The sequence below is a fragment of the Caretta caretta genome, chromosome 4 (genome assembly GCF_965140235.1).
Source record: "Caretta caretta isolate rCarCar2 chromosome 4, rCarCar1.hap1, whole genome shotgun sequence".
NCBI classification, from domain to species: Eukaryota; Metazoa; Chordata; order Testudines; family Cheloniidae; genus Caretta; species Caretta caretta.
The window spans coordinates 12,907,456-13,195,813 of record NC_134209.1 but is presented as its reverse complement, the minus strand read 5'-3'; the positions used below and the strand labels follow the sequence as shown (position 1 = coordinate 13,195,813).

Genomic DNA, 288,358 nt, shown 5'->3' with positions numbered 1-288,358 from the left:
TGCTGCCAGCACTCCCAGCTATCTTTGAGACACCACTGACTTCCTGAAGAAACTACAAGCCATCGGTGATCTTCCTGAAAACACCATCCTAGCCACTATGGATGTAGAAGCCCCTACACCAACATTCCACACAAAGATGGACTACAAGCCGTCAGGAACACTATCCCCAATAATGTCATGGCAAAAACCTGGTGGCTGAACTTTGTGACTTTGACCTCACCCACAACTATTTCACATTTGGGGACAATGTATACCTTCAAATCAGCGGCACTGCTATGGGTACCCGCATGGCCCCACAGTACGCCCACATTTTTATGGCTGATTTAGAGCAACGCTTCCTCAGTTCTCGTCCCCTGATGCCCCTACTCGCGCTACATTGATGACATCTTCATCATCTGGACCCATGGAAAAGAAGCCCTTGAGGAATTCCACCATGATTTCAACAATTTCCATCCCACCATCAACCTCAGCCTGGACCAGTCCACAAAGGAGATCCACTTCCTGGACACTACGGTGCTAATAAGCAAGGGCCACATAACACCACCCTATGCCGGAAACCTACTGACCGCTATTCCTACCTACATGCCTCCAGCTTTCATCCAGACCACACCACACAGTCCATTGTCTGCAGCCAAGCTCTACGATACAACCGCATTTGCTCCAACCCCTCAGACAGAGACAAACACCTACAAGATCTCTATCAAGCATTCTTACCATTACAATACCCACCTGCTGAAGTGAAGAAACAGATTGACAGAGCCAGAAGAGTACCCAGAAATTACCTACTACAGGACAGGCCCAACAAAGAAAATAACAGAACGCCACTAGCCGTCACCTTCAGTCCCCAACTAAAACCTCTCCAATGCATCATCAAGGATCTACAACCTATCCTGAAGGACGACCCATCACTCTCACAGATCTTGGGAGACAGGCCAGTCCTTGCTTACAGACAGACCCCCAACCTGAAGCAAATACTCACCAGCAACCACACACCACACAACAGAACCACTAACCCAGGAACCTATCCTTGCAACAAAGCCCATTGCCAACTGTGTCCACATATCTATTCAGGGGACACCATCCTAGGGCCTAATCACATCAGCCACACTATCAGAGGCTCGTTCACCTGCGCCTCTACCAATGTGATATATGCCATCATGTGCCAGCAATGCCCCTCTGCCATGTACATTGGCCAAACTGGACAGTCTCTACGTAAAAGAATAAATGGACACAAATCAGACGTCAAGAATTATAACATTCAAAAACCAGTCGGAGAACACTTCAATCTCTTTGGTCTCTCGATTGCAGACCTAAAAGTGGCAATTCTTCAACAAAAAAACTTCAAAAACAGACTCCAACGAGAGACTGCTGAATTGGAATTAATTTGCAAACTGGATACAATTAACTTAGGCCATTTGTAAAGACTGGGAGTAGATGGGTCATTACACAAAGTAAAACTATTTCCCCATGTTTATTCCCCCTCACCACCACTGTTCCTCAGACGTTCTTGTCCACCGCTGGAAATGGCCCACCTTGATTATCACTGCAAAAGATTCCCCCACCCCCTCCGCTCTCCTGCTGGTAATAGCTCACCTTAAGTGATCACTCTGATTATAGTGTGTATGGTAACACCCATTGTTTCATGTTCTCTGTGTATATAAATCTCCCCACTGTATTTTCCACTGAATGCATCCGATGAAGTGAGCTGTAGCTCACGAAAGCTTATGCTCAAATAAATTTGTTAGTCTCTAAGGTGCCACAAGTACTCCTTTTCTTTTTGCGAATACAGACTAACACGGCTGCTACTCTGAAGCCTCTTTTTATAATCCATACTGGGAATTTACTTGATTTCCCTGGAAGTCAGCAGGGGTGTATTTAAGGTCTGAGTTTCAAAAACTGGATCCCAGCAGTACCTCCAATATAGCATTGCCTATCCACCCGGTTACCTCCTTTAGTGCCAATCTCCTTACAAGTATTGATGGAGATCCCCACAGGCCTGGGTTTTTCTGGATCCCGCCACCCCCTCAGCAGGGCGTAAACTTCTTTTTCTTCCCATAGGAATTTATTTGGCAGTGCCTCCACCTCCACTCCACACGCTCCTTCCTGGCAGGGTAACCAGGGCAGTTTGGGAGGAAAATTCTAACCACAGGGTAACCCCCACTTACTTGCCAGATAGTTGTAGACTCCCAAGAAATAACACAAACACATTTAATATAGTTAAACAGTAACTATATTAAACAAAAAATAAATATAACATAACAGTGTAAAACGTGATTCTCCGGGTCACTTGTGCCTATGCTGATAATACTCGTGAATTTCCCCAGTCACGTGACCTGATGTAGCAAACATAAAATTAGTGTCCTGTTGGTACACATACTTTGTAGGAGCCCTTAATGACCTATGACCGTGATATCTTCTGAGCAGCAGTTAGCAGTGTGTCTGACTGGGTTCAGTACAGCCCAAAGGACTCACAAGTGGAATTATGTGGCAAGACCCTCCACAGGTTTAATAGGCAGCAAGTAATAAAATCCCCAATCCTGACCCCCTGTCTTGAGGGCACAGTTCAGGGAGTAAGGGATCTCCCTTACTAGCTAACTGAAAGATGGTGACTCACAACTCCACAACATCAGGTTCAGAGATGCCTGCAGAGGGGCTGATCTCTGCTGGCAAGCTTCCTCTCCATGCAGGAATTGGGCTGCTTCTGGCCCCAGGATTTCCCCTCCCCACCAAAGGGGGCAGGGCTCAAGGTGCAGGTTACAAAACTATGCTAAAATCCAAACTTTAGTCTCCTACCCCAGGACTCAGATACATTCCCAGCAGGCAGCACCCCTGGACTAGCAGCAAGAGCAGAGCTGGCCATGTGGTGACTCATCTTGAGAGCTGGGGGGTAACTCAGCCTGGCTGGGGGAAGTTTTCCCAACATGTAACTGGAGTTCTTTGAGATGCCTCTGCATGTTCACACTTCCAGCCTGCCTTCCCCTCTTCATCAGAGTCCTCTTGTTCTGTATCTCTGGGTTGGCAATGGCAGGAACTGAAGTGATAGAGGGCACTGAGTCCCCTTATACAGCCTTGCCTCCCAGAACGTTTGGAGATACAGAGAGGAGAGGGTAGGAAGGGGCATGTGAGCACGCTATGGGACACTGTTTGGAGGAGGTTCTGCAGTTAGTACCACAAGGTGGTGCAATATGCATAAGTGTGATTATGCAGAGCCACTGAAAGAACCCCAGTTACAAGTAAGCAATCTTCTTCGGGGGAGGGATAGCTCAGTGGTTTGAGCATTGGCCTGCTAAACCCAGGGTTGTGAGTTCAATCCTTGAGGGGGCCATTTAGGGATCTGGGGCAAAAATTGGAGATTGGCCCTGCTTTGAGCAGGGGGTTGGACTAGATGACTTCCTGAGGTCCCTTCCAACCCTGATATTCTATGATTCATTTAGCTGGTGCAGATTATGGAGCATAGGTACCACATGTTCCCTGTGGGAAGAAGTGCTTCAGGGGGCAGCCACATAGCTTTAATGACATTAAGGCAGTGCCCCATATCACAGGGATCTAAACTGCCAATGTGGTCAGCATCCACAACAAAGAGACGCGAATGTTATGACTAATGATGAAGAGCACACTTGCCACTCTCTGCTATCTGGGCACCAGCGGCAACAGGGATCCAACATTTCCCCCCGGATGCAAACCTGGCTAACTGACCCGCTCAGCCCTGCAATTAATGAATTAGTTCAGTTCTGGGGAACTTGTTGGCAAAATCATTCAAATATTCCTCACCCAAGAAACATTCGACTGTCTCCAGATGCAAATAACCCAGGTTAGGCTGCTGATTCAGTGAGTGAATTGCCTCATTCATTGAGTTATAGTGTATGTGATGTGATGTGATGAAGAAACCTTTCTTCACTTCCAATACAGCCATGTCACGAGACACCAAAACTCCGTGTTATAGTCACTCAAACTCCGAATGAGATGTCTGTCCCCAGCTTTCCAGACATGCTTAATCTCACTTCCTCGTGGTGATCTGTGAGGGCAAAGCTGGAGCAGAGGCTGTATTTAGGAGCTGCTATCATCAATAGCGGGGAACAAAGGGGATTAGAATGTCCTAGCAGGCCACCAGATAGAGTGGCTTGACCCAGTATACTGCCTCAGTGCCCTCAGAAACACAGTGGTTTTCATTAGCTGCCAAGAGTCAAGCATTCCAATGAGGCTTTGACCCAATAGGAAAAGCGCACACAAACATAAGATTGGCCATGGCGGAGGGTTCACCATCACGTCCTCTCCTCCAGCCCCAGCGCAAAAGCCAGAGCCACAGAGCAGTCAGATGCACGAGCTGAGTCATGACCAACCTGCGAGAGACTCGAGGTTGTCATGACAACCATGAGATCTTACTCCATGCATTCCAGAACCCTCATGATTACTGAAGTCACCAAGAACTACCAGTCTGGCTGATTCATGCCACCAACCCTCTAACTCATCCACTGCTTCTAATGCTGATTTGCCATTTAACGTGCCGTGTGTTTATGTGGAATGGGAGGGAAAAATCTGGACCATAATCTACTGCAAGTGCAATGCTACTTGACCTACAAAACAATGGATGATTTGAAGTGATATTATTGTTATAACATATTACTATGGTACTACTTTGGAGCCCCAGTCCTGGACTGGGACCCATTGTGCTAGGTGCTGTACAAGCAAACAAAAAAAAGATGGTTCCTGTTCCCAGGAGCTTACATCCTGAATGTAAGACAAGAGACAACAGGTGGAGGCACACGGTGGAGCACAAGGAAATGAGACTATACTGGTCAATATATAGACAGCAGTCTCAGCAAGCCATTGGCCCAATCTTAGTCAAGTTACCAGTCAATGTACTGACCAACAGCAATTAAAAGCCTAAAATTATGCTGGGCTATAACATTGGAATAGTGAAAAAGTCCTCGGGACCTGCAATAAAATGTTATGCTGTCCTGGTACAACCTTGGCCTTGCTTAGGGTGACTTCAGCTCTAGTTCATCATACTAAAAGCAAGACCATTCCATCCAGCCACCAGACTGCACAGGGAAGGACAGCAGGGTAAATTCCATGAGCTGCCAAGAACAGCCTAAAATAACAAAAACATGCTCTAGAAAAAGATATTTATGAAGATGGGATTTAATAAAAGACTATGAAAACTTAAGTGGTAGATAGACAAGGTCAAGTCAAGTCACTATTCACAACTCAAAATAGATGATGAGACAGGATGACACATATGGAAATTAATAGAAAGAAATCAGAGCAGATCAGGAGGTTACAGAAAATAATTAATGAGTGGAATGGCTTTTTAGGCACAGCCTCTGTGATGAAAATACTGGATCATTCAAGAAGTAATGAAAAGATATTCCTGGGGACTGGAATAGAGAACAAGGAACAATAGTCTCACGTTGCTGTGTGGGAGGTTTATGTTGGATATTAGGAAAAACTTTTTTACTAGGAGGGTGGTGAAGCACTGGAATGTGTTACCTAGGGAGGTGGTGGAATCTCCTTCCTTAGAGGTTTTTAAGGTCAGGCTTGACAAAGCCCTGGCTGGGATGATTTAGTTGGGGATTGGTCCTGCTTTGAGAAGGGGGTTGGACTAGATGACCCTGATATTCTGTGATTCTATGAATAGTTCAAACGGATGCGCCTAGATGGGCCTACTGGATTTATTCATTATAGCTGCAGCACTAGCCACAGTAATGAACATAAGAACGGCCATAGTGAGTCAGACCAAAGGTTCATCTAGCCCAGTATCCTGTCTTCTGACAGTGGCTGATTCCAGGTGCCCCAGAGGGAATGAACAGAACAGGTAATCATCAAGTGATCCATCCCCTGCCACTCGTTCCCAGCTTCTGGCAAACACCGGCTAGGGACGCCATCCCTGTCCATCCTGGCTAATAGCCATTGATGGACCTATCCTCCATGAATTTATCTAGTTCTTTTTTGAACGCTGTTATAGCCTTGGCTTTCACAACATCCTCTGGCAAAGAGTTCCACAGGTTGACTGTGCATTGTGTGAAGAAAAACTTCCTTTTGTTTGTTTTAAACCTGCTGCCTATTGATTTCATTTGGTGACCCCTAGTTCTTGTGTTATGAGAAGAAGTAACACTTCCTTATTTACTTTCTCCACACCAGTCATGATTTTATAGACCTCTATCATATCCCCCCTTAGTCATCTCTTTTCCAAGCGGAAAAGTCCCAGTCTGAATTGCTTATTGCTTTCCAAAATGTTCACCTTTTGAGCTGAAACGTTCCAAGCCTAGTCTCAGCCTGAAGGTGAATGTTTGGAGACCGTCCAAGCCAAAATGGTTCAATCCTTTTGCAAATGAAGATAGTGCAAAAAACACACTTTCCCTACTATACAGATTTTATTGTAACTTCTTTTAAAGCTGTTGCTTAAGTGGTTTAAGCCATTTAAATGGCTAGGGATAGAAATTGCCTTTGCTAAGGAGGCATGCCTGTGAGTCCTTTGGTGAGATTGGTTTGGTTTGGCCAGGTTATGGCCCATTAGACATCACATTTTATGCTGCCCCCCCAGAGGGGTCACAATTCCTGTCCAGCTGCCTGTGTGCAGGTGAGTTACTGGAGTCCAGTCAGGTTTCTTACACACACACACACCATGCAGGCCAGGCTGTGCTAGCTAACAAATGAAGGCTCCACCCACTCCTCACCTACTTACGTGTTGAAGGGAATGGAAAGCAGGGGATGCTCTCTGCATTTAGCTCTGACCCATGGGCGGCTCTGACCCACTGCTGGACAACTGGGCCATGGTGCCCCCCCCTTCCCCGAGACCCCCACCACCTGCTCCACTCCACCCCCGAAGGTCCCCGCTGCTTGCCGTGTCCCTCCTCCTCGGGGTGGGGGAGCGAGGAGCGACGCGGAGAGCCAGCAGCTGGTGGAGTGAGGAGGCTTGGCCAGGCGCTGCCAGGGCTGGCAGCTCGGTGGAGGCGCAGGGCCTCCAAGGGGCAGGAGGAACTGGTGCTCAGGGAGGCTGCCAGCAGCTCAGCCGGGCCTGATTCTGGTGGGCTATCGGGGGGGGGGGCAGCAGCTCGCCTGGCACTTCAGGGGGCTGGCCGCTCAGTCTGGTGCTGGGGCAGTGCTGGGGGGGCAGTAGCTCGGTCTGGTGCGGGGGGGGGCAGTGGGTCAGGGCAGGGGGCAGCAGCTCAGCCCAATGTGGCTGGGGCAGGTGGGCCAGGGGTCCTCCATTCCGGGGGAGGAGGGGGGGTTCAGGGCTTTTCCTTTTACAAGGGGAGGTTCAGGGCTCCAGCGTCCAGGGCGGTGGGGCCTTGGGCGGAATGGGCAGGGCCAGCGGGCAAGCCTCCCCAGAGCAGGGGTTCACCCACTGCCCATGCTCTGACCCATCATCCTCAGCCAAACAATGAATGGAGGATGGGCTTAACTGACTGAGCTAGACACAGGGCACAATCTAGCTCTCATTGCATGTGATGGTGTGTGCACTAGTGAGGTGAGGGTTAAAGAGTTGCTCTGGACCAAGAGGCCATGCCCCTTTGCCTCACCTGGGCACGCTCCCAAGGGAGGAAGCATTTAAAAGGGAGCGACTCAGCTGAGTCTGGGCTGATTGCGGAGGAGAGCAGTTGGGAGCAGTAGCCTTCTGCTGGGAAGCTGCCAGGGCTCCCTACCACCAGGACTGAGCCTCATAGCCAAGCTGTGGGAAGCCTGTTGACGATGGGTGATGACTCACTAGGGCCAGTGGAAGAGACTCCAGAGGCAGATCAGAGTGGAAGAGACTCCAAAGGCAGGAGGGAACCCAAATCCAACCTATGATGATGACTGAGGGACTGGTACAAGGGTTGGAAGTGAGCCAGAGAGCATGCTTGGGGTATTGGGCTCTGAGCCCTGTGCAAGGGCCATTGTTTCAAAGGACCCTGAGTCAGAACTCAGTGGAGTAGGGGGGGCCTAGGTTCCCCTCCCTCTTCCCAGTGAGTGACACTACCCCAAACTGTAACTGTCAGGGAGAATGACCCTTGGACTCTTGCCATTAGGCATTACATCCCAGAATATTGCCATTAGGCCGTACTGCCTGCCTGGAGCACGAAGCCAACCCCTAGACACTGCCTCCCTTGCAAGGAAACTGTAATGGGGGTATGCACTCTTACCTCTCTGGTGCCTCCCTGTTAGTTTGTCTGGGGATTAGCTCGCCACATGATCTGATGCCCCTTCCTGCGGTTGCTCAGTGTGTCATCCCACTCACTCGCTCTGTGGCGCCTCGCATGCTCCCAGAGCTGCAGAGTTTTCCTCTTTGTGGCTTATAGCCCTCTGGCCAAGCAGAGACAACCTGCACCCGCTGATAGTGGGGCGGGGGGTCAGAGTGAGGGCAGCTGGCTTCAGTTCCACCTGAGCATGCTCAGTACAAGTCAAGCAACAAATCCGCAGGGGCACGTGACCCCATGTGTCCTCCTCTCCCATGTTGCCTCTGCAGCCAAGTTACATTGAAGTTCCCCCTCTTCCAGGGTATTACCAAAGTCTCCTTCCAAGTTGTCCCCGGCAATCCCCAAATAGGCTGTCCCTTGCATGTCACTCCTGCAGTGGCTTGTAGGGGAACTAGGGCCACCACTTACACTGGGTTCCAGTCCAGGGACCCTCAACCCAGCACCTCAGGTCTTTCTTCTCCCAGTCCTTACTCCTCCCTACACTACGTGTGACAGGTTCCTGCTCTCCCCCCTTGTACCAGGGAGTGTTAGTGTATACTTCTTCCCGGCAGGCCTCCCTCTCTTGCCAGCTCCCTAGCTTTATAGAAGCCCTGCCTGTTTCTGCACAGGTGAGCTTCATCCCCAATTAAGCCTCATTATCTCCTAGCTCCCCCGAGGTGCACCCTGTAGCTAATAGGCCTCTCTTGCCTATATTAACCCCTCCAGTGCTAGTGTGGCTTGAACGGCCCATCACAGGGACTTATGGAGTTCTGCCTCTTACACTTTGCAGCTTTCAAGATGCACATTATGAGACTAAAGCTCTCTAACAGAACATTGCATTATCTTGAGATAGCATGTGATCATGTACCTAGAGAATATGGGGGAGATTTTACATCCATCTTGCAAAGGCGTAAATTAAAACAAGGGCAGGTGAGAATCAGGCCTATTCCGTTCTCCACCAGTTCCATCATGCTGCTGAAACCTCCTGGGCAGTGGCAGCGGGCATTTGAAAGTCTTTGAGCTCCTTTCAGCACATCAGCCGACTCACTGCTACCGGCTTGCACTGACAAATGCTGCCATCTACTGTGCAGAAATGGAAACACCGGTTTTGGAAAGGCAAAAGGAAGCTGCTACCAGAAGCTGAAGCCCTCCTGAGTAATCTGCAGCCAGATGAGCAGGAAAAAAAACAATAGAACAGCTACTAACCTTACAGTAACTGTATTTTGGCAAGATGTTTTGTCCATGTGGATCTCTCTTCTGAGACACATGTGCCTCATGCATGCGTAAGTGTACACAAGGCATATATGCCCCCCCACCCATGGTGGGATCCATATGGACAAATAATCAAAGAAGGAAGAAGAGTTACTTCAGCAGCAAAGCTGATTACAGATTCATATGTTGTCCTGAGAACTGTTAAAATGTGTAATGCATCTGCATTTTATACAAATACCTGCCCCCACTGAACAGTTTTTATTTTTTTAAATCACAATCTAGTTATTTAAATATGTCATTGTCTCTTTACACAGTATAACCCCCTGTTTTCCAAAAGACACCTGAGATTTCCAGAGACTGGAAATGCTGATCATTGGGGCTGAAACTTAGGAACCATGCAGCAGTGGAAGCATGAAGCTTCTCTCCAAAGTGTGTCAGGGGCTTAGCAAGAGCAGAGATTCACTCAGTGCAGTCCTGAAGAACTGGGACATTGGTAGCTTCAGGTAGTAGGAGTTAAGAAAATCAGTGTTGCACTGTGGCAATATGGTCACTGGGTGTCCACCTCCCAACAACCCCCACTACTGGCACCATTTGATGACAGTTGGCAGTTTGAGCGAGATGCCAAGCCATGAATGAGCCATTGAGACTGAACTTTCCTCTCAGCCTAACAGGCAGGGCTCAAAGCAGTGTGGTGAAACTTGCGTTGACACTGCTTATGAGGACAAACAAATAGAGGATTTCAAACCACAAAGGCGGTCAATCCAACACTTTTCACTCATCCTAAATGCCACTAAGGAGGTGGGGGGTAATGTATTCCTACAATAATACAATTTATATTCTCCTCAGCACCAAGGATTTAGTCTGCAATACTCATTTTTACATTGCAAAAAAATCCTCTTCTATATTTGCACATTTTCAAATTGTCCCTAAATAAAATGAAGCCCCTTGGGCTGTCCAAGTCTAGGAATTTCCTATTAGAAGCAACATTCACCTCAGATGCATGTCGGCAATTCCTGTTGATCTCAGTGCATGTATATGGGCACAGGGTTTGGCCTGTTGTAATTTGGAATCACTCCTTGATTTAATATACAAAGACAGAGTTTCTTGATTGTAATTGTTGTTTTTGATTTTGAGACCCAGTACAGGTATCCAAGCGGGTGCAATCTGTGCCTCCCAGCTCTGTTGGAAACGGACCATAGGGGCATGGAAAGTAGAAAGGCGCTATTGTTATTAATTTGCATTACAGTGGCACATAGAGGTCCCGTATTGGTTGTACCAAAGGAGAGCCTGGGCTGGAGGGTGCTATAAACACACAGAGATGGACGACAGTCCCTGAAGTCCTCCAATATCTCTCTCCCTTCAGTCAAAGAAATGACTGCCACCTGATCGTAAAATGTGATCTTTGCTCAGTGCTCCAGAAAGTGAAGACGTTTTTTCTCTTGCCAACATCCCCAGAGGGAAAATTCTTCATATTTGCTGATCAGTGCAACGCCATGTACGCGAGCAAGGATAGCCATAGTGATGTGTCTAATCCCACAGTGCGTAATTGTCCAGCATTTTCTTGAACCATGGTTCTCCTTAGACTAACAAAGCTGTTATTGCCACTATAAATCAACTAAACAATGTGCAGCCAACATCTTTGTTTTAATCAGGGGGACTGCTGCATGCTGAGGTTACTAATCATTCCTCCCTTGCTGTTCAAGAAAGGGAGGAAGCATCTTTTTAATTAAATTGGTTTTTAAATGAAACACAAAGCATCAGTACGTGCTTAATAATGCATTAATATGTGCCCCAGAAGATGCTTCTCCTCATCTTGGGATGCTGACATACTCAAGGTCCAAGCTGTGCATCAAAGACACATATTTGTTATGCAGAAAAGCCTCCAAGGACTTCATGTTCTTCACCAGAATTATACTGTATATTGCAGAAGGGCAATGCTCCTGTGGGAGTGTATTTTCAAATACTGTTAGTGTGACAGGTTGGATCACAGAAAACCTCTTGGGTACTGCCAACTGATGTGCTGAGACTATCTCTGAGCCTGTTTCCCCTGCCAGCTTGAGACTTCAGAACCCTGCCTTGTTTGAGCCAGACACTCTTGCCTGCTACAAACCCAGACCCAGGTCTGAACAACATCCCACAAAAGCTGCAGGCTAAACTGAAAACAGCTTAAGAAGTGTTCCTGTCTCCAGCACTCAGATGCCCAGCTCCCAATGGGGTCCAAACCCCAAATTAATCCATTTTACCCTGAATAAAGCTTATACAGGGTAAACTCAAATTGTTCACCCTCTATAACACTGATAGAGAGATATGCACCGCTGTTTGCACCCCCCGCCCCATATTAATAGGTACTCTGGGTTAATAAGTAAAAAGTAATTTTATTAAATACAAAAAGTAGGATTTAAGTGGTTCCGAGTAATAACAGACAGAACAAAGTGAATTACCAAGCAAAATAAAATAAAACATGCAAGTCTAAACCAGTAGGTTTCTTTTACAGACTAGCCTCCTTCTAATCCGGGTCCAGCAATCACTCACATCCCTGTGGTTACTGTCCTTTGTTCCAGTTTTTTTCAGGTGTCCTTTGGGGGTGGAGAAGCTATCTCTTAAGCCAGCTGAAGACAAAATGGAGGGGTCTCCCAGGGGCTTAAATAGACTCTCTCTTGTGGGTGGAGACCCTCTCCTTTCCCCTATGGAGAATCCAGCTCCAAGGTGGAGTTTTGGAGTCACATGTCCATGCATGATTCAGTCCTTACAAGTCCAGTCACATTCCCAGGAAAACTCAGACGTGGAGTGGTATCTCCATGTTCATTGTTAGCTTAAGTGTTTCGTGATTGAGCACTTGACCTGCAAATTCTTTTCTAAAGAAGCTGACCAAATGCCTTACTAAGGCTACTTAAAATCAAACAAGTACACAGCCAATATTCATAAATTTAAATACAAAAATGATACATGCATACAAATAGGATGAATAGATTCAGCAGATCATAACCTTTACAGAGATGTTACATGGCATATGTAGCATAAAACATATTCCAGTTATGTCATATATACATTCATAAGCATATTTCCATAAAGCATTATGGGGTGCAACATCACAGTTAGGTTTAATCTATATTTCATCCCTACATTCTCAAGAAACATTACTTCTCTGCCATCCAGAAAAGAACACCTCTTTCTGTATGTTTTCACAACCGGGTATTGCTTCAGGATCCTTGTTTTGTCCCTAATCCTTATCCAAGGAAGCATTTTTGCAGCCTATAAATTGCTTTCTACTCATAATTATTGACTTGGGTTATTGATGCGGGGCACCATCACGATTGAAATATCCTTCTGGATCAACAGTCATGTCTCAGGTAGACCAGGGAAACTCAGTGATATAACTTTGCAGGGTGTGTGTGAATGGTTTAATTTCTTTTGGTCCTTATGTTATGGGTCAGCCAATTTATCATCCCATCATCTCCCCACGTCTCTCTGTGTTCCTGTTTTAAATCTTCAGTGGAGCCCAGATACCATGGTGATGGGCGCCAAGTATAAGTCAAAGCAATGGTCTGATTCCAGGAGAGGGTGTGTTCTGATCAGGATGCTAAGGAATCACTTCTAGAATCTAATTCACTAGGCTACACTTACAAAACATCAGATGCAAATGGGCAGCTTCAGACTAGTTCACAGCTAAATCTGCACGCAGTGCGAGTGCTAGCTTGTAGTAGGGTGTGCCATTTTCAACAGAGCAGGCACAGTGAGTGTGCATTGATGCACCAAATACAAATATTTGCAGTATAATGACCAAGGAGTGGGTGGATCTCATTTCAGAGAGAAGCTGGCAGGAAAAAAAATAAAGGTGACATCATGGTAGGGTCAACTAAAGACTACCAAGTCAGGAAGAGGAGGTGGATGAGGCATTTCTAAGAACAAACAGAAATATCCAAAACACAAGGCCTGGTAGTAATGGGGGACTCTACCAAACGAGCCATCTGTTGGAAAAGTAACATGGCAAAACACAAAGTTTCCAATAAGGGCTTGGAATGTACTGGGGACACCTTTGTGTTTCAGAAAGTAGAGGCAGTAACTAGGGAGGCAGCCATTTTAGACTTGATTCTGACCAACAGGGAGGAATTGGTTGTGGATCTGAAGGTGGAAGGCAATTTGGGTGAAAGTGATCGTGAAATGATAGATTTCATGACTCTAAGGAATGAAGACTGAGAGCAACAGAATAAGGACAATGGACTTAAAGATGCAGCCTTTAACAAACTCAGAAAACTGGTAGGTAAAGTCCTATGGAAGAAAATCTAAAGAGAAAAGGAGTTCAGGAGAGCAGGCAGTTTCCCAAGGAGACAATATTAAAGGAAAAACTACCAACACTCCTGATGCAAAGGAAAGATAAAATAGTAAGAGGCCAATGTGGCTCCATCAGAGGTCTTTATTGACCTGGCAATCAAAAAGGAACCCTGCAAAAAGTGGAAGTATGGATGGATTGCTGGGAGGAGTACAAAACACAAGGTTTTACACTAATGCACTGGTTCTTAATTGGTGTGCCATGACCCCAGGCCAGTGGCTCAGGAAAGGCAATCAGGCAGTCTGCAAAGGATTGATTATTTTTATTACAATCTACAGCAAAGAAAATAAAATTTCCAGAATAATCTAGAAGTGGCCAAAGTTTGAAAGGTCAAGTGCAGTGGTTGTAGCAATAGTTGTATTTTATGGGCTGATCACTGATACTTTATTTACCCTTACTTTTTTAGCAAGTGGAAGTGGGTTATGAAAATTTCTGACTTTGAATAATGGGATTGCCATTATGAAAAAGTTGAGAAACACTGCACTATATGTCACCATAGCTTTAGTGGAGTGGCCTGTTACCCTTTCCTCGCTACAGCTGGGAGAGAATGGTGAAAACAGCAACTTGGAGAGAGAAAACCTTAATTCTAGACCATACAAATGTGTCCTCTTGTTTACAGGAGTGATCAGGACCTGATCCCAAGCCTATTGTAGTCAATGGGAGTCTTTCCATTGACATCAGTGGGCTTGGGATCAGGTCCTGAATAGAGACAAAAATCAGGCTGATACAAATGTGCTGTTTAGGGTCTTTGAAAATACATTGAGGCTGTGCACATGCCTGATCCTGAGGGATCTTCTTTTTGTGTGGCGCAATGCAGCTAAAAGTGTCCATCATGGGAGGATGAAAGAGGGACAGCACAAAGAAGCTGTTCTCTGAAGGAGGAAACTAGGTCAAATGCTTTATTTTCACTTGATATCACATTGATTTCTGCAATGATGGGTCTGGCTAACAAACAGAAACTTGGCTTTCTAGTAGGCAGTGCCCAGGGGCTTGTGTGCAAGATCATAATAATCAGGAATACATTGCAGAGAAAGCACTACAGTAATGTTCAGCCTAGACAACACTATGCAAATGAAAGATATTAATGACTTTCCAAAGCACTTGCAATCAGTCTTTCTAAATATAAGTTAGGAAAGAAGTTGTCCGAATAAATGTGTGTCTTGTATGTCCAGCCAGCACATATTTTTCTGAACGTTGAAGAGCCCGATATAATTTGCTCTTGCAAAGACCGTAGTTGTACTTCAGTAAATATCTCATTGGAAAGAATCTAGTAACATTTTGTCATAAAGTTCTCAATGTTCCCATGGTGAGAAGAGTTTCTTGCCAGGTAGGAATGGTAAAAAGTGTAATGGAAAACAAAATGTCTTACTGAGATCAGTCACTGTTTTCCTGTTTCTAATGTCCACCATCTTGCCGAAGAGTGACTCCAACAGTGCAAGACCCAGCATGCATTTATTTCTCTGATGCATTAATATTGTCTAAAAAACAAAAAAGGTGGAGTTTTCAAAAAGGAGTTAGGTGCCATTAACTTTCAATGGGAGCTGGACAACTAACTCCCATAGGCACTTCTGCAAATTCAATGCTAGGTACTTAAATTGCACCTGCAAAACATGCGTGTGCCTTGCAAACAGGTGATCTCACACATGCCTTCACACACAGAGAGGCGTGTTTGTGCACAAACGTACCCCCTTGTTCATCCAGCTGGTCATTTGTATTTGCAAATATACAACTGGCAGGCACAGTTACCTGTTTGTACTGTACTCGTGTATTACATGGGTATAAATCTAGAGTCAATGGAATGATTCCATATTTACAGAGACAAAATTTGGTTTAAACAATAAAATTCTTCTCACTATTGTTAAACATACAGAACCAACTTTTTAAGAGGTCAGCACCTCACATTGATCTCAAGATTAATACAGGCCAATGTTTTCAAAAATGTTTGCCTAAAGTGAGGCTCCTAAATCCATGTTTTAGAGGTGGCTCAACTGGCCTTATTTTCAAAAGTGCTGAGCTCACAGAAGTTTGATTAAGTTCAGGAAACTTTCAGAGGGGTAGCCATGTTATTGTTTTTTACTGATACAGACTAAGGAGTCCTTGTGGCACCTTAGAGACTAACAAATTTATTTGGGCACAAGCTTTCGTGGGCTATAAACTACTTCATCAGATGCATGGAGTAGAAAATACAGTAAGCAGGTATAAATATACAGCACATAAAAAGATGGGAGTTGCCTTACCAAGTGGGGGGGTCAGTGCTAACGAGGCCAATTCAATCAAGGTGGATGTGGCCCATTCCCAGCAGTTGACAAGAAGGTGTGAGTATCAGAGGGAAAAATATTTTTTGTAGTGACCCAGCCACGCCCAGTCTTTATTCAGATCTAATTTTATGGTGTCAAGTTTGCAAATTAATTCCAGTTCTGCAGTTTCTTGTTGAAGTCTGTTTGAAGTTTATTTTGTTGAAGAATGGTGACTTTTAAGTCTATTATTGAGTGTCCAGGGAGACTGAAGTTCTCTCCTACTGGTTTTTGAATGTTACAATTCTTGAGGTCTGATTTGTGTCCATTTATTTTCTTTTGCATAGAGACTGTCTGGTTTGGCCAATGTACATGGCAGAGGGGCATTGCTGGCACATACTATCTTGGTAGATGTGCAGGTGAACAAGTCCCTGATGGTGTGGCTGATGTGGTTAGGTCCTATGATGGTGTCACTTGAATAGATATGCAGACAGAGTTGGGAACGGGGTTTGTTGCAGGGGTTGGTTCCTGGGTTAGTGTTTCTGCTGTGTGGGGTGTAGTTGCTGGTGAGTATTTGCTTCAGGATGCAGGGATGTCTGTAAGCAAGGACTGGCCTATCTCCTAAGGTCTGTGAGAGTGAGGGATTGTCCTTCAGGATAGGTTGTAGATCCTTGATTATGTGCTGAAGAGGTTAGTTGGGGGCTGTATGTGATGGCTAGTGGTGTTTTGTTACATTCTTTGTTGAGCCTGTCCTATAGTAGGTGACTTCTGGGTACCCTTCTGGCTCTGTCAATCCGCTTCTTCACTTCCTCAGTTGTGTAGTGTAGTTTTAAGAACGTCTGATAGAGATCCTGTAGGTGTTTGTCTCGTCTGAGGGATTGGAGCAAACGCGGTTGTATCTTAGGGCTTGGCTGTAGATAACGGATTGTGTGATGTGGTCTGGATGAAAGCTGGAGACATGCAGGTAAGTATAGTGTCAGTAGGTTTCCAGCATAGGGTGGTGTTTATGTGACCATCACTTATTTGTACTGTAGTGTCCAGGAAGTGGATCTCTTAGATGCTTATTCAAACCTCTGAACCTTCAAGGGATGGACCATCAGAAACAGTAATTGCAGGTTTTGTAAGATATATAGAGAAAGAACAAGAGAGAGCACAAGTGCTACCCACTGGACTGGGGCTACCATTTTATTTCTTTTGGAACTGCAGTAGGTCTGCAGGCAGAGACAAGGATGGAAGAGCCACCACCACCAGAGGGCAAACCCACTGACCAGAGCTAATTCCCAAAACAGCCAGCAGGAGGCACCAGTGTGGAGAGTGACCCTGTGACATGTGATGGAGAATGCAGGCACATGGTCACCCCTGATTTTAGGGGATGACTGAGGACTGTAAGAAGATTGCCTAGCAGGGAGATTATAGAGCACTGTCCTCCTGAGACAAGGGAGGAGAGTGAAGCGGTGCATGAGAGACTCAGACTATGGAAACGCACGACATGGAGCCCTATTTTGCAGAGGGCTCAGGTTCCCTCCTGGCATGGGCTCCCGAGTTGGTGCCCCAGAAAAATGGGGCTGCTAAGCAGAAAGAGGAACTGCAGGTGCTGCTCCTATAAGTGTTCAAAACCCAGCAGAGACAGTGGAAAGCCCAAGAGGACTTGCAGGCCCATATGGCCCCACTGGCAGAGCAGCAGCTGTGTATGCTTAAGCTGCTGAGAGAAGACATCTGGGGAAGCCGCAGAGATCGAGAAGGAAGGCAGGATGCCAGGGCCGGGCATCCGATGACTGTGAGAGACCTGTGTTATGCATGCAGGTGACAGGGACCTGAGAGGAGTGAGTGCCCCTATCGAGAAGGAAGCGGGAAGCCTCACCCAGAGAGCCAGAAGGCAAGGAAGCCCAGGAGAGCCTCACCTGTGAGGAGAGCAGGGTGGGGAGGAGCGTGTTGGGCCTGTGGGCAGCAGGGGCACTTGAAGAGGGAATGCCCAGATAGGAGCCAAAGAGATAGGACTAGCCCAGGGGAAGAGCCTGAGCAAGGGAAAGAGAACATGGGATCCATGGCCAGGAGGAAGCAGAAGAGGTGCTTCCCCTTGCTCATGAAGCCATGCACAAGCAGCCTGGACAGCAATAAGGAGCAGTTCAACTATAGGCTGAGCAGGTGCAGAATGGTGGTAGAATGTGCCTTTGGACATTTAAAAGGGTGCTGGCACAGTTTGCTGAGTAAGTTAGACCTCAGCGCAACCAATATTCCCATTGTTATTGCTGCTTGCTGTGTGCTCCATAATATCTGTGAGTAAGGGAGTGGGAAGTTGAGGCAGATCGACTGACAGCCAATTTTGAACATCCAGACACCTGGGCAATTAGAAGAGCACACAGAAGCACGTTGCACATCAGAGAGACTTTGAAAAACAGTTTCATGACTGACCAGGCTAAGGTGTGGCAGTTGTGTGTTTGTCCTTGATGCAAAGCCACCCCCTTTGGTAAATGTACTTCCCTGTAAGCCAATCCCCCTCCCTGCTTTGACCACAGCTGGCACAGGAAATAAAGTCCATATTGTTCTGAATCCATTCATTCTTTATTTATTAAAAAAGAACTTAAGATCACTGACAATGCCGACTAGTAAAAGGAAGCCCAGTTGTACAAAGGGTTTGATCATGGGGTGGGGTGTGGGAGGAGGGAAGGACAAGGCCACATTGCTTATTGTAGCCACACTACAAATCAAACCTGTTTGAATGCCAGCCTTCTGTTGCTTGGGCCATCCCCTGGAATTGAGTGGCTGGGTGCCCAGAGCCTCCCTGCCATATTTGTGGGCGTCTGGGTGAGGAGGATATGGAACTTGGGGAGGAGGGCAGGCAGTTACACAATGGATGCAGTGGGGGTCTGTACTCTAGTTTCTTTTCCTGCAGCTCCACCAGATGTCTCATGTCCATTTGCTCCCCCATTAGCCTTCGCATCTCCTCCTGCATGTTCTGATCACGCTCACTGTATGCTTTCCTGACCTCTGCCACTGAATGCCTCCATGCATTCAGCTGTGCCCTATCAGTGTGGGAGGACTGCGTGAGCTCTGAAAACATCATTGCGAGTGTGGTTTTTTTTGCCTTCTAATCTGCGATAACCTCAGGGATGGAATTGATGTGGGGAGCATAGAAGCATTTGCAGCTGTAGGGAGGGTGGGGGAGGGGAGGGAGAGTACACTTTTAAGAAGATACATTTCTGAGAACAAAAAGGGAGACTCTTTCACAGTGAATCAAGCAAGTCACAGCAGACAGCACATGTGTTTTAGGTACAAGGTTGCATTTTGCCTTTTATATTGAGTGCCTGCCGGTATGGTGACATCACACACGACTGAGCAACAGAATTCGGTTTGCAGGCAGGAATGGTAAGCCAAAGGGTATGTGGGGTTGGCTTCTTCCGCATTCATAACATGTGGGAATGGTTTCAAACTGCAGCACCCTCCTTTCTCATAGCAACCAATGCCGGTTGTGTTTGCCGTTTAAAAGGAGGGCTGCAGTTTTGGGGTGGATGTGCAGCATACCCCTCCCTCCCCGTGTGGCTAGTCTCCGGGATGATCAATTTTAGCAAAGTGCAAACAGCCCAGCATGCCTGTGGAGAACGGATTCTCCACTTGCCTGCTACACATTCTCCTCCTCCCCCTGATTCACAAAATTCTCATTCGTGTTGCCTGAGGCTGCCACCTTGCAGGTGTCCATGGAGAGTGTTGGGGTACTGATAGGGTCCCTGCCTAGAATGCTATGCAGCTGATCATGGAAGTGGCATGTCTGGGGCTCTGACCCTGAGTGACAGTTTGCTTCCTTTGTCTTTTAGTATTTGAGAGTTTCACAAATATTCATGAATCTATCTCCACAACTCCCCTGTGAGAGTACATGGTATTATTAGCCCATTTTACATCTGTGGAACCAAGGCACTGAGAGATTAAGGCAAAAATTGTCAAAAGTGTCCGCGAACAGTGGATGCCCCATTTGAGACACCTAGTTTGTCTTTTGGTAGGCTTGTCTGAGCTCCTTAATTTTCACGTGGCACTGCCGTGCATCCCTGGTGTAGCCTCTCTCCACCATGCCCTGTGGGATGTTGGCAGAGATGTCAGCATTTCTTCTGTTGGATCGGAGCTCTACCTACACGGATTCTTCTCCCCAGAGAGCAATCAGACCCAGTGCCTCCCGTTCGCTCCCTGCTGGCCAAACAGGGAACGAAAGTTTGCGATTCTGGGGGGACTGCATGGTGATTTGTTCTGCTGAGCTCGCCACGCTGACCAAACAGGGAACGAAATTCAAAAGTTCCCGTTGCTTGTCCTGTGTACCTGGCTAGTGCATCGGAGTTGAAAGTGCTGTCCAGAGCGGTCACATTGGAACACTCTGGGATAGCTCCCGGAGGCCAATACCATTGAATTACACAGCGCTGCCTCTATACTACCCCAAATTCAACGCAGGAAAGTCAATTTTAGCACTAGTCCCCTTGTCAGGGAGGAGTACAGCAGTCAATTTTAAGAGCCCTTTAGGTCGGCAGAACGGGATTGGTTGTGTAGACGCATTCATCGACCTAACACGGCTAAATTTGACCTAACCTCATAGTGTAGACCAGGCCTGAGTGTAACTACATGACACACGTGTCATGTGGGAGATAAATCAAAATAGGTCAGACTCCAAGGGAGCTATGGAGTGGGGAACAAGATGATTCATCACCACCCACGTCACCTGGTGCCCACCCTTCCCTTCTCAGCTGAAATGGAAGCAGCAGAACATCTCCAGGAATAGTCATTCTCGCCAGCCGAGTGACTCAAGGGTATGTTGCTGAATGGGATTTTCTTTAGTAATAGTCTCAGTGCTGTCCAGGCACACTGGTGCCATGGGACTTCCTCAGTATTCTGTGAGAATCACCAATCTCAGTATCGGTTACTTAGAGGAGGTGCAGTGATGTGGGCAGGTGAGCTCATTTAATCCTCTCCCCTCTTTTTTTTATTGCCTTCATGCCATTTTTTCTCCCTCTGTCTCCTTCTGCAGACACCTCAAAAGATTCTGCCAGTCTGCCCTCAGCCCTCCTCCCCTTCCTCTAGACTAGTTTGCTTTCCTACAGAGTGTTTCCATTATGCCTGGGGGCTCTCCCTTAGCAGCTCTTCCTTTCCAGATGTGAGGAGTGATGTTCTAAAGAAGCAAAGAGATGGGGTGCTTCCCTTTGATAACTGCTTTCCTTTAGCATGGCAATCAGAGCATTTCCTAACAGTACAGTCAAGTATCTTAACTGCTCCAGAGCTTTGCGAGATACATGAACTACACCAGATAGCAGCAGCAACATCTGTGTATCCATTTTGGAACACTGCATGTCTTCCTCCCCATTCACTTACACACTGCACTTTTAAAAGGCAAGGCCTGAAGCATGTATGGAAGACCAGGCTGGCCAACAGGCAGAGATGCTATGAAGCAATCATCCAATCTGATATGGTGACAGGAGTATGACCAGTAGTGTGTACTATGTGTACCTCATCTTTAAAGCGGTGACACTGGTAGTGCCTACCTGTGGAAGATGAGTAAGGTCCTGTCCACACAGAGCCCTGATCATGGATCCTCCTATGCAGCAGCATTCCCACTGTCTTCACTGGGAATGTTAGGTGTACCCAGAATACAGGAGGCAAGCCCTGGGAGCAGACACATATTAGCTACAACTGCATTTAAACATGGTTGTTGCTAGCAATGTTATAATCCAATGTCCCTGAACAGTGCAGACACTGATATCTGTGCTAGAACAATGTTAAAAAGCCATGCTACACTCTACCTGGAAGGATAGTTTCTAGCACAGTTTTCAAAAGAAGACCCTTATCTCCATATCTCAGGGAAGCTAGCACAGTTCTGCTCCCAAGGTGGAGAGGATTCCACCTCCAAGCTATCCAGATGAGAGGCTGCAATTGCAGATGCAATGTGGTTTAGTGGATTAGGCAGTGACCTGGGAGTCAGGAGACCTGGATCTACCATTGACCTGCTGTGTGACCTTGGGCAAGCAGTTTCCCCTCCCATCTGTCTTGTCTAATTGGAATTTAATTTGCTCTTCAGGGCAGGAACTGTTTCTCAGTATGTGTTCATGCAGAACCTAGGACACTGAGGCCTCTAGATGCTATTGCAGTATTAATACTACTAGCAGGAATAAATACATAAATGCAAAGTAAAACAGAAGTAATTTGTTTTAAATATAAATCTTGCTTGCTAGTTTCAAAGCCATAATGTAGGGACATACACTAAGGTATCAGAGCTGTCAGTCTGGATCTTTTCACAAGAACTATATTCTTTTAAATAAAGGAGAGACCAGCATTAAAAGTTTCTCTATGGTTCTGAAATGGAAATAATGAAACCACCTTACATATTTCAAAACCCGGCTACACCATTTTAGCAGGCATAGGGTAATTTCATATTTAGAAAAATAAATTGATCTCTATCCTAGTGGCATTGTCATCTGCAATAAGTATTACATGACATTGAGCCATGAAACACAGGTTTGAGTTCTTTGGAATAATTGCTTTTTGTATCTTAAGATCTCTTTTCAAGTTGTACCAAAAGTCTCTCTCCTACAGAAAACGCATGGTAATAGTTCACCCCCTGTGGGGAGCAATTTTCATTTTGACAAGCCTATTAGTAAGATCTCAGCTGATACCTCTTGCTGTACTGAAAAGCAGATCTCATGGATGCTATACGGTTACTGACTTAAGAGAACGGCTGTTTTCAGTAACACTCTGTTCTGATTTACTGCCATTCACAAACTCCCCATCCATATTCCCCATAACAAAAAGAGCCAACTCAGCATTACATTTCATTACTAAATCCAGTGGTTCCCAAATTTGTTCCGCCGCTTGTGCAGGGAAAGCCTCTGGCGGTTCGCTGCTCCAGGCCAATGGGAGCTGCTGGAAGCATTGCAGGCTGAGGGACGTACTGGCCGCCACTTCCCACGGCTCCCATTGGCCTGGAGCAGCGAACCATGGCAACTGGGAGCCATGATCAGCCAAACCTGCTGACGCGGCAGGTAAACAAACCGGCCCACCCCGCCAGGGGCTTCCCCTGCACAAGCAGCGGAACAAGTTTGGGAACCACTGATTTAATCTGTCCTTTTCTGGGCCCTATTCTGCAATTCTTACTCCTGCAAAACTCCAAGTGAAATCAATGGCAGCTTGGCCTGGGTCACACCCTGAATCTACCATTTTAATTCACCCTAACATTTAGGGCAAGATCCTTCATCAAACAGTAGCAGAATCTTGCCCTTAGCCATAATGATGCCTCATGGTGCTACCTGTTAATTTGCAAATAACTGGGCTAAATAAACACCTTGGCTTTATCTAGATACCAGGATGGTCACAGTTATTACCTCAAATAGGAAGCAGCTTCAGGTCATCTAAATAACCACTCACCTAGATAAACAATGCTCCCAGTCCCAGATTTATACATATGTATAAACACACACACACACGTACGCACGTATGTACATACGTATGTGTGTGTGTATATATATATATATATATATATGAAGAAGTTACACTAACAGTTAAGATTTCAGTTAGGTGATGGTTTGTACTTAATCAGCTGTTAGATAAATCACTTTCCCCCTCGAAACAGCCTGTCTAAGAAATATAGAATATGAGATCTTCAGAGGATGTTTAATGCAGCTCAGCACTTTCAAGCAGAGGTAAAATAGTATCAATTACGTACACTTCTGTTTTAAACACAGCAAAACATAAAATACTCAATTTAATTAAAACATAAAAAGAAAATGAGGTATCAATAGTACAAAGAGAAAAGAACAGAAATGTTGCAGTAATAATCATTTATATATCTAGATATGCTACATCAAAAAACTTTCAACAGTCAGTGAGAATATGGTAAAAAACAGCAACAAAGGGGGGGGAGGAATTGAAATTAGTGACATTTTTGTTTGTATTTAGCAGTTTCTAAAGAAATAGCATTAAAAATTTTAAAGCAACTTTTGTAATCAGACTTTAGTGGCAGGATATTTACTTGAAAATAACACCAGATGTTCATTATTAAAACTTCCTTCATAACAGCTAAATCAAATTCTTGGGAATGCTTTAATGAGATAATTGTCAATCTCTTTCTACAAAATAAATGCCTTGCAACACTGAAGAATGGAATTTTTTGTTCTGTCTCTGTATGAACTGACACATTTGTACTTCTTTCCCCTTTGACCCATGAAAATTAGCTACAGTTCATCTCTGAGTGTACGCTGGAGCTGCACAAGACTTTGTGGAGTGAAATCTGAAGCCAGACAAAACTTGTGGTTTCAGGTTCAGCTATGAAGCACAAGTGGATATAGGTTGACTGAAAGGCCCACAGATCACACTTCATAATAAGGGTATTGTAATGACAGTGTAATTACATTGCACTTAGAGCATAGTTACAGTGGGGCTTGTTTTTGGATTCCTGTCATTCATTATTATTGCTGCAGCACCTAGGGATCCCTGTTGTGCTGTAGACTATGCAAAAATGGGATAGGAGACAGTCTCTGCCCTGAACAGCTTACACTCTGAACAGTCCAGACGGACACAGGCTTGGTGGGAAGGCATACTCAAGAAGTCTGATGGGCTGCAAAGAATATAAGAGTGCCATGCTTTGCTGGGGGGAAGAAAGGGCTGTGCAGGGTAGCTTCATTTTCTAAAACATGGAGGGCAGGGCGAGTCAGGCTGAGGGGACAGGACTGTGAGTGAGGGGCAGGAGGAAGCTGGAGCAAAACGTCCAATCAGCACATGGGGATGAATGTCTAGAGTGGCATCATAAGAACCTGTTAGATACTGAGGACATCGACATCATCCTTGTGCACCAGTCCCTGCTTCCTTCAGCCCTGATGCCACCAGTGGCATGGCCTCCCTTGCACAGTTCTGCCTAATTACCTCTAATTCATATTACATCCAAAGTAACTCCATTACAAGACTGTTACTGAAGTTGCAAAGTCAAGCACTCAAAAGTTAGGAATGCCAGCATTAAGGTATCTCTGCAAGCTTAATTTCCCCCCCGTGTGCATGCTGTATGATGCTGTCTGTAATTACATAATCACATACTATTTTCCCCCACATAGGATCCTGCCTCATTCAGTGAATAGGCCGTGTAAGTGTGCGGGACTCAACCTTGCAGCACCTCCTGCTGGTGTCCTGGGAATTAGCTCTACTTCCAGCCTTGGAGCACCCTCTGCAGGCCAGTGTCCCACTTACGCTGAGCCACCATGTCCCTCCCCGACCTGGTGCCCCCCGTACGCCGGGGTGCTACCCCCTGGCAGTAACCCCTCACTTGCAGGGTCTCCCCTCCCCAGGGAACCCCCACCCCCTCTCCCTACCTCACCTCAGTCGTAGGCTACTGCCAGTCACCAGCTAGCCCCCACACCCTGGGCAGACTGCAGTATAAGCCACTCATCACCGACAAGGTTGGGTTTGGACCTGCTGCCTTTATTTGACCTTGGGCTGTCCCCTGCCATCCCAGTACCTGTTGGGCCTAATAATAGGCCACAGCCTGGGACTTTCCAACTCCTCAGGCCCTTCCCCAGCCCTGCTCCAATCTAGGTCCTCTGCTTAGGTCCCTGCAGCCAGGTCCCTCCCTCTCAGAAGCTAGAGAAAGTCTCTTGAGTTTCAGCCCAGCAGCCCTTTTATAGGGTCAGCAGAGTCTGTTTGGGACGTGGCCACAGCTGAGGCTGCCTCCCAATCAGCCCAGCCTAAGGCTCCCAGCCCCGGCCCTCTCCAAGGGCTGTCTTTTAACCCCTTTGGGCCTGGAGCAAGTGACCACCCCGCTATAGGCAGCTACTCAATATTTCTGTTTATCCTCATTCAGCGTGTGGGGCCCTCAGCCTTATTTACCCCACGCCATTGTAACCCTGCACTGAATGCTGAATTAATTTCCTCCTGGCCATTTCTATGGAGCACATCACTATAGTATTTGAGAGTTTCACAAATATTCATGAATCTATCTCCACAACTCCCCTGTGAGAGTACATGGTATAATTAGCCCATTTTACATCTGTGGAACCAAGGCACTGAGAGATTAAGGCAAAAAATGTCAGAAGTGTCCACTAACAGTGGATGCCCCATTTGAGACACCTAGTTTCTGATTTTTCCAATAACTTAGAGTTTTTATATGCAGTGTAGTTGTAGCCATGTCGGTCCCAGGATATTAGACACAAGGTGGGTGAGATAATATCTTTTATTGGACCAACTTCTATTGGTGAGAAAGATGAGCTTTTGAGCTACACAGAGCTTTTCAGACAGCAAAATCCAGACCTGAAGAACAGCTCTGTGCAGCTCAAAAGCTTGTCTCTCTCACCAACAGAAGTTGATCCAATAAAAACTATTACTTCACCCACCTTGTCTCTCTTAGAATTTTTACAGCACTTAATATGTTCACAGCACAGCCCCAATCTACTTCAATTGCAGCTGTTGGCACTCAGGAGTTCTAAAAATATGATCCCAGGTGTCTCAAGTTGGGCATCCAGAAACGTTTGGGTTAAAAGTGACTTGCCTAGTATCACACAGGAACTCTGTGGCAGAGGCAGGGATGGAATCCCCTTCTCTAGGGAAGCATTCAACTACCTGAACTGTGTCCTGGTCTACACTAGGAGTTGAGGTCGAATTTAGCAGCGTTAAATCAATTTAACCTTGCACCCGTCCACACGACGAAGCCCTTTTTTTCGACTTAAAGGGCTCTTAAAATCAATTTCCTTACTCCACCCCCGACAAGGGGATTAGTGCTTAAATCGGCCTTGCTGGGTCGAATATGGGGTACTGTGGACACAATTAGACGGTATTGGCCTCCGGGAGCTATCCCAGAGTGCTCCATTGTGACCCCTCTGGACAGCACTCTCAACTCAGATGCACTGGCCAGGTAGACAGGAAAAGGCCCGCGAACTTTTGAATTTCAATTTCCTGTTTGGCCAGCGTGGCAAGCTGCAGGTAACCGTGCAGAGCGCATCAGCAGAGGTGACCATGCAAAGCTCATCAGCAGAGGTGACCATGATGGAGTCCCAGAATCGCAAAAGAGCTCCAGCATGGACGGAACGGAAGGTACGGGATCTGATCGCTATATGGGGAGAGGAATCCGTGCTATCAGAACTATGTTCCAGTTTTCGAAACGCCAAAACATTTGTCAAAATCTCCCAGGGCATGAAGGACAGAGGCCATAATACAGACCCGAAGCAGTGCCGTGTGAAACTTAAGGAGCTGAGGCAAGCCTACCAGAAAACGAGAGAGGCGAACGGCCGCTCCGGGTCAGAGCCCCAAACATGCTGCTTCTATGATGAACTGCATGCCATTTTAGGGGGTTCAGCCATCACTACCCCAGCTGTGTTGTTTGACTCCTTCAATGGAGATGGAGGCAACACGGAAGCAGATTTTGGGGACGAGGAAGATGATGATGATGAGGTTGTAGATAGCTCACAGCAAGCAAGCGGAGAAACTGGTTTTCCCAACAGCCAGGAATTGTTTCTCACCCTGAACCTGGAGGCAGTCCCCCCCGAACCCACCCAAGGCTGCCTCCCAGACCCGCCAGGTGGAGAAGGGACCTCTGGTGAGTGTACCTTTTAAAATAGTATACATGGTTTAAAAGCAAGCATGTTTAATGATTAATTTGCCCTGGCATTCGTGGCTCTCCTGGATATACTCCCAAAGCCTTTGCAAAAGGTTTCTGGGGAGGGCAGCCTTATTCCATCCACCACGGTAGGACACTTTACCACTCCATGCCAGTAGCACGTACTCGGGAATCATTGTAGAACAAAGCATTGCAGTGTATGTTTGCTGGCATTCAAACAACATCCATTCTTTATCTCTCTGTGTTATCCTCAGGAGAGTGATATCGTTCATGGTAACCTGGTTGAAATAGGGTGCTTTTCTTAAGGGGACACTCAGAGATGCCCGTTCCTGCTGGGCTGTTTGCCTGTGGCTGAACAGAAATGTTCCCCGCTGTTAGCCATGGGGAGGAGGGAGGGATGAGGGGCTAGCCACGCAGTGCGGGGAGGCAAAATGCAACGTTGGAACGAAAGCACATGTGCTATGTATGTAATGTTAACAGCAAGGTTTACCATGAAAGAGTATACCCATTGTTCTATAAAATGTGTCTTTTTAAATACCACTGTCCCTTTTTTTTTCTCCACCAGCTACATGTGTTTCAAGGATCACAGGATCTTCTCCTTCCCAGAGGCTAGTGAAGATTAGAAGGCAAAAAAAATGCACTCGTGATTAAATGTTCTCTGAGCTCATGCTGTCCTCCCACACTGACAGAGCACAGACGAATGCATGGAGGCAGACAATGCCAGAGTGCAGGAAAGCACGAAATGACCAGGAGGAGAGGTGGCGGGCTGAAGAGAGTAAATGGTGGGCTGAAGAGAGGGCTGAAGCTGAAAGGTGGAGGCAGCATGATGAGAGGAGGCAGGATTCAATGCTGAGGCTGCTGGAGGATCAAACCAATATGCTCCAGCATATGGTTGAGCTGCAGGAAAGGCAGCAGGAGCACAGACTGCCGCTACAACCCCTATGTAACCAACCGCCCTCCTCCCCAAGTTCCATAGCCTCCTCACCCAAACGCCCAAGAACGCGGTGGGGCGGCCTCTGACCACCCAGCCACTCCACCCCAGAGGATTGCCCAAGCAACAGAAGGCTGGCATTCAATAAGTTTTAAAGTTTTAAACTTTTAAAGTGCTGTGTGGCCTTGTCCTTCCCTCCTCCACCACCTCTCCTGCTGCTTCTTTCCTCCACCACCCCTCCGGGGCTATCTTGGTAGTTATCCCCCTATTTGTGTGATGAATGAATAAAGAATGCATGAATGTGAAGCAACAATGACTTTATTGCCTCTGCAAGCGGTGATCGAAGGGAGTAGGGGAGGGTGGTTAGCTTACACGGAAGTAGAGTGAACCAAGGGGAGGGGGGTTTCCTCAAGGAGAAACAAACAGAACTTTCACACCGTAGCCTGTCCAGTCATGAAACTGGTTTTCAAAGCTTCTCTGATGCGCACCACACCCTCCTGTGCTCTTCTAACCGCCCTGGTGTCCTGGCTGTGCGTAACCAGAAGCCAGGCGATTTGCTTCAACCTCCGAACCTGCCATAAACGTCTTCCCCCTTACTCTCACAGATATTGTGGAGCGCACAGTAAGCAGTAATAACAGTGGGAATATTGGTTTCACTGAGGTCTAACTGAGTCAGTAAACTGTGCCAGCGTGCCTTTAAACGTCCAAATGCACATTCTACCACCATTCTGCACTTGCTCAGCCTCTAGTTGAACAGCTCCTGACTACTGTCCAGGCTGCCTGTTTATGGCTTCATGAGCCATGGCATTAAGGGGTAGGCTGGATCCCCAAGGATAACTATAGGCATTTCAACATCCCCAACGGTTATTTTCTGGTCTGGAAAGTAAGTCCCTTGCTGCAGCTTTTGAAACAGACCAGAGTTCCTGAAGATGCGAGCGTCATGTATCTTTCCCGGCCATCCCACGTTGATGTTGGTGAAACATCCCTTGTGATCCACCAGTGCTTGCAGCACTATTGAAAAGTACCCCTTGCGGTTTATGTACTCACTGGCTTGGTGCTCCGGTGCCAAGATAGGGATATGGGTTCCATCTATGGCCCAACCACAGTTAGGAAATCCCATTGCAGCAAAGCCATCCTCTGTGACTGCACATTTCCCAGGGTCACTACCCTTGATATCAGCAGAGCTTTGACTGTGTTGTCTACTTGCATCACAGCAGCCCCCACAGTAGATTTGCCCACTCCAAATTGATTCCCGACTGTCTGGCGTTGCAAGCTTCCACAGGGCTATTGCCACTCGCTTCTCAACTGTGAGGGCTGCTCTCATCTTGGTATTCTTGCGCCTCAGGGCAGGGGAAAGCAAGTCACAAAGTTCCATGAAAGTGCCCTTACGCATGCGAAAGTTTTGCAGCCACTGGGAATCGTCCCAGACCTGCAAAACTATGTGGTCCCACCAGTCTGTGCTTGTTTCCCAGGCCCAGAATCGGCGTTTCACCACATGAGCCTGCCCCATTAGCACCATGATGCCCACATTGCCAGGGCCCGTGCTTTGAGAGGAGTCTGTGTCCACATCCTCATCACTCTCGTCACCGTGCTGACGTCACCTACTCGCCGGGTATCACTTTGCCAGGTTCTGGTGCTGCATATACTGCTAGATAATGCGTGTGGTGTTTAATGTGCTCCTCATTGCCAAAGTGATCTGAGTGCGCTCCATGCTTGCTGTGGTATGGCGTCTGCATAGAAAAAAGGTGTGGAACGATTGTCTGCCATTGCCCTGATGGAGGGAGGGGCGACTGATGATGTGGCTTACAGGGTTGGCTTACAGGGAATTAAAATCAACAAAGGGGGTGGCTTTGGGAGAAACTGAATGGCCCCCTCAAGGATAGAACTCAAAACTGGGTTTAGTAGGCCATTGATTTCACAGAGGGAGGGAGGAGAAAATGAATACAAAACAAATCTGGTCTATTTCTTTTATTTGAGCCACTTCATCTATCTTTATACATCTTGCTTGGCAGCAGACTGTGCAGTACAACCGCTAGCCATCGTCATCTCCTGGGTGCTCGGCAGAAGACGGTGCAGTATGACTACTGGTCATCGTCTTCTGCTAGCTGCAGATTAAAAGACAGTGCACTGCCGGTAGGACTCAATCGCCATGAGATGAAACTTAAAAGGGAAATGACCTGGGTGAGTCACTCCCATGTTTGCCTAGGTGCCCGGTTAAAAGAGCACCCAGGACTACGTCGACGATGGCTACCAGTCATACTGCACCGTCTGCAGCCAAAACACAATAAACTGCTGCTGTGTAGCAATGCAGTACCACGTCTGCCAGCACCCAAGAGACATACGGTGACGGTTAGCTGAGCGGACTCCATGGTTGCTGTGGTATGGCGTCTGCACCAGTAACTCAAGAAAAAAGGCGCAAAACGATGTCTGCCCTTGCTTTCACGGAGGGAGGGAGGGAGGGAACGGGGGTCTGACGATAAGTTGCCAGAACCACCCGCGACAATGTTTTAGCCCCATCAGGCACTGGGATTTCTACCCAGAATTCAAATGGGTGGCGGAGACTGCGGGAACTGTGGGATAGCTACCCACAGTGCAATGCTCCGGAAGTCGACAGTTGCCTCGGGACTGTGGACACACTCCACCGACTACATGCACTTAGAGCATTTGTGTGGGGACACACACAATCGACTGTACAAAAACGCTTTCTACAAAACCTATTTCTATAAATTCGACCTAATTTCGTAGTGTAGACATACCCTGTGAGACCATATTTTACTTCCTGCTTCAATCGCTACACATCTTCCAACTTCGGCAATAAGTGAAGCAGGGGCCCTTCCAACAACAACCTCCTTCACTACACAGCCCTGATTCAGTCCCTGCGCACTGTCCATCATGTGCACTGAATGAGGGAGAGGTCCTTTGGGGAAAACAGTCTGTGATCGTGTAATTAAAGTTTACATCATGCATGGGCTACCTTAATGCTGGCATTTCCTAACTTTTGGGTGCTTGACTTTGCAACCTTACTAGTCTTCTCATGACGGTGGGGAGGGGTGGTGTTGTTGTTTTTTAATTAGGAAAGTACAAACTGAACAAACAGACATTCACATGAAACCATATTGAGTTTGGACTTTTGAAAGTGACAAAAAAAATCAGCCTGAGACAGGTAACTTAGCATGGAAACCTTCAGCCTGAATGTTTAAAGCAGGGGTGGGCAAACTTTTTAGCCTGAGGGCCTCATTGAGTTTCCGAAATTGTATGGAGGGCCGGTTAGGGGAGGCTGAGCCTCCCTAAACAGCCAGGCGTGGCCCACCCCGCACCCCCTATCCGACCCTCCCTGCTTCTCTCCCACTGACAGCCCCCGCAGGACTCCTGCCCCATCCACCCCCACCCCCACTCCCTGTCCCCTGACAGTCCCTCTATCCAACCCCCCTGCTCCCTGCCCTGACCGCACTGCCTGGAGCACCGGTGGCTGGCGGCCCTACAGCCGCACCGCCCAGAGCACCAAGACAGGCAGCCATGGCTCTGCAGCCCCGCCACCCAGAGCATTGCGCCGGTGGCACAGGGAGCTGAGGCTGCGGGGAGAGGCCAGGGATGAGCCTCCCGGGCAAGGAGCTCAGGAGCCTGGCAGGAGGGTCCCATGGGCCGGATGTGGCCCGCAGGCTGTGGTTTGCCCACCTCTGGTTTAAAGTTTGGCAGTTTTACGGAACTGAAAATAGAGTGTCATAGTGGGAAGAGTCAGGCAACATTAACTATAGGTGTCATGACCTATTCCACCTGTAATAAAAGGAAATACTTTTGTAATGTACCATATAGCTGTCCTGTGGCACTTGCTGCCATTGCATATTACTGATGTTAGTGGTTGGGTTCAGATTATCGATTAACAGGACATTAGATAACCCACCTCAATCAGTTTATTAAACATATATAAATCAGCACAAACATATGTTACCAATCTGGGGAACAGGTTTTCAGCAGTTACATCTTCACTCTGTTCCAAAGTATGAGATCACTTCTGCTCATTTATATTCCCCTTGTTTACAACAGGTGGGAAATTCCACTGTATTATTACAGACCTTACTCCCATTTTCTTATCATCTAATTTCATACTTACTGTTCACATTACATAGACAACTGTATCAACCATCCCTAGCATATTGCACCAGCCACACCTAACACACACTGTTTATATTTGGCAACCCTCAGCAGAACGTACATCTTCTTTGACAGATTCTACACATACAAAGAACAGAAGTTATGCAACGTTTAGCTACTAGTACATTTTCACTATAAAGCTTAGCATGAGTACAAGGCATTCTGGAAGTAACGTTCATGGTTCATAGAATCATAGCATCATAGAATATCAGGGTTGGAAGGGACCTCAGGAGGTCATCTAGTCGAACCCCCTGCTCAAAGCAGGACCAATCCCCAACTAAATCATCCCAGGCAGGGCTTTGTCAAGCCTGACCTTAAAGACTTCTAAGGAAGGAGATTCCACCACCTCCCTAGGTAACACATTCCAGAGCTTCACCACCCTCCTAGTGAAAATTTTTTTTCTCAAATCCAACCTAAACCTTCCCCACTGCAACTTGAGACCATTACTCCTTGTTCTGTCATTTGCTACCACTGAGAACAGTCTAGAGCCATCCTCTTTGTGGGCATCACAAAATGGGGAAGAGATGGACAGCCCTCTGTGGAGATAGAGGTGGTTAGGGACTATTTAGAAAAGCTGGACGTGCACAAGTCCATGGGGCCGGACGAGTTGCATCCGAGAGTGCTGAAGGAACTGGGGGCTGTGATTGCAGAGCCATTGGCCATTATCTTTGAAAACTCGTGGCGAACCGGGGAAGTCCCGGATGACTGGAAAAAGGCTCATGTAGTGCCAATCTTTAAAAAAGGGAAGAAGGAGGATCCTGGGAACTACAGGCCAGTCAGCCTCACTTCAGTCCCTGGAAAAATCATGGAGCAGGTCCTCAAAGAATCAATCCTGAAGCACTTGCATGAGAGGAAAGTGATCAGGAACAGCCAGCATGGATTCACCAAGGGAAGGTCATGCCTGACTAATCTAATCGCCTTCTATGATGAGATTACTGGTTCTGTGGATGAAGGGAAAGCAGTGGATGTATTGTTTCTTGACTTTAGCAAAGCTTTTGACACGGTCTCCCACAGTATTCTTGTCAGCAAGTTAAGGAAGTATGGGCTGGATGAATGCACTACAAGGTGGGTAGAAAGCTGGCTAGATTGTCGGGCTCAACGGGTAGTTATCAATGGCTCCATGTCTAGTTGGCAGCCGGTATCAAGTGGAGTGCCCCAAGGGTCGGTCCTGGGGCCGGTTTTGTTCAATATCTTCATAAATGATCTGGAGGATGGTGTGGATTGCACTCTCAGCAAATTTGCGGATGATACTAAACTGGGAGGAGTGGTAGATACGCTGGAGGGGAGGGATAGGATACAGAAGGACCTAGACAAATTGGAGGATTGGGCCAAAAGAAATCTGATGAGGTTCAATAAGGATAAGTGCAGGGTCCTGCACTTAGGACGGAAGAACCCAATGCACAGCTACAGACTAGGGACCGAATGGCTAGGCAGCAGTTCTGCGGAAAAGGACCTAGGGGTGACAGTGGACGAGAAGCTGGATATGAGTCAGCAGTGTGCCCTTGTTGCCAAGAAGGCCAATGGCATTTTGGGATGTATAAGTAGGGGCATAGCGAGCAGATCGAGGGACGTGATCGTTCCCCTCTATTCGACATTGGTGAGGCCTCATCTGGAGTACTGTGTCCAGTTTTGGGCCCCACACTTCAAGAAGGATGTGGATAAATTGGAGAGAGTCCAGCGAAGGGCAACAAAAATGATTAGGGGACTGGAACACATGAGTTATGAGGAGAGGCTGAGGGAGCTGGGATTGTTTAGCCTGCAGAAGAGAAGAATGAGGGGGGATTTGATAGCTGCTTTCAACTACCTGAAAGGGGGTTCCAAAGAGGATGGCTCTAGACTGTTCTCAATGGTATCAGATGACAGAACGAGGAGTAATGGTCTCAAGCTGCAGTGGGGGAGGTTTAGATTGGATATTAGGAAAAACTTTTTCACTAAGAGGGTGGTGAAACACTGGAATGCGTTACCTAGGGAGGTGGTAGAATCTCCTTCCTTAGAGGTTTTTAAGGTCAGGCTTGACAAAGCCCTGGCTGGGATGATTTAACTGGGAATTGGTCCTGCTTCGAGCAGGGGGTTGGACTAGATGACCTTCTGGGGTCCCTTCCAACCCTTATATTCTATGATTCTATGATTCTATGATTCTTTGGAACCCCCTTTCAGGTAGTTGAAAGCAGCTATCAAATCCCACCTCATTCTTCTCTTCTGCAGACTAAACAATCCCAGTTCCCTCAGCCTCTCCTCATAAGTCATGTGTTCCAGTCCCCTAATCATTTCTGTTGCCTTCCGCTGGACTCATTCCAATTTTTCCACATCCTTCTTATAGTGTGGGGCCCAAAACTGGACACAGTACTCCAGATGAGACCTCACCAAAGTCGAATAGAGGGGAACGATCACATCCCTCGATCTGCTGGCAATGCCCCTACTTATACATCCCAAAATGCCATTGGCCTTCTTGGCAACAAGGGCACACTGTTGACTCATATCCAGCTTCTCATCCACTGTAACTCCTAGGTCCTTTTCGGCAGAACTGCTGCCGAGCCATTCAGTCCCTAGTCTGTAGCTGTGCATGGGATTCTTCCGTCCTAAATGCAGGATTCTGCACTTGTCCTTGTTGAACCTCATCAGATTTCTTTTGGCCCAATCCTCTAATTTGTCTAGGTCCCTCTGTATCCTATCCCTACCCTCCAGCGTATCTACCTCTCCTCCCAGTTTAGTGTCATCTGCAAACTTGCTGAGGTGCAATCCACACCATCCTCCAGATCATTAAGGAAGATATCGAAAAAAAAAACCGGCCAAAGGACCAACCCTTGGGGCACTCCACTTGATACCGGCTTCCAACTAGACATGGAGGCATTGATCACTACCCGTTGAGCCCAATAATCTAGCCAGCTTTCTATCCAGGTTATAGTACATTCATCCAGCCCATACTTCTTTAACTTGCTGGCAAGAATACAGTGGGAGACCGTGTCAAAAGCTTTGCTAAAATCAAGGAATAACACATCCACTGCTTTCCCCTCATCCACAGAGCCAGTTATCTCGTCATAGAAGGCAATTAGATTAGTCAGGTATGACTTGCCCTTGGTGAATCCGTGCTGACTGTTCCTGATCACTTTCCTCTCCTTGAAGTGCTTCAGAATTGATTCCTTGAGGACCTGCTCCATGATTTTTCCAGGGACTGAGGTGAGGCTGACTGGCCTGTAGTTCCCTGGATCCTCCTTCTTCCCTTTTTTAAAGATGGGCACTACATTAGCCTTTTTCCAGTCGTTTGGGACCTCCCCCGAGCACCACGAGTTTTCAAAGATAATGGCCAATGGCTCTGCAATCACATCCGCCAACTCCTTTAGCATCTCGGATGCAGCACATCCGGCCCCATGGACTTGTGCTAGTCCAGTTTTTCCTAAATAATCCCGAACCACTTCTTTCTTCACAGAGGGCTGGTCACCTCCTCCCCATGCTGTGCTGTCCAATGCAGCTGTCTGGGAGCTGACCTTGTTCATGAAGACAGAGGCAAAAAAAGCATTGAGTACATTAGCTTTTTCCACATCCTCTGTCACTAGGTTGCCTCCCTCATTCAGTAAGGGGCCCACACTTTCCTTGACTTTCTTCTTGTTGCTAACATACCCGTAGAAACCCTTCTTGTTACTCTTAACATCTCTTGCTAGCTGAAACTCCAGATGTGATTTGGCCTTCCTGATTTGGCGAACTAGTGGCGAACCGGGGAAGTCCCGGATGACTGGAAAAAGGCTAATGTAGTGCCAATCTTTAAAAAAGGGAAGAAGGAGGATCCTGGGAACTACAGGCCAGTCAGCCTCACCTCAGTCCCTGGAAAAATCATGGAGCAGGTCCTCAAAGAATCAATTCTGAAGCACTTGCATGAGAGGAAAGTGATCAGGAACAGCCAGCATGGATTCACCAAGGGAAGGTCATGCCTGACTAATCTAATCGCCTTTTATGATGAGATTACTGGTTCTGTGGATTTAGGGAAAGCAGTGGATGTATTGTTTCTTGACTTTAGCAAAGCTTTTGACACAGTCTCCCACAGTATTCTTGTCAGCAAGTTAAGGAAGTATGGGCTGGATGAATGCACTATAAGGTGGGTAGAAAGCTGGCTAGATTGTTGGGCTCAACGGGTAGTGATCAATGGCTCCATGTCTAGTTGGCATCCGGTATCAAGTGGAGTGCCCCAAGGGTCGGTCCTGGGGCCGGTTTTGTTCAATATCTTCATAAATGATCTGGAGGATGGTGTGGATTGCACTCTCAGCAAATTTGCGGATGATACTAAACTGGGAGGAGTGGTAGATATGCTGGAGGGGAGGGATAGGATACAGAAGGACCTAGACAAATTGGAGGATTGGGCCAAAAGAAATCTGATGAGGTTCAATAAGGATAAGTGCAGGGTCCTGCACTTAGGACGGAAGAACCCAATGCACAGCTACAGACTAGGGACCGAATGGCTAGGCAGCAGTTCTGCGGAAAAGGACCTAGGGGTGACAGTGGACGAGAAGCTGGATATGAGTCAGCAGTGTGCCCTTGTTGCCAAGAAGGCCAATGGCATTTTGGGATGTATAAGTAGGGGCATAGCGAGCAGATCGAGGGACGTGATCGTTCCCCTCTATTCGACATTGGTGAGGCCTCATCTGGAGTACTGTGTCCAGTTTTGGGCCCCACACTACGAGAAGGATGTGGATAAATTGGAGAGAGTCCAGCGAAGGGCAACAAAAATGATTAGGGGTCTGGAACACATGACTTATGAGGAGAGGCTGAGGGAGCTGGGATTGTTTAGCCTGCAGAAGAGAAGAATGAGGGGGGATTTGATAGCTGCTTTCAACTACCTGAAAGGGGTTTCCAAAGAGGATGGCTCTAGACTGTTCTCAATGGTATCAGATGACAGAACGAGGAGTAATGGTCTCAAGTTGCAGTGGGGGAGGTTTAGATTGGATATTAGGAAAAACTTTTTCACTAAGAGGGTGGTGAAACACTGGAATGCGTTACCTAGGGAGGTGGTAGAATCTCCTTCCTTAGAGGTTTTTAAGGTCAGGCTTGACAAAGCCCTGGCTGGGATGATTTAACTGGGAATTGGTCCTGCTTCGAGCAGGGGGTTGGACTAGATGACCTTCTGGGGTCCCTTCCAACCCTGACATTCTATGATTCTGTGATTCTATGATTTCACTCCTGCATGCCCAAGCAATATTTTTATGCTCTTCCCTGGTCATTTGTCCAATCTTCCACTTCTTGTAAGCTTCTTTTTTGTGTTTAAGATCAGCAAGGATTTCACTGTTAAGCCAAGCTGGTCGCCTGCCATATTTACTATTCTTTCTACGCATCAGGATGGTTTGTCCCTGTAACCTCAACAAGGATTCTTTAAAATACAGCCAGCGCTCCTGGACTCCTTTCCCCCTCATGTTATTCTCCCAGGGGATCCTGCCCATCAGTTCCCTGAGGGAGTCAAAGTCTGCTTTTCTGAAGTCCACGGTCCATATTCTGCTGCTCTCCTTTCTACACTGTGTCAGGATCCTGAACTTGACCATCTCATGGTCACTGCCTCCCAGGTTCCCATCCACTTTTGCTTCCCCAACTAATTCTTCCCGGTTTGTGAGCAGCAGGTCAAGAAGAGCTCTGCCCCTTGTTGGTTCCTCCAGCACTTCCACCAGGAAATTGTCCCCTACACTTTCAAAAACTTCCTGGACTGTCTGTACACCGCTGTATTGCTCTCCCAGCAGATATCAGGGTGATTGAAGTCTCCCATGAGAACCAAGGCCTGCGATCTCTAGTAACTTCCGTGAGTTGCTGGAAGAAAGCTTCATCCACCTCATCCCCCTGGTCCGGTGGTCTATAGCAGACTCCCACCATGACATCACCCGTGTTGCTCACACTTCTAAACTTAATCCAGAGACTTTCAGGTTTTTATGCAGTTTCATACCAGAGCTCTGAGCAGTCATACTGCTCTCTTACATACAATGCAACTCCCCCACCTTTTCTGCCCTGCTTGTCCTCCCTGAACAGTTTATATCCATCCATGACGGTACAGTTATCCCACCAAGTCTCTGTTATTCCAATCACATCATAATTCCTTGACCGTGTCAGGACTTCCAGTTCTCCCTGCTTGTTTCCCAGGCTTCTTGCATTTGTGTATAGACACTTGAGATAACTTGCTGTTTGTCCTGCTTTCTTAGTATGAGGCAGGAGCCCTCACCTTTCACGCTCTCCTGCTCGTGCTTCCTCCCAGTATCCCACGTCCCCACTTACCTCAGGGCTTTGGTTTCCTTCCCCCGGTGAACCTAGTTTAAAGCCCTCCTCACTAGGTTAGCCAGCCTGCTTGCAAAGATGCTCTTCCCTCTCTTCGCTAGGTGGAGCCCGTCTCTGCCTAGCACTCCTCCTTGGAACACCATCCCATGGTCAAAGAATCCGAAGCCTTCTCTCCGACACCACCTGCGTAGCCATTCGTTGACTTCCACGATTCAACGGTCTCTACCCAGGCCTTTTCCTTCCACGGGGAGGATGGACGAGAACACCACTTGCACCTCAATCTCCTTTATCCTTCTTCCCAGAGCCACGTAATCTGCAGTGATCCGCTCAAGGTCATTCTTGGTAGTATCATGGTGCCCACGTGGAGAAGCAGAAAGGGGTAGCGATTATACAACTTAGCATAATAAATACATATAAGCTACCACTGAGATCTAAGTGATCTAACTCAGTGGTTCTCAACCAGGGGTCTGGGCGCCCTTGGGGGCCACGAGCAGTTTTCAGGGGCTCTGCCAAAATAAACCAGAGAGCAGGGCCAGTGTTAGACTTGCTGGGGCCCAGGCACAATGCTGAAGCCCGAGCCCCACTGCCCAGAGTTGAAGCCAAAGCCTGAGCAACTTAGCTTTGCAGGGCCACCTGTGGCATCAGGCTCTGAGTCATTGCCCTGTTTGCTATCCTCTCATTCCGGCCCTGGCTTTTAATTGACTTGATATGCAGAAATCAGCTGTTGTGGCACAGGTGGGCCATGGAATTTTTATAGCCTCCTGGGGCAGGAGAGAGGGCTCAGAAAGAAAAAGGTTGAGAACCTCTGGTCTAATTTACAGAGGCCTCTCCAGGACTTTCTATGGGCTACAGAGCAGCCCAGAATCCCCTGTATTTCTCAATACTGTGTTACTCTCTCTCCTTGTCCCTACAAATCCCATCCAGCCTTTTAGATAGGAGGCTATAGTGGGACCTGTACATCAACCATAAACAACTCCCACACTGCAGGGATTTCCCCTCAGCCACTTGCGGTTCTTTTACAGCAGGGGGCAGAATCAGCACTTAGGAATTTTGAGCCTGCTTGAACTGAGAATATGAAACATTTAAAATCGGGGGAGGATTTTTATATTTCAGACAAAACAACTAATGAAATAAATATGTTTTTGTGGTCATCTGTGTAATACTGGTTTTCCCCAATGTTTCCATCCTCCTCCCAAATAACTTAATAATGCCATTTTGTATTTGCTTTACTTCTTCATTTTATGCTACTTAAATGGAGGAGGAAGGATGGTCCAGTGGTTCAGGGCACTCGCTAATACTTGAGAGATCTGAGTGTAATTCCCTACTGCTTTGCCACAGACTGCATTTGTGACCTTGGGCAAGTCACTTAGTCTATCTGTTCCTCACCTGAAAGTGGGATAAACACATTAAAGGTGAGGTGCTCAGATAATGCAGTAATGGGTAGCAGATAAGTAGAATGCAGTGCCCTACATAACATTTGCAATGTAAGGGCTCGAACCTGCCATTCCCCTTGCTCATATTAGTAATTCAGAGTAGCAGCATTACCTTCAGTGGAAACACACAAGCAAGCACTGTACTGCTGAGGAATGCCTTACAGGGTTGGACTCACATGTTTATACAAACATTTGAGATGATAGCTTGTTTGCCCACAAATTGCAAAGTATAATGTACATTTCAATAGTGTTCTCATTAAAAGTGTACTACAAATAGTATTTTTACACTGGCTACCAAATTCAATTGGTTTGGAAGTAAGTTCAAGATACATATTACTAAGAGAAACAGGAAACTAGAACCACCAGGTCAAACAAGGAAATCTGACAAGACATTAGGAGTCCTTCCACCCAAAGCCTGACAGAGTGCTCTCAGGACTGAAGTGCACTTGCATCCTATTTAATATGAAAATTAAGAGACTTTTAGGAGGAAGGAGAAACAGGAAACTCATTGATGTCATTCCCCATGTCTGAGCTTGGAGCTGTATCATGTTTTTTCCCCCTCCAAATACAAACAGAAACATGCTGTTTGAATTACTGTGTTGCACCAACATTAAATTGCTGTTAGCGGGATTCAGTTTAGTAAGCCACTGCTGATTGATAAAATATATTGGGGTTTGCTACCCAAGGAACGTAAGGAGAAATGATATTCCAGCTGTATGCTGGCTGAAGCAATGTAAGTATATCATAAACTGTGAGAGGGAAGGTAGAGTATTGGCATGGAACCGTGGGAAGATGAGAGAGGTGCACTGTGTGTGACGTTCCACCCCATTTATACAGGGTAAAATGGTCTGACCCATGCAGAAAAGTCTTCAAGGCAGGCCTACATATTGCTGCATGAGAGAAGGATGCTGTTCTCATTGGCATCACAGGGATTCATACTGTCAGATACCAAGACTTGGAGGGGCAAGCCAGGTGGTCAGAGCAATGGTAGTCTGGACATGTGGTTGGTGTGGTGGCAGCTGGGCCAGGAACTGGTCAAAAGGTCAGAGCCACAGTCAGGAGTCAGAGTAGCAGCCATATTAGTCTGTATTCACAAAAAGAAGAGGAGTACTTGTGGCACCTTAGAGACTAACAAATTTATTTGAGCATAAGCTTTCGTGAACTATGCCTGTAGCTCACAAAAGCTCATGCTCAAATAAATTTGTTAGTCTCTAAGGTGCCAAAAGTACTCCTCTTCTTTTAGTCAGGAGTCAAGAGAGGTTCAGAACAAAGAAAGGGTAGGGCTGAGAGCCAGGCTGCAGCAAGAACAAGGCTGAAGCAGGGCTGAGACCTAGGGAGTCTGTCTCTACTGTCTGGCAGGGGAGAGTTCCAAACCATGAAATGACTCTGAGCAGACTGACCTGCTGTTTCCCCACTGAGGCTTATATACCTGCCCTGAGAGTCACCAGCTCCTGACCTGAGGATTGGCCTAACACAGGAATGACTCATCACTGAACGTGACGTAATCAGGCTCAAATTCAGAGAACACTCATTACCTGACATCACCCCTTCCGCCCCAAGGATGGTTCCCAAGCATTCTTGGACCCAGCTTGTCGGGATGCCCTTGATGGAATTTCCAAAGGAGGTTGGGTGCATGTATGCCCATTACTTCTTTCTGCAGTGGATAAGAACAATTTAGCATCCTTCTTTTTCTAACAACTTTTTATTTACTTAGAGACTATTATCATGTCCCCACTTAGTCTTCTCTTCCCCAGACTAAACAAACTCAGTTTTTTTCAGTCTTTCCTCATGTTTTCTAGACCTTTAATCATTCTTGTTGCTCTCCTCTGGACTTTCTCCAATTTGTCCACATCTTTCCCAAAGAATTACTTTCTCATGTCTTGCTTACAATACTCCTGCTAATACATCACAGAATGAAGTTCATTTTTTTTGCAAGAGTATTACATTGTTGACTCATATTTAGTTTGTGATCCACTATAGCCCCCCAAGCCTTTTCTGCAGTACTTCATGCTAGGCAGTCATTTCCCATTTTGTATTTGTGCTATTGATTATTCCTTCTCAGTGTAATACTTTGCATTTGTCCTTGTTGAATTTCATCAAATTGAGTTGAATATTTATTTCAGACCATTTCTCTAGTTTGTCAATATCATTTTGAATTGTAATCCTGTCCTCCAAAGCACTTGCAATCCCTCCCAGATTGGTATGATCTGCAAACTTTATCTGTGTACTCTCTATGCCATTATCCAAATCATTCATGAAGATAATGAATAGAACTGGACCCAGGACAGATCTCTGTGGGACATGTGAAACGTATCAAAAGCCTTACTGAAGTTGAGATATCTACTGCTTTCTCCCCTATTCACAAGGCTTGTTACCTGTCAAAGAAGGATACTAGGCTGGTTTGACATGATTTGTTCTTGACAAATCCATGTTGACTATTATTTATCACCTTTTTATAGTCTAGGTGTTTGCAAATTGATTGTTTGATTATTTGCTCCATTATCTTTCCAGGTACCAAAGTTAGGGTGACTGATCTATAATTCCCTAGGTTGTCCTTATTCCTCTTTTTATAGATAGGGAAAATGTAGTACCTGTTTCAGTTCTCTGGAATCCCTCCCATCCTCCACGAGTTCTCAAAAATAATTGCTAAGTGGCTCAAAGAGCGCTTCAGCCAGTTCCTTAAGTATTCTAGGGTGTATTTCATCATGCCCTGCCAACTTGAAGATGTTTAACTTGTCTAAGTAATTCTTAACTTGTTCTTTCCCGATTTCAGTCACAGAGTCTTCCCCATTTACACTGATGTTCACTAAGTTAATTGCCTGATCGCTCCTAACCTTTTTTGGTGAAATGAAAAATAAAAAAGGCATAATAACAATTTCGGCCATTTCTGCTACTCTTTCCATCCTTGTTGAATAATGAGCTTATCTTGTCCTTCCTTTTGTTTCTAATGTATTTGTAAAATGTTTTCTTGTTACCCTTTAGGTGCGTAGCTAGTTTCATCTCATTTTGTGCCTGGGCCTTTCTAATTTTGCCCCATACATGCTTGTGGTTTTTTTTATATTCATCTTTTGTAATTTGACCTAGTTTCCACTTTTTGTATCCACTTTTTTTTTTAAATTTCAGGTAATTGAAGATCTCTTGGTTAAGCCAAGGTGGTGTCTTACTATAGTTCCGATCTTTCCCTGCGCATTAGGGTAGTTTGCTCTTGTGCCCTTAATAACATTTCTTTAAAAACTGCTAACGCTCCTGAATTTTTTTTTCCTTAGACTTGCTTTACACAGAATCTTACCTACCAATTCTCTGAGTTTCCTAAAGTCTGCCTCCTTGAAGTCCAATGTCTTTATTTTGCTGTTTTACCTCCTACCACTCTTTAGAACAGGGGTGGGCAAACGTTTTGGGCCGAGGGCCACATCTGGGTGGGGAAATTGTATGCAGGGCCGGTGCAGGGGGTTGGGGTGTGGGAGGGAGTGCAATGTGCAGGAGCGGGCTCAGGACAAGGGATTGGGGCAGAGGAAGGGTGTGGGGTGTATGAGGATGCTCAGGGAAGGGGGTTGGGGTGCAGGAGGGGTACGGAGTGCAGGAGGGGGCTCAGGGTAGGGGTGCAAGAGGGGTGTGGACTGTGGGAGGGAGCTCAGGGCAGAGGGTTGGGGTGCAGGAGGGGTGCGACAGGGGGATCAAGGCAAGGAGTTGGGGTGCAGGAGGGATTTGGGGTGCAGCAGGGGGCTCAGGGCAGAGGGTGCGGGGTGCAGCAGGGGTGCAAGGTGCAGGCAGGGTGCTTAGGGCAGGGAGTTGGGGGGAGGGGTGCAGGAGAAATTTGGGCTCCGGCCCGGTGCTGCTTACCTAAAGCGGCTCCAGGGTGGCAGCGGCACACCCCGGGGCCAGGGCAGGCTCCCTGCATGCCTGCCCTGGCCCCACACCATGCCGCTCCGGGAAGTGGCCGGAAACACATCCCTGCAGGGAGGGGAGGGGCACAGGGCTCTGCACGCTGCCCTTGCCATGCCTCCAGGTACCTCCCCCAAAGCTCCTATTGCCGCAGTTCCCCGTTCCGGGCCAATGGAAGCTGTTGGGGGTGGTGCCTGGAGACAAGGGCAACGCACAGAGCCTTCTACCCCCCTCCCCCATCCCGGGGCCCCAGGGACGTGGTACCAGCAGCTTCTGAGAGTGGCCCGGTGCCTGTGGTACCACGGGGGGGCAATCCCGCAGGCTGGATCCAAAGCCCTGAGGGGCCGGATCTGGCCTGCGGGCCGTACTTTGCCCATCCCTGCTTTAGAATCATGAGCTCCATCATTTCATGATCACTTTCACCTAAGGTGAACTGATTTTCAATGAAAGTAGAAATCTGAGATTTAGGCACACCACCTTTGAGGATCTGAGCCTTATGGTCTGTCTTTCTTAGTGTTCTCTGTTGTTTCGTTGTTTGCTTGATTTTTCCTCATACTCTCTTTGCCCATTTCTTTCTCTCCCCACTTCCACCTTCTCCTTCCTTCCTACACCCATTTCTGTTCTTTCTCCATTTCATTTTCCCCACTTCCTTTTCCCAGCCTAACCCTCTCCCTACACTACCAGCAGGAGAGCTCTCATACCAAAGGTCCCACTCCTTAATCATTTATCCATAGACAGCCTCTGCTCCCTGTTCTGCATCTGCATTTCTCCGAGTGGGACCAGGGGTCAGAGGGAGAGGAGAAAAAACACTGCACAAGGATCCTTGCTGTGAAACTCCCACACTGTCAACAGCAGTATGCATGAGAAGATCCACCATTCCCAGTCAGATTGTTGAGTCTGGGAAACTTACCACATCCCAGGTCCTTGTGAGCAAAGACTAGCTATCAGCACTAAGAATGTGCTCAACACTGTTGTCAAGGTTCCTCCCCCACTCTGAACGCTAGGGTACAGATGTGGGGACCTGCATGAAAACCCCCTAAGCTTACTTTCACCAGCTTAGGTTAAAACTTCCCCAAGGTACAAATTAATTTTACCCTTTGCCCTTGGAATTTCCACTGCCACCACCAAACTTTAACTGGGTTTACTGGGAAACTTAGTTTGGACATGTCTTTCCCCCCAAAATCCTCCCAACCCTTGCACCCCACTTCCTGGGGAAGGTTTGGTAAAAATCCTCACCAATTTGCATAGGTGACCACAGACCCAAACCCTTGGATCTTAGGACAACAAAAAAGCATTCAGTTTTCTTACAAGAAGACTTTTAATAGAAGTAAAGGAATCACCTCTGTAAAATCAGGATGGTAGATACCTTACAGGGTAATTAGATTCAAAACATAGAGAATCACTCTAGACAAAACCTTAAGTTACAAAAAAGACACACAGACAGGGATAGTCATTCTATTCAGCACAGTTCTTTTCTCAGCCATTTAAAGAAATCATAATCTAACACATACCTAGCTAGATTACTTACTAAAAGTTCTAAGACTCTATTCCTGTTTTGTCCCTGGCAAAAGCAGCATGCATACAGACAGACACAGACCCTTTGTTTCTCTCCCTCCTCCCAGCTTTTGAAAGTATCTTGTCTCCTCATTGGTCATTTTGGTCAGGTGCCAGCAAGGTTACCTTTAGCTTCTTAACCTTTACAGGTGAGAGGATTTTTCCTCTGGCCAGGAGGGATTTTAAAGGGGTTTACCCTTCCCTTTATATTTATGACAACTGTAAAAGCATAGAAAATTATATGGGCTCAGATTCCCAAAGGTACGTAAGTGCCTAACTCCCATTGAAATCAATCAGAGTTCGGTGCATAAATACCTTTCAGGTTCTGGGCTATGGTCCCTGCTCCAAGGAGTCAATCTAGCTAGACACAATCCAATCCAGAGATATTATACATATAATACATACACATGGGAACACACAAAATACATAGGCTGATGAACAAACCTGATGAATTACTTTTAAATGTATATTCAGTGTTTGGTGCGTAATACTGAAAGGCTGTACAGAAAAGAAAATCTATTTTAAGGAAGGTTAGGAAAGTACAGAGGGAAGTTGGTGGGTAAACAAGGCACACCACCTATATTTTATGTTTGCCCAACACATGAACTTTAGCATACAGACTTTCAGCCCCAAACGTTTCCATTTTCAAGTGAGAGAGCATAATTTTTTGTAACTGGACATGTTTTTATGATTTGCATTGACACCATGCACAGATATTCATTGCAGAGCAGATTATATGAGTAAAATCATATGAAAGCCATGCACAAAGGATGGTCTCTCAGTATGTAGTGATGGCAGGTGAGTAAATTAAGATGTTTTTCATATCCTATTTTAAATCACCTATGAAAATTTGTTGCAACTTCTGTGACCATCATAAATCCCCCAGACACAATTCAGCACAACTGAAGTACACAACATAACTGCTTAGCCAAGCCATGTTAGGTATTGCAGAGATGGGACATAGATAGACAGCAGTGACTATTAACTAGTGCTAATGATGCCTTTCATGTCTATTTTCAGAGTAGCAGGCCTGTTAGTCTGTATTCACAAAAAGAAAAGGAGTACTTGTGGCACCTTAGAGATTTGTTAGTCTCTAAGGTGCCATAAGTACTTCTTTTCTTTTCATGTCTATGCATGTGGTGCTTGATTCCACACCCCCTAAAATCAATGGCACAGCTCCTACTGGCTGCAGAATGGGACTCAGGGGCCAGGAAAAACAAAACAACATGAAAACAATTTAAAAGAAATGATAAGATTAAGTAAGGAAAGCTTAGAACCTGGTTACCAGGGAAATTTCCTGAAATGGTTAGTGCTACCAGACTGGAATAGTCTCTTAAGGGAAGTGGTAGAAGCCACATTACTTGAGACATTTAAAACTAGACTTAGAGGATGTACTGGAAAATATAGTGTAGATAACAATCTTGTGCTGGCCCCAGGAACAGGACTTTTCCATTTCTGTGCTTCCATGAGACTCTGAACACTTATTTGGACTCTGTGCTTCTTTATCAGCATATGAATGTGGTAATTTTCAAAAAGTTCAGTAACATTGTTTATTACAAAAAGAAAAGGAGTACTTGTGGCACCTTAGAGACTAACCAATTTATTTGAGCATGAGCTTTCGTGAGCTATAGCTCACTTCATTAGATGTATACCGTGGAAACTGCAGCAGACTTTATATACACACAGAGAATATGAAACAATACCTCCTCCCACCCCACTGTCCTGCTGGTAATAGCTTATCTAAAGTGATCAACAGGTGGGCCATTTCCAGCACAAATCCAGGTTTTCTCACCCTCCACCCCCCCACACAAATTCACTCTCCTGCTGGTGCTAGCCCATCCAAAGTGACAACACTTTACATAATCAAGTCAGGCTATTTCCTGCATAGATCCAGGTTTTCTCACATCCCCCCCACCCCCATACACACACAAACTCACTCTCCTGCTGGTAATAGCTCATCTAAACTGACCACTCTCCAAGTTTAAATCCAAGTTAAACCAGAACATCTGGGGGGGGGGGGGGGGTAGGAAAAAACAAGAGGAAACAGGCTACCTTGCATAATGACTTAGCCACTCCCAGTCTCTATTTAAGCCTAAATTAATAGTATCCAATTTGCAAATGAATTCCAATTCAGCAGTTTCTCGCTGGAGTCTGACTGGTCAGACTGGACAGTCTCTACGTAAAAGAATAAATGGACACAAATCAGATGTCAAGAATTATAACATTCATAAACCAGTCGGAGAACACTTCAATCTCTCTGGTCACGCAATCACAGACATGAAGGTCGCTATCTTAAAACAAAAAAACTTCAAATCCAGACTCCAGCGAGAAACTGCTGAATTGGAATTCATTTGCAAATTGGATACTATTAATTTAGGCTTAAATAGAGACTGGGAGTGGCTAAGTCATTATGCAAGGTAGCCTGTTTCCTCTTGTTTTTTCCTACCCCCCCCCCCGATGTTCTGGTTTAACTTGGATTTAAACTTGGAGAGTGGTCAGTTTAGATGAGCTATTACCAGCAGGAGAGTGAGTTTGTGTGTGTATGGGGGTGGGGGGGATGTGAGAAAACCTGGATCTATGCAGGAAATAGCCTGACTTGATTATGTAAAGTGTTGTCACTTTGGATGGGCTAGCACCAGCAGGAGAGTGAATTTGTGTGGGGGGGTGGAGGGTGAGAAAACCTGGATTTGTGCTGGAAATGGCCCACCTGTTGATCACTTTAGATAAGCTATTACCAGCAGGACAGTGGGGTGGGAGGAGGTATTGTTTCATATTCTCTGTGTGTATATAAAGTCTGCTGCAGTTTCCACGGTATACATCTGATGAAGTGAGCTGTAGCTCACGAAAGCTCATGCTCAAATAAATTGGTTAGTCTCTAAGGTGCCACAAGTACTCCTTTTCTTTTTGCGAATACAGACTAACAGGGCTGTTCCTCTGAAACCCATTGTTTATTACAAGCCCTTGTTTCCTCTCTACCCACCTCCAAACACATGGAACGTGGAAGACAGCAAAGACACCATTTTGCAGTGAATCTTTTCTCTTTTACAGTTACCATATTTTAAAACTTGCCACTAATTTTAAAATTTTAATTTTAAAAGGTGAAATAAGGAGAGACACTCTAGATCCAATTTTTAGATGTTCTTTCAATGTTTCTTCAGCGGTTAACAGCACTTGGGAAAGCACCCACTGGCTTCTATTGTGAAGGGAATGAAGTTTAATGAAGAGCGGGTGACCACCCCGGAGTTATGCGCAGCTGCTGTGCTGTTCCCACGCTGAGGCAGCGAGTGATGCTCTCACACTGATCTTTCCCTGGGAGCGGGTCAGGCTACCTCATTCAGCTGAGCAGGGTTGTGATGAATGTAAATGCCTTCCTTGTCTGCTATATGCAATGGCAGTGTTGCGGGTCCCAGGACATTAGGCTGACAAGGTGAGGGAGTTAATAATCTTTTACTGGACCAATTTCTGCTGGTGAGAGAGACACGCCTTGGCGTTACACAGAGGCCGAGCTCCGTAGGAGACGAGCTCGGTGTAGCTCCAGCGCGGGTCTGGCTCACCAGCAGAAGTTGGTCGGAGAAAAGCCATCACCTCCCGCGCCTGGGGTCTCCCTCACCAGCTGAGACGCAAAAGCGGCGTGTGGGGACGCGGCTGGGGGGAAGCCGTACCTGGGGCTCGGCTCACCGCAGGGACCGCGCTGCCCGCCTCCCACGACACGAACTAGCATTTCCCCAGGGGGGCTGTGCCCGCGGGCACTGCGGGGGTGGGGGCAGGGCCTGCGGCCCCCTGTGGGGCTATGGGAGGGAGGAGCGGTCCATGTGCGGGTGCGGGGGGGTCCGCAGGCTCCGGGGCGGGCGGAGGGAGGGGTTTGTGGTGCGGTCCGAGGCCGGCCCCCGCCGGGCGGCTCCAGTCCCGTCCCGCGCCATGCTACGGCTGCTCAGCGCCTGCCTGCTGCTGCTCGGGGCGCGCCCGGCCGCGGGCCAGGAGCCTTCGGGCGCCGCCTGCGGGCCCTGCCTGCCGGCGCTGTGCCCGGCGCTGCCCGCGCGGGGCTGCGCGCTGGGCCGCGCGCGGGACGCCTGCGGCTGCTGCTGGCGTTGCGCGCGCGGCGAGGGTGAGCCGTGCGGGGCCGGCGCGCGCTGCGCCGCGGGGCTGGAGTGCGCCCCCCGCCCGGGCCGCGCCGGGCCGCCCGCCCTGTGCGTCTGCAAGAGCCGCTACCCCGTCTGCGGCAGCGACGACGTCACCTACCCCAGCGCCTGCCGCCTGCGCGCCGCCGCCCTCAGCGCCCAGCGCCGCGGCCAGCGCGGGCCCAGCCTGCGCCGCAAGGGGGCCTGCGAGCAAGGTGCGGGCTGAGGTACCGGGGCGCGGGGCGCGGTCACGGGCAGGGGGCGCTGTGTGGGGTCATGGCGGGGGCAGGGGGCGCTGTGCGGGGTCATGGCGGGGGCAGGGGGCGCTGTGCGGGGTCATGGCGGGGGCAGGGGGCGCTGTGCGGGGTCATGGCGGGGGCAGGGGGCGCTGTGGGGGGTCATTGCGGGGGCAGGGGGTGCTGTGCGGGGTCATTGCGGGGGCAGGGGGCGCTGTGCGGGGTCACGGGCAGGGGGCGCTGTGCGGGGTCATTGCGGGGGCAGGGGGCGCTGTGGGGGGTCATTGCGGGGGCAGGGGGCGCTGTGCGGGGTCACGGGCAGGGGGTGCTGTGCGGGGTCATTGCGGGGGCAGGGGGCGCTGTGCGGGGTCATTGCGGGGGCAGGGGGCGCTGTACGGGGTCACGGCAGGGGAGCTGTGCGGGGTCATGGTGGGGGCAGGGGGCTCTGTGTGGGGTCATGGCAGGGGGTACTATGGTGGGAGCAGGGGGCGCTGGTCGGGGTCACTCGGAGCTGAGTTGCCTGGGGGCAGGGGGTGCTGTGTGGGGTCACGGCAGGGGGCTCTGTGCGGGGTCATTGCAGGGGCAGGGGGTGCTGTGCGGGGTCACGGGCAGGGGGCGCTGTGGGGGGTCATTGCGGGGGCAGGGGGCGCTGTGGGGGGTCATTGCGGGGGCAGGGGGCGCTGTGCGGGGTCATTGCGGGGGCAGGGGGCGCTGTGCGGGGTCATTGCGGGGGCAGGGGGCGCTGTGCGGGGTCATGGCGGGGGCAGGGGGCGCTGTGCGGGGTCATGGCGGGGGCAGGGGGCGCTGTGCGGGGTCATGGCGGGGGCAGGGGGCGCTGTGGGGGGTCATTGCGGGGGCAGGGGGTGCTGTGCGGGGTCATTGCGGGGGCAGGGGGTGCTGTGCGGGGTCATTGCGGGGGCAGGGGGCGCTGTGCGGGGTCACGGGCAGGGGGCGCTGTGCGGGGTCATTGCGGGGGCAGGGGGCGCTGTGGGGGGTCATTGCGGGGGCAGGGGGCGCTGTGCGGGGTCACGGGCAGGGGGTGCTGTGCGGGGTCATTGCGGGGGCAGGGGGCGCTGTGCGGGGTCATTGCGGGGGCAGGGGGCGCTGTACGGGGTCACGGCAGGGGAGCTGTGCGGGGTCATGGTGGGGGCAGGGGGCTCTGTGTGGGGTCATGGCAGGGGGTACTATGGTGGGAGCAGGGGGCGCTGGTCGGGGTCACTCGGAGCTGAGTTGCCTGGGGGCAGGGGGTGCTGTGTGGGGTCACGGCAGGGGGCTCTGTGCGGGGTCATTGCAGGGGCAGGGGGTGCTGTGCGGGGTCACGGGCAGGGGGCGCTGTGGGGGGTCATTGCGGGGGCAGGGGGCGCTGTGGGGGGTCATTGCGGGGGCAGGGGGCGCTGTGTGGGGTCATGGCGGGGGCAGGGGGCGCTGTGCGGGGTCATGGCGGGGGCAGGGGGTGCTGTGCGGGGTCACGGGCAGGGGGCGCTGTGCGGGGTCATTGCGGGGGCAGGGGGCGCTGTGCGGGGTCATTGCGGGGGCACGGGGCGCTGTGCGGGGTCATGGCGGGGGCAGGGGGCGCTGTGCGGGGTCACGGGCAGGGGGCGCTGTGCGGGGTCATTGCGGGGGCAGGGGGTGCTGTGCGGGGTCATTGCGGGGGCAGGGGGCGCTGTGCGGGGTCACGGGCAGGGGGCGCTGTGCGGGGTCATTGCGGGGGCAGGGGGCGCTTTACGGGGTCACGGCAGGGGAGCTGTGCGGGGTCATGGTGGGGGCAGGGGGCTCTGTGTGGGGTCATGGCAGGGGGTACTATGGTGGGAGCAGGGGGCGCTGGTCGGGGTCACTCGGAGCTGAGTTGCCTGGGGGCAGGGGGTGCTGTGTGGGGTCACGGCAGGGGGCTCTGTGCGGGGTCATTGCAGGGGCAGGGGGTGCTGTGTGGGGTCACGGCAGGGGGTGCTGTGCGGGGTCATGGTGGGGGCAGGGGGCGCTGTGTGGGGTCACGGCAGGGGGCGCTGTGCGGGGTCATGGTGGGGGCAGGGGGCGCTGTGTGGAGTCACGGCAGGGGGCGCTGTGTGGGGTCATGGTGGGGGCAGGGGGTGCTGTGCGGGGTCATTGCAGGGGGCTCTGTGTGGGGTCACGGCAGGGAGCGCTGTGCGGGGTCATGGTGGGGGCAGGGGGCGCTGTACGGGGTCACAGCAGGGGGCGCTGTGCGGGGTCACGGCAGGGGGTGCTGTGCGGGGTCATGGTGGGGGCAGGGGGCGCTGTGCGGGGTCACGGCAGGGGGCGCTGTGCGGGGTCATGGTGGGGGCAGGGGGTGCTGTGCGGGGTCATTGCGGGGGCAGGGGGTGCTGTGCGGGGTCATTGTGGGGGCAGGGGGCACTATGCGGGGTCACAGCAGGGGGTGCTGTGCGGGGTCATTGCGGGGGCAGGGGGCACTGTGCGGGGTCATGGTGGGAGCAGGGGACGCTGTGCAGGGTCACTAGGAGCTGAGTTGCATAGGGTCATGGAATGGGCATGGGACTGATGTTTGGGGCTACGAAGGGCTGAGTTTCTCAGTGGTTCCAGTGGGAGGAAGTTGGCCAGGGCATAAGGGGCTGCCGGGGATTGTGGACCAGCCTGGGGCAGAGAGATGCATGAGGAGACATATTCTGAACATCTCTAGCAAGCTTACTGAGCTGAAAAGCTCAGCTAGGATCCCATCTTTGGGCACCTGGTGTAGTGGTGAGGCTGGCTTGCACTGCAGGGCAAATGTTATTGATGCATCAGTGCCAGGCCTTCCCAGGACATTTCCAAGGACCTGTATTCTTGGGATGGTTTTCAATGCATATTCTTCAGGCATTAACTTAGTGCTGGATTTCTGGTTTTGTGTACACTAGTTAAAGTAATGGTGGGAGAGATCCCAAAATCTTCTCAGACAAGATCTAAATCTAACACAGATGTATGCTGTGGCAAAATTAGAATACTCAATTCACCCCCACTGTATCTCCACCAGTAGTAGCATAGACTGAGCTTAGGTGTTGTCTAAACCTGCCCAAACCCACCAGATACCTGCCTTCACCGTTGCTTCTGCTGTTACTACCAATGGCAGCACTGCCCAAGGGACCCTTTTTTTGCCAGTAGACAGACACTACTTGGAGTTGGATTAATGCCCTGTGCCCTCCCCTGGACGTCAGCGAATTTGTCCTATGATGGTGTACAACGGAATCTCTATATTGGAGATCTTGGGTGCACATAGGTGGTGGGCTAGGGGAACAGTAGGGGAGAGGGGAATTATTCATGAAAGTCCTAAACAGAGGAAGATGGGGATTCAAGTGTCCTGTATAACACCAGAGTCCAAGAGATTTCATTTCCCCTACACTCATTCCTGGGTATAAATTTTCATATCTCTTCCCCCACCCACACTTTACCAATCTGTATAGTAGTTATTTTTTAAAATGAACGAACCATCAGTACAAACAATGGGATGCTGCTCCCCAAAGCAAGCTCAGTTTGGCGGGGTATAGCAGCTTCTCTACAGTTTCTTAGCAGGGTTTTGGTTTGTTTTCATTGTTTTTTCAGTAGCCTTCACGATTCCATCTGTGCACTGTTCTCAGTCCACAGATTCAGAGAAGAGTAAGCCATTCATTCTTTTTGTTTATGTACAGTACAGAATCTAATACAGTATCCTGATTGTCTGCTTCCTAATCTTCTGTACTAAAACTATCCTGTAGCACCTGGTATCAGGTGCAAATGGGAGGGACAAAGTTGCAGTTATTTAACTAGCTCATCTCCTTTCTGTTCCTTCTCCCCAACTAACTGTCAATGTAAACTAGATGAATTATTACCCTATTTTACAGCAGGATCTCCAGAAATCCCAAGAAGAATGCAAATAATCAAAATAAGTCAAGTAAACGAACGCTACAAGTAGCATTTTTCTGAATTATTATAATGATTTTAAGTGGAAAGCTAATATCAGATCATTCATAGTTTAGTTACAAGCTTAGAAAAGAAAGCTAAAGCAATAAACCCTTTTTCAAGGGAATTTATTGCTTTTAAATGTGATATGTATTTAACTGGGTAATATAGTATCAACTGCAGAACATATCCTAATGTTGCTGATACATGTTTCAGAAGAATTTTTTTAGTTGGTTTGCTTAAGAAACCTGATGTTGATCATATATCAAGGATTTAATTATCCCAATCAAAATCCAAAGATCAGCAGGGAAAATTGAAAAAAATCAAGTTGTAGTATGAATTATGTACTCCGTGGATGTTGTCTAATTTCTCTTGGTAATTTCATGAGAACAAATTGTGTTGAGCACTTCAATATACACAATTTAAAAAGGGAAAGTCATTCTGGAATCATAGTTACATATAGCAAGAGCCAAAAGGATAGTTGCAAATGTAGTTTGAAACAGTCTTATTCCACGTGATTTAAGAGCCGATTGTAGCATTGAAAACGTCAGTTGATATTTCCTATATTAGCATGCCTTATGGGTCTTATCCAAAGCCCATTGAAGTTGGTGCATGTCAGCACACTTTGGATCTGGTCCTACGTCAGCAATTTGAGGTATATTCTCAAATGAATGCAGAAAGCTTTCGCCATGTAACTTGTTAACAAGAAGGTAAAGCATTTTGCATGTTAGGGCCAACATTTTAAAAATATGACCTGTAATTTTGGGTGCTTACATTTTGGGATGACCAACTTTACTTTTAGAAGGGCTGAGCACCCACTGGTGCACATTTTTTAAAATCATGCCCAAGGTGTGTAAAGCTAGTCTCTCAAAAATTGAAAATCTGGTTCATTGGGACACTAATTAAAAAGCAAAATGGACCTCAGACCACCTTAAGTGGGTTTTGAGGACACTATGAGACACATGGAATCTCCTGAATAGGGAGCAAGAAACATGGGAAAAGGCTTTCCATGTCACAGAAACACACACAGCCTCAGAAATGAAGCCACCAGAGCTTTTCATCAGCTGTTCTCTGTTGGGCTCTGGCTGACATGGAATCACCTAACCTGGCTTTTCATGCCTTGAGTGAATTCTCCCAACCACCTACCACCATCTGCTTCCCTGACCCCAACATTCCTACACCAGGTTTCACAAAAGCTGGGGCTTTCTTACACAGGGGCTTTCCAAATACCCAAGCTATTTAGATGCAGATGCTGTAGAAGGCTGTCAGAACCACAAACATTCTGTCCCAACTTGTTTGAATCAAAGCTTAAACAAGTGGGTTCATTTAACTGAAATTATTGTTTGCTTTGAGAGGCCTCAGGAACAGCTGCAGAAACTAAAGCCCTACGTAATTAATAAGATGGCTTTCCCACTAGCCACTGGAAGCATGTGCCAGTACTCTTAATATCCTCTTTCCCTTTACAGTGTTCCAAATCAGCAGTACTGTAATTATGTGCTGAAATTTTTGTTTGGAGAAAATGCTACCAAAAACATCTCTGCAGTAGTGCCATTGATAGGAATCCTAGCTTCTAAGCTGTCCTCAGGTTCTACAACCAGTGGACTGTTTTTTGATAGGGAGGAATGGAGTGGCACACTGTTCAAGACACATCTCAAGGACAGATGTGAAACTCTAATCCCATTTTGCTGGAAGGATGTTTTCATACCCTAAGTGCATTAGGGTCATCATCCCCCGCCTCCTCCTCCTGCTTCCCACATTTCAAGCCAAGAACATCCTGTGAAACGGAATGTGCTTCTGGAGCTTCTGAAACTAAAAGAGAAGAGTAAAGCATGAGCACCATATGTTTATGCTATGTACTCTATATTACCTCTAAAGCACTGTGAGTGGTACTTTACAAACTGTACAAAAAGACTAGATCCCTTTCCTTGAAGAGTTTACAGTCTAACCATATACACAGGGTACAGAACCTTAAGCCATCTCTTACAGGATCTGGCACACTTTCACTGTCCATCAGGCCTTACATAAGCACACTGCTAGACATACAGATCTCACTATGCTAGGGATTGCATTTCTCCTTTGGGAGGGGGCAGATGGCTGCACTGCAGAGTAGGAGTTTGGGTGGCGCAGGCAAGTAATTCCCTGTTATGGGGGAAATTCATCCATGCCCCAGACCTAGTACCAGCACAAGGGCAGCAGTTTATGCCACCTCCATTGGGGTTGTGGGGGTATGTGGCAGGGCAGGGGTAAACCCCTTTAAGGCCCTGCCAAAATGCTGGCTGCAGCTTGCTCTCTGGCCAAGAGACTAGGGGTAGAGACACAGGTATTTAGCAGGGAGCCCAGCTGCAAGCCCTAATGAGGGCTGACTCAGAGGAACATGCTGAGCTAAGTACTGACAGCTGGGCTGAGGCATGAGAGGGCTATAAAAGTCCTGGGCAAACCTCAGTGAGAATGCTAGCCTGGGAGGAGACAGGAAGGTAGTATCATCTCCTTTATGAAAGAAGGATGCCTTAAAAGCCAGGAAATCCTGGGGAGGGTCTGTGGGGCACTAGCTGTTGTGGGATCTGGGAACTGCACGAACACTGTAAATACACAAAAAGAAAAGGAGTACTTGTGGCACCTTAGAGACTAATACATTTATTTGAGCATAAGCCTTTGGGCACTACAGCTCCCTTCATTGGATGCATGCAGTGGAAAATACAGTGGGGAGATTTTATATACACAGAGAACATGAAACAATGGGTGTTACCATACACACTGTAACAAGAGTGATCAGGTAAGGTGAGCTATTACCAGCAGGGGGAAAACCTTTTGTAGTGATAATCAAGGTGGGCTATTTCCAGCAGCTGACAAGAACAGTAGGGGGGGAAATAGTTTTACTTTGTGTAATGACACATCCAGTCCCAGTCTTTATTCAAGCCTAAGTTAATTGTATCCAGTTTGCAAATTAATTCCAATTCAGCAGTCTCTCATCAGAGTCTGTTTCTGAAGTTTTTTTGTTGAAGAATTGCTACTTTTAGGTCTGTAATCGAGTGACCAAAAACGACTGGTTTTTGAATGTTATAATTCTTGACATCTGATTTGTGTCCATTTATTCGTTTATGTAGAGACTGTCCAGTTTGACCAATGTACATGGCAGAGGGGCATTGCTGGCACATGATGACATATATCACATTGGTAGATGTGCAGGTGAATGAGCCTCTGATAGTGTGGCTGATGTGATTAGGCCCTATGATGGTGTCCCCTGAATAGATATGTGGGCACAGTTGGCAACGGGCTTTGTTGCAAGGGTAGGTTCTTGGGTTAGTGTGTTTGTTGTGTGGTGTGTGGTTGCTGGTGAGTATTTGCTTCAGGTTGTGGGGCTGTCTGTAAGCAAGGACTGGCCTGTCTCCCAAGATCTGAGAGTGATGGGTTGTCCTTCAGGATAGGTTGTAGATCCTTGATGATGCGTTGGAGAGGTTTTAGTTGGGGGCTGAAGGTGATGGCTAGTGGTGTTCTGTTATTTTCTTTGTTGGGCCTGTCCTGTAGTAGGTAACTTCTGGGTACTCTTCCGGCTCTGTCAATCTGTTTCTTCACTTCAGCAGGTGGGTATTGTAGTTGTAAGAATGCTTGATAGTGATCTTGTAGGTGTTTGCCTCTGTCTGAGGGGTTGGAGCAAATGTGGTTGTATCGTAGAGCTTGGCTGTAGACAATGGATCATGTGGTGTAGTCTGGATGAAAGCTGGAGGCATGTAGGTAAGCATAGCGGTCAGTAGGTTTCCGGTATAGGGTGGTGTTTATGTGACCATCACTTATTAGCACCGTAGTGTCCAGGAAGTGGATCTCTTGTGTGGACTGGCCAAGGCTGAGGTTGACGGTGGGATGGAAATTGTTGAAATCATGGTGGAATTCCTCAGGGGCTTCTTTTCTATGATGACATCTTCATCAGCTGGACCCAATGTAGCGCAAGTAGATTAGGGGACGAGAGCTGAGGAAGCGTTGTTCTAAATCAGCCATAAAAATGTTGGCATACTGTGGGGCCATGCGGGTACCCATAGTAGTGCCACTGATTTGAAGGTGTACGTTCTCCCCAAATGTGAAATAGTTATGGGTGAGGACAAAGTCACAAAGTTCAGCCACCAGGTTTGCCGTGACATTATCGGGGATACTGTTCCTGACGACTTGTAGTCCATCTTGTGTGGAATGTTGGTGTAGAGGGCTTGTACATCCATAGTGGCCAGGATGGTGTTTTCAGGAAGATCACCGATGGCTTGTAGTTTCCTCAGGAAGTCAGTGGTGTCTCGAAGATAGCTGGGAGTGTTGGTAGTGTAGGGCCTGAGGAGGGAGTCTACATAGCCAGACATTCCTGCTGTCAGGAATTGGAATTAATTTGCAAACTGGATACAGTTTAACTTAGGCTTGAATAAAGACTGGGAATAGATGTGTCATTACACAAAGTAAAACTATTTCCTCATGTTTATTCCCCCCCCCCCCCCCACTGTTCCTCACACGTTCTTGTCAATTGCTGGAAATGGCCCACCTTGATTATCACTACAAAAGGTCCCCTCCCCCCCCCCCCCCCCCGCTGGTAATAGCTCACCTTACCTGATCACTCTTGTTACAATGTGTATGGTAACACACATTGTTTCACGTTCTGAGTATATAAAATCTCCCCACTGTATTTTCTGCATGCATCTGATGAAGTGAGCTGTAGCTCACGAAAGCTTACACTCAAATAAATTTTGTTAGTCTCTAAGGTGCCACAAGTACTCCTTTTTCTTTTTGCAGATACAGACTACCACGGCTGCTATTCTGAAAACTGTAAATACAGACGCTTGGATGATCCAGCACAAGAAGGCATGGAAGATTCTTTATTATACCAGCCTAAACACAGGGCACAGGTTCAAGAGGGAGAAAGCCTGCAGAGACCCTGTGACAGGGTACCTCAGGACTACCCTACCTTGTACCCCTGCTACAATGAACAGAACTACTGTGTGCGGAAGGACAGACCTATTCTCCATATAATGCCAAGGGGCTCCTATGCTGGGGGAGTTGATATGGCTGCTTGGTGGGTACAAAGGAGTCATAGGGCAACAGTGAAACTGGCTCTGACAGTTCTGGAAGAACTTTCTGTTGATAACTTGGTTTAAGTGAATGGATTTGGAAGATGATGTTGAGATTACAGTTTTATCAGGCAGTTGCAGCAGGTGATTGTGCTCAGTTGTAAACTGTTTATATTCTCCTGTACTCACTCAGGATCTTAAACAAGAAATTCTAAGGCACCCAGAACTTTAAATGTGGTGGGTCTGTGAGGTTTGGATAGTCAGCCAGGGATTTCGAGAAAACGTTCCAGCTAAGCAACTTATATGGTCCCTATTGCCATATCCAAGTGTCTTATGAACATTAATGTACCGATCTTCACAATACCCCTGTTGTATTATTATCCCCATTTTACATATGGGGAAATGGAGGCATGGAGAGATTAAGGCCCAGATCCCCAATGGTATTTAGGTGCCTAACTATCAGTGGGGCTCTGGGCCTAAATGACTTGTCCAAGAACACACAGGAAGCCTGTGGTAGAGCAGGGAATTGAACCTGGATCTCTCAAGTCAGTGCCCTAACTGCTGAGCCATGCTTTGTTTCCATTACACTTGGAGTATGCAGGCTTTCACCCATCAGGGCTTGTTATCAGCTACGATCACCATGTTCTGTGAGGTCATATGGGAGCCCTATGGACCTCCAGTGCTCTGCAGCCACCTGAGCTGTTTACTGTGCTTGGAGAAGGAGGAAAGGGGAGATTCATCTCTGGTCAGCATCAATTGAACATTTCTCATAAGGCTTTCCACAGCATCGTTCCTCCCCAGGATGGTGCCCAGTTTCTGGACTGTCAGTATGGTAACTGGGCACTTGAGAAAGATGCTGAGGGACTCCTCTGAACATGCTTGGGAAAGGGAGAAATTCACCCTGCTGCCAGGGGTCAGCATAGACTTGTACACCAATCATGTCCCACTTAATACCTCAAAAGAGGGCTGAATTGATGCCTAGTCCTTGTGTGGGGCTTCTGCACTGGGGTGAATGTCACCCAAAGTCCCTATAGCCTCCAGACGTGGGTGACCACACATCAGTCACCCAGGGAGGAACTGAAGAAGGACCACAGCCTACAGGTAGCGGGGGAGCTGTTCATGCCAGCTATTGGCCCTCTGATGTTGCTGAGGAGGTAAAGGCCAATAGCTGGCACAGACAGTGGAGCTGGCCAGTCTGCTGCAGGAGATAAAAGGACAAAGATGACCCTTAAGGAAGTGGCCAAATTGGTGCACATCCATGGCTGCTGTTATTAAATGGCTAGTTGTGCATGATCTTTTAGCTTAAAAACTATGTCTGAGGATGGATCACTAGCCTCACTGAGCCTAGTCATGCCTCTGCAGGAGCCTTTACATGGTTTTCATTTACATTGCAGTCATGGGGACAGAATGAATGGCTGTTATTAGTTGTCATGGATGATGGGAGGAGAGTTTGTTGTCCTTTCAACTGTGGTGCTGCGATAGCCGTTCCTTGGTACTTCCTCAGTAGGCTGACCTTTCTGCTGAATGGATTGCTGGTCTCCCCCTGGAGGCAAGATGTGCATCTCGCCAAGGGGTGTTTGTGATGGGCTTAAGCTCATGGCTGTCTGATATGGAGGCTTCTGGGAATGTTTCTCTAGCCCTCAGGTGCATTGGTGAGACTGGGGCTGCAGGTGGGGTAGGTGGAATGTTCACAATGTTGCAATCATGACAGTGATTTTGAGATAATAAGAGGAGCAACAGAGAGGTGTGTCCTGTCCTGATAAGCCTGTAGAAATTGTTCACATTTCTCTAAAGAAAGGAGACATATAATCTTCCTGATTTAAAATATATATATTTGATGTTGATTTTTTTTCAAATGGCAGAGAGAAGACCAGATGTAATGGTGATTGGGGGTCACGAAAGGGCAAAATCTTTGCCTTTCCAATATCCCAGTATTCTTGTAAAGCTGGGTGGGAGTCTCTGGGCAGCTAAGGAACTAGGCCAGACACAGTCCCTTTATGGTAAATTATTTGTATGACAACTTCTAAACCCTTCTAAGCACTTGTTGCTGTGTATATTTTCCACAGGAAGGAGTGGTGCAAAAGTTCAGGCATCTTCATTACGGCAGACTGAACACTATTGTGTCTCACTGCTTCTGCTTGTTTGTTCATTTACTGAAACGTTGTAGTCATGCCACATATTTCATAAAGCTGTCAGCATGTGAAAACTTTTTGGAAATCTCAGAGAGTAGCAGTCCAGAAAAACATGTTTACTACAAAAAGAACGAGAAGTACTTGTGGCACCTTAGAGACTAACAAATTTATTTGAACATATGCTTTTATGGGCTAAAACCCACTTCATTGGATGCATGCAGTGGAAAATACAGTAGGAAGATAGATATACACAGAGAACATGAAAAAATGGGTGTTGCCATACCCACTATAACGAGAGTGATCAGTTAAGGTGAGCTATTATCAGCAGGAGCCTTTCTGATAATAGCTCACCTTAACTGATCACTCTTGTTATAGTGGGTATGGCAACACCCATTTTTTCATGTTCTCTGTGTATATCTATCTTCCTACTGTATTTTCCACTGCATGCATCCAATGAAGTGGGTTTTAGCCCATGAAAGCTTATGTTCAAATAAATTTGTTAGTCTCTAAGGTGCCACAAGTTCTCCTCGTTCTTTTTGCTGATACAGACGAACACGGCTACCACTCTGAAACATGTTTACTGCAGTAGATGTTGATTGATTTTATTTTTAAATGGAATTTGGGATTTATTTTTTCCTATTTTGTTTAAATCTACATAGCATTTAAAAACTAAACTAGTGGCATTAGAGGAGGAAGTGTAGGCAGAAGGGCAAGGGAAGGCAAAGGTGGAGATGTAAGCTGGGGAAAGCTCTGTAGAGCCATAAAGTGAGAAGGAAGAGTTTTAATCTGAGGTAGAGATAGAGGTGAAGGGACTGGAAGAGCAGCAGATACAGTAGGAGACCCCTGTGTTGCTAAACACTCATTTAGAACAAATGATACATTCTGAGCGAATGTCCACCTGCGTTGGGTAAAAACTAGGTCTTGCGGGGAGATGTGTGAGAGAAAGTGATGCCACCAGAGCAAGTGCCAGCAGTACTCACTCAGGTGCCCATCTCCTGTTACCCCTGCCAGTGGGCAGGGCCAATAGAGTTTAAATAGAATGCCCACTGTGCACCATACTTAGCCTCCAGGATGAGGAAGCTCACCCTCATCTACTCTACTTCCACACCACACCCCATTTTTCCTCCGGCACTGGGGGAGGAGGAACTAACCATATGTGCTAATGGTGGCAGGATTTGGGACCCTGCTTGTATTTAACAGGGTTTGCGTTTTATGCTCCCCAGTGGGCATTTAAAGGGTGTGTGTTCCCGTCTGCTTGCCATACGGGTTGATGCAGGGTCAGCCTTTACTTTACTCAAAACAGTACAAGCATGGTAAGAAGATTAAATTACTTCCCCAAACATGCCAAAGCAAATACTGTTTGAATTTCTTGCATCTTTGCCTTTGAATACTCCTTGTATGTGGAGATGCTGAGTACCCTTTATAACCACAGCAGAAGAAAATTTCACAAATGCACTTCCATTTTTGCTACATGGTTGGATCTTTTTTGTGATAAAGATCAATTTACACAATAGAATCTATCAGAATATTCAGTGCTTGAAGTGCATGGGCAATGCCACTTGAATACTTAGGCAGGATTTCACAAGAGATTATTTGCAGACCTGGTAAAATAGCTTGGAATCTTATTATTGAGAGGGTTACATAAGATTTAACATGCAAAATAGTTTTTAAGATGCACATATTTTCACTGTGGATTTATTTCTAAGGGAATAAAAGTTCATTAAAATGCTAGTTGACAAAGTTGACAAAATACATGCCCAGTTGAACTTTCCATATTCATCGGTGTTGTGTGTATTGCAGCTATAACTGAAGCTTTTGCTTACAGTGAGATACCTTCCAACAACTGGGGAGGACTTTGACATTTTCTTACTTCTTGGACAACGAAAGGAAAGCATCAACACTTGAGTCTGTATAATTTTCCCTGACCTTGTACTTGGGATTATGTCTCTGTGTTGCTTGTTTTCTAAAATGCTGTAATCTGAAGTTTGTAGTGCAACAATGTCCAGTAGTTGTCTGATGAGTTGTAGTCTTTGTGCTAAAGTAGCTACATTGTATAGAAAATGTATTTCCAGAGAGACTGAAGTTTCCTGTTTTTAAGTCAAATGAAACTGGAAATGTTTGTGAGGAACAAGATTGTCCCTCAAAGACATGGCAGAATTGAAGTCCTCGCACAGCTGTGTGACAGAACCCCACTAGGTATTAATGCTAATGACAGCCCAGTGAGTCATCATTCACAAAGATAATCTAAAATCACCCACTAGCCTAGCCACCCAGGATTCAACACTGCTCTTGCTTCATCAGAATAACGCTTTGTGTGCCATGCTTCAAAGTCACTCGCTGCTTGGCTGAATAGAATAGCACAGCTAGAGCTGTGTTTGCTGTCGCTGCGCTCTGAGACATCTTGCAATTGATACTGTGAGGGTTCGTATCCCTATGTTGTGTCTCTCCTCTTCTCCATGCTTCTGCTGTCCCCCTGCTATTCCAATCTGTGCATGGTAGCAGCCGTAGACTGAAACTGTGATGGGGCAGAAGTGCAAACATCCAATGAAGGATCCAATGAAGGACTTCTGTGGGAGTTTTCTCATTTATTTTAATAGGTGCAGGATCATGCCCTAATTCCTGCTCTCTAATATACTGTAAGAATATACTGTCATACCACTGCATGGTATTAGTCCTCACCAGCCATGAGCACATTTTGGGGCAAAATAAATGCTCGCCTCTGCCCCATGCTTTGAAATTATATGAACTAGGCAAAAAGAAAAGGAGTACTTGTGGCACCTTAGAGACTAACCAATTTATCTGAGCATAAGCTTTCGTGAGCTACAGCTCACTTCATCGGATGCATACTGTGGAAAGTGTAGAAGGTCTCTCCACAGTATGCATCCGATGAAGTGAGCTGTAGCTCACGAAAGCTTATGCTCAAATAAATTGGTTAGTCTCTAAGGTGCCACAAGTACTCCTTTTCTTTTTGCAAATACTGACTAACACGGCTGTTACTCTGAAACATGAACTAGGCAGGCAGCAGTAATTCCTTCTTATCAATGCACTTGGGGTCAGGTAACACTGAGTTAGGCTGGTATAATACGCAGTGAGACAGAGCAGAGTCCAGCTCCCAGCTAATAAACAGTCAGAAAACACTAATAGCTTTTACTCATTTTCATAATTTCTCTTATGGAGCTGTTTTCACTCCGAGATGGATGGCACCATGCAAATATACTTGCTATCAAAAAGGTGGGCCCTTCTCTCTTTCCCATCAGATACCATGACAGCTCTTCCATTGGTTATTTCAGCGGTTCTCAAACTTCATCACACCGTGACTCCCTTCTGACAACAAAAATTACTGTACAACCCCAGGAGGGAGGACCGAAGCCTTAGCCTGCCCAAGCCCTGCCCCCAGGTGTGTGTGGGGGGACGCTAAAGTCAAAGCTCAAGGGCTTTAGTCCCAGGCAGGGGGCCTGTAATCTGAGCCCCAGTGCCCAGGGTTGAAGCCCTCAGGCTTCAGCTTTGGCCCCAATGGTGGGGCTTGGGCTTTGGCCCCAGGCCCCAGCAAGTCTAAGCCAGTCCTGACGACCCCATTAAAATGGGGTCACAACCCACAGTTTGAGAACCGCTGGGTTATTTCATTGAAACGGGGACTAGCCATCCCTAGCCGCCAGTAAATCATTGCTCAGGGAGGGCCAAAGCCTGATTGCATCAATCACACCAGGAGTCCTCTTAAAGTCAGTGGGACCACACAAACCTTTGTTGCTTTGTGGGGAGTTGCAAGACATTTGCGCTCTGTGTAAAGGAGTTGCCTCAATCTGTGCCATGTACATTGACCCTGACATTATGGGCCATTTTTCCAAAGGGGCTCAGCAGCTCCCTTTGAGTAGAAATGGGAGCTGAGCTTTTATGACAATCTGACCCCGGTTGTGGGGGCTGAGTACTTCTGATATTCTGGTCCTGTGCTGATAAAAGCCAAGCAAACAACTAATTAATGAGATTGTGATAGGAATAAAGTGTGAGGTTTTGGACTTGAGCAGGGAAGGGAAGGCATTTTTTTCATTATATGTCTTTAATTATATTTAAAACTCTTTCTCCCAAAGACAGAAGAGCTAGTAAAACTAAGCACTGACTTTTTAAAATAAATCTGGAGTAACACACACCAACTCTTTTCAGTCATCAGAAGAAATATGCTGTTTTGCCATTAATGAACATGTGCAGTTTTCTAATAAACTATGAATACTGTGGAGAAAGATAAAAAGGATAACATCTCAGGGGTTCGTTTGATTACAGAGAGACTTTTTACCAATTTATGCTTGCCAAACACCCAGCTAGAAATATGTAATCTTTGGGACCTCTGCTCTTGTCATCCTTTAAAACATTTTTATCAAGTAATGTGCCCTTTTTGACTCAAAGCACAATAATCGTTTGCATTCAGAATGTGAGTGCTGCAATTTCAGAGGACTTGCTCATGATGAGAAGCAAAACTAGAGCATTATGCTGATAAATTCAGTTCTCCATTTCTATGATTTTGGACTAATGAAAATACCAGGTAACCACGTCAGTATGAGTGTACAGTGCTAACACAATGTCCTTGGGCCCCATCTGAGTCCTTTAATAAGTCCTGAATTCCACCCTAGCTGGCTAGCAGATAGAAGGTGTACCTGTGCTTCCAAAAAGCATTAAATAGCAGGGAGCTTTTTAAAATCTCTCCACATCTTTCTTCTGAAATGGACAACAGTGTCTGAGCCCCTGTGCTGCTGCTCCCATTGAGGTTATTTCTTGTCTCTGGGAGCTCCCAGGGCTCAGCCCCTCACAGCAGATGCACAGCACCTTGCAGGAATCAGCCCAGAAACTGAATAACTAAGAAGGATGTGACTAATAAAGAAAATGACTTCAGAGCTATTGTATTTTAAGTCACTTGTAAATATTTAAACAGAGGTTGCATTTATTTTTCTTTATGAAGGGGAAATATGTAGGGCCTGTGAAGGGGACACAGTTCAATAATATAGCTAAACAGCTGTTTCTGTCTCATACAGGGCTTGATTCTGATCTGGCTGGCTGTGGTTTTACAGCTGTGCAGCCTGAACAGAATCACACCTGATTTATGTCAGTGAGATGAGAATCAGGGCTCCTACATGTAGATTGTCCATACATAGAAAAGCAAACTTCTTTCTTCTGTAGAAAACATGCCTTTCCTGGGGTAAGAGAACAGACAGAATGGTTTCTTCAGGTATGTTAGCAACAAGAAGGTCAAGGAAAGTGTGGGCCTCTTACTGAATGAGGGAATGTCAAAGTTTGACTCAGACTCACAATTTATCAGACCACTCTGTTTTATTAGCAAAGCTGCTCTGCTAATACATTTAGAAGTGAGCCCCCCCGAGTGGGGCTTGTGTCTTTTAATTTATACAGTTTTTTGGAGAACAAGTTACAGAGAAGTTACAGACAAAAGAAGAAAAAGATTTTAGTCACCACCCTTCGAGATCCCTGAGACCAGTCACGTATCTTCAATTACCTGCCACCCTTAACAATCTCCTTTAACAGCTTCCAGTTAACTTAACTAATTGCCCTTCACACCTTCCATTCTGATGCCTGCTTCTTAGACGTGCTGGCTCTATCTTAATTGCTTCTCCATTCAAAAGCTAACTGTCCCTACGTGTGCTCAGATACTTTGTAACATGTTTTGGCATGCCCTCTCATATACAATGTATCCAGCATGTCCCCTTATACAATGATATACTTCCACAATCCCCCCTTTTGGTCAAGGCTATGCCCATGACCAATGACTTACTGGATTCCATACATCAATCGTTCTTTTTCATTACTTTCACTGGTGACATTTAAACAACATTAGATTAGCACTCTGGTTAGGGGTAACCTGATGGATGGTGTGTCTTGTGCAGTTTTGGATACAACAAGAAATCAATTGAAAACACACAAGGATTATTAGAATTCCAAATAGGATAGTCAGGATTCCTTGAAACAACCAGTTTCCCAGACTAGAGAAATTGAATAAGTTACTTATCCATTTCCACAAGGAACTTGGTTCTTCGTGGGGAAGGTATGCAATTTGCTCCAGATGGCTAGCACGATTTATTACCTCATTAGTATTATCAGGTATGTATACACAGCATTCTGTTCCAGTTAGAGCACAGGTCCCTCCTTTGGCTGCCAGTATTATATCTAATGCCCGACGGTTTTGGAGGGCCACTTGTCGGACCGCTCCTGGTTCTTTGGCTAGAGCTTTTAAGCTCTCTCCTGTTTCATTGGCCATGATCTCAACCACTGCTTGTAACCTTAAAAGCCTTTTTGCATGGTGGATTACCTCCCCTACTGGGACTAAAGAAATGCCAACAGCTTCTTCCCAAGTTAGGGGGCTTATGTTATCCACATACCATTTAGCATCTGGCAAGTCCCTCCTTTTTCGTCTGAAATTACGGAGGCGATTTCGTGGGAGGGATTGAAGCACCCGGAATTGTGGGAAAAGCTGAGCAGGATAACAGATACCTGACCAATTTGCTGGTAACACAGTGTAAGCATTTTCCCCACAAACCCAATGATGTCCCATTAAAGCTGGGAAGGGTTGACTGCAACCCTTTGACATGTAAGAATTTACGAAGGAGGAATAGTATCCCCCAAAGGGCACAGGATGATTTTCACTCGGAGAAGAGGTAGCATTCACATGACATTTGTAGATGGTGCTGTTTTTCTCAGGGAGGCTGTAGGGGGAGCAAGAGATTGAATCTTTGGTTTGATCCCACGTTGAGAGGAAGTTTATCTTTCCATACCCGGTTCGCCATTCTCCAACCTTGTTTGAATAGTCCCATACACCATGGGACACGATGTATTGGAGACAGCTGCTCCTCCCTAGATTCAGCCCTGTCCCATTACACACCCAGCACCAGTGGCCCTTTCCTTTCACTACACTTATAAGTTTAGGAACATATGTTTTTCCCAGCCCCCAAGTGTCATTTTCCTTCCATGTCCTTTTAAGTGGATAGGGTTCTCCAGCAAGCTCTGAGGAATTCAAAGGGATTGCCATGGTGGGGATACTAGCTTGTGAGTAAGCTGGGATGTGGCTGAAGACCCAGCAATTAGAAATATTCAGGATCTGGGCTATCTGCACCTGTTGTTGGATGAAAGAATTGTCACTGTCACTCTGGATTCCCCAGACCCTCGGGACACAGTAGCTGAGGATTAAGCTTCTCAAAGGACACATGTTGGAAGCAGGACCCTTTCTAGTTCCGACAACCCCTTTCGAGGGAACTGCAGTCATGGTTTTACGTCCACCAGGCAGCAGGCGCTAGGCTCACTACTGCTTCTTGTTTGTTGGGTCCTGCTGTCTGCTTACCCTCTGCTTCTCGCAACCCTTACAAGAGCGCAGATTGTAAGGTATTGCAGGCTGTTCCTCTTTATCTTCTGGGGTTGAAGCTGGTTCTGCGTGGTCTTGCAGAGGAGCTTGGTCCCCTTGAGGTGGCGCTGGCTTGCACTGTGAGGCGTGGATCCATGCAGCGATGCCGGATAATTTCACTGCTGTCTGGGTGGTGAGCAGTATCTGGTATGGACCCTTCCACCGGGGTTCCAAGGCGTGCTTCCGAAGGTGGTGCCGCAGGCAGACCCAATCACCAGGCTCAAGAGTGTGACAGGCAGCAGAGGTGCATTCCGTCGGCCAAGCTGCTCGCACCTGCAAATGGAAGAGCTCACAGCTTGCATTAACCCTTTGCAGTACTGGAGGAGCGTGCTGTGAGTTAGGTTTAGGTCTGGGGCTGGGGTAATAGTAGCCATTGTTCACAAAGGGCGTCCCATGATGATTTCAAATGGACTCAATTTGTGTCTCAGGGATGGGGATGACCGAATTTCCATAAGGGCCAGTGGTAAAGCAGCTGGCCAGTTTAACCCTGTGGAATTACAGATTTTTGCCAGCTTATTTTTAAGCACACCATTTTGCCTTTCAATTGCCCCTGCACTCTGTGGATGGTAAGGGCAGTGCAACGGGTGGGTGACATGTAATACCTGGTTTAGATGTTGAACAATTTTTCCAGTAAAATGTGTTCCCCGGTCACTAGACAAAGTGGCAGGAATTCCCTTGGTAGGGATAATGTGGTTTAACAGACATTTTGCAACGGACAATGAATCAGCTTTGCAACAGGGAAAGGCTTCAATCCAACCCGAAAACAGACATATTATAACTAAAATGAATTCATATTTCTGACACTTTGGCATTTGTACAAAATCAAGTTGAGGCAAACCCCGGAATCCTTGTGTTACTTTTACAGATTTGCCTACATTGTGGCTTTGACAAGTAACACAAGCGGCACAGTGGCGGGTTGCAAAGGAGCTGAAATGGGGAGCCCACCACCCCGCCTTACTCATAGCAGAGACCATCCCCTCCTTGCCAACATGCGAAACACCATGTAGCAGGGCGGCTAGAGACGGGTAGAGTGAGAGGGGGGCTACAAAGGTACCGGTGGGTGATCGCCAAAGGAAATCAGAATGCAAAGAGCAACCCAAAGCACTCCAGGAGTCTTTCTCTGTTTCTGGGGCAGAATCCTGGAGCTGAGCGAGATGAGACAGGGATGGCGGCATTACAGAGACAGAGAGGGGACCAAGAAACGCCTCTGGTGAAGGTTTTATAGTGGCGGCATGTTTTGCAGCAGCAGCAGCAAGTGCATTACCTTTTGCCACCTCGGTGTCTGCCGCTGAGTGGCCAGTACACTTAACAATTGCCAAGGCAGACGGTAGTAAAACTGCATACAGGAGGGCGGCAATGTAGGGGCCATTCTTGATAGGGGTACCAGTTGAGGTAAGAAAACCTCGAGCCTGCCAGAGGGTGCCAAAGTCATGCACAACCCCAAAGGCATACCGAGAATCAGTAAAAATAGTGGCAGAGAGCCCCTCGGCTAGAAAGCAAGCCCGGGTTAGAGCAATCAGTTCAGCCACCTGGGCAGAGGTCACAGAGGGTAAGGGCGCAGCTTCTATGGTCTCAGAGAGAGAGACCACAGCGTACCCTGCAAGAAGGTGGCCTTGGTCATTTCTATAACAGGACCCATCAGTGAATAATACCAGGTCAGAGTTAGGGAGAGGTACATCTGAAAGGTCGGGGCACGGGACAGTGATAGCGGAGACAGTTGCAAGGCAGTCATGGGGTTCACCATCACTAGGTAAAGGAAGGAGGGTAGCAGGGTTTAACTGGGAGCAGCACTTCATTGTGATATGTGAGGCTGAAAGCAGCAAAAGTTCATACCTAGTGAGGCGAGCAGAGGAGAGGTGAGCAGTGTTGCGTTGCAGAAGGAGAGTTTCCACAGAATGGGGAACCATGAGAGTGAGAGGAGAGTGGAGGACAAGGGACTCAGACATCTCGACCAGGCGCACTGCAGCAGCTACAGTGCGTAGGCAAGGGGGTAAACCCTGGGCTACAGGGTCCAAGGTTGCAGAAAAATAAGCCACCGGGCGATTTCTGTCACCGTGCTCCTGAGTAAGAACCCCGAGGGCACAAACAGATTGTTCGTGACAGAAAAGGGTAAAAGGTTTGTCATAGTTAGGTAACCCTAAGGCGGGGGCAGAGGCTAAATTCTGCTTAAGGGAGATGAAAGCAGCATTTGCTTCAAGTGGCCATGGCATGGGGTTAGGTACAGAGGATTGAGTGAGTTCTTGGAGTGGTTTAGCCAGAGAAGCATATTGGGGAATCCATTGCCTACAGAACCCTGTCATGCCTAAGAATTTTCTGACCTGGCGTGGAGAGCAAGGCTGGGGAAAGCTAAGGATGGCTTGTACCCGGGCTGGATAGAGTGTACGGGAGCCCTGGGAGAGAAGGAAGCCTAGGTATGTGACAGAGGTTTGGCAGAGCTGCAATTTTGTGCAAGAAGCCTTATGACCCTTGTTTGCTAAAGCTGTGAGAAGTGTTAGTGAATCAGTTTCTGAGGCAGACAGAGAGGGGGAGCACAGGAGTAAGTCATCCACATATTGGATCAGTGTGGATCCTGATGGGAAAACCAGATCAGCGAGATTCCTGGCTAGGGCTTGAGAAAAATAGGATGGACTCTCTGTGTACCCCTGGGGAAGGGTAGTCCATGTATATTGCTGACCCTTGTAGGAGAAGGCAAAGAGATACTGGGATTCAGAGTGAACTGGGACAGAGAAGAAAGCGGAGCACAAATCTACAACAGTAAACTGGGTTGCATTTGGAGGAATAGACGCTAGTATTGTAGCAGGGTTAGGAACCACTGGAAAAGAAGGTATGACAATACGGTTAATAGCTCGAAGGTCTTGAACAAATCGCCACGATTTACCATCAGCCTTTTGAACTGGGAGGATAGGGGTGTTACAGGGGCTGGAACAAGGGACAATAATTCCTTGTTCTTTTAATGCAGATATAACTGGAGCAATCCCAGCCTCTGCCTCAGGATTCAAAGGATACTGAGACAGGCGAGGCAGAGGTTTGGAATTGTCTACAGTAATCCGAACTGGGTCAGTATTTAATCGACCCACTTCAGATGGGTGAGATGGCCATAGGGAGGAAGGAACCTGAGAGATTAGGTGCTCTAGGGACGGAGTTAAGGGACAGCAAGGGACCGGAGTGGAGAGGGAAGTTTCAGACAGCAGGGAGGCTGCAGAATCACATAAGGAAGACTGAGGGATTTGCAGATAGACACCATCTGGGGAGCAGTAAATAGAACAGCCAAGTTTGCATAGCAAGTCCCGTCCCAGAAGGTTTGCAGGGGTGGAATCAGAGAGGAGGAATGCATGCTCCTCAGAGAGGGGACCGACCTGAACAGACAAAGGTTTTGAGAGGGGAAAAGAGGTAGGGATCCCTGTAATGCCAACAGCAGACACAGATTTTCCAGATCGGGGAACCTCAGGCAAGTCAGTGGTGCGGATTGTAGAAAGAGAAGCTCCAGTATCAACAAGGAAAGGGAGAGAGAGATCATTTACAGTCAGGACACATTCTCCAGTAGGGGACAGAGGTAATAAGGGAGCTAAAACTTTGTGAGGTTCCCCAGCATCCCGTCATTGTTGGGGTGAAAAATAGGGTTGGGGATCAGCTGGAGGAACCAGCGGGGGGTTCACTTGATTTCCCATACAATTATTAGGTCGTCTTGGACACTCTTTTTTCCAGTGTCCAGGCTGTTTACAGTAGTTACAAACCCCAGTTAATCCAGCCCCCCACCCCCTTCCGCAACCCCGTCCCTGTGACCGGTGTGGTCTGCTTAGTCCTGAATAATGCTGTATCTGCAGAGCCATTAACTTTTGGGAGGACTGTTCCTCCTTTCCTTTTAAAGTGCGGTGGCAATGCTCTGCTACTGCCAGCAATTTGTCCATGGTTTCAGTTTCCCATCCCACACTTATTCGTTTTAACATGCTGCCTGTGGCAGGGAGAAGACCATCAACAAATGCATGTGCCAAGGCCCCCTGCCCATTTACATCGGGCTCTTGTATTCCTGAATGTTGTAGGAAAATATCAGTTAGCCGGGACCTATAGTCGCCTGGGCTTTCTCCTTGCCCTTGCTAACAGCAACGTATTGCTGTCCAGTTTGTTTTAGGAGACCACACTTTGGGAATGGCTTGATGCAGGCGCTTCCAAAGAGCCATACACCGGTCTCTGTATGCTGAATCTGGGCCAGTACTTTTTATGGTTGAGTGGCATGCCTCAGCTGGCCAGTCTGCAGCAGCCAATTATTTTTCATAATAACTAGCAGGAGCTAACAATTTACACAGTTGGAGGAGATCTGTCTCAGAGGGTTCATAGGTTTCACAGATTAACAGAAACTCCTCAGCAAATTTGACAGAGTTTTCCTGTGGTTTGGGAAAACTTTTAACTATAGATAAAAGTTCTGTACGAGTCCAGGGATTATAATCCCATATGGACTCACTTTCTCCCATCTTAAGGACTCATAAGGGTGCCACAACAGTTTGATCAGAGTCTCTCATTAACCTCCCATCAGGTTCTCTTTTCCAAGAAGAGATGTCAAGAGAATCTTTGCAGTCTGCTTTGGATTTCTTCTTCATAATATTTTGCAGAGCTGCGAGGCCAATGAGGGTATCTTCTTCACTTTCATTATCTGTAGTCACTGAAGATTTTTCCTTTTCTGATTTCTTATTTGCGCAGGAGTATGGTGGGGGTCGGGTTTGATCCGGATCATTGCACAGGACTGGGCAAAGGGGAGCGCTCCGACTATTGGTGGGAGAGACTGCATCCAATTGAACTGTTAGTTTTTTTGATAGAATTTTTAAGAGAGGTGAGTTTTGACTCAGTCCATCTACGATTTGCCTCTTCCCACCATTGCATGAAGCAGTCTACTTCTCCTCTCTCCAATTTGGTTTTTGGGAGGATGAGTTTGCTTTTTAAAGCATCCACTCAATCCTTGTCCCAAGAACCTAACAGTGGCCACTGTAATTTGGGGTTCTCTAGAGCTAATTTGGACCATTTTTCAAGAAACCTACAAGAGTCCGGACCTCTCCTAAAACACATAAAATAAGCTGGAGTTCCCTTAGGGAACTGTTCTACCTTAGAATTCTGATTACCCATCCAGGAGGACTTCACACAGCACTCACACAAGAAGGAAATTCGGACTCAGCAGAGCGGTACCCGGTGCAACACACAGAAAGGAGCCCACAGGCTACTGCCTCAACTGCCCTTACTTTCACACCAGGGGTTATACCCAAAGCGTGGTGTGGCTGCAGCTGTGCAGATTCCACTTATTCAGACCGTGGGGACGGGGACCCCTTGGTCAGCCAGTCTCCGGACAGAGATGGCTCCCAGATTCACACACACACCACGGGGAAGACGGATAGACACAAAGACAAGACAGTCCTCAAACCGGTTAAAGCACAAAAATAATAATTACCTGAGACGTCTGATTCCAGAAGCTGGATCCAAAGACCCCTACCCGAACAGAGTGGGAACCAACAAGTTCAATGGCGTAGACTGTGCTGCTGCTGTGTACCTTTCTGTCTTGTGGAGGATTGCTTGGACTAAGCATCCAGGCGCCGGCTGCCACGATCGTCCTGCAAGGCAGTCAGGGATCACACAGCCTCAGTGAAGCCGCTTGCCATCTCGGTAGAACCTCCAAATTGTCAAAGTTTGACTCAGACTCACAATTTATCAGACCACTCTGTTTTATTAGCAAAGCTGCTCTGCTAATACATTTAGAAGTGAGCCCCCCGAGTGGGGCTTGTGTCTTTTAATTTATACAGTTTTTTGGAGAACAAGTTACAGAGAAGTTACAGACAAAAGAAGAAAAAGATTTTAGTCACCACCCTTCGAGATCCCTGAGACCAGTCACGTATCTTCAATTACCTGCCACCCTTAACAATCTCCTTTAACAGCTTCCAGTTAACTTAACTAATTGCCCTTCACACCTTCCATTCTGATGCCTGCTTCTTAGACGTGCTGGCTCTATCTTAATTGCTTCTCCATTCAAAAGCTAACTGTCCCTACGTGTGCTCCCTCAGATACTTTGTAACATGTTTTGGCATGCCCTCTCGTATACAATGTATCCAGCATGTCCCCTTATACAATGTTATACTTCCACAGGAGGCAACCTATTGACAGAGGATGTGGAAAAAGCTAATGTACTCAATGCTTTTTTTGCCTCTGTCTTCATGAACAAGGTCAGCTCCCAGACTACTGCACTGGGCAGCACAGTGATGACAAACTCATGGTGATCGCAGGAGGTGCCGGATGACTGGAAAAAGTCTAATGTAGTGCCCATCTTTAAAAAAGGGAAGAAGGAGGATCCGCGGAACTACAGGCCAGTCAGCCTCACCTCAGTCCCTGGAAAAATCATGGAGCAGGTCCTCAAGGAATCAATTCTGAAGCACTTAGAGGAGAGGAAAGTGATCAGGAACAGTCAGCATGGATTCACCAAGGACAAGTAATGCCTGACTAACCTAATTACCTTCTATGACTAGATAACTGGTCCTGTGGATGAGGGGAAAGCAGTGGATGTGTTATTCCAGGACTTTAGCAAAGCTTTTGATACGGTCTCCCACAGTATTCTTGCCAGCAAGTTAAAGAAGTATGGGCTGGATGAATGTACTATAAACTGGATAGAAAGCTGGCTAGATTATTGGGCTCAACAGGTAGTGATCAATGCCTCCATGTCTAGTGGGAAGCCGGTATCAAGCGGAGTGCCCCAAGGGTCAGTTCTGAGTCCGGTTTTGTTCAATATCTTCATTAGCGATCTGGAGGATGGTGTGGATTGCACCCTCAGCAAATTTGCAGATGACACGAAACTGGGAGGAGTGGTAGATATGCTGGAAGATAAGGATAGGATACAGAGGGACCTAGACAAATTAGAGGATTGGGCCAAAAGAAATCTGATGAGGTTCAACAAGGACAAGTGCAGAATCCCGCATTTAGGATGGAAGAATCCCATGCTCTGCTACAGACTAGGGACCGAGCGGCTATGCAGCAGTTCTGCAGAAAAGGGGTTACAGTGGATGAGAAGCTGGAGATGAGTCAACAGTCTGCCCTTGTTGCCAAGAAGGCTAATGGTATTTTGGGCTGTATAAGTAGGAGCATTGCAAGCAGATTGAGGGATGTGAGCAATCCCCTCTATTCGGCATTGGTGAGGCCTCATCTGGAGTACTGTGTCCAGTTTTGGGCCCCACACTGCAGGAAGGATGTGGAAAAATTGGAAAGAGTCCATGAAAAAATTGGAAAGAGTCCAGCGAAGAGCAACAAAAATGATTAGGGGGCTGGAGCACATGATTTATGAGGAGAGGCTGAGGGAACTGGGATTATTTAGTCTGCAGAAGAGAAGAATAAAGGGGGATTTGATAGCTGCTTTCAACTACCTGAAAGAGGGTTTCAAAGAGGATGGATCTAGACTGTTCTCAGTGGTAACAGATAACAGAACAAGGAGTAATGGTCTCAAGTTGCTGTGGGGGAGGTTTAGGCTGGATATTAGGAAAAACTTTTTCACTAGGAGGGTGGTGAAGCTCTGGAATGCGTTACCTAGGGAGGTGGTGGAATCTCCTTCCTTAGAGGTTTTTAAGGTCAGGCTTGACAAATCCCTGGCTGGGATGATTTAGTTGGGGGTTGGTCCTGCTTTGAGCAGGGGGTTGGACTAGATGACCTCCTGAGGTCCCTTCCAACCCTGATACTCTACGATTTAATGTGAGGATTAAAATCAAGTAGGACATGGGTAAATAAAAGCAGCCTACATTCTGAGCTAAAGGAAGCACTCTGCTGTGCTTTCTCAAGGCATGAAAGTTGTGCTTTGCTATTCCAGGTAGGTACAGGCTAAGGGAGCTGCAGAGGAAGTATGACCTGCCCCTACAGTAAAGATTATATGCTTTTGGCACTTTGCATCCTCAGGCCATGCCTACACAGGAAATCTTGGTGTTGCAGTGTCCTAGCATGCTTGTGACACCATGCGTCCGCACACAACTGCTTCCCCATACTCCTCATCACTGGAATTCTGTTTGCTCTGAGCAAGGCTAATCATTGTTATCCATACCAGGACAGAACTGGTCTAGACAGCAAGGTTTCTGCAGTACAGGGTCTCATGGGATGAAGGGACTAGTGGAGATCTTTGGAAGTCCTTGCAGGAATAGAGGACCATTGCTATTGGGCAGGAGGTCATTCATTCATGTAGCACAGCCGTCCTCCCCTCCGAGGCCCTGCACACCTCTTCCCCTAGGCATCTAGGCTTTCGTTATTTCCTGATCCTCATGTCACTCCTTCAAATCTTTCTGCCTCACTTCTCCATATTTTTCCTTCATATTCTCCCAGGAGCTCCAGGGAAATAGGGAGGGAGACCAGCCATCTCAAGTACTAGCTAGAGGTGGATGCTAAAGACGGATTCCCCAAACAGATTCCAGGGACAGCACCCTACCAAGAATCCCAGCACCATCCTCTCTCTCTCAGCAGTTCAAGGAGGGTGTGGCTGGGTTCTCTCCTGCTGTTGCCCCCCTACTTTTCATAGTGGTCTTTGGCTAGTAGGTTTGTTTTGGGGGTCGATGGAGGTAAACAAGGGGGAGAGAGTGATGGGGTAAGTTAGGTAATAGAGAACAGTATGAGAGAGAAGCAGCAGGGAGAATGGGGAGAAGAAAAGAGACCATATAGGGGAAGAGGTAGAGAACGCAGAGAGGGAAAAGAACGGGAGATAAAGGAGGTGAAGGGAGAAAGAGAGCATGGAGAAAACAGACACTGATGGCAACTCTGGGAAAGGTGCACCATGATCTATTAAAGGAAAGAAAAATGTAGTGTGAAACCAGGATGGGGAAAGAAGCTCTAACAAAAGCAAGAAGTGCAGTAAGTTACTTCTACACAGTACGTTGGCTAAACCAGTGGTTCTCAACCCACAGGCTGCTTGCGGCCCAATCAGTGTACAGCTGTGGCCCATGTGACATCCTCAGGGCCATACATGTAGTATATATGTTTTGGATGCAGCCCACATAACACATAGATGTATGAACTCTTTGGCCCAGTTCATAGTCCTGGGGGCAGGCTGGTCTCATTTATGTTTGTGTGTTCAATGCTGAGCTCACAGCCAGACCTTAATAAATGCATGCACTGGTTAGTAGAGGATCTTGGCTCACTGGGCTAATGTTCAAATGAACTATATACCATGGGATTGAAACTCCCTTCAATGCCTAGCCCCTTCACTCCAGTCATTTTTTTTTTTTTTTTTTTTTTTTTTTTTTTGCTGCTACAAAGTGCTTCACTTCCACATTTCTTAGTGCTAGCTCTGGAATGAAACAAAGATAAACTTTTCAAGTTCCTGTAGGTCAGTTTAAAGATAAATAAGAGCTACATAAATATATAATTGCTGGAGCGTTCCATCTGAATTTAGCCATAGACAATGCTATGCCAAGGATTTTTTTTTAAACCCACTCCTGTGCAAAGCACAAGTTAAGGTTCCTAGGGATGGTCCCTATGGAATGTAGGCTTTTGTTTATCACTACTACAGCACCTGCTAGTGTTCTCTTGGCATGTCTGTGCTAAATTCCAGCATTGATTAATCTTTAAAACTCTAGATGGCTTTGTTCTTATTGGACTGAATCTTGCAAGAGGCTCTCATTCCAGATGCATGCTCTTTTAATTAAAAAAAAAATTACTTTAGTCATTTTTCCCAATTCTAGATGATTAAAAATACAGTAGTTTTTTCCCATGTTAGGACTGTTCTTTTTCACCTCCTAGTTAAAAAGAAAAGATTAGGGCCTGATCCTGAGTGTATTGGGGTAAGGGGGCCTGAATGCCCCAAAGCCTGCTGCCTCACAGTCTCAGATCTTTACTTTTCAAAAAATATTAGGAAGGGACATGAGACAATATTCTACCTATGTGTACAGATCTCCTATGGTTATTAACTAGAGCTCTACTGATGGAGCAAAGGTGGAGATTGTAAGCTTCTTGGGGCTGGGACCAATGTTCCCTCTAATTTTTGATAGGCCATGTGTGCAAAAAATTTCTTCTGTACAAATTTTTGTGCGTGCGGTGTTTTGCCATGTGCGCGGGGTTTAGGATCTGTGCATGCGCACAGCTTAGAGGGAACAGTGGCTGGGACTGTCATTTTGTTCTGTGTATGTACAGCACCTGGCACAGTGGGCTCCTGGCCCATGACTAGGACTCCTAGGCACTATCACCATACACATATTAATAAAAACAGTGCTTCAGTGGACTATTTGGTGTTGAGCACGTGGCATAAACAGTGTAGATGGAAACTCTTTAACCTTTTCTCCTGATAAGCATAAGTTGTCCATGTTTCCCTACCATACATGAGAATGCTGAGGACGCAAGCTTGGTACACTAGCATTTTGGTCTTGACGGTAAGCTTTGAGTTGTTCCATGCTCTGAGTTAGTCTGCTAAAGGTGGTGGCAGCCTTTCCAGTGAGAGATTGGTGGTCAATGTAGAACCTAAATAACTGAACTTTTGGACTACTTCTAGCTGGTTTGCATTTAAGGTGATTGAAAACAACCGTTTTCTTAATGTTGATGGTGCCTGAGAAGCACTTGAATGCCTGACAAGCACTTGAAAGGCGGTCCATAAGTTCTTGTAGTAGATCTTCATCATGGGCTATGAGGGAAGCAGCATCAGCGAATAGAAGTTCCCTGATGAGCACCTTTTTGATTTTGGTCTTTGACTTAAGTCGTGACAGGTTGAAGAGTTTCCCATCTGATCTTGTGTGGAGATACACTCCATCTTTCATGTCCTTAAATGCATAGTTCAAGAGTACCAAGAAGAAGATTCTAGAGAGTGTAGGGGCAAGAACACATCCTTGCTTCACTACGCTTTTCATCTCAAAGCTGTCCGAAGTGGACCCGTCAAACTGGACAGTTGCTGTCATGTTGTTGTGGAATGAATGTATAAGATTTAACGGGGTTGGTGGGCATTGAGTCTTTCCTAGTATTGCAAATAGACCTGCTCTGCTGATTGTGTCGAATGCTTTGGTTAGGTCCACAAAGGTAATGTACAATGGTCAGTTTTGCTCTCTGCACTTTTCTTTTTTCAACACCAAATGTCAAGATAAAGTCACCAGTGCAGAGGTTCTTCAAAGGGCAAATTTACCAAGTGTGGCAGCCCTGCTCAAGCAAAGACAACTGCGCTGGCTGGGCCATCTGAGTAGGTGGAAGATGGATGCATACTCAAGGACATGCTATTCATGCTATTCAGCTATCAGAGGGAACAAGAACAACAGGATATCCCAAGTTTCATTATAAAGACACACGCAAGTGAGATATGAAGGAATTTGGAATTGATCCTGACCAATGGGAAATCTTGGCAAATGATTGTAACAAGTGGCACCATTGTCTCCATCAGGGTATCAAATTCCATGACAGGAGCTGGCTTCTACAGCTTGAAGAGAAAAGAGCCTGTAGGAAGCAAGGAGCTCCCAACCAAGATATGTACATTTTCAATAACTGCTAAAGATAATGCAAATCTCAGATTGGACTATTCAGTCATATGAGACATTGCAAACCATCTACATCATAGGCTGCAGTTCCCACCATCTCTCGTAGATGAAAGGATGCCAACAACTCAGGGACTCATTTTGGGGAGGACCAGTTTCAGTTTATTAATGCAGAGTCTCATTAATAGCAGGGAGGGACACATGCTCCTCTTTGATGTTTGGCATGTATCAAAACATGACAAAAATCCTTGTGCATTACCTCCCATTGGGAATTGAGCCTAGGTGATCTGATGCCATAGTGAGAAACATATAATAAATACCAATACACAGATGATGGGTGGGTTAGCATAATGCTTAAAAAAAGGGAAGTGGTCTGTCGAAAGGTGAGAAATCATGGGGGGTGGGAGTCCCCCAGGGAAGCTGCTGGGTGCTTGGTGCTTCAGAAAATCAGTCTACTTCTTTAGCTACTTAAATATGGACTTAGGTGCCCAACTTTAGGCTCCAGTTTTTGAAAATCTTGACTGTCATGGGCACACAAATTAGCATAGGCAGCTAGCCAGATATCTAGCTGGCCATATGTATACAAATATAATTGGTTTGTGTGCACACTTCCAGTATTCACATGCAGAAATTAGGCACATATACTTGCTCATGTATGCCTAAATTTAAAAGTTTGACCCACATGTCAAATCATACAAATCATCACCTATTCTATGAAGCCCTCCCCCCCCCCCACCCCCGTGTGTCTCTTTGGTAGTTTTGCTTATTTATTCTTCCATGCCCAGTTGCAATTATGACTCATTTTTTGTTATACATACTTGCATGAAGAATCTGAACTCTGGTGCTGGCTGGATACATAGGGCCTTAAATCCATTTTTCCACAGAGGGCCATTATTCTGGTTTCATTTATTTACATTTACATTCATTGTCTTCTGGATATATGAAGTAATTATTTTTTTTCTTTATCACATTTTCAAGCACATGTTGCTGTATTACTTGAGTAACAGCTTGAAGCTCTGATTTAATATCGTGCAACATGGGCTGTCGTGTTCTATCAAATAGCCTTGAAATGTTTATTTGTAAATTATTACCGAGTTTTCAGACCTTCAGTAGATTATGATTTTGCTCCAAACATTGTTTCAAATGCTAAAATCATACAGATACACATTTGCTGGTCTATTGCTTTGTGTTTTTCCACTGTTTTTTTTTTAAATTCTTATTTCACCTTAAAGGCATTCAGTTATTTTTGCAGTGTTTTGGTTCATTGACACTTGGTACACTTACAGTTTTTATGGTTACTTTGCTCAAATCTTATTAGAGAAGCTGTTTAATATATTACTTGGCTGTTCAGAGTTTGGTATGTTTCTAGTTCACTTGTCAGCATGATAACTCCGAGAGCCCAGAGAAATGGCCATTCTTTAGTGCACGCAGAATGCTTATGGACTTCGACTAACAAAATGCCATGTTATTTGTAACATTTTTTCTCAAAATCTGAATAAAAAATGGTTATTATGGAATGAAAAACAACTCTAGTTTACTTCAGCTAATTCCCCCAGTGCTTGTTATTGCCACCCCTGGGAAGACTGCTGTGTTCAAGAATTTCTCTAATCCTTTGTTGGGCAAAAGGTTGTCTGAGACTCCTGCCTAATCATAGATTATTGAGTAATGATTCTAATCAGGACGGACTTCTGAAACCATGCTCACTTTACCATGAATAAATGCGCTCAGATCTCATGCCTCGCTTCCACATTTTCAACCCTGAAATTGCAGGCTTCCCAAATTCTTTACAGGTTTAGGCCTCTTTCACAAAAGGGCTGTCAGAGACAGAGAAGGGCTGCCTAGTAAATTGTATCTGGCTGCTAACAAAGTGTAGTTCTGTCTGGTGGTTCATACAATGTGTGGTACGGACTGTGTGGTAGCAAAATTAAGTACAATCGTTGACCTTCATCTGCAAACCTTCAGCTTCCTGAGAAAAGTATTTGCAAGTCTTTATATACACAAGCATCTTGAATCTGTATCACCCCTCATGCCCTGCAGAAGCTCCTCCATAGCAAGCAGGCCAGGGTTTGGGGTCAGGCAGAGGCCACTGTCCAGAGCATCTTACCCCCTTCCCACTCCAAGCCCCACAGGAGTTTAGAGGGTACATAAATGCTGACCTTTTCATAATTCTCCCCCTACTCTGCAGAAACCCTCACCCCACGAAGAAGGGGCATCGTGGTTATGGGTTGCCAGTGGCATTTGAATCATTGCTGCAGCATGGCCCTGATGGACCTGAGTTACCCACTGTCATTTCTGTGGGAGGGTGGCATGTCCCACTCTCCTGAGGTTAGAATGAGGCAGAAACTCTATCTAAGGGCCAAGCTTGCAGCATTGGCCTGGGAGTAGCTAGCATAGTGGGACTGTATAGCCTTTAGTGAGGAGGATACTAGCTAAATGTGACAGGATGGAAATGTTCCACTTAAGTCACACAGCTTCATGGAATTAGGCTATAGCCTATAAACAGCAGGCATTTCTTGTTCTATTAAAGACAACAATATTACACTGATCTATAGAGCAAAAATAGCACTGACTACTAATACTACAAATTACTCTGCTGAGGTAGCCAACCTGCACTGCAGACTTCACATTCTGTGTGCTCCATAGGATGCAACAGACTCTGGGGAAGAGCACACAAAACATCAGGCCTATTACTGCAAGCCCTCTGCTAGGAGACCTCCCACTGACTTCACTGAGTCCTGCACATCAGCCCATCAGTTTGAAAGTGCAGTGTAAACTACATGTGGATTATCCATGCCTAAAGGCCAGACAAAAATGGGGCCTCATTATGCTAGTCTCTGTACAAACGCTTACTGTCCTAGAGAGTAAGAGTCAAAGAATTCAGTATAAATAGATAAGACCAGATGAAGGGTAGGACGGGAACATAAGAACAGCCATACTGGGTCAGACCAAAGGTCCATTTAGCCCAGTGTCCTGTCTTCCGACAGTGGCCAATGCCAGATGCCCCAGAGGGAATGAACAGAACATGTAATCATCAAGTGATCCATCCCCTGTTGCCCATTCCCAGCTTCTGGCAAACAGAGGCTAGGAACACCATCCCTGCCCATCCTGGCTAATAGGCATTGATGGACCTATTCTCCATGAACTTATCTAGTTCTTTTTTGAACCCCTAGGCCCATGTCCTCAAAGGCTCCTAACTTTCATTAAAATCAGTGGAAACTAGGAGCCTAAATACCTTTGAGGAGCTGGACGAGAAAGAGAGTAAGTGACATACCTTAAGTCACATGGTAGGTCAGTGGCAGAATCAGCAATAGAACTCTCCCTGCAGGCACCACCCCCGCAGCTCCCTTTGGCTGCAGTTCCCCATTCCTGGCTAATGGGAGCTGGGGTGGTGGGCAGGCAGGAGCAGCCCACGGAGATCCCCTGTTCCCCAACTCTTCTGGGGCTACACGGACATGCTGGCCACTTCTGGGAGCGGCGCAGAGCCAGGGCAGGCAGGGAGCCTGCCTTAGCCCCGCTGGACTTTTAGCAGCCGGAGGCTGCGATCTACTGGTTTGTGGCCGCCACTGTACAATATACTGTGAAGGCTTGGTTAGGCCTGACAGCGGTGGTAGTTTTTCCCTAGATGTGATAATAAAGCACAGAGATTCATGATGTGTACAGAAAGGGTAAATGTATCTGGAGCTCTGCAATGTGTGTGAAATATGGACTCAAGGCTGCAATTCTTGTGCACCCAAATCAATGGGAATTTTGGACAGAACAGAAATATAATGTGGGAATAGAAGGTTCTCATAGATTGGGTTGTTGAGATCTTCAGAGAGGGAAAACGTTCCCCTTGTGTAGAGTGCTTGCACCATGGTTATGAACCACCTAAATCCCACTGTCTCATGTTCTGAGCCCTAAAGTGCTGCTGATGTCCTTTATGGTATTCACCACAAGATTGTAATATACGTGCATAAATTGCACTCAGGGCTGGCCCACAACATTTTGGCACCTGAGGTGGGGAGCTCAAATGACGCCCCCATGCCCCCTCACTTGGGCCAAAAATTTGAAAGGTCTCAATTCTGCCTTCTTCCTGTTCTACTCCTCTCATGGTACTGCTCTGCTACCTACCCCAATAAAGGAGAACTACCAACTTAAAATGCCTTGTTCAAAAATTTTAAGTAACACTTAACTTTCAGATGCCTGAACAGCAAATGTAACTTTTCTTGTTTGCATAGTAAACACTGCATTTTTATCCGTTTGAATAATCAAAGTGGTACTTTCCGTGCCTTCTTGGTTGCAAATATTTGAACTGCTTCCTGCTGAAGGTCCACTGAAGTCCACTGAACTGCTTCCTGCTGAAGTCTGGGCCAGCTCATGCTCTATTGAGATGGTTGCAAGGCCGACCAGGCTCTCCTGTGTCATTGTGGAGCGTAGACGTGTTTTTATTAACTTCAGCTTGGAGAAGCTGCGTTCTCCACTGGCAAGTGTTACAGGAAGTGTTAGAAGTATGCGCAGAGCAACAAAAGCATTTGGAAAGAGGGTGGTCATCTTATCCTGTAGAACCCAATATGGCTGGAACATTAGACTGGAAGAGTTTGCAATAAAAACAGTATGCAGCATTCTGGGTTTTTGAGAACATAAGCCATGGCCTCTCCACTTTGTCTCAATTGGGGCTTTCATGCCAGTAATGTGTTGGATGGAAACTTTTATTTTCATTGTCTTTGAAGAACATGAAGTTTTTCACTTGCTGTGGCCCAGGCAGTACAAGGAAGTCCCTCAGGCTGCTGCTCAAGTGGGTCCACAGTCCTGGATCATGCCATGTGCACGGTTACATCCATTTGAGATGGAGATATGGATGCTGCCGTAGCTGCCAGGTCACCTGCACTCTGACTAACTGGAAGATCAGGCATCTCCTCACCACGCACATCCTCACTGGGGCCGGAAGGCTCACCGTGAACATTTGTGTCTATGTATCTCAGGAGAGCTCCTTCCTGCTTAGATAGAAAAGCTTCCTTTGCTTTCTTTCTTTTTCTGAATGCTGCCCCAGAGGGGCGTTTTCTTCTTTCACTCATGACTGCTGTTCTGTGCCCACTATAGTGGCTCTCAACACTCAATTGAAGGGGACAAATAAGCAGGCTGGTAGCAGGGCCTGAGTGAGGGAAGATATCAGCGTCTCAAGGGCCTAACTGGCTCCGTCTACTTCAGTTGACTGCCTGTTCTCCTCAAGTGGGTTCAGGGAAGCAGCAGGAAACAGGAAGCTCCCTGAGAAGCTGGTGTTAATCAGTCCAGGTTCCTGGGGGTGCTAGAGAGGTACATAAGAGGTTCCTTCTCCTCTCTCTCCCTGCAACTCCTGCTTTCTGTTATTCCCTCTTACCTTTTCTCCTGCCTGCCTGTTATGTCTCGTGCCCTCCTTCCTCCGGCACAGCACTCCCCCATCTCTGTGCATCTAGAGCAGAGAGAATACAGATGCACTAGCAGCAGACACAATTTTCTACACTCTGGGTCCTAGTGGCGCCCCCCCAGCCTGGCACCTGAGGTGGCCACCTCAGTTCGCCTCATGGTAAGGCCAGCTCTATTGCACTGCTGGATTTCAAAATTGGAGTTAAAGCTTTTGGGCCTACAGCTGCTCACTTGGGGAATCTGGCTTGTATAAGGGCTGCAGAGTCATTCTGACTGTTCAGAAACACAGAAGTTGGAGCCGTTCATGGTTCTTCTTGTTTATCTGTTGCAAGCATATTTTATTAGTTGGTGGGTTGTTTTGTTTTTTTGCTTTTTGAAAGTCCATCTGCTCCTGAATATAATTTGATTGCTCTCCTATACGGATCCATGGGTCACAGTTTTAAATAGTTATATCAAAGTCTGTAAGCAAGCCCAACTTCTTCTAATCAGTTCCAGCACAGGATGCCAGACTTGTTACCCTTCTCTGGAAATCTAAAAGCTGATGACACAAAAGAATAAGGAAAGATTTTGCATTGATTTGTGGTATGGAGCAATAGAAGTGCTTTGAGTGTGAAAACATCACTGCATGTTTTCATCGTTTGAAGCAGCATTTTGATTTCAGATTTGTATTAACTGCATTGCAGGGCAAGATGCATTTGTGGGTAGCTCTGGGCCCCATCTCCTTATGCCCCTTCCCCACTTTGTTCTCTCAGCTCTGCCCAAGTCAGAGAACTAGCTGTCTTCTGTATGTCCTTCTGCCACTGTGGTGTGTGATTCTCATCAAGCAATTTTCCATCTGCTCCCTGTGCCTCCCTGATCTAGTCCATCTTCTTTCTCTTTGAAGTCCCTTTCCCAGCAGCCTATAAACCGTAGTCCTTTGTGCAGAGAGGTGTTAACAGAATGGAGTGCATACAACGTTTCCTCCCCTGCCCCTCTCCAGAATGTCATGCAAAATCTAGGGAATAAAAACCCCATGCAGTTAAGGCATTCAGAGACTATTGTGATAGGTGTGAAACAGGAATCTGAATAGAATCAGAAATTTGTTCTTTTCTGGTTAATTACTTCCTTTTTATGTCTAAATATCCCATCCTTAGTCTATAAATTGTCTCTTTAGATTGTAAATTCCTCAGTGCAGTGACATTGTTTTCCTGTTTGTACATAAAGGGCTAGATTCACAATGGAATTTAGGCACCTACCTGCCATTTTAGGCATCTTAATCCCAGAACCAGGCCCCTTGCTGGGATTCACAAAACCCCTGCTCAGCTGCCGCCAAACCTGGTAGGCACCTAAACTCACTCAGCACCAAGTTTTTGCAGTAAAAGTACCCTGGGCGCCTATCATAGAATATCAGGGTTAGAAGGGACCTCAGGAGGTCATCTAGTTCAAGCTCCTACTCAAAGCAAGACCAATCCCCAACTAAATCATCCCAGCCAAGGCTTTGTCAAGCCTGACCTTGAAAACTTCTAAGGAAGGAGATTCCACCACCTCCCTAGGTAACGCATTCCAGTGCTTCACCACCCTCCTAGTGAAAAAGTTTTTCCTAATATCCAACCTAAACCTCCCCCGCTGCAACTTGAGACCATTACTCCTTGTTCTGTCATCAGCTACCACTGAGAACAGTCTAGATCCATCCTCTTTGGAACCCCCTTTCAGGTAGTTGAAAGCAGATATCAAATCCCCCCTCATTCTTCTCTTCCGTAGACTAAACAATCCCAGTTCCCTCAGCCTCTCCTCATAAGTCATGTGTTCCAGTCCCCTAATCATTTTTGTTGCCCTCCGCTGGGCTCTTTCCAATTTTTCCACATCCTTCTTGTTGTGTGGGGCCCAAAACTGGACACAGTACTCCAGATGAGGCCTCACCAATGTCAAATAGAGGGGAACGATCACGTCCCTCGATCTGCTGGCAGTGCCCCTACATATACATCCCAAAATGCCGTTGGCCTTCTTGGCAACAAGGGCACACTGTTGACTCATATCCAGCTTCTCGTCCTCTGTAACCCCTAGGTCCTTTTCTGCAGAACTGCTGCCGAGCCATTCGGTGCCTAGTCTGAAGCGGTGCATCGGATTATTCCATCCTAAGTGCAGGACTCTGCACTTGTCCTTGTTGAACCTCATCAGATTTCTTTTGGCCCAATCCTCCAATTTTTCTAGGGCCCTCTGTATCCTATCCCTACCCTCCAGTGTATCTACCTCTCCTCCCAGTTTAGTGTCATCTGCAAACTTGCTGAGGGTGCAATCCACACCAACCTCCAGATCATTTATGAAGATATTGAACAAAACCGGCCCGAGGACCGACCCTTGGGGCACTCCACTTGATACCGGCTACCAACTAGACATGGAGCCATTGATCACTAATGTAATTGTATGTTTCTGCTTCTGGGTATGTGGGATGTTGCTCTACTCTAGGCACCCAGATGCCTACACTCCAGTGTGATGCACAAACTGGGGGAACATAAACAGGTGTTCCTCTGCCTCCGTCACCTGTGGAGTCTGTTGCAGGTGTGCACAGAGGCAGCTTACCAGTCAGGCCCCACACGCAAGCTCATACAATATGGCCTGCAGGGGAGGAGGGCCTCCCTCAGAACTATTAGCCTCGTGGTTGAGGTGTTCAGCTGAGATGTGGGAGACATCCCCTGGGTCAAGTCCCCCCTCCACCTGTGGGGGGAAGAAATTTGAACATTTGAAATTCTACCTCTTAGGTGAGTGCCCTAACCACTGGGCTATGTGATATACAGGTGGGAGATTCCTTCAGTCTCTCCTGTTGAAGCTGTTCCACTTTGGATTAAATAATTAAAAAGAGTCATTGTGGGAGAGAGAGCAAGCATAAGAATGACCTTGAATCCCTATGGTTAGAGCACTCACCTGGGAGGTGTTGTTACCCTGGGTTCCCTAATCTCAAAGCTCTTGGTATCTTTACTGTCTGCAAGATGATATCAGGAAATAAACCAAGGAAGATGCAGCACCTCTGTCTTCTATATGGTTGGCATAAATCGCACAAAATCAAGTGCTTTTACTTAGAGCCTTCACTTTATTAGTCTCCAGTACTCTCAACAGAATGCCTTTACTCAAAGTCTCTGTTTTATTTAATCTCAAGCACATATAAACACAATAGGTTATAGAGCACCCCCAAACAATACTTACCCATAGGCTGGAGGGGTCTCGAGTGGTCAAATGACACGGTTCAAGTGGCCAGCTATCTGCCTGTTGCTGGGGATTCCAAGAGATGTCCAGAAGGTCAAATCCAAATTCCTCAGACCTGTCTATCCCTTTATGTTAATAACTGATACAATTACATCAACAACATGTCAATCAAAGAAAAACCATTAAGCAAGCACTGTTTAAGTTATAGAGATTTTTTTTGCAGAGTCTGCAGTCTCTTGGGTCCCAACACACACATGCCAGAAGTCAATTATAGATAGACTTTCTGTTTTTCACAGACGCTTTCCCCAGTGTATCAGAGAGGACATAGAATCAAGCTCACTCCTTGTGATCGCTGTGTCCGCCCCCCGGCTTTGCCTTAGTGATACTGGTACAAAGGCCTTACAGGTGCTACTCTTAGCAATAAGTAAAATAATGGATATTCCATCCCATTAATTGGCAGTGGCTTGAGCACCTGGCTGGTTGTCAAAAATGCCCCTCTACAGTGTGAGACTCAGGATCATATGTGCCAATGACATTTTTTTAAGTATTTAACAAGAGTGCAACAGCTTCAACAGGAGAGACTGAGGGAGCCTGTGATGGGGTGCTCCACTCATTGCTAGGATGTCAACTCCCCTGGTCACTCTGGGAAATAGCTCGCCAGGTTGCTGTCCCTTCTCATGGTTGCAATGTCACTCCATCTCTCTCTCCCAATCTGCAGCCCCTCTCTCGCTCCAGGGGCTGCTGCTGCTCTTCATGATTCAGCCCTCTAGCCAGGTCATTCAGTGTTTCCCCCTTCCAGGGTGCCAAAGTCTTTCGTCAGCAGGCCTAGGTAGTCTTCCTATTCGCTGTCACATAGCCACTGAGGGTGGTACTGGCAGGGGAACCCAGGCCTGCCCTCTACTCCAGATTCCAGTCTAGGGCCCAGTAGTGAGCAGTTAAGGAGTGCATCTCCAACACCTTACTGCTCTCACCCCTAGACTCCTTCCTACTGGACTTCTCCTCCCCTTCCTTCTCCCTGCCCTCAGGGAGGGGGACTGCAGGCTTCCTCTCTGCTGCCTCTTTTATCATTCCTGGGCCAATTCAGATTTTACCCCACCCAGCCCACCAACCTGATTAGAGCATTACCCCCAATCAGCTTCCCCTGTGGCACTAATTAGCTTCTAAGTCATCAGAGTGCAAATTCACCTGTGCTCTCCCTGCTTCATTAGTTGTCCCCAGTCATTTTTTGAATACCAGGTCCAGTACTTGTCCCCTTAGGCTGGGGGAGGGGCCTTCAGATATGGGTGGGCACAGCCTCCCAGACATCAATAGGAACTCACTCGCTGCACAGGCGTGTGCTTGGTGCGATTCGCTCCTGTCAAGGTTCATTCCCCACTCTGAACTCTAGGGTGTGGGGACCTGCATGAAAAACCCCCTGAGCTTACTTTTACCAGCTTAGGTTAAGACTTCCCCAAGGTACAAACTATTTTACCTTTTGTCCCTGGACTTTATTACTGCCACCACCAAGCGTCTAACAAAATATAACCGGGAAAGAGCCCGCTTGGAAACGTCTTTCCCCCCCCTCAAATCCCCCCAAGCCCTACACCCCCTTTCCTGGGGAAGGCTTGATAAAAATCCTCACCAATTTGCATAGGTGAACACAGACCCAAACCCTTGGATCTTAAGAACAAGGAAAAAGCAATCAGGTTCTTAAAAGAAGAATTTTAATTGAAGAAAAAGTAAAAGAATCACCTCTGTAAAATCAGGATGGTAAATACCTTACAGGGTAATCAGATTCAAAACAGAGAGAATCCCTCTAGGCAAAACCTTAAGTTACAAAAAGACACAGAAACAGGAATATCTATTCCATTCAGCACAACTTATTTTATCAGCCATTTAAACAAACAGAATCTAACACATATCTAACTAGATTGCTTATTAACCCTTTACAGGAGTTCTGACCTGCATTCCTGCTCTGGGCCCAGCAAAAGCAACACACAGACAGAGAGAACCCTTTGTTTCCCCCCCACCCCCAGCTTTGAAAGTATCTTGTCTCCTCATTGGTCATTTTGGTCAGGTGCCAGTGAGGTTGTCTTAGCTTCTTAACCCTTTACAGGTGAAAGGGTTTTTTTCCTCTGGCCAGGAGGGATTTAAAGGTGGTTAGCCTTCCCTTTATATTTATGACAGTCCCCCTCCCCAATCATAGAATAGAATATAAGGGTTGGAAGGGACCCCAGAAGGTCATCTAGTCCAACCCCCTGCTCGAAGCAGGACCAAATCCCAGTTAAATCATCCCAGCCAGGGCTTTGTCAAGCCTGACCTTAAAAACCTCTAAGGAAGGAGATTCTACCACCTCCCTAGGTAACGCATTCCAGTGTTTCACCACCCTCTTAGTGAAAAAGTTTTTCCTAATATCCAATCTAAACCTCCCCCACTGCAACTTGAGACCATTACTCCTCGTTCTGTCATCTGCTACCACTGAGAACAGTCTAGAGCCATCCTCTTTGGAACCCCCTTTCAGGTAGTTGAAAGCAGCTATCAAATCCCCCCTCATTCTTCTCTTCTGCAGGCTAAACAATCCCAGCTCCCTCAGCCTCTCCTCATAAGTCATGTGTTCCAGACCCCTAATCATTTTTGTTGAAGCCCAACACTTGTCCTTTTTACAGTGTGAGGGAAACCGTGGTGCACATTTACATTGAGTGTGCTAGGTTGCAGCCCCTTTTCCAACTCCTCCAGAACCTTCTCCTTCAGTTCTGGCTGCACTTTTCTTCACATCTCCTGATCTACACCTCCTCCTGGCGCTGGCCAAAGAGGCCATCAATAACACCAGGAGGAGGATGCTGGACAAAGAGGTGCTCTGCGACTGTGGGGCCTATTTCCATTCCTCTCTTCCATCACACATCCATGCAGGTTTCCTTTGGGCTGCGTCTGCTGGCTTCCTAGACACCTTTGAGGAGCAGTGGGCGCTCTGTGGGGCTCACTGCTTGGTGCCCCCTTCTGGATCCTTGCCTTTGACTCTGTGACCCCAGGACTTCAATAGGTACTCACTCCCTGCACTCTGTCACAGAGCCCCACATCAGTGTCCTGCAGGTCAGTGGCTAGGGCACTCACCTGAAAGGTGGTAGAGCCCTGTTCAGATCCCTTCTCTGCCTCAGGCAGAGGGGAGTAGGGGCGCCAGAATAGGGAAGGTCAGGGGGCCATGGCCCTCCCACTTTTTGAAAGTGGACAGGCCTGGCCCATCCACTTTTCAGCAGAGGCCCTGGCCCCAACGCTCTTCTTCCCACCTGAGGCCTGGCCAGGCTGGCAGCTGGAACCTGGTCAGGGAGCCCAGGCAGCTGTGGGGCACCATGCCACAGACCCTCCACCAGCCCAGGGTTGGGAGTCAAGAACAGTCCCCGGCCCGTGTCCCCACCCCGTGGGCCTCCTGCCCATGGCAGGTGGGGGTCCACGGTGCAGCTCCCCACAGCTGCCCACGCGTAGCTCTTACCTGGAGCCGACGCCAGCTGCAGGGCTGCAGCCCGGCTATGGTAAGAGCAGTGAGCAGCTGTGGAGAGTTGCAGACCTTCCTGCCCTGGCCAGCGGGGCCCGTGGGGTGGGGACACAAGCCAGGAGCTGCTCTCAATCCCCTTCCCCCCAACCCTGGGCAGTGTACTGCCTTTTATGCATTCCCTTCTGAGGCTCCTATCTCTCCCGATTCGTTGTACAGGGAGCCGAGGTGCTGAACTCAGGCTTTGTGAGTCCCAGTGATATTCTAGGTTCCTAAGCGTGGTGACATTGAGTGTCACTAAGCCCAAGTCACTTTGGAAGTCTAGCCCACAGGGCCTAGCACACTTTTGGTGATTTAAGTTATGCAATATTGTTTATTTATATGTGTCCATATTATCCTTACCTGTAGGCAAGGCAGGCTAATCGGCCTCATGAATTTCACTGTGGAAAGTGATTGCCACAAGCTGCCCTATGGGTTGTGAGTTGATTCAAGCTGTGTTGGAGATATAGACAGGCTGGGATTTTTCAGAAGCACTTGCACTGACCTGACTTTTCTCCCACTCTTCTGAAAATGCCTCCCATCCTGTACGGGAGTTGTCCTAATGTGCTGTTATCTCCATCTGCTGTGCCCAATGCAGGGATGGTACTGTATCTTCCCCAGTACACTGCTCTTTGGAAAATGTTACTACTTTGCCTAACCTTCTTTAGCCTCGTACAGCCCAACCATACAGTATATAGCATCAGAAGTGTTCTCTAGTGAGAGCTAGGCTAAAGGTCCAGCTCTTTGCAGAGAGGAGTACGGCAAGGATTTCAGAGGATGTAAAAAATTGTAAAATGTCCAGCGGAGGGCAACAAAAATGATTAGGGGACTGGAACACATGACTTATGAGGAGAGGCTGAGAGAACTGGGATTGTTTAGTCTATGGAAGAGAGGAATGAGGGGGGATCTGATAGCTGCTTGCAACTACCTGAAGGGGGGTTCCAAAGAGGATGGATCTAGACTGTTCTCAGTGGTAGCAGATGACAGAACGAGGCGTAATGGTCTCAAGTTGCAGTGGGGGAGGTTTAGGTTGGATATTAGGAAAAACTTTTTCACAAGGAGGGTGGTGAAGCACTGGAATGCGTTACCTAGGGAGGTGGTGGAATCTCCTTCCTTTGACGTTTTTAAGATCAGGCTTGACACAGCCCTGGCTGGGATGGTTTAGTTGGGGATTGGTCCTGCTTTGAGCAGGGGGTTGGACTAGATGACCTCCTGAGGTCCCTTCCAACCCTGATATTCTATGATTCTATGATTAACTCTCAAATGCTCTTCTCTCAGCCTTTCTGCAAACCATCCATTGACTCTGATGGGAATCCTTCACACAGGCAGAGTATACCCCTCTCCTGGAGGAAACTCACAAATACAGACCTGTCCAAGTGGTAGAGATGCAAATGAGCATTCCTGCAAACTGATCTCTCATGGCCCCAATTCAGCAGAGCATTAAGCACATGCTTAACTCCATCTCTGTTCAGCAAGGCACTTGAGCACCTGGTTAACTTTAAGCACCCACGTAAGTGTTTTCCTGACTAGGGACTGATGAGTGAGTTGGGGGTTGGCGAGAGGAGATGGAAGGATGAAGAGACACAGGATGGAGAAGGCAAGAGGGGTTTAGTGTCCATCATGGAAAAGTCATTTTACATTCAGCGCAGGATCCTGGGCACCCCACCCTTTCCCTCGACTTTCCTCTGCATATGTGAAATCCCCGCTGGGGAGGATCCTGCCTGTCCCCATCCAGGCAGCCCCTCCCTTCTCTTGGGAGGCCTGTGTCCTGGAACCTGGGCAGTCTCAACATGCAGAGCAAAGCAGACTGAACAATATGTGGAGGTGATTGTTCACCTCTCAAAAGCCAAAAGGGATGTGTCAGCTTAAAAAGCACTCCTTTGTCTGAATTTCTTGCCTGGTATCATTGCTGGGAACACCTCGGGTGTCTAGAACCAGAGGTGCTGACTTTCTGAGTTCCCGGGAGGTGCTCGACTCCCACCCCAGGTCCCATGCTCACTCCACCTCTTCCCCCAGCCCGCCTTTTCCCGCCCCCTCCCCCTGCCTCTTCCAGCTCCCGCTCCTCCCCCTCCTGCATGCTGCTGAACAGCTAATAGCCAGCAGGTGAGAGGCACTGGGGGGAGAGAGGAAGGAGCTGCTCACTGAGCACCCACTATTTTTTTTCCATGGGTGCTCCAGGGCTAGAGTGCACACAGAGTCAGCGCCTATGTCTAGAACTCAACAAGATTAGAGACAGACCCAGTGGTCAGAGTAGTTACCCTGTGCGTTTGAGATTAATTGGTACAGCCAGACTCACTCTTTTCCCTCTGTAAGGCTGGATTGTAACCATCCAGTCCAGCTGAGTAAGGGATGGGCCAGGTAGGAACCAAACTATGAGTCAGGGTATGTCTATACTGAAGAAAAGAAAAAAAAAGGTGTGCTCTTAGCTCAGGTTAGCTGGCCACATTAAAATAACAGTGAAGACAGGGCGATTTGGTTGTGAATTTAGGTTAGCAGCACAAGTTCAACTCCAGGTGGCCCTGTAGGTTTTAACTCACTCTGCTAACCCAAGTTAAACCCCAGATTGCTGTGCATTCACTACTATAGAACCCAAGTTAACAACACACCTTTCTTGGAAGTGTGGACACACCCTGAGCAGGGACAGATTAATCTTTTGTGGGCCCCAGCACCTGGACCGTGGCCCTGCCCCCTCCCCCCCCCACCAGGCTCTGCCTGCCGCTTGCTCCTCTCTGCCCCCTCCTCCCTTCACCCCCTGCTCGCTCCTCTCTGCCCCTCTCTCCAGCCACTGCTTGCTCCTCTCCCTCCCATCCACTGCTCACTCCTCTCCCCCACTCCCCCCATGCGAATGGCGTGTGGAGCCTCGGGGCGGGGGGAAGAGGCCAAGCAGGGGCTGGGCCTCAGGGCAGAGCACAGATGGAGTGGGAGAGGCAGGACCACAGTCCGGGTGCCAGGGTCCCTTCTGAGTGTGAGCATGGCACTATTGGCACCATAGTAAACCCGGTACTGACCCTTAGTCACAGTTTGACTATTTGAGACTGCCTAGATTTCAAGTTGACTGTTTCCCTTTTTGAGCCGTGCTCTGGAAAGAGCAAGTTGAGGGTATTGAAAACAAAACTGGCAGATGCTGTTTACAAAAGACTCTGCTTCTCCATATAAAGTCATTTCTAAGTGAAAATGGCTTCTTAGCAGCTTGCGAAATAAAATGGAATGGTTATTTTTAGAGACAGATTTTTTTGAGTGTGTGGGTGCAAAATAAAATCAAAACCCATCATGAAAATAGAGAATTCCCAGCTTCCTGCTTTTGTTCCTAGATTTAATTTTAGCTGATGCTACTTAGAGCCCTGGAAGTTTGTCTGGAGAGCAGCTAATCTCATGCATTCGGAGCATGTGGTAAATGATTTCCACTTCCTTTAGGTTGCGAGTCCACTTATATATAAATTTGCAATGTTGTAGCCATGTTGGTCACAGGATATTAGAGACACAATGTGGGTGAATTAATATCTTTTATTGGACCAACTTTAGTCAGTGAAAGACATAAGCTTTAAAGCTTACATAGAGCTCTTCTTCGGGTCTGGGAAAGGTACTCAGAGTGTCACAGCTAAATTCAAGGTGGAACAAATTAAGCAGAAGGAGTTATATCTTGCAAGAGACCATTCAAGGTGAAGTGGCCCATTAACACGTCTGCAGTTATAGGGCAAAGAAGGGTTAGTGGGTTATAGATTGTTGTAATGAGCCATAAATCCAGTGTCTCTATTGACAGGTTTCATAGTAGGAGCCTGTTAGTCTGTATTCGCAAAAAGAAAAGGAGTACTTGTGGCACCTTAGAGACTAACAAATTTGTTAGTCTGTATTCTAACACGGCTGCTACTCTGAAACCTGTCATTATGCAAGACACTGAATTTAGCTGTATGGAGTGGAAATTTTTTTTAAATTTGTTAATCTCTAAGGTGCCACAAGTACTCCTTTTCTTTTTGTCTCTATTGAGACACTGATGATTTTTAGTGCCTAGCAAAGTTACGGATTCAGTCTGCAAGGCTTGTTTTCTGGAGGTGTTTTGCAGGTTTTGAGGATGAGGACTAAGAGGTCAGGTATGGACTGGTAGTTTTGTGAAAAGGGTTTGCCAGTGGGTGATGTGGTATTTTTGTCTATTATTTCTGTGTGTGAATTCATTTGAGAGCACAGTGATTGTCTGCTTTCATCCACATAGTTGTTGTTGGGGCATTTGATACCGTGGATGAGGTACACCACATGTGGTGATGGGCATGTGTAAGACCCCTGGATCTTGAAAGGTGTGTTGTGGGGGTGTATTGATCATTGTAGCAGTGGAGATATGTTTGTAGGTTTTGCATCTGTTGTTCTGGCAGCGTCTGGTGTTGCTTTGAGCTGGTGAGTCTTGGTCTGCGGGGAACTTGCTTCTGATGATGAGCTTGGTGATGTTCTGAGGGGTCATTCGAAAGCCAGAAGAGGAGGTTTGGGAAGGATTTCTTTCAGGATGTGGTTCCCACTGAGTATGAGTTTAATTGTTTAAAGATACTCAATGTGGGTTCCAGTGTGGGGTGGAAGGTGACAACTAGGGGTGTCAGGTTTCAGAGTGGTAGGGGTGCGTGATGGGTGGGCAGTTTCCTGTATTGAAGCAGGTTCTCTTGGGATATTTGTATGTGCGATCTACTTTTCTGGTGGAATGTCTTTGTATGATGAAGGCGATTTTAAGTGCATTAAGGTGTGTACCCTGGACTTTCTCTCAGAGCATATTCTGTGGTATCTGAGCGCATGGCTGTAGAGATCATGTTTCTTGGTTTGTTTGGTGTGGTTACTGGATCTGTGAAGGTAAGTGTGGCAAGCTGTGGGTCTCTTGTACATAGTTGTCTGTAGGTTCCATTGTTGAAGCTGATCGTGGTGTACAGGAAATTGATGCTGGTGTGAGAGTGTTCCAGCGAGAGTTTAATGGGTGGGTGGTGGTGGTTGAAGTTGTGGTGGAAATCTGTGAGGGAGTTTAGGTCGTCTGTCCAAAGAATGAAAATATCATTGGTGTATCTCAGGTATGTCCTTGGTTTCATGGTGCATTTGTCCAGAAATTCTTCCTCAAGGTGGCTCATGAAGAGGTTGGTATACTGGGGAGCCTTCCTGGTACCCTTGGTTGTTCCCGTGGTTTGGACAAAGTGTTTGTTGTAGAATATAAAATTGTTATGGGTGAGGATGAAATGGATGAGTTGGTGATGTGCTTGGGGTAGATATCTGATGGTTGCCCATAGTCTTGTAAATATTTGAGGTAGGCAGCTATGCTGTCATTGTGAGGGATGTTGGTATATAAGGAAGTGACATCCATGGTGGCAAGGACTGTGTTCTGAGGAAGGTTGTTAATGTTGTGGAGTTTCTGAAGGAAGTCAATTGTGTCCTGGAGGAAACTGGCCCTTTGTGTGGTGAGTGGTTTGAGGTTGGTTTCTATGAGTCCTGATATTCCTTCACTTACAGTACCATGGCCAGATATGATGGGTCTGCCTGGGATCCCTTGTTTGTATATCTTGAGATGCATGTAGACAGTCCATGAGTTGGGTTCATGGGGGATGAGATTGTTAAGTTTCTCTTGGAGTTGATTTGGGAAGGATTTGATGAGATCCTGTTATTCCTGGGTGAATTGTGGTGTGGGGTCTTCTTTGACTTTTTTACAGTAGGTGGTGTCTGAGAGTTGTTGGCCAGCCTCATTGATGTGAGGACTATAATGGTGCCCCCTTTTTCCGCCCCCTTTCATCACTGTGTGGAGGTTGGATTTCAGGGATTGTATAGCTGTCCTCTGGGCAGTGGAGAGATTGTGGTGGATGTGATGTTTATTAAGGATTTCACAGTCTATTTTTTTTCCTGAAACAATCAATGTAATAATCAAGTGGGTGGTTTCATCCACTATGGGGTGTCCAATCAGATTATTCTTTTTTCTTATGACTGTCGATGTGGACCTGGTAGTTGTGGGTGGGGTCATCATTGCTCTGAAAGAATTATTTGACTGGAGTCGGTGCAAAAATTCTCTCTCTCCACATGTTAGTATGGCATCAGGTTCTTTGGTAGGGCAGAAGTTCCGTCCCTTGGAAAATACGCTTTTCACAAAGCCTTCACTCTATACCTGACCTCTCAGTCCGCATTCTCAAAGGAAACCCCATAACACCTTAAAAAGCTGAGCCTGGGAACTTAAATTAATAACTTTGCTAGACACTAAAAATCATGGAATCAATAAAGGCACTCGATTTATGGCTTATTACAGCAATCTGCAGTCCACTAAATCTCCTTTATTGTACAGCTTCAGGGGTGTTAACTGCCCACTTCGCCTTGAATGGTCTCTTGCAGCTTTCTGGGACTGGTTCTCCACTCACTTGCACCTCCGTGAGTCATTTACACACACACAAATGAAAGTGGTAATGTTTTATCCCCCCTTGAGGCTCACCTTGAAGTGTCATGGACCGGGAGGCAGGTGGTCAGACCCTGTAGTCAGAGCAGTGGTGGTCAGAGCAGGAGTTGGGAGCCTGGAACTGGAGGTCAGTCAGGAGTCAAGCCAAGGGTTGGAGCTGGAGTCAGTAGCCACAGGTGGGGGGCATAGAAGGCAGGATCTGGAACAAGCCAGGAAGGCAGGAATCAGAAATAAGACAAAGCTCTGGAGTCAGGCAAGAAAGCAGGTCCAATGTAGCAGCCAGCTAGGAATTAACCTCAGACAACTTCTTGTGCCTCCGTCTGACAATTTAGCAAATTAAATAGCAAATCTGAGTCAGTTGGAGAGGCTGGATGTCTCTTCCAATCAGGTGCTTCATGGGCGGTGCCTCTGGTGAGCTAGGGTCCACCAGCCCACACTTCCTGCTGGTTCATGGAGCTGCCAGGTGGTGGCAGACATATGAGGACTGCCTGGGGACCCACAGACCTGGGTTTGAGACCCACACTCCCTTACAGACAGCTGTGAAACAACTCCACAAGGAGTACAAGGCAGTAGAGAATCAGGCCCATTGATCCAAATTCATCTCTGATATAACTCCACTGGCATCATTTGAGTTATATCAAGGATGGATTTTGTCCAGAGGATGAATTTTGGACTCAGCTACATGCCTGCAGCCCCATTAACTTCAGCAGCAGGTGAATAAGGGCAGGATTTGACCCTCTATGTCTGTGTATACCTACAGCAGGGGTGGGCAAATTTTTTGCTGTGTGTACCTTCAGCAGGGGTGGGGAAATTGTATGCAGGCCTGGGTCAGGGGGCTGGGGTGCGGGAGGGAGTGTGGCGTGTGGGAGGGGGTGCAGTGTGCAGAAAGGAGCTCAGGACAAGGGATTGGGGCAGAGGAGGGGTGCGGATGTATGAGGGGGCTCAGAGCAGGGAGTTGGGGTGCAGGAGGCATGCGGCGGGGCTTGGGGTGCAGGAGGGGTGCGGGATGCAACAGGGTGCTTAGGGCAGGGGGTTGGGGAAGGGTGCGGCGTGCAGGAGGGGTTCGGGCTCCGGCCCAGCGCCACTTACTTAAAGCAGCTCCGGGGTGGCAGCGGCATGCACCGGGGCCAGGGCAAGCTCCCTGCCTGCCGGCCTGCCCTGGCCCCACGCTGCGCCGCTCCGGGAAGCGGCCGGCACCACACCTCTGCACAGCCCTCGGGAGTAGGGGGGCACAGGGCTCCGAGCGCTGCCCTTACCACGCCTCCAGGTACCTCCGCCGAAGCTCCCATTGGCCGCGGTTCCCCGTTCCCGACCAATGGGAGCCGGGGGGGGGGGGGGGTGGGCGGTGCCTGGAGGCAACACCCTCCCCTCCCGGGGCCGCAGGGACATGGTGCCGGCCGCTTCTGAGAGCGGCACGGGGGCAATCCCGCGGGCCGGATCCAAAGCCCTGAGGGGCCGGATCTGGCCCGCGGGCTGTAGTTTGCCCACCCCTGACCTACAGTATACAGGAGATGTGCATGTGGATTTTACCTCTGCCAGCTGCGTTTTCTGTAGGATGCTGTTCTCCTGATATTTTTGTCTTTGCTTTCATCTGGCTTTAAATGATGTTAATACTGACAACAGTTTCAAACTCTGGATTTAGTCAGACCTTGAGCCAATGTTGGTGGGGAGGGATGAAGGTTCAAACAGTGGTGGGGAGGGATGAAGGTTCAAACAGTAAACTCTGCTAAGAAATAACTACATGTCATCCAAGTGCCAGGCTTAAGGAAATGAAATGCCAAAGATATTTCTATCCTAGATGCTGTCATATGGCTCTGGAACAGTCTAGTATGGGCACCTTATTACCAGAAAAATAGGGATAAATGGGAAGGCGTTGGAAGATGAGAACAAAAGCCCTAGGAGTGAGCTGGAGAGGGAGACAGGATAGCAGGCAGTGGGGATAGTTGCTGAAGAAAAATTAAGACATTAAGATTTATATTGGCCAAGCCACCGCTAAAATGGGGACATAGTAATTTCACGTTCTGAAGCGTTTAAACGCCAATAAATTGGTTCAAGGGGCTAGAACTAGGAGACATAGGATAATTTAGGCAGACTATTAGGGAAAAATCCTACCAGTATATTGAATCCTAACAGTACAGAGCAGAAGCATGATTGAATGGACTGGGGACTTAGGAGGCCTTGGTTCTGTTTCCGGTTCTGCTACTGGGCAAGTCCCATTCTCTCTCTGCTTCCGCTCCCATCCTTTGTCTGGATGGACTGTAAATTCTTTGTGGCAGGGATAGTCTTTTCCTGTGTGTTTGTACAGTGATAACCACAATGGGGCCTAAATGTTGGCCGGGGTCTCTAAACACTGCTGTGATCTAAATGAATATTAGCCTGTGAAACAGTCTCCCAAAGGGTGTGGTGTACAGACCTTTTCCGGAGATATTTAAAGCTAGACTCCATAGCATAGAAAATGGTTTGCTTTGGCAGGGAGATGAGATAGATAGCCTAGTAAGGTTATTTATTTATTTTTTTGTCTGCTACTTCTATTTTTACACAAGGTAGACAAATAGCTCCATAAAAGCCTGAGAAAGCTGAGCTACAGGCTGCCTGGTTTCTCTTCCAGAGTGTATGACCTCACTAGAGCTATAACTAGCCACTCTCCATCACCACCACCAAGGCCAATAATGCCTATTTGTTTTTAAAAATAATTAGTAGTGTGAAAAATCCAGTGCTAGTTTTAGTGAGAACCCTCTTTCAGCTATGACTACTTTATTTCAGCTAAGGATGTATTCTGTAGGTACAAAAGATTTGCACCTTTCATTCTCATTAAGGCAAACCGGGTTACGTGATGGGACTATCTTCCTCATTGTCCCCTACATTTGGATGATCAGAAACCACAGTGAACACATAATTTAACATGGTTGAATCATCACACCAATTAAGTCACATAAGAATAGTAAGATTGTGAAGTGCAGCCTGCAGTTGTCCAGTCCAAAGGAAGTTGTTGTGAATTGTGTTTGTAATCAGAAGTAGAAATGTCACTGCTCTACTTGATTAAAGTCTAGAGCATTTACTAAGGTTTAATGAAAAATGTAAGGCACCTGATGAGAGTGCTCCTCACGGTGCTTCTCTGTGTACTGAACTAGCACTTCTCACTCATGCACATGACCATGTTTCAGTAGCCATTACACACTTCACTTTTTTATAGGTTTCAGAATAGCAGCCGTGTTAGTCTGTATTCACAAAAAGAAAAGGAGGACTTGTGGCACCTTAGAGACTAACAAATTTATTTAAGCATAAGCTTTTGTGAGCTACAGCTCACTTCATCGGATGCCACTTTTTTATAGACACACAAGGCGGATTTCCTGGATTCTATTTGGCTAAGTCAGAATTAGTGGTTCTTTGGTTCTCTGGTTCTTTGCCTGAGTAGTCAGCCTCTCAAATGTTGCTGGATTCTAGGAGAGAATTCAGATGCTACTGCAAGATCCTAGATGGCAGTGCTGCAAAGGGGCCCTGGGCCAGTCCATTCACCCTATACTCGGGTAGGATTGCTCTCGACCCCAGCCAAGATTCCAGCCCTGCAAAGACTTAAGAAAGCAAGTCACTTTACTAATGTGAGTAGTCCTGTTGAAGTCAGTGGGGCTACTCACAAGAGTAAAGATATACTTAAGCCTTTGCAGGTTCAGAGTCTAACTTACTATTGCACTTTCTCAGGGAAGTAAATGCAAGTGGAAATCAGATGGAGGAGGTGAGGGAAGAAGCATAGTTAGGGCCCTACCAAATTCAGGGCCATGAAAAACACATCAGGGACTGCAAAATCTGGTCTTTTGTGTGCCTTTATGCTATACTATACAGATTTCACAGGGGAGACCAGCGTTTCTCAAATTGGGGGTCCTGACCCAAAAGGGAGTTGAAGGGGGGTTGCGGTATTGCCACCCTCACTTCTGCGCTGCCTTCAGAGTTGGGCGGCCGTAGCGCGGTGACTGTTGGCCAGGCACCCAGCTCTGAAGGCAGCGCCCCACCAGCAGCCGCGCAGAACTAAGGGTGGCAATACCATATCATGCCACCCTTACTTCTGCACTGCTGCCTTCAGAGCTGGGAAGCTGGACCGTGGTGGCTGCTGACTGAGGGCCCAGCTCTGCAGGCAGCAGCGCAGAAGGAAGGGTGGCAATACCATACCAGGCCATCCTTCCTTCTGCACTACTGCTGGCGGTGGCTCTGCCTTCAGAGATGGGCTCCTGGCCAGCAGCCACTGCTCTCCGACTGCCCAGCTCTGAAGGCAACATCGCTGCCAGCAGCAGTGCACAGGTAAGGGTAGCAGTACCGCAACCCCCCCCCCCCACAATAACTTTGTGAGCCCCCCCACAACTCCTTTTTGGGTCAGGCCTTCTACAATTACAACTCCGTGAAATTTCAGATGTAAATAGCTGAAATAATGAAATTTACAATTTTTAAAATCCTATGACTGTGAAATTGGCTAAAATGGACTGTGAATTTGGTAGGGCCCTAAGCATAGTCTGTGCTGCATTCCCCAACCGCACTCTCCCTGGGGCAGAGGGAAGGGGTGATTGTGGGGGACAGAGGGAGTGCAGGGGAGTGGGGCAGCATGAGGAATGGAGGGGGTGCAGATGTGACGCAGGGAGCAGGAGGAAATAAATGGGATACAGAGGAGCAGGGGGAGGGCATTAGGAGATGGGGGGTGCAATGGAGGGGGCAGTGTGAGGAGATGGAGGGGTACAGGGCTGGAGGCATGAGGAGATGGAGGGGTGCAGGGGAGAGTGGCAGTGTGAGGGGATGGAGGGGTGCGGGGCAGGGGGCATGAGGAGATGGAATAGTGCAGGGGAGGCATGAGGAGATGGAAGGGTGCACAAAAGTAGGGCGGTGTGTGGAGATGGAGGGGCACAGTCATTGTGAGGAGATGGAGTGGGTCAGAGGGGGAGAATGATGAAGAGTAGGATGCTGTGGGAGGAAAGATGTGGGTCAAGTGAATCCAGGCAGGGAGAGCAGACTGTACGGGAGCATGGAGAGGGAATGTGAGTGAGGCAACTGCTAAGCCAGGGGATAGGAGAGGATAAGCAGAGACCCCTCCGATTGATGGACAAGGGGGCCTTCTGCTTTCCTGGGCATGTTTAAGGCTGAATTGTGATGATCTCACATAGATTGGGGCCAAGCAGCTTTTCCTAATGGATAAAACATCAGAAAGCATCCTGACTTCTTTTTGTTCATTATTATTATCTTAAATCTGATGATTTTTAAGCCAATCATGATTTTGGGGCATCTGATGAGTCTTGGATGCTAGGGTCTGACAAACAAAAGACCCAAGAGGCATCAGTTCCTTCCGCTTTGAAGAGCTGCTTCTTCTCATGACATTTGTGCATCTCTTGGGGACACTCACTCCCTTACCAGCTTCAGGCCCAGACCAAGTAAATCAGGACAAAAGGTCATAACCTCTCCAAATTCAATTTCAAAACTAGGCTTTCCAGCCAAAGGCAGTGGATTCCTGAGCACATTCCTGCATTATATGTTTAAACTCTGTATTGCAATCACAACACTATTTTGTAAAATAAAATAAGTAGACCAAATGCTGGCCATGACCCGCACTGCAGTATGTGAGTCTTCCCTCCAGCGTTCCCAGTGCATTTGAGCTTGAATGCTGTGAGCACAGCCCAGAAGTTTAGGGGAGAGTGGGGAGAACAATAGCTTTCTCCAAGTCTATAATCAAGGGGATCCTGTCTTCTTCTGGGCAAGATTTGGTTTGGAATTCTCTCCCCCTCCTTCTGCCAGCTGCTGCTTTTGAAAGCCTGTTCTGGCCCTCTCCAGGCAGTGAACACAGGAGGGGAGATAGTAACTCAGACTACCAGCAGCTATTGCAGCTAGGAAACAGGTGTTCTCCTTTGCTCTCTCCAAATCAAAGGCTTAGAACAAGCTGATGCTCTGTGATAGCCTGGGCCAGCTATTCTCTGCTGGCCCCATTGCTTTCTGCTCTCATGTGGGAAGGGACAGGAGCCCCCTGTCCTTCTGGTTGTAAAGATATTGGGCCTGATTCTCCAGTTGCTGATACCTGTGTACGTGAGGATCAGCTCCCTTGACCTTAGTGGAGTTACACGGATGTAACAACCAGTATGACCGATCCCAGGCATTCACAAATCATGAGTCAGACCCCTGGAAAATAAGGAGATTGTCTTAAAAATCAGGAGATTTTTAAAATAACAAATGTCAGGTCCTTATTACAGTAAAAGCTGTGTTATCTGGCACTTTACCAACCAAAAAGCTCTAGAAATGAGCATTTCTGATACCCATTAAAAGTCCAGTTGGTGCAGGGCTGGCAGGCTCTCTACTTGGCTCCGCATGGTTCCCCGGAAGCGGCAACATGTCCGTGCTGCTCCTAAGTGGAGGAACAGCCACAGGGGTTCCATGCGCTGCCCTCACCCCGCCCCGAGCACTGGCTCTGCAGCTCCCATTGGCTGGGAACCCCGGCCAATGGGAGCTGTGGGGGCGGCGCCTGCGGGCAGAGGCAGCGCACAGAGCCGCCTGGCCACGCCCCCGCCTAGGAGCAGCAAGGACATGTCACTGCTTCCGGGGAGCTGTCCAAGGTGAGCACCGACCAGATCCAGCACCCCAAAATCCCTCCCACGCCCCAACCCCCTGCCCTGAGCCCCCCTCCCACACCCAAACTCCCTCCCTCTTAGTTAACTGGAATTTTTGACTTACCGGCATCCCCTATTCCCCCAACATGCTTTTACTGAATTTGCCTTCCAGTTTTTGAGTCCTTAGGGGTCACATTTTCAAGCTTTTCTCCACTACCATGAAGACTAGAAACGATCTACTTTTTTTTATTTATTTTAAATGGGAGCTGCAATTTCCATGTAGTCACAGGACTCCAAGTGTTGGGGCTCTAAGGAAATATTGCAAGTCTTGTTATAACATCATGAATGTTAGTAACATGTAGAAAGAGTGTAAAGGCAATGAGACCCAGGCCCATTCTGAAAGTGAACATTGAGCCTTGTTCCCATGGCAGTACTCCCACTTTATACTGGTGTACTCCCTTGACTGCCCTAGTGTAAAGCTGGAGTAACAGTGATGAATCAGGTCCTCTAAAGGTAAAATATTAACATTCTGCCCCCCCCCCCACACACACACACACACTATAGTCACAAAAGCCTCCCACTGAGCAGAAATGCTGTGGTTCTGTGTGATGAGTGTGTGGAAAGTAGGACCCGGATTGGCAGGTAGTGATTGCTCTATCGGGGATTGATTTATCGCGTCTTGCTAGACGCTATAAATCGATCCCCGAATCGACGCCTGTACTCCACCTCGGCAGGAGGAGTAAGTGGAGTCAATGGGGGAGCCGCCGCAGTCGACTCGCCTCCGTGAGGATGGCCAGGTAAGTCGAACTAAGATACTTCGACTTCAGCTATGGAAATAGCATAGCTGAAGTTGCGTATCTTAGTTTGAACCCCTGCCCCAGTGTAGCCCCAGGCCTATGAGGCATTTGGTGGCATGGCAATGCAGGAGAGCTGTCAGTGGACCCATCCCTGCTCAGACCTAAAGATCTGAACCCCCAACAAGGGGGCACGTAGGCAACACAGTAGTGGCCAGCCAACTGCTCTACACCAACCCACCCTGTAGCGGAGGAGAAACGGCCTCTGCTCTGCTGAGGAAGGGGTCAGGAGAATTACCCAGCGCTCCCATTAAGAGTGAAGAATTATGTCTTCTGAGTGGGCCCTCTCCCTATGGCTGCACAGGGGGCTGTCCATAAATTACCTAACGTGTTGTAGATAGATCCTTAATTTTGCATGACAGAGTCTTTGTTTCAGTGTTACAAAGTCTTACAAGGGGGCAGGTAAGTTTTGAAAATCACCAAAAAAGGTATTATGTAATTTATGGATACCCCCTAAGATGCCCAGCCACCTCTCCTGGGTCAGAGGAGGGGAGGTTTTGCTAGCCAGACTGGCTTTAGTTAAAGAGAAGCCTTTAGTGAAACCCCCCAGGCTTCACTATGAGAAGAGCCCCTGTATTTGAAGGGTGATGACAGTAAATGCCAAGAAGGGTGCAGAACTGGGGGACAAAGGGGTATGACTCCATCCCTGTGTGTAGGAAAGCTAACAGATTGCACAGGAGGAAGTTTCCTGTCTCAGTGAGATCCATTAGGCTGTGGGATATTCTGTTCAGGGGTGTTCTGGGTGTCCTATTGTTTGAAAGACATAAATAACAATAGTAACAGGTTGCAGAAAGTGGCTGTGTGCTGGCAAGCAGCAGATGATCTGAAGAGGCCTTTTCCATCTTTAATTTCTATAGGTCTAAAATGGCTTTTTCCTTTGCAACTTTCAGTAGAGTCAGTATTGCATAGGGCACTAGTATGTTCTCCTCAGTTCTTGGGCTGTGCTCTGCAGACGCACAGCTGATGGTGTGCTGAGAAGGTTGGGAGACTGAGGTTCCCCCAGGAGAGGACTGCTTCTATGAAATGTTCCAGAAATACTGTGCTGAGGGAGCTATGTATTATATTAATAAAACAAAGCCCTCCCTTAAAAAAACATAATTTAGATTCCAAAGTCAAGCATTTATGCAGCCTTAACTCAGCCCCCTGCATGGGTGCACTATGATATATATGGTCACATACAGACTTGGCATTCCGTGTTGACCAAATTCAACTTCTGGTATAAACAGGCACAGCTACTGTTGAGGTCAGCCAGATGTGCGGCACCTATGGGAGGTCTGAATTTGGTCCTGACTAAATGCCAAACTGGTGATATTACCCTCATTTCACACATCCACTGAATGATCAATTGACGTGCTGTTTGACTTCCCCCACCTTACATTCCCACTGAGTTTGTCCCAGAAGCATCTAAGGAAGCTTTTCTTTCTTTCTTTCTTTCTCTCTCTCTCTGCCAAATTCTGTTGTCCGTTACAATGTATAAATCCAAAGCAACATCCCAGAAGCCATTGGAGCTACTCCGGATTTATACCGGTGCTGCTGACAGCAGAAACTTGGCCTTGATGTTTTACATACAGTAGTTCCAACAGTGCAGTCCAGCAGCTTGTTACACACCTAGTTCACATATGAAGCAGGCACCAACAGTGTAAACTCCTTTGCATGCCCTTGCTGTAATTTATCTTGTCAATCCTACCTACTCTACACCTTGTATCAGCAACTATCCCTGTGCTAAAAGAAAAGGAGTACTTGTGGCACCTTAGAGACAAACCAATTTATTTGAGCATAAGCTTTCATGAGCTACAGCTCACTTCATCATACTCTATCATTAAAAAAGGGACAGAGAATAAGACGGAGAATATCTTATTGCCCTTATATAAATCCATGGTACGTCCACATCTTGAATACTGCGTACAGATGTGGTCCCCTCATCTCAAAAAAGATATACATTAGAAAAGGTTCAGAAAAGGGCAACTAAAATGATTAGGTGTTTGGAACCGATCCCATATGAGGACAGATTAAAGAGGCTAGGACTTCTCAGCTTGGAAAAGATGAGACAAAGGGGGGATATGATAGAGGTCTATAAAATCATGAGTGGTGTGGAGAAAGTGAATAAGGAAAAGTTATTTACTTGTTCCCATAATATAAGAACTAGGGGCCACCAAATGAAATTAATGGGTAGCAGGTTTAAAACAAATAAAAGGAAGTTCTTCTTCACTCAGCGCACAGTCAACCTGTGGAACTCCTTGCTGAGGAGGTTGTGAAGGCTAGGACTATAACAGGGTTTAAAAGAGAACTGGATAAATTCATGGAGGTTAAGTCCATTAATGGCTATTAGCCAGGATGGGTAAGGAATGGTGTCCCTAGCCTCTGTTTGTCAGAGGGTGGAGATGGATGGCAGGAGAGAGATCACTTGATCATTACCTGTTAGGTTCACTCCCTCTGGGGCACCTGGCATTGGCCACTGTCAGTAGACAGGATACTGGGCTGGATGGATCATTGGTCTGACCCAGTATGGCCGTTCTTATGTTCTTATGTTCCAAACTCAGGGCTTGCTACACTTGTGAGTTACAGCGCATTAAAGGAGCCCTGGGCACACTAGCTCACTACCCATCCATACTGGCAAGGCACGTAGAGCACACTGACTCTGCGGCTGGTCTGCTCCTGGTACTCCACCTCGGCGAGTGGAATAACATTTTGTGCGCCCCCACTGTAGCGCTGCGGCACCAGTGTGGATGCCCTGGTCTGTTAATGCGCTCTGATCGGCCTCCAGAAGTGTCCCACAACGCCTGTGCTAGCCACTCTGGTCATCACTTTGAACTCTACTGCCCTGCCCTGAGGTGATCAACTGCCAGACCCGCCCTTTAAATTCTCTGAGAATTTTGAAAATCCCCTTCCTGTTTGCTCAGTCAGGCGTGGAGTGCTGTCAGGTGACCATGCCTCCACACACCAGGCGATCACCAGTATGGAGCAATGGTGAGGTGCTGGAACTCATCAGTTTTTGGGGGAGGAAGCTGTGCAGTCCCAGCTGTGCTCCAGCCATAGGAATTACGATACCTTCAGGCAGGTATCAAGGGACATGATGGAAAGGGGCCATGACCGGGACGCCCTGCAGTGCAGGGTTAAAGTGAAGGAGCTGCGGAATGCCCACCACAAAGCCCGCGAGGTGAACAGCCGCTCCAGTGCTGCCTCTGCAACCTGCCATTTCTACAAAGAGCTGGACACGATACTTGTGGGCAACCCCACCTCCAGTCCGAGTACCACTGTGGACACTTCAGAGCCCAGTTCAACAAGGCAGGAGGAGGACAAGCAAAGTGGGAGCGAGGGTGCTGAGGCAGAGGAAGACACCCTGGAATCCCTAGATGCATGCAGCCAGGAGCTGCTCTCAAGCCAGGAGGAAGGTAGCCAGTCACGGCGGCCGGTGCTTGGGGAAGGACAAACACTAGAGGAGGTTCCCAGTAAGTGGCTTTTATTTTGGGAAAGAAGTTATTCGGTGCAGACTCTTGGGGCGAGGAGGGTTAGGGCTGCATGCATGCCTAGATGCGGAATAGGGCATTGATGTGCTCTCTCACATCATGGTAATCGACCTCAGCGATCTCTTCAAAGGTCTCATCCAGAACTTGGGCAATGAGCTTGCGCAGGTTTCTCGGGAGAGCCACTGTGTTCCTTGTCCCAGTAAGGCTAACTTGTCTGCACCACTGTGCCGTGAGGGGCGGGGGGGACCATTGCTGCCCACAGGCAAGCTGCATATGGGTCAGGGCGGAAGCCACATTGCAGTAGAAGACCCTCCCTTGCTTCCCAGGTCACCCTCAGTAGAGAGATATCTTCCAGGACGAACTCCTGTGGAAAATGTGGGGACAGTGTTTAGTATAGCGGCCCCCTGCCGCTGTTGGCTCTCCCCAAGGCACAGAAACCCCGAGGACAGTACAGCCGTGAAACAATCAGTCATGCTTGACCCTGTGCTTACTCCTCTCAGCGCTCCATTATGCTTATCAGCCGATCTGTGCTTTGTTGCTGGAGCACCATGCTTTTGTGCCGGCACTCCTCATTCTGCTGGTGGATCCTCCTTTCACTGTCCCGCCACTCCTGCACTTTTCAATTTTCATTACTTGAATGCTGCATTACTTCATGCAACATGTCTTCCTTGCTTCTGCGTGGCCTCTTTCTGATTCTTTGGAGTCTTTCGGCCAGTGATAACACGGATGGCTGAGATCTCAAGGTTGCATCTGTAAAGGCAAAATGCAACACTTAACAGAGGCAGCATTGTTCACACCAGACAGAGCAATGATTCCCCCATACTTAAGGGCAAGTACAGTCTACACAATAGCATAATTTGACCATCCCAAAGTGAGCACACATAACCCATGGGAGCTCCAAAATGGTGACTCGATCTAGGTGCTCGTAGCCATGCAGGCGGAGCACTACCATGCCCGACCCCCCCTGCAGCCCTTGTCCCAAAATTTTTTCCCTTGTGCCCCCATGTCACCTCCAACCCACTTGCCCCAATATCTGGATTCTTACCACCACCAGCTGCCTCCAACACCCGTAGCTTCACCACCCAGCCCTGAAAACTACAACCTTACCCACTGCACTTAACCCCCATCACCATGCAATACAACCATCCTGAAGTGTAGCACTCATTGCACAGCACTCCAGACAGGAAGGCTGAGTATGATAACAGGACATACGCAAATCTGTGATTGTACTGTTCCCCACCCCACCCTGTTGCCCTTTCTGTTTCCCAAGCAGTTGTGTTTCTTTTCAGTAAATGAATTTTCTTTTCAATAAATGAATTTTTTTCTTTGAAAACATTCTTTATTATTGCATAAAGTAAAAGATACCTTAGCCCAGGAAAGAAACAGGCACTTCAAGTCAGCGTAGCAAACACAGATTCCTACTAACATTGGAACCACTGCACTTCACTCCCATGCAGGGCATCAGATATTACTGGTGGCTTTCAGCCTCAAATTGCTCCCTCAGTGCATCCCTAATCCTTGCAGCCCCACGCTGGACCCCTCTAATAGCCCTGCTCTCTGGCTGTTCAAATTCAGCCTCCAGGTATTGAACCACCGAGTTCCATGCCTCAGTGAATTGTTCACCCTTCCCTTCACAAATGTTATGGAGGGTACAGCACGCGGATATAACCGCGGGGATGCTGTCATCGGCCAGGTCCAGCTTCCCATACAGAGAGCACCAGCGGCCCTTTAAACGGTCAAAAGCACACTCCACAGTCATTCTGCACCAGCTCAGCCTTTTGTTGAACCGCTCCTTGCTGCTGTCAAGGCTCCCTGTGTAAGGTTTCATGAGTCACAGCATTAAAGGGTAAGTGGGGTCTCCAAGGATCACAATGGGCATTTCGACTTCCCCTACGGTGATCTTCTGGTCTGGGAAAAAAGTCCCAGCTTGCAGCTTCCTGAACAGGCCAGTGTTCCAAAAGATGTGTGCGTCATGCACCTTTCTGGGCCAGCCTGTGTTAATGTCAATGAAACGCCCATGGTGATCCACAACCGCCTGGAGAACCATAGAGAAATACTCCTTCCGATTAACATACTCAGAGACTAGGTGGGCTGGTGCCAGAATTGGAATATGTGTGCCATCTATCACCCCGCCACAGTTAGGTAAACACATTTGTGCAAAGCCATCCACAGCGTCATGCATGTTACCCAGAGTCACGGTTCTTCTGAGCAGGATGTGATTAATGGCCCTGCAAACTTGCATCAACACGATTCCAACAGTCGACTTCCCCCCTCCAAACTGGTTAGCGACTGATCGGTAGCTGTCTGGAGTTGCCAGCTTCCAGATTACAATAGCCACCCACTTCTCCACCGTCAGGGACACAATCTTGTGTCTTTGCACCACAGAGTGGGGGCAAGCTCCTCACACAGTCCTGTGAAAGTGGCTTTTCTCATCCGAAAGTTTTGCAGCCACTGCTCATCATCCCAGACTTGCATGACGATGTGATCCCACCACTCAGTGCTTGTTTCCCGAGGCCAAAAGCAGCATTCCACGGTGGTGAGCATGTCCATGAATGCGACAAGCAAACTCATGTCATATGCGTTACTCGAGTCGATATCATCATCGGAGCCCTCACTGTCACTTTGGATCATAAGGAATAACTCGACTGCCAAACGTGACATGCTGACGAGACTCGTCAGCATACTCCTCAGCAGTTCGGGCTCCATTCCTGCAGACCTAAAGGGAAGACAGAGCGCGCAGTATAAAAAACGTTGAAAGATGGCACCAGATGTGGATGGAAGCACAGGGATTGCTGGGATGAAAACTGATGCATCACGGGGCATTGGGACAGGACCCAGAATGTCCCGCATTCCCCACCCCCTTCCCAGAAGCCACAGCTCCAGAATGGGAAGAGGTGCTCTGTGGGACAGCTGCCCATAATGCACCGCTCCCAATGCCGCTGCAAGTGCCGCAAATGTGGCCACGCCAGTGCGCTTGTTCCTGTCAGTGTGGACAGACTGCAGCGCTTTCCCTACTGCGCTCTCCGAAGGCAGGTTTAACTCAAAGCGCTCTACATCCGCCAGTGTAGCCATGCCCTCAGATGGGTAGCATTTCACACCCACTTTGCATTGTGACAGCCACCATCTTGGCTGACACACTGGGGATCTCTAGAGCTAAAAGCAGGAGCTGCCACAGTTTGAGCTAAGGAGCCAGTGCTCTTTAGCGGGGGCTGTAATAGACTCGTATTATGTCTGGATTGGCACAGACAGGGACCTGTAACCCACACTCACCAGTGGAATATACACTCACTGGCCCTGATTCAACAGAGCATTTAAGCATGTGCTTTACTTTTAAGTAATGGGGCTTAAGCACATGCTTAAGTGCTTTGCCAAATTGGGGCCTCTCTGCACTTGTATAAGCAGCTCCAAATGGTTCAGGCAGGGGATGATCAAACCCCATGTTCCAAGATCTGTAATCCAGGTTTGATCTTTTCCTACATACCGGGCCCTTGTTCAGGTATATTTTGTGGTCTCACAGTATGCACCTGGGATGTCTGATATTGTACTGCATGGCCCTGAAGAGAACTATGGTGTATCAAGGAAACTAAAGCCACTAACTGACTTGCAAAATTAAATTGTCAGGAGGAAGAAAGATTTAAAGTGTAGAGGAACCCTAATTAAACACTCAGTTATCAGTTAATTATCAGTTAGTTAATAGAATTAGTTATATTCTGATGATAAAAATAAGGGCTGCGTTTGACAGTGGGTTTAATACCTGGCAAGAGAACAAAATACCCAGCCCTGACTGATCACCAGTGCATTGTTTTAGCAATTAATTAATTCCCCCTGAGGCTGAAGGACATATTTGTCAAGGCCCATTGTAAGGAGGTGAGAGGACAGCGTAAGAGTGGGGGAAAGGAAGGATATAGAAAGAAAAACACACTGTAGGAGAGAAAATAAAAAGGGAAGTGTGTACAGCACCGGTGTACAGTGCTGAAACAGTTCAAACAGGAATTAATTCAGGGAAGTCCCATGGCCTGTGCGATGCCAGAGGTCAGACTAAATGATCACACTAGTCCTTTCTGGCCATAGAATATATGAATCATGCCCATCCCTTCTCACAGCCATGCAGCAAAATCCTGCAATCCATGTTTCTGCCCATCAGTGATGCTGTAGTCCCTGTAAGATGACCCGTGAGAACCATGCAAGAAGGTGAATGAAAACCTAATCAGGAGCAATGGGGTAAAACTAAAAAAAGGAAAATATAGGCTGAATATCAGTGAGGTCTATTGGTTGGAGAAACAGTCTCCTATGAGACATGATGAAGCCTCATCCCTGGAATCATTCAGTACTAACCTGGACAGAGCACTTAGGAACACACTGTAGTAGGGAGTGGCCGTGCACCAGGATGGATGGAACGAGCTAGTGAACTAACACGGCTTTGCCATCTCTTGCTTCTAAGACAAGGGGCCACTTCCTTAGCTGTTGTAAATGGTCACCACTCCATTGATCTCAGTGGGGCTCTGACAATTGACACCAATTGAGGATCTTTCTCTGTATGTTTAAGAACAGAAAATTTCTCACCCAATAATTTTATTTCTGCTAGCAGCATCTCCCACAGTTTTGCTGTGTTCGAGCCACTCTTCTCTGCAGCTTCTGGAGGCAGTTTAAAACTGTACCGCAGCTTGTGCTGGCTACGTCCTCTTCTTCTGCTTGCCGCCAGTTGAGTTATTCCAAAGCTGTGTGAAACACGCATTGAGAAAATTATTTATAACCATAACATCTATGTCAAAGTCATTACCATGTTGAGAGTTGGCCTGGTGTACATAGATACATAGGCCAAATAAAATGCTGACCCTTGACAGAAAGCCATCAAGGATGGGTAGAATTGTGGGAGATACTGCTAGAAGAAAGGAAAACATCAGCTAAGAAATTTTCCATTCTGTGTCCCACTGTCTCCCACAATTCTGCTATACCTGGGAAGTAGAGAGCAGTGATCAGGAGTACTGAGGGACAAGAAAAGATAAACAAAAGAAGATATAGTTAGGTAAACCCCCTCCTTAAGGATTGTCCAAAAGGCAAGGCTATTACTGGAGCACCTTCCTGACGAAAGAGCTGTCTGTGGAGGACAGAAAGTCCACTTTGTAATGTTTGATATAACCAACAACCATGTGGCTGCTCTGCATATCTCTGCGATGAAGGCCCATGCTCACTTGTTCCATGAGATGGCCCTAGATCTCACAGAGTGTGCCCTGGCTCCTTCTAGAACAGGAGCTCCTAGCACTTTGTAAACCTCAACAATGCATAATCTGACCCACCTAGCGACAGATAGCCTTGAGACTCTGAGCCCTTGGCATTTTGGATTAAAGGAGACAAAAGGGTACATGACCTTGTGGATTCTGTGCACTTGAGGTAGAGTTTCAGTGCTCTTCTAACATCTAAAGTGTGCCACACTTCTGGGATGGATTTGGGCAGAAGGAAAGAAGGACATTTTTCTGTGACGTATGGAAAGGAAAGTTCACCTTGGGAAGAAAGGACTGCAGAGTTCTCAGTGCTACTTTGTCATCATGGAACACACAATAGGGTTCCTGCATAGATAGGACTGCCAACTCTGGAATTCACCTAGCAGGCATGATGCTGACCAGAAAACAGGTTTTCATGGAGAGATTAAATGCTGATATAGAAGTCAGTCTCAAAAGAGCGAGTGGTTAGGGCCTTCAACACCAATGGTAGGTCTCATTTAGGGAAGACTGGTCTGACTGCTGGTCTGGCCAGTCTGACTGCTCTGAGAAATCTGCTGCCCAAGGATCCCGTTAATAGACCACTAATGGTCATAGAATCACAGAAGATTAGGGTTGGAAGAGATCTCAGGAGGTCATCTAGTCCAACCCCCTGCTCAAAGCAGGACCAACCCCAACTAAATCATCCCAGCCAGGACTTTGTGGTGGCCAATACCTGGCATGCTAAGGTGCTGGATTGAAGAGCTTTATCCACATCTTCTTGAAGAAAGTCCAGAATAGCTGGAATTCCAGGATGTCTTGAATTAACACTGCACTTCTGGCACAACAGACTGAACTTGGTCTAGATGGAGGAATGGACTTTTATTGTGGAGACTTTCCTGGACACGAGAGAGGCCTTGTCATAAATATAAAGGGAAGGGTAACCACCTTTCTGTATACAGAGCTATAAAATCCCTCCTGGCCAGATGCAAAACCCTTTCACCTGTAAAGGGTTAAGAAGCTAAGGTAACCTTGCTGGCACCTGACCCAAAATGACCAATGAGGGGACAAGATACTTTCAAATCTGGAGGGGGCAGGGAACAAAGGGTTCTGTCTGTCTGTGTGACATTTTTGCCGGGAACAGATCAGGAATGCAGCCTTACAACTCCTGTAAAGTTAGTATGTAATCTAGCTAGAAAATGCGTTAGATTTTCTTTTGTTTAATGGCTTGTAAAATAAGCTGTGCTGGAGGGAATGTATATTCCTGTTTTTGTGTCTTTTTGTAACTTAAGGTACCTAGAGGGATTCTCTATGTTTTGAATCTTATTACCCTGTATTTTCCATCCTGATTTTACAGAGGTGATTCTTTTAACTTTTCTTTAATTAAAATTCTTTTTTTAAGAATCTCTTTGATTTTTCCTTGTTCTTAAGATCCAAGGGTTTGGGTCTGTGTTCACCTGTACCAACTGGTGAGGATTATTATCAAGCCTTCCCCAGGAAAGGGGGTGTAGGGCTTGGGGGGATATTTTGGGGGAAGATGTCTCCAAGTGGTCTCTTTCCCTGTTCTTTGTTTAAAACGCTTGGTGGTGGCAGCATACTGTTCAGGGACAAGGCAAAGTTTGTACCTTCGGGACTTTTTTAACCTAAGCTGGTAAGAATAAGCGTAGGGTTCTTTCATGCGGGTCCCCACATCTGTAACCTAGAGTTCAGAGTGGGGAAGGAACCTTGACAGGCCTTTTGCTGGTAATGGTTCCCTTTCAATAACCAGGCTGTCCACTGAAGATGGTCTGGGTCTGGGTGGAGAAAAGGGCCTTGGGAAAGAATGTCTAGTCTGAGTGGCAGCTGTAACAGTGATTCTAGTTTTAGCTCCATCAGATCGAAGGATGAGGGCCTCTTTTGTCTGTACAGAGTTGTTAGAATGACCTTTGCTTGTTCATGCTTTATCTTTTGGAATACTTTCCTAATGAGAGAGACGGGTAGGAATGCATATAGCACACATTGCGGCCATCTGTGCAACAGGGCATCTGCTGCCATGGACATGGGATCCGCTTCTCTGGTGAAGTATTTCAGCTGTTTGGTGTTTTTGCAACTTGCAAACAGATCAACTGAGGGGAAACTGAACTTCTTTGAAATCAGATTGAAGACTTCCTGTTTCAGGCACCATTCTGAGTTGTCGACTGTATTTCTGCTTTCTGATTCAGCTCCCCTTTTACGTGTATCGCCATTAGGGAAGGTAGGGGTTTTTCTGCCCATTCCAATATCTCCATTGCTTCTTCATGTGGAGCTACAGTCCTTATTACCCCTTGGCTGTTTATGTATGCAACTGTGGTTGTATTGTCTGACTGGACCAGCACTTTATTGCCCTGTAGGTAGCTCTGGAGTCTCCTGAGAGCCAGCTTGATGGCTCTGAGCTCCAGGAGATGGATACTGTGTTTCCTGTTCTTGGGGCTCCAGAGGTATGCTCCCCAACCTAGCAAGCTGGCATAGGTTGCGAGAAGCAAAGTCCTCAGAAACTGCTCACTATGCTAGAGAGCAGAGTACCTGACTCAGGATCATCACCTGATCTGTCAAGTATTCTGGAGACTGGTGCATCCTTTCAGAAGGAGGCCTGGAGACACTTGATGTGGGGTCTTGCCCATGCAGTGACCCCTGTGCATGACACCAGGTAGCCCAGTAGTTGAAGGCACTGAGCTATGGTTGACTTGGTGCACTTACACAGGATGGAGATGAGATACTGGATCCTCCAGAACCTGTTGAGTGAGAGGTAGGTCTTCTCCAGTGAGGTGCCTATGTCCACTCCCAATTGGGTTATCAATGGGATCAAGGAACTTTTCTTGATGTTTATCAGAAAGCCGTAGGCTTGCAGGAGGTCCAGAGTTCGCAATGTGGCATAGTGCACCACAGGCTGGGGCGGAACTCTGATTAGAATTTCATCCAGAAAGGGCTATACATCAGTCCCCTGCACCCTAACCCTGGCTATGACCAGCACTGGCATCTTCGTAAAGACCCTTGGGGCTGACGAGAGACCGAATGGGAGATTCGGTACTGATAGTGCTCTGTGCCATAAGCAAATCTCAGAAGCCTGCGAATGGGGTTGTGAATGCATCCCTGAGGTCCACTGAGGTTAGGAGATCCCCCTGATGCGAGATGACACCGCAGAAGGGTCTTCATCTGGAAATTTTGTTTTCTTCATCCACTTGCTGAGCGTTCTGAGATGTAGCATGGCTTTGACTCCTCATGTGTGCTTCTGAACTATGAAGAGGGTAGAGTAGAGCCCTGAGAACTATTCTTCTGAGCTAATTCCTTCTGTCACTCCTGTGTCCAGGAGATGGGAGATTTCATTCCAGATCAGTTCGCACTTAGGGGTATTGGTGCCATTGGGGAAATGGATGAAGAAGGGGTGGGCTGGAGCAGAGAGTATCCCTGCCTTAATAGCTCTCTTACCCATTTGTCAGTGGTTGATATGAACCATTCTTCTGAGAAACAGGAAATACCGTCTCTTAGATTTACTTCTGGGATGCAGCCTTGAAAGCTTTAATTGAGTGGAAATAAACATGACACATTCATTTGGATTTCGCTTTCTATTTCAAGAAATTAATAGCAGGTTTGCAGTGCAGTCCTACAATAAAGGAGATTAAACAGAGCCCATTCTTCTCCTTCCTGAAATACTGCTTGTGTTTAATACACTGTGAAGCCTGAGGGTCAGCATTTAGGGCCAGATTTTCTAAACAACTCAGTACGTAACGACTCCCATCTGGGCAAGTAAATGACATGACCAGATCTTCCAGTCCCTGGAAAAATCATGGAGCAGGTCCTCAAGGAATCAATTCTGAAGCACTTAGAGGAGAGAAAAGTGATCAGGAACAGTCAGCATGGATTCACCAAGGGCAAGTCATGCCTGACTGATCTAATTGCCCTCTGTGATGAGATAACTGGCTCTGTGGATGAGGGGAAAGCACTGGACATGTTATTCCTTGACTTTAGCAAAGCTTTTGACACAGTCTCCCACAGTATTCTTGCCAGCAAGTTAAAGAACTACCTCAAGGGGGAATTCCATAGAAGATGAATCTAGACTGTTCTCAGTGGTAGCAGATGACAGAATGAGGAGTAATGGTCTCAACTTGCAGTGGGGTAGGTTTAGGTTGGATATTAGGAAAAACTTTTTCACTAGGAGGGTGGTGAAGCACTGGAATGGGTTACCTGGGGAGGTGGTAGAATCTCCTTCCTTAGAGGCTTTTAAGGTCAGGCTTGACAAAGCCCTGGCTGGGATGATTTAATTGGGGATTGGTCCTGCTTTGAGCAGGGGGTTGGACTAGATGACCTCCTGAGGTCCGTTCCAACCCTGATATTCTATGATTCTATGATTTCTATTCTATGATACCTCTCCTCCCAGTTCAGTGTCATCTGCAAACTTGCTGAGGGTGTAATCCACGCCATCCTCCAGATCATTAATGAAGATATTGAACAAAACCGGCCCCAGGACCGACCCTTGGGGCACTCCGCTTGATACCGGCTGCCAACTAGACATGGAGCCATTGATCACTACCCGTTGAGCCCAACGATCTGGCCAGCTTTCTATCCACCTTGTAGTCCATTCATCCAGCCCATACTTCTTTAACTTGCTGGCAACAATACTGTGGGAGACCGTGTCAAAAGCTTTGCTAAAGTCAAGGAACAACACGTCCAACGAGTCAAGGTAGATATGCTGGAGAGTAGGGATAGGATACAGAGGGACCTAGACAAATTAGAGGATTGGGCCAAAAGAAATCTGATGAGGTTCAACAAGGACAAGTGCAGAGTCCTGCACTTAGGACGGAAGAATCCCATGCACCGCTACAGACTAGGGACCGAATGGCTAGGCAGCAGTTCTGCAGAAAAGGACCTAGGGGTTACAGTGGACGAGAAGATGGATATGAGTCAACAGTCTGCCCTTGTTGCCAAGAAGGCTAACGGCATTTTGGGCTGTATAAGTAGGGGCATTGCCAGCAGATCGAGGGACGTGATCATTCCCCTCTATTCAACATTGGTGAGGCCTCATCTGGAGTACTGTGTCCAGTTTTGGGCCCCACACTACAAGGACGTGAAAAAATTGGAAAGCGTCCAGTGGTGGGCAACAAAATTGATTAGGGGACTGGAACACATGACTTATGAGGAGAGGCTGAGGGAACTGGGATCGTTTAGTCTGCAGAAGAGAAGAATGAGGGGGGATTTGATAGCTGCTTTCAACTACCTGAAAGGGGGTTCCAAAGAGGATGGATCTAGACTGTTCTCAGTGGTAGCTGATGACAGAACAAGGAGGAATGGTCTCAAGTTGCAGTCGGAGAGGTTTAGGTTGGATATTAGGAAAACCTTTTTCGCTAGGAGGGTGGTGAAGCACTGGAATGTGTTATCTAGGGAGGTGGTGGAATTTCCTTCCTTAAAAGGTTTTTAAGGTCAGGCTTGACAAAGCCCTGGCTGGGATGATTTAGTTGGGGTTGGTCCTGCTTTGAGCAGGGGGTTGGACTAGATGATCTCCTGAGGTCCCTTCCAACCCTGATATTCTATGAATCTATGAAAAGGGCCCAGGCACCCAGCAGCTTCCATTGAGAACAGTCTGGCCACTTTGTTTACTGCCTATGTGGGAGCTGAGCTCATTTGGAAAGCTAGCCGTCCCTGCCCTCCCCCCATTCCCTGCTCTTACACGCATTGGCCTGTGTTCCCTCCCCCCACACCTTTCTCTTTCCCATTCACTCATGCATGCACACACATTTGCTAGCTTCTGCCTAAACAAAGGGCCAGCACTGTGGGGGAAGGTAGCAGTTGGAAGTTTGCTGGTGGGGTAATTTACCAGACCATTTCTTTGTTACACTTTGGTTGAGATACTCGTTGTGTAATGTCTTGATGGCCTAGCATGGGTTAGTGACTGCATCCTCACTAGACACCTGTGATGTAGGGAAATATCATCCCCATGTTAGAGATGTCGAAAGTGAAGCACAGAGCAAGGTAGTGATTTGTCTCAGGTCACACAGGAAGTGTGCAGCAGAGCTGAGAACATGCATAGCCTGCTAAGAGCATGCGCAGGGGATATTTTGCATCCATTGAACCCCTTCTGCCCCCCTGCTAGCTCCCAGTCTCCCAGCCCCAGACTCTTTTCCCATCCAGTCCAAGTCTCCCTCCCCCCCAACACTGAGGCCCAGTTTTCCTTTCCCCCTCCCCATAAGCCCCACCTTCACCACCAAAGGTTCTGTCACAATCTCCTTCCCCCACCCCCAATTACCTGCCCTGTAACCCTGGGTGCCTTAAAATGTTCTGGTGCTGTAGCTCCCTTGTCTGTACACTCCCAGCCAGCATCTCAGCATGCACTTAGTGTCTGTGTGATAAGCAACCCTGGACCAGCAACTCTGACTCCAGTGGCCTGCTTGTTACATCCCTGCCACACTCTGATCTCCACCAGCCTTGGTTACACCTGGCAAGGTGACTCCAGCACCCCCAGTCCCAAATTTTCCCAAAACCATGTACTCTGCAATGTCCAGCCCTCTCCTGGACAAGTCAGAGGAATAATAAGGTTCATTTGCTCCTCTAAAGAGACAAACTCCACAGCACACTCACATTAACTGGAGTTAACTATCACTTCAGTTAAAACACAGTACTGGCTTGGTTCAGATTAAAAGTAAAGCAAATTTATTAACAAAAGGAGGTGGAATTTTAAGTGAGTTCAGGTACAAGGGATAGCGTTAGAAATGGTGACAAGCAAATTAAAGTGAAAACACTTTCTAGAAGCAAAGATTTAACAAAACTAGACTTGGTTCAAGGTAAGATTCTTACCACAGCAAGATGGCTGACCACCCCTTGGTCAGGATCTCCCACAAAGTCCAAAGTGTTCAGTTCCTTTGTATTTTTAGGTGAAAGGTCCCTGGGGGTTCTTTGCCCCTCTCTTTAGAGTCCAGTGAACCTTTGAAATGAATTCTTTTGAAGGCTACCCTCTAGGGTTGCAAGGCGTCCAGTTTTCAACCGGAACACCCAGTCAAAAAGGAACCCTGGCGGCTCCAGTCAGCACCGCCGACAGGACCGTTAAAAGTCTGTCGGCAGTATTGCGGATCTAAGGCAGGCTAGTCCCTACCTGTCTAGTCACCATGCTGCACCTGGAAGCAGACAGCAGGTTCAGCTCCTAGGCAGGGGAGCCATGGGGCTCTGCATGCTGCCCCCATCCTGAGCACCTGCTCCGCACTCCCACTGGCCAGGAACCATAGCCAATGGGAGCTGGGGGGCAGTGCCTGCAGGCTAAAGCAGTGCACAGAGCCTCCTGGCTCCCCACCCTTCCCCCCCCCCCAAGAGCCGGACCTGCTGGCTGCTTCCAGGGCGCAGCGTGGCGCCAGGACAGGCAGGAAGCCTGCCTTAGCCCTGCTGCACCGCTGACTGGGAGCCACCCGAGGTAAGTCCATGCCCAATCCCCTGCCCCAGCCTGAGCACCCCCGAAACCCAGATATCCCAAACCCCTCATCCCTAGCCCCAGACCAAAAGCCTGCACCCCCAGCCCAGAGCCCTCACCCCCTCCTGCACCCCAACTCCCTGCCTCAACCCGCAGCCCCCTCCCACATTCCGAATCCCTCAGCCCCATCCCCCAGTCTGGACCCCGCCTCCTACACCCCAAACCCCCAGCCCCACTCCAGAGCCCACACCCCCAGCCAGAGCTCTCACCCCCTCACGCACCCCAACTCCCTGCCCCAGCCTGGAGCCCCCTCCCATATCTTGAACCCCTCATTTCTGGCCCCACCCTGGAGCCTGCACCCCCAGTTAGAACCCTCCCCCCCTCCTGCATCTTAACTCCCTGCTCCAGTCCAGTGAAAGTGAGTGAGAGTGGGGGAGCATGACTCACCAAGGGAGGGGGAATATAGTGAGTGGGGGGGCAGGGCCTCAGGGAAGGGGCGGGGCTAGGGTGTTCAGTTTTGTGCGGTTAGAAAGTTGGCTACCCTAATACCCCCTACAGTAAAGTTCTTTCAAGCTGTAAGGAAGGAGATTCCCTGGTGTTTACTAAAATCCAGATTTATTTGTTCCTGCAGTCTCCTCCCCCTGCTATGATGCTCAGTGGTTATCTCCTCCCCTTGTTAGCTTGACGGTTTTGTTTCCTCTTATGTAAATGGATTCCCATACCTTGGAAGTACCTTCAAGATGGCTGAACCACATTCCATTGTCTAGGGTGGGGTGATTTCAGCCCTGCCTGGCAGACACACTTTAAGAACGTAATTCCCAATACGTTTGTAATTTTGAATTTGTCCTCCATACCTACACTTCGCAAGAATATTAATGATTAGTATGTTACTAGATTTCTATTGGTATCTTACATGATACCTTTTAGACACCAGTTATGACATTAATGAGTTGGGGTACACTGAACTGGTCAGACCAGCTGAAACTCCCTATCAGGGAGCCCCTTGCTCTCTTGCATTGGGATGCTGCTCGGATCACACACACACACAATCCAGCTCTTGTCCCTTCAGCATTCAAATCAGGCAGCTTCCTCCTTCTCACTGCCTGGGCACCAGTGGAAGGGTCACTGAGAGCACTGGAGACTCAGGCTTGGAACCCAGCACAGCCCAGAACAGCTGGAAGCTGCAATTGCAGAGAAAGTCCTTCTTAGCCCCCTGTGTCCCCAGGCTGGAGCATGCTCAGTGTGGACAGAATCTAAGAAGGTTTTAGATGAGGTTTTTAAGGTCAGGCTTGACAAAGCCCTGGCTGGGATGATTTAACTGGGAATTGGTCCTGCTTTGAGCAGGGGGTTGGACTAGATGACCTTCTGGGGTCCCTTCCAACCCTGATATTCTATGATTCTATGATAAACTCTAGCAAGTCTCTACTGAGCATGTGAAAACTGTAATTTTTCCAAGGCTTATGACTTGGCCAAATTTTGCAGATTTTCATGGGAGTGGCAAAAGGCACATACATGACACAAAGGCCACTCCCCTGCCAAATTTCAAGCCCCTGTTCCAAAGCAATAAGGTGTTAGAGCCTCTCAATGAAGATGTCACCCAAATTTTTTAATGCGGGTAAAAACATATTTTCCCCTATTTTGGTTCTTAGAAGCAGCTTAACCATTTTGGCTGAAATTTTCCAAACTAATTCAGCCTGAGGCAGACATCCAGTCTGGAAAATTTCAGCCCAAACAGTTCAAATTTGGCAAAGTCATAAGCAACTGAAAACAGAGTCTTATAATGGGAAGTGTTGGGCAACCTTAATTGGGTGGAGCTACCAAACCTGTCTATAATAGTATTAGAGAGTCCCTGGCACTAAAAAACTATTGAATGTAACTGGGTACAAACAAGAAGCAGGGAACCAGACATCAAGTTGGAGTCACTTGTTTTAAAGGATTTCTCTCTTTTCAGGGCCTTCCATTGTGACTCCCCCTAAGGAAATCTGGAATGTCACTGGAGCAAAGATTTACCTGAGTTGTGAAGTCATGGGCATTCCAACCCCAGTGCTCACTTGGAATAAGGTCAGTGGAATAGGATCTGTTTTTCAAGAGTAGCATGGATTATGCCATGTTTATTTACTATAGTACCATATTCTTCACCTCTTGGGGGAGATGGCAGAGGAGCAGAGAGAATTAGTCCATAATAAAGAAAGGCATTTTATAGCAAGCTCTGCATTGTTTTTAAAGTGGCAAGAAAGAAGGGCAGTCCCATTTGTGCAAGGATTAGAAAAATACCAAATGTGTTACCAAATCCAGCACCACCTATGAACTGTAGCCCTTTCCAAAGGGTAGTTACGACTGTTAGACAGCAACTGCAAGATAAAGGCTACAGCAAACCCACCAGCAGAAGAGCATGTTTCCAGTGAGTTTCTCCAGTCAATGCAAAAAGATTTAAAAAAAAAAAAAAAGAAAATCTTTATTTCCCATTTCCACTCCCCAATCTGGATTTGTTTAATTCCCCCCTCTGCTCCCAAAAAATATTTTTCTTTTGTACTTTTGTTTATGCTGATAAGAGAAACACAATTATGCTTTGCCATATTAAAGACTGGTGTGAAGAGTAGCTAAAGAATGTTTCCCAATGATAATAAGCTCATACATGCCTGTGGCTTTGAAAACACTGGCCTTGTATGCCCAGGTCAGAGTCATAGTAATCCTGTAGTGTTTTTGTTTTCTTATGTTAGCCTTGAAGTGATGCTGCTCCTGGGGTGTATGGTTTGATAGTGCTGGTGGCCTGGGTTTGTTTTTTACCCTTAGTTAATAGCAAGGAGGATGCACCTTCAGCTTCAGAAACTGCATCAGAATTTGGCACTGGGACCTCATAGGAGCCTGAAACCCAAAGCCGGGCAGGTTCCATACATTCACTTGTGCTCCTCCCGCTTTGCTGCCTCTTTGGAAGAGATAGGATAGAGAGAAGCCTTTGATTTGGTGTTAAATTTCAAACAGTGTGCAGGTTAAATAAAAAAAGTGCCAGTGTGCAGACTCCATCACTTCTCTAGTTTTCTCGAACCCACAGGCTCTTGGGACCTCTGCTGGTTTATAGCCCTTTACAATCAATTTCAAATAATGTATATTTAAAATATTCTGAGGAAAACTGTTCAAATAGTGACCCACCCAAACAATAGGGCCAACTACAGACATTTCCTGGTGACAAAGGAGACCTTGTTGTTTGTAAGTGAAATCAGCTGTGGTGTGCGTTGTCAGACATCGTCAGTGGACTTTTAAAGCTCCACAACTAGGTGGGTGCTCCAGAGTCACCAGTTAAAGCCAGCACAGAGAAATGGCAACCTCCCCTCACAGGGGCTAAACACGCCACTCACCAGCACTTGCGGGAACTTACTGGAGCACTGCATCGGAGGAGTGTGCAGGAAGGGCAGAATTAAGCTGCTGTTTTCTGTAAACAAAATAATCATGGAAAGGAATAATATGTACCAAATGACTGTAGAACATTGTATGGTACATTGCTCGGTGCAGCTTGTTCACACCATTAGCTTCATTGCTGATTAACGAGGCAGATCTTTTGTTATCTCCTCCCCCTGCACCAAAAAAGCTGAAAAAACACAAATTACACATTAACAAAGAGCTGTGGTTTTCTGCTTCCAGGCAGCATAGTGTGGAAGGGGGAGGGGTAGCTCAGTGGTTTGAGCATTGGCCTGCTAAACCCAGGCTTGTGAGTTCAGTCCTTGAGGGGGCCATTTAGGGATCTGAGGCAAAAAAAAATTGGGGATTAGTCCCCCTTTGAGCAGGACTAGATGACCTCCTGAGGTCCCTTCCAACCCTGATATTCTATCATTCTATGACTGGTGTCTAGAAGCTTCACAGTAACAAGCCTTTTTTGCCACTCTTGCCCATGGCCATCTAGAAAACATTGGTTTTAGGACAGTGGATGCTCAGGTTGCTGCCTTTGGTTTACTTTGTGCACCATTCTCCTTGGGAAAGTCACGTGCCATGGACCCTGCCCTGGTAACAGCATGTGCAGTGCTAGTTTCCCACTGCTCCAGAGCCCAAAGGCCAATTTTTTTCAAAAGGGCTCAACACCCAGCAGCTTCCACTGAGAATAGAGAATCCAGCCCCACACTCCAAATTGTCACTAAGGACAGTGGGAGCTGCTAGGTGCTGAACACTTTGAAACTCTGGCCCTTTGGACTGTAGGTGCTACTGAAAAACAGACAGCAGCCGCCATGGAACAACCTTTTCCCATTTTTATACCATACTTGCACCATTTCAGGCATTTAGGATAGGATCTTCCGAAATGCTAGGCAGTGGCCTAACTCTGCTCCCATTGCAGTCTGGGGACTTTTTACTACTGCCTTCAGTGGGAACAGAGTTAGGGACAATGCTGAGTGCTAGAAAATTGCCTAAGCTAGAAAGTTGTACAGCGTTAACTACTATAGACTCCCCCACTGGTAGGGCTGCTGTTATACTGGTATAGAGGTGCTTTAACAGGTATAGCCATGCATCCACACTATGCCTTTTACTGGTACAACTATAATGGTAAGAAATCACACCCTTACTCAAACTAGTTACCAGTAAAACTTTCACATGCAGTCTGCAGGCCACAGTCTGTCTTAGGCCTGCATACCGATTTTGTACCAGTATAACTGTCGGTTAGAGGTATAATTTTTTTGTTTTATCAGTGTTATAACAGTACAAACTTCCCCACCAGGATGCAGATACTAGTGTAATTCATTCTCTTTCCCTATAGGAATAGTCATAGTGGTAGGAACATCTTTAAATCAGTATAACCACACCAACTGTATGGGCCTAGTTAAACCCAGACAGCTTTTGTGTGTAGACAAAGCTTTAGGGGTTTTGGGCCTTAGGTAGTGTAGGTATTTATGATGGCAATCTTGTCAAACTACTGACAACTTGACTCTTAATATTTCTGCTCAGATAATAAGGGGACAATATGGTGTCCAAAGGCTGGAGCTCCTGCCTGGAGACCGTGACAACTTAGCTATCCAGACCCGTGGTGGTCCTGAGAAACATGAAGTGACTGGCTGGGTATTGGTAAGTACTTGTGCACTTTCACATACTATCAGCAAGATCCAAGTTTCTGTGCATAGTACTGGGAAATTACAGTCGAGTAGGTGCAGTGTTTTTCTTGGTGTTGAAAACAGAGTTCATGTGAATTTGAAGTTAAAAAGCAGTGACATGTATGACAAGGAGTAAGATGAAATGCATTCAGTTGGCCCAGTTCTTTGCTTCCTTTATCTTTTGTAATTATTTACACCCCTGCAAAATGTGTGTGAAAATAATGAGAAGGAAGAGCAGGATGTTTAAAAGCTCTCAGGAATAGGACCAGACTGAAATAACAGACCACCTTTCCTTCTGCACTGTCTGTAAAATACTGCAATCAACGGGTGCAGCACAGTAGGCCGCTAGGACAGGGATTGCTAGCACTGGAGTCCAGGTATCTTCAGTGAAGGTCACATGGGAGTGGAACTCTCCACAAGAGATCAGAGCAGTCCTGTCCTACCTTTTGTAGAGCATAGTGCAAGACTGAGCGCTACACTAGACCCTCCCTCTCCACAGAGTCACTTTCATAACGTCATATGAGCCCCACAAACCCAAGCTAGAAGCAGCCTGGCCTTTCTAAAGCACTGTTTATATTTTGGAGTACTTGTGGCACCTTAGAGACTAACCAATTTATTTGAGCATAAGCTTTCGTGAGCTACAGCTCACTTCATCGGATGAAGTGAGCTGTAGCTCACGAAAGCTTATACTCAAATAGTCTCCAAGGTGCCACAAGTCCTCCTTTTCTTTTTGTGAAAACAGACTAACATGGCTGCTACTCTGAAACCTGTTTATATTTTGTACCTGTCTTGCTGGGGCACTCTTTCCAATCAAGTCTGTACAGCTCAAGAGACTCTGTTCCCCATAGCTACAAGCTTGGCCAGATGAGATGCCCTCCTCAAAGAACTCTGAACTGCTAAGTATAAGTTTACTTAAAGAGGAAAGGGGCAGAGACCTTTACCTCCACTTGATTCCATGTCCTACAGCTCAGACTGATGATTGCTATGCGAAGATGACAGGACTGGTCTGTCCTGGAGTTCACAGAAAACCTTTGCTCTTAGCATCTCTAACCTGTGTCCTCAAGGAATGTGAAAGCTCAGGAATCTGCGTCCCAGACATTTAAATCTTAAAGTTAAAAGGTTATTTTAAAAAAAAAAGTTCTCAGAGAGGGAGTTACTTGAGTGGGAGCGTGACAACTGGAGCAGCATCCTAGGGCCTGAGCTGTAATGCATGGAAGTGGATTGGACAGGGGAAAGAGCAGCAGCAGGGAAGTCAGCAGAGAGGATGGCACAATAGGTCAGGCATGACAGATTTGCTTTGGCAAGAACAGACCACACTGTGCAATCTCTTCAGCTGCCCAATGAGGTGGTGGCTGGGGAATGGAACTCAACAGCGTTAGCTTACGCTGTACACCAAAACAGAGGTGGAAGCTTTGGAGAAGGGCAAATACGCTACTGAGTCAACCAAAATATGATGAGGAGAGGAGCATTAGGACTACTGCTTTTTCCTGTCTCCCTCTCAGTGACAACAGGAAGTTCTAAAACATCACAGACACACACCTAAGCAAACATAAAAAAGGTTTGAAGTCTGGCTAAAGCAAATCCTGATGTGTAAGACAGAGTGAAACCCGGAGTGGATTGACTTGCTGAGCTCCAGGACAGGTACCAGAGCGCTTGCCGTACTGTGCCACCTATCTGATTTGGGAACTAGGGCAAACCACTACTGACCAAGTCAGGCTGACTGAAGCCACTGATGGCCCTTTGGCTCAGCTGAAAGAAGTCAGGATTGAGTTTTGTGCTCTCTTTGTTAATAGGGAATAAATTCTCATTATTTTTAAGAAGTTCAGTTTATGATGCAATTTTTTTAAACAAACTATTGTACGTTCAGAACATGAGCATTTTCCATACTACTGGCCAAGGAAATATTCTGGACATGTGCAGCCTCCGAGTGTTAATTCCCACTCCATCAGTTACCCGTAGTGAGTCTGTTACTAGTGCTATTGTTTACTGCTGTTATACAACCCAACAATAAGGCAAAGTAACTTGAGACCAAATCCTCTGTAGTAAACAAGGCTACATGCTGCTTGTTTTCGTAGATATCTCCTTTGAGTAAAGAGGATGCTGGAGAGTATGAGTGTCATGCATCAAACTCCAAAGGAGAGGCTACAGCCTCTGCACGAATTACTGTCAATGCCTTACATGAAAATACCCATATCTAAAGGTAGGTAATATGTGCAGAGTTTTAACACAGTTATATATGTGCAAAGATTTTTTTTTTTAAATGGGTTTTACGCCCTTTGGTTGTTTAGGATATAAGAGAACAACCTGAAAAGTTGCATTTAAAACTGTTAGCTGTAGATTGCAGATATTTCTAACGTCAAACCCAGTCTTTTCTATTTTGCTGAAGCACTTCACGGAGGCCTCCAGCGTAAGAGCTCACAAATAACCGAGACTTGGGTTGCTGCATATTTAATAAAGACATGCTTTTTCCCAAATATGTGTTAGGTATAGGAGGTTAACTAGGTAAAAGTTAAAACATTGGACTAAAAATCCCTTCTGTTCCAAATAGCTCAGCTTTCAGGCTATGATGGTGATTTCACTGGTTTTCCAGACACCATGTTATCTGAAAAAAGAAAAGGAGGACTTGTGGCACCTTAGAGACTAACAAATTTATTAGAGCATAAGCTTTCGTGAGCTACCGCTCACTTCATCGGATGCATGCAGTGGAAAAGAATTTCAAGTAGTATAAAAGGCTTTAAAAACACTTCCAAAAACTGCAGGACTATTTTGCCAATACATGTAGTCCTAATTGCCTTGCTCTTCCTCCATCCTAGCAACCTTTACATACACTAACCTATAAATGTGTGTGATAATCCATTCATGGAGGTTCTAGATTGCTGCTCTTTTAAATTACATCTGAATAGCTGGAAGATCTGTTTTTAAAAAATAAAAAGATTGTCCAGCAGTGAAGCAAGAGTATAAATGAATCCCACCATCGAGTAATTTACTGAATTGGGTCAAGTCAGACACTAACATAACTAAGTTATGCCCTTTGCTAAAGGTGCTTGGTTTTGACCAGATTATACCTAATTTTAGAAATCCATTATCACAAATGCAGGGGATACATGCATCCAATAAATTAAGACTATATAAACTCCAGTCTATAAAAGGAGTGTACCTCAAGGCTGTTAAAGGGGCATTGTGATAGGGCAACCCTGCCTCGGGTGCCATCCAATGCATGACAGTTGTGCTGAGCCTGGTTCCCTTTTGCTCACCCAAAGGTACATAGTCTGACTTCAATTTATTCATCTACACCAGTGCTATAGTTCCCCAAAAGCCTGGTTGTAAAACCATTCTCCAGTTCCTGCAGTAAAAATACATAGTGTGTTTTTCCATTCCCATCTCCAGGGACATCTCAAGTCACCCATAAAAGAGTCTATCAGCACTTTGTTCTCAGTTCCTTATGTCTCAATTCAGGGCCCCGGTCTCTAGCCCTCTCTGTCTGAGCGACCAGTCTTCCCACAGCGCTTCGTGGAGAGGGTTCTCCCTCAGACAGCGTTCCACTCCCAGTCCTCCCTGCCTGCACCTCCTAATTGTGCTCAGGGGACCCACCCTCCTGCTTCCCCACACCAAGCTGAATCTCTCACTTTTTTCTAGAGGCCACTGCCCAAGCCTTCTGCTCATTAGGAGTCCTTGCTTTGGTCAGTTCCCACCAGCAGTTCTAGCTCTCATCCACATACAGCTGTCACTTTTGCGGCTCCTGAAGCTATTCTCCAAGCAGCATGCCAGCTCTGACTTGCTGCCTGACAATCTCAGGCAGTGCCAGGCATGAAGTCATCAGATGGCATCTCAGATGCATCAGTAATAAGCACAGTCTAAATGTCTATGTAGTTAGCCAACTACTGACAATGGACGTATTCCAATGACCTTAGTGAAAGGTTCCCTAAATTCCATTACCCTAAGCTATCCAGTTCCCTCAGAAGAAAGAAACAGAGGAAAGGACTGATTGATTTAAAATGTGGATAACAAAGAACAGAAAATTCAATCCACTGATATTGGGGTATCTGCAGTGTTACCCTCTTGTAATTATGAAACCACATCCCTTTTTGTTTGTTTTTTCTCAGATGATGATGCAGAGCTGTGACGTGAGGACTATATCATTTATGCACAGTTTAAGTTAGTGTTTCGGAAAGCTACAGCCACTGACTTCTTCTAGCCTGATAATCAGTTCCTTATCTGACTCATTCTTCCTTTTTTGTAATGTTTTGCTTACATGCTTTTGGCAGACATACAAATAAATGTAATTCACATATGACTACAAATCTTTATTTCTATTTACAAAAAGTAAGCTCAAGATCATTAAACAAAGTGTTCAGATGCAAAACATAACCTGATGTAAATGACATATGTAACATTCTGCATTTAAAATCTTTTAAAATGGTACACTAGAACCAGAGCAAGCAGATACGTAAAGTCAGAACTAAAGCACAGCCTTTTAAAGGCTAAATACTCATCATACGAGGTGCAATACTCATGGACATCAGCTCTTGAAAGAGGAGTTTACAGGCATATGGCATTCGCACCAAGGAAATCTGAAAAGGAAGTAAGAAAATTTAGTACATGGCATCTTTTTAAAGATGAATTTCACTCTACCTACCCACTAAGTAAATAGTAACATTTTGGTTCCAAAATTACAAGGCTATTTTTTTTGGTCTAGTGCTTCATATCAAGTTATATTTTTGTTAGCCCTTTAGGGAAAGTCTTTACAATTCACCTTGAAGTGATGACTGATCACACTCCATCCAGGGTGGCATTACTTTACTCAATAGTGTTGATATGTTCCTCTACAGGGTCCAGACCATCAACACTATTTATAATTTATCATCATTTTAATACAGTAGACTTGTCCTTCAATGGTCAAAATCTGTAGACAAAAGATCTCTTTTGCTCCTATCGGTCAAGATATTTTATTTGTGCATATTAACTATTACGAGACAATTACGCTCTTTAGAGGTTGAAGGAATAACCGAGTTATGGTAGAGAAAAACAATCCTGTTTATACTTGAATATAAAATTTCCATATTAATTCAAAACCTGTGATTTCCCTCCCCCAGCATGTCAAATATGCGACAAGTTAGTTTATTCCTCTCCCAACCAAAATATAATATTCTGAAGAGTTATAGTGGCAAAGCCATGAAATCATGAGTTTTACAGTATCACTTTTTTCCCCAAAAGTTAAAAGATTTAATGTTCACTTTTAGTTAAGTTCTCTGAAAACCCAGTATTATAAAATAAATAAGTGAAATTTCCTGCCAAATGACACAGCGAGAACTCTGGCAATTATAGGGAAACATATGAGTGAACTCTGACACTTGGCCCATTTGTTATATAGTAACTATTGGGTTAATTTTGGGGTTTCTTTTACCACTTGCTCTCTTCATCCTCACTCACCATCATACTCCTTTAATCACTGTTTGTTCTTGACTGCAAGTAGAAATATTTGCAGAGGAAATCCATACATACCTGTGTTTTATTACGGCACCCCCTGCACTCGTACGTGTGTGTCCTTGTGTTAGCTATTGCCATTATTCCACAAAGATTGCAAACGTGAACTTGGTATGGGTCTGAAGCCTCAAACAATCTCTCTCTCAAAAATTGAGCTGCTCCATGAGCAATCTGACAGTCTCGCTCCATTTCTCCAAAACGAAGGCCACCATCGCTATAAGGGGGTGGGGAGGATATTGTGTCATTAAGTCAGAAATTATGATTCCAGTAGCTAATATGGAAACCTAATTCTGTACAAATACATCAGCATTAGTACAAATAGGTGCCTCTGTACCCAGCAAGTTGTCATCTCTTCTCCCAAAAATACGATCATTGGGAAGAAGTCAGCCACATTATAAAACTACTGCTCCCACTAGCAGTCACATGACTAAGAAAATTTCTACAACGGATGACAATATATAGTGTTTGAAAAGACAAACCACAACTTCACAACAAACTAAGTCATGTTTTATCTGTCCAAACCTAAGCACACTACCATCAGCTCCAAATGGGTGGCTAATTGGATGAGCCAATTAAGATACAGCTGCACAGCTGAGGCAGCTAATTTTTCTCTGCCTTAGCAACCCAACTGTGAGGCTTCAAGGACACTCGTAAAAAAGAAAATCCACAAATATTCTTACCGAGATCTACCTTCCATTGGTTGCCTGTTAAGAATCTGAATTGGCCCTCTTGCACGAGAATGAATTTTGTCATCTACCATATGTTTCAACCTCTGGTAGTAAGTAGGACCAATGAAGATTTGTGATGTGATTTTGCGTCCAGTGAAGCCATTGTAGAGAACCTGAAGTAAAGAATACAATCACTGAAGCATAAGCCTAAATTTGACATATTAACAAAATTTATCAAAAAACAGACCAATAATCTTTAGCTATATTGGCATTTTGAACACTATACCTCATTTCCTCTCAGATGATAGCCATAATCTGATAATAGATTGGAAATCTTCTGCACATTGACAGCATCATTGAAAGGTGTAGCATCACCAATTTCTCCCTTGTTTGCCGATACCTATGGAGAAAAAGGGTTTCCTGAATACCATGAACTTTTATAGACACAAGCTGTGCATTCTATATGAGAGTTTTCAGACAGTACGCAGGATAACTTGAAAAAGCTAACCTACTCCCCCGTTAATATTTCAGACCCAATACCCAAGACTGTAACCTTAACTTTCTAATGCAGTGGATATTTTTCTGTTGAACAAAACTTAGATGCACAAGTTACAGGTGGGATTTTCAGAAGCACTTAACACTAGCCTAACTCTGTTATTTCTTTCTTTTCCATAGATTAGGAGAATGCTTAGGGATTTTTAGGGTTAATTATGCTTGTATGGTAATTCTGTCAAGAAAAGCAGCACAGAAATTCTGCTATAAACACATCGTGGTTTGACCCACTGAAGATAGCACTCTGGCTTCTCCCTAAGAAAATTAATATACCTTTTGTTTTGTTACTAGATCCTCAAATGGGAACTTGATTATCATTCTTTAGTGGGTTAACAAATACCGGGAACTAGCAGATCAGCTTCTCCACAAGGTAAAACAAGTGCAGTTTGCTTCTCAGATTTTAGCTACACAACATAAACTGTTCTCCTTACCTTCCCTTGAAGGCATTCAATCAAGTGACCAATTGTCATACGGGAAGGGATGGCATGGGGGTTGATGATTATGTCAGGTGTGATACCTTCACAGGTGAAAGGCATATCCTAAAGCAGGAAAGAGATTCTCATTATGCCCCGTGAGAAGCTAGGGAGTTCCAACAAAATAAAAATCCAGTTCAACTTAAGTGACTCAAAAGACATTTTAAATAAGAATTGAACAGAGGTTAAATTGAAATCAATATATTAAGGTAACTTATTTCACAGGCAATCCACATTAATAGGCAAGTTTCACTCTACAGTGAAAGACAAGTATAAGAGAGAAAACGTTGCTACCTCCTGTCTGTACTGGATACCACAGGTACCCTTCTGACCATGCCTGCTGGCAAACTTATCTCCAATTTGTGGGATTCTCACAGAGCGCACCTGGAGGCAACAGAAAACATCAGATCAGTGACTTGATACTCATTTTTTCCTTTTTTTTTTAAACCCAGAAGCCATAGAAACTGGTACTCACCCTAATTTTGCAAAACTTGTATCCTTCCTGATTAAGGGTTACCATGACCTGGTCTACAATACCAGTCTCACTAGTTCGTAGGAAAGTGCTACAGTCCCTCTTTGTGTATCGTCTATTAGTGCTTTCGAGTTCATCTTCATTCTCAGGCAGAGTTACCGTTTTGCCAATGATGACATCATCTCCTGACACACGTACACCAGGTGCTATCAAACCATCATCATCTAGTTTGTCATAGATGGCATGCCTCATACCTGAGATTAAAGACAAATGAATTCAGAGCCGAAAATCCTTCAAAGTATTTCTACAAAAACATTAAGGATCACGTTCTCAGAATAGTAGACACCATATTTGCATTCTGTGTCAGTATACTGCAGTGTTGTGAATTCATGACATATTAGTAAGTGCAGATTCTACTATGAATGTACATGCTGCTAACATATCCAGAAAGGGAATTTTTGTTTTTTACTGACCATGCAAATTTCTTTGTACCAAGAGCACAAATTTATCAATCATTTACATGTTTACAGTGCAATATAAATAGTCAAATATAGTAAGGTTAACATGAAGGACTCAGTCTGATGAAGTCTGGCTGTTAATTGCAGGTTTTGTTTCTTCCATCTGCCAGCATCCCTTACCCTGACAAGTTTCACGTGTAGGTTTTTCAAAAACTTCTTCTTGGTCAAATCCTTTCTTGGACTCTTGTTCTTTATATGAGCGATAGAAAACAGATCTGAAAAAAAATTTAAAAAGAAAAACTTGTTTAGATATCAGTGTTCTTTTTTAAATTGTATGCTATAACCATATCTAAATCACAATTGAGGCCCTTTGTTTTATTGATTTTAAAAAAGTTGGGGGTGGTGGTTTTTTGTTTTAAACTGATTTTCACCCAAATTTTGGACCACTCAAGTGTATCAAAATACTGATTATGTTAAAAAAAATCTGATTACATTAGATAGATGGTGTTTGTTAATAAAATTAGTCTAGGTGTAAATGTGAGGCTGTCGAAATGCAGCAACGTAGTGGAAAATTGTGTGCGCGCGCACATGCAGAGTGTTAATGTGTAGTTTATGCAGTAAGCCACAGTATTAACTCCTTTTATTTATAATACACTTATTTTTCTGTCTGTTGCTTTTTTTCTGTCCTTTTGTTCCCAAATGTTAACCTAATATTTACCCAGAAAACAGAAGTTAGTTTTTTGCACTGATTTTCACCATTTAATTTTTGTAAAAGTGAAATTCCCAGGACATTTTAAACAAAATAAAAACTGAAAACAAACAGCCCTGGCTCATAGCACAGTTGAGTTAGAGTTACCAGTAATGACAAGTCTGAAAGAATGCTCAGGCCCCATGCAAGAAGTTTTTACTTGGATACTACACTATGACTTCTAGAGCAAATCAAGGAGAAACAATGAACCCCACAAAGGACATTTTGACGTCACTTCTCAGAATAAATCTGTGAAATGTCTACAAATAAACTGCTGGTAGTGGTAGAGGGTGGTAACTTTGGGATCTACTATACGTCTTACAAAAAAAGGGAATTGTGTTATCCCTGTGTTACGACCCAGACCACTTTACTCATACATTTCACCCCTTTGTCTGCCTTTTAGCTTGCATGTTTTGATGTCACCCCATTACCTGAATGCTAATGTAAACAATGACATCACCACTGTACATATATACTAAATCATCACGTGTACAGTAATGAGTAATTTAAGAACACCTTTCCCCCCTCCAGTATCCATTAAGCTGCACCCACTGAAGTACACCTCCGGTGCACTAGAGTGCTTTGGTTTTATTCAGGTTATTCCGTTTTTATTTTTCTCTTTTTTTTTTTTTTTTTTTATAGTGCTGCCTTATAGGCTAGTATATGGATCCCCAGTTGTACTTGAAGTTTAAAATTTTTTTTATTTTTAAAATGTGCCAGTGAACATACCCAATGCTCACTTTGGGCAGTAATTATTAAAGCAATCCATAAAAATCCAGCACAGCTTCTCATTCCTTATTCTACATAAGTAAACGGATGTGAAGAAGCGAACGTGCCTCTTTAAGGTCTATCCAACCAAAAGTAGAACAGAATGTGGATCTAGATAACCAAAAGACAAACAATGAATGTGTCCATTACATCATTCAGGTGTAATTGCAGCAAAGTGGTGATAGGTCACATCACTTCCCTAGCTAACAATAGGATTATCTTGGGAAGCTCAAATGCCTGGCATCAAAGGGCTCACAAAACTTGACAGTTCAAGAGAGAAAACATCCAAATCCTATTACATTTAATCTACATACAAATATGATTCAGTGCAGTCAGCAAGAGGAGGAAAAAGGTTGGTTGGGAAAGTGTGTCATGTTTTTAATTTTGGCCCTAGTTATTCACTGGAGTGGTTACTTTTGCATCTTCTTGCTATGGCAGTTGTAAATTCTGTAAGTGACTTTTTTTTTAAAAAAGGTTGAAAAAGAGCAACTTTAGCGGATTGGGCCAAAAGAAATCTGATGAGGTTCAACAAGGACAAATGCAGAGTCCTGCACTTAGGACGGAAGAATCCCATGCACCGCTACAGACTAGGGACCAAGTGGGTAGGCAGCAGTTCTGCAGAAAAGGACCTACGGGTTACAGTGGACGAGAAGCTGGATATGAGTCAACAGTGTGCCCTTGTTGCCAAGAAGGCCAATGGCATTTTGGGATGTATAAGTAGGGGCACTGCCAGCAGATCGAGGCACATGATCGTTCCCCTCTATTAGACATTGGTGAGGCCTCATCTGGAGTAGTGTCCAGTTTTGGGCCCCACACTACAAGAAGGATCTGGAAAAATTGGAAAGAGTCCAGCGGAGGGGAACAAAAATGATTAGGGGACTGGAACACATGACTTATGAGGAGAGGCTGAGGGAACTGGGATTGTTTAGTCTGCGAAAGAGAAGAATGAAGGGGGATTTGATAGCTGCTTTCAACTACCTGAAAGGGGGTTCCAAAGAGGATGGATCTAGACCATTCTCAGTAGTACCAGATGGTAGAACAAGGAGTAATGGTCTCAAGTTGCAGTGGGGGAGGTTTAGGTTGGATATTAGGAAAACCTTTTTCACTAGGAGGGTGGTGAAGCACTGGAATGGGTTACCTAGGGGGGTGGTGCAATCTCCTTCCTTAGAGGTTTTTAAGGTCAGGCTTGATTTAGTTGGGGATTGGTCTTGCTTTGAGCAGGGGGTTGGACTAGATGAACTCCCGAGGTCCCTTCCAACCCTGATCTTCTATGATTCTAACTGTACATTTTAATATACTAGTAACAATACGCAGTAATCAGCTGTTGGTAGTATTTTAAAATGTATGACTAAGTTAAAATTTGTCCAGAGTCTTAGAAAAGGCATGTTATGTCCTTTAGACATCTGAATAAAAACTGGGAAAGATTTAAATCTTCAAATGAGTAAAAACAACCATATAATTTACATGAGCAATTTTCTACAGTTCAAAGTTCAGGAAAACCATACCTGAAAAAACCTCTATCGACAGCAGAACGGTTCATGATGACAGAGTCTTCCTGATTATAACCGGTGTATGACGCAATGGCCACAATTGAGTTGATACCTATAATACAATAGAAGCAAATGTTTAAAGGACCTATAGCTCATATAAGCAAGGTTTCTTCATTCAAAATGAACTGTATTCCATATATTTACACTGCCTGGACATTAAAGCAAATCTCCACCACACACACACACAAAATAGAGGCCATGTAGTATTGAATAAATACAAAATTGGAGTATACTGTAGATTAGAACTTTCAATACAACACTGACCCCTTCTGGAGATCTAACAAATGCTGACGAAAAATATACTATTTCCAACAATAAGAAAAGGAGTACTTGTGGCACCTTAGAGACTAACCAATTTATTTGAGCATGCTCAAATAAATTGGTTAGTCTCTAAGGTGCCACAAGTACTCCTTTTCTTTTTGCGAATACAGACTAACACGGCTGTTCCTCTGAAACCTATTTCCAACAATGTAATCTGTTGGGGGAGGGAGGAATTATTTTTAACATATTGTAGCCTCAGCAGCTATGCTGAGAGTATTTCCTTATAGCTGGTGATGCCCAGATTACAAGGCACAATAATGTGAATGACCAGAAGTTACTACTAAGCACAATCCTAGTTACTTTTCACCATAATGAATGGTCTTTAAATATTGATATTTGTGTACATTTTATTTAATACGTTTTAGGTTTGCTTATTAACCCACAACATACCTGCTGGCAACTCTCTAAATCGCAAGTACTCCATAGAGCGTGTAGTCACAAGGGGTTTTTGAGGGTAATACAACACATGGGCTAGTGTATCCATACGAACATGAAAGTTTGTAATATAAACTCCCATAGCCTGTTTACCCATAGCAGACTGGTATGTGTTCCTAGGAGACTATGAAGGCAAAAAAAGAAGCAGTGTCAATAGAACATCTATTAAATTCTTCATGCATATACATGTCTACATATGTTAAAACATGCTTTTTTAATTTTCCTTTTGTAATATAGTCTTAACTTTAAAAGCAAGAGGCCTAAATAAATAAATACCGACCTGGTTGTGATCAGGGAAAGGAATAATAGATGCACATACTCCTAGGATCATGGACGGGTGAATCTCACAATGTGTGTAAGTTGAACAGTATGCCACTCCTTTCTCCTGCAAGTCATCTGGAGTCATTGCCAGCATCACAGTCTCCTCTTCTAGCGTATCAATGTATTCTACTACACCGCTGGCCACGAGATCCTGCCAACTAAATAATCAAACTGTCTCAATGCCTTACTATTCAAAGTAACCTTTAATACAGGTTTCATTAGCTATGTCAAAAAGCAAGACTTATCTTGTTTGTAATTAGGGAATACGCCACTGCCTTGATTTGACACAATTATGCTCTATTGCGATTATAAGCAACGCTGTGTAGAACACACAAAGTAGTCAAGTAAGTTTTTAAATACAAAGGTGGCTTGCAGATTCAGCTGACTTCAAACAAACCCTGAGAAGCATACATTTGGAAGAAAGAGCAAGACATTTTTCATGTTCTGGGGAGATTTCTTACCTGTAGTTGTTGTACTCTCGTTCTTTTAGTTGGTCAATATGCCTCTTCTTCAACAGCAGCTTTTGTTTTTCCACAATTAAAAGTGGCCTGCAGATTCTGCCAGCATCAGTATAGATGCGGATTTCTCGCTCCCTAATATCCCTGATCATGGAGACCTGCGTATGCAAACAATGAGAATTAACGGGCACGCACATTTGAGGTTTTGTATGAACCGTGGAATGAGAGTCATGGTGTACACAGCAGAAGCTATAACCAAGTGAAGTTCCCCAAAGTGGGAGCCTTTAAGCTACCGTCTACAGGATGCTGCGAGAACCAGAGTGCTCCACTGAACAGGGTTCCGATTTGAAAAGGGCAGTTTTCAGCTAAATTCTCTTTAAAAATGGTTTTAGGTAACTAAGCCTTTGAAGTATGATCAAAAAGAATTTCCGCTTGTACTCATACTTTCGAAAGGTGTGTTCTGCCTACTACATTCCATCCTTCGCAGCTAGAATTTACATGGTCGTTCATTCAGAAAATGTACCTCTGACACAATTATGTCCATCTGACGACGTAATTTTCTTAGTGTGTTCATCAGCTGTTCTGGATCTTTGTGTATTCCTACCCAGCAGCCATTAACAAAGATCTTGGTTGCACTATGAAAAGAAAAGCCAGAGTTACATGAAAAAGCGGTTTTGAATTAAAAAAAGTTTAAAATTATTCAGAGACAAACTCATTTATACATACTCTGCAATGGCTGCTGGAGATATTTCTTCCAGATTTTCCATACTCCATTCTTCTAAAAATTCCAGAATCGGAGATGGCTGAGACCCCACAGAAATGTAAGCCATCAAGGCTAAGTTCTTCACAAGTCCTACTGCATGGCCCTAACAAACAGATTTAGTTTTGTTGTAAAAAACAAATCAATATGCCTTTGAAAAGACTAGACAAATAGTTTCCAAGAAAACACATACACAGAATTGATAGTGGATTCAGACACACAATTACTTTATTAGTTAAAAAACATCTTATGCCTTCACTGCAAATTTAATTTTAAATCTGAAATATTTGAAATTAAATACTGAAAATAAAATGCAATTGCACATTGACATACTGCAACAAATCTGCAGTGTTAGATTACCATAATACAAGCAAATATGCTTTTGGAATACATTAGTTTCAATGTAACTTGTGTTACCTCTGGAGTCTCAGCAGGACAGACCATTCCCCACAATGTATTGTGCAGCTGTCTGGGCTTTGCTAGTTTACCATCTCTACCAATTGGAGAATTCAAGCGTCTCAAGTGGGAAAGTGTGGATGCAAAGGTCAGGCGGTTTAACACCTAGATGTAATTGTAAGTTTTTAAAATTAGACACCCAAGTGGTATTCTTCATTTCAAACCAAAATCATTTACAATTTGTTAGTCTTACTTATTTCAAAATGCCTACTAGAAGGAAGTCAGTTACCACCTAAATTGACAACTATCTTTATGCCTTTCAACAAAGTAACAACAAACAGAAATTAGTTCACCTCATCTCATCTTAGACTAGTGTGAGGTCTTGTCCAGGTCACCCAAAACTGTGAGCCACTGTATTACCACTCTGCCTCAGCAAGAGTTAGCTTTGCTGCTGCTAAGCTCTGTGTTACCACCCTGACACATCAGCTTGTCTGCCTTACCAGCAAACTCTTCACGAATCTGCCAGTCCAAACTTTCCCTTGCAGGTAACAGTGAACCCAAGTTCCCAAGAGATGTATTTCTGCAGTGTCCAGTCCCTCTCACTGAACATTCACAGAAGTTAAGTTTGCTGCCTCCGAAGAGGCAGAGCACACAACAGCCTGTTACATTAGCTGAAGACTCACACTTCCATTTTAAAATCACAGAGATGGTTCTGTAATAAAACAAGAATGAGTTTATTAACAACCCACATAGACTTACCTGAAATCACTTAAGGGTGAAAGAGATATGAAAGGTTACAAACAAAAAAACCAAAACAAAAACACACATTCTACTGACTAAAACTTAACTCTGGCAAGTTACAATCTTTGTGTGAGCAGGTTTTTCCACCTACAGTCAGTTCCCAGAGACTTCAACTTCTTTGACTGAAGGATCCAATTCTCCCAGAGTTTGAGCGCTCTGGCAACTTTTGCCCCTAAGATGATGAATCCCAATTAAGTAATCCCTGTTTCTTCTTGAATTTCCCTAAACCCATTGTCTGTTTAGCCAGAAAGGCTTTCTGGGGATAGAGCCTCCATCCCTTGTCATAAATCATTAAGTGGCATCTCCCCCACTTGCTAGTTGAAGGGCTTCATTTATCTGATATATAAACGTACTCTCCCGGTTTCCGGCCCCACCTTCCTCAATTTACATTGGAGACAGTCAAGCAGGCGAAACAACACCCCTTTGTCTAGGACAGGCTGGGCTTATGCACTGCTTGCCAAAACACATTTTAAGAACATATTTCCAGCACACATCTATAATTCTTTGCACACTACCCGTCCACATATCACACAATATTAACGACCAATGTGTTACCAGTTTGGATAGGATACCTTACATGACACCTTTCAGATACAGATTATGACAACAGTGTGTTGGGGCAAGGAGTGCATCAGGTGTTCTGCATTATGGTATGGTACACCCGTTGCCAGTTGGCACTGAAGGGCTCCCAGAATCACAATTAGGTTTCCACTTAAGATATTACGAGACTGGCAGAACTTTTACCTGTGTGCATGTGGGTGTTCAGCAACTTCTATAGTAGGGCTGACCCTGAAAGAACTCTGTTCACCTTTAATATATACCAGTAATGATCTGTAGTGACCACTCAGCCAACGTAAAAACCTCTAATGTGACAGAATCTTAAAGAGAGAGTTTTTAATACAAGCATTCTGGATAGGTGTACAGAAGCTTTTACAAGACAAAAGCTATGCTTTGTCTAAGACTTATTTAGCTAGGTTACCTGAGATACTCCTGCTCTGGCCTGATGAGCTTTCTTCTGATCACCCCAGTTTCCAGTAGCCAATGAGTATTTCAAACCATCTGATATAATCCTTGTTTTAATTGCCAGTTCCAAGTTAAAATCTTTCCCTCTGTCAATAAATTTTTGTGCATATATTCTCACTTCTTTGAGCAAATTCTTAAACATTCTGTTAAAGAAAGCAGAAAATGTAATTGTTAGAAGCCAGGAAAGGTAACTGTAGTAACATTCTGTAGCAGGTCAATTTAATCAAACAGATTTATGGAGAGTTTTTGAAAACAGGACATAGAAAATAGAGGTGAAATGCTTCACAGGAGTCAAAACAGAATTACATTTTTATATGGATAAGGATTCCATCCACAGTTACATTAGGCAGCATAAATATAAAGGCATATAAACTCCTCATGCTACAGGGCATAAACCAGCAACTAATCACCTGGAGTTCAGAGAAGTTTCTTCCTATGGACAGAAAGAAAATGAGTATGTGTGGCACCTTAGAGACTAACAAATTTGAGGATAAGAGTCTCTAAGGTGCCACAAGTACTCGTTTTCTTTTTGCGGATACAGACTAACACGGCTGCTACTCTGATTCCTATGGACGGGTTATTCCATAATTGTACATCCTGTACCTTCCCCTGAAGAATCCGAGACTGGCCATGGACTGAGAGGATATCAGAATTGAAACAATGGTCTGTTCTAGTATGACAGTTTTACATTCCCAACAACTATTACATGAAATCAGACACTTTTTAACACTGGAATACCATTTAATACCTACAATTTTGTTTATCATGCTTACCCTCTGAACAAGAATGCAAGCAATGGCCCTGCTAGATCAAGTCTTTTGTTGCCATAATGATCTCTGTCATCGAGTTCTCTTCTGCCCAGAGCTGCCAGTAGTAATCTATGAACCATATATCTAAAAAAATAAAAAAAGAGACACCTTACTTTGTATTCTAATTAGAACCAGACATTCATTCCGAAGACCAGACAACTATTTACAGGACATATACACTAGGGGTGCCGATGAATTGTCAGTCCTAAATCAAATGAAATTATTGCATTTCTAAACACAGACCTCTTTACCAGGTTAATAAGCACAAGTCCTAAAAACCCACTGCTTGTTTAAGTCAATGCAGACCGGAAAGGAGAATTATCTTTTTAAACAATCTACCCCACTTTTGGATTGGACCTTCACCTGGCCAATCAGTGTGCTTTTCCCCTGTCTTGTATTGTCTAACTTAGGCCCCAATTAAGTCAGTGGGGCTCTGCATGAGCATGGGGGCCACCAACTGGCTGAACTGGGGCCTTGGGCTCCCCATATAGGGACTGACTGCTTGTATACCATTAGGTACTGAGCAAGGTGATACCACCCAAATAATTTTAGATAACCAAGAATACACTACACGGCCTTACAGTCAGCCTGCACAACTACACTGTCAACTCAAGCAATATATTAACAATACAGTAGAACCTCAGAGTTATGAATACTAGAGTTAAGAACTGACCGGTCAACCACACACCTCATTTAGACCCAGAAGTATGCAATCAGGCAGCAGCAGAGATTTTAAAAAAGCAAGTACAGTAGAGTATTGCGTTAAATGTAAACTTCTAAAAAAATAAAGGGAAAAAGTTTAAAGAAAGATTTGACATAGTAAGGAAACTTTTTGTGCTTGTTTCATTTAAATTAAGATGGTTAAAAGCAGCATTTTTCTCCTACATGGTAAAGTTTCAGAGCTGTATTAAGTCAATGTTCAGTTGTAAACTTTTGGAAGAACAGCCATAACATTTTGTTCAGAGTTACGAACAACCTCCATTCCTGAGATGTTCGTAACCATGGAGGTTCTACTGTAGTGTCTTTATTTAGGTCCCTAACACCACATTCAACTTAAATCCACTCATTATTTCTGCCATTTCAATGCTGCAAGGATTGTGTTGCAAACACTACAGGGGAAAGTAACTATTAGTACTATTTTGAAGATTGTGGAAACATTTCTACCAGTCTTACATTTCATAAATATCTAAAACTAAATTTTTGAATCAATTCTGACTTGACAGTTTCCCTTTCAGATGTATGACACAGCATTTAAGACAAAAAACAGTCATACCCCAGAAAATAGGCCTTTTTGGTTTCACAAAAGTCACTGACACCAACATGTGGAAGCATTTCCTTCTGTAAGACTTCTTTTGCATACTTAATTCTTTTCTCTTTGGTAACACCAGGCTTTGCACCTCTTGACCCGATGAAGTTTAATGCAACATTCTGTTCCTGGATGACAAATGCTTCATCTAAGGAAGGTTTGACCTAATGCACAAAAGGAAGCAAAAATCATTGCATCAGAGGGGGGGGGGGGGGAGAGGAGGAAATCCTGAATCATCCATAGATGATTCAGGATTTCAGTTATGTAGCTGTTTATAAAAAATATTTTCAGGAAGTTCTAGTTAACTACATTTTAAATAAAAATTCCAAAAAAAGTTATTTTTTTCCAGATATAATTCTCCATTATACTGCAAGAGATTTTTTTTTAAAGGGGCAGCAGGGAACGTCCGATATTCTAGAATAAGACATTAATACAAAAGTGGCAGTGCATGTAGAATTATTTTCTGAAGTTACAATTAAGCAGGTTTCATTTAAAAGTAAGATTTAATAGGTGATGACAGTTTAAATAAAGCCTTCATGTACTAGGATATTAATACCAAATTAGCTAACATGATGACAGTCACCACAGACAATGCACCTCCAAGTAAGAAATACTTCTAAACCAGCAAATGATGATTGGATCTTTAAAAAGTAAAAATGTTCACAGGATTGTATCATTAAACATGATTTCAAGCTACTTCACAGCTGAGTAATGGGATTTTTTTTAATATAAACAGTACATACAGATTAGCTTTTTGTAAAAGACAACTGTGGATCAGTGTGGCACAATAGGCAGTGCACCAAAAGATAGTTGAGACAGACAGACGTGGGATTTTTTCCACTGATTTCAATGGGAGCCGGATCAGATCCTGTAACTGAATAGTAAACAGCGCTCTTCCATTCCCACACAAGCACTTCAGGTAAATGTACATTTACCATAATTGTTTTATTCAGAGAACTTTTATTACTTTAACCAATGCAAAAAAAACCCCTAACATTTAAGATTCAAGTGGTACATGAGTCTAAAATTACAACTGGGATATGGACAGGATGCTTTGAATATAGTAGAAGTAGACAGACTTAGACTTTAGCTCACTTAACACCATGACACACACCATTATTGAATATACATTACCATTTCCATCATCTCAGGATCTTCAAAGTCATAAATTATGTGCTCTAAAATGTCTCTGTCAGATACAAAACCTAATGCACGGAAAACAATAATGATGGGCACTTCTTGTTTGATATATGGAAGAGTTGCTACAATACGCTGACCAATAGCGCTCTTCTTTGCGCCCTAGAGGGGGGACAGGGTAGATCAGTCTCAAATGCATTTGATTTCAAACAAACCAACTTTTTCTGGACTTCAAATGGCTTGAATAAAGTACTTATTCAAGAGATATAAGTATGGTTTTTGAAATGGAAAAGAATTACCATGTACAAAACCATAAATATAAATAATTAGATTAAGTCTGTCTCATTTCTAATACATCTGTTTTTAAACTATTAATGCCACAGAGCAGCTACTGAATAACATTTTTCATCTTATTCAAGAGGTTACAATTATATACATTAGATTTGAAAATCTACTCACAAATACCTATTTGATTACACTCTTCAAAGCATTACATCAAACACACAGTTTCTCAAGAAAATGAAACTTAAATACCATAAGATACTACATAAAGAAAAATCTCCAAAAAGTCTTAGAAAATTTCAGCCCAAACATAAACCAAATACACCTCTACCCCAATATAACGCAACCCAATATAACACGGATTCGGATATAACGCGGTAAAGCAGCGCTCCAGAGGGGTGGGGCTGCACGTTCCGGTGGATCAAAGCAAGTTTGATATAATGTGGTTTCACCTATAATGCGGTAAGATTTTTTGGCTCCCAAGGACAGCGTTTTATCGGGGTAGAGGTGTATAAAATATCTACCATTATTAAATTAATCAGTCATGCATACCTGCCCTCCTCTGGCCAGCATGCTAACCCATATAGTACTAGTTGGTCTAGAGGAATTCTCCAGGCAGGATCTACATTCTCCTGTGTAAGCATATTTCGAATCTTTCTTTGCAAACACATACACTGTGTTTGTAGCCATCTTCTCTTGAGCAATCAGAACCTATATTGGAAACAAAGCATTGTAAATAACCAGGTAAGAGAGTATGCTTACAGTAAGTAAATATAAACATGCAATACCTTAAGATGTTTTGTTTTCAAACTGACTTCAAACCCATTACTATTTTTTGTCAATCTGCCAATCTTGTTCTTACCCAGCTATTAAAATCTAGCTTGTACTGTACTATCCTTATTGGCTGTACAATAGCATAATAGTACTTGTTAAGCTCTCCACGTAACTATATGCACATTGTTATTTTGCTAAAGGCTGCTCATTGTACTAGTGTTTTTCACCTTTAGAAGAACAGAGTTCTAAGAAAATACCGTGTAATAGTATTACTTAAGATAGCACACCAGAAACAAGGGACACTCCAAGATCACACGGTTTTAGAACACATTTATTGCATTTTCTAGTAGTGATGCATTTAGATACCACTCCATAGGGGTCTTAGAATGCCTTAAGGGTTAGCATATTGTATCTGAAAAGCAACTGTAAAAATGGCATCAGAAGATTCTGTGTCTGTTGTGTCTTAATTTCCATGTCAAATGTGCTTAGTGCACAAATAAAGAAAATTTCAGCTGCCAGCCCTGAGAGTCAAATTAGGTTCTTTTTTCTCTCTCATCACACCAACAGCAGAGATGCTGAGGGTCAAATTATGCCCTCACTGACAGCTGTACAGTCACAGTGCCTTCAACGCATTTACATAGGTGCACATTAAATGAACTTGGCAAACAATTTAATGAATGAGGCACATGATGAAACAATTTACTTTACTACTTATGCTGGTTCTGCTGAATAAGAGTAATAAGTAGCAAATACTTATTTTGTCACTAAAACAAATACATACAACTCTGAATAACAAGGAAAAGGTTTGTTTTTATACTGCCACTTTTCAGAGTTAGACCAGCACTCCAGTGTTAGAACTGGAAACAAAATTATCAAAAAAATGTTTTAAGTAGTATTCCATAAAACAGAGTTTTTGGATTGGTAGAAAGAGGAACACAGGTCATATAGAGCCATTTCAATGTGTAATTTTCAGCATTCGTTTTATAAAAAAAAGCCACACCACACAACATTTCTTCATGTGAAATCTAATTCTTTACCTTTTCTGATCCATTAATAATGAAATAGCCACCAGGGTCAAGAGGACATTCATTCAGTTCACAAAGATCACGATCAGTCAAGCCATTCAACAGGCAGTATGTTGAACGGAGCATGATAGGAATTTTTCCTATAAAGGTTTTCTGATGCTGTGTCTGTAACTGGTCCTCTCCTTCTTTAATAACTGTTTTAGTTATGTCCACATACAAGGGAGCAGAATATCTATGAAAAAGAAAATACGACATGACTATATTATAACATTAGAATCATAGATTAGGGTTGGAAGAGACCTCAGAAGGTCATCAGTCCAACCCCCTGCTCACAGCAGGACCAACCTCAACTAAATCATCCCAGCCAGGGCTTTGTCAAGCTGGGCCTCAAAAACTGACGGAGATTCTATCACCTCCTTATGTAACCCATTCCAGTGCTTCACCACCCTCCAAGTGAAATAGCTTTTCCCCCAATATCCAACCTAGACCTCCCCCACTGCAATTTGAGACCATTGCTTCTTGTTCTGTCATCTGCCACCACCGAGAACAGCCTATCTCAGTGGTTCTCAAACTTTTCTACTGGTGACCCCTTTCACACAGCAAGCTTCTGAATGTGACCCCCCGCCCATAAATTAAAAACACTTTTTAAAATATTTAACACCATTATAAATGCTGGAGGCAAAGCAGGGTTTGGGGTGGAGGCTGACAGCTCGCAACCCTTACCCCCCCCCCATGTAATAATCTTGTGACCCCCTAAGGGGTCCCAACCCCCAGTTTGAGAACCCCTGGCCTATCTCCATCCTTTTTGGAACCCCCCTTCAGGTAGCTGAAGACTGCTATCAAATCCCCCCTCACTCTTCTCTTCTGCAGACTAAATAACCCCAGTTCCCTCAGCCTCTCCGCATAAGTCATGTGCCCCAGCCCCCTAATCATTTTCGTTGCCCTCCACTGTACTCTTTCCAATTTGTCCATATCCCTTCTGTGGCAGGGGGCCCAAAACTCGATGCAATACTCCAGATGTGGCCTCACCAGTGCTGAACAGAGGGGAATAATCACTTCCCTCAATCTGCTGGCAATGCTTCTACTGATACAGTCCAATATGCTGTTAGCCTTCTTGGCAACAAGGCCACACTGTTGACTCATATTCAGCTTCTTGTCCACTGTAACCCCCAGGTCCTTTTCTGCAGAACTGCTGCTTAGCCAGTCGGACTCCAGCCTGTAGCAGTGCATGGGATTCTTCCATCCTAAGTGCAGGACTCTGCACTTATCCTTGTTGAACCTCAGATTTCTTTTGGCCCAATCCTTCAATATGTCTAGGTCACTCCGGACCCTATCCCTCAGCATATCTACCTCTCCCTCCATCTTAGTGTCATCCACAAACTTGCTGAGTGTGCAATTAATCCCACCATCCAGATTAATAAAGATGAACAAAACCGACCCCAGGACCGACCCCTGTGGTACTCAGCTTGATACAGACTGCCAACTAGACATCGAGCTGTTGATCACTACCCGTTGAGCCCAATGATCTAGCCAGCTTTCTATTCACCTTATAGTCCACTCATCCAACCCATACTTTTTAAACTAGCTGGCAAGAATACTGTGGGAGACCCTATCAAAAGCTTTGCTAAAGTCAAGATATGTCATGTCCACTGCTTTCCCCATATCCACAGAGCTAGTTATCTCATCATTGAAAGCAATCAGGTTGGTCAGGCATGATTTTCCCTTGGTGAATCCATGTTGACTGTTCCTGATCACCTTCCTCTCCTCCAAGTGCTTCAAAAGAGATTCCTTGGGGACCTGCTCCATGATTTTTCCAGGGACTGAGGTGAGGTGGACAGGTCTGTAGTTCCCCAGATTCTCCTTCTTCCCTTTTTCCAAGATGGGCACTATAGTTGCCTTTTTCCAATCATCCGGGACCTCCCCAGATCACCACGAGTTTTCACAGATAATGGCCAATGGCTCTGTAATCACATCAGCCAACTCCCTCAGCACCCTCGGATGCATTAGATCCGTCCCCATGGACTTGTGCATGTCCAGCTTTTCTAAATAGTCCTTAACCTGTTCTTTCACCACTAAGGGCTGCTCACCTCCTCCCCATGCTGTGCTGTCTAGTGCAGCAGTCTGGGAGCTGACCTTGTCTGTGAAGACCGAGGCAAAAGAAAGCATTGAGTACTTTAACTTTTTCCACATCATTTATCATTAAGTTGTCTCCCTCATTCAGTAACAGGCCCACACTTTCCCTGACCTTCTTGTTGTTGCTAACATACCTGAAGAAACCCTTCTTATTACCTTTCACATCCCTTGCTAGCTGCAACTCCAATTGTGCTTTGGCCTTCCTGATTACACCCCTGCATGCTTGAGCAGTATTTTTATACTCCTCCCGAGTCATCTGTCCAAGTTTCCACTTCTTGTAAGCTTCCTTTTTGAGTTTAAGCTTACCAAAGATTTTGCTGGTAAGCCAAGCTGGTCGCCTGCCATATTTGCTATTCTTTTGCACATTGGGATGGTTTGTTCCTGGTGCCCTCAATAAGGCTTCTTTAAAATACAGCCAGCTCTCCTAGACTCCTTTCCTCCTCTTATTAGTCTCCAAGGGGATCCTACCCATCAGTTCCCTGAGGGAATCAAATTATGCTTTTCTGAAGTCTAGAGTCCATATTCTGCTGCTCTCCTTTCTTTCTTTTGTCAGGATCCTGAACTCTACCATCTTACGGTCACTGCCTCCCAGACTGCCACCCACTTCTATTTCCCCAACCAATTCTTCCCTGTTTGTGAGCAGCACGTTAAGAGGAGCATGGCCCCGAGTTGGTTCCTCCAGCACTTGCACCAGTAAATTGTCCCCAATACTCTCCAAAAACTTCCTGGATTGTGTGTGCACCGCTGTATTGCTCTCCCAGCAGATATCAGGGTGATTGAAGTCCCCTTGAGAACTAGGGCCTGTGATCTAGAAACTTTTGTTAGTTCTCTGAAAAAAGCCTCATCTACCTCATCTCCCTGGTCCGGTGGTCTATAGCAGACACCCACCACGACATCACTCTTGTTGCTCTCGCCTCTAAACTTAACCCAAAGACTCTCAACAGGCTTTTCTCCAGTTTCATACTGGAGCTCTGAGCAGTCATACTGCTTTCTTACATACAGTGTAACTCCTCCACCTTTTCGCCCGCGCCTGTCCATCCTAAACAGTTTATACCCATCCACGATAATATGAAGATAATGCATTCTGAACTAGAGAAAGCATAAAATAAAGGACTGAAAGTTATTCTGAGAAACTGTTGGTACTGTTAAATTATATTACTTAGTAATAGTGTGTCCGTGATCTTTTGTACTTAATACTCAAGTAGTTTGTTTTAAATATAGGGAAGTAATTCTTCATTTTACAGGGCATAATTAAAATTAGAGAAAATCCTATTAATTTAGATTGCAGATGTGTTCCTTCATGGTATCCAACAGCTGCTAAGGAGTTTTTTCTTACGTAAGATTTCTCAATCTGGCTTCATTGGGCATCATGGGTGAAGGTGCACCATCTCTTTCCCAATGCGTAGGCTTGGAGAGATAGATTTGTTCAAACTTCAGCAGATATCGTGGCTGAAAATAACCCAAAATAACTAATTTTAATAATCAGAATGGCAAATCACAATATGCATGAGAGAATTTTAGAGCTTGTTTAATACATATACAATGCCACACACAGAGATCCCAATTCACAGATTAGAGAGGTAATCCCTTTCTATAGGTCTGTAGACAAACTGCACTTACAACACTTCACTGGATGCCTCATTAACACAGATGTAGGATAAACACAAGAGAATTCAGAGAAAAACAAACGATTAAGATCTGGAAAGGTTGATCCTCATGGAAAAGTCCTAAATATAAACAGATTCTCTTAGCCATGACTAAAGATATTGGGCAGGAGGGAATGCAAAAAAAAAAAAAAAAAAAAAAAGAGAAACACAAGACAATCTCCAAGTAGTTTGAAGATTTCATAACACTAAAGAGGGAGAATAGTTATTTAGCATGCTACAAAGGGTTATTCACTAGCAAGAGTGTGATAAAATTAAAGAAAGTTTTAGGAAGATTACCAGGAAAAGTTTTCTGACAACAAAATCTATTAATGACAGGTGCAGTGATAGAAGCAGAATTGTTTATTTACAAACCAGACAAATTAGGAGAAAAAATATTGTAGGGGGCAATCCGGCACTGGCTTGGGTTGAGAATGGTGGTGGGAGAAGCAGATTAAAGTCCCTAACAGGTCTTGCCCTTCTCACATACTTCTCTATGGATTTGCACACATTTGCTGAGATAGATGTTTTATTGTCTAGTAAGATCAGATCACATTACAAAATTATTTTGCCTTCAAGATAAGACCATTAATATTTACTGGGTCAGCAAGAAAATATGTAAATATGAATTTATAATGGTATTAAAAATCTACTAAGATACAAGAACTTCAAACTTGAAATCACAGTATTTCTTTATTTTAAAATATATCCTGTAAGAGACATTAAATATTTACACTGCTTTGTTACTCCCAAAAAAGTCTAAAATCAGAAGCACAAAAAAAAGAGTCCTGGAATTGCACCACGGCACAAAGCCGGGACTATTTTATTTACATATATTTAATTATTGTGCATATAATTGTAGCATCTCAAAGCACTACACACTACCAAGCGGTAGATGAGAATTTGACTCCCCATGACTTCTTGCAGGTGGTGGAAAAGAAGACTAGGACTTATGTGAAGAGGACACAAAATTGCAGACAAAAGCCTTGTGTCAGTGCAGCAGCATCTTTTTCTGGATTATCTGGTGATCCCCACATTGCATAAACTCTGGTGGGAGCAATTCTATCCATCCATCCAGCAGTAAGGCATAAAAAGACCTCCCGGCAAGAGAACAGGGGAAAAATGGAGAGAGAAAAAAACCTGGACTTCAACAAGGTGCACATTCTCCTTTTGGCCACTTCTTATGTCCCAAGTATCAGTTTCCTTACTCAGCTGGCCAGGGCACCATCAGATATAGATGCACACTGAACTGATCTGGTAATGGAGATGGATAGTATAAAAAGAAGAAAACCTAATTATAGCTGCTTCAAGAGCTGTATTTCAGATCATAAGCTGTTCAAGTTTTCCCACTGTGATTGTCTGTTTCATGAATGACTTCTGACAGTTTCTAAATCTGTTAAATGTAATATAGTCAACAGTGGAATTCAAGTAATTCTCTTTTAATATACTTATTGTTTGCATTGGTTTACTATAGCCTAACATTAACAATTTTATTTATGACTGAAAGGGCACTTTCATTCCAATCCCTATTATGGATAGCTTACATTTTTTTCAGCAAGTTGCACCTTATGATGAAATATTTCATACTTGGCTCAGAAGATTTGCTTTAGTTTTAGTATTTGTACTACCACAGCACCTAGGAACCCCAGTCATGGAGCAGGACCGCATTGTACTAGGTACTGTACAAACACAGAACTAAAGGAGGGTCGCCCCACCCCAATGGGCTTACAATCTAACTAGAAATCTATTTAGTTATTTCTCTGCAGTTGTTACTCTGTGTGAGGATAAGTTATCTTTTGGTTACTAAAACTTGTATCAAGATCTTCATTTTTCTCCAGCCAGCTTTTCTTTAAACTTGATATGAACAGGGTCCAGAAGTGTAACATTCACTTGGCCTAGATTGAAAGCAATGTTTTGAAATTAAGTTCCAGAAGTTTGAGAATGGCATTCTGATTACATGTAGCACATCATGCTTCTGGAGTTAAGGAATACAATTTGATAACATGTGCCAAATGAGAACAATAGAAGCTGAGCCCTTTGAATATCTGGCCCCAGCTGTGGGTGCTGAAAATTTTTGAAAATCTAACATGAAACGAACAAAGACTAAAAAAATTGATATTTCTCACCCTTTATAAAGTTCATTATGGACATACCATTTTTGCCAAAAATGTTTGGCGTTTCAACTGCTTTAATGACCCATTCGTTTCCCCATTAGTAGCATTTCTTTTTAGCTATATCATGCGCTAATTGACTGGATCTGCTGCTGCAGCCTTCAGCTGTTCACCTGCAATAAGAACTCCCAGCACAATTTTCACATCTGTATGATTAAAAGAATCAAACTCTGCAAATGTCCCTCTTACCGGTTCTTCAACTTCCCCTGTGGCATGCTGAGCTTCAGCTTGTAGATCGATAGGTGGTGCATCTTCTACAATTCTCTGCACAGACATCTGAATGAACTCATCAAAAGAATCCAGCTGTTGTCGGACCAACCCCTTCTCATCAAAATAGGAGCTTAGAAAAAATAAGGCATATTCAATTAATCAACAAAAATTCTCAGTTTACATATCCATAAACTATGTTAATTATCAGGTAATGTTTAAAAATTCAAGATAAACATACTGTAATTAATCAAAGGATATTATTGCTACATGAAACAAATATCTGCTTGTATTTCAACATTGTGCTGTGAGAAGAAAACAATTGTTCCAAAGAAACTTTCAAAAAACAGACAGAAATATTTATGCCCAGATCCTGCAACTTTGTTCCCTATTGACTGACTTGCAAGAAGCTGTGGGATCAGGGCCTTAACTTACCAATTCACTATGTTAGCATTATTCTTAGCAGTAATCTTATAAATGTACCTCTACACCCACAAGCAATAATGGAAAATATTGTGTTAATGCTGAATTTGCTAGGAAAATGCTTTCAGACTGTCTAGGAAGGCAATGACTTACAAAACCATCGACCTTTGGCCATTTATACACAGGCCCAGTGGTCTCAAATCTTATGTTCTCTCTTTGTAACCGTTCTTTCATTCTTAAAGAGAAAGCATTTATGATTCTGGACATGAAATCTTGGAATTTTCATCACAATAAGTTAGGATATAATATTTATTAGTATTAGGTGTTTTAGCTAAGCGTACACTTGCCTGATTACTTCACTATTCTTAACATTTCTTAGAAAGTTTGATAGTTACCTAATAACTATCCAGCATGCTTCTTGCCATAAATCTGGAGTGATTTCATCATCATCTTCATCATATTGCATATCTACCAAGAAAGCAGAACACTTAAATCAGTCTTTCTATTCATTCATGTTTTCTTTGGCTGTATATAGCTTCTAAAGACCCAATGGCTGCACACAAATACATTATTTTTCTAAAAAAAAAAATGAGGAGTACTTGTGGCATCTTAGAAACTAACAAATTTATTTGGGCATAAGCTTTTGTGGGCTAAAACCCACTTCATCGGATGCATGCAGTGGAATCTAGTGAGCTTAATAAAACCTGAAAGAGGGATAACAGGAACGAACACAGCCTAGTGTCAATACTTGGACTGTGAGCTCTTTGGGGCAGAGACCATCTTTCATTCTGTATTTGCTCAGTGCTTAACACAGTGGAGTCCTGGTCCATGTCTGGGGCTCATAGACACTACAGTAATAAAAATATTGTAATTTATTTGTATCTGGAACACAGAAAAGTTTTATTACTTTACTGGCCCTTGAGAAAAAGTAGGCAACCTATGAAGGCTTATTATAAACAAGAACTTTTATGGGAACAATAGGATTCAGTCTACTTTGTTTCCTAAGGTTAAGCATCTGTTCCTAAACACTTTACCACCACTCAGCAAAATACACATGATAGCACTCAAAACTTGTGCTTTCCTAGAATAGCAACTAATAAATCAGTTTGAATTCAATGCAAAGCTCATTAAAGTCAAAAGAAAGATTTTTATTGACATCAGTAGGCTTTGGATGAGGCCCTTTATGCCTTTGGTAAAGATCAATTAACTTTCAATTGTATCTTAACAGATGTTTCAGCTTCCTGTTTATTTAGGAACCACAGACAAGTTATTCCAATATCTAAGCATCTTTCAAAGTTTTTGTTACTCTAAAACACATTTTTCACTTGTAGCATCAAGAACATTGGACACTCATGCAGGTTTTTAAGCTTTGCCCTCACACTTTTTAATTACCATAAAATACTAAAATTCCCTATAAACATACGGTCAAAGGTTGAAACTTTCAAAAAACAGGAGCCCAATACTTAGCTCCATTTTTCAAAGCACCAGTTTCCCCATCAGCTACTTTTGATTCCAGTGGGAGCCACTGTGTGCTCAGCACTTTTGAAAATCAGGTCACTTGTTAAAATGCCTAAGGTCGAGTCTACACTAGATTCACAGATTCCGAGGCCAGAAGGGATCATTCTAATCATCTAGTCTGACCTCATCTAGTCATAGAACTTCCCTCAAAATAATTCCAGGAGCATAAACCATCTTGAGTTAAAAACTGCCAGGGATTAAGAATCCACCACAACTCTTGGTAAACTGTTCCAAGGGTTAATTACCTTTACTGTTAAAACCTTTATTTCCAATCTGAATTTGTCTAGCCTCAACTTTCAGCCATTACATCATGTTAGACTTCTATTTCCGAGACTGAAGAACACATTTTCAAGTATTTGTCCCCATGTAGGTATTTACAGACTACAATAATCACCCCTTTGTTCAGCTAAACGGATTGAGCTCTTTGGCCCCATCACTATTAGGCTTGTTTTCCAATCTTTTAAACATTCTCATGGCTCTTCTCTGAACCCTCTCCAGTTTAATAACATCCTTCTTGAATTGTGGGCACCAGAGGTGGACACAGTCCAGCAGGAGTCATATATAAAAGTGCCAAATATAAAGGTGAAATAACCTCTCTGCTCCAAATCCCCCCGTTTATGCGTCTCAGGATCGCACTCTCTCTTCGCCACTGCCCGGCAGGGTCAGCTGACCAGTCACCACATCCCCCAGCCTTTCCGGGCTCTCCGCGTCCCCGCTCAGAGCCCCCCAGCCTGTGCTCTTGCTCCTGGCGATAAGCACGGACACTTAGAAGGGACCTGGAGGTACAGCTGCGGCTCCTCCAGCGGCCCTCCCCGCTCCGCTCCCAGCCCCGCCGGGGTGAAGCGCAGGGACTCGACCACGCTCCCGGCCGCACGGCTGCGCGGCAAGGGTTTGCAGGCCCGGCCCGGCCCGGCCCGGGACCCCAGGGGCCTGTGGCCCGTGCCCGCCCCCCAGGGGCAGCCCTCCGGCGCCGAGCTTCCGGCTGAGGTGACGGGACCCGCCGCCAGGGCATGGCTGTGGCGCGCTCACCCTCGTCCGCGTCGTACATCTTGGCGGCGCGGGGCGACCTCAGCGGCAGCTACCGGGACGGACCTGTCCCCGCGATGGACGGACGCGGAGGCTCACGCGCATGACACTAGACCGGACTGCGGTCGCGCACTATTTCGATCCCGCCTCCTTATCGCACTGCGGCTGCGTGCGGTCCAAGATCTGACTACGGCTGCGCAAGCTATGGGCTGGCCTCACCCACTCCAGTTCGCACTGCGGCTGCGCGCGCACTTCGCGCTATGGTCCTCCTGAGCCGCCTCGTGACCAGTTCTTGGGGAGACTCGAGGAGCGCGCATGCGCGCGGCTCAGGCGAGAGTGACGAGTGAAGTGCGGCATACGCGTGCGCCTTGGCATCGTGTCGCGCGGTGCCCATCTTTTTGAGGTGGGGTGGCACGTACCATTCTCCCAAAATAGGGGTGCATAAAAGCGCTGTTCCCATCCCAGCCGCGGGTAGGATAGAGTGGAACGTGCCCCCCTCCTGGAGTAGGCTGAAGCGTGACGGAGGTTCAGGGCTTTGCCCAGCTGTAGCAGTCGGTCACCGCTCCACCCCCTCGATTTTATGCGTCACACAGAGCCCTTGGAGGGGGCAGGCTGACCTTGCAAACACAAGCGGGGGTGCTCCTCAGACAGGGATTTCCCTACACCCCCCCCCGAATTTCCCCAACAACCCCCCCCCCAGTTTTGTGAACTAGTTACATGCAATTTAGTGATTGGAAATTTGAATGGAAATTGAAACATTAATACACACTTTAAAAGCATATACAGCATATGATAAAATACTTGTACCTGAAAAAGTATAATAGATTTGAAAAGTATGACCATAGACTAGCTTCCTTATACAGCTGTTGTTTTTATGACCATGTCAGTGCCTTCATTTGGGTGATGTTGGCCAACCTAATAATTTCACATTATGATTTCTAAGTAAAGTCTAAATGAGCTCTCCCTGACAGCTAGTGATGAGCTGGGGGAAAAGGCTTCAGGACCGGATTGTATTTTCATTCACACCCCATCTACCTAGGTATCCAGCAAACAGAGCTGTTGTTGCCCAAATGATAGATTTTGGCTAGGGTTGGGTTATAAATCACTTGAATGCGAGGTGGGAGATGTAATGAAGTGTTATTTCCATTGTATGAGTAAAGGGCCGTAGAACTGTACTTAGCCTGTGCTGATTGAGGGCATCAAGAGAGGGTGGGGACAGGTGTTTTGCTTGATGGTCTGCCTGAGTCACAAGTACTATTAGACCTGCACCCCTCCACTGTTTAAAGACAGAACTGATTAGGCTCCATAGATAGTCTTTGTTTTATTAAGTGACCCCTAAGCTGAAATCACTGATAATCAGGTGCTTAGACCTGCTGTGGGACAGTGTTTCTGTGGAAGAGATGGCCAGCCTGCATTAGCAGTGAGGTTCCCCCACTGAGAGCTCAGCTAAAATCACTGAGAGCTGCATGGACCCTCAAGAGACGGACTCGCAGAGGTCATAGTGGCAGCAGAAGGTGACGGCGCAGGGCCATTGGTAACAGAGCGATGGAATGAACAGTGGCACAATGAACAACAGTGGTCAGAGCGAACAGTGAGCAGCTGGAGGAACGAGCAAGGTGCCTTCTTGCCCCCCACCTGGGAGATGAACTCATGTGAAAGCACCTCTGAACTCTGAGTTTCCACTGACCAAGGACAACACCGGTGAGTGTTAATGAGGCTGTTAAGAATCCTAGAGACACAACACAGTTCATGCAAACAAACATCATACTTTTTATTTAGGCAAGAGATACCACACACTACAAACTGGAGGCCAATGTTAAGTGCACTGTCACTTGTTCATCCTGAAGTTGAACACTGTTTCCAAACAAGACCAGCAAATGCTCACTGTCTTTCTGCAAGAAACTCAACTGACTGGTTAGAAACATGAGGTGCAAGAGTGAAAGACTCAACAGTTGAAAAAGTGAAGAACTCTCTCACCCCATTCAAAAAATTTACATACATGGCTAATGAATGCACCAATGCAAATGGTCATCAAGTATTAAGTCATCGTGTACATTATCTTGATGTCAGTGGTAGGCCAGTAGATGCATTTCTAGATGTTCAAGTTATAGAAGACAGATTGGCTGCATCTGTGACAACCGACATCTTAGAAGAGTTAAATGCTTGTCAATGGGACCCCAAACAGATGACTGCTTGTGCATTTGATGAAGCTGCAAACTTCTTTGGAAAACATGGTGGAGGACAAGCTTTGCTGAAAGAAAAGTGTAACCCTAGTGTCTCCTATACACCCTGCAGAGGCCATCTACTCCAACTAGCGCTAGTACGAGCCGCAGACTCTCCGAAAGACATTTTAAAAGCTATAAATTTAATATCTTCATTATATTATTTTTTCAGCAAGAGTCCAAAAAGACTGAATATCTTGGAAAATATAGAAGATACACTGGGACTGAAGTTCAAATTAGTCCAACCTGGGAAAACCCGCTGGCTTTCTCATGAGCGATCCTTGGCTGCTGTCTTAAAATTACTCCAGCCATTATTACTGGCTTTGGAAAGTATCTACCAAGATGGGATGGATCTAAGTAGTGGGGCTGGTGGATTACTTTTGCTACTACGTTCAGAGAAGACTATTGCCATTCTCTCTCTTGTAAGTCTACTGTTGAAACCACTTGGGTCATTAAACAATGCCATCCAGGCATCTGCTACAACAGTAGTAGATCTTTGTCCAGCAATAGAAGTTACATTTGGATCAATCCAAGAGCTATCCATTGAAAAAGTACAGGAAGAAGCAAAGACTTCAGTCCAGAAGTTGACTAATGAAGGCATTTATATTGAATCCTTAAGTGAAGAGGACAAGAAGTGTTTGTTAAGACAACTGAAAAAGTGCGCAGACTTGAGTCTTAAAAATCTACAACAACGACTTCTAGATTCTACTCAGCCTCTTTGTAGCTTTTACAGATCCCTGTCCTATAAAATACCAACAGTTGAGTGGAGTGAGGCACTCCAGCAATGGGGCTGCCCTGTGCTCAGGACAGAATAGAGAATTTGAACACAGCGTGGAATATCATACCATGAATGAATGAAGATTTGACTTCAACTTCTTTTTTATCATCACTAGTGGCTCAACCGGATCTTTGTGCTCTGTTTCCTGGGATGAAAGAAGTAGGAATTCATCTTTTGCTACTCCCAGTCACAACAGCTACAGTTGAGCGTTCTTTTTCATCATTGAATAGAATTTTATATTTTGAAAGAAGTCGCCTTCTGCCTGATCATGTGAATGAACTAATGAGCATATCAGTTGAAAGAATGGAAGTACCGGACACACGAGAAGCCACCAAATATGAACGCATTGCATTCGAGAAGTTCATTAACAGAGTTGTGCAAAATTATAACAAGAAACCAAGAAGGATGTAGATGTAGTGCTTCATAGAAGGCTTGAGTAGCCAACTTTTTAATTTGTGTGATGATGATTTTAAAATCCATCTAATAAAATGGTCATGAAACATTTTTCAGTTTTTACTATGGTGCCATACAGCCCACCTTCACCCTCACAGTCCCACCCCTCATCAGCCCTGACCTCCCCCCCCACCCCCCCAGTAAATTTGAACACACACCCCCTCCCCATTTCAGTTCCTGGGGAAAACACTGTCCCCAGAGACTCTAGCCCTGCAGAGGGGCCTGTATGTAGGTCCCCCTGCAGGGTCAGGGTATCATGCCATGGGCACTGCCAGCTTGCACCTTTTTATTGCAAGGCTTGCAATAGTGGGTGAGTTACAGAAAGACCCAGCCCTTGGAGTCATAGTGTCATGTGGGAGTTCCTGCTTTTACTGTACTTAAAAAAATGTTTCCAGGCCTGCGGTGATTGTGGTGAAAAGCTTGAAAGCATCACCCTGGGAGGCACAGCCAGCAGAAGGCAATTAAACCCAATCCAAGAGCTAGCAACATCTCATGATTTTAAAATCAATCTGACTTTGGATTTTTTAATCCTTGAGGCTGGCAGTACTAGCTCCGGCGGTTTCTGGGCGCTACTCATCTTGTTTTTCCGGACAGAGCCTCTTTTTTGAGCCTCCGTCTTCTGTCCTGGTGGATTTTTCAAATAACAGGCAATGTCCTGGATTCTTGCAGAGTGTATGCTGTACCTCAGAAAGAGCCCTGATTGATCTGCTTCCAGTGGGTTCCTGCCCTGCATCCACAGCTAATTGATCTGTTCCCCTGCAGCCACAGTTGCTGGATCCCTGTCCTGGGAGGGGCTGCCTGATGGACATCCTTGCGTTCTGAGCTTGTGCCAGCTCCTCTGCCACCGTGACAGGAAGTGGCACTGCCCCCACCTCCAGTAACTACCCCTACTGCAGGTACCCCTTCCAGCAACCCCAGCTGTACCTCACTCAGCTCCTCCTCCCCCCAGTTTCCCAATTGTACCCCCACACACATGCAATGTCCTCTCTTTGGGAACCTGAAATATGGTAACCCACACATAGGGCCTTTTGCACGGGGCACTGCAGATTGAGGCTCCAAGACTCTTCAGTCATTCAAGAACACCCTTACTCAATCTCTTGCTGAGTTGTTTGCATTTTGTTACAATTGAGTGAATTACCAACATAGGCCCTGACTGAGCCATTTTGCAATGAGCTCCACATGGGCACAACCATGCTTATTGCAGGTTTAGAGCCACACTTCAGCCAATCCTCCTCCTCGTGTAGTGCTTATGATTGAAAGCATGATTTTAAGATGATTGGGGTGGGGGGAAGAAGGTTTGCACTATTATTGCTTGGGTTAAAACACCATGATTGATCCCACACCAGCTTCCACTGGCCACCACACATTCAAATGCAGATGCAAGTGCTTGAGCATCTCTGAGTTATAAAAAGGGAGTTTCAGAAGCACTGCTGTCTACAGCATTTCTCAAATGCGGCCATTGTGGCTACATGCAGCCACCAGGGGCTTTTTGGGCAGCCACAACCTCCTGGGCAGTGATGGGGGCAAAGCGGTGGACCCTCCCCCAGGGACTGCCAGCAGTGATTGGGCCCTGCCCCCTTCTGGAGACACAAAAGCCGGAGGAGCAGGTAGTAGGTGTGAATTCCCCACCTTCCCTGGGGCAAGGTCCGGCTTCAGCCCTGAGGAGGCATGGGAGGGAGGACGGGCTACCTCAGTGGTTTGAGCATTGTCCTGCTAAACCCAGAGTTGTAAGTTTAGTCCTTGAGGGGTGCATTTAGGGATCTGGGGCAAAAACTGGGGCAGACTCCAGGCACAGGGATTTGGGCTCCATTCCCCTGCCACACGGTGACAGGCTCTGGCCCCGAGCTCACCCCATCAACCCTGGCCCCCAGTGACCCTTGGCCCCTACTGCCTCCGTACCAACCTCCACATCCAGGACTTAGTTTGTCCCCAGTGTAAGCCTGCTGTGAAAGTAATATTTGCATGTTTGTTAATATCACTTTTTTTTTTAAAGCAACCAAAAAAGCAAACGAAACAACAAGAAAAAAGACAAGAATGTGTAAAAACCTTATTTGTGTTTCTATTTTGTTAGGTCCAGTAAAGAATAGAAACAGCTGTACCTTATTTTTATTATTGAGTCTGCAAAAATAATCCTACATAAATAAATAATGATTTGGACATGTGCATATTTATTTGTTTTTCCTAACGTTAATTAAGTATTTTAGGAAATATGTCCCAACGGTCACCAGCAAGAGTTGGTGGCCACACTCTGAGGCCACCAAAAAGTTTGTCATGAGAAGTAAACTGCATTGTTCTGGGTGCTCCTAGCGCTTTCCCACTGCTCCAGGTGGGTCTGGCCCACTCAGCACCCCACAGAGCGGCAGGCCCCAATTTACAGCTGGGGGAGCAGAAGAGAGGCCAAGCCACTTGCCCAGGGTCACGCAGCGAGCCAGGCGCTGGCATCACTGGCACTGCCTGGCCCCGTGTGGGGTCTGGCTGAGGCTGCCCCTACCCCTGCCCTTGGACATGGGGGGAGGCGATGCTGGGCAGCCCCTGGACTCCCTGCCTCGCTGGGTCCGGCAGGCCCCGCCCGGCTGCCCAGTCCCGCCCGGCAGGAGGCGCTGTCTTAGGCCGGGCTCTCCGCGTGGCCGAGGCCGGGGGAGCGGAGCCGCGGCCTCGCTTCTCTCATGCACCGACTGAGCCGCGCGCTGCTGGGGGCCCTGGCCCGGGGCTTACCGGGCCGGCAGCCCCCGGGCCCCGGCCGGCTCCTGCCCGCTGCCCTGCGGCCGGGGAGACCGGGCGGCCTCTCCACCCGACCCTGGCGGGACCCTGCGGCCCAGGGGCCGGGCGGCGAGGAGGAGCAGTTCGTCTTCCCCGAGTACGTGCCCGAGCCGGGCCCGGCGCCGGCCGGAGAGCCGCCCGCCGCGCCGGGCCGCCCGCCGGGGAGGCCGCGGGAGAAGCGGCAGCACCGGGTGACGGGGCGGCCGGACCCGTCGGTGCCGCCCAGCGGGGTGAACTGCTCGGGTTGCGGGGCGGAGCTGCACTGCCGAGACCCCGCCGTGCCCGGCTACCTGCCCAGCGAGAAGTACCTCCGCCTGATGGGCGGGCAGCCGGGGGGCCCCGGGGTGCCGGGGGGCTCGGAGAGGACGGGGGCCCTGGGGAGCTCGGAAGGATTGGGCAGGACGGGGGCACAGGGGGCCCTGGGGGGTTCGGAGGGGCAGGGGGCCTTGGGGAGCTCGGAAGGATTGGGGGCACAGGGGGCCCTGGGGGGTTCGGAGGGGCAGGGGGCCTTGGGGAGCTCGGAAGGATTGGGGGCACAGGGGGCCCTGGGGGGTTCGGAGGGGCAGGGGGCCTTGGGGAGCTCGGAAGGATTGGGGGCACAGGGGGCCCTGGGGGGTTCGGAGGGGCAGGGGGCCTTGGGGAGCTCGGAAGGATTGGGGGCACAGGGGGCCCTGGGGGGTTCGGAGGGGCAGGGGGCCTTGGGGAGCTCGGAAGGATTGGGGGCACAGGGGGCCCTGGGGGGTTCGGAGGCGCACCGGGCCCTGCAAGGTGTGGTGTGTCAGCGCTGCTGGCTCCTGATCCATCATCAGCAGGCGCTGCACATGCATGTGTCCCGGGAGCAATACCGCAATCTGGTGAGCGCTGCCCTGCGCAGCCCCCCACGCCACGGTCGCCCCCCCCTGGTGCTATACATGGTGGACGTGCTAGACCTGCCCGACTCGGTGCTACCGGATCTGCCTCAGCTGGTGGATGCAGGGTCCAGCATCCTGGTGGTGGGCAACAAGGTGGACCTGTTGCCTGGGGACTCTCCAGACTATCTGAAGCGCTTCCGAAAACAGCTGTTGACGAGCTGTGCCCGCGTGGGCATCCTCCCTGCAGCCCAGGGCACTGGGGGCCAGGTTGGTAGGACTGGGAGCCAGAACTTGGTGGATGTGCACCTGATCAGTGCCAAGACAGGCTATGGAGTGGAGAAGCTGATCTCCAAGCTGCAACGCTCCTGGAAGTGCAATGGCGATGTGTATCTTGTGGGAGCTACCAATTCCGGCAAATCCACACTGTTCAATACTCTGCTGCAGTCTGACTATTGCAAGTCCAAAGCGCCGGAGGTGATCAACAGAGCAACAATCTCGCCCTGGCCAGGTGAGGGGCATGGATGGGGACTTTTATCAGTATCTGTTTGGACTATGCTTTTCAGGGCAAGGAGTGTCTCTTAGGCTTTTATATAGGAGCCTATTTCTGATTGTGGTCTCCTGGGTGTTATGTAGAAATAACTATTCCCCAAAAAAGTTGGTAAAAGAACTTTTAAGGTTGAAAAATCAAGCACTCCAAAGTTAACAAATGTCAGCGTTAAGCTTTCCCTTAATATGGTCTCCTTGTGCATTTGCATTCTGATGCAGGCATATTAAATGGCACAAACCTTTGTTAACATCGAGTTAAGGTTGTCCAGTGGTAGCTTGGGCCTTTCCAGAACTTCAAGTTCAGCAAAACTCAAAACTTCTGAAAACCAAGAAATCCAACCTTAACTCAGCCCTGTGAAGCTGGCAATAGCCACTGGGAATCATCTGCATACACTCTAAGCATTTGGTGTAGCTGTATTTAATGGGGGATGAATAAGCTGGGACAGCTTGGAAGAGCTGTGATTGTGATATGAGGAGATTTGCTGCTGAGTACCCCCAAAAGAAAGAGATGCGGGTTCCAGTCTGCATCCATTCAGTTCAGCATTGTGTAGGTTGTAGCAGGGCAGTGGAAGCTTCTTGACATGGGCATTGTCAGTAGTGAGATGGTGTATGAGAGCAGCTGTGTGTGGATTTAATGATGGGTAGGGGAAAGTCCAGGTTTGGGAAATATCCTGTGTGCAAGTGTCAAGGGATTGTAAAAGGATATGAAGCAGTTGTTAAATTTCACAAGTGTGATATTCTGTCCAGGGAGTAGGCTCATCTTTGAGCATAGGGAAAGTGCAGATAATACTTGTCCATTACAGAGGAGAGGCAAAGTGCCAGTATTTGTGTTACTGGTGTGTTTGGGCAGAGTTAAGGTTGTGTGGGGTTTTACCTTAACTCTGTATTTCTTGATTATCAGAAGTTTGAGTTTGCTGAACTCAGCGTTCTGGAGGGATGCAAGCTGTCACCAGATAATCTTAATTCTGAATTTTTTTGCCAGTGAATTTCTTAGTTTTTTAAACAGAAATGTTTGTTGGTAAGAGGCAGTGATCATTCGGACAGTTGTCGTTCTCACTTAGGTTTTCAGTTGATATGCTACTGTGGCTAACTAATAATCAAAAGACTTAGCTTTTATCTCGTGGTTTCATCAATAGATCTCAAAGAACTTTCCATATTCCCATTTCACAGATGGGAAACTGAGGCACGGAGGTGAAGTGACTTTCCCAAGATCACCCAGCCAGCTATGGACAGAGCTAGGAATAGTCCCAGTCCAGTGGTCTTTCCACTAGGTCACTCAGTTGCTATGTGATTCCTCAGTACTCCTCCCTGCTCCTGTACGTTTTGTTATAGTGGAATGGGAAGAATGGTCATGCTTTGAAACATTTGCAGTGTGTAGCCACTAACAGGGCCGGCGAGAGAAATCTCATCCGTGTTCTAGGTCCCAAAACCTTGACAGTTTTATGACATGGTTGTAATAGTAATTTTAAGCATGTGAGGGAAGACTCGTGTGTCTCTCTCCTTCTCTGCCCTCTGCCACACCATTCCCTGCTACATACAATGCCCCCCCTCAACATTTCCAGCTCCCCCTCCCATTCCCATCCCATCCCATGAAGCCAGCATTTGGCACTAGGCATGCCAGTTCTCAGGTCCTCACCTTTGTCTCATCAGTGTCTTCTTGGTGCATGCACCCAGCATGCCTTTTTAAAGCTCTCCATCCAGAGGGGCAGGGGGGCTTCCACAGATCCTGGCTCACATGGAAGGGGCAGAGGGCAAGAGAAAGGGGCTAGACACCCCCAGAAAGTTAAGAGGTCTCTAGAACCTGGTTCATATGGGGAGGCAAGGAGAGGGGTCAGACCACCATAGATGAGCTGGGCCCCCAGATCCTGGTGCACACACACGGGAGAGGGGCTCAGGCACCATTGTGGATACAGGACATCCAGGTACCAACTCACACAGAATCATAGAAGATTAGGGTTGGAAGAGACCTCAGGAGGTCATCTAGTCCAACCCCCTGCTCAAAGCAGGACCAACCCCAACTAAATCATAGGGGGTAGACCCTCACATCCTGGTGTTCAGACATGGAAGGGGACAAACCTCTGCCCCTATTCTTCCTGTGCCTCTGCTACTCATTCTCATGTCCCCTTCCCATTGTCCCTCTCCTGAGCTCCCTCAATCCCCCTCAACTCTTGTATCACCCATCCCCATTTATCCCACCCCCCTTGCTGCAGCCCCAAGCCCCTCACTCTTATTCCCCCTTAAATGCCCTTCTCCTGCCTGCAACCATTCACATTTCCATTATTTTTTTTTTAACAAAACTGCTTTGATTACATTCCCCTGATATAAAAAACAACCAATTGTGCCTCTCTGGTGTCACAAAGCAGCTATTAGACCTGGTTCAACTGGCCAGTTAAGTTAGCTTTGCATCTAGTTTGCTTCACCAGAGTGAAGCAAAATAGCTGGAGTGGGCTAGCGAATTTACCTTTCTTGATTTCCATTGGTATGTTGTCGTGGTGCTCAGAGCTGTTTACCTTACAGTGAGAATTATGTCAGTCTTCAAGGAGTGGCACATCTGTTAGTTGTAGTCCAGTGCAGAACTTTTACGCTTCTAAAGGCTTTCTTGACAAACTGAAAAACCAAAAATTAGCTCCTCTCTGCACCCAGCATGGGTGGCTCATGGGTTTCTCTGCTCTCAGTTTGACCATTATCAAATTTGCAGGCATCATCAAAATTAGACAAGGGTTAAGCAGTCAGGCAGCAGGACAGAACCAAACTGCAAAGTGACCTGGAGAGAGCAGAGTATTGGCGTCATGTATCTTACTGCTAGCCCTGGTGGTTTGCAAAATATCAGTCGTTAAACCTCTTCCCGATCCTTCAGTCTAATGGGGCTCTTTTTGGCACTGGCCTAGGGCTGAATATAGCAAGTCCTGTGTCAGTGTTATTTTCAGTTTCTCAATATATACATAACTCTTAAACTCCAGTTCATATAATTTGGCCAGATATGTGTCTCAAAATCTCTTTGGGAAAAATAATGTTTAGCAATCTTGTCCAATACTGAATAATATTCATTGAAGCAGAGCTGCCTAGCTTTCAGTGTCATTATTCAGTGAATTTGGCACCTCTGGAAGGTTACCTTAGTGGTGGTGGGAGCCTTCTGTTGAGATGCTAGAGGCATAGAAGTAACAACTCTTGACCCTCTTATATTGACACTCCTCAAGGGGTGAAGTTAGTTCAGTCTCCATGCTCATTGATGCCTTTGCCTCGCTGCTAAGACCCTCAACAGGAGTTAGAATTTGTTAGAAAAGAATTTGGCTGACCTTCCATTCCCCCATAAGCTTCACCTTGGCAGACTAACACATTATAAATTATACAATTGCACGGTCTATACTAAGGTTGTAAAATGCATTCCAGTGTTTTGGCTAACACATTTTAAAAAAAACATCTTCCTTCCTAGCCTCAACAAGGCCATGGTGTCTTCCAGGAAAAAAACTGTAAAAAAACCATGAATTTCTAAGGTGTCCGGAGTGTGGGGGAGTCCGGGCCCTGCACCCCTCTTCCTGGGATTCACCGTGACTCTCAGCCGGCCAGTAAAACGGAAGGTTTATTGGACAATAGGAACACAGTCTAAAACAGAGCTTGTGGGTACAACCAGGACCCCTCAGTCAAGTCCTTCTGGGGGGCAGGGAGCTTAGACCCCAGCCTTGGGGTTCCCTGCATTAAACCACTCAGCCGAAAACCGAAAACAATTTTTGCCCCAGATCCCTAAATGACCCCCTCAAGGATTGAGCTAACAACCCTGGGTTTAGCAGGCCAATGCTCAAACCACTGAGCTATCTCTCCCCCACCACTGTGGCGGATAGTTTCTGAGAAGAGCCATTAGCTTAGCAGTTGACTTTAGTTTTGTTGTTGTGATTGCTTTTCTGTTTCATAAAGAAGAATGAGGCCATCATACAGCCTGCGAACTTTCTTCTGTGTGTGGTTTTTTTCATTGTTTGAACCTTAACATTTAATTGATTTTATATATACTGTGTTCAGTTTGCACAGTCACAGACCTGGATAATGTTGGAATTTGTTTTACAGGCACAACTTTAAACCTCCTGAAATTTCCAATTATTAACCCTACATCTGACAGACTGTTCAGGAGACAGGAGAGACTAAAAGCAGATGCAGAAAAAACTGAAGAACAACTTAGTGATGATGAACAAAAGTATCTTAAATGCCTTAAAAAGCAAGGTTATTTAATAGGTGAGTATTATCTGAGGGAGAGTATCACCATTTGTTCTCAGATGCAAATACTGCATTATACAAAAGACTCAGTTAAGCTTTACTGTATGATAAGTCAGTGTCTAAAGTGAATTCTTCATTGGTAAATGTTGCTAGCCAACATACATTTATGATACATTCTAATTTGGGTTACTAGCAACAGCATATCCGAATAAGAATTCTTCAAATATATATTAATAATCTTCTGTAAATCCTTATTCTTGATCTTATTAACAAAAAGCTGTCTTAACAAAAAGGAAGTTAAGGGGCGGTTTGATTATAGTCTATAAGTACCTACATGAGGAACACACATTTAATAATAGGCTCTTCAATCTAGCAAAGAAACATATAACATTATCCAATGGCTGGAAGTTGAAACTAGACAAATTCAGACTGGAAAACAGGCATCATTTTTTTGACAATGAAAGTAATTAACCATAGGAACAATTTACCAAGGGTCATGGTGGATTCTCCATCAATGGCAATTTTTAAATCAAGATTGGATGTTTTTCTAAAAGATCTGCTCTAGAAATTATTTAGGAGAAGTTCTTTGGCCTGTTATAAAGGAAGCCAGACTAGATGATCACAATGGTACCTTCTGTCCTTGGAATATGTGAAAATCTAATATGCAGGATCTCTAACTTTCTAAAAGTCATAACTTCAGATGTTTTTTGTGTCACCAGTTTTCATTCTACCCGATAAGAGGTGTATATATATATATATATGTTCTGGACACCACACCAATGCATCAATTCAGTCCTTGTCCTTCTGGTGTAGGTGATTTAATGGATTTCCACGATTGCATCGCAGCTCTTTCGCCTTTTCCAAAATAAAAAAGACTAATACACTTAATTGTATTGGCTATTCATTGGTAGTGTGCAAACTGATAGTGTGTCTTGTAGAAATGGGCTAAAAGGTTACAATTACCTTCAAAGAGAATGCCATCCAAAGACACTTTAATATAGCTGGAGATAGGCCCAGCTACTGAGTTAGGTTTTAGATTTCCAGCAAGTTCAGAAATGTTCAGATCTGGAGTTTTTGTTCAGGCATATTCCTCTGTGACTGGGATCCCAGGGGGGCCATGCTAGATCACTCAATCAGGGCAAACTGCACAGAAGGGGGCAGACAATCCCCCAAACTGGTAGTTATTTCTAATACTTAGATTCACCAAGCCAGCAACAAAACAGCTTCTACGATACCTAACTGGTTACCCAGAAGCCAAAACACAGCTCCCTTAAAGCAACCCAGCCTTGAGCTCCCACCCAGACAGCCAGTTCAAATATTATGAAGATTACTGAAAATCTTCTTCATCTTATAAAAAGTTATTCCAATCCCAAAGGATCAGATACATCACCCACCAGGTCAGTGAATATTTCAGATCTTACCCAAATACACACTTACCACCAATTCTTATTAATTAAACTAAGATTTATTAAAGAAGTGAGAGTGGGTATTGGTTAAAAGATCATTCTACACCCAAACCTGAATAAAAATCTTAGGTCAGTTTCATTGTAGGGATGGTGAGCTTTAAAGTTGCAAAGAGTTCTTTCAGAATTAGTCCATAGGTTACAGTCCAATGTCCAATATCAGGGTGATCCAGATGGGACTGGAGATCTCAGTCTTGGGACTCAAACTTCCCCTGGCAAGCTTAAGCAAATCTGAGATAACAGGGTCAGGGCCCAATAGTTCTTTTTATAGTTCTTTGGCAGCCTCTTGGCAGCGTGCAGTCTTTGTGTGAACAATAGTAGCTTTGAAGTAACCTCCTATTTCTTAAGCATCACCACTAATTAGCTACATGGATTAACGTAAGGCAGCTGTCCATCTCCCCCCAGTTACAGGTAGTTTACTACATACTTCAAAGAGAAATGAAGATAGTAATATTACTACATTCACAGTTCATCTAAATGTTAATATCTTCTTTTGATCTCTGAATTAACAGAATACAGCAATGGGAACCATTCGGTTACATTGTTAACCACTAATGATGTATTTGTAAACATACACAAAAACACAACTATTATCTACTAATTTATCTCTAAAGGTTGAATCTGGGTCAGTTAGCCTGCTAGTTGTGTAATCCTTTCTGGCCCTGTGTCACACCATAATTAAAACACTTCTTATTAACACTATGTATAGAGCAAAGACTTAGAAAACATAAAAGAAACCGTTATGTGTAAATGGATGTATACTATATATAATGTGGGCTTTCTTGATTGTGAGTCTGAACTAACAGTTATAAAAAAGAAAAGGAGTATTTGTGGCACCTTAGAGACTAACACATTTATTTAAGCATAAGCTTTCGTGAGCTACAGCTCACTTCATTGGATGCATGCAGTCGAAAATACAGTGGGGAGATTTATATACACAGAGAACATGAAACAATGGGTGTTACCATACACACTGTAATGAGCTCTGAAAACTGTAATGAGAGTGATCAGGTAAGGTGAGCTATTACCAGCAGGGGAGAGAGAGAAAAAAATAAAAAAAACCTTTTGTAGTGATAATCAAGGTGGGCCATTTCCAGCAGTTGACAAGAACGTGTGAGGAACAGTAGGGGGGGGGGGAATAAACATGGAGAAATAGTTTTACTTTGTGTAAAGACTGGGAGTGGATGTGCTCATCGCTTTGTGCAGTTGTAAGCTTTGCAGGCCATTTTCCCCTTGCGGAGACTGAAATTGCCACAAATCAAGGGCCTTATGCTGCAAAGATGCACATGCTTACATTTATACAAGCAGTTCCATCCAAGTCAATACTCTCACAAGTAGAGTTAAGCACATGTATAAGTGTTTGAAAGATCAAGGTCTTAAATATATATAAAAAAAAGTCTAATTTACAAAGTGTTTTGTGCAATGCCTAGAACAATGGGAACATGATTGGGGTCCTTAGGGTTACTGTAATACAATAATAATAATAGCACATTATAGCGGGTCCATGATCTGGGGGACTGCTAATAGCACTGGATTTCTCGTTTTTTGTTGGACAAGAAGGAAAATTAAAATACAGAAACATAAGTCACTTTTTAACATCCTGACTTTTGAGCATTTAAATTTGTAAGCATAAATCACATTTATATTACTTTATCATGTGTTTTTTATTTATTTTTCGGTTGTAAGGAAGAAAAATTTCCAGTTGAAGAAAATGTAAAGTAACATAAATTATTAAAAATACTTTTCTTTTTTAATGTAGGAAGAGTTGGAAGAACATTTCAACAACAGAAGTCAAAAGCTGTCATTGACTTTGATCCTGATGAGCTCTCTTTTAACATGGAAGAGGAGCCTGTCTTTTCATCTGACAAGCCTAAAGAGAGAGTGGAATTTACACACAATGAACTGAAGGATGCTCGCTGGTTTTTTGACACGCCGGGGATTGTAAAAGAAAATTGTGTAGGTGCTCTGTCTGTCTGCATTTGAGAAGATAGGTATTTGGGAGAGGGAGTACTGTCTTAGTTAACTGTCAGTGCAGAAAAAGAGATTTTTGATATCCTTATGAAATAAGACTCTAGCATCCAGGTAATCATTTACTGCCACCCAGTGTATCAAGAGTATTGTGTAATAAGTAGAGCTGAGCGAATAATGGATTTTATTTTACCTTTTTTTTTTTTTTTTTGTTCGGCGCTGAACCAAAATTTGTTGGGGGGGAAGAAGCCATTTTGAATCTCGTTTTATTCAAAAAATTTTATTGAATCAAAAAACTTTACATAAATTTGTTTCTAATTGACTGAAGTGTTTTGGTCAACTTGAAACAAATTTTTCTAGTTTTTCAATTCAGCCATTTTTAGGGGGTTTTCACTCATTTTGAAATGGTCAAAATGAACTTTTTTAACTTTTTTGATATTTTTTTTCTTTTTTCAGCCAAAACTATTCATCAAATTCAATCTGAATTTGCAAATTGTTTTAGAGCCTCTAAAACTGCATTGTTTAGGATAAATTTCTATTTCCCCAAAATAATTTGCCCACTTTTAGTACTAAGGCCTGTTTTATATAGCAAAATTTATCACGCTGGGTGGTTTGCTGTAGCTAGTAGTGCCATAACCACCTTACAACATGGGTATTTACCAATGGAGATAGAACCAAGCGCTATTTATAAGCATGTTAGTGAACTTTTTACAGACCAGTTTTTTGTAGATGAGCCCTGAATGTGTCTCTCTGTAGTAGTACATTTCTGTAGGAGGAATGAATGGCTCGGAGTATTAAAAACAGGATCTGGTGGCAGGATATAGGATTATATCTTTAGGTCTGGTTTTGAGTGAGAATCAGATCACAAGAGACTTGTCTGTTCTAAAAAAAATTATATTGGTTTAACTGAATTGATTTAAAATCCATCTAGTAAAACCAGTGCAACCCCCTAATGTATAACCATTGCTTAAATGAGTTTGCTTTGCATTGGTTGTTTACCAAATAGAGCTAATCCCATTTAAATCTACATTGGGTTTTATTTAACTAGATCAATTTTTAAATAGATTTTAATGTTTAAACAGATACGATTTTTAGTGTAAGAGTACCTAGGACTGAGACTTTCAAAGCTGCTTAAAGGGTTTGAATGATAAATTCATGGGAATAAGAAGTCCAAATTCCCTAGATGGATTTTAAAATTTTGGCCTTAAAATTAATAGAACCACTGGAAATATGCTCTGTAGAAATCCTGCACAGTTACATGGACTTAGGATCTGTCTATGGTGTGACAGGGTCAGGCCAGGTGGCTACAGGAGAGTGATGGAAGGCAGATATATTAGCCCCAGGTTAAGCAGGTCCCCTTTCCATGGATAAGGAAACGGGCGGTTCCAGAACAATCAGGAACTTGCTGGAACCAATTAAGGCAGACAAGCTAATTAGGACACCTGGAGCCAATTAAGAAGCTGCTAGAATCAGTTAAGACAGTCAGGCTAATCCGGGCACCTGGTTTAAAAAGGACCTCACTAGTGAGAGAGCGTGCTGCTGGAGGACTGAGGAGTACAAATGCTATCTGGCATCAGGAAGAAGGTCCTGTGGTGAGAAGGTGTTGGGAGGAGGCCATGGGGAAGTAGCCCAAGGAGTTGTAGCTGTCACACAGGTGTTACACGAAACACTGTAGACAGCTGTGATCCACAGGCCTCTGGCTGGAACCCGGAGTAGAGGGCGGGCCCGGGTTCCCCCCATCTCCCCAACTCCCTATTGGATACAGGAGGAGTTGACCTGGACTGTGGGTCCCACCAGAGGGGAAGGTCCCTGGCCTGTCCCCCGACTCACTGGGTGGACCAGCAGAGACGGCGAGGATTGTTCTCCTTCCTTTTCCCCATGCTGGCCAGTGATGAGGTTAACCGAATGAACGGCAAGTTTGAGCTACTAGCAAAAAGTGGCCAAACTGAGGGCTGCCGTGAATCTCTGAGGCGAGCAAATCCGCCAATAAGTGCAGGACCCACCAAGGCAGAGGAGGAACTTTGTCACAATGGATATAACTGTTTTCTACAGAATTGAAGTTAACCTTTTTTTTAAAAAAAAATTAGTAGTAGTAGTTTGACTTTCTACCCGCATATTTTGTACCAGTAGAATTCTTTTGGTTAGAGGGATAATAATTATTATTTTTTTACCAAAGTAGTTAAACCAGTACAAACCCTGGTGTAGACACAGCTATATCAATAGAAAGGAGTCTTATACTGTTATAGCTTACTCCCCAACATATAGGGGAATGAGTGTTACTGGACTAAGCACCTTTATACCAAGATAACTACAGCCACACTAGGCAGCTGGTACTGCTTTAACTGTACCACTATAATTAAAGTGTTTCAACTTCTGTGTAGAGACACGGCCTAATTGTGACGATAGACTTTCAAATAATGTTAGACTGGCTGATCCAAAAAACTTGAGAGGTGTGAACTGCCCCATTCATCTCAGTAGCATCCTCAGTCAGACTTCAAAATGATTGCCCTGTTGAGATGTATAAAGGAGCTCACACCTTATTATTACTCTCAGCTTCAGTCAGGCTCCAGGACTGTAATAGATAGGCATCTCCTGCCTCAGCCATCTCAACAGGGTAAATATTCTGACACCTACTGCAGATTTACTGTTAACATCAATTTCACTGCTGGTCAGTTTAGTATATACATCTAGCTCAATCACAAATTATGGGCTTGATGCTGGAATTTTATATAGGAGCTCAGAATAGATGGTTACAATGCTTCCTTCTGGCCTTAATATCTTTTAATTGAGTAGAAGCACCTAGCTAATGTGTGTGGTTTGGATTCACTTGAAACGATGTTTGATATGAGTAAGTTTTATAGACACAAATGATTAATTGTACTGCACCTAGCACAATGGGGACTCGATCATGATTCAGGCCTCAGGAAGTTAGTTAATAATGGCACACAAAATACTACATTGAAAGAGTGTTAGGGTTGCAAAGTCAACCATTCAAAAGTTTGGAAATGCTAGATTTAAGATTGCCCATGTAAACTTAATCCAGTCCCCTGGTGCGTATGCATTATAAACTGTTTTTTAATTACATGATCACACTTCTGTCCACAGGACCCCGCCTTATTCAGCATGTAAATTGGATGGTGCTCAATGAATGAGCAGCTTTTCAATTTTCATTTTACCTTTGATGAATAACGTGTGGCCCCAGGCACACTATACCAATCCTGCTCTGAAGACAGGATTATTAATTATGTCATGGGCCTTTTCGTCTTGCTCCTATAGTATCTGACTACTTCAACAAACATAAATTAATCTTCACAATGCCCCTGTGACATGATGGGGGGGCATTATTCTAATTTTACAGAAGGGAGAACTGAGAGACAGAGACATTAACATGAAAAATACACACTAAGTGGGATCCTCACTTTGAGATATCTAGGACCTGACTTTTCAGAGAATTTAGGGCTTGGCTACACTTACATTTTATAGCGCTCTAACTTGCTGGCTCAGGGGGGTGAAAAATCACCCCCCTGAGCACAGCAAGTCAGAGCACTTTAAAGCACTAGTGTAAACAGGCTCGGAGTGCTGGGAGACACGCTCCCAGCACTCGGAGCTAATCCCCTCGTGGAGGTGGATTACCAGGAGCGCTGGGAGAGCTCTCTCCCAGCGCTCAGGCGCGTGACCACACCCGCACTTCAAGGCATTGCCACAGGAGTGCTTTGAAGTTTCCAGGGTAGCCATGCCCTTAGTATTTTGTAGCACTTTATATGTTGGGAGAACAGTTGCAGATGTGACCATTCAGCACGGCTGGAAATCAGACACCAGTAGTCTCACATTGGGCACCCAGAACATGAACCTACAGGTTTAGTGACCCCCTGTGAAAAGTTTGGATTAAATGACTTGCCCAGTATCTCATAGGACCTGTGTGCCCAAGACGGGGAGAAAATCCATTCTCCAGGGTGCTGTTCAGCTGTCGAAGCTATGACACCATCCTTACTCTTTCTGTAGTCCATTGCCTCATGCACCTTCCAACTTCTGCAACATATGAGGCAGGGGTCCTACAGACAACAGCTTCCTTCACTACACAGCTGTGATCATCCCTAACCACCAGGATGATCCTGTGCACTAAATGAGTCAGGGGTCCTGTGGAAAAACTAGTATGTGATCATGTGATTAAATATTGCATCACAGTGCATAGGTACAGGGGAGTCAAATTAAGGCTACATGAGCAATCTAAATTCTGACATTTCTTAATTTTTGAGTACTTGACTTAGCAACCTTAACATTCTTTTAATATAGTTCTTGTGTGTAATTTCCTAGGTTTTTAATATCAAACTGGGGGGGTGGGGGGCGGGAATGTCTATCATGTGGAACCCTATTGGCTCCCATGTAGTTCATCAGCAGGGTTCAGACCTTTAGTGCTACAGCATAGACGTCTGTGACTTGAGCTAATGAAGTAATTGATAGATGATGACACCCTACTACTGCTATGTGCACCATTTACAAGAGCAGGGGATGAGACATGTTTTTCCAGTAGGACTCGCAACTATTTGCTGACAGCAGAGGAACATGGAGACTCAGAAATCCTAGATTATTATATGCCAAGTTCCAAGAGAAGTGTGCTTTAGTGGTTATAGACTCTTCTGTCTCTGACCTAGCTCCTCGCCTCTCTGCATCCAGTCATGCTGACTGGGCCTCCTCATTACTGCCAGGGTGCCAGCAGCAGGAGCATTGGGAGCACAGAAGAATCTCCCAGCTCTCAGTTCCAGCACCACAGTGGCCCCTGGCTGTCAGGAATTGAATGAGCATAGAAAGTGAATGGACTTGTGTTCAGTAACTTCCTATAGATATTTCTAATTTTGATTAAGCTTGGAGTGCCTGTGACGTGGGGAAGTATGAGACATGCCAAAGTTCGGATAGAATTTCCTCTTGTCACGCTGTTCTTTTTGGCTGGAGAGGAGGAGGGTTGTCTGGGCACCAATTTTGGGGTGGGGAGCAGGAATTTTCAGTCTTTGCTTTCTGTACATTTTTGTGAGGGTTAGCTGATGTAGATAGATTTGCCAGTAGGCTAGTTCACTCTATGAATTATTAAAGATGTTCAGTTTTATAAGGGAGCAAGAGAAAACACCTAAACTTCTAGAAACAGAAACAAAGGGTTTTCGATAACTGTCAAATTTAGCACTAGGTATTATCTAATACTCTGGAATATTATCTGCGGAGCTTGCAGTCTAGAAGGCTCCTACTATTTCAGAACTGTTGCAAAAGTTGCCAAGATTTTCAGACTAAAGTTGGCTCCATCTACACTACAGAAAGAGTGTGTAGAGACCCAGTCACAACATAGTAGTTGCTGACAAAACGGTTCTGTCTTTTAATGTAGAGTCAAGACCTAACCATGTTGCCACACTGTGGTACACACTTGAATGTTAGCGAGGCTGTGGCATGATTAGGTGCATGGTTATAAGAGTATGGTTCTGTTTGTGCTGAAAATTCCAAGTGTGTGAGAAAGGGATGCTGTCAATATGGAATCTAGTCAGTGCTTTAAAGTTAAAAGTAATGTTGGGTACTGCACCTGGGCCTGGATCCCACTGCCACATTTTGTGCTTTTCCAGTCACTTTTTTCTCTTTTTAACATTTTTTTTTCCTCTCTACTGTTCCTGTGTGCGAAAGACCCACACAGACCGGGGAAGCTGACTGCGGGGTTGGTGGGGAGGTGAAACTGACTGCACACATAGTCTCATTAAATGTACAAAGTATGCCGGAAAGTACCTTTCAGTTATAGTCACCATAAGCATTATTTATAACAATAGTGGGAAAAACATTTCAGGCAGAGGTTTGTTTTTTAAGCTGGAGTCTCTCGCTGTGCCTGGCCCATCAGACACAGTAGTTCCTGCTTTTTAAGTTGGAACTCTATTGCACGTAAACCTATGCCGAGGAGCTAATCTCTCAGTTACATTTCCAGAGAATTTATTCTCAAAGTATTTTTCGCTGGTAGAGATGGGGACAAGAGATCTCTGAAACCTTAGTCAGTTTAAAACGATTTACAGTTTTATAGCAGAAAGCTTGCTAATACCTGAAATAGCCTCCTTGAACCCAGAATCGCCATAACGCTAACTGTAAGAAATATTGATCCAAAATTCTGTTTAATGTACCTTGAACTGCTGGCACATTAAGCTTAACAAAATCTGCTGTGGTAGAGCAGGAAACAATTGGCTGATTATTATTAGTGGCTTCATAATAAAAGTGATAAAGAGTAATTCCTGAGTGGAGACAGTGAGAGTTCCGCACAATGCAATGTGTTTTTACTCTGGGGATCTCAATCTCATTTCAGGTTGTTCCACAAATAAATAGTATTTGTGTGGAAGCATAGCAAGAACCATCCGCAATCTTCGATGTAACACAAAGTAGCAGTAAGCTGATTCTGTGAACATTGCAGAGGACAAATTGGCTTGAGCTCTTTAGACTGTAAAGCCTTAGACTCATATTGTTAGTTTGGAGTGTCCATGTTACAAGCCACTTTAAGTCACTATGTGTGAATTGTTAAAAAAGATGAGCACTTTCTTGCCGTGGCTGAACTGAATATGCAGTCCTACTTGTCTGTAATTTCTGTATGAGATCATTTGAGACAGATGTTCTCCATTCAAGTATATTTGGTCATCTTTCTTTTTCCCCATAAAGCAAGAGCATTGGTTTCATCATTTTTGTAAAGGCATCCAAAATGAGTTATGGTCATACAATTTGCTTTTCAGGTTTTAAATCTTCTAACAGAGAAAGAAGTAAAGCTTGTCTTGCCAACACATGCCATTGTTCCACGGACCTTTGTACTTAAGCCTGGAATGGTTTTGTTTCTAGGTGCTTTGGGACGCATAGACTATCTGCAGGTAAGGGAGAGTGGATTTTGTAATGTTCTGTGAATAAGATCTTGTTTGTGCTTTGTAGTGTTATAACAAGTTACAAAACACCTTCACCAGCAGGCTGTTTGTATAGCTTTCTTCACCATTTCTTTGGTAGCTGCTGCACTTAAGATTTCCACTAATGAAACACAAACCTTGTTGTGTAAAGTAAAAAATGCTTTAGAAAAAGGCTGTGCCATATGATAGCCCAAAGTGAAGATTTCTGTACCGTAGAGGAGCACCTTGCAGCATGCTCCAAAGAGGTCCTGAGCTTTGTTCTAAATGAAATCGGAGAATTGCTTTGGGACTGACGTGTCACTAAAAGAACAAGGGTACAAATCTTTGCAAGGTGGCTAACAGTGCTAGCATGTAGCCAAAATGAATCAACTTTAAAGGGACACTGTCCAGTGGTTACATGAAAGAGCTACATAGGTAGGGAAATTGATTAAGGGCATTTCTGCTTTTCCTTCGACATTTATAAGAATTGTTTAATCAAGAGAGAAGGGAAAGATGATGACACCAAACACTATTCAATGAACAAAGTAGAAAAAATAAACTGGAAAAATACTGTCCTTTGCTAATCCTTTTCACTCACAGCAGTTCTAGGTAAAACCTCCTTCATATAGACGTGTGATTGTTACTGGGATGATTTCCCTTAAAGTTATTTCTGTTAGATGGTGGTTCAGTCATGTTAAATACTTGTGCTAATTTCCCTTAGTGATGCTTTGCTTCATTTTGAAAAGAAAGGCTATTAGAACAGGGCAAGGAGTGAGCTTTTTCAAAAGTTATTGTAGAAATAAATTTGATTAGTGTTTCCTCCAGGTTTAAAGAAATATCTAATAGTAAAGGGCAGAGCAGATGGGTGTATGTGTCTGGGGTCCATTCTCCCCTTTCTACACTTGCATTATTAATGAAAGTTTTATTTATTCCATTTCTAAAATGCAGCTGTCAATGCCCATCCAGTGCTCTGCATACCTATCACATAAATAAAGAATAAAAAAACCCACCAAGGACTGCCCATAAATAGATCCACCTCAGCCAACCCCTCCTCAACAGCCTTAGGCAAGGTCTACACTAGAGCGCTTTGCCTGTATAACTATACCAGTATACTATCCAAGCAAAGCGCTCCTTGTGTGGGTGTGGTATATACAGGCAAAACTGATTTTTTGCTGATATAGCCTATTCTAGGACCCACCATCCTCACCCCGAGTGAAATAAACTATGTTGGTAAAGGCACAGTTTTGCTGGTATAAGTGCATCTGCGCTAGGGGCTTTTGCCAGCACAGCTATGTCAATCACAAATCTTTACACCCTTGATCAACATATCTGTGCTGGCAAAAGTGTGTAGTGTAGCGCTGGGCTTGTGGGGAGAGTTGTATGCATGTATCAGCAGGAGACTAGATTCCTTGGTTTGGATTTGATGTAATCCTCTTTTTCCACTGCAGTTTGGATGTACAATTCATTTTGGTAATTTTCATGCTTAAATTTGATATGGAGGTATTATTATTTAGAAGTGTGTGTGTGTGTGTATATATATATTTATATTTAAATCTGGTTCTTACACCTGTAGTCAGATTCGTTTCATATACAATGGTCACAGGGAAGCAGGGAAGAAATTGCATCTTATTTAGTCTTTGTAGAATTCTAGGTACCCCAAAGCAGAGTCTGGTAAACAAGAGGGGTCTGGGAAATGGTCTGAGAGGATCAGCTGGGCAGGAGAAGTCTGTCACACCATCCAGAAATTAGCCTGCCAGTTTTGTTCACATTGGCAGTACTTTCAGTATTGTGAACTAAGCTAGTGTAAAGATACACATTCTGTAACATTTGACTATCATTTTATTTGCATGACCTGAGTGGAGGATTGTTTTGTTTTTGTTTGTTTGTTTGTTTATTTAAGTGCCATTCCAATTATCCAAATTCCTTTTCTCTGAAAATCCTAGTTATCCATATCCACAGTGTGTCCCCCATGTAGCCATATGTTAGTTAATAGCACTTCCATTTATCTGAACACATAGTTAGAATCATAGACTTTAAGGTGAGAAGGGACCATTATGATCGTCTAGTCTGACCTCCTGCACAACACAGGCCAGGGAATCTCACCCACCAACTCCTGTAACAAACCCCTAACTTATGTCTGAGCTACTGAAGTCCTCAAATCGTGGTTTAAAGACTTCAAGGTGCAGAGAATCCTCCAGCAACTGACCCATGCCCCACTCTGCAGAGAAAGGCGAAAAACCCACAGGGCCTCTGCCAGTCTGCCCTGGAGGAAAATTCCTTCCCGACCCCAAATATGGCGATCAACTAAACCATGAGCATGTGGTCAAGACTCACCAGCGAGACACCCAGGAAAGAATTCTCTGTAGTAACTCAGATCCCACCCCATCTAATATCCCATCACAGGCCATTGGGCTTATCTACCACAAATAGTCGAAGATCAGTTAATTGCCAAAATTAGGCTATCCGATCATATCATCTCCTCCATAAACTTATCAAGCTTAGTCTTGAAGCCAGATATGTCTTTTGCCCCCACTGCTTCCCTTGGAAGGCTGTTCCAGAACTTCACTCCTCTGATGGTTAGAAACCTTATCCAAGCCATTCAGATAACAATCACCTCTCATTAATTTTAGGGAGCAAAATCCTCCTGGTTTTCTGTTGTGGCTTCTAACCTGTTGCCAGTCCATGTTACTACCCTGGAGAAAGCAGATGGCATCTATCAGAAGCATGCTGGAAAAACATTACTGAAGGTAAGAGGACAGCTTGACACCTTCTATACCGTGTTCTGGTATGTGTAAGGAGTAAGGTCATGTGATCTCTTTTGTAGCTCAGCAGGCATCTGTTACTGGTTTCCCTATGCTTGACTCGACAGAGGCTTTGTTAAGTCCATGCTAGAACTCTATGCATTGTCTTGTCAGTGATTCTTCCCCTTTCTGGGAAAACCAAATAAAAGAGTATATGCATTATTCCTCCCCTGACTGTGGGAAACAGATACAAGAATGAAAATCTTAATGCTAGTCACAACACACATTTGTCCTGTTTAGAATTAAACTAATTCATCAAGAGAACTCCCTCTGTGCATGGACAGAGGAACATGGCATGGGCAGAGCTTAGGACTTTAGTCTGGAGCTCTGGGAGACCTGGGTCACATTCCCTGCTCTGCTTGTGTACAAGGGACCATATTCGTACATTAGACAGACAGTCTTGGAGGTAGGGATATAACTTTTTTTTTTTTTTTTCAGAAGCACACAAATTACTACTGAGCAGTCTTCATTAAAGTTAAAAAATGGCTGGTGAGGTTTAGGCTTATACTTGCCAAGGCGTCATATTCTGGCTCAGGGAGAAAGCCGCTCTTTCTGCAGCACTGATGAGACAACATCTGGAATACTGTGTTCTGAGCTAGGTGCACTGATGCCAGAAAAACATGGACAAATTGGAGCTACTCAGGCAGGAGTTCAGAGACAAGCAACAAAAACTGAATGTCTGCTATGGAAAGATATAAATTGTCAAAACACAAAGGGAGAGAAATATAAAAGGCAGAGGGGTCAGGGACTACAAATAGGAGCAACAAGGTGGAATTAAGAAATAGAAATACTGTACCTGGAAGTGATGTAAATCCCATCATTTGGGACTTCTGAACCTAGATAGGGGAGAGATCAGAAAAAAACATTGTATGGAATTGTCCTGGGGATGTACTAGATTACTGAGACATTACTTGTAGCTTTGTTCTTCAAAGATTTCAAATTGACACCTAGTTCCATAGCCCTTCTGTAGCAAGACTTACATGTTTTTTAATATATTTACATTTTATTTTCTATATCTTGTTTGATAGTGTAATTTGAAGTGCTTTTAGACTAAAATACATTCTGATGCATGGCATAGAAATATTTGTTTTTTTAAAAAGCAATACTCTCATGATTTAGGCTTTATCTAGAAAGATGTGGAGTTGGCACATTGGTTAATGTGCTGTGTAAAACATTCAGAAGTCTAGCATAGACAAGCTGTGTATACTTTAACATATATTAGCTGATTAAGTTAAAAGTCTGTGTTGCCCCCCTCTCCACTTCCCCCTGATTTGCCTCAACCAGCTAATGTGTTAATACTATAGCCTTGCCATTTCAACACTAGGATTTTAAAATGTGTTAGCTATCATGTTTTTAAAATGCATATTTTTGTCTTCCTGTAAGCAGGGCCTCTGTGTATATGTATGCGTATCTCGATGTTTTTTAACTTGTTTCCTTGGCAATACCACTAAAACTGAAACACTCTCTCTATAGTAAATATTCAGGATCCCCATACTACATGGTACATTTTCCACTATCTGAAGCAGTTTTAAGCTGTCTCTTCTGGGTGGGATCTAAGGTGCCACAAGTACTCCTTTTCTTTTTGCGAATACAGACTAACACGGCTGTTCCTCTGAAACCTGTCTTCTGGTATTGATCTTCACTTGCAAAGCAACAGTGCAACTCACTGCTCTTGCTGAATTCACTTCATGAATTATTGCGCCATTTACAAAAATAAATGTTTCAGAGATTGACCAATAGACATACGTTTTTGTTCTTTTGTAGTAATTAGTAACTTCGACTATTTCATTGAACTAGCTTGGAACTGAATCCTGACACTTACCCAAATAGGACAATCTCTGATACTGTAATAGCTACTTTGTCGCATCTCTGAGGCACGTTCGTTTGATATCTAAGTGAAATCTGTGTCACCTTGACATTTGTTTCAACAAACTGTCCCTTAACTGTACAAAAGCTATTTTTAATAGAAGTGTTTTGCGAGAGCAGATACTCTTTAAATTTCTCCAGCGTTTGAGTCAGTTAGAATAGAAAGAGTTAAGTTGCTGCATTTCACTTTGTAACTTGTTCTGTAACTTGAGAAGTTTAAAGATGTCTTTCTTGTTAGCTTTTAAACCCTTTCTCCTGTATTTTATTGTTAGGTTCCCATGGGGGGTGAAGAGCGAATGAAAGAATTCCCACCGCTTATTCCTCAGGAAATTACGCTGGAAGGAATTGGCACCCTTGAGGCAGTGGCTGACATAAAGTTGTCCTCTGCTGGTAATTCTGCATTTCCTCCTCCACATGCAGGGAATCCACTTCTGCCGTGCACCCTTGTTCTTGGTTGTAATTTCATAATGGGTGCATCATGTGACTTGCAAAGGTCTTCTGACTAGGAAAGGTGACACAGTGTCGACCAAAATGCCTGCTGCCTTGTATGTCATTATGAACAGTTGTTCTCTACTTTCGGGGTAGATGTTCAAAAGTGCTCGGCACCCAGTATCTTCCATTCTTCATCTAAATGGGATGCTGAATCTGTGTGAAAATCAAACCCTTTGACTTATTTAAATTGGTGTCCCTTTCCATTTTTTACATTTGATATGGTCGATTCCCATTTTGTTTGAAAGAGGTTGTAACTAACTGGATTCTGTTCTAATATCTGCGCAGGTTGGGTTGCAGTAACAGCTCACTTGGAAGACAAACTACAGCTGCGAGCCTATAGCCCTGAAGGGACAACACTGGTGATACGTAAGCCTCCTCTGTTGCCACATATCGTTGTCATCAAAGGGACCCGCATCAGAGGAAGTGTGTCCTATAGAACTAAAAAGCCACCTCCCCTAGTGGAGAACTTAAAGGCAAATGGAAAAAATAAACAAATTTAAAAAAGGGTATCTAAAATTTAAGAAGCACAGGAGCTGGAAAGCCCTTGGACATATGTGTTGCTTACAGACAATTATGAAAACAATTATTCATTGAACTCTGTAGAAAACGTTCGTTTTGATTTTAAGACTGGCTTCTGTAAAACATGTTTGAAAGACCTTCCAAATGCAGGTTTGAAGTTTGTATCAGCCTACTGCATAGTGCAGCTCATGGGATCATGTGATTTTCACTCTACTTCCCATTAACAGATGGCCTGTCTCATTCAGACTCTTTAGTTCTGCATTCAACAGACAGATTTGGCATCACTTCACATTATTGCTGTTTCCCCTACAGTGGGTGGAGTAAGGCTGGCATCAGGATGGGAGGGTAATCTCAGTTACAGCAGGAGGGAGGGCTTTAGTGAAGCTGTCAGAACATGTACATCTTTCTGGTTGCTACCAATATTTGGACAGGAGACACATTGCTTGTTTTTTGGCTTTTTGCATGAAATTAGTGATAAAGATTTCAGAAAGAAGCCCCTAGAGTCCATCCTACTAGGTCTCTTTGCAATAATGTAAAACTTTACAGATAAGCAAACGACACCCAGGGGACCACTGTGTATAGCTGAAGGGAGGAAATCAGACTTATGCCTCAACTAAGAGCTCCAGCAAAACATCCCCATGCTGTGACTAGCCCTAAATGTACAGTCATCTGTCTCTTCATCATGACAACTGTGACGGGTTGGACCCCTTGGGAAGCCACCTGATGTGCTGAGATACCACTGAGTCTACCTGTTCTGTCAGCATGGGCCCCCTTTAACGTGTCCTGCTAAGCCAGGCTCTTAAAACCTCCTCTAACACACACACACAGGCAGGGCCACACCAGCGGCAGATCAGCTCTGGGAAGACTCAGCTTCAGGGATTTGCTGTAATGTCATTTATAGGTGTGTTTGGAAAGTTCTGGGTTTCTGTTCCCAGGTTGCCAGAAAATATTTTGGTGTGTAGCATTGTGTACATAATGCAGATGTCAATATTTTTTAAAGTCTAGGTGTCTTGGCATTTAGCCACCAATGCCATGAGGCGGTGTGCCTCGGTTTCCCCTTCCTCACAGCAGTCTAGATCAGTTATGTTTTCTCCACTATGCCAAGCTCTAAGCCTGTCCACAGGTACTAGCTGAGAAGCAGTATTCTCATAGGACTTTCTTGTTACCACTCCTAGTCTGTACCAAAGATTTTTCCAAAAATCATGCTTCTTACACATTTTTAAAGTATTTACCACCAGTATCAAATTCTTTGTCTTAACCCACAGTGTGTGTAGTAAGAGACATAAAGTTACCAGCACATTCATGACAGAGAGGTGCTTCCAAGTATGATTATCATACCACGCCTTCTCTCTAAACAGATCAGTTTGTTCAGCATTTATTGTATTTCTCATCCTCTCTGTAGAGGTTCTTTCTTTGGGTATGTGTTGGGGGTTTTGACAAGGAAAGAGTGTAAGGAGACCTTGTATGTTACTGGCCCACTCCCTGTGGAGTTGCATTTCCTCCCCAGGGTTAAACCCATGTGTTGTTCACCCCCATCACTCACTGTCTGATGCTTAGCTGTGGGGAGGGGTTTACCTGCCCAGGAAGTGGCTGTCTCCACCCCTTCATCAGATGGATCATTAGCATGTTCACAGACATCAAAATGCTTGGAAGAACCCTCCCTCCTCCTCCCCCTCCCCCGCCGCCTTAAAGAGTCAGTTAGTTTTCACAAGTACAGCAAGAAAAATATTTTGAAAAAGTGGGTCCTGGATTGGGGTGCCCTCCATCACCTCTCGCTGTTCCCACGAGGTCAGCTGTATGGCTGCTCCCCTCAGAGAGGTCAGATACACAGTTCCCCCTTAAAACTTGAGCCACAGATGAGGTGCCTGTAATTACAGATGCAGGTCCAGCAAATTTCCCCTGGGCAAACCGTTCTCTGCAATGAGTGGGGAGACACTCCTGTACTCCCCCCACATTCCTTCTGAACCTCTTTCTCTGGGCCCCCCTACCAAGGCACACACCCTGTGCTCCCTGGAGAGCAATCTGTCCCCTGTTGAGCTGTGAGCTCACAGCTAGCAGCCATGACAGACCCTTCATTGGCAAGCCCTGTACCCTCCTCTGTCTTGGAATTGGGCTGGCCTCCAGTTACAGAGCCCATGGAATCTTCACCCCTTGCAGCGGTTTCTTGGATCGTATCTTCCCCCTCTAAGGCTTCCTCCAGGACACATCTCCATATGCATCCTAGAGCAGGATTTTTCTCTTGCTTAACTGCAACTTCCTGGCAGCTAGCAACCTGTACAGTCTCCCTACCATCAGGCAAAACACTCCCATCCCCTGAGGGAACAGTCACTGCACTGGAGCTGGTTCTACCCACCCCCACCCCTTGTGGCAACTTGATTTGCAGGGCAGTAGAGGAATTAAAGAGACTCATTTCCTCAGCAGTTTCTGTAGCTTTGCTCCTTCCCACAGGGTTCCAGCACAAGATTTCTCCTCACTGCTGACAGACCCCTGGACAGCCTGAGCCACATTGAAAAAGTCGTTACCCAAAATAATTTGTGTTGGGTTATGAGAAACTGCAGCCTTGGTTAACTCAGCTTGCAAATCCCCAGCTTCCATGTGCACTTTAGCCAAAGGCATAAGGATTTGGGGGGAGGGATATCTCAGTGGTTTGAGCATTGGCCTGCTAAACCCAGGGTTGTGAGTTCAGTCCTTGAGGGGGCCATTTAGGGATCTGGGGCAAAATTGGGGATTGGTCTTGCTTTGAGCAGGGGCTTGGACTAGATGACCTCCTGAAGTCCCTTCCAACCCTATGATTTTGTGACCCCTACTAACAGAAGCTCTGCCATCTGTCCTGGCAGTATGTCTGTCTCCTGAACCAGGTCTCTCTCTCCTGACCACAGAGATTTCTGCACCAGTATCTCTCCACACAGGGAGCTCCTTGCCATTTACTCTAACAGCCTTCATGTGCTTACTGCCTGGCTGTGCAGTGGCAACCTTTACAAATCCTGTGTGATAAGTGGCAATTGCCTGAGGTGTGTCTGTGTTCTGGGTCACAGCATTTCCATGACTTGCCTGCTGCCAGTTCCCACTCAGCACAGGGCATTGTGGAATTACAATGATAGCACCTTCTGGGCTCCACTGCTTTCACAAGAGATTTGGGACGACTGGATGAGTGAACTTGGGGAGGTGAGTGTCCAGCCTCCCTCCATCCTCCTTCTTCCCAGGATTAAAACAGGGTCTTTGCTTCTCACCAAACTTAAAATCCTCTGCCTGTGATTTATTCCTACTAGGTGCTTGAGATTGCTTAAATTTATCTGCAAAAATTGCAAGTTCATCGACCGTTTCCACCTTCTTATCCCATAAATACTGTTTTACATCATCACTAGACATATTCAGGAACTGTTCCTGAGCAATCAAATCACACGTTCCTTCAAAGCTTGTAATACCTTTTCTCCTCACCCACTTATCCAGTAAATCTCTCATTTGGTTCACATAAACCACAGTACTTAATCCAGCCCCTCTCTTAAGGCTTCTAAATTTTACTCTATAAATTTCAGGTGTAATCTGAAACTGTTTCAAAACCAAATCCTTAAATTTACCATAATGGAAGCACCACCCATGAGCATCTTATTGATTATGTCCAGAGCTCTCCCAGTCAATTTTGCACTAAAGTGGTCATGTTTTGATCATCAGAAATCGCTTGGAGCATACACAGTCCCTCAAAGGTGAAATATTCAGCAATGTCACCAGATTCATTTTATGGTGGATACAACTGCTCCCACTTGTGGATTTTTGGAGAGGTGGAGTCCCTGGTGTGGGGTTCTGTCTCCTCCACTCTATTACAGCCAGGTCATGCTTCATTTCTTTGTGTCTCAGTTCCATGGCTTGCTTCTGGGCCTCAATTTCTTTGTCTTTCAATTCCAGGGCTTGCTTCTGGACTTCTGTTTCTTTGTCAGCCTCTGGCTGTCTCAGTTCCATGGCTCTCTCATGAGCTGCTTTCTGCTTATCAATTTCCATCTGCTTCAATTCTAGCTGTCTGTTATATTTTTTTCATTTTCCTCTACCTGCAGCTCCAGCTTCTTGGTAGATTCACTTTCACTCATTTTCATACTTTTCTGTTCCTACTTCTCTTGCCTGAAATAAGCAAACAGAAAATAACAAACCAATAACCACTTTGTCTGTTCTCTAGTCACCACACTTAAAACTCACTTAAAATCACCACCAGTGTTTCAGAGCCATAAGCAGTGCACACTATCCTCCCCGACTATGCCACTGACAGGTTGGACCCCTTGGGAAGCCACCTGATGTGCTGAGGTACCACTGAGTCTACCAGTTCTACCAGCATGGGCCCCCTTGCTGAGCCTGGCTCTTAAAACCTCCTCTAACACACACAGGCCAGGCCATACCCAGCTGCAGATCAGCTCTGGAAAGACTGAGTTTAAGGGACTTGCTCCAGCACTCAGATGTCCACCTCCCTTGGAGTGCAGGCCCAAAGACATATTATGAAATTTGCTCCCTCCCTCAATGTGGGGACAGGTGTGCACACTTCTTGCCCCTCCCCCCAGCTAGAAATTACAGGAATGGATCAATAATTAACAAAACAAATATTAATTATGAAAGGCAGATTTTAAGTGGTAAAAGGGGTAACAGAACAAAGCAGATTACTAACAAATGAAATCAAACACGCAAACTAAGCTAGTTTCACTAAAGAAATTGGTTACAAATAGTATTTCTCACCCTAGATATTGTTGCAGGCAGTTTCCAAAGTTTCTGTGGTTCAGAGTTCCAGTTATATTCCTTTTCAGACTGGATCCCTGTCTCAGTCTGGACTCCCACTTTGCCTTCCCTTTTGCAGTTTTTCTTCTTGGGCAGACAGGCCATGGAGAGGAGGAGTCCTGTTTGCCTTCCTCCCCACCCTTAAATAGGATTTACATAAGGCGGGAATCCTTTGTTTCCCAAACTTGACCCCCTTACAGTGGAAAGTTACAAGAAGTCCCAGGTATGTTTTAGTATCAGGTCACAAGACCACCTGACTCTGTAGGATCACAGCATCCATGAGTCAGGGGCAGTATGGAGCATCCACAGGAAGGCCAAGCTTTTCACAGTCCATTGTTGTTGCTGATGGGCCATCCACGCTGTCTGGCTTTTCCATGTTGTACCAGAAGTGTTAGCAGTGGGTGTCACCCAAAGTAGCATAGTTGAAATACAGAAACATAGTCAATATTCCTAACTTCAGATGCAGAAATGATACAGGCATACAAATTGGATAATTGCATTCACTAAATCATAACCTTTCCAGTGAGAACTCACATGAGCCATTTTGCATAAAATACATCTCAGTTATGTCATTCATATGCTGCTACTAGACAATTTAGCACCACTAATCTGCAGGAAATGGGCACTAGTTCAATCTTACCAATCATGAATTTATTCCAAACCAAAATGAATTGTGTAAAACTGGTTTTCACTTCACAAATAAGCTATTATACAAATACACAATATTTCATGCTATCAACGTAAGGAGAATGTGAAGCAAAGCTTTGAGAAGGCATTTCAACCACCACTGGATTAAAAAAAAGTTCTCAGAATGAACAGCCTCTTTATTGGTCAGGCCTCAACAAGAATAGTCACAATAAAGCAGGCATGGAAACAGCCTCTGGCTCAATAAACTAGCTTAAAGTGGGAAACTGAAAAATGGGTTTGGCTGCATTCTGCTGTAAAAACTGAGTTATTAAAATGTAAAACAGACATGAAAAGTCCAGGAAAAAAAATTCAAATGGGGAAAGAGCAACAAACCTCCAACTAAACTATGGCGAAACAGAAGTGAAGTGAAGCCTGCTCGATGCTCCATTTCTGGCTACAGGCGGATAAGAAGGAACTGAGGGGGGGTTGCCCACGTAGCCTTCTATATTCTTGATATGGGGCATGAGGATGTGTAGGGTGCATGGCTGAAGAGGCACTGCTACCAAAAATCTCCTGTCAAAGGCAGGTGGGGGTGCATGTGCACCTGAAGTGGAACACCCATGGGGGGCACATCTCAAAGAACTCCAGTTACTGCTCAAGGTGAGTAACCTCTCCTTTTACAACATTCCTCCAAGGCTGTAAGTCTGCTAACAAATACAAACCAAATGATGAGCTTGTCCACATGCTGGAATAATAATTGTGAAATTTGTCACTAATGTAAAGCTGGCCCATATCTAGCCTACCCCCCCCCCCCCAAGCCCAATGGGTATTTGCTAGTTTAGTTGTCCTATCTCAATATGATATGAAAAATGTTTTGTGCAGCTAGTCCATTTGCTTCAAAAATGTAGCCTTACTTTACAACCATCAACAGTGAAACGATGCAGTGTATATTGGGAGTTCTTCTAAGGGGAAAGACTTGCTATCCAGCAAGTGGGCGTGCTGCAGATTGTGACCAAATTTGGTCCCCGTTCACTGAGTATTTGAAAATAAATTACCCAGAGCAAAAAGGAGACTCAAGATCATATCGTTGCTTAAGGGGAGTGGTTAAATGTTCAAAAGCACCTAAGTCCCATTGACTTTCAGTAAGACAAAGGCTCCTAAGTGACTTTTTTAGGGATTTAGGGACTTTTGAAGATTTTCCCTGGTATATACTGTCTCCAAAGACTAAGAAGTCAATCTCAGCAGAGCTGTGTATTTTTGTAATAAAGGCAGGGTCTGTAGTATTTTTATTCCAGATTACAAATGGACTTTACAAGCAGGTATTTCTCCCCTCACATTTCAGTGTTTGAATGTTGGTTTTAAAAATTAAACAAGGAAAAAAGTTACATTCCTGACTATATATGTCAAACTTGGTATCCTGGTGGACTGCAGTGTGGAAGCAATTATGCCTGGAGAAAGTATGCAATGTCTTTTATGAGCCTTCTTGTGATTAAATTAAATTGAAATTGATGGCCTGCTCTGAAATTCTTCTTTCAGGACGGGTTTTATGATTGTTTTACACTTGTGGCAGAGAATAAGAGGGGCAAGATAATGTTTCACATGTCTGTGTAGGCAATAGTTAACTTAATTCTACTGTAAAAGCCTGTTGGGAGCAGATGGGTTGACTCTGTCAAGAAAGAGTCATGGGGCATGGATTATGGGTGCTGAGCACTTTTGAAAATATGGCCTTAAATGCTTTCTTAATATTACCTTCCCCTATAAGCAATTATTCATAGCTGCCCCAGGGATGCCATGGGATTATGAATGGGAGAAGAGGTGGTTTTTGTAATTGTGAATGGAAGGAGAGGGGGGATGTCCATGAGACAGTCTCCCCACTAAAATGTTGTTTGACCTATCTGTTTGAGGCCAGTCCCATGGGAATGATTGAAAAACCTTGTGATAACACATCTTTGGCCCTCTGTAATGCACTCCTCTTGATACAAACCAGCACCCTATTGGCCACTTTTATGGCTGCTGCACAGTGTACCAAGAATTTAGATCTACCACTATAACTAGGTCCTTTCCTCCACTATCACTCACTGCTGTCCAGACTTTTAATTAACTTGAGTATTATCGCCATCTAAGCACATGCATAAGAAAAAGCTTTGGAAGTTAACATTAAAAAATGAAGCTGAGATTACCCAGAGATCTTAGCAAAAACCTGTTTATTGCTCGGGATGGAGAGTAAAACCCAAGGACATAAAGCTAAACTTCTAAAGAGGAGATTCAAACAAGATATTAGCAAGGGCTTTTTCACCTACAGGATTGCTGGCTTGGGTACAGTCTATTTAAGAAAGGAACACAGAAATAACCTGATGGGGCTTTTCCATATCTTATCTAGCCCAACCTCCCTAGGCCAGTAGGAATTTGTTTTGTGCAGTATTTTTCTATGAGACTTCTCTTTTAGGGTGAGATTTCAGATTATAACATACATTTCAGGTTATAGTGACTGAGAAGCATGGTTAGTCCTCCCAGGAGGAAGTGGATAGACTTGCTGGGTCTGCTATTGTCTTGAAGGAATGACTTTTATGACAAGTATAATTGCCAAGAAAATATGCTGACATTCTCTAACATATCTTTTGAGTTCTTTGTACTAAATACCTATACATCAGTCTGATGAAATCCTAAAGGCATCTCAATGTATGTTTGTAACTGATCCACAAATAATTCATTTTCTGGAGCACTAGTTAAGGAGAAAGACGAATGGCAGGAGTGCTACTGTGTATCAACTTGGACATCTAGAGCAGTGGTTCTCAACCTGGGGTACACGTACCCCTGAGAGTACGCAGAGTCTTCCAGGGGTACATCAACTCATCCAGATATTTGCCTAGTTTTACATAAAAAGCACTAGCAAAGTCAGTACAAACTAAAATGTCATACAATTACTTGTTTATACTGCACTATATATATATATATATACACACACACACTATACACTGAAATGTAAATACAATATTTATATTCCAATTTATTTTATAATCATAGAGCATTCATAACCATATAGCTAAGGGTAGCCTAGAATTCCTCCTTACCTGTAAGGGGTTAAGAAGCTCAAATAACCTGGTTGGCACCTGACTAAAAAGACCAATGGGGAAAGAAGATACTTTCAAATCTGGGGCAGGGTAGGGGGATGGCTTTGTTTGTGCTCTTTGTTTGTGTGTTCTTTCGGGAAGTAGAGAAGCATCAGGTCAGAAAACTCCTCCTAAAATGAGTCTCAATATTGCAAAAAGAGTAAGTAAATAAGGCAAGGTGCGTTAGATTATCTTTTGTTTTTAGCTTGAGAATTTTCCCTTTGCTAGAGGGAGGTTTATTCCTGTTTTTAGGAACTTTGAAACTAAGCCTAGAGGGAGCTCCTCTGTGTTTGTGAATCTTTTGTTACCCTGTAAAGTTATCTTCGATCCTGATTTTACAGAGGTGATTCTTTCACCTTTTCTTTCAATAAAATTCTTCTTTTAAGAACCTGATTGATTTTTCAGTATCCTATAGACCCAAGGGGTTGAGTCTGTGCTCACTTGGTAACCAATTGGTTAGGATATTATTCTCAAGCCTCCCCAGGAAAGGGGGTGAAGGAGTTTGGGGGGATATTTTAGGAAAACAGGAACTCCAAGTGGTCCTTTTCCTGAATCTTTGTCTAACTCACTTGGTGGTGGCAGCAGTACCCATCCAAGGACAAGGAAGGCTTTGTGCCTTGGGAAAGTTTTAACCTAAGCTGGTAGAAATTAGGGGGTCTTTCATGAGGTTCCCCACATCTGTACCCCAGAGTTCAGAGTGGGGAGGGAACCCTGACAGAGTAAATATAAGAAAGTAAGTGATTTGTCAGTAACAGTGTGTTGTGACACTTTTGTATTTTTATGTCTGATTTTTTAAGCAAGTAGTTTTTAGTGAGGTGAAACTTGGGGTACACAAGACAAATCAGACTCCTGAAAGGGGTACAGTAGTCTGGAAAGGTTGAGAGCCACTGGTCTAGAGAAACTAAACATATAAATAAACCTTTTCCGCTGACCAGCAAATCAGATTATGCCTGACAGCACGATGCTAAAGGGGATTTTATTCAGTCCTTGGTAGCTTTACAGCTTTCAGCATGGCTCCGCTTCTAGTCCATGAATAGCAGAGAAGACGAGGATGTGCCTGTGAATGGGAGGGTTCTTCAGACAGGGAAAATCCAGGGGTTCACACTGGGACTGTATTTGGAGAAATCATTAGAACAAGGCTTACAATATTTCATCCAAGCATGGGGGATCTAGACACAACTGAGCTGGAACTGTTAGCCATAGTGGGTGAGACAAGATGGGATTCTCTGTCTAAAAGATGTGCTGTAGCTCAACCAGATGGGCTTGATGCAGGCATTGTTGTGTGAAATCCTCTGGCCTTGTGCTTTGCAGGAAGTCAGTGTAAAATCATCAGTCCTTTTGAGTCTTGAAGCTGATGAGTAATGGAAAAACTCCTTTTACCTTCAGTTGGGCCAGGATTTCACCTGATGAGACACTGTCAGACTTGACCAAGAGCTTACATGCCCTTAGCTGTCTACAGCTGATTTGTTGTTGCTGCTGTAGTTAAGGCTGCCCACTTGGTCCTGTGATTACTCCTGTTTTCAGCCTCTCTCAGCTTTCACCAATCTGGCTGATGTTTCCCAGGCTTGGTCTCTGTCCACTCTGATTTTTTTTTTTTTTTGAGCCAATGGATCCCAGAGCCAGATGAACGCGTAGGCACCGACTTCTAATGGTGCCGGTGGGTGCTCGACCCCCTCTGCCCCTGGCCCCGCCCCAACTGCACCCCTGCCCTGCCCCTTCCAACCCCTTCTCCAAAGTCCCTGCCCCAACTCCGCCCCCTCCCTGCCCCTATTCCAACCCCTTCCCCAAATCCCCAGCCCCGCCTCCTCCCCTGAGTGTGCCACGTTCCCACTCCTCCCCCCTCCGTCCCAGAGCTTGCTACAGCTGTTCGGTGGCGGCAAGCGCTGGGAGGGAGGGAGGGAGGAGCAGGGACATGGTGCGCTCAGGGGAGGAGGCGGAGGAGGAGGTGAGGCAGGGGGGTGGGGCAGGGCGGAGAGCTTGGCTGCCAGTGGGTGCTGAGCACCCACTAATTTTTCCCTGTGGGTGCTCCAGCCCCAGAGCACCCATGGAGTCGGCACCTATGGATAAAGGCACTGCCCCATCCTAGGGACCCCTGGGACAGATTTCCCCAAGTGATCAGCACCTGCAATTGCAATCAGATTTCCTAAAGAAAACCTGAAGCTGAGATTAGTCCTGGTATCAAAAGGTCCCCCCGACTGACAGGCTGTGGGACATACAGATTGTAATGAGCAGCTGGAGAGCACGTGAACCAGTGCCCTAGCACTGATAGGCTTCGTGTCTCTGCTCACCACTCTGGAAATCAGCCAGCCCCTCTGGAAGCAGGGATTGTCACACCATCACTAGAGCAGCGCTTCCTCCCAGGACAGGGAGTGCAAGAGCAGGAACCAGAAGCACCGTTAGGACACTGTCAGAGATGGCAGCCATGCCCCAGGCAGTGAGTGCCGCACCCACAGCTGTGTCTAGTTATGGGAGGATTGTGTTGCTTCACCCTATCTGCAAGCAGCGACGTGCTGTTTCAGCTGGCAGCCTGTGATCCTTTACTTTGGAATGCTTCCCATTCGGCTCTGACTATCCAGGAGCAAAGAGAACCGTTTCCCATCTCTCTCCAGCACAGCCATGCTGCGTGCTGCGCTTTTGCTTTGTTCCACCAGGTACATGCTCATTTTCCAAAACCATGGCTCACAGGAGACTCCTGACTTGGAAATGGATTGGAACAAATAACACCTAAAGCGCCATTACCTGAGCCAAGGCCCAGTTCTGACATCACTGGGAGCTGCAAGCAGCAGGTCCGTTGTTTGTTGGACATGAGTGGCAAATACTTTTCAATAGGCCTTCTAGTTAGGCCGGACTGTGTGTGGCCCCATCAGTCCCGGCTCAGCCCCTCATACTCATTAACTAATCTAGCCTCCCTCTGCCCCATCAAGGTAGGCAAGCAGCACTACCCCCATGTTACGGACAGGGAACAGGCACAGAACAATTAATGGTTATCAGCCAGGATGGGCAGGGATGGTGTCCCTAGCCTCTGTTTGCCAGAAGCTAGGAATGGGCGACAGGGGATGGATCACTTGATAATTACCTGTTCTCTTCATTCACCCTAGGGCACCTGGCATTGGCCACTGTCAGAAAACAGGACACTGGGCTAGATGGAACTTTGGTCTGACCCAGTATGGCCGTTCTTATATGTTCTTATGCAGATGCACTTTAGACCCAGGCTAGCTGGTCATTGGGGACTGTATTGGCAAACCTAGGATTGCAGTTTTAAACAGTATCTGCAGTGGGGTTTAAGTGATGTTAGCTAAGACACGCATTTTCCTAGTCTAGCCAAAGCCTAAGTGATTTGCCTAAGGTCACATGGGACACCTGGGAGCCAGGAATCAAGCCCAGACTTCCTGAATCTTAGTCCAATACCAGAGCCACAAAATAGCCTGTACCTAGGGAAAGGTGCACTGAGCTGCAAGCCAGACCATAGATTCAGATTTCCTCTTCTGCTGACAATATCGTTTCACAACTGTTATTACTAATGAAGTCTTAATATTCCCACCCTCGGGTGCCACAACTGTCATCTCCCCTCTCCCCCATTTTACATATAAGATGACTGATGTTGTACAAGGTTGCTTCTAGTGGAGTTGAGAATATAACTCCAGCCTCTCATGTGGCTTCATTCTCACTGCCTGGGGAGGTGGATTTGCCTCAGCAAATAGTCACACATCATGGCATTTCAGTGTAGCAAAATAAAACACAGGCTGCAAGAAGGTAGTGATGGCAGCCTGTGATCCTTTACAGTTGGCGAGGGACTGGAATGCGGGAGGCCTGAGGTCTGACTGGTTCTCTGACACAGGCTTCCATGGTGGTGGTGCTCAAATCACTGAAAGCAGGATTTTGGGAAAGAAGAGACGTCCCATCCACGAGAGATTTAGGACAAAGGATGGTCATGTCATTATGGCACTGGAGTGAGACTCGAGAGCACAGTTTAGTTCCCAGTTCTGACACAGACTCGTCTGTGTGACCTTAGCCAAATTGTTTAATCTCTCTGTGCCTCAGTTTCTAAATCTGCTTAAAGTTCAGGGAACACTTTTGATTGGTGCAGTGCAGGACCTTTTGGGGCAAGAAAGAAACCCAAGGTTTAAATGTCTCTTGGAATGCACTGGAACAGAGGGAGCAAGGGGCAGGGAGAAGAAAAAAATGAAAATACTTGTTAAAAAAAAATAGGTCCCTTCATCTTCTAGAGATGACTGCTTGCACCTAAGGCGAGTGTGACATCACAAACGTTTTGGGCAATACATCAATTACAATGAAGCTTTGGTATGTATGATTACATATGCAGTGTGACAGGTTTCAGTCGGTCCTCCGAGCTCCTAGGGGCGATGGAGAGCTATGATCCCACTGGCAGGCCTCAGTCACACCTTTCGGGCACTGGGGAATTAGCGGGGAAGGTGTGCCGGCCCGAGCCCGCGGCGCGCCCCTCAGGCGGGGGGAGCGGGGGCCCGAGCCCGCGGCGCGCCCCTCAGGCGGGGGGAGCGTCGGTATGGGTTTGTAGCACACAGTTCTGCTACCCAAGGCCGGCTGGCCGGGGTAGGGGAACGCAGGCCCACCCAACTCCACTGTGTTCCAGCCCAGGGCCCCGACAGTGGCGGGGGGCGAAGTTCCCGCTGCTGGGTCAGCGGGGGGCCATCCGCGCCCGCTGACCAAACACACCCACCTCACGGTGCAGTTCTGCCCCTAGGCTACTTCCTACCCGGTCTCTCCAGCGGGTCTCTCCGGTCCCTCCAGCTCATCCGGGTATCCCGCTGCGGGCAGCTCCAGCTCCCGCTCTGTGTCGGACTCACGCTGGCCTGGGCTGCAGCCGGGCCCCTCCAGGTCCTCTGGGCACTCAGCGGCTGGCAGTCCTGGTCGCCGCAGGCCTTCCTCCTGGTCAGGTTCCTCCTGGCCCAGGGCCTCCCCTGGGTCGGCAGCAGGATCGCGAGGGAGCAGCCTGTGTCTGTCTCCCACCCTGGTGCTCTCCTCACTGGGCAAAGGGCCCCACCCTTCGTACTTCCTGTCCCACCCCTCCCCTTCCGGGGATTGGCGGAAGCTTGGCCTGGCCCCGCCCACTCAGGCTGAGAGGGTGGCTCTTTACCCTCTGGTTTGGAGGGGAGTCACCCTGGCTCCCTACATGCAGCAATATTTTCACTGAACTACCAGAAGGATTTCCTCAGAAGGGGGATGAAAAAAAGTAACAAAACTGATCAGTATGCTCAATTTCTGCCCCCCCCCCCAACATCTGTTGAGTGGAGACACTCAGCACAGAAATCTGGACTGAAATCAACTTCCGTTTTGGCTTTGCAGTTCATCTGTGGAGATTGAGCCTACAAGTAAGTACAGCAAGTACCACGGATAGATCACAGAGAAAGCAAGTATGTACTAGACTGAGTGGGGAAAGAACCAATGATCAAAATGAAATAAATTATGAACTGGACACACTTGGGGGAATTTGCAGCATGGTAGCTATTAGCTCAGCTGTGCGCCTCCTGTTAATGTTCATAGGAATCACACAGCTACAGTCCAACCCGTGACCTCCCTGTTTTGCACAGTGGGGTGCACGGCCAGAGAAAATTTTTGCATGGAAATGTTTGGAAAGAGATGCAGATGGCACCAAAATGCAGTAAATTAATAATCTCTAGCCTTCAGTGAATCTTCACTGAGGGCAGATTGGGTCCTGGCGGCACAGAACAAGTCTTTTGCATATTGTATACACAACACTCAGCTTAATCATCTTCCCTGATTGAAAAAACCACTACTGCCAGCAACAGCAGCAAAAAGTGTTGCTTTTAGCAGTGATTAGTGCACGGTTCATACTAAAAATGGAAATGTGACAGGGCAGCTAGACTATAGAGTACTAGGGACTGGTCCTCCCCAGGAACACAGGGTGGAGAAAATAAATTCAGAAAACCAAGGAAAACACAATCTCTATCCTTGCATGATAGAAAGCTAAATAAAACAGTCTCCTAGAGACTGAGGAGCAGCATGAAGAGTTTGAGGACAGAACATGGTGTGAAACAAGAGAAGCTCTCAAGAACACTAACAAAAATAACAGGAGAAGAATTTCAGCACTGCCTCCATTAAACATATACAGTTTGAGGGCAGATAAAACATCTAGGTGAAGTCATCTGAGAATGTAATATTAATTTAATGCTATGGTAGTTAGACTCAGGCAGTCATCAGTTCTACAACAGGTCTGGCCATCTCTCCAGTGAATCAAATTAAAAGCTCCTTTAATGTATCCCCTCATTGCTCAGTTGGAATAATTCCTTGCAGAGCTGGTTGGGAAGTGGTTCCCCACCTAGGAAACATTTAGACAAAAAGTGAAAAATAGGTAAATTTTTTAGGCTTTTGGTTGCAGCAAAAATTTTCACTCAACCATCGAAGATTTTTCATGCCCATGGAGTAAGTTAGGTGTGCACTGGGGAGCCCCACCTTGCATTGAAGTTGGGATGTTCTGAATCAGGGAGCCACAACCCACTCCCTGCAGCCATGCTCCCCTCCACTAACCCTGAATGCTCTTGGCTGGACTGGAGAGTCAGGGTCCACAACTCTAAACTCCAGCAACAGCTTGCTTTATCATTCATAAACCAACCCCCTTTTAATCTACAACCACTTCATCACTCAACCTTTGGAAATCACATTTCCTAGGAACAGTCCAGCTGGTTTCCTGAGAATTTATATTTCTAGTACGCACACATTATACTAGGGCTGTCTTAATCGCGACTATTCGCAATGTTAAACAATAATAGAATACCATTTTTAAAAATATTTTTGGATGTTTTCTACATTTTCAAATATATTGATTTCAATTACAACACAGAATACCAAGTGTACAGTGCTCACTTTATTTTTATTGCAAGTGTTTCCACTGTAAAAAGACAAAACAAATAGTATTTTTCAATTCACCTAATACAAGTACTATAGTACAATCTCTTTATCATGAAAGTTGAACTTACAAATATAGAATTATGTACAAAAAATACTGCTTTCAAAAATAAAACAATGACAAATTTTAGAGCTTACAAGTCCTCTCAGTCCTACTTCTAGTTCAGCCAATCACTCAGACAAACAAGTTTGTTTATATTTGCAAGAGATCATGCTGCCTGCTTCTTGTTTACAATGTCACCTGAAAGTAAGAACAGGTGTTCTTATGGCACTGTTTTAGCCGGTGTCACAAAATATTTACGTGCCAGAAGTGCATGCTTCAACCACTATTTCCGGGGACATGTGTCCACGTTGATGACGGGTTCTGCTCAAAAACCATCCAAAGCAGTGCGGACAGACGCATGTTCATTTTCATTATCTTGAGTCAGATGCCACCAGCAGAAGGTTGATTTTCTTTTTTGGTGGTTTGGGTTCTGCAGTTTCTGCATCTGAGTGTTGCTCTTTTAAGACTTCTGAAAGCATGCTCCACACCTCGTCCCTCTCAGATTTTGGATGGCACTTCAGATTCTTAAATCTTGGGTCAAGTGCTGTAACTATTTTTAGAAATCTCACATTGGTACCTTCTTTGCATTTTGTCAAATCTGCAGTGAAAGTGTTCTTAAAACGAACAACAACATGTGCTAGGTCATCATCCAAGATTGCTGTAACATGTAATATATGGCAGAATGCGGGTAAAACAGAGCCGAAGACATACAATTCTCCCCGAAGGAGTTCAGTCACAAATTTAATTAACGCATTCTTTTTTTAACGAGTGTCATCAAAGCATGTCCTCTGGAATGGTGGCCGAAACATGAAGGGGCATACGAATGTTTCGTGTACCTGGCACATAAGTACCTTGCAATGCTAGCTACAAAAGTGCCATGCAAATGCCTGTTTTCACTTTCACTTTCACTTTCACAATTTCTGGTGACATTGTAAATAAGAAGAGGGCAGCAGTATCTCCTGTAAATGTAAATAACCTTGTTTGTCTGAGTAGACTTGTAGCCTCTGAAGTTTTACATTGTTTTATTTTTGAATGCAGTTACGTAACAACAACAAAATCTACATTTGAAAGTTGCACTTTCAGGACAAAGATTGCACTACAGTACTTGTATGAGATGAATTGAAAAATACTATTTCTTCTGTTTATCATTTTTACAGTGAAAATATTTGTAATCAAAATATAGACTTTGATTTCAATTACAACACAGAATACAAGATATACATGAAAATGTAGAAAAACATCCAAAATATTTAATACATTTCAATTGGTAGTCTCTTGTTTAACAGTGCAATTAAAACTGCGATTAATTGTAATTAATTTTTTTAATCGCGATTAATTTTTTGAGTTAATTGCATGAGTTAACTGTGATTAATCAACAGCCCTACATTATACAGTAGCATGACCTATGTTCACTTACATGTGCAAAGCCAAGATTTTTAAAAATTGGAGCCTACAATTTCAGCTCCTTGCTTCTTATTTATGCTCCTGAATAAATAAGTAATCTGACTTTTTAGAAGTGCTGAGCACCCAGTACCTCCTAAGAACCAGCTATGGAGCTCAGAGAAGAAGGGCTTTTGTCAAACCCCAGATTGATGGAGAGAGCATGTTACTTTAAATCATGGTGGAGAAGAACTGCTGCTCCAGTAGGGAGAATCAGTGTGTTATTTAAAAAGGACAAACCCAACAGCCTTGTGTCTCTCCAACACGAAGCAAACAAGTAATCCCTGGCCACAGATTTATTACATGGGGGTCCAGTGTCTGGCTTCTCTAAATCTGGTTCGCAACAGCGTTGAGTGTGGCCAGGCTGTTACATGAAGCCTCCACCGTCCCTCTTTGGCCCTGTGGCACAGACCTGTGCAAAAACAAGTACAGAAAGTGGCTTCTGCATCCCATCTGATCTTCTGATGAATAGGTCAGCTGGGAGCAAAGCCAAAATTGGCCACTCTGCAGGCTACATGCTGCCAAAAGAGGTGGGCATTTTCAAATGAAGGAATCACTTGACCGTATCCAGGAGTGATGTAAACCATTTTAAGCTTTAGCCTGGTGGCATTCGACATGCACTAGCCTGCTCCTCTGACATTGTTAGCTACCTACTCACGTGTGCACATGGGTATTACTTATTTCTCAACAGTACTGTAAGATTTTGTATTAAAAAGGCTTGGTCACCAAATTTTCTGAGGGGGAAGTGTGGAAGAAAACCTCCCTCAGAATTAGTAGCCCAGCTGCTAGGGCACTCAGCTGGAATGTGGGACACCCCCTGGTTCAAATCCCCCCATAACCTGCGAGGGAGAAGAGGTTTGAACTGGGATTTGCCACCTGATGAAGCAGGTGAGTTGCCCTTATCCTCAGTGAGGCCCCCAGCCATGGGGCTAACACTTAGGAAGGAGGTGGTCCTCGCCCACATGTTTTCTGTAAGCTTGTCTATAGGGGCGCAGTCCAGCATGTGAGCTCTGAGCACACTTCCTGGCTCAGGCCCTGCAGGTGCCTTAGGCAGGGGAATACCTACTTTCGCCTGGGTTGTGCAGTGCCCTGGGACTGAGAGGTCGGGAGGCCTGGCGTGAGGCTGCAGGGTGCATGCTCAGAGGCAGAAACATAGGTACCTAGAGAAACTTTACAGCAAAAATATAGGTGCCAAGGGAGCTTAGAAATCAACAGGGTTTAGTGGCAGCTGAGCGGGAGTTTTGTGAATCCCCGTAGGGCCGAATTCTGGGTTTTAAGCACCCAAGTCCCTTTGTGCATCTAGCCCCAAGTCACCAACCTTTGAATCCTGGAACAGTAAGTGGCCCTGTGCTCTCATTCACCTCCACAGGCCTCTTGAAGGAAAAACACAATAGGCAGCCTTTCAGGAGAACCCATCCAGGTAATGACTGAGCCTCAAAAACGCCTTCCTGGCCCCAGGACGCAGTCAGTTAATCTTAGTGGCACTGGGCTTAGCCTAGTCAGGCCCCTCTAACAATCCTGTGTGTTGACTAGCAGGAGGGATGGGTTACAGCCGGAGCCATGCTATAGTAAGAAAGCTGGCTTCTCTGCCCCCCCATTTACAGTGGGTTTGCATCAAGCTGGCCAGGCAAAATCTTGGCTAAGCATGCTGCTAAGAGCCACTAATCCACTACCCCCACCCCCAACTTTTCCTGTGTTGTCCCAACAGCCCCATTCCACATGTCCCACCCTCAAGCTGTCTGATTGCTATTTGCTGGTGGCTATGCCTTCTGGACAGCATGATGACACCAGTATGCAGCCAATGGCAAAATCCCCAATGCAGATGCACTCTCTGGATCGGTGACAAAGCACGTATGCTGTCTTCTAACCTCTCCCCACTAGCCTCATCTTTTTCCCTAACCTCTCTTTTACCTTCTGTATCGTAAGTGATCATTTCATGACAACTAAGTCTGTGTTCCATCCTGCCAGACCTGTTGCATCATCTCAGCCTTGCTGCCTGAACTTGGGCAGGTCCGTGACTGGGGCACTCACCCGGCACAGAACAAATGAGATCAGAACATTAAATTTACCTTCATCCCTATGTAATATGCCATTCCCAGCACAGGGTCTCCAGCCTTCAGCTGACAGACCCCTATAGAGTCAGCACCTCGACAGCCCCAGGCCGTGAAGTGCATTCACCACTAGGGGACACCAAAATCGCAAGACTTCCGGCAGAGCAAGCCATTTGTGTGAGCAAGACAGGCTCTCAAGAATGGCTGTGAGTAACAGGCATCTGTGGGTGGTAGGGTGGCAGCAGCCCACCCTGCATTCGTCACTTTTGAGAGAGCGGCTAGTATTCTGAACAAAACAGACACACGCACCTCAGCACAAACAGCTCAGTCCCACAGGAGGCCAATGCTGTGGCAGTAGCCCTCCTTGACATCAATGGGGGGTTAACTGTGGAGGGCTACAAGACCTGGGGCCTATTGAAATGATGCACACAGCTCTTGATGGCTGGCTGGCATGATAGACCCATGCCAGTTGGGTTCAGCAGAGGAGCCTTATAGGGGTCCAGGAAGTGCTAAAGGATCCGCCCCCAGCCTAACAGGGGGGTCCACAGGACCTGGAAAACCAAATAATTATGGGGGACAACTAATGAACAACAGGGACAGGAGTGCGGTCAAAGGGTCAAACAAAGGAAACCGGATGGGGACACCGAGCAGAGAACCCCGGACAGTGCCCACTGCTCCTCAAAGGCGTCAAGGGAGTCAGTGGACGCCGCCCAGAGGAACTCTGCCCGGAGACGTGAACGGATGGAGGATCGGACATAGGCCCCACAGTCACAGGAGACTCCATCGGCCAACCTCCTCATCCTGGTTTTATAGATGGCCACTTTAGCCAGGGCCAGGAGGAGGTTGACCAGGAGGTCCCACGACTTAGTGGGGCCACAGACAGGGAGTGCATAGATAAGGAGGTGAGGGGAAAAGTGCAACCAAAATCTTAACAAAATATTCGTGAGGAGCCGGAATAGGGGCTGCAGCCTCGTGCAGTCCAGGTAGACATGTGCCAGGGTTTCCCTCACACCGCAAAAGGGGCATGTCTCCGGGATTGGGGTAAACCGCGCCAAGTACACGCCCATGCTCATGGCCCCGTGAAGGAGCTGCCAACTGATATCCCTGGCAGGCCTCGGGACCAAGGTGGAATATAGGCTGGCCCACCTGGGCTCCTCACCCTCTAGAGGTGGCAGGAGGTCCCGCCACTTTGTGTCTGGACGGGACGCGAGGGTGAGGACGTGAAGGGTGTGGAGCACGAGCATGTATAGATGTTTCCTTGGTGCGGTCTGGAACCGGACTGGCTGCAGCTCGTGTAGCCGGCTCACGGTAAAGCGGCGGAGGGGTCGGTTGGGTCCACGGGGCAGGGGCCCGATGAAAAGGTCCGGAGGGCCTGGGGTTGAGGGTGAGCGGGGCACGCCCTCCCTTAGGACCCAGTCGAGATAGACCCGAGCAATGGCAGCAAAGTGGCCCTCACCTCCTGAAGTACGCGCAGGGGAGTACGAGGTCTGGAGAGCCCCATGTGCTGAGCGAGCGTCAGGGGATCCAGCCAGTCTCCCCAGTCGTAGTCCAGGAGGTCTCCGATTCTGGTGACTTCTGCCAGGACCAACCTCTGGCGCACTGAGGGGGACTCCGCCACCTGCACACGGAGCTAGGGGTTGTGTAGCAGGGGCTCCGCAAATAGATATTCCCCCACGGAGGCCTCCACGGACCTCGTTGCTGTGAACAGTTTCCAGGTCTGAAGGAGGTCCTGGTAGAAGACCGGCAGCCTGGAGAGGTGGAGACAAAGGAGCTGCCGGTCGTATCGGAGCCCTCGGAAGCGGCGCAGGAAAGCGTGCGCCAATACGCTCCACACCGGACTACCTGCACCATAAAGGAGCCTCTGCAGGGCCTGGAGGCGGAAGACATGGACCTGAGTGCGGAGACACTTCAGGCCCTGCCCTCCCTCATCCAGGGGTAGATGGAGAACCCCTGCAGAGACCCAGTGCAGTCCTGACCAGAAGAACTCCAGAATCAACGTCCGGAGGTTGGCCAGGAAATCCGGGGCCGGGACCAGGGTGTTGAGCAGGTACCAGAGCACGGACAGGACTAGTTGATTAAGCACCAGTGCCCGCCCCCGAAGGGAGAGACACCGGAGTAGTCCTGTCCATCTCCGGAGCCGCTCTACCACCCTGCCCTCTAAACTGTGCCAGTTCTCCAGTGGAGACGGATGCGTGGCAGAAACGTAAATGCCGAGATAGAGCAGCGGACCCGCGCTCCACCGGATGGCCTGAAGCGTGAGTGGGAGGGAGCTCGCCTGCTGCCAGTCCCCTACCACCAAGCCAGAGCTCTTGACCCAGTTGACCAGGGTGGAGGAGGCTGCCGAGTAAATGGCCTGGCAAGCCTCCACCCGCACCATGTCGCCTGGGTCCTGGACCACAAGGAGCACATTGTCGGCATACGCTGACAGGACCAGCCGCAGCTCCGGCTCCTGCAGCACCAACCCTGTCAACCTCCTGCGGAGGAGACAGAGGAAGGGCTCAATCGCCAGAGTGTACAGCTGGCCCGAGAGGGGGCACCCCTGCCGTACTCCTCGCCCGAAGCTGACCGATTAGGTCAGGGTCCAGTTGAGCCTGACCAGACACTCTGTGGAGGCTTACAGCACCTGGAGAAAACCCACAAACTGGGGTTCGAAGCCAAACGCTCGCAGAGTGCTCAAGAGATACCCGTGGTCCACCCTGTCGAATGCCTTCTCCTGATCCAGGAACAGGAGGGCGAACGACAGACCGTCCCGACACCCGAGTTCCAAGAGGTCCTGGACCAGATACCGGTTGTCGAAGATTGTGCAGCCCGGGACGGTGTAGGTCTGGTCTGGGTGGATCATGTCCGCCAGCACAGACCCTAGCCACAGCGAGATGGCTTTTGCTATGACCTTGTAGTCCGTGCTGAGGAGCAAGATGGGATGCCAATTTCGTAAATCACAGAGGTCCCCCTTCTTTGGCAATAAGGCGAGCACGGCTCACCTGCACGAAAGAGGGAGGACCCCCCTCTGCAAAGACTCGGCCCAGATGGTGGCTAGGTCTGGGCCGAGGACGTCCCAGAACACTCGGTAGAACTCCACGGTCAGTCCGTCCATGCTCGGAGATTTATTGGTGCTCATGCGGCAGAGGGCTTTCGAGAACTCGGCCAGAGTGAGAGGCAGCTCTAGCCGGTCTCGGTCGCCTGCGCTGACCATCGGGAGTTCATCCCAGAGCACTCTGCAAGCGTTAGGATCAGTCAGATCCGGGTAGAAAAGGCCTGCGTAGAAGGCCCTGGCCCTCCCGCACATCTCCGCTGGATCCGTGAGGGGGTTGCCGTCCTCTGCGAGGAGACAGGTGACGTGCTTCTTGGCCCCCCTCTTTTTCTCCAGGGCATAGAAGAAGTGGGAGCCGTGATCCATCTCCTGAAGGAGGCAGATGCAGGATCGAACAAAGGCACCCCGGGCCCGATGGTCCTCGAGGGCCCGGAGCTCCTCCCACTTCTCCCAGCACGCCCTGCAGAGGGATGGATCCTCGGGGCTGGCGGCCAGATGCCTCTCCAGCTCTAAGACCTCCCATTCCAACTGCCATATCGCCGCACTCCTCCATCGGCTGGCGCCCCGGGTGTAGTCATGGCAGAAGAGCTGGGCGCGCACCTTCCCCAGGTCCCACCATGCCGTGCCGAGGGAAAAGCATGCCACTGCCCTCGCCAGGCCAGCCAGAACTCCCGGAAGGATGCCAAGCAGCCCACATCCTCCAGCAAGCTGTTGTTAAAATGCCAATAGGCCGGCCCCGGCCTCTCTGCGCAGAGAGAGACCATCACAGTGGCTAAGTGATGATCGGAGAATGGAGCTGCCGGATGCTGGAGAAGTGGGCCTGTGAAAGGTGAAAACGTGATAAATAGATGCAGTCCAACAGGGAGTGGTGCGACTGATGGGCCTCCACCCGGACAAAAGTGAACGTTGAGACGTCGTCCAGGTGGTGGTCGCACCAGACGTCCACCAGAAAGTGATGGTCGACTACCTCCCGGAGGACGTCCACGGCAGCCGGGCACTGCTTGGTCCCCGAGCAGTCCCGCTCCTCGAGGGTAGTATTAAAGTCCCCGTCCAGGACCAGGCACTCGCGAGGATCCAAGGTGGTGAGGAAGGCGGACGCCTGCTGAAAGAAATGCAGCCGCTTCAGGCCTGATGTTGTGGCGTAGACGTTGACAAGATTGACCACGAGCCCCTCCATACGGACCCGGAGGTGCAGCAGGTGGCCCGGCACAGCCTCGGCGACCCCCAGCACCTCGGGCCATAGGTCGGGGGAGAACTGGGTCGCCACTCCAGCCGTACAAACTGTGAGATGGCTAAAATAGATCCTGTCCCCCCATTCCAGCTCCTGCTATCTTCGGCAGCCGGATCCGTATGGGTCTCCTGCAGGAAAACCACAGAATACCCCCCTTCCCGAAGGAAGGAGAGCACCTGGCACCTGCGGAGACCCATCCTACAGCCCCGGGTGTTTAACGTGGTGATGGTGAGAGATGCCATGAGGAGGGCTGGGGGGGATCCTCGCCAGCAGCGATGCTCGTGGTTCCCAACAGGCGGCACAACAATCCGTGGCCTACCCAGTAAGTAGGGAGTCATGGAAGAGGCGGACCCACTGGTAGGCCATGGCGGCCTGCTTCCCAGTCCTTTTATCCTCCCCCATGAGGGCTCTTGCGGCCCGGAGGATTTGATGGAAGTCCCCCCATCGCTGGAGGGCGAGCTGCACCTTGTTACAGAAGCCCCGGACATCCTCAAGGAACTCCCGCAGCTCCCCTCTCAGTGTATGGGGGGCCGGGGTCACTAGCCCCCGGCTTTCCTCCGGAGGGACCACTGACACAGCCCCATGGCCCACCAAAACGGGCAGGCAAGGGGCAGACCCCCGACGTGGCACCCGATGGGCTGGTGCCATGCAGCCCCCCTCAAACCCCGGCTTGATTGGGGGCGGCGGAGGAAAGATAGCAGCCCCTAGTGAGTCAGGACTGGGAAATACAGAAGCCGCTCCCTGGGGCTATCCTCTAGGAACGAGGAGATGACGGCCCCAGGGGCGGCAATGATATTACAGGAGGTGGAGGGGACAGGGACGGGGTTGACATCAGAGGCAGGGCAGGGATCCAGAGTAGGAGCAGGGCAGGGATTGGGTGCGGAGTTAGGGAGAGGGGCCAGGCTGCTAGGAAATGGCCCCCCTCGATCGAGCTCAGGGAGCTGGGGGCGGGGAGGGGGGCCCTCCGTGACTCTGGGCTCCGGCACCATGGCCAGCGTAGTAGCTACAGCATCTTCAGTGCGGTCCCTGCCCGGGAAGGAGGTCGGTCACCCCACACCCGCGAGGGACAACCCGTGGGGCTCAGGTCCCAGCCGCATGGCGCTGGCAGTCACCTCAGTGGGCTCAGCGGCCAACAACAGGGTGCCACCCGTGGCTGGGCAGATGGAGGAGCCCAGGGAACCCTCAGAGGCGGGAGCAGAAGTGGCAGTTAGGGGGAGGGAGCATGGAGAAGGTGGGGCCGGGGTGAGGTCGCTCAGATCGAGGCCCGCTGGCAGAGGGTCGTCCTCCCCCGGGTGACCAGGGTCAGACCCAGGGCCTCGATCTCCTTGTAAATGGAGGGGAGCTCTCCTTCCACCACCCCGGAGGTCTCCCCGCCAATTCCCGAAGTGACGCTCGCCCCGGGGCTCACAGGGGCTCCGGATGGTAACAGGGCAGGTGGGGTTCCATCTGGGGCCTTGGAGGGGAGGGACTCTAATGGAGGGACGGTACTGCCCTCCCGTGCTGCCACGTTTTCCCCAGCCAGTACGAGGGGATGGCATGCACCCGCGGGCAAGGCAGAGGGCTCGGCATCGGTGCCCCCCTTTCTGGTCTTCCCGGGGGCTTCTGCATCGGTGGAAAGGAGCGGAGCTCGAGCCTTCCGCTTGCCCCGCTTCCCATGGGCTAGGGCTCAGCCCTCCATGGCATCATCGGGGGGGGGCTAACAGGGGTTGGGTCGGGGGGCGGGGACGCTGGCTCAGGGACCGTGGGAGGCAGCGGTGGGGTGGAATGAGAGAGGGAAGATTCCCCTTGGGGCGGGCCCTCTCCCATGCTCGGCAGTATCCCTGACGCACCCTCCTCCAGGGGCCCCGCTGGATTGTAGGCAGCAGAGGCAGGGCTCTCCCGCTCGTCTGGGTGTGCTGGGGGAGCGCCCCTTGGGCCCGAGCGGGAGCAGTGATGGACTGAGTAGGAGGAGGGGCGGCTTCAGGAGCCGGGCAGCCAGGGGTGTCAGCGATGATGGGGCCGGCGCCCTGCTGAGGCTCGGGGGTCCCGGATGCCTCTTCGTGCCGGGCCAAGGGGCAGTCCCTCCGGACATGCCCCATCGCCCGGCAGAGGAAGCACCGGGCCTCCCCCGTGGAATAATGAACCCGGTAATGGGCCCCCTGGTAGGGGATCAAAAAGGACCTCTCAAGTGCCCCTCCGTCATGCGCAGCCGGCGGCAGTTGCAGCTGCACTTGCCGGTGGAACGAGAGGACGTGACGGAGGGCGGGGTCCTGGCGGCCCAGGGAGAGAGGGCTCAGGACAGAGATGGGCTTCCCCAGGGTCGAAAGGGCGGGTAATAGGGCAGCACTGGGAAGGAAGGGAGGGACGGAGATCAGGACCAGGTGGATGCCCAGGTCGTCCAGCGGCTCGAGGGGGACGAACACGCCCCCCACCACCAGGCCCTTCTCCACCGCCTCCTGGGCGGCGACCTCTAATGCCAGGAAGAAGACCACGTTCCCGTACATTTTGGAGGCCGCCACAATGGCCGTGGGCCCCACCGCCCTCGCCAATGCCTGCACGTATGTCTTCATGTGGGGCGAGGCGGGCACCAGGAGGCAACAGGCGCCGTGCTTCCTGCTCATGGTGGGAAAGGAGCCCCGGCCGCTATAGCTGGTAGCGGAGGTGGTGGGAGGGAGAGATGACAAAACGGCGGGTGGGGGAGCTGCCGCCACCTGGGCGTAGGCCCTGGGGGGCGGGGGAGGGACACCCACAGAGCTGGTGGAGGGAGCAGCAGGGAGAGACACCGCGGCCGATGGCGGGGCCGCGGCAGTGGAGGCAGTCCCTACCATGGAGGGCCTGGTTTTTTTGGTGGGTCCCTTCCCCTTTTTCTTGCCCTGGCCCTTCCCGCCGGCTGGGGGGGCTCCTCCAAAATCTGAGGGGGTGAGGGACATGGCAGCAGTGAAGGTCACCCCAGTGCCCGCTGCTGCCAGCACCCCGGCGGGGGCAGTGACAGGTGGTTTGGCAGCGGTGGTTGAGGTAGAGGCTTGGGGGGGTGACGGAGGGGCAGGCAAGGGAGGGGTTTCTGGGGCTGCTGGAGGGGCCCCACCCGTCATGTCCCCCACCATAATGAGCAGGAAGGGAGGGGAAACACCAGAGAGAGGAGGGGAAAGGGGAAGCAGGTCAACCACTCCTCCCTGCTAGGCTGTAGGCAGGGGAGGAGGGTGCCAAAAGGGGTGGGCTGGACAGGGGGGCTATCAAGGGCTTGTGGAGGGCAGTCACCAACTCAGGATAGGAATCCGGCTCCTCTAGCTGCACTAGGGGACGGGGGTTGTCATAAATATAAAGGGAAGGGTAATCACCTTTAAAATCCCTCCTGGCCAGAGGAAAAATCCTTTCACCTGTAAAGGGTTAAGAAGCTAAAGGTAACCTCGCTGGCACCTGACCAAAATGACCAATGAGGAGACAAGATACTTTCAAAAGCTGGGAGGAGGGAGAAAAACAAAGGGTCTGTGTCTGTCTGTGTGATGCTTTTGCTGGGGACAGAATAGGAATGGAGTCTTAGAATTTAGTAAGTAATCTAGCTAGATATGTGTTAGATTATGATTTCTTTAAATGGCTGAGAAAATAGCTGTGCTGAATAGAATGAATATTCCTGTCTGTCTGTCTTTTTTGTAACTTAAGGATTTGCCTACAGGGATTCTCTATGTTTTGAATCTAATTACCCTGTATGGTATTTACCATCCTGATTTTACAGAGGTGATTCTTTCTTACTTCTATTAAAAGTCTTCTTGTAAGAAAACTGAATGCTTTTTCATTGTTCTTAAGATCCAAGGGTTTGGGTCTGTGGTCACCTATGCAAATTGGTGAGGATTTTTACCAAACCTTCCCCAGAAAGTGGGGTGCAAGGGTTGGGGGATTTTGGGGGGAAAGACGTTTCCAAACAACGCTTTCTTAATAAAAATAAACACAGATAAATGTTTGGTGGTGGCAGTGGAAGTCCAAGGGCAAAGGGTAAAATAGTTTGTACGTTGGGGAAGTTTTAACCTAAGCTGGTAAAAGTAAGCTTAGGAGGTTTTCATGCAGGCCCCCACATCTGTACCCTAGAGTTCAGAGTGGGGAAAGAACCTTGACATGGTGGCAGAGCGGTGGGATTAACTTGAAATCATTTTGAGATCAATTTGAGATGTTTTTGAACCAGAAACACAGATTTTAAAAAGGAATTTTTTTTTCCTTTGGGGCTGCTGGAAAGCAGGTCCAACTGAAAGCAGGTAGTTTTTTCTTTGCTTTGGGGCCAGAGCAGAGAAAAAAGGGAATTACCTTTTGTGAATTGCAAGTTTTCTTTGCCTGGAGGCAGAGTAATTAACCTCCTGTAGGAAATTCACAAGTATTCACAGACCTGAAGTTGTTTTTGTTTCCTAAGAGCAACTAGAGGGGATTTCTACCTATTTGCCTGAAGACAAAAGTGTTAGTTTTGGGGTTTTTTAGGATTTTGATTTTTTTTTTTTTAACAAGGAGCACAGATTTGAAAAGGAAATTTTTTTCCTTTGGGCTGCTGGAAAGCAGGTTTCCAAGTAGTTGGAGGTTTTTTGCTTTGATTTGGGGCCAGAGAGTAGACAAAAGGAAATTGTCTTTTTGTGAGCTGCAGGGAACTTCACAAGTCTTCACAGACCTGAAGTTTTTTTTTTTTTTTTCCCCCTAAAAGTAACTAGAGGGGTTTTTCTGCCTATTTGCCTGGAGACAAAGGTGTTAGGGTTTTTGGTTTGTTTGGTTTTGGGTTTTTTGTGTTTTTTTTTTAATTTTTCTGTAGGCTGATAATCACTATCAGAGAATATAGGTATCCTATTCCAGCACAGCAAAATTTTACAAGCCAAGTTTTGTTTGTTTTATTTCTAACCCTTGGGTGTAAAGTTAGTTAAAAACAGAGAGGTAAAGATGACAGACACCAAGGCACTACACAAATTGGAGTTAGCCAAACTGGAGGCAACGAAAGAAGCTTAAAAAAAAGCCCTAGAAGCTGCTCACAGGAGAGCAATGGAGGCAAAGGACAAAGAAAGGGAGGCAGCAAAAGAGGCAGAAGAACACCAAGCAGCTGCTCACAGGAGAGCTATGGAAGCAAGGGCCAAAGAACTGGAGGAGAAGGAAAAAAGAGAGGAAGCATGTGGAGGAGGAGAAGGAAAAAGAGAGGAAGCATAACTTGGAGATGGAGAAGGTAAAGGCTCAGCAGAATATACCAACAAACCCTAGCAATCCTTCTCCAGGTACCACTTCCCAACCCAGAAAGTCCCCACCTACAAGGCAGGCGATGATACTGAGGCCTTCTTAGAAAACTTCGAAAGGGCCTGCCTTGGGTACGGCATCTCTACAGACCAATACGTGGTAGAGCTGAGGCCACAGCTCAGTGGATCTTTAGCTGAGGTGGCGGCTGAAATGCCTAAGGACCACATGAACAAGTATGAACTGTTTAAAACCAAGGCGAGACTCAGTATGGGGCTAACACCCCAGCATTCTCGTCGGACGTTCAGAGCCCTAAGGTGGAAACCAGACATGTCATTTACCCGACATGCCTACCACATTGTGAAACATTGGGATGCCTGGATATCAGGAGCAAGTGTTAAATCTCCAGAAGAGTTGCCCTTCCTAATGCAAATGGAACAATTCTTAGAGGGTGTTCCTGAGGAAATAGAAAGATACATCATAGATGGGAAGCCCAAAACTGTAATTGAGGCAGGAGAGATTGGAGCCAGATGGGTGGAGGTGGCAGAGAAGAAGAAAACTGGTCGCAGTTGGAGTGGAGACCAGAAGGGACAACCCCAGACTACACCCTATTACCGGGGGCCGCCCAAGGCCCCACCTACCCCCCAAAGAACCCTCCAGACACCTTATCGTCCCGCCACACCATTCTCCAGCAACCCACCTCGCCCCAGTGACCCTTCAGCTGGACGATGTTTTAAATGTAACGAGCTGGGGAATATAAAGGCCAGCTGCCCCAAGAACCCCAACAGATTACAGTTCATTGCACCGGAATCACATCAGAGATCCGCAGGCCCAGATACCTCTCAGATACCCTTGGAGCGGAGGGAAACTGTGAATGTGGGAGGGAAGAAGGTCACCGCGTGGAGGGACACCGGAGCACAAGTGTCAGCTATCCATGCTTCCTTAGTGGACCCCAATTTAATCAACCCAGAGATCCAAGTGACGATTCAACCCTTCAAGTCCAACTCTTTCAATTTGCCTACCTCCAAGTTGCCTGTCCAGTACCAGGGCTGGTCAGGAACATGGACTTTTGCAGTCTATGATGATTATCCCATCCCCATGCTGTTGGGGGAAGACTTGGCCAATCATGTGAAGTGGGCCAAGAGTGGGAATGGTCACCCGCAGCCAGGCTAAACAAGCCGTGACACCTAACTCTGTTCCGGAAACTTCTGTCAGGACCCGGTCAGAGGTGATGGACCCGGACCCCAGGCCAATGTCTGCAACAGCAGTAGTGGATCCAGTCCCAGAGACCCAGACAGAACCAGTCCCAGAACCGGAACCAGCAGAACAACCAGCACCAGACCCATTGCCAGCACTGAATCCAGTACTTGCAACCCCAACACCAGAGGGCCCCACTGAACCTGAACCGGCAGCAGCCCATAACCCTACACAAGAGGCTCAGCCGGAGCCTGAACCCCAACATAGTGCCCCAGCAGAGAGTGGTTCACAGTCAACGGAAACAGCCTCATCCCCGGCATCGCTTCCAGAGGGACCAAGCATAGGTCCACAATCCAACGAGGAACTGATGTCTCCAGCATCAAGGGAACAGTTCGAGACCGAACAGGAAGCAGATGAAAGCCTCCAGAGAGCTTGGACGGCGACACAGAGCAACCCACCACCTCTCAGCTCTTCTAATTGATCCAGGTTTGTTGTAGAAAGAGGACTTTTATCCAAGGAAACTCTTTCTGGTGGACACCAGGAAGACTGGCATCCTCAGAGACAGTTGGTAGTTCCAACTAAATACCTGGCCAAGCTCTTGAGCTTAGCCCACGATCACCCTAGTGGCCATGCTGGGGTGAACAGGACCAAAGACCAGTTCGGGGGGGGTCATTCCACTGGGAGGGAATGGGCAAGGATGTTTCTACCTATGTCCGGTCTTGTAAAGTATGCCAAAGAGTGGGAAAACCCCAAGACCAGGTCAAAGCCCTCTCCAGCCACTCCCCATCATTGAAGTTCCATTTCAGCGAGTAGCTGTGGATATTCTGGGTCCTTTTCCGAAAAAGACACCCAGAGGAAGCAGTACATACTGACTTTCATGGATTTTGCCACCCAATGGCCGGAAGCAGTAGCTCTAAGCAACACCAGGGCTAAAAGTGTGTGCCAGGCACAAGCAGACATTTTTGCCAGGTTAGGTTGGCCCTCCAACATCCTCACAGATGCAGGGACTAATTTCCTGGCAGGAACTATGGAAAACCTTTGGGAATCTCATGGGATAAATCACTTGGTTGCCCCTCCTTACCACCATCAAACAAATGGCATAGTGGAGAAGTTTAATGGAACTTTGGGGGCCATGATACGTAAATTTGTAAATGAGCACTCCAATGATTGGGACCTAGTGTTGCAGCAGTTACTCTTTGCCTACAGAGCTGTACCACATCCCAGTTTAGGGTTTTCACCATTTGAACTTCTATATGGCCGTGAGGTTAAGGGGCCATTACAGTTGGTGAAGCAGCAATGGGAGGGATTTACACCTTCTCCAGGAACTAATATTCTGGACTTTGTAACCAACCTACAAAACACCCTCCGAACCTCTTTAGCCCTTGCTAAAGAAAACTTACAGGATGCTCAAAAAGAGCAAAAAGCCTGGTATGATAAACATGCCAGAGAGCGTTCCTTCAAAGTAGGGGACCAGGTCATGGTCCAGGCGCTCCAGGCCCATAAAATGGAAGCATCATGGGAAGGGTCATTCACGGTCCAGGAGCACCTGGGAGATGTTAATTATCTCATAGCATTCCCCACCTCCAACTGAAAGCCTAAGGTGTACCATATTAATTCTCTAAAGCCCTTTTATTCCAGAGAATTAAAGGTTTGTCAGTTTACAGCCCAGGGAGGAGACGACGCTGAGTGGCCTGAAGGTGTCTACTACGAAGGGAAAAGTGCTGGTGGTGTGGAAGAGGTGAACCTCTCCATGACCCTTGAGCGTATGCAGCGACAGCAGATCCAGGAGCTGTGCACTAGCTACGCGCCAACGTTCTCAGCCACCCCAGGACTGACTGAACGGGCATACCACTCCATTGACACAGGTAATGCTCACCCAATTAGGGTCCAACCTTACCGGGTGTCTCCTCAAGCTAAAACTGCTATAGAACAGGAGAGCCAGGATACATTACAGATGGGGGTAATCCGCCCCTCTGGAAGTGCATGGGCATCTCCAGTGGTTCTAGTTCCCAAACCAGATGGGGAGATACGTTTTTGCGTGTACTACTGTAAGCTAAATGCTGTAACTCACCCAGACAACTATCCAATGCCACGCACAGATGAACGATTAGAGAAACTGGGATGGGCCCAGTTCATCTCTACCTTGGACTTAACCAAGGGGTACTGGCAGGTACCGCTAGATGAATCCGCCAAGGAGAGGTCAGCCTTCACCACACATCTTGGGCTGTATGAATTTAATGTACTCCCTTTCAGGCTGCGGAATGGACCCGCCACCTTCCAAAGACTTGTCGATGGTCTCCTAGTGGGATTAGGAGAATATGCAGTCGCCTACCTTGACGATGTGGCCATATTTTCGGATTCCTGGGCAGAACACCTGGAACATCTACAAAAAGTCTTTGAGCGCATAAGGGAGGCAGGACTAACTGTTAAGGCTAAGAAGTGTCAAATAGGCCTAAACAGAGTGACTTACCTTGGACGCCAGGAGGGTCAAGGAACTATCAACCCCCTACAGGCCAAAGTGGATGCTATCCAAAAGTGGCCTGTCCCAAAGTCAAAGAAACAAGTTCAATCCTTCTTAGGCTTGGCCGGTTATTACAGACTATTTGTACTGCAATACAGCCAAATCGCCGCCCCACTGACAGACCTAACCAAAAAGAAACAGCCAAATGCCATTCAGTGAACCGAAGAGTGTCAGAAGGCCTTTAACCAGCTTAAAGCGACACTCATGTCTGACCCTGTACTAAGGGCCCCAGACTTTGACAAACCGTTCCTAGTAACCACAGATGCGTCTGAGTGTGGTGTGGGAGCAGTTTTAATGCAGAAGGGACCGGATCAAGAATTCCACCCTGTAGTGTTTCTCAGCAAAAAACTGTCTGAGAGGGAAAGCAACTGGTCAGTCAGTGAAAAAGAATGTTACACCATTGTCTATGCCCTGGAAAAGCTACGCCCATGTGTTTGGGGACGCATTTCCACCTGCAAACCAACCATGCTGCGCTACAGTGGCTTCATACTGCCATGGGAAATAACAAAAAACTTATTCGGTGGAGTTTAGCTCTCCAAGATTTTGATTTCGACATCTAACACATCTCAGGAGCTTCTAACGAAGTGGCTGATGCACTCTCCCATGAAAGTTTCCCAGAATCAACTGGTTAAAATCGTCCTTGAGATGTGGAAAATATTAGTCTTTATGTACTTGGTAGTATATTTAGAGGTGCATGTGTCTTATTAACTCTGTTTTTCCTAGACCTCCAGGAAGAAGCACACAGGTGGATTGGGGGGGCAGGCTCCACGCCACACCCCTGTGTCCCCACAAACACAGTCAGAACCCCCACCACAAGAGCACAGTCCAAAAGTTACTCAGCCTCCAGGCCCCCTCCACAGTGGTCTGCAGAGTCCCTGTGCGCTCCCCCAGCAGCAGATGGTCTCATCCCCTCCTCCTTCGGGTCCAGCAGCTCCCAGGCAGCGGCAGCTCCCAGGCAGCAGCAGCCCCAGGCAGCGGCTGGTAGGCAGAGAGGACCCCTCACTGGTGGTGGTGGTCGTGTCCACAGCAGTAGCAATGGCTGGGGTCCCTCACTCCCCCACTCTGGGGAGCGGGCAAGCAGCCCCCCCTCCCCCAGGGGCTGTAGTTGGAGCAGTAACAGCAGCACCCAAGGGTAGATGGGGGAGTCCAGCAGCCGGCCAGCAACCAGGTAGCAGAGAAAGGGGGTAGGGGGTACCCGGCCCAGCCAGGGGAGCAGTTGGGGGGGCGGCGGCAGCAGTAAGAGCCCAGGGCCCAGCAGCAGCTGTCTCCCTCCTCCCTCCAGGTCAGTTGGGTTCAGCCCTATTGGGATCCAGGAAGTGCTAAAGGATCCCCCCCCAGCCTAAGTGGGGGATCCACAGGACCTGGGAAGCCAAATAATTACAGGGGACAACTAACGAACAACAGGGACGGGAGTGCGGTCAAAGGGTCAAACGAAGGGAACCGGACGGGGACACTGAGCAGAGAACCCTGGACAGCGCCCACTGCTCCTCAAAGGTGTCAAGGGAGTCAGTGGATGCCGCCCAGAGGAACTCTGCTCGGAGGCGTGAACGGACAGAGGATCGGAAATAGGCCCCGCAGTTGCAGGAGACTCCATCGGCCAACCTCCTCCCCCTGGTTTTATAGATGGCCACTTTAGCCAGGGCTAGGAGGTTCACCAGGAGGTCACGCGGCTTAGTGGGGCCACGGACAGAGAGTGCGTAGATAAGGAGTTGAGGAGAAAAGTGCAACCAAAACCTTAACAAAATATTTGTGAGGAGCCAGAATAGGGGCTGCAACCTGGCGCACTCTAGGTAGACGTGCGCCAGGGTTTCCCTTACGCCGCAAAAGGGGCAGGTGTCCGGGATTGGGGTGAACCGTACCAAGTACACGCCCATGCTCACGGCCCCGTGAAGGAGCCACCAACTGATATCCCCAGCGGGCCTCGGAACTAGGGTGGAATGTAGGCTGGCCCACCGGGGCTCCTCACCCTCTAGAGGTGGCAGGAGGTCCCGCCACTTTGTGTCAGGGCGGGACACGAGGGTGAGGACATGAAGGGTGTGGAGCATGAGCATGTAGAGATGTTGTTTTGGTGCGGTCTGGAACCGGACTGGCTGCAGCTCGCGTAGCCGGCTCACGGTGAAGGGGCGGGGGGTCAGTCGGGTCCACGGGGCAGGGGCCCGATGAAAAGGTCCGGAGGGCCTGGGGTGGAGGATGGGCGGGGCGCGCCCTCTCGCAGGACCCGGTCGAGGTAAACCCAAGCAGCGGGCTGCAAAGCGGCCCTCATCTCCTGAAGTACGCGCAGGGGAGTACGAGGTCTGGAGAGCCCCATGCACTGAGCGAGTGTCAGGGGACCCAGCCAGTCTCCCCGGTCGTAGTCCAGGAGGTCTCCGACTCTGGTGACTTCTGCCAGGACCAACCTCTGGCGCACCGAGGGGGACTCCGCCACCTGCACACGGAGCTGGGGGTTGTGTAGCAGGGGCACAGCCTTGGCGACCCCCAGCACCTCGGGCCGTAGGTCGGGGGAGAACAGGGTCGCCACTCCAGCCGTACGAACTGTGAGATGGCTAAAGTAGACCCTATCCCCCCATTCCAGCCGCCAGCTAGCTTCGGTGGCCGGATCCATATGGGTCTCCTGCAAGAAAATCACAGAGTATCCCTCCTCCCGAAGGAAGGAGAGCACCTGGCATCTGCGGAGACCCATCCTACAGCCCTGGGTGTTTAACGTGGTGATGGTGAGAGGTGCCATGAGGAGGGCTGGGGGGATCCTCTCCAGCAGGGATGCTCGCGGTTCCCAACGGGCCATGCAACCGTCCGTGACCTACCCCGTAGGTAAGTAGGGAGTCACGGAAGAGGCGGACCTGCTGGTAGACCGCGGCGGCCTGCTTCCTGGTCCTTTTACCCTCCTCCATGAGGGCCCTCACGGCCCAGAGAATGAGATGGAAATCCCCCCATCTCTGCAGGGCGAGCTGCACCTTATTATGGGAGCCCCGGACATCTTCAAGGAACTCCCACAGCTCCTCTCCCAGCGTATGGGGGGCCAGGGTCACTAGCCCCCGGCTGTCCTCCGGCGTGACTACTGACACAGCCCTGTGGCCCACCGAAACAGGCAGGCAAGGGCAGACTCCCGACGTGGCGTCCAATGGGCTGGCGCCACGCAGCCCCCCTCAAACCCTGGCTCTATTGGGGGCGGCGGAGGGAAGGTAGCAGCCCCTAGTGAGTCGGGACTGGAAAATACAGAAGCCGCTCTGTGGGGGCCATCCTCTAGGAATGAGGAAATGGTGGCCCCAAGCATGGGAGGTGGCGGGGGCAGGGAGAGGGTTGACATCAGGGGCAGGGCAGGGATCCAGAGTAGGGGCAAGGCAGGGGTTGGGTGCAGAGCCAGGGAGAGGGGCAAAGGCAGGATCCTGGGCCCCAGGAGCCAAGCCGTTGGGAAATGGCTCCTCTCGATCGGGCTCTGGGAGCGGGGCAGGGGGCCCTCCATGACTCCGGGCTCCGGCATCACGGCCGGCGGAGTAGCCACAGCATCGTCAGTGGGGTCCCCGCCCAGGAAGGAGGTCAGTCGCCCGACGCCCTCGAGGGGCAACCCGTGGGGCTCGGGTCCCAGCCGCACTGCACCAGCGGTCACCTTGGTGGGCTCGGCGGCCAACAGCAGGGTGCCACTCACGGCCGGGTAAATGGAGGAGCCCGGGGAACCCTCGGAGGCGGGAGCAGAAACAGCGGTTAGGGGAAAGGGAGATGGGGAAGGCGGGGCCGGAGTGAGGTCGCTCAGATCGAGGCCCGTTAGCAGAGGGTCGTCCTCCCCCTGGGTGACTGGGGTCAGACCCAGGGCCTCGATCTCCTCGTAAATGGAGGGGAGCTCTCCTTCTGTCACCCTGGAGGTCTCCCCGCCAGTGCCCGAAGCAACACTCGCCCCAAGGCTCACGGGGGTTCCGGATGGTAACGGGGCAAGTGGGGCTCCATCGCAGTCCTTGGAGGGAAGGGACTCTAAGGGAGGGATGGTACTGCCCTCCCGTGCTGCCACGTTTTCCCCAGCCGGCACCAGGGGATGGTATGCGCCCGTGGGCAAGGCAGAGGGCTCAGCATCTGCACCCCCCCCCTTTGGTCTTCTGGGGGGCTTCCGCATCGGTGGAAAGGAGCGGAGCTTGAGCCCTCCACTTGCCCCACTTCCCCTGGACTAGGGCCCAGCCCTCCATGGCATCATCCGGTGGCCGGCTAACAGGGGTTGAGTCAGGGGGCAAGGACGATGGCTCAGGGACCGTGGGAGGCAGCGGTGTGGCGGAATAAGGGAGGAAAGAGTCCCCCTGGGGCGGGCCCTCTCCCACACTTGGCGGTATCCCTGCCGCACCCTCCTCTAGGGGCCCCGCCGAATTGTAGGCAGCAGAGGCGGGGCTCTCCCGCTCATCTGGGCGTGCTGGGGGGAGCGCCCTTTGGGCCCGAGTGGGAGTAGTGATGGACTGAGTGGGAGGAGGGGAGGCTTCGGGTGCTGGGCAGCCGGGGGCGCCGGCCATGACGGGGCCAGCGCCCTGCCAGAGCTCGGAGCTCCCGGATGTCTCTACTTGCCGGGCCAAAGGGCAGTCCCTCCAGACGTGCCCCATCGCCCGGCAGAGGTAGCACCGGGCCTCCCCCATGGAATAATGAACCCGGTAGTGGGCCCCCTGGTAGGGGATCAAAAAGGACCCCTCAAGCACCTCTCCGTCACGTGCCGCCGGCGGCAGTTGCAGCTGCACTTGCCGGTGGAACGAGAGGACGTGACGGAGGGCGGGGTCCTTGCAGCCCAAGGAGAGAAGGCTCAAAACAGAGATGGGCTTCCCCAGGGTAGAGAGGGCAGGTAACAGGGCAGCATTGGGAAGGAAGGGAGGGACGGAAGTCAGGACCAGGTGGACGCCCAGGTAGTCCAGCAGCTCGAGGGGGACGAACACGCCCCCCACCGCCAGGCCCTTCTCCACCGCCTCCTGGGTGGCAGCCTCCGATGCCAGGAAGAAGACTACGTTCCCATACATTTTGGAAGCCGCCACAATGGCCGTGGGCCCCACTGCCCTCGCCAACGCCCGCACGTACGTCTCCACGTGGGGCAAGGCAGGCACCAGGAGGCAACGGACGCCGTGCTTCCTGCTCATGGTGGCAAAGGGGCCCCGGCCGCTATAGCTGGTAGCGGAGGTGGTGGGCGGGAAAGATGACGTAATGGTAGGCGGGGGGGCTGCCGCCACCTGGGCGTATGCCCTGGGGGCTGGGGGAGGGACACCCGCAGAGCTGGTGGAAGAAGCAGCGGGATGGGAGGCCGCGGCCGGTGGCAGGGCCGCGGCAGTGAGGGCGGTCCCTGCCATGGAGGGCCTGGAGTTTTTGGCAGGGCCCTTCCCCTTCTTCCTACCCTGGTCCTTCCTGCCGGGTGGGGGGGCTCCCCCAGAATCTAAGGGGGGGAGGGACGTGGCAGCAACGGAGGTCACCCTGGTGCCCGCCGCTGCTGGTGCCCCGGTGGGGGCGGTGGCAGATGGTTTGGCAGCGGCGGTCGAGGTAGAGGCTTGGGGGGGTGACGGAGGGGCAGGCCGGGAAAGGGTATCTAGGGCTGCTGGAGAGGCCCTACCCCTCATGTCCCCCGCCATAATGAGCAGGGAGGGAGAGAAGGACACCAGAGAGAGGAGGGGAAAGGGGAGGCAGGTCAACCACTCCTCCCCGCTAGGCTGCAGGCAGGGGAGGAGGGCGCCAAAAGGGATGGGCTGGACAGGGGCGCTATCAAGGGCCTGTGGGCAACAGTCACCGACTCAGGATAGAAATCCGGCTCTTCTAACTGCACTAGGGGAGGGGGATTATAACAACCTTTGGGGAGTGCAGTGAAATCGGGGCAAACTCAAACAGGGGAAGGGCACAAGCGCATGGGAGGGGGGGCATGGGCACACTGAGTAAGGGGCCAATCAGGGCAGGGGTATCACATAGGGAGGGGGGAGAACCAGTCTGGAGGCAGGACAGGGAACCAAGGGGCTAACTGCAGAGGCAAGGGCGGGGCAAACAAAGGGTGCAGAGGGAAAAGGGCGGGGCAGGCAAACAAGCTGAAGCCAGCGAGGTGCTGGGATAAGGAGGAGGGCAAAAAGGCTGCAAGGGGCAAAATGGGGCAGGGAGCCAGGGACAAAGCTGGGGGTTGCTGAAGGGGGTCAGTCCAGGATGGGGCGGGGGGGCACATGCGCCCACGTGCGCTCGCAAAAGAGTCAGTGCAGGCTGGCTGCTGCTTCAGGCCAAAAGGTTGTGAAAGGGGGCGTCAGGCCAAGCGAGCAGCAGAGTCCCAGAAGCAGGAGCTTGAGGCAGCTGGTAAGTGTCCACTGGGGGTGGTGGAGGGGGCAGCGCTGATGGTGGTGGTGGGGGGGGGATGACACACAGATGGACTGGGGGGCAGGCTCCACGCCACACCCCTGTGTCCCCACAAACACAGTCAGAACCCCCACCACAAGAGCACAGTCCAAAAGTTACTCAGCCTTCAGGCCCCCTCCACAGTGGTCTGCAGAGTCCCTGTGTGCTCCCCTAGCAGCAGATGGCCTCGTCCCCTCCTCCTTCGGGGTCCAGCAGCTCTCAGGCAGCCCCAGGCGGCAGCCCGGTGGCTGGGCAGGCAGAGAGGACCCCTCACAGGTGGTGGTGGTGTCTACAGCAGTAGCAATGGCTGTGGTCCCTCACCCCCCCCACTCTGGGGAGCGGGCAAGCAGCCTCCCCCTCCCCCAGTGGCTGAAGTTGGAGCAGTAACAGCAGCACCCAAGGGCAGGTGGGGGAGTCCAGCAGCCGGCCAGCTACCAGGTAGCAGAGAAAGGGGGTGGGGGGTGCCCGGCCCAGCCAGAGGAGCAGTTGTGGGGGGCGGCGGCAGCAGCAGCAAGAGCCCAGGGCCCAGCAGCAGCTGTCTCTCTACTCCCTCCAGGCCAGTCGGGTTAGAATCATAGAATCATAGAATATCAGGGTTGGAAGGGACCTCAGGAGGTCATCTAGTCCAACCCCCTGCTCAAAAGCAGGGTTCAGCCGAGAGCGGATCTACTGGCCACTGGATGAACAGGGTTCTGTTCCTGACTGACCAGAGCAGGGGCTGCTCCAGGCTAATGAGAACACCTGACTCCAATTAACCTGCAAAGAGTCAGGTGAGACCATTAAGCTAATGTGACCACCTGACTCTAATTAAGGCTCCTCTGATTCTATAAAAGGGCTGACTCCAGTCAGGCAGAGGAGAGCCAGGGAGCTAGAGAAGAGGAAAAAAGGGAAGGAGGAGGATCCTGGGAACTACAGGCCAGTCAGCCTCACCTCAGTCCCTGGAAAAATCATGGAGCAGGTCCTCAAGGAATCAATCCTGAAGCACTTATATGAGAGGAAAGTGATCAGGAACAGTCAGCATGGATTCACCAAGGGAAGGTCATGCCTGACTAATCTAATTGCCTTCTATGATGAGGTTCCTGGTTCTGTGGATGAAGGGAAAGCAGTGGATGTATTGTATCTTGACTTTAGCAAAGCTTTTGACACGCAAAAAGAAAAGGAGTACTTGTGGCACCTTAGAGACTAACCAATTTATTTGAGCATGAGCTTTCGTGAGCTACAGCTCACTTCATCAGATGCATACCATGGAAACTGCAGCAGACTTTATATATACATAGAGAATATGAAACAATACCTCCTCCCACCCCACTGTCCTGCTGGTAACAGCTTATCTAAAGTGATCAACAGGTGGGCCATTTCCAGCACAAATCCAGGTTTTCTCACCCTCCACCCCCCCACACAAATTCACTCTCCTGCTGGTGCTAGCCCATCCAAAATGACAACTCTTTACATAATCAAGTCGGGCTATTTCCTGCATAAATCCAGGTTTTCTCACATCCCCCCCACCCCCAGATGTAGGCCAGTCCTTGCCTACAGACAGCCCCGCAACCTGAAGCAAATACTCACCAACAACCACATACCACACAACAGAACCACTAACCCAGGAACTTATCCTTGCAACAAAGCCCGTTGCCAATTGTGCCCACATATCTATACAGGGGACACCATCACAGGGCCTAATAACATCAGCCACACTATCAGAGGCTCGTTCACCTGCACATCCACCAATGTGATATATGCCATCATGTGTCAGCAATGCCCCTCTGCCATGTACATTGGTCAAACTGGACAGTCTCTACGTAAAAGAATAAATGGACACAAATCAGATGTCAAGAATTATAACATTCATAAACCAGTCGGAGAACACTTCAATCTCTCTGGTCACGCAATCACAGACATGAAGGTCGCTATCTTAAAACAAAAAAACTTCAAATCCAGACTCCAGCGAGAAACTGCTGAATTGGAATTCATTTGCAAATTGGATACTATTAATTTAGGCTTAAATAGAGACTGGGAGTGGCTAAGTCATTATGCAAGGTAGCCTGTTTCCTCTTGTTTTTTCCTACCCCCCCCCCCAGATGTTCTGGTTTAACTTGGATTTAAACTTGGAGAGTGGTCAGTTTAGATGAGCTATTACCAGCAGAAGAGTGAGTTTGTGTGTGTATGGGGGTGGGGGGGATGTGAGAAAACCTGGATTTATGCAGGAAATAGCCCGACTTGATTATGTAAAGAGTTGTCACTTTGGATGGGCTAGCACCAGCAGGAGAGTGAATTTGTGTGCGGGGGTGGAGGGTGAGAAAACCTGGATTTGTGCTGGAAATGGCCCACCTGTTGATCACTTTAGATAAGCTGTTACCAGCAGGACAGTGGGGTGGGAGGAGGTATTGTTTCATATTCTCTATGTATATATAAAGTCTGCTGCAGTTTCCATGGTATGCATCTGATGAAGTGAGCTGTAGCTCACGAAAGCTCATGCTCAAATAAATTGGTTAGTCTCTAAGGTGCCACAAGTACTCCTTTTCTTTTTGCGAATACAGACTAACACGGCTGTTCCTCTGAAACCTTTTGACACGGTCTCCCACAGTATTCTTGTCAGCAAGTTAAAGAACTATGGGCTGGATGAATGCACTGTAAGGTGGGTAGAAAGTTGGCTAGATTGTCAGGCTCAACGGTAGTGATCAATGGCTCCATGTCTAGTTGGCAGCCGGTGTCAAGTGGAGTGCCCCAGGGGTCGGTTCTGGGGCCGGTTTTGTTCAATATCTTCATAAATGATCTGGAGGATGGTGTGGATTGCACCCTCAGCAAGTTTGCAGATGACACTAAACTGGGAGGAGAGGTAGATATGCTGGAGGGTAGGGATAGGATACCGAGGGATCTAGACAAATTGGAGGATTGGGCCAAAAGAAATCTGATGAGGTTCAATAAGGATAAGTGCAGGGTCCTGCACTTAAGACGGAAGAACCCAATGCACAGCTACGGACTAGGGACCGAATGGCTAGGCAGCAGTTCTGCGGAAAAGGACCTAGGGGTGACAGTGGACGAGAAGCTGGATATGAGTCAGCAGTGTGCCCTTGTTGCCAAGAAGGCCAATGGCATTTTGGGATGTATAATGCAAGCAGAGGGGCATAGCGAGCAGATCGAGGGACGTGATCGTTCCCCTCTATTAGACATTGGTGAGGCCTCATCTGGAGTACTGTGTCCAGTTTTGGGTCCCACACCACAAGAAGGATGTGGATAAATTGGAGAGAGTCCAGCGAAGGGCAACAAAAATGATTAGGGGTCTGGAACACAAGACTTATGAGGAGAGGCTGAAGGAACTGGGATTGTTTAGTCTGCAGAAGAGAAGAATGAGGGAGGATTTGATAGCTGCTTTCAACTACCTGAGAGGTGGTTCCAGAGAGGATGGTTCTAGACTATTCTCAGTGGTAGAAGAGGACAGGACAAGGAGTAATGGTCTCAAGTTGCAGTGGGGGAGATTTAGGATGGATATTAGGAAAAACTTTTTCACTAGGAGGGTGGTGAAACACTGGAATGCGTTACCTAGGGAGGTGGTGGAATCTCCTTCCTTAGAAGTTTTTAAGGTCAGGCTTGACAAAGCCCTGGCTGGGATGATTTAATTGGGGATTGGTCCTGCTTCGAGCAGGGGGTTGGACTAGATGACCTCCTGAGGTCCCTTCCAACCCTGATATTCTATGATTCTAAGTGAGGCTGAAGGGCCGGTTAATGAAGACACCCTCAAGTCATTGGTAAGGAAGCCCTAAGGTAAGGGTGAAGAAGGGAGAAGCAGGAGAGCTGTGGGGAAGTGGCCCAGGGAAATATAGCAACTCTGGCAGTAAAAGGTTGGCTGCCAACAGCTGCTACCATTAGGGTCCCTGGGCCGGAACCCAGGGTAGAGGGCGGGCCTGCATTCCCCCCAACCCACCACTGCAGAAACACCTCCTGGGAGGGGAAAACAGGCCCCTGTCAGGACAGGAGGCTAAACTGTTTTGGTATGAGGCCCTAGGAGCAACAGAGACTGTGGGAATTCTCTCACCAACCTCCTTGCTGGCTTAAGATGAAAAGGGCTCAGTAGACTGTATCCCTGGCCCTAGAGAGAGAAGGGCTACGTGGAGGGTTGCAGTGAGCCTCTGAGGCTAGTATAAACCGCCTGGAAGCGCGGGACCCACAGGGACAAGGTCAGAGCTCTGCCACAACTGGTGTCAGGGATGGGATCGTGATTGTTCACAGCATGGCAGAACAAAGAGGCTTAAAAAAAAAGTGCACTAGGGTTTTTGGTGTTGGGTTTTTGTTTGTACCACAATAGAGGAGGTGGTGCAAGCCACAGCGGCCCAGCAGGAGGCAACCTCGGCTCAGGCGATAGCACAATGGGAGTCCATGAGGTCACAGCAGGAAATCAACCAATCATTAATGAGCCAGGCTACCCAAGATCATGCCCTCCTGCATGAGGTAATGGACCAACTGAAGTTCCTCACCACCCAGGCCCAGGGGTCCAATGGGACCCGAAGCCTGAGGGCCACCGGCTGTCTGCCAAAGATGACAGCAGAGAATGATGTAGAGGCATATCTCCTCTCCTTCGAAAGGTCTGCTCAGCGTGAGGCCTGGCCCCAGGAGCAGCCGGCCAGCATTCTCGCTCCTTTTTTGTGCGGAGATGTCCAGAAGGCCTACTTTGATCTGCCCACCGAGGATGCTGCTGACTATTCCCGGCTGAGGGCAGAGATCCTAGCACGATCAGGGGTGATAGCAGCGGTACGGGCGCAAAGGTTCCAGGAGTGGAAATACAGGGAGAATAAACCTCAGAGGTCCCAACAATTCGACCTCATACACCTCACTTGGAAGTGGCTACGGCCCGAGGCATGCAGCCCAGAGGAGACTTTGGAGACTTTGGTAATGGACCATTACATGTGGGGACTACAGCCAGATCTCTGCAAATGGGTATGCCAGAATGATCCGTCCACCTACGATGAAATGATCACATTGGTGGAAAGACGGATAACAGCCAGGGAATTGACCCAACTCCCCAAGGAAGGCCCCTCATGAAGCAAACACTTGACCCTGACCCTGGAGGGTTGGGTGGCCAAATCCCCAGGGAGTCCTAGGTGGAAGAAGTGGGGGACTGAAAACCAGCCGGGAACCTAGAAGGGAAGAAAAGGCCCGAGTGGGGGGGGACCCTGGGACTAAACCCCCTAACCCTCGTGATAGGGGAGTGACTAGAAGTAATTGTAAGTGTTACGGGTGCGGGGAGTTGGGTCACATAGCGGCCCAGTGCCCTAATGTCGTAGAGCCCATGCAGTGTAACCTGGGGGACAGGGCAGACCTATGCAGCCTACTCAATCTTGTAGGAGTTGCAGTCACCCCACATAAATATACAAGGCAGGTAAAGTTGAATGGGGAAGAAATCATGGCACTCGCAGACTCAGGGAATGCTATCATCCTAATTTTGGGTAAATTAGTGAAGCGCAGCCAGTTAATGCAGGCTAAGCATACGGTGGTAACCTGTGTCCATGGGACTCTTAGTTACTACCCCATCATACCAGTGAAAATTGCAATTCAGGGAAATGTCACCGGGGTGAAAGCAGAGGTAGTCCCAAACCTCCCGTACCCTGTGCTCATAGGTAATGATTTCCCTGGGTTTGGAAACTTGCTCCCACCAGAGGAATTGGAGGGAGAGGAGCTCCCCGAACTTCAGGAGGCTTCCACAGCAGAAGGTCACCTCCCATTTTTTGCAGAAATGTCCCAGGAGCTATCCCCTGTCCCGGGGAAAGGCAGGAAGACCAAGAGAGAAAGAAGGGTAGCCGAGGCCTTGGGTAACCGAGTCCTGATACAATGTAGGCAGACGTACATGGGCAACCGCAGGGAAGGGCCCCGAGATGGTGGAGGGGGTCAGAGACTGCTTCCAATCCCAACCTCATGGAGCCAGCCAAGAAGGCAGAGGCAGATCCCTCAGAGTTCGGGCTGATAAGCACCAGGACTTTTGGATGGGACCAGGTGGAAGACCCAAGGTATGAGAATGCCAGGAAGGAGGTGGCTGAGAAAGATGGGGTACCTATAGAGGGAAAGGCCCGGGGGCCAGGGCCTGAATTTGTGATCAAGAGGAATCTCCTATACCGAGTCGTGCAAATGCAGGAGCAAGAGGAACACCAGCTCCTAGTACCCCGGAAGTACCAGAAGGCAATATTAAGCCTTGCTCACAGTCACCTTTTTGGAGGGCACCTGGGAGTGGAGAAAACTCAGATGTGAATCTTACGCAGGTTCTTCTAACCGGGGGTACATGAAGACGTCCGGCAGCACTGTGCCTTTTGCCCCGAATGTCAACTGCACAGCCCTCGTCCACATCTAAGAGCTCTGGTACCCCTGCTGACCATCAAAGTTCTGTTCAAGCGGATCGCCATGGGTCTTGTGGGGCCACTAGAGAAAACGACCTGAGGCCACCAGTATGTGCTTGTCATTCTAGACTATGCAACCAGGTACCCAGAAGCTGTCCCTGTATGAAACACAGCTTCCAAGAGCATTGCTAAAGAATCAGTGGCAATCTTTGCCCGGGTAGAGCTACCAAAAGAAATCCTCACAGACCAGGGAACATCGTTCATGTCCAAGTTGATGAAGGACCTGTGTTCCCTGCTCCATGTCCAGACCCTGCAGACCTCGGTTTACCATCCACAAACCAATGGTCTGGTGGAAAGATTTAACCGGACCCTCAAGGACATGATAAGAAAGGTGGTAAGCAAGGATGGGAAAGATTGGGACAACCTATTACTGTACCTCATGTTTGCCATCTGTGAGGTCCCCCAAGCTTCCACCGGATTCTCCCCCTTTGAGCTGTTGTATGGACACAACCCCCAAGGCATCCTGGACATAGCCAAGGAAATTTGGGAGGAGGAACCCAGTGAGGGGAAGAACGTAATAGATCATGTGCTATGGATGAGGGACCGGATAGCCTGGGTCACTCCCACAGTGAGGGAGCACCTAGAGAAGGCCCAAGACGCCCAGAGAACCTACTACAACCATCAAGCCAAGGTTCATCAACCCGGTGACCAAGTAATGATACTGGTACGCACGGTCAAAAGTAAGCTGTTGGTCCAGTGGCAAGGGCCCTATGAAATAGTCAAACCCACAGGGGAAGAAAATTACAAGATGCGACAACCGGGAAGTCAAAAACTAGAGCAGATATACCATGTCAACCTTCTGAAACCCTGGCATGCGCAAGAGGCATGCACAGTTGTTCGAGAAGAGCTACACCCAGGGAACAAAAATCCTGAACAGGTGAGGGTGTCTCCTGATCTAACGACAACCCAGAAGAAAGAGGTAACTGAGATGATTAGCCAATATCAAAACGTATTCTCGACAAAGCCGGGTTGCACAACAGGGACGTATCACCACAAACCCTGGGACCAGAGTAACTATGAGGCCCTACCAGGTGCCAGCAGCCAAAAGGGAGGAAATAAAATCAGAAGTTAGGAAAATGCTGGAGATGTGGATCACCAAAGAATCCCACAGTCAGTGGTCCAGCCCACTAGTATTGGTGCCCAAACCTGATGACACCACAAGGTTCTGCAACGTCTTCTGTCGACTAAACGAGATATCCCAGTTTGATACCTACCCTATACCCCGCATAGATGAACTAGTGGACCATCTGGCAGATGCCCAGTACTTCACAACCGTAGACCTGACAAAGGGGTACTGGCAGATTCCCCTAGCCAAAGATGCAAAGGAAAAGACGGCATTTTCTACACCAGAGGGTCTCTTCCAATATACGGTCCTCCCTTTTGGACTACATGGGCCCCAGCTACCTTTCAGCGCCTCATGGACAAGTTATTACGCCCCCATGCCATTTATGCTGCGGCCTACTTGGATGACGTGGTGATTCATACCCCAGACTGGGAGACCCACTTGGAAAAAGTGGGGGCAGTCCTTGATCCCTTTAGGTGAGCTGACCTTACGGCGAACCCTGTTAAGTGTGCTGTAGGGTTCACAGAGGCCAAATATCTTGGCTACGTGGTAGGAAAAGGTCTGGTAAAACCCTAACTGAATAAGTTAGAGGCCATCCAAAATTGGCCACAGCCGAATTGTAAGAAGCAGGTCCGAGCATTCCTAGGGGGATGAAACGCTGTAATACCCCACCACCTCATTTTGCCATAAGGGCAAGTCCCCTAACGGACTTAGTGAAGGCCTGTGGTCCTGATCCAGTCAGATGGTCCCATGCAGCAGAGAGGGCATTTGCAGACCTATGGACTGTCCTCTGCAGTAACCCCGTATTGATAGCCCCAGATTTCACCAAGGAATTCATCCTCCAGACAGATGCATCCGAGATGGGGTTAGGGGCTGTCCTGTTGCAGATGGTTGGGGAAGAGGAACACCCAATTCTCTACCTCAGAAGGAAACCCCTTCTGAGGGAACAAAAATACGCAGTGATAGAGAGAGAAAGAGTGCCTCGCTGTAAAATGGGCCATGGAAACATTACGTTATTACCTGCTGGGGTGCAGATTTATCCTTGTGATCGACCATGCTCCTCTTCAATGGATGCAACAGAACAAGGAAAGGAACACAAGGGTAACCAGGTGGTTCTTATCCCTCCAACCTTTCCAGTTCCACATACAGCACAGAGCAGGGAGTCATAATGGCAACTCTGATGGCTTATCACGCATACACTGTCTGGCATCCCAAGCTGCCCAACCCCTTGGTGTTGAGCAGGGGGAGGGATATGTGATAGACCCAGGCCAGTTGGGTTCAGCAGAGGAGCAGAAGGCGGGTCTACTGGCCACTGGATGAACAGGTTTCTGTTCCCTGACTGACCAGAGCAGGGGCTGCTCCAGGCTAATGAGAACACCTGACTCCAATTAACCTGCAAAGAGTCAGGTGAGGCCATTAAGCTAATGTGACCACCTGACTCTAATTAAGGCCCCTCTGATTTTATAAAAGGGCTGACTCCAGTCAGGCAGAGGAGAGCTAGGGAGCCAGAAGAGAGGAAATGCAGCTGAAGGGCTGGTTAATGAAGACACCCTCAAGTCATCGGTAAGGGAGTCCTAAGGTAAGGGTGAAGAAGGGAGAAGCAGGAGAGCTGTGCGGAAGTGGCCCAGGGAAATATAGCAACTCTGGCAGTAAAAGGTTGGCTGCCAACAGCTGCTACCATTAGGGTCCCTGGGCCGGAACCCAGGGTAGAGGGTGGGCCTGCATTCCCCCCAACCCACCACTACAGAAACACCTCCTGGGAGGGGAAAACAGGCCCCTGTCAGGACAGGAGGCTAAACTGTTTTGGTATGAGGCCCTAGGAGCAACAGAGACTGTGGGAATTCTCTCACCAACCTCCTTGCTGGCTTAAGATGAAAAGGGCTCAGTAGACTGTATCCCTGGCCCTAGAGAGAGAAGGGCTACGTGGAGGGTTGCAGTGAACCTCTGAAGCTAGCATAAACTGCCTGGAAGTGCAGGACCCATGGGGACAAGGTCAGAGCTCTGCCACACTGACTGTATAAAATTCCCATTCCCTTGATGTTCCCTGTCAAGTTATAGACAACTGCAAAGATAAGTCAAGGTCTAAGCCTAAACTACTTTGCTGTGCCCCTTTAAACTGTTAATATTTGTAAACTAGTTTCAGCAGCAAGTTCTTCATTTAGGGCAGTGGTTCTCAACCTTGCAGCCCAGTCAGCACACAGCTGCGGCCCATGTGACATCCTCAGGGCCATACAGGCAGAATATATATTGTGTGGATGCGGCCCACATAACAGAGAGCTGCATATGTGGCCCACAACGGCCCCATATAATGAAGCAGGCTTCCATATGAATGTTGCTCACTAATGCTAGGGGTTATTTACAGACAGTTTTCATAGAGAGCGAGATTGTTTACTAGCCATTAATAAAAGGTATAAAGTCACAAGTTTAATAAAGTTTATTTAATCATGACTATGCTTAGGAAAATACACTCCTAAAGGTTAATATAATGCAATTTAGTTTAACTTTACACTACATTTTGGACAAAAGACTTGTACATAGTTTAGGTAAAACAGGACTTGTGATCTGGTTTGTTTTACATCTATTACAAATGTATAAAAGGTTGTCATGCACTACAGTAGATAAACAGCATGAAAAAAATTACCTTTGGTTTAATTCAGAAAATAATACAAGTATTGCACTGTAAAAGCTTCAAACATGGTGCAACAAAACATTATAAAAATGTTTCAGTGCCAGCTTACAAAAGTTTGTTAGCGAGTGTAATTTTAGAAAAAAGCATATGTACATGTGAGACAATCCCATTAGCTAGCTGGATTCAGTTAATATTGTATGTAAATCAGGTATCTACACCACCAAGGTTCAAGAGGTGTCTTGAATTTGGTTTAACACTTATTAGCTACATTATTACTCTGTTGAAATCAACAACATTATTGGATGCTAACTGACCTGTCAGTTCAAAGGATGTACAGTTCCAGCCTAGTTTATCAAAATTCAAAAATAGTAACTACGTTACCATGGATTACAAGTTCCTGGTTATCCACTTTTTAGGTCATTTCTTGTGATGGTCACTTTTTGAGTGTACATTTAAATATATGTGAAAGCCACAAACACCATGTTACTCAGTATGGGATTGGCAGTGTGGGATAGCATTACATGGAAGCCTGGAGTAATCCCTCCAGCCACATCTTAAGGTGGGATATTGTTACAGGCTTTGTCGCCCACAGAAGCCCTGTGAGAGGGAAGACGTACTGGCAACAAAGTATACCAAATAATTTAACGTTCTTGGAAAAGAAACACAATGTGGTACATATGTTTAAAGAGAGTTGAAAAATACGTATTTTAGAACACACAAAGTAGGTTAACCTAAGTTTTACACCCTATTTCAAATATTCATTAGCAACGTCTAAGCATATTGTTAGAGATGAGTGACATAGTACATCTTTTGCTGCTTTACGTTCACGTACTTCCAAATTCCTACCTTTAGCTCTATTAAAAGCAAATCAGAAAAACGGAAATTTCAACATGGTTTCAGTCTCATATCTGAAGTATTTCAAGGCAAAAAGATCACATCTCGGGTATATTTTTAAGTAGGAAGAATCCACATTTTATTTTTGTTCATACTTAACACATTAATTTTCACTTTCAAATCTTGTGATAAGGAATATTGCCTAATATAGGCATTATTCTTTTCATGGAGTCCCTGTGAGCATAAAGTAAAAAGTATTCAGCCCTTTTCCCAGCAGTGTACAGTATTTACTTGGAGGAACATAAGTCTGCTTTGAGTTAATGGCAGATCGTTTAAATTTAATTCACCTCACTGCCATATTTTAACTTCCAGCTCAAAAACCAGGCTTGTCCAAAAACTTTATCTGAATGTAATTAAAGTTCTTGAAATCTCTTGCAAGATGGTAATTGCTCTTTTAAAAAATATGAAGGTATCCATAAAACCTCTACACGTCACTGGAATTCCCAGCCTCTGTTCAAATCTCTTACACAAGATGGTAACATTTTATACATAAAAAGATAACACACTATTAACAAGAAAAGCTATCGCTAAGACTATCATAACTGGTTGTTTAGGAAGACAATTCAACTAGGTTTATTTTCTAAATGTTTTAACATAAATATAGTTGCAACTTGATCTTCAGTTGACAATGATTGTCACAGCCAAGGAAAGCACTGAACACTATCTAATCACACACAAACTCTCTATACATTATACAATTTATTTCTGTCTTGAGGGATCTCCCCCCCGCACACAAATCTTTGGCCTTCCACTACCAATCCCCCACAGAAGCAGTAGCAGTGTACTGTCTTTGTTCTCTATTCATTCAAGTTATATTTATGCACACAGATGTGCAGTTTCCAGAACTAGTTACGTCTCTAGACAAAACAAGAAGTAATCGGAATAAATACAAACTCTGCTGTCCCCTGGGGGAGGGGGGAAACAGTAGGAGTTTATTTTTCTTTCTTGGCAGTTCATATTTAGAGGACTTGTCACAAAATGCCTTGGCAGATGAGCTTACCCACTGGGGGGCTCTAGTCAGCTGACATTTGCATCCACAACTACTGCTCCACAGAGGTCTAGCAAGCATTCAGGGCTGAAAAGCCAGGGAGGCTGCGCCCTATCCAAGAGGCATAAATGTGGATTCCCCTGCTGCAGAGATTTTTTTTTTTTTTTGCCTATTTGTTTTTGCAACTGGTTGGCACACAGCTAGCAAGCCTTCCTAGCACTTGCATGCCTCAGAAGATCATCTGTGTTTTGTTCTGGACGGAGCCCTGTATTCAAATAGTACTTATGTCTTTCCTCGCATATCAGCATGAGTTTATAATAATAGTCACCGATTTATTTTCTCTTTAACAGATCAAGGCTATTTTTTTAATTGTTTAATTAAATCTTGAATGAATAAAGAACAGAAAATTCTACATCTTTCCTAATTCCAGGTTTGTTGCTTACCAGTCTTTTCTTGGTGGATGGGATTTTGGATTTGGATGATCTACATTTACATCCGTGCTACAATTAGTTTTAATCCTGTAGATTGAGAGTTGCCCCACATTGAAGTGGAGAAGAAAAAAGAAAACAAGGTTTATAGAAATATGCAGTCTGTGTCCCTCTAGAATGAATATTCCACTTTATGGTGATCAGAAGTTATAAATTAATTAAAATGAATGCACTATGTATCACAAATATCAGAAGTAATATTTTCTTGACAAAATACAATGAAAATGCCATGAATATGGTTATTCAAAATGTTTTGAACCTACATCAGCATCCTTTGCCCAAAAAACTATACAATTTTAAAGCTACTTACAAAATATAACCAAAAACTCCATAATTTTACCAAATTCATGCACAACCAATAATACCCCACAAAAACAAGAAAAACTGTAGCAAAGAGTATCAAAGAAAACTGGCCCATGGTAAGCAACAAATCTGAAAGTTTCAAAATAAAGAAAAAAATTACATGAACAAAACCAAACATGCATATATAATGTACATATACTGCACAAATGCTATTCCTAAAGGATTAAACTGCATAGGTAAAAATCAAAAATACAATGTGCAATATTTTAAGCCCTTAAAGCACAATCAAAAGTAAAGAATAAAAAAAAAAACATAACACTTGCTCCCCTCATAACTATGCCAATTACAACTACAGTTTCAATTAATATATTTACCAAGATCTGAGATCGAAAGTTGGAAATATTACTTCCAAATTTTGGCTTTCTGCTCATGATTAGGGGATTTGAAATGTATATTCAAAATTACAATTATCTCAAATCATTATGTTTATCTCTAGACAAATTTGATTTGTTTTACAAAGTGCTCTTTTTATGAAACAGAAGCCATCTTCCTTGTAGAAAAATCAATTAGTAGTTGATACGAAGATATGTTAAGATAATCGAACTAAAACTTAATTTGAGGAAAAACTGACAGCTAAGAACAAAAAGGTTCTTATGGTTCAAAATGCATCTGAATTATGCAGGTGTAGCTATAGTCTGTTTACTAAAACTCAATTTATAAAATAATTTGTGCATAAACGAACAGACTAGAGGCTTACGCTGATTTAATAGGATACAGCCTCACATACCCTACCTACATGCCTTCTTTAATCAAGAGATACAATTAATGAATTCAACATTACACAAGTATTTTCAACTTAAAAAAAATAAACTAGACACTAATTAAAGCAAACCATGCTTTAAAAAGACTACAACAACTGTACATAAACTGTGTAAGATGTTACAGACACAAGGATAAACTTGACATCAAACTGCAATTTGGTTATTCCTGCCCCTTTGTTGCCTTCTCAAGATAATACACGTTCACTAAGTGGCGATTGAGGTGCTTACTGTATTCGCCTTCTTTTTTAAATGAGCGGTCACAAAAAATACACACATAGTTCTCCTTTGTAACCTTTGCCTCTGCAGCTTCCTGTGATGCTTTGCTACTTGTTTCCTCTGGCACAGATCGAGCACCATTTAACCCGGAATCATCACTTCCTTCTGACATGTTGTCACTTATATCACTGCCATCATGACTGTGAATGCCTTCGTCCTCATCAATTTCCTGAGATTCATTCACTGCCATGTTATCTGCAGATGACAAAGCCAGAGTTTCTTTAGGGTCTTGCTCACATTTTTCTGGTGGTTGTGGTGCTGGTTCTTCAGCTGGTAAATCTGTTTTGGACAGATCTACTGGATCTGGATTAGTCACAGTTTCTGTCTCACAAGTTTGCACCAGCTCCAGCTGATGCGCCAAATATGGTAACGCATCCTTTGGCACATCTAGGTTTTGTTGAGAGGATGATGTGCTAGGAGACTCCTCAGAGCAAGTAACCTGCTCTTTATCTGGCTGTTCTTCAACTTCTTTCTGATAAACAGTTTCTTTATTCTCCTCCTCTGAAGTGGGCATTTCTTGGTCTTTTACCTTTGGGTTTACATTTTCATCCCGAAGCTGTGGGGGAAGTTGTCCCTGGTCCTGCACACACTCTCCATCAATAGTCTGGCTTTCCCCCCCATCAGGAATCTGGCTGTCAGTGTTCACTAACAGTGGACTAACAACAGGATCTGGCTCCTTCTGCTCGTCATTCCCATCACTGTCAGACTTCCCCTTTTTGTCCTGTTCTAGGAGAGAAGACTTTTCAGGGATTACCTCACCTTGGATCTTTTCCTGATCAAGTTTATTGCTTTTCTTACTATGCTTATTTTTCAAAGCTTTCTTTTTTCTGTTTTTCTTAAGGCAAGAGTTCAGTTTTTTAGGCACCTCCAATTTGACTTCACTCTTTTGAGCTTCCTGACAGTTTCTGGATTTATTTTCCACTTTCTTTTTCTTTTTTGCTATTGTTTGTGTGTCATTTTCAAGATCTTGCTTTGAGGAAACTAACACAGCCTCTGCTTTTCTTTTAGTCTTCTTTCTTTTACTTGATTTCTCTTTACTTTTGTCAATTTTAATATCTACCTCCTTGTTTTCAGAAGCTGATTTACGACTCCTGGTTGTCACCTGGCCTACACAAACGCTGCTGGCTGGTTTCTTTTCTTTTGATAAGCTCTCTTTTTTCTCCACTTTTACAGCTCCCTCATTTTTCTTTTCAGATGAATCTCCTTTCATTTGCTCTTTCTCCATCTTGTCATTCATGCTTTCAGAAAAGTCAGTTTCACTCTTTTTAGTCCGTAGTTTCACTTTGGAAACATCCATTGTGATATCCGAACAATCAGGATGTCTGGATTTGATGTGATACTGCAGGTTACATTTCTTGGATGCAGCATAATCACAGACAGGACAAAGGAACTGGCGTGGGTTGACATGGAGTTCTACATGCTTTTTGAAGTTACTTCGGTCAGCTGTTTTGTAGTCACAGTGTGGGCAAGTCAGAGGTTTGGGCCCATTGTGAACCTGCCTTGCATGACGAGTTACTTCATGCTGGTTTGAGGCCACATAGCTGCACTGATCACATTTAAATGGCTTCTCACCTGAGGAAGGAGTGGGGAATTATGATTAATAAACATAGAAGAAACAATTACTTAACATTATATAGGTACATACATGAATTTTTTTTAATTGTCCATGCTCCTTTGTTAAAAGTACGTCAACTTAAGAAATCCAAAATCATAATTTTATAGTCACAAACACGTTCACAAAGACACCAACAACACCACAAAGAAAAGAGAAGGAAAAACAAAACAACCAAACAAGCAGTAACTACATCACACTCTGTCTATGAATACATACCGGAATAGATCATTCTATAGTAATATTAGCAAATGGAATCCATACCCAACTGGTCCATTGAATGCATTGTAGAAAAATGGAAATTAACAGGTGATGAATAATCGTCTTACACAAATATTTCCAAAAAAGTCCAACTTTACAAAGGGTTAATACACTTTCTATTTGCACTGAAAATGAAATGGATGAAAATTGATTCTTACACATGGCAAGCAAAGCAATAAAGCACACTTTAAAAATAGAATTTTCTGGAAAAAATGTACACCATTCAGATGATCATTACCCCTATTAATTCAATTCTCTGAATTTTTACTTTAAATATTAAAATATTACTTTGTATTAAATATAATGTGCAAATCCTATTTGGTTTAGCATTTGCATGTTAGTTTTAGAAACAGAAGACCAATTCCATTGAGCACATCTCTCTCATATCATTGATGAAGTCCTAGGGCACCTGCATTTTTGCAGCATTTCTTGACAAGGGTGTTACAAAACATATTGTCTAGTGTATGAGTTTACTGCAGAACTACTTTGGTTTATTTCACATAAATGCAAATGTGCAAAAAAAAATTTTAGTGTAACAAGACAAGTTCAACAGTTTTGAGAAATGTGCAAAAAAACCCCCAAAACAGTAATCATAGAATCATAGAATATAAGGGTTGGAAGGGACCCCAGAAGGTCATCTAGTCCAACCCCCTGCTCGAAGCAAGACCAATTCCCAGTTAAATCATCCCAGCCAGGGCTTTGTCAAGCCTGACCTTAAAAACCTCTAAGGAAGGAGATTCTACCACCTCCCTAGGTAACGCATTCCAGTGTTTCACCACCCTCTTAGTGAAAAAGTTTTTCCTAATATCCAATCTAAACCTCCCCCACTGCAGCTTGAGACCATTACTCCTCGTTCTGTCATCTGCTACCATTGAGAACAGTCTAGAGCCATCCTCTTTGGAACCCCCTTTCAGGTAGTTGAAAGCAGCTATCATAATAATTAGGTAAGCTGCCATCCAGTCCTAGTGTCTTGTTATTTAATTCAGCAGTTTGCCCTAGCACCTTCTTTTTAGACACCTTAACCCCTGGCAGTACCTCTTTTTATTAACTGACAAAATGTAGGTCTCTCTCAAAGATCTTCTATGTTGAGAATGCAAAGAAATCATTTAGCTTCTTTAATGTCCTAATTCTCCTTAATTGTTTCATTTATCTCTAGTAATCCAGCAGACCCATGGCATTCTTCAGGGTATGTCTATACTGCAATTAAAAACCAACAGCTGGCCTGTGTCACCTGACTTGGGCTTGTGGGGCTCAGGCTGAGAGGCTGTTTAATTGCAGTACAGACATTTGGGCCTGGGCTGAAGCCCGTGCTCTAGGACCCCATGAGGTGGGAAGGGTCCCAGATCTCAAACTCCAGCCTGAGCCCGAAGAGCCTACACTGCAATTAAACAGCCCCTTAGCCCAAGCCCATGTCAGCCACTCGGGCCAACTGTGAGTGTTTAATTGCACTGTAGATGTCAGAGGGCTCCTGCTTCTGATATACTTAAACAATTTTCTTGTTTGTTTTTGTATCTTTGGCTATTTGTTTTTCAAATGTCCATTTAGTCCTCTAATTTTCATCTTAAATTTAACTTGTCCTCATTCAAATTTCACTCTATTGGCTTCACACGGGCTACATTTCAGTTTTTTGAAGGGTATCTGTTTGGCTTTAATAACTTCTGGTCCTTTGGTATTTAATCCCGCTGGAGTTTAGTTTTGTCTTTTGCTTTCCCCTTTCTTTGTTTGTTTAGAGCTCTGCATGTTTTCTGTGTCACTGTTAGGATATAATTAAGTTGTCTCCCTTGCTGAGTCTAAGGATTTTAATTTCCTCACTTCTGACTTTAGAATCTTTTAAATATTGTTTATATCACAACAGCACCTTAGAACACCAAGCACAGACCAGAAGTGCACTGCTTTTTGTTGTTGTTTTTTAAATGATCTTCCTCTTTTAGTTCCCCCTCTAATCCTCCTTTCTCAAGTTTAACATCACAGTCCTAGTGTTTGGTATGGTACAATCCCTTCCCTGACGAGCCTGAACTTAATTACACGATTATCACCAATAATTAGTGGATCAACTATATTTTACTGTGTGTTACTTAGAACTAGGTGAAGAGCACCTCTCCCTTTGCATGCTCTAGAATTATCTGTTCCAACTGCTTAAGGTGCTCAGAAATTGCTTCTTTAAACCCATGTCAAGACATGGTATTAACAGGAGTGTTGAATGTAAGACACATCGCCCTGTTCCACTCGGTACTGGTGAGGCCTCAGCTGAAGTACTGTAACCAATTCGGGGGTCACACTTCAGGAACGATGGGGGAAAAATTGCAGAGAGTCCAGAGGAGAGCAACAAAAATGATAAACAGTTTAGAAAACCTGACCTTATGAGAAAAGGTTAAAAAAATGGGCATGTTTAGTTTGAGAAAAGAAGACTAAGGGAGGAATCTGGTAACAGTCTTCCAATGTATTCAGAGCTGTTCTAAAGAGGACGGTGTTCTCTATGCCCACTGAAGGTAAGAAAAGTAGTAATGTGCTTAATCAGCAGCGAGGGAGATTCAGGTTAGATATTAGGAAAAACTTTCTAACTATAACTATATTTAAACTCTGGAATAGGCTTCAAAGATAGAATCCTAGTCATTGGAGGTTTTTAAGAACAGGTTGGACAAACACCTGCCAAGAGATGGGCTAGGGTTACTTGGTCCTGCCTCAGCGGGCGGCGGGCTGGACTAGATGACCTGTCATGGTCCCTTCCAGCCCTACATTTCTAGGATTCTATGACATACAACCACTTATATGAAAATAGTTACATATGCTATTGCTGCTTTATTAGACTTAGTTGTCTCTTTCATCTCTTTCAACATTGCACACACAATATTTTGTTCCTGGTCTGGAGGCCGGTAACAGAATCTGACTACTGTAGTTATAGGTTACAGAGTAGCAGCCGTGTTAGTCTGTATTCGCAAAAAGAAAAGGAGGACTTGTGGCACCTTAGAGACGAACCAATTCATCTGATGCATCCAATGAAGTGAGCTGTAGCTCACAAAAGCTTATGCTCAAATAAATTTGTTAGTCACTAAGGTGCCACAAGTCTGCCTTTTCTTTTTACTATATTTATATTCTTCTGATTTAGGATTTGGATCCTGCCCTCATTACCCAGGCAAGAGTCACAATTAAGGCAATAGGTATAGTGTAGGTTGAAGTTCACATTGAGGTTTTCCTAGAGCCACAACTGAGTTGTGCTTGTGACTATCACCTCAATACAACAGCAGCTGTACAACAGTAAATGCTGCCCGTTCCTAAACAAGATGTGTAAAAGAGAGATCAAACACAGTTACCATAGGTTACTGAAAACACAAGCATGACTTTACCAACCGTGAAATAAATGACAGTGACAAGTACCACCTTGGCCTTAAATCCTAGGGAACATGACTGTGTAAACATTTTCTGCAATTTTTTTTTTTTTGGTGATACTGTGCATAAAAGCTAAATAAGACATTTTCTTACATCAAGTGGACATAACCGTGACAGATTTTTATTTAATTACCAAGCATAAATTAACTATTCTCTCGGAATTGCTGAAACAGATATACATTAGATATTACAGGCTAGATCCTCACCTGGTGTGCACTGTCACAGCTTCACTACTTCAACTGAGCTATGACAATTTACACGAGCTGAGGATCTGTTCCCACACTCTTCATCCTATTGCTCCTGAACCTGTATCATGCCTTAAAAAGTACAAAGGAATGAAGGTTCTCTACCAAGCCTTGGAATGTACCTTGGATAGCAATGGGAAAATATTTATTCCTTCCTTACAACTTTCAATAGTAATACTTTGCACTTGTATAGCCCCTTTCATCTAAGGATCTCAACTACTTTTCAAATAATGAAGTAAACTTGACATCATCACTTTTAACCTTGCCATCTTCAAGTAAACCAATAATGGTGGTAAGGAGCAGTGCAGAGTCTCTTCTTTTCAAACAACATTCATTTATTAATGCAAAAATTTAGCATACTCTTCTTTTTCCTGTCCCGGAGATTTTACCTACTTTTTCAAAATCTATCCAAATTAACCAAAGCTTCACAATCTAACCCAAAACGTTTTTTAATAGGACAAGATATTAATACTTTTTGCAAGTCACTTTATACATAGTAAAAAGAGTGAAGTAAGAACAGGCAGCATTTGAATAAAACTGCTTAATTTGACAATCTGATTCTAATGGTCCACCCCAAGTAGGAAACCACTAGGATACCAGACATCCTGTTCTTTAATCAACAGTGCCTGTTTGAATTGCACAAGATTAAAAATGTCCTCTTGAAAAGATAGATCATTTTCATTATGATCATTTAAGCTCGGATAACACTAAACAAATTTAATAAATATTTTCTATGGAATAAACCAAAAAGTAACTAGCTTATTTCTGGGTTACTGTGATTACTGCCCTTTTACCAACCTGAATGAGTTCGCATGTGCCTGGTTAAATGAGTCTTCTGAGAACTTGAATAGGGACACATAGCACATTGATAGGGACGCTCTCCTGCAAAAACAAACAGTGAGTTCAAATAAAAACAAAACATGGTAAATTCAAAAAGCCCCACACTTCCTGAGTGATGTAGCAATGCCAACAAAAGCCGCAGTGTAGGAACAGCTATGCTGATGGAAGAGGGAGTCTGCTGACATTGCTAACTTCGTTCAGAGAGGTGGTGTTCCTGGACTGACAGAAAAACTCCTTCTGTTGGCGTAGGCTCCATGTACACTCTAGGGCTACGTGGTGTAGTCTCTGGAGTGCAGATGCACTCTGGGTGTCCCCTGATAGACAAGCCAGTGCCTTTTTCATTTTTAGGTTAATCTACTTTCAAGATAAACAAACACAAAATGCATTCGTTATTCTGGATTAACTTCATTTGTAGATAAACCCTAGCACAAGTAAAGTCCTTAGTGAAGACAAGGCTGTTCTAGTATTAACACGTGTTAAGCAGGTCAAGGTAAATCCTAGGCTCCCAACTGGTGTTTACTTGGACCGGGAAAACACATGAAAGTTACACGCTTCCTTGTCTTCACTAGGATTTTAAGAACACACCTTTTTCCTAGTATGGACACATCCAACGGCGGTAGGGTCAGGTCTAGGGATAGGGCTGCGATTGTTTGGGAGTTTCTGTGGCTTAGTCTATGCTACAAACTTATGTCGGCAAATCTACGTCACCCGAGTGTGTGGAAAATCCACCCCCCTGAGCAACGCAGTTAAACCGACCGAATTCCTGGTGCAGACAGAGCTATGTCGATGGAAGGGCTTCTCGCATCAGCATAGGTACCGCCTCTCGGGGAAGAGCATAACTGAGCCCATCAGCGTAGGTGTCGTCTTCACTAAGCACCGCAGCTGTGCCACTGCAGCACCATACCTGTAGACGAGCCCTTTAACTAAGCTTCTTCCTCCCACCCATCCAATTCCTCCCACCCATCCAGTTATACAATCATTGTTAATTAGATCAGCAACTGAAAGAAAAATTCCACCCTAAACCATTTTAATCCCCCTCCTAAAAAAAAGTTAATTCTCCCCTACTTAAAACAATGTGGGAGATTTATGCTAGACACATAAAATGAAATTAAGGGAGGAGTGGGTCTACTGTTGTAAAGCAGTAGTTGTGTTTTTAAATACCTCCTCCAAGCAGATGAGACTTTCTTTACAATCTGAAACTACATGAGCAAAGGCCCTGCTCTGTTTTAGTTTGTCATTGCTTGTTACCAGTGCTTTTTCATTTCATAGTCTTGATTGAATGACAAATCTAAAATTCAGAAATATTACACTTTTAGATAATTTTAAAGGGGGTGCAGCAATTTAAATAATTGATTTAACTTACTGACTCCCTTGAGACTGACAGGCAAATGCAGGAACACTGAGAGCCCAGGTACGGAGGCTGGGTTTTGCTGTAGGTACATGCATACTTGGGCTAGGCTATCCTCAGATGCTCAGACCCTGGTGCCAATCACTGTGTAACAAAGGCATACCCTTTGTTTCTGTATAAAACAGTGAAAGGTACTACAGACTTTCAACATATTAGAAAAGTAATGGTGAACTCTCTTATGGACACACACCAAAATTTAAAAAAACAGTAGCCTAAAAAGGTAGGCACCTACGGGTGGAATTTTCAAAAGCACCTTAAGTGATGCAGAGTTTGTCTGCACAGCTCCACAGTACTGTAGGGTACACTCTGTAGGGGTGTAAACTACAGAGCCCTGTAATGCAACAATTTTCAAACTGTGGATCAGAACCCCAAAGTGGATCACATCTCCGTTGTAATGGGGCCACCAAGGCTGGCATTAGACTTGCTGAAGCCCATGCCCAAGCCCCACCACCTGGGGCTAAAGCCGATGCCGAAGGGCTTCAGGCCTGGGCACAGGGCTCAGGTTACAAGCTCCCCGCCTGGGGCTGATGCCCTTGGGCTTCAGCTTTGGCCTCCCAGCCTGGAGCAGCGGGGCTCGGGCAGGTTCAAGCTTCAGTCCACCCTCTTGGGGACGTGTAGGAATTTTTGTTATCAGAAGGGGGTTGCAGTGCAATGAAGTTTGAGAACCCCTGTGTAACATGTTGTGCTCTGTGTGTAGACCTTGCTGGTGCACTCTATACCTGGGGTATAGGCTAAAGTCCGAGTGCTGCTTTCACTCTGTAGTGCTTTCACTCCTCCAGTGCTTTCCCATAATTACCCCCCGTGTGCCCAGAAGGACACACTCTCCCACAGAGCTGCTCAGCTTACCACAGCTGAACCAAGGGATATGACCGCAGAATTCTTAAGAGCACAGCACCAGAGTGGACATGGTAACTCAGGTAGGCCTTTGCCATGTGGCTGCTCACTTTTGAACTAGGCTAACCCGGGTGCCCACTCCCAAATTAACTCTGTAGTGAAGACACACACATTGACTTCAATCTGAAAACCTGGGACACAATGCCTGATCAAAGCATTTCAGCTCTCTTGATGCGTGGAGGTTTAATACGTGAGAAGGCAGTGGTGATTGCAAATATAGCAGTCTATTTATGCATCAATTTTGTGTCTGAGTTTATGTTGTTCTCACAATAAGGATGATTATCAGTCCTTGGACTTATCTTTTTCATCATACAGGAGCATTTTAAGTGTGAAACTAATTAGTAGAAAAAAATCGATATGCAAAATCTGTAATTCTAATAACAATTAGGAAACTGATTTAAGAAAGAACAAGCACTTCAGCAATTTCAGACTATTAAATGGAAAATAAACAATTAGCAACATCAAAATAAAATATCTGATGTAGACAATTTAATTATTATTGTAAAAGCTACATAAGAGAGCTTCAATCAGAGCAGAGGTGGGCAAACTTTTTGGCCCTAGGGCCACATCGGGTACAGAAACTATATGGAGGGACAGGTAGGGAAGACTGGGGGAGGCTATGCCGCCCCAAACAGCAAGGTGTGGCCTGGCCCCGCCCCCATTCCAGCTCCCTGGAACCCCCACCCCCATCCAACCCCCCCTGCTCCCCACCCCTGACTGCCCCCCGGGACTCCTGCATCCTATACAAACACCCCTGTTCTCTGCCCCCTGACCATCCCCTCCGGAAGCCCGTCCCCTATTCAATCTCCCCTGCTCCCCACCCCCTGACCACCCCGGGACCCCCACCCCATCCAAGCTCCCCTGCTCCCCACCTCCTGACCGCCCCCCTGGGGCCTCCTCGCTCCCTATCCAACCCTCCCTGCCCCATGTTACCTGTGGGGTGGGGGAAAAGGGGGCTCAGTCCTTTCCCTGTGAGTTTCCCCTGCTCGTTTGGCTGCTCTCCCTGGCAGTCGGGAAGGGCTCACTCCCTTTCTGGGCTTGGCTGCTGGGGACAGGGGCCAAGCATGCTGGACGTGGAGGGGGGCCCTGGTTTGCTCTGCCTCTGTCCCTGGCAGCAGGGCCCAGGCTCCTTGACCGCCTCCCTGCAACCCTCCCTGCTCCTCGCCTCCCCCCCCACCCCCGTAACTCCCCCTGACCACCCCGCTCTGGAGCACCAGGTCTGGCAGAGCTATAGCTGTGCTGCCCGGCCGGAGCTGCAGCCATGCTGCCCAGGTGCTGGGGGAACTGTGACTGCGAGGGTGGCAGGGAGGGAAGGGAGAAGAAGGGAAGGGGCCAGGGGTTGGGCTCCGCCCCACTCTCCAGTCTGCCATGGAGTTGGGCTGGCTCCTCTGCAAGCCTGTCCTGACGCCCAGGGAGCTCAGGGGCCAGAGGGAAGGGTCCTCTGGGCCGGATGTGGCCCGCAGGCCGTAGTTTGCCCCCCTCTGAATTAGAGTGTTACCATAACAATAGTGAGTTTAACAGACGGGCAGCAATCTAAAGACATGGAGACTGTAACAAATCAGAGTTTTAAACAAAAGGCAAAACAGCTGTGTAGCAATCAGCATAGATTGTTTAGCCTGGCTGGCAACAAACCCAAAACTAACTACTTCTTCAATTCCACTTCCTTCCATCTCACATGCATACCCCTCATTTCCAATAAAATAGATGCATCTCAAACAAATCAGAAGTAACTACCTAGGCTGGATGTTTCATAAGGCACTGTAAATATAAAGTTCAGTTTTAACCAGTAATAAGGACACTTCCAAGTAAAGAACCATACCTATAGACTGCCACAGTTACTCAAAAAAAAAAAAAAAAACCAAAAGAAACCTCTCTTCTACTTGTTTTATTTGATTTTTTTTAAAATAGCTTCCCTGTTTAATTTCTTGGTGAACTAGTAGCAAACATTTGTCAATACAAAACATTTAATGAAATCATAAATGCAGCACACTATTGTACAGAGATCCAAACACTGGCGAACAAATCCTTGTACCGCAGCATGAAAAATGATCAAGGCTCATTTCTTCTTTTGCTCATTTATTCCCCTCTGAAACATTATAACTGCTGTTGCTGTGTAGTACTGCCCACCCCAAATGGAGTGATCAACTAAATGCTGTCTCTTGCTTTTGGGTTAGAGCCTATGCAATGCTGAGCACCCTTATCTCAATGAGAGCTTTTGCGAGTTTATCAGAGTGATAAACTGACTCAGCTGACTGCAGCATCCAAACAAAAGTGGGGAAACTTTAAAGAGCCACCATTAATTAACCAGAAATTAAGACAATTTTAAAAAAATAATTAAAAGTAGTTTCACGGGAAATTCCACTTGATCTTTAGCCCTTGTAACTATTTTAGTGATTTTACAATCACATTTCTAAAAAGTTTTCCCTCTCCTAGTGATCCTTGAAAGATCCACACCAACAAAAGCAGAAACTGACTAACTACAGGGAAAATGGTGAAACTGACCATACACGAAGTGCTGTCAAATGCACAAAATAAACTGAAAGACAGGAACATACTGTTTTTTTCCTAATCTCTTTCAGTTACAACCATCTTAGGTATGTAGTAGCGTTGTAGCCATGTTGCTCCCAGAATATTAGAGAAACAAGTTGGGGAGGTAATATCTTTTATTGGACCAACTTCTGTTGGTGAGAGAGCATGAAAGCTTGTCTCTCTCACCAACAGAAGTTGGTCCGATAAAAGATATTATTACTTCACTCACCCTGTCTCTCTAATAATCTTAGGTGTGCTTTTAAAAATAGTAACTAAAGTATTTTGCAGACAGAAGTGTGATTTTTTTTTTTTTTTTTAAACTGATGGTGTCCTCTGAACAAGATACTACTTTTTGGCAGATATGAGTACATTTTAACATAGATAAGAAACTAAGGGCACAGACTAATACAGGCTGGCACTGTACAAGCTTCTCTATGTAGCTTCACCACTCCACCTCAGTCCTGACCAGCAAATCTCATGACTCCAGTCCTGGACTTCTAAACAGAGATTTCAAACTGTGCAGGAGATTAAGATTAAGTCACTAAAACCATTTTACTTGGGTTAGAAATACAAGGAGAAATTCTCTGTGCACTTTGTTCAGCCAGCACAGCCCACGCAGTAGGAAGAACCAGGTCAGAAGGAGAGGGGCCAGCCCAGGCCAACTGGAAGAGGTGATGATTGAGTCTCTCTCCCTGAGGTAATCTCCAATGGCTAAATTTAAAGCTGCCCCCAGGAGGAGTGACCACATTGCCACCTAACCCAGCCACATGTGAATCCCCTTCTGTGCCACAGAAGCAGAGAAAGAATTTTATCCCATTATCCCAGGAGTGAATCTGGTCAAGCAAACACCAATTGTGATTAAACATAAAACTGGTGGCACTGGCAGCCATTTTGCTAAAAAGTAATAGCACTTGTGACATTGACAGCATAGGAGCCCTACGTAGGAGATTTGGAAACTGGTTACTCATGCTTAAAAATATCTTGTTAAAATAGCAAAATATTTAGACCAAGTTCTGTCCTGCCCTACTCCTGGAGCCACTTCACAGAAATTCCTGAGACTGCACTTGGTGCAAGGCAAAATGAGGCCCTAATTTTTTTCTTCAGACTGTTAGTAGCAGATTGGAAACTGATTCAAAATCTCTTAAATGGGACTCCTGTGTGCTAACAAATGATGTACGTGTTTCTCTTGGATACTGCAGCGATGGGGACATCTGAAACATCTGAGCCCCAGATACATGTCATAGCTTCAGTAGGCCCAGCTTACTGTACATACAAGGGACTCCTGGCAGCCCTCCATTCCCCCCTCAAGCTTCCTGTGGGCCACCCTCCCATCTATTTTAGAGACTCTCTGCAACCCACTTGCTCCCAGCCTCATGCCATAGCTGTGTCCCCCTCATACCATACCATTCTTGCACCCCATCATGGGTTTTGTGCGATTCCCCTGTTCCCTACCCCCAAGCCAGAATTCTGTGTACACCCCCTGTTCTGTCCATACCACCGTTCCCCACCCGCCCCTGCCATGGCTCTGTGCCTTCCCCCGCATTATTACTTCTCTTCTTTCTGTCTGGGAGGTAAGAAAGTCAGGGTGTCAACATGTTGAAATCTATTGGGAGAATGGGCAAAGGGATGAAATCGGGGTATTGTTATGTCAGAAGGTGTTAACTCCGGGTTTCTCAAACTGGGAGTCATGACCCCTCAGAGGATCACGAGGTTATTACATGGGGAGTCGCAAGCTGTCAGCCTCCACCCCAAACACTGCTTCACCTCCAGCATTTATAATAGTGTTAAATACTTTTTAAAAAGTGTTTTTAATTTATAATGGGGGTTACACTCAGAGGCTTGCAGAGTGAAAGGTGTCAGGTTTGAGAACCAGCGTTAACTGGTATTAACCAGTACCTTGACCTACAGACTATTGCAGCGGTACTTGAAGCCGTGGCACCGCTAGACAGACAGCAGGGCTTCGGTGTGTCCCCAATTTTCCCCCTCTGGTTTTCCAATTTTCCCCAAAATCAATAGGATTCTGCCCATTGATTCCGAGAACACTCCCTGAAATTCTGGAATTAATTGAACATGGGATTCAAAAGTTATTGCATTACATGCCATCAAGTTGCACAAGCTTGGCCAATTAAGATTCATGTAGTTATAGTGGATACTACTCTTAACCTCTCAGCAGGGTTGGTAGTTGCTCAAGGTTTGGGAAGGGTAGTTTCCTTTCTCTCTCTCTCTCTCTCTCTCTCTGTGTGTGAATTCCTTGTTTTCTATTATTGCAATTTAATCTGAAAAAGATCAAGTTTTGGCTCAGCCTTAGGGTAAAATTTTCAAAGGTGCCTGAGTCGCGTAGGCCCTTTGAAAACTTTACCCTTAGTCCGATGTCAATTTTGTTTTGTTTTTTAAGTCAGCTGGCCTTCACTTTGCAGGTCCTGAAATTCTAAAGGTAATGAACCACTTTTAAATATATATTCATGTTCTATTCAGGATAATGTGTTTTTTAGACTGCTGAGCTGAGCACATACTCTTAATCTCCCCTTGGACCCACTTCAGAGTATCAGCCGTGTTAGTCTGTATTCACAAAAAGAAAAGGAGTACTTGTGGCACCTTAGAGACGAAACCAATTTATTTGAGCATAAGCTTTCGTGAGCTACAGCTCGTGATGCATCCGATGAAGATGAAGTGAGCTGTAGCTCACGAAAGCTTATGCTCAAATAAATTGGTTTTGTCTCTAAGGTGCCACAAGTACTCCTTTTCTTCTTGGACCCATGACACTGGATGTGTTTTCTCAGTCCTTCAGGACTACGAAGTGCAGTTCATAAAAAGTAAAGGCTTCCATGTAGTCGGAAGCTAACCTGGTAATATTATCGGAGTACAACAGCCAAATAGAGAGCCTTATCAGGGTGGAGCAAATCTTGCAAATACAAGAAGCTCACTGAGATATACTTAGTACAGTTCCCCCCATCACCAATATTCCTACTCAAGTACAGATGAAAGACTTACCTGTATGAGTTCGAATATGTTGAATATAATTGTTCTTCCTGTCTGAAAAATAGGAGCACTGGGAGCATGTGTACACCTTTCTAGGAAAATGATTTCTTAGATGTTTCTTCCAATGATATTCACTGACTGTAGTGTAAGTGCATATGGTGCACTTGTAGACTCTCTCATTTTCTCCTGCTTTGTTGTGGTGTTTCAAGTGAGCCAGATAGTGATCATATCTGTTAGTGTTATAGCCACAACGATCACAACGAATAGGCCCCTTAGAGAAATCTGCCTCTTCTGTTGTACAAGAATCAGATTCTTTGACCTGGACTTGCTTCTCTGCATTTTCTTCTACAATGAATTTTTTGGCACTGTGAACCCTAATGTGATGCACAAACTCTTCCTCACACTCTGCTTCATACTGGCATGGCTTGCAACGAAATGGCTTGCTCTTCAAGCTTTTACATTTGTCCTCCGCACTCTCCGAAGTATCTGGTGCTTCCAATGGGAGGTCCTTCTCCAGACTGCAAGTCTCAGGAGTAGGGCAAACTGCTGGACCCTGGGTTTCCACACTAGGAATTTCAAGAGACCCTAATTCCATGTTTTCAGGTTCATCAGGATCACTGTCCACTCTCTGTGTATCTTCCATACCCTCTCCATCGCTGTCTGAAAAATTGCTGTCACCTACAGTTGTCAATTCAGCCATTTGCCTCTCTTCTCCAACCAGGTAATCACAGCAGCTGCCATTAACTTCTCCTGTCAAGGCCACATTTGCCAACATAATAAGCTGAGGGGCTGCCAGCTCAGCTTTGGAAAGGTCATGCAAGTCATACATGTCGTTAGACAATGCCATACTGATGTTAGCATTGCCAGCAAATAGACTGTTCCCACCAGACTGCCCCAACACCTGAGTTGCCATAACAGCAATTCTGTCAAAAAAACAAAAACAAAGAGCACCAGTAAAAATCTAAATTACAAATACAAAACATCCATTTTGTAATACCCAAAACTAAGAGTGTACTTCAGAAACCTCTGAAAATCTATCCAAGACTGTCAATTATTATTAAACACAAATAGAATAAAAACAAAAAGATTTGGTGAGTTATCTCTTCTTTAGATTAGATAAATATTGTATTTTATTAATTGAGCAAATACTAATTCATTTTTCTTTAAAATTATTTTTACTTTTTACTCACAAGTATGAACTCACCCTCTGAAAAAAACTGCCTTAAATTTTCTTTATCATTTTTTTTAAAAAGTCTACTTTAACTATAATCTAAAACAACTTCTTGATTGCTTTACACTATCACGAGACACATTAGCTTTATAAAATATTACTCATTGTTGAACTAAATTTAGAATATGTCTAATTCCTTCCCCTACCCCCTCTCATTCAAAGCTGGAAGTCGCGTATTCCCATACTTTACAGGCTACCCTCTTTGCAAAGAGACTCATTTTGCATCTGCTTTCACAAAAAAATCTGAAAGCTCTCTTTCTGAACTTTAGAAGAGTTATGTGAAGTTTGTGAGAAATTGGGAGAGAGCTCTCTTTCTAGTTTCACTTCTCCCATGAATCCAAATGCTTTGGCGACTGTAAAAGCCATGCTGTGCCTCCATTACCTATGCAGCCATGTCTTAGAATGTGGAAGACTGTGATAACTGGTCAATTTAATTGAATTTGGTCATCACAACTTCCAGAGCTCTTGACAAGTTAATCAGTTCTGTTAATTTCTTCAAGGCCTCTTCAATCAAAGAAGACCACAATAATTAAAACTGTGAGAGAATGAGTGTGATTTTTGTTGGGTTAAAGACCCAGAGAGAAGAATACAGAAGTTACGTTCACCATACTAAAAAGCAAAGTTACTATCAACAACTTTTCCGTATTCGGCCTCCTTTGACTGAGGACTCCTGCTGGAGGGCAAACATCGAAAGCTGCATTTTCAAAGCAACAAATGCCTTTATTTTCAGCGCTCAGCACAGACTTTTCAAGTTCCATTTGGTTTCTCGGAGAGCCAAGTGAGGTCGGCTCAGCCGCGGAGTCGAGATGAAACCAGACGCAATCCGCTCCCATGACACAACATTTCCCCTCGCTCGCACCCCAGCCCCGGGAAGCACAGTCGCTAGCTGAAGCCCCAGATCAGCACGCCGGCCCGCTGCCCGCTAAAGCCCGGCGTGCCCGCCTCCGCGGGGCCAGGCCCAGCAGCCGACCTCCGCCGGCCGAGCCGCCAGGCCCCGCACGCAGGGCCGGGCCGGGCCGGGCCGGGCCGGGGGGCCGCCCGCTGCCAGATTCCTGCGTGTGGCGGTGCCAGCAGCACCGGCGGCGCCTGCATTCCACAAACAGGCATTCGGCCATTTTCTCCGAGACCCAACACAAAGCCGCTGCCGTCCCCCCGCGGCCCCGCTCACCCCGCAGCCTCGGCCGCCGCCGCGCCCCGAGCGGCCCCCGCCGTGCGGCCGGGAGCGGGCAACTTCCCCCCGCCGAGCGCGGCGGCTGCTTCCCCTTCCTCGCGCGATCGCCCTGCAGGCCCCCGGCCCCCGCCCAGCCCCGCGGGGCAGAGCCGCCCACGCCCCCCGCGCCCCGGCCCAAGGTCACGCCCCCGCCCCCCCGCTCGCCCGCCGCGGAGACCCAGGCCCAGCTCCCGGCAGGAAATCGCTGTCCAGCCTCCCGGACCGCGAGGCCTGGGGCTCCCGGCGGCGCCGAGCCCCTTCCGGGGCTCTCCCGCCCGCCTCGACCGCCGCTTCAGGACCAGCGGCCCGAGCAGCTCCGCCGGGCGCAGCGCGAGGCAGGCCCCGGCCCCTTAGCCTTGGTGCTGATCGCCCGCCCCGGCCGGGCCTGGCCGCCCCCGCCGGGCTGCCTCGCTGCAGATCAGCCCTGGACAGCGCCTCTGGCTGCCCGCGCCGCCGGGCCAGCCCGCTCCCCGTGGCACTCACCGGCGGGGCCGGGCCGCCGCCCGCCCGGGCTTTGCCCTGCTCCCGAGGGCTGGGGGCCGGCCTCAGGGCGCGGGGCGGCCGCGAGTCTCCTGCGGGCGGCGGGAGGCGCCGCGCATTCCAGCACACCCCGCCCGCAGCGCCGCCAGCGCCGCCCGGCACCGCCCCGCCCCGCCCGCCCGCCGGCCCCCGCCCCCGCGCGGCCCGCCCCGCCCCTGGCGGTGGCCGGGGCGTCAGGCCTGGCGGGCGTTCGGGCAGCTGGCGGCGTGATCGGCGGGGCGGCGGGAGTGAGGGTGACAGGGACCTGCGGGTTGCGGCGGGGCCATGGGGGGTGATGGATAGGACGGTGGGAGTGGGGGTAAAAGGGACCTGCAGGGTCAGGCGGGGCGATGTGGGGGTGATGGATGGGACGGTGGGAGTGGGGGTGACAGGGATCTGCAGGGTGAGGTGGGACGATGTGGGGGTGATGGATGGGACAGTGGGAGTGGGGGTGACAGGGACCTACAGGGTGCGGGGGGGCTATGTGGGGGTGATGGATGGGATGGCGGGAGTGGGGGTGACAGGGACCTGCAGGGTGAGGTGGGGCGATTTTGGGGTGATGGATGGGACGGCGGGAGTGGGGGTGACAGGGACCTACAGGGTGCGGGGGGGCTATGTGGGGGTGATGGATGGGACGGCGGGAGTGGGAGTGATAGGGACCTGCTGGGTGTGGCGGGGCGATGTGGGGGTGATGGATGGGACGGCGGGAGTGGGGGTGACAGGGATCTGCAGGGTGAGGTGCGGCGATGGATGGGGCTGATGGATGGGACGGTGGAAGTGGGGATGACAGGGACCTGCAGGGTGAGGCGGGGCGATGTGGGGGTGATGGATGGGACAGCGGGAGTGGGGGTAACAGGGACCTGCAGGGTGAGGCGGGGCAATGTGGGGGTGATGGATGGGATGGTGGGAGTGGCGGTGATAGGGACCTACAGGGTGCGGGGGGGGCTATGTGGGGGTGATGGATGGGACGGTGGGAGTGCGAGTGATAGGGACCTGCAGGGTGCGGGGGGCTATGTGGGGGTGATGGATGGGACGGTGGGAGTGGGGGTGACAGGGACCTGCAGGGTGTGGCGGGGCGATGTGGGGCTGATGGATGGGAGGGCAGGAGTGGGTGTGACAGGGACCTGCAGGATGAGCGGGGCGATGTGGGGGTGATGGATGGGACGGCGGGAGTGGGGGTGACAGGGACCTGCAGGGTGAGGCGGGGCGATGTGGGGGTGATGGATGGGACAGTGGGAGTGGGGATGACAGGGACCTGCAGGGTGAGGCCGGGCGATGTGGGGGTGATGGATGGGACGGTGGGGGTGACAGGGACCTGCAGGGTGAGGTGGGACGATGTGGGGGTGATGGATGGGACAGTGGGAGTGGGGGTGACAGGGACCTGCAGGGTGAGGCGGGACGATGTGGGAGTGATGGATGGGACGGTGGGAGTGGGGGTGACAGGGTTCTGCAGGGTGAGGTGGGGCAATGCAGGGGGTGATGGATGGGATGGTGGGAGTGGGAGTGACAGGGACCTGCTGGTTGCGGCGGAAGGATGTGGGGATGATGGATGGGACGGTGGGAGTCGGGGTGATAGGGACCTGGAGGATGAGTCGGGAGGATGTGTGGGTGATGGATGGGACGGTGGGAGTGGGGGTGATAGGGACCTGCAGGGTCACGTGGGGTGATGTGGGGATGATGGATGGGATGGTGGGAGTGGGGGTGATACGGACCTGCAGGGTGAGGCGGGGCGATGTGGGGGTGATGGGTGGGCCGATGGGGTGGGAGTGGAATCAGTGAGGTCTGTCAGGGGCGCCTGGACATAAATGGGAGTGGCTCAGGCCATTCTCTTCTTTAAGTTTTGTCTAATGGAGATTCAGTCCTGTCTGGAATATTGGTAGAGTGATAGCTGAGTGGTTTGAGCATTGGCCTACTAAACTCAGGGTTGTGAGTTCAGTCTTTGAGGGGGCCATTCTGCCACAGGCTGCTCTCCCAGCCAGTAGCACCCAGGAGATGATGACAGCTAGCAGTTGTACTGCACTGTCTGCTGCCAGCCTACCCCTCGCTACGTGAAAGCAATGGCCAACAATAGTTTCACGCCTTTTTTTTCGTGCAGGTGCCATACTGCTGTCAGCATTGTCATCCACCCACCACTTCCGCTGCCACTCTGCTCTCTTGCAGACGCCATACCACGGCAAGCATGGAGCCCGTTCAGATCACCGCAGCAGTTATGACGGCTCTAAACACCACGCGCATTATCCAGCAGTATATGCAGAACCAGAACCTGCAAAAGCAGGTGAGTAGGCAACAACAGCGCAGTGAGCAGAGTGATGAGGACATGGACAAAGACTTCTCTGAAAGTATGGGCTCCGGCAGTGTGGACATCATCGTGGTAATGGGGCAGGTTCATGCCGTGGAACACCGATTCTGGGCCCAGGAAACAAGCACAGATTGGTGGGACCGCATAGTGTTGCAAGTCTGGGATGATTCCCAATGGCTGCAAAACTTTCGCATGCGTAAGGGCACTTTCATGGAACTTTGTGACTTGCTTTCCCCTGCCCTGAAGCGCCAGAATACCAAGATGAGAGCAGCCCTCACAGTTCACAAGCGAGTGGTGTTAGGCCTGTGGAAGCTTGCAACGCCAGACAGCTACTGATCAGTCGGGAATCAATTTGGAGTAGGCAAATCTACTGTGGGGGCTGCTGTGATCCAAGTAGCCAACACAATCACTGAGGTGCTGCTACTAAGTGTAGTGACTCTGGGAAATGTGCAGGTCATCGTGGATGGCTTTGCTGCAATGGGATTCCCTAACTGTGATGGGGCAATAGACGGAACCGATATCCCTGTCTTGGGACCAGAGCACCAAGGCAGCGAGTTCATAAACCGAAAGGGGTACTTTTCAACGGTGCTGCAAGCACTGGTGGATCACAAGGGACGTTTCACCAACATCAACGTGGGATGGCCAGGAAAAGTACATGACACTTGCATTTTCAGGAACTCTGGTCTGTTTCAACAGCTGCAGCAAGGGACTTTCTTCCCAGACCTGAAAATAACCGTTGGGGCCCAGCCTACCCGTTAATGCTATGGCTCATGAAGCCATACACTGGGAGCCTGGACAGTAGTCAGGAACTGTTCAACAATAGGCTGAGCAAGTGCAGAATGGTAGTAGAATGTGCATTTGGACATTTAAAAGTGCGCTGGTGCAGTACACTGACTCGGTTAGACCTCAGCGAAACCAATATTCCCATTGTTATTACTGCTTGCTGTGCACTCCACAATATCTGTGAGAGTAAGGCGGAGACATTTATGGCGGGGTGGGAGATTGAAGAAAATCGCCTGGCTGCTGATTACGTGCAGCCAGACATCAGGGCGGTTAGAAGAGTACAGCAGGGTGCGGGTGCGCATCAGAGAAGCTTTAAAAACCAGTTTCATGACTGGACAGGCTACAGTGTGAACGTTCTGTTTGTTTCTCCTTGATGAAAACCCACGCCGCTTGGTTCATTCTACTTCCCAGTAAGCTAACTCCCCTCCCCTCCCCCCTTCAATCACCGCTTGCAGAGGCAATAAAGTCATTGTTGCTTCCAATTCATGCATTCTTTATTAATTCACCACAAATAGGGGGATAACTGCCAAGGTAGCCCGGGAGGGTTGGGGGAGGCGGGAAGGACAGGGCCACACTGCAATTTAAAACTTATTGAATGCCAGTTTTCTGTTGCTTGGGCAGTCCTCTGGAGTGGAGTGGTTGGGTGCCCAGAGGCCACCCCTCCCTGCTGCGTTCTGGGTGTCTGGGTGAGGAGGCTATGGAACTTGGGGAGGAGGGCGGTTGGTTACACAGGGGCTGTAGCGGGGGTCTGTGCTCATGCTGCCTTTCCTGCACCTCAACCATGTGCGAGAGCAAATCAGTTTGATCCTCCAGTAGCCTCAGCATTGACTCCTGCCTTCTGTCAGCAAGCTGACACCACCAATCATCTTCAACCTGCCACTTATTATCTTCAACCTACCACCTGTTCTCGTGTTCATATTGTGCTTTCCTGGACTCTAACTTTGTCTGCCTCCACGCATTCTATTGGGCTCTTTCAGTGTGGGAGGACTGCATGAGCTCAGAGAACATTTCATTGCAAGTGCGTTTTTTTCGCCTTTTGATCTTCGCTAGCCTCTGGGAAGGAGATGATAGTGTGAGCGTTGAAACATTTTCAGCTGTGGGAGGAAAAAAAAGGGAGAGTAGTAGTTAAAAAGATACATTTTAGAGAACAATGGGTAGACTTTCAGGGTGAACCTTGCTGTTAACATTACATAGCACATGTGCATTCGGTACAAGGTCGCATTTTGCCTCTTATATTGAGGGTCTGCTGGTTTGGTTTGAGAGATCGCACACGCAGGGCTGACGGGCAACAGAATTCGGCTTGCAGGCAGCCGTGGTAAGCCACAGTCTTTTGGCTTCTTTAACCTTCATAACGTGGGAATGGTTTCAAACAGCAGCGCCCTTATTTCCCATACCAAGCAGCCGTTGGGTTGGCCATTTAAAATGGGTTGGCAATTTAAAAGGAGGGACTGCGGTTTTCGGGTTCACGTGCAGCACAAACCCAACTAACCCCCCCCCCCCACACACACACACACAATTCTCTGGGATGATCACTTCACCGCTCCCCCCACCGCGTGGCTAACAGCGGGGTAGATTTCTGTTCAGCCACAGGCAAACAGTCCAGCAGGAATGGCCACCTCTGAATGTCCCCTTAATAAAATTACCCTATTTCAACCAGGTGACCATGAATGATATCACTCTCCTGAGGATAACACAGAGAGATAAAGAACGGATGTTGCTTGAATGCCAGCAAACACCGGGACCATACACTGCCATGCTTTGTTATGCAATGACTCCAGTCTATGTGCTACTGGTCTGGCGTGGTAAAGTGTCCTACCATGGAGAACGGAATAAGGCTGCCCTCCCCAGAAACCTTTTGCAAAGGCTTTGGGAGTACATCTAGGAGAGCTTTATGGAGATGTCCCTGGAGGATTTCCACTCCATCCCCAGACACGGTAACAGACTTTTCCAGTAGCTGTATTGGCCGCAAATTAATCACGCTTGCTTTTAAATCCTGTATTATATTTACAAAGGTACACTCACCAGAGGTCCCTTCTCTGCCTGGCGGGTCCGGGAGCCCACCTTCGGTGGGTTAGGGGGGTACTGGCTCCAGGTCCAGGGTGAGAAACAGTTCCTGGCTCTCGGGGAAAACGGTTTCCCCACTTGCTTGCTGTGCGCTATCTTCAACCTTCTCCTCATCCTCATCTTCCTGTTTGGATATAGATATTCAGGCCTGTCTGTAAAGTCCTATACTCTAAGAATGTAAGTGTATTCTTATCATTTGGCTAGTTATAGGGATATAAAAGAAAGAATCAAAATCACTGTCTGCCGGTGTAAGGGCCTTCTCTTACTGTGACAATCTGAGGCCCTGATCTTAGGCTAAGGCCTTTGGCTAAGCAACAGAGGCAGCCATAAGCTGGGAAGCGACCGGTCACATCCTCACATTCCAAACTAGTCACATTGAAATAAGGTGCTATTGGGCTGTTAGGAATACAATCCTGTACTGATAATGCCCATCACCTCCAGAGAAAGGGAAGTGTCTAGAAAATGTAAAAGGAAACTTAGTTTGATAGCATCCTGTCTGGCAAGAACTCACTTATCAATAGCTGGGATGTGAAATCCTCACTTCTGTACTTTTTTGTCATTATAGTTCCCACTTTGCTATTGTTTGTCTGTATAATCTCTGTCAGGTTCTGTGATTGTTTCTGTCTGCTGTATAATTAATTTTGCTGGGTGTAAACTAATTAAGGTGGTGGGATATAATTGGTTACATAATCATGTTACAATATGTTAGGATTGGTTAGTTAAATTTCAGGAAAATAATTGGTTAAGGTATAACTAAGCAGAACTCAAGTTTTACTATATAGTCTGCAGTCAATCAGGAAGTGAGTGGGTGTGGGTGTGGGGAGGGGAATGGGAACAGGGAATGGGGGTGGGGAAATTGGAATCATGTATGGCTAAAGGGGGAAATGGGAACAGGGAACGGGGGTAAGGAAATTGGAATCATGTTTAGCTAAGGGCAGGAATGGGAACAGGGACACAGGTGTAAGGCTCTGTGGTGTCAGACCTGGGAAGGGGGACACTAAGGAAGGAAACTGGAATCATGCTTGCTGGAAGTTCACCCCAGTAAACATCGAATGGTTTGCACCTTTGGACTTCGGGTATTGTTGCTCTCTGTTCATGCGAGAAGGACCAGGGAAGTAAGTGGGTGAAGGAATAAGCCCCCTAACACTTCCTCGTCCCCAAAATGCGCTTCCCTGTTGTGTGATAATCCATCGATGGAGTCAAAACACGGGTGGGGTAGTGGTGGCTGTACCTCCGAGAATGGCATGCAGCTCATCATAGAAGGGCGTTCCAAAGAGGATGGATCTAGACTGTTCTCAGTGGTAGCAGATGGCAGAACGAGGAGTAATGGTCTCAAGTTGCAGTGGGGGAGGTTTAGGTTGGATATTAGGAAAAACTTTTTCACTAGGAGGGTGGTGAAACACTGGAATGCATTACCTAGGGAGGTGATGGAATCTCCTTCCTTACAAGTCTTTAAGGTCAGGCTTGACAAAGCCCTGGCCGGGATGATTTAGTTGGGGATTGGTCCTGCTCTGAGCAGGGGACTGGACTAGATGACTTCCTGAGGTCCCTTCCAACGCTGATATTCTGTGATTTTATGATTCATGTCTGAGGCTCTGACCCGGAGCAGCCGTTTGCCTCTCTGTTTTTTTGGTAGGCTTGCCTGAGCTCCTTAAGTTTCATGTAGCGCTGCTGTGGGTCCCTGTTATAGCCTCCGTCCATCATGCCCTTGGAGATTTTTTCAAATGTTTGGGCATTTCGTCTTTTGGAATGGAGTTCTGATAGCACGGATTTGTCTCCCCATACAGCGATCAGGTCCCGTACCTCCCGTTTGGTCCATGCTGGAGCTCTTTTGCAATTCTGGGATTCCATCATGATCACCTCTGCTGATGAGATCTGCACTCACCTGCAGCTTACCATGCTGGCCAAACAGGAAATGAGATTCCAAAGTTTGCAGGCCTTTTCCTGTCTACCTGGCCAGTGCATCTGAGTTGAGAGTGCTGTCCAGAGCGGTCACAATGGAGCACTCTGGGATAGCTCCCGGAGGCCAATACTATCGAATTGAGACCACATTACCCCCAATTCGACCCGGCAAGGTTGATTTCAGCACTATCATAGAATCATAGAATATCAGGGTTGGAAGGGACCTCAGGAGGTCATCTAGTCCAACCCCCTGCTCAAAAGCAGGACCAATCCCCAATTAAATCATCCCAGCCAGGGCTTTGTCAAGCCTGACCTTAAAAACTTCTAAGGAAGGAGATTCCACCACCTCCCTAGGCAACGCATTCCAGTGTTTCACCACCCTCCTAGTGAAAAAGTTGTTCCCAATATCCAACCTAAACCTCCCCCACTGCAACTTGAGACCATTACTCCTTGTCCTGTCCTCTTCCACCACTGAGAATAGTCTAGAACCATCCTCTCTGGAACCACCTCTCAGGTAGTTGAAAGTAGCTATCAAATCCCCCCTCATTCTTCTTTTCTGCAGACTAAACAATCCCAGTTCCCTCAGCCTCTCCTCATAAGTCATGTGTTCCAGACCCCTAATCATTTTTGTTGCCCTTCGCTGGACTCTTTCCAATTTATCCACATCCTTCTTGTAGTGTGGGGCCCAAAACTGGACACAGTACTCCAGATGAGGCCTCACCAATGTACACTAATCCCCTCATCGGGGGAGGAGTAAAGAAATCGATTTTAAGAGCCCTTTAAGTCGAAGTAAATGGCTTCGTCATGTGGACGGGTGCAGGGTTAAATTGATCTAATGCTGCTAAATTCAACCTAAACTCGTAGTGTAGACCAGGGCTATGTGTCAGGGTGTGATAGGGACTCTGAGGTGGAGAGGTCTCATGTGATAGTGGGGTAGGGTTTGCAGGGTGCTGCTGTGGTTTTGGGCCTGCACACACAGTGAGTTGAGCACCGGTAGAAAGGGATGTTTGTGAAGTGCTAGGTCACCCACATCCTTCACGGGAACCCAGTCCCATATAGAGAGGAATGGCCCCGGTGTAGGAAGGGACATACCAAGGGATCCAGTTACAGCATGCTAATCAGGCTCCCAACAGAGTTACATTGCTGCTTTGTCTGGCAGTGAAGATGGGATTGAGCATTGGTAGCATTGTAGATAGGGGTACCATTTTAGATTTGGGGGCGGGGGCAGCTTTAACTGTGATTCCAGGGGCTACTTAGGTACCTGAAAACTCTAGGTTTTTTGCACATAACTTAGAAATTAGCTGACAGGAGCACTGTATCTAATTCCTATATAAAGAAAGAAAAAATATATACAAACACCAATTAAAGCCATATTTTAAATTTATATGTAAATTTAGAATAATCAAGAGAGAATACAGCAAGATATTCCCAATCCCAAATCCCAATTCAGGTATCAGTTTTGGAGCCTTAACACAGATATCAGAAACACAAGTTTGATACTTTGTACTCTATCTTTAGTAGAGATAAAAAAATAAAACCTTCTTAAAATCTGCTTACTTTTTCTAACAGACGTCACTAAAAGTAAAAATAGGGTTGGCCTTAAGACGTGCAGGGACACAAGCAATAGTAGGACCACAGGTTTCTGGGTGGGGATTCTATGAGTTATCTTCACCTCCAGGTCCACTACTAGAAAGATGAGGGGGGAAATGAGTTGCTGTTAGAAGGCTGTTTCAGCTACTGCCTGCCCTCCGAAGCATGGGGACCTAACCAACTGCTTGTCTCACTTGTGTTTCAAAAAGACTCTATTTATATTAACAGGCACAGCAGAAACCCAACCTTTGTACAGAATAACTTGTATTGCTATTTTCTTTACTGTGCAGTCACAGAGCTGTTGGCTGATAATGTTTTAAAAGTCAGCTTGGACTGAACTTGTATGTTTTCAGTTGAACTGCTTTGTAAATCTTAAATGCTAAGATAGAGTTGAGTAGTTAAGGAACTCATTTAATTGCAAGGTTTAAAAAACTACTCCTTTCAGCTGCCTTTCTCTCTTTTCATCTCACCAACTTCAAAGTGTACTTTATCTCCCTCGGCACTGCACCCAACATCAGGCATAAAGAAGAGGGCAGACTCAGGAGTTAGCAGAGTGAAATTCTTTAGACAAATTTGAAAGTTAAAGCTATTTTTCCTACATACAAAAATAATTGAGAAATTCAACCCAAGTCAGGATTCATTTAGAGCATTAGGCCTGGTCATATTTTTAAATACTTTATCTTGCCAGCTCCTTGATATAATGATGAATTCATTTTTAGTCTTTATCCCGTCAGGCATTTCAGCTCAAGTGAGCCCAGTTGGTGTTGACAGTCCTGAGCTGCTTCATGCATTTCAAGTTGAGGAATATTATTAAACTTCTCCCACAGATGGCTGACGGCTTTTGTATACTGTTTTTTTCTATGGATTTTCTTTTCTTGGTGTTGAAAGCATTGCTCTGACTCTTTTAGTGATTACTGGTAGATTGGCTATATAATTAAGCAAGTTCACAGAACTGTTTCATTTGGTGCAGAATACTTCAGCACCAAAGAAATGGTATAATATTTAACCTAATGTTAGTTTAGTTAAAATACAATCCTGCAATCTGATTCACACACAGACTCCCACCGACTTCGATGGGATTCCCTGTGGGCATAAAGGTCTAGCTCTGTGAAGTCCCCATAAAGTTATTGAGGCTCTGTACTGATGCAGAGGTCAGACCACATGAAGCAGTTGCAGAAGCCAGACATATATTGTAAACTCTTCAGGAGAGGGAGTATGTTTTCTTGTAGAGCTTGTCCAGAACCAACACACCACCAGCACATAACAAAAAATAATGATAATATAAATATATAGGTTTTCACTTGTATGACTCATTTTAAGTGCCTCAGTTAGTTATATATTTAATATCTTATTAATTCAACATATAGAGAAATCTGTGCAAATTTACATTAGTCAAGGATCTGGCCCTATAATTTCTTAATGTTTAGAAACTGAATTCAGTGCTTGTTAAAAATGACAGATTGACAGCAGTGGAAAAGAAGATTCTCCTTTTTTACCTCTCTCCCCCCACCCCCAATTACAAGGGTTTTTTTAACTGTACAGTTCTATGCCTACCCAAAATCCAATCAATCCAAATAAGAGGGGAGGCAGCTCTTCAGTAATAAAGTCTATTTGTTCACAAAATAGGTACAGCATTGGCAACAGCTGAGCATGCATCCCCACACTATCTTTGGCAATGTGCGTCAAATCTGGTTTAAAGAGACTCTATTTCAGTTTTAAAAATGCTGTGGTAGTATGCAATATGTCAGTCTACAATAGAAAGAGCCCAGTTAGCTCACTTCTCAGTTTTTAATGAAAGAGGCATGTTTGATTCTTTTCTTTTCTTTTTTTCAGTGATTCAGGGCCAGATGGGCTTTAGGGGGAAAGTGATTTATTTTCTTGGAATTTATTACTGTGATCTTAACTCTGAGTTTCCAGGCTTTGTAATGTTTGTGAGTAAAGTTATCAGAAATGCTTAAATGACTTAGGAATTTGACTTGATTTTTAATGGATCTTAGGAACATAAGTCAGTTAAGTACTTCTTGAATTTTTTACCCTGTCTTTTGAAAAATAAAAGTTCTGTTAAGAGTTTTCTTCTTTAAATACTTGCTAAATGTTTACAATTTTAATTGTAACATAAGGGTTTTTTTACTATGGAATTTTCTTAAGTTTTTTAAGTTTAAGTTCTGTTGCTTATTAACAGTAACAGAAGTCATTGGTGAACTTACAAACTGCAGAGACTCTGCATCTTCCAAAATACTTTTTACATACTCATGAAAGTTCCTTCCTTCTGTTTCCAAGAGGAAATCTCCTTGTTCTTCCTCCTGTGACTGCCTGCCCTCATAGAATCATAGAATCACAGACTATCAGGGTTGGAAGGGACCTCAGGAGGTCATCTAGTCCAACCGCCTGCTCAAAGCAGGACCAATCCCCAACTAAATCATTGCCCTTCATTCAGGGGTGTAGCTCCGAGGGAGAGGAAATATAGTGGATTTATCTGGGAAGAGGCTTTTCCCAAACCATCTTGGTTTTCTTCCCAAACCTTTGCAACTTCCATGTATCTTTCTTCCTCTGGCCACAAAGACATAAGAACATCAAAATGGCCATACTCATTAAGATCAGTGGTCTATCTAATCCAGTACCATGTCTTCCAACAGAGGCTGGAGCCAGATGCTTCGGGGGGAATGAACAGAACAGGGAATTTATGAAGTCATCCATCCCCTGTCATCCTGTCACAGCACCTGGCTTAGGAACACTGGAAGCATGGGGTTGCATCCCTCACTGTCTTGGCTAATAGCCATTGATGGACCTGTCTTCCATTAACTTATCTAATTCTTTTTTTAATCCAGTTATACTTTTGGACTTCACAATATCCCCTGGCAATGAGTTCCACAGACTGACTTTATGGTGTGTGAAGAAATACTTCCTAATGTTTGTTTTAAACCTGCTGCCTATTAATTTCTTTGGGTGACCCCAGTTCTTATGTGAAAGGGTAAATAACACTTCCTTATTCACTATCTCCACACCAATCACGATTGTACAGACCTCCATGTTCCCCCCGCTCATCTCTTTTCCAAGCTAAACAGTCCCCATCTTTTTAATTTCTCCTCATACAGAAGCTGTTCCATCCCATAATCATTTTGTTGCCCTTCTCTGCACCATTTCAAGTTCTAATATATCTTTTTTGCAATCGGACAACCAGAACTGCATGCAGTATTCAAGGTGTAGGTGTACTATGTGTCATAGTGGCATTATGATATTTACTGTCTTATTATCTATCCCTTTCTGAATGGTTCCTAACATCCTGTTTGCTTTTTTAACTGCCACTGCATATTGTGTGGCTATTTTCAGAAAACTATCTACAAGGACTCCAAGATCTCTTTCTTGAGTGGTAACAGCTAATTTAGACTCCATCATTTTGTATGAACAGTTGGGATTATGCTTTCCAATGTCCATTATTTTGTATTTATCAACACTGAATTTCATTTGCCATTTTGTTGTCCAGTTACTCAGTTTTGTGTAACTCTTCGCAGTCTGCTTTGGACCTAACTATCTTGAGTAGTTTTGTATTGTCTGCAACCTTTGCCACCTCCCTGTTTACCTCTTTTTCAGATAATTTATGAATCCATTGAGCAGCACAGGTCCCAGTACAGATTCTTGGAGGACCCTGCTATTTACCTCTCTCCATTCTGAAAGCTCACCATTTATTCTTACTCTTTGTTTCCTATCTTTTAACCAGTTACTGATCCATGAGAGGACCATCTCTCTTATCCCATGACTGCTTACTTTGCTTAAGAGCCTTTGGTGAGGTATCTTTTTAAAGGCTTTCTGAAAGTCCAAGTACACTATATCGACCGGATCACCCTTGTCCATATGTTTGAGACCCTCAAAGAATTCTAGTAGATTGGTGAGGTATGTTTTCCATTCACAAAAACCATGTTGACTCTTCCCCAGCAATCGTGCTCATCTGTGTGTCTGATAACACTGTTCTTTACTTTGGTTTAACCAGTTTGCCTGGTATTGAAGTTAGACTTTCCAGGCTGTAATTGCCAGGGTCACCTCTGGAGTCTTTTTAAAAAAATCGGCATTGCATTATCTATCCTCCAGTCATCTGGTACAGAGGCTGACTTAAGTGATAGGTTACATACCACAGTTAATAGCTCTTCAATATCATAGTTGAGTTCCTCATATGTCTGCTGCAGTTTCCACGGTATGCATCCGATGAAGTGAGCTGTAGCTCACGAAAGCTCATGCTCAAATAAATTGGTTAGTCTCTAAGGTGCCACAAGTACTCCTTTTCTTTTTGCGAATACAGACTAACACGGCTGTTACTCTGAAACCTGTCATTTGGTCCTGGTGACTTGCTACTGTTTAATTTGTCAGTTTGTTTCAAAACCTCCTCTATTGACCCCTCAATCTAGGACAGTTCCTCAGATTTGTCACCTAAAAGAATGGCTCAGGTGTGGGAATCTCCCTGACATCCTCTGCAGTGAAGACCAATGCAAAGAATTCATTTAGCTTCTCTACAATGGCCTTGTATTCCTCAAATGCTTATTTAGCATCTCAATTGTCCAGTGGCCCCACTGAGTGTTCGGCAGGCTTCCAGTTGCTAACATACTTTAAAAAAAAGTTTTGCTGTTTATGTCTTTTGCTAGATGCTCTTCAAATTCTTTTTTAGCCTGCCTAATTATAATTTTACACTTGACTTGCTAGAGTATATGCTCCTTTCTGTTTTCCTCGTTAGATTTGACTTCCAGTTTTTAAACAATGGCTTTTTGCCTCTTACCATGTCATTTACTCTGTTGTTTAGGCAGGGTGGCATTTTTTTTCGTCCTCTTACAGTTTTTTTTTTTATTTGGGGTGTACATTTAATTTGAGCCTTTATTATGGTGTTTTTAAAAAGTTTCCATGCAGCTTGCATGCATGTCACTCTTGTGACTGTTCCTTTTAATTTCCATTTAACTAGCTTCCTCATTTTTGTGTTGTTCCCCTTTTTGAAGTTAAATTATACTGTGGTGGGCTTCTTTGGTATTTCCTTTCCCACAAGGATATTAAATTTAATTAAATTATGGTCGCTCTTATTGAGCAGTTCAGCTATATTCACCTCTTGGACAAGATCCTGTGCTCCACTTAGGACTAAATCAAGAATTGCCTCTCCCCCTGTGGGTTCCAGTACGAGCTGGTCCAAAAAGAATCATAGAATCATAGAATATCAGGGTTGGAAGGGACCTCAGGAGGTCATCTAGTCCAACCCCCTGCTCAAAGCAGGACCGATCCCCAATTAAATCATCCCAGCCAGGGCTTTCTCAAGCCTGACCTTAAAAACTTCTAAGGAAGGAGATTCCACCACCTCCCTAGGTAATGCATTCCAGTATTTCACCACCCTCCTAGTGAAAAAGTTTTTCCTAATATCCAACCTAAATGCAACTTGAGACCATTACTCCTTGTCCTGTCACCCGCTACCACTGAGAATAGTCTAGGTCCATCCTCTCTGGAACCACCTCTCAGGTAGTTGAAAGCAGCTATCAAATCCCCCCTCTTTCTTCTCTTCTGTAGACTAAACAATCCCAGTTCCCTCAGTCTCTCCTCATAAGTCATGTGTTCCAGTCCCCTAATCATTTTTGTTGCCCTCCGCTGGATGTTTTCCAATTTTTCCACATCCTTCTTGTAGTGTGGGGCCCAAAACTGGACACAGTACTCCAGATGAGGCCTCACCAATGTTGAATAGAGGGGAACGATCACGTCCCTCGATCTGCTGGCAATGCCCCTACATATACATCCCAAAATGCCATTGGCTTCTTGGCAACAAGGGCACACTGTTGACTCATATCCAGCTTCTCGTCCACTGTAACCCCTAGGTCCTTTTCCGCAGAACTGCTGCCGAGCCATTCGGTCCCTAGTCTGTAGCTGTGCATTGGATTCTTCCGTCCTAAGTGCAGGACTCTGCACTTGTCCTTGTTGAACCTCATCAGATTTCTTTTGGCCCAATCCTCCAATTTGTCTAGGTCCCTCTGTATCCTATCCCTACCCTCCAGCGTATCTACCACTCCTCCCAGTTTTGTGTCGTCTGCAAACTTGCTGAGGGTGCAATCCACACCATCCTCCAGATCATTTATGAAGATATTGAAAAAAAACAGCCCCAGGACCGACCCTTGGGGCACTCCGCTTGATACTGGCTGCCAAATAGACATGGAGCCATTGATCACTACCCTTTGAGCCCGACAATCTAGCCAACTTTCTATTCACCTTATAGTGCATTCATCCAGCCCATACTTTTTTAACTTGCTGACAAGAATACTGTGGGAGACAGTGTCAAAAGCTTTGCTAAAGTCAAGGAACAATACATCCACTGCTTTCCCTTCATCCACAGAACCAGTTATCTCGTCATAGAAGGCAATTAGATTAGTCAGGCATGACTTGCCCTTGGTGAATCCATGCTGATTGTTCCTGATCACTTTCCTCTCATCTAAGTGCTTCAGAATTGATTCCTTGAGGACCTGCTCCATGATTTTTCCGGGGACTGAGAAGTCATTAATAGTGTCTAGAAATTTTATTTCTGCATCCCATCCTGAGGTGACATGTACCAGTCAGAATGGGGATAGCTGAAATCCCCCATTATTATTGAATTTTCTATTCTTGTAGCCTCTCTGGTCTCTTTGAGCATTTCATAGTCATCGTCACCAGCCTGATCAGGTGACTGGCAAGATATTCCTACTGCTATACTCTTATTATTCAAGCATGGAATTTCTATCCATAGAGCTTCTGTGGTACAGTTTGATACATTTAAGATTTTTGCTATATTTGATTTTATGCTTTCTTTCACATATAGTGCCAATCCCCTACCAGCACAACCTACTCTGTCATATTTTGTACCCTGTTATCTGTGTCCCATTGATTATCATCATTCTTATCCTCACCAAGTTTCTGTGATGCCTCTTATATCAATATCCTCATTTAATATCAGGCACTCTAGTTCACTCACCTTAGTATTCAGACTTCTAGCGCTTGTATACAATCACTTATAGAAGTTGTCAAATAGTTGTGTGCCTTCATGTGAAGTAACTAAATGAGATTCTTTTTCATTTGACTCTTTCTCTTCAGCATCTGCCTGTGCTTTACAAACTTCTATCCTCACCTCCTTACTAAGATACAGAGAATCACCATTAATAGATACCCTCCTAAGGGACGTCTCTATCCAAACCATCACTCCTCTGCACCTGTTGGCTTTCCCCCAGCCCTTAGTTTAAAAACTCCTCTATGACCTTCTTAATTTTGCATGCCAGCAATCTGGTTCCATTTTGATAGAGGTGGAGCCTATCCTTCCTATATAGGCTTCTCCTTTCCCAAAAAGTTCTCCAGTTCCTAATCAACCTAAACCCCTACTCCCTGCACCATAGTCTCATCCACACACTGAGACCCTGCAGTTCTGCCTGTCTAACTAGCCCTGCACATGGAACTGGAAGCATTTCAGAGAATGCTATCGTGGACTTTGTAGTCTTACATGGCTGCCTGAATTTGGCCTCGAGAACCTCTCTCCTACCTTTCCCTATGTCATTGGTACCTACATGTACCACAACCATTGGTTTTGATCCAGCATCACACATAAGTCTGTAGATATCTCAAGAGATCTGCAACCTTTGCAACTGGCAGGCAATTCACAAGGCGGTTCTCCTGGTCATCACAAACCCAACTATCTATAAAAAGAAAAGGAGTACTTGTGGCACCTTAGAGACTAACCAATTTATTTGAGCATGAGCTTTCGTGAGCTACAGCTCACTTCATCGGATGCATACTGTGGAAACTGCAGAAGACATTATATACACAGAGACCATGAAACAATACCTCCTCCCACCCCACTCTCCTGCTGGTAATAGCTTATCTAAAGTGATCATCAAGTTGGGCCATTTCCAGCACAAATCCAGGTTTTCTCACTCTCCACCCCCGCACACACAAACTCACTCTCCTGCTGGTAATAGCCCATCCAAAGTGACCACTCTCTTTAAAATGTGTATGATAATCAAGGTGGGCCATTTCCAGCACAAATCCAGGTTTTCTTACCCCCACCCCCCTCCAAAAACCACACACACAAACTCAATCTCCTGCTGGTAATAGCTTATCCAAAGTGACCACTCTCCTCACAATGTGTATGAAAATCAAGGTGGGCCATTTCCAGCACAAATACAGGTTTTCTCACCTCCCCCACACCCTTTTTTTTTTTTTTTTTTTCAAAAAAACACACACACAAAAACTCACTCTCCTGCTGGTAATAGCTTATCCAAAGCAACCACTCTCCCTACAATGTGCATGATAATCAAGGTGGGCCATTTCCAGCACAAATGCAGGTTTTCTCACCCCCCCCCCACCCCCATACACACACAAACTCACTCTCCTGCTGGTAATAGCTCATCCAAAGTGACCACTCTCCCTACAATGTGCATGATAATCAAGGTGGGCCATTTCCAGCATAAATCCAAGTTTCACCAGAACGTGGGGGGGGGGGGGGGGAAACAACTATCTATATTTCTAACAATCAAATTCCCCATTACTATTGCCTGTCTCTTAATAATTTGGGTCCCCTTCTCCGGAGGGGTGTCCTCAGTACAAGAGGATACCATGACATCACCTGGAAGAGGGTCCCACTATGGGATCATTTCCTGCCACTCCAGTTTGATATTCTCCTTCTCTGAGACTTTCATCCTCCTCAACAGGAGAGAGGCTGCCAGACTGGGGGTGGGACCCACTTTACTGGGTCCCAGAAAGTCTCCTCTGTGCATCTATCTGCCTCCTTTAGCTCCTCCAGTTCAGCTGCTCTGGCCTCAAGAGCCCATAGGCCGTCTCTGAGGGCCAGGAGCTGCTTGCACCAAATACACACATATGCCACCTGCCCACAAGGCAGGTAATCGTACATGCTGCATTCAGTGCAATAAACTAGACAGCCCCCACTCTGCTGCTGGACTTCTGACTGCATTATTTTTACTTATGCAGCTTTTTATTTCTTTGTTTTCTGGGGAAGTATATATTGGTCTACATTCAGAGAATGTTAGATGTATCTGGTGGTCATGCTCCCTGTGATAAATAAAGTGGAGGGATAGCTCCCTTTGATGGACACCAGCCAGCCAGTTAGTTGTAAAATCCCTCTTGGTAGCTGTTCTTTACTTGCTTTACCTCTAAAGGGTTAAAAAGTCCCCCAGGTAAAGAAAAAAAAAGTGGGCACCTGACCAAAAGAGCTAATGGGAAGGCTAGAACTTTTTAAAATGGGGAAAGAAGCTTCCCCTTTGTCTGTTATTTTCCGGGCTGGAGGGACAGAGCAGCAATGCTGTAAGCAGCTTTAAGCCAGGTATGATCATAAATCATCAGATTGTACCTAGAACTAGTTATCTGAACTCCAAATGTGTAAGTAGATCAGAATGTTTAGCTTGACGCGATTAGGTTTTTCTGTTTATTTTTTAAGGCTTGTGGATCTCCTCTGTGCTAACCCCAGATGCTTTTGTTTGCTTGTAACCTTTAAGCTGAACCCCCAAGAAAGGTATTTTGGGTGCTTAATTTTTGTAATTGTTTCATTTAAGATCTAGCAAAAAGTCTAAGTTCCAGATGTATTTTTTTCTTTTTTTGTTTTTAATAAAATTTACCTTTTTTAAGAACAAGATTGGATTTTTGGTGTCCTAAGAGGTTTGTGCATGTTCTTTGATTAGCTGGTAGCACAGCTAATTTCCTTTGTTTTTTTTCCTCAGCTCTTCCCTGGAGGGGGGCATGAAAGGGCTTGAGGGTACCCCACAGGGAGGAATTCCCAAGTGCTCCTTCCTGGGTTCAAAGGGGTTTTTTTGCATGTGGGTGGTGGCAGGGTTTACCAAGCCAAGGTCAGAGAGAAGTTATAACTTTGGGAGTGTAATACAAGCCTGGATTGGCAAGTATTAATTCATAAAATCCTTTATGAACCCCCACTTCCTGCACTCAGAGTGACAGAATGGGGATTCAGCCTTGACACTCCCTCTCTGCACTCCCTTGCAAAACTCCCCTGTGTGCTAGGTCGCTTAGGTCTGGAGATGGCTTTTTAAACCCCTGTGCTCCCTGAGTAGCCATGCCGCCTTGTTAAGGGATCCCAAAGGGATCAGGGATCAAAGGATAGCAGGCTAGAGCCTTGCTGCTAGGCTCAGTACACAGACCCCCCCAAAGAGAACATACTATTATAGTTCAGACTTGCAGTCAGCACACAACACACTGACTGACTAACTAACAGACAAGAAACTCACCCCAAGCGTCAGATAGTCAGTCACTCCTCCTTCACCTGGAAAAATCCCTTGCCAAACTCCCCTGCTGGCTGCTCCTGTTCCCTAAGCCAGTTCCCTCTACTTCCCTATGTGCCTCTCTGCCTCTACCAGTTCCCCAGAACACATCTCATCCCTATGTGCAGGGCTGTCCCTAGGCAAATGCAGAATACGCAGCTGCGTAGGGCACCACGAAATTTGGGGCACCAAATTGCCCCAGATTTCATGGTGCCCTACGCAGCTGCATGCTTCATATGCAGCAGCGCTGGCAGCCAGCCCCATCCCCTAGCTGGCCTCCCTGTGCGTTCCTTAGGGGGGGTGAGGGGCCCAGGACAACTTCCTCCGCCGGCGCCCCACCTCTTCCCGTCCCCACCCCACTCCCATTTTCCATCCCTTCTCCCAAGCCCCCACCCCCAGCGACGGACGCGGCCCAGAGGATTAGCGAGGGGGCCTGGCAATGGCAGCAGGGGTCAGGCCTACCCCCGCACTCACTGGCACTGGCAGAGCAACCCAGCCCCAGCCCACTCCACTCCGCTGGCTTCCGCTGTATCGCTCCACTTCCCGCTCCCACTTCCCTTTCCCGCAAGCCCCTTTCCCCGAGTGACACGGCTGGGGCTGGGTCACTCTGCTGCTGGTGCCAGGCCCCTCAAGCTAGTCCCCCGAGCTGCTCTGGGCCTGTGGGGCCCCCCAAAGCGGCCCCCCACAGCTCCTGCCTCCATGGCCCTGAAGGCCTTGACGCAGCCCGGACCCCCGCGGGGTGGGGGGAACGGGTGCTCGGGCTGCATAGAGCACCATAATTAGTAGGGTTGGCCCTGCCCACGTGGGTGTCTGCTTATTGTTCACCCCCTTGTCTTCAGTGTAACGTTTTAGTTATAACTCAAGCATTGCCCTTCACTTGAGTCCCAGCTACACACAAAATCCTTTAGTGCATGTGTAGTAATGCTCTTAATTGGAGCTGCTGGTCCATCAGGGTTATAGCCTAAAGCTCAAGTCAGCACAACTGGTCAGCCACGTGCATGCTCACTCTATTATGGACTTAGGCTAGCTCTACTCAAGTTCCACTCCAACTTCTTCAGTGGCTTCCCACAATTCCCCTGTGTGCCTGGGAAGGCCAGACAAGTTTTCCCACAATTCACTGGGAACTAATTCATAGAGTGGCTCATCTTAATGCAGTGCAAAGAAGCATGGGATGTGACTCTGAAAATCTTGTTGCCACCCAGGAGTGAGTGCAGCACCACTGACAGGTTTCAGAGGAACAGCCGTGTTAGTCTGTATTCGCAAAAAGAAAAGGAGTACTTGTGGCACCTTAGAGACGAACCAATTTATTTGAGCATGAGCTTTCGTGAGCTACAGCTCACTTCATCAGATGCATACCGTGGAAACTGCAGCAGACTTTATATACACACAGAGAATATGAAACAATACCTCCTCCCACCCCACTGTCCTGCTGGTAATAGCTTATCTAAAGTGATCAACAGGTGGGCCATTTCCAGCACAAAGCCAGGTTTTCTCACCCTCCACCCCCCCACACAAATTCACTCTCCTGCTGATGCTAGCCCATCCAAAGTGACAACTCTTTACATAATCAAGTCGGGCTATTTCCTGCATAAATCCAGGTTTTCTCACATCCCCCCCACCCCCATACACACACAAACTCACTCTCCTGCTGGTAATAGCTCATCTAAACTGACCACTCTCCAAGTTTAAATCCAAGTTAAACCAGAACATCGGGGGGGGGGGGGGTAGGAAAAAACAAGAGGAAACAGGCTACCTTGCATAATGACTTAGCCACTCCCAGTCTCTATTTAAGCCTAAATTAATAGTATCCAATTTGCAAATGAATTCCAATTCAGCAGTTTCTCGCTGGAGTCTGGATTTGAAGTTTTTTTGTTTTAAGATAGCGACCTTCATGTCTGTGATTGCGTGACCAGAGAGATTGAAGTGTTCTCCGACTGGTTTATGAATGTTATAATTCTTGACATCTGATTTGTGTCCATTTATTCTTTTACGTAGAGACTGTCCAGTTTGACCAATGTACATGGCAGAGGGGCATTGCTGGCACATGATGGCATATATCACATTGGTGGATGTGCAGGTGAACGAGCCTCTGATAGTGTGGCTGATGTTATTAGGCCCTGTGATGGTGTCCCCTGAATAGATATGTGGGCACAATTGGCAACGGGCTTTGTTGCAAGGATAAGTTCCTGGGTTAGTGGTTCTGTTGTGTGGTATATGGTTGTTGGTGAGTATTTGCTTCAGGTTGCAGGGCTGTCTGTAGGCAAGGACTGGCCTGTCTCCCAAGACTTGTGAGAGTGTTGGGTCATCCTTTAGGATAGGTTGTAGATCCTTAATACTCTCAGCCCAGCAGAAGCAGCTGTTCTATCTCGGGGCCTCTCCTTCTGCCCCTCCACCCCCACGAACATGATACAGTTCTGAGGTGACCTAGAATCCTATTTTCGACGTCTCCGACTCAAGGAATATTTCCAAAATACCTCTGAACAACATACTAATCCACAGAGGTCTCCCTACCAACACTACAGAAAGAGGGATTCTAGATGGACTCCTCCTGAAGGTCGAAACAGCAGACTGGACTTCTACATAGAGTGCTTCCGCCGACGTGCACGGGCTGAAATTGTGGAAAAGCAGCATCACTTGCCCCATAACCTCAGCCATGTGGAATGCAATGCCATCCACAGCCTCAGAAACAACTCTGACATCATAATCAAAAAGGCTGACAAAGGAGGTGCTGTTGTCATCATGAATAGGTCGGAATATGAACAAGAGGCTGCTCGGCAGCTCTCCAACACGAGTTTCTACAAGCCATTACGCTATGATCCCACTGAGAGTTACCAAAAGCAACTACAGCATTTGCTCAAGAAACTTCCTGAAAAAGCACAAGATCAAATCCGCACAGACACTCCCCTGGAACCCCGACCTGGGATATTCTATCCACTACCCAAGATCCATAAACCTGGAAATCCTGGGCGCCCCATCATCTCAGGCATTGGCACCCTGACAGCAGGATTGTCTGGCTATGTAGACTCCCTCCTCAGGCCCTACGCTACCAGCACTCCCAGCTACCTTCGAGACACCACTGACTTCCTGAGGAAACTTCAATCCATCGGTGATCTTCCTGATAACACCATCCTGGCTACTATGGATGTAGAAGCCCTCTACACCAACATTCCACACAAAGATGGACTACAAGCCGTCAAGAACACTATCCCCGATAATGTCACGGCTAACCTGGTGGCTGAACTTTGTGACTTTGTCCTTACCCATAACTATTTCACATTTGGGGACAATGTATACCTTCAGATCAGTGGCACTGCTATGGGTACCCGCATGGCCCCACAGTATGCCAACATTTTTATGGCTGATTTAGAACAACGCTTCCTCAGCTCTCGTCCCCTAAAGCCCCTACTCTACTTGCGCTATATTGATGACATCTTCATCATCTGGACCCATGGAAAAGAAGCCCTTGAGGAATTCCACCATGATTTCAACAATTTCCATCCCACCACCACCTCAGCCTGGTCCAGTCCACACAAGAGATCCACTTCCTGGACACTACAGTGCTAATAAACAATGGCCACATAAACACCACCCTATACCGGAAACCTACTGACCGCTATTCCTACCTGCATGCCTCCAGCTTTCACCCTGACCACACCACACGATCCATCGTCTACAGCCAAGCTCTGCGATACAACCGCATTTGCTCCAACCCCTCAGACAGAGACAAACACCTACAAGATCTCTGTCAAGCTTTCTTACAACTACAATACCCACCTGCAGAAGTAAAGAAACAGATTGATAGAGCCAGAAGAGTTCCCAGAAGTTACCTACTACAGGACAGGCCTAACAAAGAAAATAACAGAACGCCACTAGCCGTCACCTTCAGCCCCCAACTAAAACCCCTCCAATGCATTATTAAGGATCTACAACCTATCCTAAAGGATGACCCAACACTCTCACAAGTCTTGGGAGACAGGCCAGTCCTTGCCTACAGACAGCCCCGCAACCTGAAGCAAATACTCACCAACAACCACAACCAACAACCACTAACCCAGGAACTTATCCTTGCAACAAAGCCCGTTGCCAATTGTGCCCACATATCTATTCAGAGGACACCATCACAGGGCCTAATAACATCAGCCACACTATCAGAGGCTCGTTCACCTGCACATCCACCAATGTGATATATGCCATCATGTGCCAGCAATGCCCCTCTGCCATGTACATTGGTCAAACTGGACAGTCTCTACGTAAAAGAATAAATGGACACAAATCAGATGTCAAGAATTATAACATTCATAAACCAGTCGGAGAACACTTCAATCTCTCTGGTCACGCAATCACAGACATGAAGGTCGCTATCTTAAAACAAAAAAACTTCAAATCCAGACTCCAGCGAGAAACTGCTGAATTGGAATTCATTTGCAAATTGGATACTATTAATTTAGGCTTAAATAGAGACTGGGAGTGGCTAAGTCATTATGCAAGGTAGCCTGTTTCCTCTTGTTTTTTCCTACCCCCCCCCCCCCCCCGATGTTCTGGTTTAACTTGGATTTAAACTTGGAGAGTGGTCAGTTTAGATGAGCTATTACCAGCAGGAGAGTGAGTTTGTGTGTGTATGGGGGTGGGGGGATGTGAGAAAACCTGGATTTATGCAGGAAATAGCCCGACTTGATTATGTAAAGAGTTGTCACTTTGGATGGGCTAGCACCAGCAGGAGAGTGAATTTGTGTGGGGGGGTGGAGGGTGAGAAAACCTGGATTTGTGCTGGAAATGGCCCACCTGATGATCACTTTAGATAAGCTATTACCAGCAGGACAGTGGGGTGGGAGGAGGTATTGTTTCATATTCTCTGTGTATATATAAAGTCTGCTGCAGTTTCCACGGTATGCATCTGATGAAGTGAGCTGTAGCTCACGAAAGCTCATGCTCAAATAAATTGGTTAGTCTCTAAGGTGCCACAAGTACTCCTTTTCTTTTTGCAGCACCACTGTGGACACAGCAGCTTGAGTGTTATTTCACAGGGTGGCTTCTGTCAGGTGAGAGAAAGAGCTTGAGGATAGATAACCTGAGTTAACTCTGCCATGGAGACACACCTATAAGAACTACTCCACATTAAGAGTAATAGTATATATGAAAAATGCTTTTAATAGTTAAAAAAATCTGCTAAATAAAGAAACTTCAGATGAATTTAAAAATTGATTATTCTAATTTTTGGCAATTTAGGGAGGAGGAGTTAAAATCAAGTTTATAATGGAAAGCAAGCTTTTAACCTTTACATCTATCAATAATACTATAAAGGCACTGAATTTGTGTTTTAAATGTAACAGGGTTTATATTACTTCACTTTTGGGAAATTTAGGTTCTTTCCCTTATATATATTTCCACAATTGGATTAGATTAGATTTAAGCGTCCTTTCATTCCACACACAGACGATTATTTATTCATTCTGCATTTTCCTCATCTGAATGTTTTAAATGTTCAAATCCTTTAGGGTCGTTTGAAAATTCCAGGCTTAATGTTGTCTTAACAGTTTTTTAATTTGTTTATCCCTTTTACTCAGGTCTTTTTTCCCTTTTTTAGAAACCAGTCTGACCTGATTTCTCAACTTTTGTACATAGTAAGTAGGTCATTTTACCATAACTATCTATGTTAATGGTTTAAAAATGTGTTTTGTTAAAATATTCTAAATAACTTGAATATTAATGTTTCCCTTGCTTTGAAATGATATCTGCAAGTGCTTTGAAGTAAATCAGAAAAGTTGTCTAATTTTACAGTAGCTTTAAGAAACTCTATGTCCTCTGCTGAACTTGTAACAAGTTTCTAATTGAATCACACCGGTTATACATCTACAGCAAAATACTGTTTGGGGACTCTTTCTCCATTTATATACCTAAATATGTGGCTATATTTCCAAAAGAGCTCAGTACCCAACAAGGAGAGCAATTTCTGAGAATCTGGTCCCAAGTTTCTTGTCTGAAGCCATATAGAGCAGTGGTTCTCAACCAGGGGTATGTATAGAGTCTTCCAGGGGGTACATCAACTCATCTAGATATTTGCCTCGTTTTACAACAGGCTACATAAAAAGTACTCATGAAGTCAGTACAAACTAAAATGTCATGCAGATAATGACTTGTTTATACTGCTCTATATACCATACACTGAAATGTAAGTACAATACAGTGTTGATATTCCAATTGATTTATTTTATAATTATACGGTAAAAATCAGCAATTTGTCGTAACAGTGTTCTGTGACACATTTGTATTTTTATATCTGATTTTGTTAGCCAGTAGTTATTAAGTGAGGTGAAACTTGGGGTAGGCAAGACAAATCAGACTCCTGAAAGGGGTGCAGCCATCTGGAAAGGCTGAGAGCCCCCGGGGCTAGAGAATCAGTGGTCAGAACGGGGAATAGAATTTAAGCAACAACTGACTCCCAGTCCTGTGCTGTAAACACTTGTTAAGTAACCAGTGTAACTATTATAGTTAGGGTGTGATATATATATATTTTACCATAGTAGTTATAGTGGTACAACATGAAGGGGAATAAGCTATACCAGTATACCTGCATACCAATATAACTATATCCACACAAGGGTGGTGGGGGTGGGGGTAGGGTGGGTTGTAAGGTGTTAACTATACTGGTATAGTTAAGCAGTACAACTTCTGTGTTTGGACAAGGCCTTAGTGACTTATAAAGTAGTAAACAGTGTTTAACAACAGTTCTATGGATGAGCAGTTGTTGCATTAGCAATAGCCTAGCCCCCATTGTTACTGGCTCTGTCACTGGATAATTGACTGTGACAGGAGTTATGCAAGGAGGAGAGAACACGTAATAGACATCAAAGGAAATTACTGGGCAACAGGGAATACAAGGAAAGAAAGCTATAGTTAGAAGGATTAGCTGTTCTGACTCCATGCCCTGCTGTTGCCTCAGTTTCCCCCCTTTGTTCCCAGTTAGTCAAACTTCACACTTCACGTGTATTCCCACTTGCAGAAGTCTGGCTTATTAACAGAGTTTAAAACAACACATCTTCCACTCCTAGCTAGCTCACATCCTTGGTGTAGGATAGTACTCTCCTCCCTGCTGTGGCTTTCCTCCTTGCAGGCAACTCTCCTTTCCAGGCTCTGAAAGGCTATTCAGTTTAGGCTATCTTGCTGGCTTGTTCCTAATTGTTCATTTCACTCTTTAATGGAGTGCTCACTCCCAGGTCTGTTCTTCCTGCAGTCTCTCCCCTGAACTGTCCTGTCCTTATGTCCCCCAGCATGGAATCATAGAATCATAGAATATCAGGGTTGGAAGGGACCTCAGGAGGTCATCTAGTCCAACCCCCTGCTCAAAAGCAGGACCCATCCCCAATTAAATCATCCCAGCCAGGGCTTTGTCAAGCCTGACCTTAAAAACTTCTAAGGAAGGAGATTCCACCACCTTCCTAGGCAACGCATTCCAGTGTTTCACCACCCTCCTAGTGAAAAAGTTTTTCCTAATATCCAACCTAAACCTTCCCCACTGCAACTTGAGACCATTACTCCTTGTCCTGTTCTCTTCCACCACTGAGAATAGTCTAGAACCATCCTCTCTGGAACCACCTCTCAGGTAGCTGAAAGCAGCTATCAAATCCCCCCTCATTCTTCTCTTCCGCAGACTAAACAATCCCAGTTCCCTCAGCCTCTCCTCATAAGTCATGTGTTCCAGACCCCTAATCATTTTTGTTGCCCTTCGCTGGACTCTTTCCAATTTATCCACATCCTTCTTGTAGTGTGGGGCCCAAAACTGGACACAGTACTCCAGATGAGGCCTCACCAATGTCGAATAGAGGGGGACAATCACGTCCCTCGATCTGCTGGCAATGCCCCTACTTATACATCCCAAAATGCCATTGGCCTTCTTGGCAAAAAGGGCACACTGCTGACTCATATCCAGCTTCTCATCCACTGTCACCCCTAGGTCCTTTTCCGCAGAACTGCTGCCTAGCCATTCGGTCCCTAGTCTGTAGCTGTGCATTGGGTTCTTCCGTCCTAAGTGCAGGACCCTGCACTTATCCTTATTGAACCTCATCAGATTTCTTTTGGCCCAATCCTCCAATTTGTCTAGGTCCCTCTGTATCCTATCCCTGCCCTCCAGCATATCTACCACTCCTCCCAGTTTAGTATCATCCGCAAATTTGCTGAGAGTGCAATCCACACCATCCTCCAGATCATTTATGAAGATATTGAAAAAAACCGGCCCCAGGACCAACCCCTGGGGCACTCTACTTGACACCGGCTGCCAACTAGACATGGAGCCATTGATCACTACCCGTTGAGGCTGACAATCTAGCCAACTTTCTACCCACCTTATAGTGCATTCATCCAGCCCATATTTTTTTAACTTGCTGACAAGAATACTGTGGGAGACCGTGTCAAAAGCTTTGCTAAAGTCAAGAAACAATACATCCACTGCTTTCCCTTCATCCACAGAACCAGTAATCTCATCATAGAAGGCGATTAGATTAGTCAGGCATGACCTTCCCTTGGTGAATCCATGCTGACTGTTCCTGATCACTTTCCTCTCATGTAAGTGCTTCAGGATTGATTCTTTGAGGACCTGCTCCATGATTTTTCCAGGGACTGAAGTGAGGCTGACTGGCCTGTAGTTCCCAGGATCCTCCTTCTTCCCTTTTTTAATGATTGGCACTACATTAGCCTTTTCCCAGTCATCCGGGACTTCCCCCGTTCGCCACGAGCATGCCTGGTTCTTAGTCACATGTTCCCCATCATATGACCCTGCTTTTTCCTCCTTCTCTAAATTGGTGCGGGTGTTAAACCTGCACAGGTAATGCTCAGCTGCAACCTTCTTAAAGGGCCAGCTCACCCTTTGACAACTGGAAAATATTTATTACTGATTTTTAATTCCTGCCAACTTTAGGCCCTCTTTTTTTGATAGTGCTTTGGTGATCAGAAGCTGGAAAATAGTGAGGCTTCTCTAAGGTATAACAGGCTGATTCCTCCCCAGGACTGGATTCAGGGGAAGACAGAGATAGAGGTGGTTAGGGACTATTTAGAAAAGCTGGACGTGCACAAGTCCATGGGGCCGGACGAGTTGCATCCGAGAGTGCTGAAGGAATTGGCGGCTGTGATTGCAGAGCCATTGGCCATTATCTTTGAAAACTCGTGGCGAACCGGGGAAGTCCCGGATGACTGGAAAAAGGCTAATGTAGTGCCCATCTTTAAAAAAGGGAAGAAGGAGGATCCTGGGAACTACAGGCCAGTCAGCCTCACCTCAGTCCCTGGAAAAATCATGGAGCAGGTCCTCAAAGAATCAATCCTGAAGCACTTGCATGAGAGGAAAGTGATCAGGAACAGCCAGCATGGATTCACCAAGGGAAGGTCATGCCTGACTAATCTAATCGCCTTTTATGATGAGATTACTGGTTCTGTGGATGAAGGGAAAGCAGTGGATGTATTGTTTCTTGACTTTAGCAAAGCTTTTGACACGGTCTCCCACAGTATTCTTGTCAGCAAGTTAAGGAAGTATGGGCTGGATGAATGCACTATAAGGTGGGTAGAAAGTTGGCTAGATTGTCAGCCTCAACGGGTAGTGATCAATGGCTCCATGTCTAGTTGGCAGCCGGTATCAAGTGGAGTGCCCCAAGGGTCGGTCCTGGGGCCGGTTTTGTTCAATATCTTCATAAATGATCTGGAGGATGGTGTGGATTGCACTCTCAGCAAATTTGCGGATGATACTAAACTGGGAGGAGTGGTAGATACGCTGGAGGGCAGGGATAGGATACAGAAGGACCTAGACAAATTGGAGGATTGGGCCAAAAGAAATCTGATGAGGTTCAATAAGGATAAGTGCAGGGTCCTGCACTTTGGATGGAAGAACCCAATGCACCGCTACAGACTAGGGACCGAATGGCTAGGCAGCAGTTCTGTGGAAAAGGACCTAGGGGCGACAGTGGATGAGAAGCTGGATATGAGTCAGCAGTGTGCCCTTGTTGCCAAGAAGGCCAATGGCATTTTGGGGTGTATAAGTAGGGGCATAGCGAGCAGATCGAGGGACGTGATCGTTCCCCTCTATTCGACATTGGTGAGGCCTCATCTGGAGTACTGTGTCCAGTTTTGGGCCCCACACTACAAGAAGGATGTGGATAAATTGGAGAGAGTCCAGCGAAGGGCAACAAAATGATTAGGGGTCTGGAACACATGTCTTATGAGGAGAGGCTGAGGGAGCTGGGATTGTTTAGCCTGCAGAAGAGAAGAATGAGGGGGGATTTGATAGCTGCTTTCAACTACCTGAAAGGGGGTTCCAAAGAGGATGGCTCTAGACTGTTCTCAATGGTAGCAGATGACAGAACGAGGAGTAATGGTCTCAAGTTGCAGTGGGGGAGGTTTAGATTGGATATTAGGAAAAACTTTTTCACTAAGTGGGTGGTGAAACACTGGAATGCGTTACCTAGGGAGGTGGTAGAATCTCCTTCCTTAGAGGTTTTTAAGGTCAGGCTTGACAAAGCCCTGGCTGGGATGATTTAACTGGGAATTGGTCCTGCTTTGAGCAGGGGGTTGGACTAGATGACCTTCTGGGGTTCCTTCCAACCCTGATATTCTATGATTCTATGACAGGATGACATAAAGGTAGCTTGGACACTTTCATCAATGTGCACTGAGAGCTTCTTCAAAATGCATGAGGATTCAAGCCAAGCAGCCTAACCTGTACCATTAAATCCCTGTTTACTCCAACACAGCACATGTACACTGTGCACCGTGCAGCTACATTGGTGCAAAAACCAAAAAACAGTCTAGATAATACTTTAATCATGTTTCCTTTTTCATTTCTTCTCAGCTGAATTTTTAATGAACAGAATTGTTTGAAAATCTGAACTAATCTCTAGGCATGGCATATGGTACACCTGTATCCAGCCTTATATAAGGAATTAGAATCTCCCAATGCTTCCCTCCAATTTTATTGTTTTCTGAAAAATGTAGGACCCTGTCTATACTGGTGTGGCTGCACAGGTGCAAAACAGCATGTAGTCTAGTGTAACAGCCCACTAGTGCAGTTTCTCCCAGTTTGTAATCAGGATGAGCTGCTCTGGCACAAGTCACAAATGGCTCTAATGCAGCATATCTACATGAGGGATTTGCATGATGTAGCTACACTGAAATAGGTATAATGGTGGCACTGGCTAAAACCTCAAAAACCCAACACTTCACTGGAAAAAATTCTAGTGCTCTGGTTAGGGAAGATGGCCTTTACATTGTAAACTGGTGCCCTGTTCTCTTTCTGAATGGAAAACAATAGCCCTGACAGATGTGTGAATGTCCCCCTTCATCTTGATGGGCTGTTAACTTTGAAGCCTAGTTATGAATGTTTTCCTCCTCCCTCTTTTCCCCCCTTTCAATGTCCCTTCCCTTCTTTCTGCTTAGCTAATCTCATTCAAACAAAACTCCACCCAAAACTCAGGGAAGAAACAGGAAAAAAAAAACCCCTGATATGGCATTAGCAGCCCATCACATTGATCACTTGCCTGGTGTGTTATATGCCTCCCTGCCCAGCCCCTTTTCTGCCTTATGGACTGACTGAGAGAGACAAGGTGGGTGAGGTAATATCTTTTATTGGACCAACTTCTGCTGGTGAGAGACACACTTTGGAGCCAAGAGCACTGTCTCTTGTACTGCGGTGCTGTCCGAGTCTTTCCCAGGCATTGTGGCAATTGTGGGAGAACTTGTCTGCCCTGGGAGGAACTGCGGGAAGGCAGACACTGGAGCACTGTCAGATTCAGCATTAGGCTTAGCTGGGATCTTCACTACAAAGTGGGGGAGGGGAGGTGTGAGAGTGACCCCCATAAGGCTTATGGAAATACGCTTATCAGTGTATAGATATGACACAACTGGAAAATGTTTTATGTTACACATGCCATGGAACATATCTGTGTAAAGGTTGTGATCTACTGAATCTATTAATCCTATTTGTATGCACGTATCAGTTTTGTATTCAAAGTTATGGATATTGGCTGTGTACTGGCTTGATTTTTAAGTAACCTTTGTAAAGCATTTGGGCAGTTTCTTGAGAAAGGAATGGGCAAATTAAGTGCCCAATCAAGAAGCATTTAAGGAACAATGGATCTTGGAATGCTCCAATCCACATAAGAAGTCTACCTGAGGACATTCAAGGTAGCATGTGAACCATGGCTGCTACGTGTAGGTCTGAGTCATGCAGGGACATGTGACTGGCCCATGTGACTCCAAATCTACATCTTGTAGCTGGGATTCTACACAGGGGGAGGGAGGGGTGTCCACCCACAAGAGAGAGGCTATTTAAACCCCAGGGAGACCCCTCCATTTGGTCTTCAGCTGGCTAGGGGGATAGCCTCTCCACCCCCAAGGATACCTGAGAGAAACTGTAACAAAGGACAGTAACTACAGGGGGTGCGAGTGATTGCTGGACCCAGACTAGAAGGAGACCAGTCTGTAAAAAGAAAAGGAGGACTTGTGGCACCTTAGAGACTAACCAATTTATTTGAGCATAAGCTTTTGTGAGCTACAGCTCACTTCATCAGAGCTGTAGCTCACGAAAGCTTATGCTCAAATAAATTGGTTAGTCTCTAAGGTGCCAGAAGTATTCCTTTTCTTTTTGCGAATACAGACTAACACGGCTGCTACTCTGAAACTAGTCTGTAAAAGGAAGCTTACTGGGTGAGGTTTTTATCTGTATTCAGTATTCCTGAAGTTATAAGATGGAGGAGATCAACACTGTTTGCCCCAGAAATATTGGGCAAGTGTAGCAACACAACAGGCTTCCTTCAGGACAACAAGCCAGGGGAGGCTAAGAGTTAGGGCTTGTCTACACAGGGAAATTTATTGGCATAACAAAGGCTTGTCTACACAGGAATGCTTTTCTGAAGTGTTTCAGAGGAACAGCCGTGTTAGTCTGTGTTCGCAAAAAGAAAAGGAGTACTTGTGGCACCTTAGAGACTAACCAATTTATTTGAGCATGAGCTTTCGTGAGCTACAGCTCACTTCATCAGATGCATACCGTGGAAACTGCAGCAGACTTTATATATACACAGAGAATATGAAACAATACCTCCTCCCACCCCACTGTCCTGCTGGTAATAGCTTATCTAAAGTGATCAACAGGTGGGCCATTTCCAGCACAAATCCAGGTTTTCTCACCCTCCACCCCCCCACACAAATTCACTCTCCTGCTGGTGCTAGCCCATCCAAAGTGACAACTCTTTACATAATCAAGTCGGGCTATTTCCTGCATAGATCCAGGTTTTCTCACATCCCCCCCACCCCCATACACACACAAACTCACTCTCCTGCTGGTAATAGCTCATCTAAACTGACCACTCTCCAAGTTTAAATCCAAGTTAAACCAGAACATCGGGGGGGGGGGGGTAGGAAAAAACAAGAGGAAACAGGCTACCTTGCATAATGACTTAGCCACTCCCAGTCTCTATTTAAGCCTAAATTAATAGTATCCAATTTGCAAATGAATTCCAATTCAGCAGTTTCTCGCTGGAGTCTGGATTTGAAGTTTTTTTGTTTTAAGATAGCGACCTTCATGTCTGTGATTGCGTGACCAGAGAGATTGAAGTGTTCTCCGACTGGTTTATGAATGTTATAATTCTTGACATCTGATTTGTGTCCATTTATTCTTTTACGTAGAGACTGTCCAGTTTGACCAATGTACATGGCAGAGGGGCATTGCTGGCACATGATGGCATAAATCACATTGGTGGATGTGCAGGTGAACGAGCCTCTGATAGTGTGGCTGATGTTATTAGGCCCTGTGATGGTGTCCCCTGAATAGATATGTGGGCACAATTGGCAACGGGCTTTGTTGCAAGGATAAGTTCCTGGGTTAGTGGTTCTGTTGTGTGGTATGTGGTTGTTGGTGAGTATTTGCTTCAGGTTGCGGGGCTGTCTGTAGGCAAGGACTGGCCTGTCTCCCAAGACTTGTGAGAGTGTTGGGTCATCCTTTAGGATACGTTGTAGATCCTTAATAATGCGTTGGAGGGGTTTTAGTTGGGGGCTGAAGGTGACCGCTAGTGGCGTTCTGTTATTTTCTTTGTTAGGCCTGTCCTGTAGTAGGTAACTTCTGGGAACTCTTCTGGCTCTATCAATCTGTTTCTTTACTTCTGATTGATAGAGCCAGAAGAGTGACCCCATCACGTGACTGCATACCTAGCTCAGCACGTGAATTCCCGTGTCTGGCAGCACCAGGGCCAGGAAAGCTGACGTGGGATGTAGTGGGAAGAGGGGCCCCACCTGTGCACAGGCTCATGTGTGTCATATGATGCTGTGGCAGGTTTCTTTGAATCAGTGAGAGCCAAGGGGCTGGAGCTGGGAACTGGGCCCTGCCCCATGGGACAGGACCCACTGCTGCTGCGTGAGTGCAGGGCAGGCTCACACTCCAACGCCCCACATCCTGGGCCTCCCCTCCACACTGGGCTAGGATAGAGACAGCAACCCACCCACCCACACACACACACACACACACACACACTGGAGATCAGGGCCTGACACCCTCCCCCGGAGAAGATACTCCTGCATGCACCCAGGGGTGAGGATTCAGCCCCCTCCAAGAATATTTTCACTAGCTGCCTATGACTATAACTAATCTAGTGTAACTTCACCAGCAGAGTGCAGCCACATCGCTTGGTTTATGCCATCTTATGCTAATTCCTGTGTCAATTGTGTCCACACAGCTCTGCAATTTTTCAGAATAAATGTACAAAATTCTGGATGGATATCCCATGGTGCAATGTTCTGAAAAAACCCTCATGTGTTGAACAAGGTTTTATACTGGCATGGCTATATCACTCTAATTATACCACCGTAGTTATACCAGTATAATTCCCTGTATGGACACTCTTATTGGATTTGTTTCTAAAAGCTCTGCTCTAGGAATCATTGTGGGGGCAGTTCTCTGGCCTGTGTTATACAGGGGATCAGACTAGATGATCACAATGGTCCCTTCTACCCTTGGAATCTATGAAAAAGTGTGTTCACATGGGGAGTTATACTGGCATAATTATTTTGGTATAATTAGGCTGGTAAATTTCCTTGTGTAGACTAGCCCTAACATATGCTGCTATAGTGGGCAGACCAAAGAAAGCAAGAACACCCTGAAACCTCGGTTTTCTCAGATCTTGGTAGTTGATGAGCAGACTAAGGCT

At 46.4% G+C, this 288,358-nt stretch overlaps 4 protein-coding genes and 1 long non-coding RNA gene across 8 annotated transcripts; 3 read left to right on the top strand and 2 right to left on the bottom strand.

Annotated features, from left to right (window-relative positions):
* Nucleotides 1–49,593: 49,593 nt before the first annotated feature.
* On the top strand, nt 49,594–131,266 carry IGFBP7 (insulin like growth factor binding protein 7). 2 transcript variants are annotated; one of them, XM_048847165.2, is made up of 6 exons: nt 49,594–50,023; nt 58,694–58,762; nt 123,855–123,964; nt 126,833–126,949; nt 129,051–129,175; nt 131,079–131,266. In XM_048847165.2, exons 1-5 carry the CDS (start codon nt 49,609–49,611, stop codon nt 129,171–129,173), a joined length of 834 nt encoding a protein of 277 aa, XP_048703122.2. In that variant the 5' UTR covers nt 49,594–49,608; the 3' UTR covers nt 129,174–129,175; nt 131,079–131,266. The 2 variants fall into 2 exon arrangements, with proteins under 2 accessions (XP_048703122.2, XP_074983519.1); XM_075127418.1 differs by lacking the exon at nt 58,694–58,762.
* On the bottom strand, nt 131,265–157,279 carry POLR2B (RNA polymerase II subunit B). Of its 2 annotated transcripts, XM_048846870.2 has the most exons (25): nt 157,121–157,279; nt 154,969–155,041; nt 154,133–154,283; nt 151,466–151,578; nt 148,009–148,228; nt 146,750–146,908; nt 145,913–146,077; nt 144,746–144,942; nt 143,437–143,556; nt 142,620–142,806; nt 140,861–141,004; nt 140,410–140,549; nt 140,207–140,318; nt 139,687–139,841; nt 139,185–139,383; nt 138,860–139,028; nt 138,104–138,200; nt 135,263–135,357; nt 134,628–134,878; nt 134,447–134,536; nt 134,111–134,218; nt 133,414–133,527; nt 133,140–133,300; nt 132,478–132,673; nt 131,265–131,546 (listed from the first exon to the last, which is right to left on the bottom strand). In XM_048846870.2, exons 1-25 carry the CDS (start codon nt 157,137–157,139, stop codon nt 131,457–131,459), a joined length of 3,525 nt encoding a protein of 1,174 aa, XP_048702827.1. In that variant the 5' UTR covers nt 157,140–157,279; the 3' UTR covers nt 131,265–131,456. The 2 variants fall into 2 exon arrangements, with proteins under 2 accessions (XP_048702827.1, XP_048702829.1); XM_048846872.2 differs by lacking the exon at nt 145,913–146,077.
* A 5,902-nt stretch (nt 157,280–163,181) lies between these two features.
* Nucleotides 163,182–191,814, top strand: NOA1 (nitric oxide associated 1). Its single transcript, XM_048847164.2, has 8 exons — nt 163,182–163,645; nt 164,072–164,689; nt 168,787–168,951; nt 172,156–172,352; nt 179,105–179,236; nt 181,876–181,992; nt 184,185–184,302; nt 184,690–191,814. Exons 1-8 carry the CDS (start codon nt 163,237–163,239, stop codon nt 184,902–184,904), a joined length of 1,971 nt encoding a protein of 656 aa, XP_048703121.2. The 5' UTR covers nt 163,182–163,236; the 3' UTR covers nt 184,905–191,814.
* A 41,376-nt stretch (nt 191,815–233,190) lies between these two features.
* Nucleotides 233,191–254,388, bottom strand: REST (RE1 silencing transcription factor). 2 transcript variants are annotated; one of them, XM_048846873.2, is made up of 4 exons: nt 254,250–254,388; nt 251,338–252,248; nt 243,474–243,557; nt 233,191–238,742 (listed from the first exon to the last, which is right to left on the bottom strand). In XM_048846873.2, exons 2-4 carry the CDS (start codon nt 252,236–252,238, stop codon nt 237,055–237,057), a joined length of 2,673 nt encoding a protein of 890 aa, XP_048702830.1. In that variant the 5' UTR covers nt 252,239–252,248; nt 254,250–254,388; the 3' UTR covers nt 233,191–237,054. The 2 variants fall into 2 exon arrangements, with proteins under 2 accessions (XP_048702830.1, XP_048702831.1); XM_048846874.2 differs by lacking the exon at nt 254,250–254,388 and adding an exon at nt 253,725–253,816.
* Nucleotides 254,389–254,443: 55 nt separating this feature from the next.
* Nucleotides 254,444–257,849, top strand: LOC125635320 (uncharacterized). Its single transcript, XR_007356228.2, has 2 exons — nt 254,444–254,539; nt 256,381–257,849. It is a non-coding gene; the product is annotated as an uncharacterized LOC125635320 (long non-coding RNA).
* The last annotated feature ends 30,509 nt before the right edge of the window (nt 257,850–288,358 follow it).

Bases quoted from the DNA above. Each gene is read 5' to 3' on its own strand.
- IGFBP7 (XM_048847165.2), top strand. From the start codon at position 49,609: ATGCTACGGCTGCTCAGCGCCTGCCTGCTGCTGCTCGGGGCGCGCCCG. The intron at 50,024-58,693 runs GTGCGGGCTGAG...TTCTTTTTGCAG, and splicing joins CAAGGGGGCCTGCGAGCAAG to ATACAGACTACCACGGCTGC. The intron at 58,763-123,854 runs GCATGGAAGATT...CTCTCTTTTCAG, and splicing joins GGATGATCCAGCACAAGAAG to GGCCTTCCATTGTGACTCCC.
- POLR2B (XM_048846870.2), bottom strand. The intron at 133,528-134,110 runs GTAAGGAGAACA...TTTTCTCCATAG, and splicing joins TTGAATGCCTTCAAGGGAAG to GTATCGGCAAACAAGGGAGA. The intron at 133,301-133,413 runs GTATAGTGTTCA...TCTTTACTTCAG, and splicing joins ATCATCTGAGAGGAAATGAG to GTTCTCTACAATGGCTTCAC.
- NOA1 (XM_048847164.2), top strand. From the start codon at position 163,237: ATGCACCGACTGAGCCGCGCGCTGCTGGGGGCCCTGGCCCGGGGCTTA. The intron at 164,690-168,786 runs GTGAGGGGCATG...TTTGTTTTACAG, and splicing joins AACAATCTCGCCCTGGCCAG to GCACAACTTTAAACCTCCTG. The intron at 179,237-181,875 runs GTAAGGGAGAGT...CATTAATTTTAG, and splicing joins GACGCATAGACTATCTGCAG to GGAGCAAAATCCTCCTGGTT.
- REST (XM_048846873.2), bottom strand. From the start codon at position 252,238: ATGGCAACTCAGGTGTTGGGGCAGTCTGGTGGGAACAGTCTATTTGCT. The intron at 243,558-251,337 runs GTAAGTCTTTCA...TTGTTTTTGCAG, and splicing joins ACATATTCGAACTCATACAG to GAGAGCGTCCCTATCAATGT. The intron at 238,743-243,473 runs GTTGGTAAAAGG...CTCCTTCCTCAG, and splicing joins GCACATGCGAACTCATTCAG to GTGAGAAGCCATTTAAATGT.